We start from the raw sequence: 243793 nt of genomic DNA, 5'->3' as shown, positions 1-243793 counted from the left end.
ATCAGGGGCAGCATCCGGGGTGGGTTACCAAGAGCTCCAGGGAGCCTCGAGGGCGGTCCGGGGGGCCTCCTGGGATCCCCGGGGGCGCGCCGTGCTGGAAGAGCAGTCGCAATTAGCTTTATTAGAGGGAGATCGACCCACCCCGGCGAGACCTCCTCTCTGATGCGGCCCGACGCGGTGGAATCCGAAATTCCCACTTCCGGATCACCTGTCGGCTAGAGTTAGCAAACGACCGGGAAAAATCAGCCTGCACATAAAACACCCGTCATATATACATTACCGTCGCATATGTAAACTTGTACACGTCGCAAAGGGTGCACCTGTATATTTTACTTTTCGCTCCGTAGAATAATGGGGCGTGAAATGCAGTGGGAAATTTTTTACCCCGCAACGAGATACAGTTATTACACCCTGAGGAAGAAAAAAGTGGTTGACTCAAAGAACAATGCCCTGCTGCAACAAAATGTCAGGGAGAGTAGACAAAATTCGTTTACATCAACGATATAATTTCTCTTCTCGACGGAATAATTGTTCCTTGCAATCGTATATGGATTCAGGCAACGATATACATTTGTTTCCGTTAATTAATCTTTTTTCTCGGGGTAATACGATGCCTCGTGTAAAGGACGCGGACAGTGGGGAGGAAATCCGCCTTCCTTGTTCCGGGCCCACTAAAAGAATGTTATGCTTTCTCTTGGGGAATTTACGTTGCGGCGAGTGGAGCGGGCTTTGCTGTTAAGACAGTAATCACCCCTACGGTTTAGTACGCCTTCCCAGTGCTCCTGGAACTGCTGGAGTAACTGCGCTTGCTTTATTACACGTCTACGAGCACGGTGGGGTCCGGCAGGGTCAGGTAAAGCTCGCAGAGGTATTTTTATTGAGCTTGTCGAGGACATTACCGTCGCGAGGCGTTTATGCAGCGAAAGGACCAATTTATTTCCCGATGGGTCGAAGCGCGTCCTCGAGATAAGGCCGCGGTGGTGCTTTTAATTCCGGGCACCGAGAACACGGAGAGGCCGATTTGTCAACCCCTTCGAGTGTCCTCGGAGGTGTCGTTAAACGCATCTCGAGCTATCGCAACGGCGGGCTTAATCGTCGTTCCCTTTATTGGTCAATAAGATTCTCGCCCAGGCGGAAGGCTGCGCAAATCGCGGCGACCGGGGCCTTCTCCTCGGTGACATTTCGCCTCTTAAAGACGCCTCCAATCGTTCCTGGAGATCCTCACGGGTTTATTGGATCTGAAAGAGGTCCCTGAACGTTTCCCCGTTCGATTGACTCGTAGGAAGTAATTAGTCCGGCGCACGTCCGCAAAGGTAATCATTCCAGTCACCTTTAAAGACCTCCACCTCGGCACGCGACCCTCTAAGCTACACCTCCGTATCGCAAGCACCACCTTGCGAAAGAGCAATCGTGTACTTGGTGCGAAATAACACCCTAGGCTCCTTGTCGAGATCGCAAGTTACATACATCGAGTATTAGCGAGCTCGGTCACGCAGCTCGGCAAAAGCGTTTACCTTCCACCCCCGACACTTTCCGCTCGAGTTGCACCTCTTAAAGAAACACGGCGTTCCGCGTTACATCGGGTACTTAACTTTAATTCCCTCTTCCCTCTATCGACCCTCTCCTTAACCTAGTCATATCACCACTCCGCACCCCGTTCCGACTTAAAAACGGAGATTTGCGATGCCAAATCGAATATTCTTACCCTCTCCACAGATGCGCCATGTTTTTTATCTTCGTTCTTCCATCTCACTGCCCGATCTCTAAGACGAAGTTTCGCACCGTTGCATGAAAAGCGCGAAAGGGTTATCGGGGAAATAACAACTACCAAACGTAGGAGCTTTATTTAAGCGGTATAACATTTCGCAGGGTATAATACATGTATGCGAGGCGAAGAGAAAACGTGCGTGGCGGCATCCCCTGGTAACGACCGCTGCCTGGCGCGTACTGCCGCGCACTGCAGCGCGGTGGATCGCCTCGGCCAATGGCGGCGCTCGCCGCGCGTCACGTGACCACCTCACGGGGCGCAACGTGTGACGCGCGACGCGTCGACGCCGCGTTTCCCCCGGGCGCACGCGGGGCGCGTGAACGCTACGGTATTAAGGCGGCCGCGGTTAAGAGAAAGGACTCGCACCGGCGGCAAACTCGCGGCGTCGAGCGTCGAGACGACTCCCCTAATCAGGGAGACATTGTTCGACGCCCGACAATGTCTCTCCGCGGGCGCGCGTGCGCGAGCGCAAACGTGGCCGGGAACACAAAGGAGCCTCCTCCTCGCGCGAGGGCGTGTGCGAGACTGCGCGCGCGTGCACGTGAACGCGCGGGTGCACGTGCACCGGCGGGTGGTCGGAGACTCGCGGTTCTTCTCGCGCTCCTTCCCCCGCATCCCGGCAGGTTCGCCGCCGCGCCGCCCGCCGCGCCATCGGCGCCGAGCCAGGAGTCTCGTTAACGCATATAGAGGGACGCGTTACTATCTCTCTTTCGCCCCCTAATGGGAAACCGGGCGGCCCTTCGCCTCTCCCCGAGACATCCTGGACCCGCCAGGAGGATCTCCTCCATCCACCTCGGCCATTGTCTCGGAGCACCGGGACGGACTTTTCGGCGGGATGGATTCCGCAGGGTTTACTTTCTATTTGGGTGGAGACGGCGGTCTCGTGGAGGTGCATGGATATGTATAGATATATATGTATATATACGTAGTATAGAAATATTCGACTAGACTAACGTGCAATCCGAAATAGCTCCATCTCCCTCGTAGTAGAGGGTGAAAGGAGGGGGCGAACGAGGGCGAACGCGTCGGTATACTACTAGGCAGGAGGAATTCTTCAAAAACAGCAGCTCCACCGACGTTGGAGGGTTCCACCCCACCTCGGAGTCACGTTTCCCACCGGGGCACCGTCTTCGGTGCACTCGAGCGCCACCTCCGCGCGTATAATTGTCTAAGTGCAGCTATCACCCCCCGTCGACCCTGCCGGGTTAAAAACTACTAACGCAGGTGGCTCCCCCACCGTCCCACGCCATTACTACCCCGTCACCACCCCATTATCCGGCAACGCCTAGCCTCACCTCATCGAGTGGCAGGGCGCGCGTTCGACGGCACGCCTACTACGGCTAAACCAATTACAATCTGGAAAGTTACGGTAGTTGCGCTACAATTTTCGATCGGGCTTGCGTATGTACCTATATCTATATCCACCCGGGTTTATGTGCGACTGTGGGAGGCTATGTACGGGATATATAACCGGGCGGACCGCGGAGATGTGTACGCGACTATACGCACGCCGGCGTGGCTGCAGCCCGGTGAACTTTCGCGAGCGGCAAGTCGAGCGCTAACCTATAATTCTGCCGCTTTAATTAGCGCGACGCCCTCGAGCTAATACCGCGCGTTCTTTCCGCTCTTAGGGGCCGGGCCAGAGTAGCTTCGGTTCGATTTCCAGATCGCGAGGAGCCCCGGCGAATGGCGAAACCCACCCGGGGCTGAAACCCTCCTGTGGGAGAGCCCGACTTCCGATCCCGGATCATGGGACTCGATAAGGCACTCCTTATTTCGCTAGTTTTCCATCGCCCTCGGTGAGCGTTTCCTCCTCTTAATTCGTATTTAACGTGCAGCAAAATTCCCGGAAACGGTTCCTATGAAGATTGCTAGGTGTAATTCTTGGAGCCGAATTTCACATCGAGGAGGGCGAAGAAGAGGTCGATGACGACCTGTTGCAGGGGACTCCATAACTCGGTCTAGCCGCTGCAGGTTGATTGCGTCGTCGCGTATGGAATTGCACCTCCTGCGGGGCGACAGCCTCCTGGCGAGAATTCTTTCACCCGATTACGAGATCGCTTAATCCACGGACTCTCCGACGCCGCGTCGGGAAAGGTGCACCGAGTGCGCCGAGGGACTTTCCTTGATCCCAATTGGATTTTCTCGAGGAGAGATTACGAACGAGGAGCTCGTGCCAACCGATGCCAGACGATGCCTCCAGGTGGGAGGTCCAAGGCCCCGAAAACCCGAGTCACTTCCTCTGGGACCGGTTGGCACACCTGCACCGTTCCCACGGCGTTACGCGAGGCATCTCGAGGCGCAGATATGAGATTTGGGTGAAGGGAACGACGAGACCTTTCGGATGAGCGTTTCGCCATGCGTGGCCGGCGGAAAACGCAAAAGAAGTTACAAAATCCATCATCGAAAGGGGTCGCGAGATGAGCGTCCAGACACTATGGAGCTGTCTCACCGTCCGCGGCGCACAAACGCATCGAAATGAAATACCAATCAGAACTGCGCTTAAGGTGATAAGAAAATGGCACCAAAGAGGATTCCTACATGAAACTTTTCTTCAAACTGAGTGAACCGAATCGTTTCAAACTTTACCACGTGAATATGGAAGCTATAAGGAAGGTCCGGACACCCATGAAATATCGATTCTTTTAACATTTGTTTACGGACACTTTACAAGTTTTTCCTAAAACATGAAATTTCATATGTGTCGTGACCTTCCTTATGGCCACCATGGGAAATGATGCAGTACGATCGATCCGGGGCTCGGATGCACCGGAAGCGAGAGAAGAGAGGGGCCCTCCACTTCCGGGTCGCCGTGGAGTCCTCTTCGGAGTCGTCGCCAGGTCGACCGGGTAGTTACCCACGGGCGAGCGAGCCGCGGGCGGCGTTAAGCGGATCGGGGTGGATTTTAATTAGCGGCTCGCGATTTCATCGTCCGCTGGGCCGACCTTCCTCCCCTCGCCCGGGCGGTCAGCGAGCGGGTGGTGGGCGGCCCGGAAGCGGAGGAGCCTCCTCGGCGACCCGGTCAACTGTGGAACCCTTCCCTATCGCGCCGATTCTCTTTTTTTCCAAGCATCGACGTACCACGTAGCGATCTTCAGCGCTTCTTTCCAGGAATCGAGTGGCCACTACCCCAATTACGGCCCTCCCAATACTGGGAACCCCGGAACCCCAGGAATCGAGTAAACCGGTCGAATGAGGACGTACCTGGAGAAACCATCCAATCAGAACCTGAAAAAGAAATCGAATTAGCTACTACAATTGAAAACAGAGCGACAGGTTAGAATTAAAAATGGCCTTCTTCAAGGTGGGATCGAAGAGACGAGAAAAGCGAAAGAAATGGAGGAAATGAAGGGCTCCCTGCGTGAAGGCTCTCGAACACGTGGAGTGCCCTCCGATTAGCCGACTCGTCGTTGCGTTTCCCCCGCGCGGTTTTAGCTCCCAAGGGCGAGGAGGGATCCGCGACCCGGCGAGTCGTCTCCCGGGAACACCTACGGTCGAGTAATCCCGTTAAATCCACCCCTCGAGTACTCGCGATCGCGACTCGGGCGAGAAAGATGACAAGGGCGCGGAAAACTGGCGAGGCTGTCGCCCTCTCTCTCCAGCCAACGCGCGGCGCATCGCTGCTTCTCTCTCTGGCCTGTGGCGCGCCACGCAGGGTCGCCGGTTCCTCGCTTGGCGCGGTGTTTCGCGTTCTCTCTCCCTCACCCGCGCGGCGCATCGCGCCCTCTCTCTCCCCCGCGAGCTCGGCGCCCCCGACCTACCGAGAGCGACCCACCTGCGAGCGGCAATGTCGCTGCTTTTTCGTTTCTCTCTCTTTCTCACTCTTCGCCCATAAGTATCCGTCTCCGTCGCTCCTCTTGCCCTCCGCCTCGCTCTCCCTCTCTCCCTCCGCGGCTCTCTGTGGCAGGAAAACAAATTTTAGTTCTCCACGGGTGCACCAACCATCCCCAGCCACCCCGGCCGCGTCGCGCCGCGCGGCGGCTTTCAATGTAACTAATTAGTAACTGCGTACAACGTGACGTAATAAGCAGACGGTTTCCAGGGTGCGCGCGCGGCCTCTCTCGTTACCGTTTTATTTCGACGCCGGGTCCCTCCTTCTTTTTCACCGCGCCCCATCCCCTCGGCCGAGGGTCGTGGACGAGAAAAGAGGATTGGAAAATTCGGCTGGATTTCCCACCGATTTTTCATCCCCCGCCATCTTACTTTATCCAGTTGAGTCGCCGCCAATCCTATTTGTATCTACCTTTCCCATCTTCCCCATACGAAACCGCGCTCTTGGTATTATCGATAAGCCTGTGATCTCTAACCTCTAATCCTCCACTCTACTTCAAATAACTCAAAGTGGAGTGGTAGAGGGAACTTTTATCGAACCAAGAGTGAGGTTACAAGAGAGTCAAGCGATACACGGGTGTTGATTATTGGGAATCCAACGGTCAAACGCAATTCAAAAATAACCCGGGTGATAACGTGTGGGAATATATAGAACAAATATGGACTAATTATAAACCGGTTATAATTTAAATCTTACTGGTAAATATTGATTGTGCCTCAGGATTATATGGGGAACCAGGATAACCTCGAAATCTGGCCTCTCAACGGTCGCGGAAACGTGCCGGTCCGAACGCTCGCTCCTGATTGGCTGGCGCCCCAGCCGACGCAGCCAATGACGTCACTGGACAGGTTCGCGCTATCCGGCGCGCGCAGCGCCGCGCGGACATAAATCTAATTTGCCGGAGCGACGCGCAAATGTAATTTACGAGGAAATTTAATCCGAGCACCCGGAGAAAAAGAGGGCGAGCACTCTCCCTCCTTTCTTTCTCTCTCTCTCTCTCCTCCCCTGGTTCTCTCTACCGCTCTCTGTCTGAGAGGTGAGAGGTTACGTGTGTACGAGAAAAGAGAGAGAGGGAAAGCGAACGGCGACTGCGACCACACCTGCTCGTCCGTGGCTACGTTCACGGACGCGCCTGGCGAGGATGCGCCTTCGGACTTGTCTGCGTGCACTCGGAAGAGCTCGTACGAGATCGGAGGCGCATCGATCGAGTCGCTCCGCCTTCGTCGAGAGAGAGAGACCTCTCTTAGGAGGCTGCACCTGCGAGCTCGACTACGCGCGGCGACATCTCGCGGAGGGCGGGCTAACCTAACGGCGTGGGATCAACGACTCCTTCGCTCGCCGGCCGTCACTGTCCCTTTCTCCGGGAGAATAGCGCGACGCTCCGAGGCCAGATCTTACTTTACTCTTTTTCGTTTCAGCTCCACTTCGTGACTCGCTTCCCGGTCGAGGATTAATTAAGACGCGGAGTGTCCGTAATTGGTCGCCCCCCGTTGATCGCCGGATGGAGGTGGATGAAAGCGCGTATGTATATATCGAGATGATGGTTCGTTAATTGGAGATCCACTTATGTATATTATATATTTACATCTACGAATTGATCGATGGATAATTAGATCGAGTTATGTCGCAGGAACTTACAAGTAGCAACGATTTCTCGAGGATCAACACCCCTGCACTTTTAGGAAGGAATTGAACCGACTTTATGGACCAGTCAACCGCGGAGTGGGAATATTATGTAAGAACTCATAAATATTTGTTTGTTACTGTAGGAAAAAAAATGTTTAGGTGATAAGCACCGCAGTGGCGGCTCGTTAGTAAAGGGTTATCGTCTTCTCGCTGATACGTATGCGAGAACCTGGGGACGTATCAACAATGGCGAAAGCGAGAGTGACGGGCACCGGCAATCATCGATCCAATCGCAGCTATTAATATTCCCCGGTAATTTTCCCGGCGGATCGGGAGTCTCGAGGTGGCGATAATTAGCACCCACGTATCCCGGGGTGCCGGCTCCGAGGAGCGGTTTCCCTCCGCGAGGACTCTCGAGGAGCGAACGTCTCCGCGCTTTCCCGCTCGGGACGGGCGGGCGCCGATATCGATCTCTCTCCTCGAGGACGGCGCAAAACGCGAACCGAGACTCGCGGCGGCACTAACGAGCGGCATTGAAATCCTAGGAGAAGCGGAAGTGCTTCCAGCGGTCCCTCGAACGTGCTAATCATCCCGCTCGATAATGCAGTCCCGCCCGGGCGCTCCCTTTGCTCGCCTCGAATTCGATCCCCTAACCGGCAGTGCTAACGAGCCGCCCTGGAAACCACTGAGAAACCTCGGACTACCACACCTACGTTTCCAGATATTCGCAAAAATTCCAGAGAGAAAAAAAAAAGACTCAGAATAATTCCAGATCCAGCCCAACTTCCCGTGCAACATCCGATTTTGGTAAGCTCCAATTTTATACCGCTTTTCTCCCTACCCGGCAGAGCTAACGAGTCACTCTGGGAACCACCGAGAAACTTCGGACTACCACACCTGCATCCGCGTTTCCAAAAATTCGAAAAAATTCCAGGTCCAGCCCGACTTCGCGTGTAACATACACTTTCGGTATGTTCCTATTTTCTACACCATTTTCCCCTAACTGGCAGTACTAACGAGTTGCCGTGGAAACCACTGAGAAACCTCGGACTACCAAACCCCCAAACCTGCGTATCCAAAATTCTGAAAAATTCGAAAGAATAGTAAATTCAGGTCCACCCTGAAAACATCCATTTCCGGCGTGTATTCTTATTTGGTACCGCTTCTTTTACCTCTCGACGGCGTAGCGCCCAGAAATTAAAACGTGCCAATAGCCCAATGAATTCTTCAGAATTTTTTCCTCGCAGTTAAAGGGTTTTTTATTATAACGTTCTGCCTGTGTTAAAAATTCGGCCCTCCCGACAATGTCGGCAAGGTAGTCTCCTGGGATGGACGCACCCTTTGAATCCGCAGCGGACCGGTCGGCGCCCTCGAGTCGATCGCTCGTCTCGCAAAACGTCCCAGCCGTCGAAGCGTGGGATATTTTGATGGATAGCTTTCGCCCGGCGGCCCCTTTCGCTCGAGCGAGCCCAAAAATGCAAATCCTGGCAACACGCGCCCCGGGGAAGACGCGTCGCAAAAAGTGGCGCCCCTCTCGCGCGAATCGTCGCGTCGGGGGAATTTCCTTCGAATTTGGCCGGAGCGACGCGTCGGAAGGGCCGAAAAGCGAGATCTCGTTTCCTGCGGGGTGGATCCGAGAGGATGTGCCCCGAAATGTCCGGGGGTCGGAAAAAGGGGAACCCCGACGGCGAGAGGCGGAATTGAAATAGTTTTGCAAATGGCGCTCCTCGAGGGCCCTCTACGAGCGGGCACGGGGAACAGGCTTTAATCGCACGGCTCGAAGCGATCGGCGCCCACGGCCGAAGGAAGATTCCAATAATTACCAGTCGAAAATATCGATGGCAAACTCTCTCGACCTTTTAATCGCGCGCCAAGCACAAAGCATATTGGTTTTCCGCCGGCGGAGCGCGCATACAGTCTCGGCCGCGTCGGTATTCTAGAGCCCTGTTCTACGTATCCGTTCGCATATAGGAGCGCGTGCCGTAATGATATATCGATATCCATCGAGAGCCGCCTATCAAAGCCACATGAAGTTTATAATTAGAGCTGGAGGGGGCCGGGATATTGGCTCGTCAAAGGCTACTCGTCCGGACGAGATTTTGGTACTCCATAGGGATGCTACACTACTGTTCGCCTCGACGAAGTCGCCAGGGTGGATTTAATGAGAAGGCTCTTATCCTCCTAGGAACTGCTTCAAAAAATTGCCCTTGTACCGAATACCACTTTTCCGTCCTGATGTTAAGAGTTTATTGTATAGGAACAATGTTGAGAGGTGGACACGGCCAAAGGACACTTTGGTGATGATGGGTCCTTCTGGGCTAAAAGCAAGTTTGCATGCTAATGTTAAGTGTTTATTGTATAGAAACGATGCATAGATATGGACACAGCCGAAGTACAGACTTTGGTGATGCTGGGTACGCCAGGATAGAACTGGAGGACTTCCAGGAGGCAGGGGACGGATCAGCCGAATCGCTTGTTCCAGAGGTCCCCGAAGGTGGTCCTGGGGATCGACACCCATGGCGTCAGGTGAGCATTTTTACTCACATTGAGCGTCATTTCTTTAGAATATAAATTTTTGTTGGGACTCACTTGCGACACTGGCACACCCCGTCGTTGCACCTTCCCCCAGCTTTCCCCAAACTGAGGCAATTGGCAGCGCAAGCGGAGTGCCCGACCTTACCTCCGAAAGAGAGCAGGTCACAGGTCACTCTGCGATGTCGGTCCGCTCTGTCCTCTTCCTGGACCATTTCCAGGTCTTCGAACTCCTTGTCTCCCGGTAGAAGGCCCTCTTCGAGTGCTTCGGGGATGGAAATAAATGTTACAACCGAGGATGGTGAGGAATTTTGCAAAGAAAATTTATACTCAGCGGGTCCTTAGGTTTCACCTATATTTATCAATATACGACATATGAGAATATTATATACAGTGTAAATATGTTGAGAATATTTGTAAATACATATGTGATATGTATTGAGAATTTACCTTCAGCAGGTGCCGAGTGCACCGAGACGATCGCTACGGCCAGCAAAACGGCGAACAGACACAGCTTCGTCATCTTCGTCATCTTCTTCAGGATTCGCGAGAGGTCTCGAGGGCTTCTTCGGTGCAAAGCTCAAAGCAGAACTGGCTTTTCGACCCTCGTGCGATCTCTTATATGCGAATCGCTTGGTGAAACAGCGAACTCGGGGGATTCCCTTTTTCCCGGTCACTTAAGGAAACGGTGGTTCCCCGGGAGTTCAGCTCTACTCAGCCCGCAACGGAAACCTCGACTTTCCTGGTACACGATAAGAGGAGACTGTTTCGCAAACCAGATCGAACATCTCCGTTTACTTTGAACTCAGAGCTGTGCGTCATTTCCATTATATGCGGTTACACAATTGGCTAAAAAGACAGATGTCTCAGCTGGCAGAAACGACGGCGCTATCAAAACGTGCCTTCAGTTGTTGAACGCATCACAAGTGAAGAAGACAATTTGCAAAAACGTATATATTTGTCTAACATAAATGTCGCGTGGAAATGTCAAACCTAAGATCAAAGAAGGCACGTGGGACCTGCATAAAATTAAAAAAAAAAATATATATAATATCTTAGAGCTGTGAAAGTAAAACTCGAAGCGTAACAAAAACGATCAGATGAGACTGTGCGGCCTCGAAGAGCGGATCTTCGTGGGGGCTCCTCAAAGGTTGGCAGATTTTGTGGTGCCAATAGGTTTGCCGGCCTTACGTAGACCCTCTGTCAACCTTCTGCCAAGATCCGAGTCCACCTTCGTGAAGTTCCTGACGGCTCTCTCGGCGATGAAGGTGGCGGCGTTCTTCAGGCTGCCCACGACGTTGTCGACGAACCTGGTCTTGGCATCCGCGTCGAGGACTTCTCTCCAGAAGGTGGTGGACTGACCGAAGTCGTCTTCGTTGACAGGGTCGAATCTGTTGACGTCTCCGTCCAGGTGGAAGCTGGGTGATCTTACAGCTGGACACTCCAAGGGGCCGCTGAAGCTGTTGGGGAAGTAATTCGGAGCACCACCTTGGTTGTGTATCGCCATGAAGCCATCTCGCTGGTAATTCATCGTGGAGATCATCTGAAAGTCCAGGTAATTGATATTAGAGATAATTGTTTATTAGCAGTCGTTTTAATCCAGCTGAAGAAATACCTTGTAAGGACAATTGACTGGTAATTGGAGGTGATTGGGTCCCAATCGATGTCGATGAGTGTCTCCATAGGCGAAAAGTCGTCCTTGCAGCATCTTATCAGGACTTGGCTCGATTCCTGGCGGCATATGTGCCGGATCAAAGGCCAGTTGCTCGACGTCGGTGAAGTAGTTCTCGGGGTTCCTGTCCAGCACCATCTTCCCGACTGGGATCAACGGGAACTCTTTGTGTGGCCAGATCTGCAAGAAGTGAAAATGTCCTTCTCTGGAGACGATGTGCGCTTTACCTGCAGGATTTAACCCACCTTGGTAAGGTCGAACGGATTCCACCTGAAAGTCTCTGCTTGTTTCGGGGTCATTACTTGTATGTAGAAACTCCACGACGGGCATTTCCCGACTGCGATGGCATTGTACAGGTCTCGGATGCTGTAATCTGGATCCGAGGCACTCAATTGGGCTGCTCGATCCGTTGGGATATTTTGTATACCCTGGTCGGTCTGCAACGACGGAAAATCCCATCCTTATAAAAGACTCCCTGCTCCCAGGGAACCAGTAAACGAACTGATAACTACGTCGCTTACCTTGTAATGGAATTTACAATAGACCATCTCATCACGGTTGTTAATGAGCTTAAAGGTGTGCGAACCATATCCGTTCATGTGACGATATCCGTCAGGAATACCTCGATCAGAAAACAGAATCATGACCTGGTGCGTCGTCTCCGGGCGCAGAGATATGAAGTCCCAGAACATATCGGCGTCCTGGAATATATAAATTGATAAACAATACATCATACTAACCATAACTTGTCCGTTTCTCTAGAAAGGAAGTAATCAGACCTTCAAGTGAGTCGCTGGATTTCTCTTCTGGGTGTGAATGAAACTCGGGAAGAAGAGAGGGTCCTTGATGAAGAAAATGGGAGTGTTGTTCCCGACCAGGTCCCAGATCCCATCCTCGGTGTAAAACTTCACGGCGAAGCCGCGGGGGTCCCTGGAAATGGGTAATTGGTATTAATTATTTAAATAGTAAAGAGAGTCAAGAAATCATCTCGTTTTTTTCTGGGTCCATCGAAGGCCAGGAGCAATCGCATCCGCGGGAAGTGACTCGGTTTCTCGAGTGATGAGATCACGTTTCGCTCAATCCGACCAAAACGAAAGTCATGCTCAGTCGCATAAATGCGCGAGGAAGTGCGACCGCGAAATCGACAACGATTTCGCGTTTCGCAGCTTCCGCGTGTTCTCTTCCGATTTGGACCTCTTGGTAATGTAAAGACTGCGTTGCAGGTTGACGGCCGACTTCCTGGACTGGATTTTGAAAATCAGGGGTTTTACCTGACCGTGTCCGCAGATCCGCTCTCACCACCCACTGTGGAGCACCTGATGGCGATCGGCGTCTTCTTCCCGATTCCAGCGAAGACCTTAGCCTTGCAGTACTTGGAGATGTCGTGGGTCACTTCAAAGTACCCGAATGCACCTGCAAAAGGTGTCGATTAATTAGCAGAGAGGCGAACAGGGAGGCGAGGAAGGAAAGAGGCAAAAAAAGCACCCGGCGTAAAACCTAGAATTTCTTTCAAGGTACTCTCGCCTGAAGGAACATTCGAAGTAGGAAAAATTATTATGTCCGCAAGAGAGAGGAATTTTATAATAATGGCCCAGGCCGGATCGATTCACTCCGACGATGTGGCCGTTTCCTTCCTGGGACACGTTTTCATCTCTCCGGGGCGGAAATGAAGAAATCAGGGAATTAAGGAATTAAGGAATTAATAAATCAAGAGATCAAAGAAAGAGGCCAGGTTTATCCAGATGGATTTACCTGCTCCTTTCGCATGGACCACGCGTTCTGGGATCCTTTCCCTGTTGAAGTGTGACATCTCGTCCAGGTAGACGAAGTCCTGAAGAAGCACCGGGCCTCTCGGCCCCACCGTGATGGAGGCCTTCTTGTTCGCGATCGGATTGCCATTTCCCGTCAACAATACCGGAGGATCGCCCTGAAAATTACCGATAGAACCAATACATTGTCATTAAGAGGTACTTTAATTGTCTCACGGCGGGAATAATTCTAATTGTAATCATCGAGGCATTTTCAGTGTTTCGCGTCGAGTACACTAGGCACCACAGCCAAGAGTAACTTTGACCTCTTTTCGCTTTGTAATTCTTGAAACCGCATGTTTCTCTCCATACATAATCGCTGGACCTTCGATCGGTTTTCATAGCGAGACTTTCACCGACTCGAAATTCATAAAGAGTGCATTGTGAGTGCACTTAAAATCGCCTCCGAGGCGTGACCCACATGCGATAGTTGCCAATAAGGATAAATTAGACCTAGTTAACATTAAGAATTATCACTCGGCCGAGAGTTCGCATGCAAGCCGGGCTGTCGAAAGCGCAACGTTTTGCCGCACTTTCCGCAACCGCAGAGGCCTTTATGCGTAATGCAAATGTGACGACTCGCCGACACCGCGTGAGAACTCAAGACTTATACTATTTTCTCGCATATTGGTCAAGCCTCATTGTTTTCAAATCGCCACCTCGTTCCGCAGAAGTTATGTCGTCCTTAATCCTATCGGTAATTGCGGGTAAAATTGCGCCTCGATGCGTCGTTATGTAACCGGTAATTTTCCAATATTTAGCAATTTTTTTTTTTCGCTCCCGGTCGTCACATTCGCCGGCGTAATTCCGCAATCACTTTTTTCCGCGTTTCTATGTTTACGTTAATCGCCGAGTACTTCCAAAGTGAATATATCCATATGAAAATCGACTGGAAATCAGCCGACCTAATTGTGGGAACCCGGGACTTATCGTAGTCCCTATCGGTCAATTTTCGCGTTTGCATCGCCGCCGCATCCTGCGGTCGTCATAACCGCGACTTTAATGCCATTGATAATTGAGAAGGCAATTGTGCAACGGCGCTGGCCTCGATGCTCTAGCGCGATCGTGGATTCCTTTTAGACCTTTTTGCGATAAATTGCCGCGTTTGCGGTCACGCGAGCGCGGATCGAATAATTATTTAACGTCTCGCGTCCGTTAGATGGATTTAACGGTCGGCGCGTTTAAACGAGTGGCGCGAAACGGAGACGCCGCAAGATGGCGGCGCGCGCGTCGCTTATCTTTGGCGGGATTCCAGGATTCGCCGGTGAGTCGAAAAGATTCGTTCAAAACGCAGCTCGAAACGATTATTAGCACATTTAGTACACGTCGGTACATGTAACGAGCCTTGGGCAGTTACTTTCAGGGTAAATAAGAAAAGCACATCAATCAAACGGTCTGTTTCAGTTATGGCGTCCTTCCGCGGCACGGTCGTTCCTAACCGACCTCACCGCAATTGATCCAAAAAAACAGGTAGTACGTTTTGCTCGTTAAAGGTAAATGCTAAACATTTATGTAAATATCCCAGGCTCTGGAAAGGGGTCAGAAAGTTCCAGAGGAAACGGCCATTCGATTGGCTCGTTAATTCGAGTCCAGCCTGCTTTGCAAGCGAAGAGGGAGGCGACGTAAACAAGCCTGCAACGAGGAACTCTCACCGAGCCGAGCATACTGCTCGACACTCGATTTGCCAAGGATCAGGAATAGCTGTTCACGGATAACGATAGCAATATCACCTAGCTCGTACCAACTATCAATCTAATCGCGCCTCTTCAAGGCTCAAAGATCACGTCTTCGGCTCTGCGGCTTGTTCATTGTACAAACAATCTTGAACCTGCAACATCGGTGCGATTTGCGATAACGCTGATGTCACTTTGTTGACGTTGATTACGTCCCCGTTACCGCATTTATCTAGAAGCATGTGATGATTCGAGTGTTTATCGGTCGGCATTTCGGGAGCTAAGAACATCGAAGCTCATACTTGCAGTACACTTTTCCGTCCAAAGAGTACGGATAAAAGACGTCTTTCAGCCATTCACAGAAAACAGATAAGAGGCTGATTTTAACATTGAAATCGAGGCTCAAGTACGGAACTAAATCGCAATTCACGGACACGCAAGAACGGACGTAAATCAAGTTTCCGCCTGAACGGAGCCCACTAAAAAAAAAAACCTCGTAAGACAAAAATGAAACAAAAAAAATGGCCAAAATGACCGACAATACCGCCATTTATCTACGCACGAACATTCCCCCGACGTACCGAGCAAATTACAATTTATTGCGCAGCGCGTAATTTTATCAGGGCATCCTCGCACTGCATGTCTGACTGAAAATGCATTTTCCAGATGGAGATTTCCTCCTTTTCCATGGCCAGGCCGAAGTCGAAGGAACGACCGGTTTTCCATGCTTCACAAGGTCCGAGCGTTAAATCATCAGTTAAATCAACCGCGTCGACGCCGAGGAATCCCGAGCGCGAGGTATCCCATAACCTAATTCAGCCGGCACCGAAAGTCTTCGGTGTCTGATTAGGCTTTCTGGTTTCCAGAAGGCGACCACGGTGTTAGCCGTACGCTGCACCGACCAGTCGAACCGGTCGAAGAGGCATGTTCTTGTGGTTCTACGTGTGCAAGGCCTGAAGAGCACATACGCCTGAAGGTACACCATGAAAGGTACACCATGAAAGGTACCCTATGGGACGCGAATGCCTTTCCATAGCTTCTCACCATGCTATGTGACGCTCAGGTGATACCATGTCCGCAAGGAGGCCATCGATAACCGCCAGAGTGTCAAAAGGAAGGGCCAAGAGTAGAAAGGAAGGCGAACGACGGTCGTACCTTCATGTTCTTCCGGTAGTCGATGAGCTGTTCGGAAGCCGGGTCCCTGGCCATGTCGGGGGCGCAACCCGAATCCGGGGGACGACCTTGCAAAATACTCGACTTGGCTCGATTCGACGAGAGTCTCTGGACGTCCGGTGCGCCTCGAGGCGAGCGGTTCGAATAACTCATTTCCCGGCACGGCCGCTGCCTTTTATCGGCCGCGTCCACCAGGCTCTGGTGGGAGTGAGGCGCTGTCGAGCCCCGAAGAGAGCGTCGCGACGCCGCCCCCGAGCCCGCGACGGTGCACCAGGACGGCCGCAGAAGACGCACCGCAAGGTTGCCCAGCATCCTCCGGGAAGGCTGCCGTCGAATCGCCTTCCGAATACCTTAATAATAGCCTGGCTAGTCCATTAACGACGCGTCCATAACCTGGCGAAGGCAGCCTCGATCAGCTGACATCCCAATCAGCTGATTACGTTTTCAGTCGATGATTGCGATCAGGACTTAAGCTACGACTTAGGCTAATAGACTCGCGCGTTTCGTATTAAGAATTATGTTAATCATGCGAATTGCGCCAACGTGACAAAGCTAGAAAGAAGCCCGCGGTAGACTGTCCACTTTTATGCGGCGTAGAAGAGCGATTCGACTCCATTAATCACCTTCAGGCTGCTGAGGAACCCGCGAATGGGTCTTCTTCATCGCAGACCTGCTAACAGTGGTGGACAGTAAACGTTATCGCATCCAGGCTTCCGCGATCGATACGTTGGCGAGTTAAAAAAAAAAAAGTATGCTAAAATAGACCGAGCCTTCTCGTAGCGATCGATGTATCTCGGCAACGATATGTCCTGATTGCATCGGAGATTCTTATCAATGACTCGTGTTTTCGATAGGCGATTTTTAATTTATAACGGGATTTCACGTGTCATTACGTTCACTCGGGATTCCTGTACCTTAAAACGCACTTAACGCCGGGTGGACGTTAAACAGCGGGTGCGTCACTTCCCGGGCATTTTTCTTCGGACTCGAGTATGTACACGGGTAAACACAAGAAATCGAGAGAGATTTCCTTCGCAACTGCTTTTATTAATGCTGCCTGTTAATTCTTCAGCTATTTCCCCCGAGCCAGAGACCACCGCTCGACACTTGGGCGCACCCATCGAGGTGTCGGCCCTTATTCGCAGGCTAGCCGTATATCCTCGTTACAAGTAATACAAACAATGCAATCGATCCTTATCTTTGGTAGGAGATGATCGAGGGAGAAATGAAAAACGAGAGAAGCTAAGTAGGAAACCCCTCGACGATGCTCGCGCTTCTGCGTCGTCGTCGAGGATCGATCGAGCCGCTACGCAATTATTATTTACACATTATCGCACCTCGTGTGCACGGGTGCCGTGGACATTGTTACATTAAGATCTACGTTCTTTGTGCTCGGTTACTTAATTACTTCAATCTCGGAGTCGAGATGAAGTAGTCTTGGCGTTTTGGCAAGCACCGAATCGATCGACGTGCTCTCCGGTTAAACGGAATAAAATCTAGGCGTGCCATGGAAGCGACGGTTAACATTAATTAACATCTATCAAGACCCTGGTATTGGCGGTCATTAAATGTCAATAAATCAGGACCTCCACCTTCCGCGATACGTACATCGTTCCCGATAAGAGAGCCTCCTCGGTTCTCCCTTGGATTTCCACGGCACGCCCAAGAGGGATTTTCCACTATCTGGAAATTAGCCGGCTAATTGCTTTTAAAATCGACCCGATAAGTCCGAAACCATAAGTGCCTCGTTAATCCCGAAGGTACCATGAATCGAGTTATCCCTAACTGCCAGATAGTGGAATATCCCTGATAAATAAAACGCGACCCGGCGAGAAGAGCTCGACGTGTTCGCAAACGACCTAGAGATTTCTTTTTCCCCGTCTTCCAGTTGAAAAGCAAAAATCGAGCTGGAATTAGCGTCGGCGTAGATAGGTCCTCGACTCGAAGTCGCGGATCTCTTCAGGGTCTTTGCCGAGGACGTTTTAACGCCTCTCGACTCCTTCGCCGGTCGCGACGCGATATAAATTAAGTTCATATATATACTTCTATATATATTTATATATTTATATAATTTATATATAATTTATATGTATCATTCAGACAAGGTTACCGCTTAACGTCTACGATAGCTCAGGTATAACGCGGGGACGAGACAAGCGAGAGTTAGCCGGAGTCCTGATTTCACGGAGGTGGAGAGGAAAAAAGAAGAAGAAATCCTCCATACGTAGAGTCAATCGTACCGGTACAGCCTTTCCCTACCGTTCTCGGTACAGAGGAGTTCGAGTGCCGATTTCATTACCGAGTACCTACCTCGACCCAGGATAAATCGCGAAACCGATAAAAACCTTGTACGTCTATGCATATGTATATATATATGTTCGTGAGATTTAGAAAAATTCGTCAAGCCAGCCACGTAGTCGAAAATCATTTCTACGGTTCTGCCGTTCGCACATAAGAAAAGAACCGAGTCACAGTGTCAGGAAGGACCTTCGAGAAGCACCCTACGCCACCTTCTCCAGGGAATCGTTTTCATAACGCGGGTTGAGACAACGATTCCCTCGAAAAATGGCGTTCTCGAAGCACGATTCGGGAGTTATTTCTCTAGTTAAAAATCGCGATTCCAGTATCAAGCTTCGCAATCGCCTCTGCCAATTGCTGCCTCCATGTAGCGTCAGCAAATTATTTCCTCGGCGCGGTAAAAATGCCCTCTCCTCGCTCTCGGCGCGTCCGAGGAGCTGGTGCGTTAGTCGGTCGTCGATTAGCCGACCCTGTAAGCGGATAACTCACCTCCGCGTGACAATAGTACGTTCTAAGTGATCTGTTTTATCTAGGTAGCACGCTAATGACGACCCGCCGGCTCATCTCCACCTGGCTGTCGACCACCTGGCCCAGGGGGAAGACCCGGACGGCGACCTGCGGCCTCGCCGAGGTAGGCCGTGTACCCAGGAAAGCTCAGCCCAGTCCCGACCAGGAGTTAGGTAGTCGAGGGTGCAGGAAACGGACATTGGACCTGCCAGACTATCAGGTGACTCTGTTCGCCCTGTTCCTCGATGCTGGGTCCTCCAGGTGCCACGGCGGACCGCTCCATGCCCTCCTCCGTGTCGTCTCCGTCACCTGAGGACAAGTCGAGAGGTAATGAATACTTTTCCCGGTTTAATTCCCGTGGATGCACCTTGCAGGTGTACCAGACGAGGCTGGACGCCGACGAGGTGTCGTGAATCAGCGGAAGTGAGGTGCAGAGATCAAGGACAGAGTGCTGGGTGCCGTTTCGAGAGGTACCTTTGTCCCACCTCCGGAAGCGGACCGGAAGCCGTGTACTTGCACGCGAGGTATTCCAGGTATTCGCGGTCTCTACTTCCTGGAGTGATTTAAGGCGATCTCCTCGTCCAATGGGATACCTGCCCCGACCCTGATGGCGAGCATGAGTACGAGGTTCATACAACCGGCAGTGCTTCCCCTGCCTACCCGGCTCCAAAGAGTAGAGAGAAAAGAGTCAAGAGGGACAAAGGAACCGGAGCGATCGAGAGTCGCCTCGGAAATGAGAAGAGAGTCTTACGTCTCGTTTCTCCATTTCTTTCTGGACAACCGAGCCGAAACTCGGAGGACTCTCGATGCGAAAGGACCTCGACGCGTTTCATATTTTCATGTTCAAGAGCACATCGTGCGGTACATATATACACGATTCCCGACTTCCCAGTCATCGAGAATCCGTCCAGACACGACGAAAAGACATGTCTGTTAGACCCTATCCAAATAGCCATGTTAGTTCGTGCAGATGCATCGAATGGACGAGCTCCTCGAGCGATATCCCGGATAACGACATCGAGGGCTGATTAAGACACTCGGACGACGTGGACGATCGTTAGTGACGACTGTTAGAGAGAGAGAGAGAGAGAAAGAGAAGTGGAAGAGAGCGAGAGAGAATCGGATGAACCCTTTAATAGTTGCCTGAAGAAACTCCGTTGGCAAGATTTCACGATAAAGGAAAAAAAAAAAGAAAAGGTGATAATCTCATTTTATCAAGACTACTTTTGCACTTATCGGTAGCATCGAAGTTAAGCAGTGAGGCGACAGGAGCCGTGTCGACGTAACGTCCTCTTCAAGGTGTATCGACGAAGGATGAGGCAGGGACAGGAAGTGGCAAATGCGGAACTCGAGGTTCTCCCGGTCCTATTAAATGTTCCGACCCGATCTCCCGTTATCAAGGAGGTAACCACGTGCCCAACGAAGGAATGATGTCTATTAATCGGTTATATTACGTCCATTAACACAGAACCAAGAGCAAGATTTCGAGGACGATCTCCGTAGTCCTTCGCGTACCTTACCAGCTGCCAGACAATCAGATGGGTCGCCTCATCGCTCTCGTCCTCCGCGTCCTCCACTGAAATTATCAAGGGTCGTTGACAATGTAAATTCTTGGAGAGAGAGAGAGAGGCGAGACTTCGGATCAATCGTTCGAACCGATCTGCGTTAACTTCCGTCTCAAGAGGGGATGAGGATCGAGGGCGCGAAGGCACCGCGAAGGGTTCTCACCTCGTGTTCACGAGGGAGAAAATAAATTCTAGCCCGCTTAAGCCGGCGTTTCCCTTTACTAAACGGACATCGCGATACTGCTTGACCCCGCTGCTAGCGAAATTGCAATGCAAAACTCCCGGACACTCGCTTACCGATTCTGAAATCGATGTAGCCTTCGCCGCCCGATAAGACGAGCATGGCGGGCTGTGACCCGTCCGAAGCTGCGCTCTGACCACCATGACCTGAAGGAAAATTTAAAGAAACATGACAAAAGACATACCCCAGAACGTTGGAGAACATTCGACACCCCGGTTAACGCTTGTCTAATCGGAGAAAAAGAAACACGACGTCAAGTGAAGAATAATAAAGTGAACGGCGTCAATAAGCGCTCTATTTTTACGCGGGTGGCACGACGTTCGTTTGCATTCCAGATTATAATTTCCCGTAAATATATTCCTCGGCATTGACTATGCAATCGTTTCATGTTTATCGAGGCGCAGGATGTCCGCTAGGCCGCTGAAAGAATGTTAATTTCGTGGGAATTAAGAGACGAGCCGTGCGAAACGAGACTACGATTGTACCTGGCACGGCGACGAACATCTTCACGGCATCCCTGTGTCCGTGAAAGCTCAGCTGGGCATGTGCCATGCTGCAGTAAGGAACGAAGCTACCCGGGGTGACACCTCTGTCGGTGCCGAAGACCCTAACTCCGATGCCTGGTGCATCTCCCTTAGGACCTCCAACTTGCACTCTGGACACGGCCATGGACCCACCGGCGCCTAAACCGAAGTACAGGGCAACGTTATTCTAATTTTACGTCTGAATCACGGTGCCACGTAATGTCTATTGACGTTTATTTACTTTCAGACAATGGCACCGAGATGATCACGCCGTTTCCCGTGCCGATCCACAGCCTATTCGAGGATATCAGCAGAGCGGTGATGCGGACAAACGAGAATCCAAGCTTCCCAGTGCCCAGCATCTTGCTGACGTAGGGTTCGATGTCGACGTCCTGAAGATGTTGGTAGGTGTGAGCATGGTAGAGCCTCAGGGTAGAGTCTAACCTGATGCTGACCCAGACGCCTTCTCCTAGCCAGGCGAGCTGCCGCACTTGGGACTCGCGGCGAGGATGTGCATCGACCGTGCACTGCATAACAAATCAATGCCAATTGTCAATTAATGGTCCACGTTCCATCCAAACGCATTCTCTACATACAGAAGGTAGCTCACCTCCAACGTCATTGTAAGTGGGTCTATGACGTGAATCTTATTCCTATAGCCGCACCACACCGTCTTCCCAGACACCGACGCCATACATCTAGTGAAAGAGAAAAACGGAGTAAAAAGAAGTAGAAGAGAAAAATCAATGGACATGGAATCGTTCGGTGGATATGCATACCTAATGGAATGCTGAGGACTTCCCAGGATGACGATGTGATGCTGGGAAAGGTCCCACTGGCCATCGGAGCCTCTCCTGAATATCGCGACGGTGCCGTCTGCGAGGGCCACGAAGACCCGGCCTTGCACGTGACTAAAATTATCGGAACAACTGGAGTTCAGAGACGAGATCCCACCGGTAGGTTCCATCTTCTACATCGAAACGCATTCCGATCTGTACTCACACGATCGCTAGAGCAGCATCTCTCAGTCTGACGGTATGAAGACAAACGGACCACTTTGCCACGGCGGAATGGACGAACACCGCACCGTTTTGTGCACCCAGCCACATGGTCGGCTGAATCGAAGACATCTTCTCGATGGGAGTCTCCTCCTCGACGTCGCTGCCCTCGACCTCGAGCTCGGTACCGTTCGCCCTGACTGACAGCGATTCCGGAATGGACTTGACGAATTGCACCTTCCCCAGATTCGCAGTCTCGCTGTCGACACTCTCCAGACTCTGAGGCTCGGTGTTGGAGTTCGGATCGGTGTCAGTGGCCCTCTCGGAGGTCTCGTTCGTCCGGTCTTCGGCAAAGGAGTTCTCGTTCTTGTCCTCGGACTTGGATTTGTCATCCTAAGGTACAGTCATCCGATTATTAGGGTTCTACCAAACCCCGGAAATATATCCAACGGCTCTAATAAACGTATATTCAGACGTTGGACGCTCTTAACGAGGCATCTCAGTTTATGTACTACCTGGCAGTTTTCAGAGGCATCGCCAGCTACAAGATTCGTCGAAGTCGACTCTTCGTCCTGGACAACGCTGTTCTCCTTGCCGTTGCCATTGGCCGAAATGCCGACCACCTCGTCGTGTGAATTCTGAATGTAATCGCTCTCCTTGGCTCCAGGGACGCTTGCGATGCAGAGCAGGTGGCTCTGGCAGACGTTGAAGACCTCGAGGACATCCGCAGGATTGTTGGCGTCTATCACGGTGACCTTGGACATCTTCTGCGTGGACGTGCATATCCAAACCAGGGAACTGAGCTGCTGGTCCAGTCGCTCGGCCTCTAGACGATGTTGCTCGTTCTCGTGGAGCTCTTTGTCAAGGTGCTCGACGGCATCCTCCGCTTCCGTCTTCGAGGCGGTGCATTCTCGTGCCTCGGCTGCATAAAAGACGCTGCCACCGACCATGCACCCTCCATCTCTGGTTTTCCCTCCGCTCATGTTCACCCCGGCGCCGCACCATATCTACGAGTTAAGATCCCACTGATTACGCTTTTCCATAATAATTTTCAAATTAATAGCCTATCAAATGTTACAGGGAATACCTTCATCCCTGCTTCCGTTTCCTGGAGGGGACGACAGTACACCGGAACTGGAACAGGCTGTCTAGCAGGGGCACTGGGTTTTCCTGGCAAACTCCACCCGTAAGCTTGAAGACGTCCATCCTCCTTCCTGACGTGTGCCCTTACTTGTCTGTACTGCTCCCTTCGTTCGGTCGCTCTTCTAGCTACGAGCTTCTCCGAGGACCTACAAGTACATTTCGATTCGTCTTCTGTACTCTGACATGATCTCTGAATGCAGGAACGGGCAGCTAGAGGTGTGCAGTGCTGGTTCCATGGTTAACATTTCAAGGTCAGTTCTTTTTTATGGAACTTGCCGGTAGATTTGCACAGACGTACTTAGATGAAGTTTCTACGAAGGGTGTTAGAAGTTGGCTAGCTGTACTAACGGTGCTGATAGTAATTTCAGGGGCGCGGGTGGCGGAAAGAAAAGTCTGCAGAACATCGGTTTACCTTACGGTTTCCCACCAACCACCAAAAGCATGGCAAGTCACGGGAAGCCCGGGCGTTCCTTCGAAACTGCATGGGAGAACAGGTGAGGAGACCCAGACTAAAGATACCGACAGCGACGTGACCAACGATCGTGAAATAAAAGCCAAACGTAACGTAACAATAAATCCGTTTATTTCCTCTCGACGGTATGTCATGTTATAAGATCGATTTGAAAATGTACAAATTCGTATTTACAAGACAAATCTTCCCTGTCTGCATGACAAGTCGACATAATCGCATGAATTCATGTCCGGTCATGACCCGATTCTAAAAGATGAAGTAACGTTCACTCTCTTCCTCTAGATACAGACGTCTAAAAGTAAACTACCGCTCCCCGGAAAACGTTAAAAGTCCGACTGGTACCCAAGGTGAAGGACCAGATTATTGTACAAATTTCACCGGGTGCTACTAACAAAGGAGATCACACTGAGCAAAAGTTGATTCGACTACCCCGAGTGAAACGAGTCTTGGTAACGATTGGTCGTTAGGAGTTTTCGTAACGCCTAGGTCCTAGAGACCTTCGCTTGGCTTACGTCGAGTGGCGTAAAGCATAGATATCTATAAATTTAAATAGAATCTCCGGAAACGAATATAACTCCGGATTCCGAATTAGCACCCTGGAACCCAGCCCGAGAGTGCGATTTATCTGGCGATAAATGAAAATCGTTTTGCAAACGTAATTTCGTGTCGAAATGTCAGTCAAGTGGTCGGTGAACCGGTCGGCGTTATGACTCGTTTCGCAGCTTTGTCGAGACTTCGTACAGGAGTTGCATGTGTGAGCATAGAGCACATCTATGGATCGAAAGGTACGAAGCGAGGTGAGTAAATCAACATTAATAATGGCGTATCTACGTAAGTCATACTCGAGCAAGCTCCTGCCGGTTGAGAGCCTAAATCCGAACATTACTGTACAGGTGTATAAGGTGATTGGATTCTCACATGGTGTCTCCCTGGTCGAGAAAGTCGTGGCGACTTTTCAACGTACGTCTACGCATGCTGTCCATAACGGGTGCCGGGACGACCTGATTCGTCGGTGCACTATATCGGATGTGAGGTGAAGAATGCGGCCCTCGTACTAATCCTCCTCGGTCCGTCGAGCCCGTGAAGAGGTTGCTAAAACTTCAAGGTGCTACGATATTAGAATACGCTATTCTAGAAACTATCGAGAAGCGTCTCCCCGTCGTCGGTGCAACGCTGACAATTTCAACCGCGGATTAAATCGTCTCCTTAGTACGATTTTTTCCAAGTTGCAGGGAGGTGTGCATCATCGAGAGGACTTACATTTTCCAGAGCGAGAGTTTCCCACCCGATATAGTGGACGGGTCGGTTTTCGAGGCCCTGATCATTTCCGTCCATCGAACGGCCTCCTGGAGCTCCATGAACCTCTCTTTGTACTGATTCCTCTCCATTAGCACCCTCGCCATCTCGACCCTGGTGAACCTCTTCCTCTGGGCCAGTGGTACGTCCTCTTCGTCGTCGCTCTTCGTCGCCTTGGCGGCAGCCTCGGCCTCTTCCTTCACCTTCTTCAGCTCCTCCTCCAGGGCCGCCACTTTCTGCCTAAGACGTTCCCTCGCCTGTTGCAGAGTCCGTATCTCTTCCCGCAGTATCTCTTGTTCGCTGAGTACATTGTTTTAGTCTTTACCCAGGCTCAACTCGACATAGAACCACGGAGAATAGATCCTCACCTTGTCAGCTCGTCCACCTTCACGATAAGATCATCCTTGACTATATTCAACGCGTTCCTGAAATAAAGATATTTCGTTTTGCCACTGTCAACGTAGCACGAATAAGCAACAACGGTAGAACTCACTTTGTTGCTAGAAGTTCGTTATTCTCCATGATCAGATTCTCGACTTCTTTGCCCATGCCTGTTAAAAGCAAAAAAGTCTTAGACTTCGCATCCATTTATAATATTTTCAGAGAAAGCAGATATAGAATTTTTTTTTTTCCATTACCGTAAGACCCATTAAATATGTAATCCCGATGATAGAATAAATAGCGATTCGAGAAATGCACTCAAAGCGGAAGAAGTGGATACCTTGGCGATTCTTACCGAAAAAGTTGTCATTGACTGCAGAGGCAAGTTATTCGTCGCATGCATCGTTTGGTGGGTTCGGCGCAAACAGGCGAACGGCAAGGAATCAAACGACACAACAGACGGACAATAAGTTAGTAAAATGTTCACCATTAGTAAGACGTGTTAACGCAGTTTTGAATATGTACTGTGAGAATACTTGTAATCAGCGAGTTACATATAAATAATATATAAATAAAATTAATTTTCAGAAGCCGAGAGGTAAGAAGCATTTCTTGTGTGGCAGAAAAAGTAACGGGATCAATCGAATAAACTCCATGATTGAAGTTACGGTGGATAAGGGATATCCAAGTAATCGTACCCGATGATGCATATTCTCCCGGATGAACCCAACTGCCTGAAAGATTAATGAAGGTTCCAAGTTAGTCTGAGATCATAACTAAAATTGTTACGTAAGAATAAAATGGCTCGGTAATTTGAAATTAACAATGTACCAGTTATGTCAGCTCCTTCGTCCATTTCTCCTAAAGCATCCGCGTCCTGAAAACTAAGCTCCTGGTAGAGGGTGTTACCACTACGTTGTTCTCTTTCGGTTCTACTTCGACCACTCGGGGTGGTAGCTACCTTCTCCACGCAAGGAGAGGTTGGTGTTATTACTGGTGGTGGCATTTCCGTTTCTGGACTTTCATCTACACATAAATGATCGTTATTTGTATCGATATCAGATAAATATTATGAAAAATATATAAATTTTTATTAGCCTTTAATCTTTAAGAGCTCAAATGACATTTGGAAAGTTTATTCGGGGGGTCGACTTACGTCTAGAGATGGCAGTCGTTTTATTTTCTTGCGCTGGTTGATCGGTTAACTGACTCTTATCCGATGTTTCGATGGCAGCCTCGCTGCTACTGTCCAACATTTCAGTCCTTAAGCTAGCAGCATTTGGTACAGATTCTTCTTGACTATCCTCCGCGTTTATACTGGCCTCTAAACTTTGGAACCCGTAACTAAGTGGCCCTGAACTTCGAGACATGTGGGCCATACCGAGAGATGGCAATCGGGATGGACCACGACCGGCAGTCGTGTTTTCCAGTCTCTCCGTGCTACCGACCAACATTTTGGTTCGCTCCATATAATCTACATGAGTCTTAAATAATTCTGTATATCGATCATGTAACCGAGAGTACTCGCGTTTCAATTCAGATTCTTTTTCTTCCAACCGAACCACTGCAAATATCATCAGAAGAATATATTTATACGTTGCCTAGGTGTATTTTCTAACAACAAACACATGTGCACAAGTACATTGACGAGAATCAAAAATTGAAGTAACAAGTCAATAATTTGTAACACCTTTGTAAAAAAAAAATAGAAAATGTAGAAGAAACAAAAGTTAATGAAATAAAAGATAACGGTTAAAGCCAAAGCATGCAATATTGTTCCGACTACCCACATATCCCAGGACGTGCTTGAAACAAAACCAATGCATGGAAGAAAAAAAAAGAAAAGATTCTACTCTACTGTGGGAAGGTGAACTGGAGTTGGCTTTGGCTATTGTACCGTGGTCATGGGAATTCTTCGTCTTGAGCTCCAGCATCCGCAGGACAGATTCCAAGCTATCGATCTTTGACAACAATTCCTTTCTTTCGTCTTCGGCAACATCTTCCAATTCCAACAGTTTCTGTATGCGTGCATTAAACGTCAAGATCAGAACTTTCATGGTGTTAGAAAGTTATATTTAAGAGATTTCCCATCTACCTGATCCGATGTTTTCCTGAGTTGCTTCTCCCTTTCGTATTGCGTAACGAGCTGTTCGTTATCTTCCCGCAACAACTCTAACTCAACCTCGTGTTCCTGATTTTCCGTGTACGCGATATCCAAACACTCCAAAACATTGACTAGCAAAGGCATCAGTTCTTTGACAACATCCTCGTCGTATCTTGCGATCATCCTTTCAAACTCCTGGTATATACTCCCTGCCAACGATTGCACCTTTTCCGACATGACGACATGGCAGTCCTCGTGGGTGCCATACACCGTTTCCTGCTCCATTTTTAAATCCATGCTTCCCTCTATTTTTACCAAACCTAAAACAAGAGTCGCTAAATAACCACCGACCAACTCTCCCAGAACTGCTGATTAATCGAGACAACCAATAACAATACCACTTGCTCGCTTTGTCTACAAGCCGACATATGATTTCTCAGTTACATGGGCACCTTGCCAAATATGACAAATGTACTCCAACACATGCGAACAGTCATTACCCTTCCTATTTACGCTCTTAATCACTGCGACGGTAATCTTTCCACGCTACTCAAATAATTTACATTCAATGAGTAGGGTCTTTTACACAAAGGAACAGACGACTATTTCCATCCATTTGTAGACACTCGGTGGATCAATCTTCAAAGAAAGTGATTCAGCCCCCGTATTTAACACGCGAGAATCACCGAAGCGCGCAAGTGTGAGTAACTGTTTCGAAAACCGTCTGAGAGCGGACCAAGTGTCAAACGCCTAACCTTACATCCAACACTTTCTATAAAAGCGAGAGAAGGGCGCTCAGCCAACCGCAAGGACGAATATTTTCTCCACGGCGATGATTCTCGTATTCGGAGGGTCATCGCGGATATCGAACCACAGGTGGAAGGGAAAATATCCCAAGTTAAGTTCGAAGTCGCGCCTTGCCTGGATGTGGGTCGTCCTGCTGTGACGTTTCGCAACCACTGATCTTGATCTTTTTTTTTCTCTCTCGCAGATCCACTCAGCCGCACACTTCCATGAAGAGTCGCAGGGTTCAGGAGAAAACGCTGACTACGGGCTGCACGTGCAGGGACATTTTTAGCAGCAGCGATCCGACGTGTCGCGCGACAATTGTCACACTTTTCTCCGTCGCCAATCGTCACTGTGTCGGACGTCCCGTACACAGGTCATCGCCATTTTTCGTCACTCACCCTCCCCCGTGCTCGCGCACGGCTGCGTTGCGCGAATATCTACGCCATAGATCAATAGCGTAAATAGTACGGCGCACGTTTACCCAGAAATAGTTCAAGAAGTCCGCCACAGCGATGAGTTGGGAGATTGCTCACGGGCAGGATCGTGCGATCGCATCCTGTGCTGCCCTCTGGTTTCGTAGGTTAGCTTTCACCGTTTTTTGCCCCCAAGGGCGGCGCAACGAATACGCTCGAAAACGCTCTACGTTGACACATTGCGTTCTATGTGACGCTCCACGTGCTCTATGTGACTCCGACCTTATAAGTTAGAAATAATTTCTTTAACAATCGATTCCACCAATCAAAAGTTGTTTCTGTTCCACTAGTTTCATACTCCAATCAGAATGTTTGGTTACTGAGGGGAACACGTGACCGGATAACAAACGTCGTCGTTTCCGTTTGGCGCTAAAATGTAGTAGAGCTCAGGCTTCCGCATTGCAAGGCTTAGGCTCGATTTTAAGAGATTTTATTTTAATTAATTTATTTTAGTTATTCGTTTGGAAAGATGATTCGCAAAGGGAAGATGTACGTGGTGAAGCGATGTAAGTTGGTGACTATCAGAGCATGTATATTTTTACTTTTAATTAATCGCTTAATGTTAGTGCGCCGTAGGAGAGAGGTCTAAGATTTAAATTTTTATATTAATTTCTTGACGTTCTACAACAGCCGGGCGTAAGGAAGAAGTACATTTTGACAAAATCACATCACGCATACAAAAGCTATGTTATGGGTTGGACATGGATTATGTCGATCCTGTAAGTATACTTTTTATTCTTATTGGATATTGACACTGTATTTTAATAACATAATGAAAATTGAAAGTAACTGCAATGATATAATAATTTATCTAACATGTGATTGCAGCCAGCGATTACAGTACGTGTCATCAGTGGCCTTTATTCTGGAGTAACAACGGTAGAACTTGATAATCTAGCAGCTGAAACTGCTGCGACTATGACGACAAAACACGCAGACTATGCAATACTAGCAGCCCGAATTGCTGTTTCGAATTTGCATAAAGAAACTAAGAAAAGTTTCAGCGGTAATCGTAGTATTCTTTATTTTTCACTGTCAATTTTATTAATGCCTAATTACTTAATCAGTCCTTTACTATGACATTTTTAGATGTAATGTCAGATCTGTATAACGTGAAGAATACATTTACGAATGAACATACACCAATGATCAGTGAAAGACATCACAATATTATTCAGAATCATGCCGATGTATTCAATTCTGCAATTATTTATGATAGAGATTTTAGTTATAATTACTTTGGTTTTAAAACCCTTGAGAGAAGTTACCTACTAAAGATTAATCGCAAAGTCGTTGAAAGACCACAGCATATGCTAATGCGTGTAGCTGTGGCAATTCATGAAGAGGATATTGAAAAGGTTATAGAAACATACAATTTCTTATCGGAGCGCTACTTTACTCATGCTTCACCTACACTATTTTTTGCCTGCACACCTAGGCAACAAATGTCCAGGTACAATCAGAATTTATATAGTCTGATGTTCTTTAACTGACTCACTAAATATATTGGCTAATTGTAATTTATTTGTATTCAGCTGTTTCCTGCTGACAATGAGCGAAGATAGCATCGAGGGCATTTATGATACATTGAAAAGATGTGCTCTTATCAGTAAATCAGCCGGAGGAATCGGACTAAGTATTAATTGTATTAGAGCGAAAGGAACTAGAATATCAGGCACTAATGGAGAATCTAATGGTTTGGTACCCATGATTCGTGTATATAATAATACTGCTCGTTATGTCGATCAAGGTGGTAATAAAAGACCAGGTGCTTTTGCAATGTATTTGGAACCATGGCATGCCGATATCTTTGAATTTCTAGAACTCAAAAAAAATACAGGTAACAATTGTTCCTTCATAATGAAATAGTGGTATTCTTTAAGAAACCAATTCAGTTAGATTTAAACTAATCCAAACTACAGGCAAAGAGGAGCATCGTGCAAGAGAATTGTTTTATGCCTTGTGGATTCCTGATCTGTTTATGAAACGAGTCTTTGACGATGGCAAATGGTCTTTAATGTGTCCTCACGAGTGTCCTGGATTAGATGATGTTTGGGGCAAAAAATTTGAAGAACTGTACACACAGTAAGTACTACCTCTAACTTCGTATTAGGATATTATTACCTTATGTAACGGCATTGTATATTAAAGGTATGAGAAAGAAGGTCGTCATAAGCGTCAAGTGGAAGCTCGAGACCTGTGGTCTGCCATTCTAATGGCCCAAGTTGAAACTGGAACTCCGTACATGCTGTATAAAGATCACTGCAATCGTAAATCGAATCAACAAAATCTAGGCACAATTAAAAGCAGCAATCTCTGTACAGAAATCGTTGAGTATTCCAGTCCTGATGAAGTAGCCGTATGCAATTTAGCTTCCATAGCTGTGAACATGTTTGTTAATCCTTCCACCAAGAAATTTGACTTTGTTAAACTGAAAGAAGTCGCAAAGGTTGTTACACGCAATCTAAACAAGGTCATAGATATTAATTATTATCCCATTCCGGAAGCTGAAAGATCGAATAAAAAGCACAGACCAATAGGTAAGAAACAGTGTCTAAATTGAGTAAAACAATATTCAAAATATTAATAAAGTTTCATGGTAAATATCTTAACTGTGCATCAGGTATTGGCATACAAGGACTGGCTGATGCTTTTCTCCTCATGCGATACCCATTTGAAAGTGAAAATGCACAAAAACTTAATATTCAAATCTTTGAGACCCTTTATTACGGAGCTCTTGAAATGAGTTGTGAACTTGCGGAAAAGGATGGTCCTTATCAGTCCTACGAAGGCTGTCCTGTTAGTAAAGGGGTCAGTATATATCACAAATTTAAAATTCTTGTAAAACAATATTGAAGGAAATTCCTTAATTGATATATTCTTTGCTTACAGATTTTGCAGTACGATATGTGGGGCGTAACGCCGACTAATCTTTGGAACTGGGCAGCTCTGAAAGAAAAAATAGCAAAACACGGTGTTCGCAATTCTTTGCTTATCGCCCCAATGCCTACGGCATCTACAGCACAGATTTTGGGAAACAACGAATCCATTGAACCGTACACCAGTAACATCTATACCCGACGAGTCCTCTCCGGAGAGTTTCAGATCGTAAACCCTCATCTGTTGAAAGACCTTACGGAACAGAATATGTGGAACGAAGACATGAAAAATGAAATAATCGCGAGTAACGGCTCTATACAAGTATGAACGAGAATTACATAAAGATAAAATCGCAGAAGACAATTTATAATATATAATAATTATTTTGAATCTTCTAGAACATCGAAGGTATACCAGATGACCTTAAAGCACTGTACAAAACAGTTTGGGAGATATCACAAAAAGTCATTCTACAAATGGCAGTGGACAGAGGAGCTTTCATCGATCAGTCCCAATCATTGAACATCCATATGGCTACGCCTACGGTGGAGAAGCTCACATCGATGCACTTCTATGGCTGGAAACAGGTACCGGTCACCTACACCAGTAAAAGTGTTCAAGTGAAAGTGTTCTTTCTAATTATAATAATTTTTTTATTTATACCCAGGGCCTCAAGACTGGCATGTACTACCTGCGAACAAAGCCAGCTGCGAATGCTCTGCAATTCACAGTGGATAAATCAAAGCTGAGAAGTGCCAACACGGTTAACGGCCACTCTCCAAATTCGAGTGCTGCCAACATCAGCCTGAATGATTCCTTTTCGGAACAGCAAAAGTGGGACCAAAATCGAAAACGGAAGTTGGATGAAGACAAGCTGGAACCTTCCTTTGTTTGCACGAGAGACAATCCGGATTGTCTATCCTGTGGATCATGAACAGTTTTACCCCAATTTCATATTTAATTTACATATATTCGAATCGAGTCGAAAAGCACCATGAATTCTACTTACGTAAATATTTAAGAATAGTCTTTTAATTAGTGTCATCGAATAACGTATCACTATTTTGTTGCACCGATTGTTGCACGGGTCATCAAAAAGATAGCCCACTCGTTGAGTCTGATTTCGGTAAAGCTTTAAAAAAAAACTCGGAAGTGCCTGCGGAAACGTACTGTCGATGTAATTTTTTTTATACATATATATTTACACGGGAAACTATAATCAAGATTTATTACATGGAGCTACGACGAAGCTGAGCGTTTTCAGCCCGCTCCGATAATTTAAACATTTGTCACAGACTCGTGATCTTGTAAAGAGTTGAAGTTCTTTGGTTTTTATTGAAATGCACATTACCACGTTTTACATTAAGTGGAGCAAATCGTAATGCAAACTGCCTTCGTATCTCTTTCACCGAAGTATATTAAGATACCGAAGGAGCAGGCGTGAGAAATGAATTTAACGACAAATAACATTCTTTATTAATTTTTGTATTTCAAGGTATTTCGAATCAATGCTACAAGCGATAATAAAGATAAGAAATAAAAAGGCGACGAAACTTAAACCAGACATTACACCTCTTTCACATTGGTCTCACAGGTTTTCTCTCTCGTTCTCTCGCTCTCTTTCTCTCTCTCCCTCGCTCTCTCGACTGATTGATTTTTTCGCATTAACTTTTTTCACTTTTTTTCTTTTTTCGTTATCGTTTTCTTTTGTTAATAATTTGTACTTCTCCTGGCGCAATCACTTGCCTCCTTAGCTCCTAAGAAATCGTGTTTCGATTGCTTACCAACGCCGACAGATTTGCGAGGTCTCATAACTATGTCATACAGCGTTACGACGATAAGGGTGTATCGATAACACTGCCACTTGGTCGCTATCGACCTTATCTCGCCGTAAAGAAGAATCGGAGGGGGGGGGGGGAAGAAAGTAAGACTCACCGCGCCCGATCAAGGAAAAGGAAAAGAAACGTACAAGGAAAAAAAAAAATAAAAACAACGCAAATAACCGAGAAAACGAATTTCAAACCGACAAGAAGCGCATGGCTGTCATTTGAAAAGCGGAATTAGCTTAACTCGGGGATATTAATCCGTAATTACAAGAAAGGGAGAGCGGCGTAGCTTCGGCTATTTTGGGACCGACGAATTGCGGAATGCTGTATAAATATGCACACGCGTATATGTGTATATAAATATGCATAGATATAGAGCCTTAAGCCGGTGAACGCGATATCAGGCCACGCACCAAGTTGCATTGTTATGTCAATAATATAATAATCGTTATCATCGCGCCTAGTAAGAAAAAAAAAAAGTAGAAGAAAAATAAAAGAAACTGCAGACCAACCGGTAAGTTAAATGACAATCGGTCGCCGATATAATTACACACCACGTCTATAATCGACAAGTCTCTTCGGAAGTATACAAAATCGGTAGAAAAAGGAAAGTTGAAAAACTGTCTTCCGCGAGGCCGGGGGAAATCCCGAGCCGCACCGGGCGCCATTTTGTGGCGAAGAAAGGGTAGGGAAAAAAAGGGGGAAAAAAAAGGAAACCGTGTACTCCACGGGTCCGGTCGAAATTCCTATCAGCCTCGGCGCTCTTCTTCGTATATTACGTAAAGATTATGGCGTATTCTACGCGTTAAGATACCGTGCTTTCCAAACACTCGTTTCGAGGTGCACTATCGAGCGCGTCGATGGGTAGGAGAGAAGAAAGGAAAGAGAATGGAGGAATTTCGAGCAGCCTTTCGCGAGGAGATTCGTGGGAAGCATTGGTTTCCTTCGAGAGAGAGCACTTACGAGATATCTCGACGATCCTTTCCGCACTTTTATCTCATGAATTCGTCCGAAATCAAGGAGGAGGTGCCGAGCCCTCGCGTTTGCGCGTTTTGGAAGACACGGTAATCTGCCGCCGTACATCCTGTTTATATATATGTATATGTATCAGACCGGGACATAATTAATGATTCGCGATGACAGTAATTACATGTAAAAACCCGCATCCGAAACATTAATCACGCACCGACCTAACAGAGTGACTTCCGCTTTCCCGAAGAGCGATTTCGCCTCGATACGCGATGGAGCGGCATGCAACGCGAAGACGCATCCTCACGGCGGTGAATGGTAATTCGTACCGCGTACAATAAACGTGGTTATTAAATATAGATATACGTAGATGAAGATTGCGTGTTTCCTCTCGGGGCGCCGCACGCGGCATTAGACGTAGGAGAGGAGGCGGAATCGCCGCAGGCCCCCCCGTCGTCCCCCACGCGACACCTTTCACAAAGCCGAGATTACATCCTACATATCCGACATATCATTATTATTACTTGTTTTTTTTTTTCCGTTTACCTAAGAGTCTCTTTTCATCCCTCTACTAGAAAAATATAAAATGTGTAACATCTAGTTATACGTATAGCCGTCATGTGTGTTTACATACGCGATAACGGTCTGGTGTGTGTGGGGGGGGGGAGGAGGAGGGGATTAACGCTCTTGTCACCCGTTAATATTTATATATATAATATATGTATAATATATATGCATGTGTGTATGTACACAAAACGTGTAATATAATTTAATACTGCGAGAGCTCCGACGAATTTGCTTTTAAATAGGAATTACCATTTCTTTTTCACTTTACGTAAGCTAGAATATGCGATTGTGTCTTGCGAAAGGTGTCGCGGGGGGGGTGACGAGGCTCCCCGGAAGTTGCGCACGAGATCCCCGGTTATCCAAAATGGCGACTCCGCTTCCGGCGTGTCTGGCACAAAAGTCGCACTCGCTCGGGGCCTCCGTGGTCTCTCTCGCATACGCGATACTTATCTGTACTCGGTAATACGACGTCTAGTCGGAACGGACACCACACACGCACTCGTTTCTCTCACTTTCTCTCGTATACTCGCTCGCGTTCCTTTCCGCCCCGAAATCGGGAGAGAACTGCTCGGCGCGGAACCTCGACACCCGAGACCACAAAAACTCCATCCTAAACCTAAACCCTCTCGACCCTCTGCAAGGTCAATTACATTTAATCGACGAAAAACTGCCAGAAGATACATTAACCCCCTGACATTGGCGATTTGTTTGTAAATTTATAATTTATAAACAAATTCCACGGTAGAGACTCATAAGATATCGGTACAAGGGTACGGGACTTATAAGTCATCTAACGTTACAGAGAGGTTGAAAAGGGGTTTTTGTTAATTTTTTCAAATAAATATAGAATATTCGAGCGACTTTTCAAGTACCCTCCTGGATGGCGACTCGGTTGATAAGAGATTATCAGCGGCTCGGGTGTCGCGGTCGCATTAGCGCCTTCTACCTAGGAATTAAACGATCAACGTTTAATGCCGCATTTTAAATTTCACCTAATCGTCGCTCAAAGTCGGAAATTAAACTCTGACGCGATCCTAGTTCTTTCTCAGCGCCATATCAGCCTCCTATCACTCGCTCTTTATCACTCCCTTCCAAGGACTCGAAGAAAGCCGCCCTCGTATACGCACCTCCTGACGCACCGCATACGCACAAACGAAGCTTAAAAGTTAATAAATTAAAAGGAGAGACACGAAGTCTATCGCTCGCACACGCACTCGCAAAATATCACGGCCGGTTTCCTCGTTTCACCCGTCGATATCTAATCGCAATTTTTTTTTCGGGGCTCGGGGTTTTTGGGAGAGGGGCAGGGGGTGGGATAGAAGTGTACGATATAGCGCTAAATACGTAAGTATGCAATATTCCTTCTTTTAGTAATATATAATAATGACAGCTATATTACTCGATTCGCCGCACGTTTAAATGGTATCTGGTGAGGGGCGGCGGTAATAATGAATAATGATAATAATCGCAAGATAATCAATAATCATCGTAATGATAATAGTAATGTAATGATAATCGGTAATAATAATACATATAATATATATGGGTCTGTCGGTGAATTAATAATGTGGTAATATAATAATCGTAGCGATAGTTCTTTTAAATCCGTACAATGAAGTTATATAAATACATCACAGAGAATTATGTTTTTCCTTTTCTTCCTTTCCCTTCCTACGTATTCCTATATACCACGACCTCGAAAGAAGATCTCGGACACTCGCTCGCTCGCTTTTCTTCTTTTTTTTTTTTTAACACACTCCGAGAGGATGGACAGGAAAATCAACGGAAATGTGAAAACAACGAGTGGGGGAGAAAAGGAAGGAATTTAGTCGCCTTCCTTTTCCCCCCACGAGCCTCGCATCGCGGGACTCTTTTTCCCCCTTTCCTTTAGCTCGGCTTGAAAAATGATGCGGATGCCCCCTCTTAGACAAAGAAGACATATCAAAAAGAAAAAAGAAAAGATGTCAGGGCTCGTTCGGGTCGGTCGAGCCGTATAGAACGGGGTAAAAAGCACCCCCGCTGACGCGTTTTCGAAAATGCCGGACCCGGGCGAGGTGGTCTCTTTTTACCCCGGTGCTACGCCACGAGCGACGCGAAGAAACGAGCTGCGACCGGGGCTTTTCGTCGGGGCAAAAATCTGTATCCAACGGGAACAGAGTGGAAACGAGAAAAGAAAAAGGAAGAAAGGAACCGTGAAAAGGAAAATGCCAAGAAAAATACAGGAGAACGGAGTCTCCTCCGGAAGAGAGTTCTCCACACAGGCTCCCCGTTAGGAATGGACTCGATTTTTGCACCGATTTTTTCCCTCCCCCTATGAACCTTCCGACGTATCTTTCTTTCTACCGGAGAGGTGGGACACATCTCGAACACACCTGCGAAGTCGAGTGGCGGGACTCGGGAAAGAAACTAAGAAGAAAAACATAAAGGAAAAGAAATGCATTTCGGTGCTCCTTTAGCAAGATACGCCGGAAAGTGCGGGGCCCGGTCGGTCTCTTGTTCCACGGCTCGTTCTCGCTTTCTCTCTCTCTCTTTCTCAATTTACACGCATACATTCGCTCTTGCCCCATTCACGGCGAAGAAGTGCGAACTTCTTCCCTCGTTCTCGACTCTTTCCGCTTTTTTAAGCGCAAGGCGAGAAGAGGTTTTCGCGCTCCCCCGCTTGCACCGTTCTCCGCCCTCTCGCTCGCTCTCACGCGGTCCCCACTCGCTCTCTCTCACTCTCTTCGTATATTAGTGTAGTTTTCTTATTACAAACGTGTACGTTTCAAGTCAACGGCAGTCTGTTCATGTGGTGGCAGCACTTTGCGACCTGCGCCTCGCGATTCTCGGCGCACGCGGCAAACGCAGCTTGAATGAGGAACTTTTTTATCTTTCTTTATTATTACAATTATGCGCTCCGCATATATCATAACGCCGGTCCGTACACACACTTCCGCTCTACATTTCAGTTTCCGCGTTCCTCCGCCTCGCGATCGTTTATCTCTCTCTTATTTGTTTTTTTTTTTTTTGCCTTTTTTCTGCGTTTTCTTCATTTACGTGGATTCGGAAGAGAGTGTTTTTTTCCCCCTACCTACGAGACCCTCGGTACGCGTATCTTCCTTTAACAAGTATCAAAATGCAGACGCAGAGTACGGAAAATGCAAAGTCGTTCCCTCTTAGAGCACCGAGGGCATTCGAGTTGAATCTTTAAAACGACAAATCAGTGACAACGGTACAGTTTAGACTCGTGTCTGCTTCGCACGCTGTTAGAGCCGAGACCTAGGAACTAGCTGAGAGCGTTTAACTTGACACCGATTTAATAAAAAAAATTGTTATCAATTAGGATCTTTACATTTCAAAGCTCGGAGAAAAGCGCTTCGCGAGTTACACGGCCGAGAAGAAGCTTGAGATCACATTGTTTAAGGAGACAGTGCCAAAGTACTGGCGTGATTTTTCACTCGCAGTCATGGAGCGATGTCGGATGTCGTCGTGAAAATTATGTATCAAAAGCTGGTCTTTACTCTTTGTTATTCACTATGGGGATATACTGGGAACACATGGGGTGCGTAACAAAATTGGTCCGCCCTGTATGTGTTATTATCGAGAATGACATGGCCATGAATGGGTAAAAAAGTTGGGAATTAGGTGAGAAGTCTTGACGATGTAACGTGCGAAATGCCTTAAACCGCTTCCTTTAAACCTCCTCCGAATCCTGACAATTTGGACACGCCGAGATGGGATCGAGGTTGACATCGCTAAGCTGTCGGATTATCATTGACAAATGTCTGATACACGAGCCAAGCACGGGAATCCATTTGGATGTTCATCGGACATTCAAGATGCACGACTGCTTCTTCTGCATCTTGGACATTTTTGGATATCTCCAGCGTCATTCCAATGAACATCTAAATTTTGTTGCGTCCCTGTGCATGGCTAGTGCCATCCAGTCGATGCCAGTGGATTAAGATGAATGTTAATTATCTTAATAATTAATACAAATCAGAATTTCATGGACAGAGCGAAGCTGTCATCGCGTCCGATACCGATCTCGGCGAGGCGTCCAAATTCGCGAATCTACCGTGGCATCGTTGGTATGCATTTGCAGTATTTTTCTCATTTACCTCTCGATTCTCCTATTCTACCCCTTGTTTCCCTCGTCACCGATTATAGTTGATTAGCTGTACGGAAACTATCCGGAGTGATCGCAACGGTAACGTAAGCAGAGAAAAAGAAATGTATTTCAAGAAGTTCAAACATCTCCCCGCTGCGCTACATAATGTTTCAAATGTGTACATATACATATATTTATATATAATTTGTATATCTATATTCATATATCTATATAGATTCCTTTTTCTCCACACTTTACTCACGCTCTCTGGCATACTCTCCGTTAACCATCTCCAGTACCTACTCTAGACAGATTTTTAAGTCGCCACCTAATGACAGCTGTCGAAGATCACTCTCCCGTCCTCTATACGAAATCATCGAGTCAATTCCCTCAAAGCAGACGAAAGAAGCTACCCCTTCGTGCAGAAGGCAGATTGAGACGTGGGAAAAAATCTCCTTTCAAAAATCATTCTTCCCTCGGGAGTAATATATATATGTATGTATGTATAATCGATAAGAAAAATAATTCATAGACCAGACAAAATGTTAGCTTTCGACGCCTTCGCGGATATTCGGATTTAGGATATACTCTTACGAACGACCCAGGCCAACTCGCCCCTCGTAAGTCGAAGTGTTACCTTAATTTCTTAATTACGCTTATCCTTAATTTCGTAGTCGCCGTTCGCCAGTTATATTACCGCACAGCCACTCTCGTCTAAATCTCAATAAGGATTTGCCCTCGACACGCCTTATCAGCAATTTGTTAAGTCTACCTATAATCATCCTGCTCCGCGACCTCTTTTTCTCTACACGGATGCGATCGCCATTCCTTTCTCTTAGGGGGGAAAAAAAAAAGAACCATTCGATGAGCCGGTGACATGAAGATAATGAATGTGGAGTTAACGATGAAGGGGAAAAAAAAATAGTCATCGATCTCCGATCGATCGAACATGTTGTCACGCGCGGGGCAACAGGTCGAGAGGCGCGGATTTCTAAGCGCCGCTTTGGTATCTCTCTTCTCCTTCCTTCTTTCACGTACATTTTCATTTCTTATATCCTTTTTTTTTTCAATTTTCTCCTTTTTATATCTTTATCCCTAGTATCACTTTTGTTACGAATAGAAGGAATCCCGCGACTCCCGATACCCAACGCCATAGAAGAAATCTCGTAAATTGACAAAATATCGTTCTGATTATTCGCGCCACGCGAAATCGGCGCCTCCTCGACGCATAAATCGGTTATAAAATCACACGCGACAACGGTAACGCACTTCTGACAAGGAAATCTCATTGTACCGTAGTCTCGGACGCGAGCAACGATTATCGGACCAGGGCGTCCAGGACGTCGTTAAGAAATACTCCGAAACAACTAGCACACTCGGTTCGCGCCGCCCTTAATCAGGGCGGTGTCTTCTTGGGGGAAAACACGAACGTATAAAAAAAAAAAAGACCATTATTCACCGCTCGCCTGTCCCTCCTTTTCTTCGATAATGCTCATTTACATCTCGGACAGTCGGTAGAAAAATTCGAAAACCGAATTCTGAAGCCTACCTCGCGAGGTGACCCCGCGAGAGGAATCTTCAAGGTCGCTCGCCGGGAGGGGAAAAGCAAAATGGCCGCGCGAGAGAACCGGACATCCTCGTCGAGGACCATTCGCTACTTATCGATTAAGATAACACAATTTGGTATCGCTAAATGAGGGATTGAAAGTATGAATTTCTTCCTAACGAGTCTAACTAATCGAAATCACTAGAGGGGGGCTTTGGTCGCCGGAAACCAGGAGGCGCGTCTGCCACGACGACGTCCTCCGAGGTCCTCGAGGAGGTCCATGGTAAACCTCGTTTGGCACAGATTCGGGATGATTTCGGATAGCGAGGGTGCGAAATTCCACCGCGTCCAGAACTAAGCGATTTTCGTAAGCAACCCTGCAAAAGACGTCTGACCAAAGACGGAAAATAAACGCATTGGGCAACAAGCGATATAGGAGTCTCGGTTCTCTCGCTCCTACCCCGTTCCCCCCGCGGCTCGCCCCAAGTTCGCCTACATTTGTCGACTTCCCCGTAACAATATAAAAAAGAAACGTAAATATATATATATATAATGTGTATATATATATATATGTATATTACAATGCACAGCGTACGCCTTACATAGCTAGGAATATTATTGTGGTAGTAATCGCTCGAAGCCTAAGCCTAAGTCTTACAGTGGAAAAGACGCTATCCTCCTCGCTCTTTAACGCTATCGCCTAACCCTCTCTCTCTCTCCCGCGGCTCTCGACTCTCGACAAGGAGAGACCCAAAACAAGGGAGAAAACGAAAATCGTATAAGGACCTCTCCATAGGCGAGGAGCGAGATTCGGAACGCCTCGACCTGGAGCAAGGTGCTCGCCTCGGAGAGAGGGACCAGGAAATATTTACAAGGGGACCAGGACGGGGAGGTTGGGGTAGGACTCCTCGGGGAGGACGGGGTGAGCTTGACGCGACACGGGGGTGTGAGGGGACCGATGCGACGCTAAATCCAGGAGAGTCCCTCGACGAAGGCGCCCTACACCCCGGGGCCGACCCCTCGAGGTCGAGCCCCAACCTGGGTAAAAGTCGACGGCAAGGTGCAGCCCTCGACCTGGGTCAAGGCCGAGATTCGGCTCTTCGGGATCAAGGACTCCGGGCGGGACGTCGCGGCGCGAGTCTTCAGTGCTTCCTCGAGGGCGACCCGGTGGATCACGAGTGCTTGACCACGATGACTCCGGGTCGCTGCTGGGTCTGCTGCTGCGAGTGGAACTGGAGGAAGTTGTTCACCTCGGCGTGCAGGAGTCGCTGCTTCGTCGAGGAGGCCGGCGCCGCGGTGGGTTTGTTCGTCAGCGCTAGGGGCACGTCCTGGGCGGGCTCGTCGCTGAAGAGGTGGTCGCCCTCCAGGTGGCGTATCGCCTCAACGATGGTCTCCAGGTTCTGCCGCGACGTGTTCGCCAGGTAGAGCCGCGCCTGGGGCGTCCCGTCGTCCAAGGAGGTCACTGGCGAGGGCAACCTACGAGAACGTCGACATTAAATTTCTTCACCTCCACCCTGGACGCGAATCGAGGATCCGGGGATACGTACCTCTCGACCTCCACCTTCGGCTCCGCCTTCATCGCCGCCTCCAGGACACTCGGCAGTCGCTGAGGCTCCACGTCCGGCGAAAATGGCCTGCTCGGGCTGGCCGTTATGAACTGGGTCGTCTTGAAGTCAGCCGCCGAGCTCGCGTAGGCCACCCTGGAGGTCGGCGAGAACGAGTCCGAGGTCGCCTGGTCGTCGATCGCTGGGAACACCTGACTGCTCTGGGCGAACCCGACGATCTTCGGACTCGCTGGACGCGATCGCTCGTCCTTCACTTCCTCCGGCACCATATCTGCCGGCTGCGGAGACATCGGTGGACTGGGGTCCGGACTCGACGTCTCCACCGTCTGGGTCGACCCCACCGGAGGTAGGGACACCACGGAGACGACCTGCAGCGCCGCCACTGCCTCCTCTGTCTCCTGCGCCATCACGTTGTCCGTATGCTCGATCACCTGTTCAATAAAAAATACATTCTATCAATTCTCATCTACTTAACCCAACCTTGATTAAACGCGTATAAACGTAATATAAAAAATATCCACATTTATATATAAAAAAAATTTGGATTTTTTTTTATTAGTACATCTAAAAATCTCTAAGTTCGTAGGAAAAAATCCTATTTCAAGTTTTTTTAGGGTAGTAACCCCTTAAGATTTTTTTTTTTTTTTTAGAGACCCACCTCGTGCGGCTGGTACGCTATCAGCTGATTGTCTCGGAACCGCTCGGGATAGAGCTGGGTCTGGATCGCTCTCATCTGCTTCTCCAGGTGCATCCTCGCGTGACGTTCCCTTTCCAGCTGTCGCCTCAGCTCCACCACCTCGCTGTTCACGACGGAGTGACCCTCGGTTGACACCGTTATCACGGACAGCGGCTCCGGGGACATGCTACCCAGGCCCTCGTCGCCGCTCTCGTTCACGTGCATCGGCAAGCTGACCACCACCCCTGGAAGCCCCGGAAAAGTCAATCAAACCCAAACAAGGGGACGCGAAAAAAGCAAGAATTATTGGTAAAATTGATCAGCGCTTCACCCTGGAGGTAGTAAAATTTTATTAAAAACTCCCCCTCAGGGTGAGAAGAGATTTATGTTTTTCAATTCGGAACGTTGTCGCGGCTCAAAAAGCGAAACGCTCGCGGATCGCTCGAGGGGGAGGGAGGGAGGAACAGTTGCACCTTGTGAGGTCCCATTTAGAGGAACAGGTGCATCCTCGGTTAAGTCGTCACCGATCGGGGATATCGCTTGCTTTCTCGATTCTTTTACCCGGCTTTAAACGACTCGAGTTATTTCGGAGGGAAAATAATTACCGGTTGTAATGGTTCCCCCGGGTCTCGGGTTTCCATGAATATTTATTTGGAGAGAAAGAGAAAGGATCCGGCCGTGGGTTGACGCTTTGGATTAGATGGTTTTCCTCGAGACGTTCGGGAATATGGGGAAAATGGACCTAGGGGCGGTTATTCGTAATGGTTCTTTTTTTTTTAATGCTTTTGAGTTTTGGGTGATCAACCAACCTTGGCTCTCCGCCTTGCGCTTTTTGATGGGTGCATCGCCGCCCTCGTGCTGGTTCACCAATCTCTTCAGCTGGCAGTTCTGCGAGAGCAGCTGGGTCTTCTCCTGCTCCAACTGGTAGATGTATTCCGCCGTTTGCTGGAGAATGGCAGCCTGCAAATAGAAGGGAGAAGAACCCTTAAATAAGAGAAAAATAAAAGGAAACAATAGGAAATTTCCTAATCACGAAGAAAATTCGACATCACCATCTGCACCATTTCTCACTCACCGCAAGATGTGGGAAACGTATCGCGGTATTTCCTTATCTCGCAAATAATGAATTTTTGTCAAGTGTCCTTTAATCGATCTCTGGATGACGCTCAATTCTTCGGCGGAGATTCCTCCGCGGTAATTCGAGGGCGAAGCTCGGGCTCCGTTTTAGGGCACCTCGGGTTGCGTGATGGCGAACAATGTTTCTCAGAAGTTGCCGGGGTAATTTATGCTGGACATGCTATGCATGTCCGCGGGACCGAGGGTGTTAAAAGTTGGACACGGAAAGATACGTTTCAAGATCGAAGGCCCCGGTTAACGTAACGAAAGAGAGCGTCCGCGCGGCTGGATCCAAGATGGCGGCCCCCGGTGATAAGAGGTGCGCGCCACTCGCGCGGAACGGCCGAATGATTAAATAATTCGTTATCGCCGAGACAACGTGTAACCGTATATTCCCCGGGAGGGAAGGAAACGTCGCCTCGAATTAAGGGAGGCGATCGAGGTCGCCGGTGACCCCGCCGTGCGGTTTCCACCCGAGTGACAAGGTGTCGCGTGACGTGCGTAGTACGCACGCATCGTAAACAAAAGTGACCTCGTGGAGGGCCCTGACGAAAACAAAAGGGCCAATTGATACCCGGCACCACCGGGACCGGTTGGGACCGAGTCAAGGTACGGTTTGCACCTGCCGACAGGTGGCTAACGAACAGATGCCGAACAGATCCTCGGCCAAAATAAACCAGCCGGGTCTCTCTTCTCTCTGCCTCCACCTTGCCCCGTTTGCCCCCTTTTCCGCCATGTGCGACGCGAACGATAAAAACAAACTCACTCTTATCTCCTTCTCGCGAGACAATGAACAAAACGCGTTAAAACCCCTGATTCCTTCATAAAAGCCACTGATTCATAAAAAAAATAAAAAAATGAGGTCTTCGAATCTCCAACGAAGGGGCGACATATCTCGTTTCCCAGAAACGACGTTCAAGATGCGTATGAAAAACATTAATGAACCCATGAAAACAGGGGAGGATTATTTTTGACTACGCAAAGAGAATCTCGCCGACTGGGCTAGGTAATGAATATTGATTTTAAAAAAATGATTAATTCAAAGCGTACTACTGAATAATACCTGAAAGTGGTGGGAGAGTTAATTAGGTTTTTTCCATTTTGTTTCGTCAATTTGGGAGGGATTTTTAGCCTATCTAGAATGAGGGGAGGATTGATAAGGGTTTTTCTTTTCATTTGGAAAGGACAGGTGCACTTTGGCCGCCCCCAGCGTCCAGCTGATGCATGCAGATCGATTTAAATGGCGGTCGATTGATTTTTCAGGTACGGGAGGGTGGACCTTACTACGAGTCGATTTTCATTCATTTCGCTTCCATTCGAGGAGTCGAGCACACATTCGACTCTCGGTGAATTTACTCGAGCGTGGTTATCGCAGTTGCAATCGGGGAATATCGCGGATTCGGCAAACAGTCGATAAAGAGTCGATACCTTATTCGAGAGCAAACCATCGGGTGTGTGCTCCGTCGTCTTCCCGGAGCTGCGAAACTCGGTGACATTAATGTCGGCCATTGAAGGGATTATCGGATCCGAGCCAAACATTGCGACAACTATGTACCGAGACGATCTATCGTCTCCGCATCGACGTCTACGAAGAAGGGCCCGAAGAGGCTCCCGAAGAAGTGACGACCAGGAGTCGTCGAGGAAATCGAATTCCGCGGCGAGTCCCGCCGCGGAATAAAATTGCGGCTTTATTGCGAGACACCTCCGGATTCGCGGCGGTACATCCGAGAGCGATTTTCCTCCCCGTTTCGGAGGTCCGTAAAAATAAATGGAAGCGTTTCCAGGGCTGGGATTTATTTCCGCACGGTCCACCGTGGAAGACCTCTTTTCATCCTATTTCACCTTTTAAGATGGGTTTCATACGAAGTAAATGTTGTTTCATGCTTGTCACCAGAAATGGACATTTGTAAGCAATGATATTTCGACCGTAATTATTTAGAAATTACCCTTTCTTGTATTATCGCGAACATAGTTATGGTCTACAATTAGAAGTTCTAGGGATAAGAATTTCGACTCAGGTCTCTTCTCTTTCCGTCCTTTCATGAGCCGCCAGAACGTCGAAGGACTTTTCGAAGTCCTCGGACCTCGAACCTTGGACCGCAGGAATCGAACGGCGATCGGGCCGATCTTTAAGAGCAAAAAACCCGCGACAAGGATCCCCTGTTCCGTTGAGCAAACAGAGCCGGGTTTATTTGCACGAGCAGCGGCCAATTGGGCCAAGGAAGAACTCGATGTGCGAAAATTGATAATGGAGAAGACGCACGAATAAAATTCGCCACCGACCCTACCTCCTCAGATTTTCTAAAAAGGTTTCTAAAGTGGGTCTACAATATCAAGAAACCCCACGTAAAAATAATTAATCCGCCGTAATAAGAAACTCATTCCGCAGACGCTTGAAAATGGACCAATCGAATTATTTGGTCCTAGAATTAATATCACTATAATTCCTCCGTAGAAATGATATTTCCGTTTGTAATATTCTGCACTACAACCGCGGTATTTTGGCTGTTACTACAGATTGATTTGCTGATTTGGGGAATTTATGAATGCAAATTTTTTTTTTCTTGCATAGGTCAATGCAGCAACCCAAGATGGTCGCCCCGGTCGGCGCGACCAGAATCTAATTTCACGCTCCATCCCTTTATTCCTAGACCCATGGCTTCTAAGGCTGACCGCAGGCGGGAATGGGATTTACATATGTATTTACATACACGCCTAGGCCGCGACATTATCCGGTCGGTTTCCTCGTGGGATCGAAATGCGCTAAGTTTAGAACGACCGTGAACGCCGAGCGAGATGTACGGCCGCAAAAGAGAGGCGAGAAGAAGAAAGGTCCCCGCGATTCGCGCGATCTCTCTCTCCCCTCCGGGATGAAAAAGGCGAGGCGATGAAAAAGGAAGCCCCTGACAATGATATCACCGAGGCAGAGCCGGATGTGGTCTCGCTTCGGTTTTTTGCGGACGTACATATCCCGCGACTCTGTTAACGCACCACGGATCCGCCTTATCAGGGAGCTAAAAAGGCTTATCAATCCATAAGCAATCGTTTTTGTTTCATGCGTTTTAATTTCTACCCACACCATTTAAATCGTATTATTTCCCTTTAAATGAAATATGGCAATTATTTTGATTATTCTATATAATAACATCGCAATATAAATTAACATATCATTTAACTCAAGCGAGGGGTCGAATAAAATTAATTCACCGCCCGATTCCCCAATTCCTCGATTTGTCAATAATGAAAGAAAGTATATATTACTGAGTGATGTTAAATTTCACGCGTTAAATAAAATTTCTGTAGAGAGAAAACGGCATGAATTATTATGGGAAAGCGAAAGAATATGGCGAGGAGGGGTGATTTTAATAATCTCGACTGTTTCTTACATTAATTTCGCGGAGGGACACGCATCTCTCGGTACACTCGATCCATGGCTGGATGAAAAATTGTCGTCCGAATCTGATATTGCCACCTGACGAGGTTCCCTCGCCGGTCCCTCGCGGTCGACTGAGGGGCGCCCGTGAGTGCGAGCGAGAGGGAGCGCGCGGGGCACGCGGGCGTGCGAGAGAGAGGGCGGAGCATTTCACCGGGAACGAGAGGCAAGGGAAGGAAGACCCGAGTCACGCAACTCCGGGCGTTCGGCTGCGGAAAAGTACGTTTGGCAGATAAAACCCGCGGTTCGGCCGAACAAAGATCCGCCTTGAGGCAAAGGACCATGAGTTCGCGAGAGAAAGAAGCTGTGCGAAACGTTCGTCACGCTCAGCGACGAGGGGCGTCGGGACGAAAGGACTCGCTTTTCAGGCTTTCGTCACGCGACGAGAGGTCCGCAGGAACGAGAGCGTAATTCCATAAGTTCACCTTATGGGAGAGACCGAGTCGCTCCGGTTTTCTCCTCCACTCTTTTTTTTTCCCCCGCGTACTTTTCCGTCAACCAAGGAATTTTCGCGAGCGACCGCGGCGCCCTCTGAGGTCCGCATAAATAATCCGAGTCGTGGCCGGCCTCGACTCTGGCACTATCTATCTAATTATCTCGTTTATTTATCTTCATCTTATTTATCGGTCCGAGTTCTCCGCGTTCCGCCTCGCTCTCCCCTCTGGGTTTGCTTTCGGTCGCTTTGTGTACACAGGCTTAGGAGAGATCCGCTGATAAGTCGGCGCAGCACCCCGGGCTCCGACATGAATTACCCGTTACCGGAGGTGACCTCCGGCCGAAGGTCACCCGCCATCACGGCACCCGATCGAGGAACCGCAACCCGGGACCTCGAAATCCTACGGAAAAACTTCCCTCGCGAGTCCTGATAAGAATGCGCCCATCCCGAACCCTCTAGGACCAGGACTTCCTGAGATACGAATCCCGAAAGTCGCGAGGTGAGGGACGTACCTTCAAACATGGCGGCGTCCAGGCGGTACCCCTCCACTGCGGAGTCGCGGACGTGCAACACCTCGCGCAGGGGTGCAGGTCCTGTTCCTTCAATGTATTCCATGCCAACGAGCTAATCGCGATGGCCCGCGGCTCGCAAATCGGCGAATTACGGCCCTCAGAAATCGCGAGGTAGAGGAGCTTCGACTACCATCCGTAAGTGGCGCGCGCCGCGCATGGCCCGCCTATGGTCGACTCGGCCGAAGTTGGCGTGCACGTGCCGAAATCTCGTTAATACCGTTCGGCGAAGCGTACGCCAGGCCAAGGTCGGCCTCGCCGGTTTCCAGCGGGCCTGCAGATACCAATTTACGATCGGGACGGAGACCCGGCGCTCTTTTTCCAGCGGAACCCGCTCCGCGAATTCCGCCGCCCGGTGACGACACCGCCGCGGGAAAAAGTCGGAAACTAATGCCGACTAAAACCAGGCTTTCCTTCGCCATTAGCGCCATAGATCACGGAGTTTTACACAGAGGTCGCCACTGGCCCTATCGAATCCCACTCAAGTAAGACCCGTTTCGAGGCGCCTTCCAGGTTATGTCTCCCCTGGCCCCCATCCTCACGTGAAACCGTACGTCCTAACCTCCTAATTACCCGAGTACTTTACTGGATTTTACTTTTTAGACCGGCTGGAAGTTCCCCACCGTGGAGATTTTTAGAGGTTAGGTGCGTAACGTACCGCGGCGGAAACCGTCGCAGTGCGGCGGCGCAGCTGTCCCGTGACCTCGAAAAGGGGAGAGAGGGGTACCAGATTGGGAAGAATGAGAAAGACGCCGGCGGAACGGGGGAATGGGACCGGTGACCGCGACCAGCTGGCGATCGAAAGAAAAGGAAGCTCGCAAAGGACGAGCGGTCGATCTGCATTTCTTGCAGGGTGCACCCCAAAGTGGTCCTTGCACTCGTGGCTCGACAAGCGGTAAGTTTAACATTTTGCCGGGTCACCTTTCAGACCGGCTCGACATGGGGTGCCGAATTTGTTTCTCCCTTCAGCCATTTTTTTTTTTTTTTCCACGCGGAGTTATACCTCACAAATTATTCTTCATTCGGGGATCGGATTTTGATCCTTTTTATCGCCTCTCCCAGGAGAAGAGAAAAGTTGTAAGCGGAATCCGTCGCGGAGTCGGAGATCGATCGGCACGGAGAAAGTGGCGGGGAGGAGCCGAAGGAGAAGAAGAGGGAGAGAGGCAAAGGTCGGCGCCGTGGACAAAGGGTTGCCGATGCGGAAATGTTGACCTATCGAATCGCCGGAACCCCGGTAACCCGACTTTCTTGTCAGGAATCTACACGCCGGCTCTTTACTCCTCCATCCGGCCGAGTAGCTCCGGTAAAAATTATCTGGAGACGGCGGCATCAAAAGAAGTCCAACCCCAGCGTAACCGGAGACGCGATCACAGGGTCAAGAGGAGGGAAATCAGGCGAGGAAAAATCCCCGCGGGTGCAAAAAACGTGGGCGAGAAAGGGGAGGAAAAAAAAATAAAATCAAGGAACGAAGAGAGAGGAATTCAACGCGGTTTACAAAAAATAATGAAGGAATAAGAGCGAAGAGGGACGAACAGGAGAAATTCAACGTAGGTGACGGAAAAAAGAGAAGAAGAAACGGGAACGAAGAGGAGGGATCGGTGCAGGTGTCGGGAAAAAATCGACCGACCGAGAGAGCGAAGGGGAACGGTGAGGAGGAATTCAAGGCAGGTGACGAAAAAAATGAAGAAACGAGAGCGAAGAAGAACGAAGAGGAGGAATTCGCAACGCGCCCCGGCATCGGCGAGTTCCTTCGGCCCGTTACTTCTTTTCATTCTCCTTCCGTCCTTTCATTCTGCTTACGAGTCCTGCGAGGACGCTCACGGGCTGGCAGGCTCGAAAAGAACTGCAAGACGCAGGCCGCGATCCGCGTTCGCGTTACGCACGCAACGCATACGCCGCGGCATTCCACGACTGGTTACTACCACTGGGGTATATAGGTGTCGCCCCGTCTCCCTCTCGCAGCCGGCCGGGCGACTCGCGCCCTCTCGCTCCGCCCCTTTTCCCTTTGTCCGCGCGCACACGAGAGCCGTGGATCCAGCCGGGAGGTCGCAGCGTCTCTCTCGCTCCCGCGGGCCCACGCATGCCTCGCTCTCTCTCCCACTCCCGCGTGTTCGCCTTTCCCGCCGCCCCACCGTCTTCCCGTGCGCGCTCTTCTTATTGCGGCGGAATTCCAAAGACCGGACGCCGATGCGGAGGGCCCGGCCGAACACACGCTCTCGGTCGCCGTGTTCCCTCTTTTATGATTCCGCGCCACTAGGAATTACGCTCCCGCCACTTCTGGGCCGCTTCTCGTCCCGTTCTTCTCTTTTCTGCGCACCCCCTCTGCAAACCGGGGGCGCCGGAATTGGGCCAGGCCCCGGGCCAGGTTAGGTCGAGTTTACCGACGAAAAAAATCGGCCCTGGTATAACGATCTTCTAAAAAGATGCAATATTAAGATCAAAATCCTTCTTAGTCTCCCAAACTTGCAGAAAGTGCAAGATCTTGCATTTCTTCCTCCCTGTCCAGGTTAGGTTAGGTTGGGCCGAGGACTTCGCCACGCTGAACGCTCTTGTAACTTAAACGGCGCTCCCTCCCCGTAACGCGCCTATTCCATCGACTCGCCGATATCAATGCGAGCCGCCTCCAGTATTTCAATAAAAACAAATAGGAAAATCGGTATTGCGGCGTTTACGACAGTGATGTTACCACCGCCATAAACCGCGCGTTCACGGGCAGATAACAGCCTCCGGGATCCGACCTCAAGAAGCGGTTCTCACTTCGGGGATTTTCCCTGACTCCGCGTAATCGACGGCGAGAAAAAGAAAGAAAAAAAAAGAGTCACGGACGACGTCAGAATTTGGCATGCCCTGGAAAATGGGATTCCTTTGTGAACGAGGCTTGGACATTTGGTCCCCCTTCTTGGGGCATTTTTCGTCCGCGTACGAGAGGACGTAAAAGGTAAAACGAGTACGTGGAGACTCGTTCATTATACGACCAGGTACCGAGCCCTCGTTTAAGTGGCGGCCAAGTGATAGTGCCAATGATAAATTCATAAGCGAGCAGCCGTGCGATTCGCGGTCTCCATCGCGCACTCATCCCTCACCCGTAATTACCCCCATTACGCGGCGGCGGAGGCCGATTTATTTCGCGGGCGGCTTTGCCCGGTCGGCAGCCGAAAGCACATAAAATTAGCATTTTTAGGAGTCATTCATAACGGGCTGCGCACGCCCGTACGTATATATCGGCGGTACCCGCAACGAGGCGACGAGCCGAAGGAACGCGGAACGGGGACGGGCCCCGTAATTCTAAGGACGCCGCCGGCCGCCGCTAATTTCAAATTTTATTATTCATAGTGGCTATCGCCCAATTACCAGGCCCGAGTATATCACGGAATTGCCCGGTGTTTATCTCAGTCGCGAAGCCGCGCATTTTGGAAGAATGTACAGGGCGAAGCTATTCGCATGCATCGAATTAAAATATTCATTTGCATAAGAAATGTCGGAAAGAATGCACGATGTATTGAATAGCTCGTTTACAATTGCATTTCTATACATGTAGGGGACGGAGAAGCCCGAATTATCATTGGAAATCGAAATACTCGATATGTTCGTACAACGGGCGCCGCCATCTTGTCGGGGCGGCGAGTGACGGCGCCATCGGGCGGCGCGCAGGCGGCACTAACCGAAATTAAATCACCGCCCGAGCGTCGGGGATGGCGCACCTGTTCGCTCCCGTCCGGCGAGAGGAATTGCGGCTACCGGCGTCCACGAAAACCGACTGTCATTTCGAGCTGTTCGCCACGGTGATGCATGCCCGGAGATGACAGGTAAATCGGCGCTCCCGGCGGCTCGAATTTCGAGCCGCCTAGCACGCGATCGCCGCCTGGTTAAGATTCCTCCCGGCAGGTTGAGGTTATGTCGGCATCTTCGAGGTCGAGCAAGGGTCCCTTCTAGGAAGCCCTCTAGACGGGATATGCTAATCTCGAGCCCGAGCTCCTTGAGGAATATTCTCTAATGTGAAAAAAACCGGTGTTTACGTCGGGTTTAAGGGGATGCGAAAGTGGCACCCGTTCGTGAAACTTTTCTCCGAACTGGGAGAACCGAATCGCTCGAAACTTTACAACGTGAATATGGAGTCTATAAGTAAAGTCATGACACCCATGAAATTTCATTTTTTTTTTTCTTTCAGATTTTAAGTGTCTATATACGAATTTGTGAAATTTGGAATTTCATGGGTGTCGGGATATTCTTTATAGCCTCCGTATTCCCGTCGGGGAGTTTAAAACGATTCGGTGTATACAGTTCGGAGGAAAGTTTTTTATAAGACCTCTTTGACGCCACTTACGTATCACCTTAAGTCGAAGCGGGAGAGATAAAGGTTATAAGGCGTGAAATATGGGACGTCTTCCGCGGGGCGATGCGTCGTTCGTTCCGCGTAGGTCTCGACGTGTTGCGCGGGTCAGGCGTCGCGGCGCCAGACGTCGCGAGCGCGGCCGCATACGTGGCACCGGGCAAGCCCCGAAAATATACCCTCCAAGAAAAGCCTCTCGTCCCTGCGGTTTACCCGCGGCCGAAATAGCGGCCTACTCGCCGAGTCCGAGCGCGCCGTCGCGACGCCCTAACCTCAAAGCTCCGACTTATACGGCCCATCGATAATCCACAGGACTCGCCTCGGAATTAACGAGGGCCGCCCTGGTCGTGCGAGCCAATCTCGTTGGGAATCGGCCGAAAGGATCAACAGGAATAACGCTGACGAGCACGCGAGGTATTAAAACCGAAAACCTGGAAAAGTACTCGAAAGTTGCAACATGGTTAAGATAAAGACGCAACAGGAAATCCGACACGTGATTAGTTATCAGGAAGACAAGATAAAGGTAAGGGTGAATTTTGCAAAATCTCAGGGTTAGTCAATGACGAATTAACGGAAGCTTATTTTTTAGATCCTGAGAAGGAGGTTAAATTCCCTTAAATCGACGGTATGGTCCGAGAGGGGATTATTGATTGTATTTTGGACGTTTGACCGCCATCTTTCTCCAGTCCCCTTCCGACTTCTTCCAGGGCAGACATGCGGACGGAAACGCGAAGCAGCGGAGAACCGGAAACGAGAAGTGATTCGCGGGACGCCGCGACGAGGGTGGAGGGGATCTGGCGAACTCAAGTTAAGAAAAATAACTCAAGTTCGCCCAAGTCGGGCGAGGTTGGAAGTTGGACGTCTTGCCAAGCCGCGGAGGCGCGCGTTCATGTATCACCGGCCCCGGGTTATGCAACTGCACTCCGGGAAGATTTGTGCACCCAAGTGCATTCACCAACGACTCGACACGTTCCACCGAGCCCTGAAGAGAGCGAGGTGCCTCGAGGATGACCCGGAAGATCGAGTCGGATAAATTTTCTTTCAATTAAGAAAATTTCTATGTTGGGGCAACCGACCCTTTGGAAAGTCCACCTGCGGTCGACGTCGCGCGACTCGACCTTCCCAACGGGAGATTTAATTAAATTTTAAATAGATTTATAAGCGCTCGTAATGTATTAAGCCGACGTCAGGTAAGGCGTCGATTGGACGTGCCGTGGACTAAAAACGCGACTAGGAGCCAAATTTCCATCTAGTCCCCTGAAGACCGGGGATTCGATCGGACCGGTGCGGCCACGGCACCTGCCGATATCTGCGTGTCACAGCGGCATGAAATTATGCAGATTTCTCGGTTTTCAGGGAGGGGGAGACACGGTTTCCTTTCTCGAAATTTCTTTCCCCGTTTTAAGTGGCCTAACGACTCGGCTAAAATGTTTCGCGTGACCTTGCAACAAAGTGGGGTGGTATCCTCCTCCTCGTGCACCGTCCGGCGCGTTACGATGCGTGCACGATCGCGACGGGCCAATTTGCATAAATACATAGCTCAACATAACCGCACGCGCGGTGGTTCAACATACTCCCAGTCACCAGCACGCGCAACAATGGGTGTATCACTCGCGAGCGCGCATGCTCGATTTCAGTGCACTCAATATGCATGAGTTGGCGATCAGTCCGCGGATGCATACTTCATTTATCCAACATTTCATTTACCCAGGCCCGAGAGGGGGCGGGACCGATTAATCGAGCAGAGCGATTTTGTCGGCAGACCTCGATTCAGGTATTAACAAATTTCGCAAATGGCAAAACCCAACCAGATCGAAAGCGCTCTCCTACAAACAAATTTCATCGGATTACCTGTACCGAGAAAAGACAAAAAGAAAATGTCATCGAACCAGAGAGATATTTTCTAATCACAAAGAATAACCACCGGACTGGAATAAACTCCAGTAAATCGGATGCGACGATTCTCCGGAATGACAATTTATTTAAGTTTAAGTGTAATTATTTTTTTTATCATCAAGATATTTATTTGGTACCGCTCGAAGAGATATTTCTAAAGTTGAATTAATTTTCTTTTTCCTCGGGGTTAAAGTCCTACGTAAGGGTGCCTTTTTCAAGATGGGTAAAATTTCCATCGGTAGGATTACGCGAGAGGGTGATTTAGTAAATCTTGCCGCGGGTTTTCCTCGAGTGGATGAAGGGCCTTAACGGAAGCGGAAATTAGCCCGAACGCCGGGTTACGTCTCGACAGGGCATGAAAAAGGAAACTTCCGGGATCGGGAGGGATAACTGGGTCGCCCGATACCCACTCTGCTCGAGATTTTAGGTTATATCGCGTACTTGGAAGCGTTGAACGAAGGGCTTAAGGGATTTACCCCTCGGCCGAATTTATGAAGGATGAGGGAAACCAGCCGAGCCATCGACTCGCAGCTCAGACCCTGCATCGTGTACTCCCTGTAATCCCTTTTCCTTCATATTTTCCGGGCACCTCGCCTCGGAATATTGCGTTCCCGAGAAGGAAGACAATCTTCTCGAGGCGACGCAACAAGGAAGGCGACATTACGCGTTCCAGGGTACGCACGTCCGGCTACCAGGGCCGGTCAGATATGGCCAACTAACGAACCGCAGCCATAACCAGCGACACGAATACCGAACGGAGAAACCTTTTCCGAGAACCATAGAGCGTTCTTCATCCCCGTTGAAAGCGGCTCTAATGCCTCGTTAACGGGAGACGAGCTCGCCATACGAGATATATCGCCGAGACGACGTCGAATCATCGTCGAGAAAAATTGGAAAAACGGGAAGAAATGCAGGTCAAGATGCGACTCAAGGCGATACTAGTTATTCCGTATATAAATTCGATAATCCATTTTGACGCTTTATGTATATAGTAGGACCCTTTCGTATCACCTTAACGGATTATTAATTCCATGATTTGGTGGCATGGCGATTCAATTAGTCGATCGAGAGGTGGCGCGTAATTCCAGCTATCGAGGACCTGGCGGGGGAGAGAGGGGACGAGGGATGAAAAGTGAACCGACAACGGCCGCATAATTGGCTTCGGCTAGCACCATAGAAAAGTCGGTATAATTAGTAAGCGCTCCAGACTCGATGCTCGAGCTGATAAGCTGGCACCGTGACCGCGGCAGCGTGCAGTCGGGAGGTCTGTGTCACGGTCAAGGCCAGCGTTCACCAGCCGAGCATCAGCGGAGCGCCGTCGCAATAAATTCCACGGTCACGCGGCGCGACGCTCGGCCGCTTTCGGCCGCGCTCGGCGATCCTCGGCCGAGCTCGGCCGTCCTCGGCCCCGAATCGGAGCCGCCCGATGCCGATCCGAGCCACGTGCCGGAAGCGATGCGGGCGAGACGTGTCTTATCCTGCAAAAATGGGCCTTTTTACGTCGATCGACAAAGCGCGGAGTAAAATTAGGATATCAACTCGGGGTAAGTAGAAAGTAAGGTAAATAGATATCTGCATGCGGAGGGGTACGATAAAGAGGCATGGGAATGCCGCAGAGGTTTCGGGGAAGCGGCTCATCCCTCGTTTTTGGGTATTTCAGGTTATGGACGCCGCGAGGAATGCAAGACCGAGGAAGGAATTCAGGCTCCCGAGGATGGCATGGAACGCATTAAGTCACCAGACTCGAATCGCCTCGAGATGGAGGCTGCATAGGGAGCTTGAATGCACTCCGGGATGCGCCGGGATGTGCAAGTAACGGGCGGGGCGAGGCCGGAGCACGTGGCCGTTTATGGGAAACACGGTGCCCATTGGATGGCAAGTCAAGTCACTGGACGCCGGTGCGGACGCTGCTATGGACGTGTGGACGACCCTGACCTTGACTGTCGGACAAGGAAAGCAAGATCGGAGCGTACAGCCCTATTCACAACGGCGGACCGTGTATCATCCACGAGCGGCTGCGAGATGCATCCGTATGCCCCGTGCCAGCTAACTCCTCTCCCGGGTGCCCGATTAAACGAGGTAATTAAACGAGTCGATAATACACTCGGGTTATCGGTTTCGGTTAACTCAGCGAAGCTTGCGAAACCCCGATAGAGAAACCCGGTTCTCTGGAAATTCAGGGAAAATTGTCGATTTCGACATACCGATGAGTATACGCAAAAATAGCGATAGTTCAATGGGAAAAAAAAATAATTTAGCTGCATTTGGCCATAGGATACTATTTTCTTTATGTCGCTTCCAACACTTTGATTTAGAGGATTTAAAGAATTTTAGTACATTTTTTTTTTTTTTTTCGGGGTTTGGGAATATCGAACAGGGAAAGGCTTTGGCTGAACTCGGGGAAATAATTGCTGTCCAGGGAGAGATAGTTCTCGCGAGTTCGAGGGAGATCGCCAAGTGGGAACGAGGCTTTAAGGGAAACACGCGCCTCGAGAAAGAGAGAACGGCAGTCGCCGAGAGGAGGGGATCGCAAAAGGGGAAGGAAGGTCGGCAAACGTGGTTTGTTTGCATTCCGCTAGCGCGAGGCGGTCGTCAGTCTTCCACGGAAATTATCATGGGCACACGGTGTATCGGAGGCCGATAACGCGGTATCAGGCCGTGCCGGATTTTGCCGAAATTCGGCAAACCAGATACAAAAACGAGCCGGCGCTCGTAAACGGGTATAAAAAGCGAGGCAAACTTTAATTACGCCTATCCTGATTATCGCGCGATACGTACATCTCATGAATCCGCAATTACAGGTGCAAGAAATGAAAGTCGCAAAAATGTACGTAAGCGACGTCATTAGATTCCTTCCCCTTTTTTTTTTAATTAAAAATTTTTCAAGTATCGGATACCTCTCTTAGATTTCCCCGAGTCACGTGCTGAAATTTTGCCCAGCTCGGTGGGGAATATCTTAAAAAAAAAAAAAAGTGGTTTATTGGAATTTTTAGGGTTTTACGACATTTATGAATTTTTAGGGGTTTTAAGGAGGGAATTAACGTTCCTGGTGGCTGGGAGAAAAATCCAGGTTTTTGCGATAAGAGGAGTGAATTATCGCGGAAGTCCTGAATTCATTCGTTATTGGGAAGGCAGACGAGGATTTGGCGGAGGAAACTTCGGTGCGCCGTTATCGGGACGGCCAGACTGAATTATCGCGATACATGTGGCTGGTCACTTCTGGCTTAGAACTCCAATTACTGCCAAAATTGTCGCGGCTGCGCGACGGCCCGATACGGCGCATCTGCCGGCGGAATGCAGGGTTACCATGTGATAGCGTGGTTTCGATTTTGCCGACCGGACCGCCATTCAGGTGGCCTGGCTCAATGAAGACGGATTTCGAAAATTGATTGCCCATAAACCGGCCCATTCGTTAGTACCTAAGGCCCCGTAATATCAATACGCGCCGTAGGCGGAATCACCAGGCACAGTTACACCTTTTATCGTCCCCGTTTATTACGCGAGAAATATCCAACGCAAATACCTGTTAGAACCCTAAGCGAAAAGATCACCATCCATAAAAAAAAGAAAGGAATAAAAGGGAAACTAATCCTCGCGTCCTGGAAATTTTATCCCAAGATTCCAAATTCGTGCACCATTGTTTCGCAGTCGAGATATCTCTGTGGAGGTTGATAAAAATCGCAATTTTGTCTAATATCTCAATCATTTAAATGAACCCTTCGTTCGAAGGATCATGTTAAATCGATACTACTCTATATTACTTTAATATATCATGTTTGAGGGAATTAATTCCCGTCTGGAAAGTGAACTTTTCGCTCGGAGTAAATGTACGTCGTAACGATGTAAATCGGAATAAGCGATTCCGCGTTCATCTGGGCGGCGGAGGTAAATCGAAAGATTATTCTCCCCGGGACGAGAAAGTCGGTGGACGGCGTCGGGGAACTATGGCGATACCTCAACTATTGCCGAGGACCCGACAGCCGTTGTTCGGAAGTTTATAGAGCAGCGGGGGGTGCGCGGGTCATTGAGCCTCCCTTGTACCGCGGAGGCAAAGCGAACGTAAGTTGCTAACAAACTTGTCGGGGAAATGCATCGCTCCGTGCACCTGAATCCGGTGTATTCCCCGACATGTAGAGAAGCTTCTCCGGGTCTGGGTATATCGCGCTAATTTCGAAAGTAGGACGCCCCGCGACGTGCGCGTCCCGGAGCTTCCTCGAATCGATGCACCATAGACAATGGACCGAGGGAGAGAGATTCAGGCTAACCTAATACACGTATCCTAAATACGAAGTGTAGAGAGTACCGATGAAAAGCGCGAGGCCTAATTTCCCCGACGAGAACCGTCACTTTTAATTCACCGCAAAGATTAACCAGTCAACTGCCCTCGGCGCGTATACACGTGGGTAACCGATGACGTTACATTAAATCCCGCGGTTAATTCTTTCGATTAAAATCTTTCGTCCTTTCCAGGTACATGGGGGGTGATTTTCGCAGTCTCGCCACGTAGACGGCGAGATACCCCGAAATGATATACCGGGCCACTTTCCGGGTGCAATTTTTCGACGGCGAACGCATCCCCGTCAGGGCGTCAACGCGAGAGAATAGGCGCACGACATGTGAGGTTCGTGACCCCTGTTTATGCACCGAGATGGGCGCCGATATTGCCATTCTCGAGGCGGAGGGTGAAGTTCGCGAAGACTCAGGGTGGCATTTCAAGTGCTCCCCGGGTCCCTCCGGAACTTTAATATATCCCATGTCGAGCAAAGATTCAGCCCGTTGCTCCGACCTCGGGTGATCACTCCCTCTTATATAGCGATCAGGCGGCGACACCTGCGGCGTCGTTTCGTTCCCCGATGAGAAATTGAAAAAGAATGTTTAAAAAAGGGAAATACGTCGAAACTCCCTCTTCGGGGTAGTCCCAAGGTCGGTACCGAAAATTCCTCGCGAGTCCCGCAGACGGGGAAGGTCTTCGGGGGAGAGGGGGACCCGATGTCTCCCATTTCTTCATCAAGGGAGTGGCCGTCGATATTGCCATTCCCGAAGCGGAGGAAGGGACTTAGATTCCCGAAGGAAGCGGGGGCGGTATTCGAAGTAGTTGGCCGAGTCCTCGTGAACTTTAATATCCCGGAAAGATTAAAGATTCAGCCACTATTTGTCATTCCATCGCCACACTCCGGGCCCTCCCCCTGGTCGTCTCGCCTCCACCCTTCCCTTTCTCTCCGATTTTTTTCTCCCTCCCTCTCCCCTGTCCCGGTCTCCGTCGACGAGGATCTCTCACCTCCCGTTTTCGCGGGAATTTTATTCCCCCGTCGAAGAGTAGCTTGAAAGCCTCCTCTGCTTGAAATCGAACGAGCCGAGGGGTGGAAGAGAGAGGGGGGCTGGAGAACGCACTCAAGAGCCTCCGCTGGAAGAGACGGAAATTATGCTACTTTCTTGCCGAGTACGAGTGTACTTTGCCAGGAACCTCTTTGACCTCTCGTGGTAGATCTTGGCACTTTCGTCCCCTCTCTCTCTCTCTCTTTCTCTCTCCTCCACCTTCCCCTCCTCGGTCGAACTCCCCTAATGGCTCGTGTAAACTTTTGGAAGGGCTACGCTCGCGCTTTCAGGCATTTTTCAAGAGCCATCCGGGCAATTCCACCCGGAATCTAATAACTATTTTTACGAGCCTGCGGTATTACCCGCCTCGCTGTACAGAAGGGGGTACATCGGAAGGGTTAACCCGTGCTCGGGAGGGGAACGTCCTTCGAGGAGGTGGAAGTGATAAGGATATCGCCGAATAACATGGTCTTAAAAAAAAAACGCCTTTGTTCGTCATATCAAATCCTACCCTGAGAAAAAAACTGTGAAAAAACTGATATAGTTGGTTAATTCAAAGGATAAATATCTCGCTTAAATTCGAATGGCGTTTCTAGGACGTTTCTACGAAGCGATTCCTGTTGGCATGGGTTAGGATAAAAGAAAAAAAAAATGTATCCGGAGAATCCTTGAATTCGAGGATGGTACAAAATATATATATATATATATATGCGGCGACGTCGCGTGAGCGTAAGCGCGCGTAGAAATGCATAACGCAGGCGCAGGAAATGGCCGACGTATGCGGCATGGAAATACGAGGCGGGCAGGAAGGATTGCGTGTGCGTAAAAGAACGCTGAATCGGAATGGGCCTCGTCGAGTAATGGCCCTTTGCGGGGATATCGGCGGCGGCCGCGTATAAACGCGGCTCGAACAAGTACTCGAGGAGTGTCGCGACTACTGTACCGTGGATAATGCCGGGTACCTGCAGTTAGTAACACCGGTGGTAATACGTGGGGGATGTTACAGGAGGCAACGGCCATGACGAGTGCGGAATGCGGGGACGGGCGCGGATTTAATTATCAAAGGAACCACTAATAGCCGCCCGCGTTAATGCATACCCACGAGCGGCCCGGATGCAACGGGGAGACGGAGAAAAAGAACCTCGTCGAATCAATGAGATATTTCGTTAACCCGAAGAATAATTATCCTCAAGTGAGCTCGAGTGAATTATTACGATTCGAGTTGAATAATTCATTCCGCGAATGAGGAAAATATTCCTTCGGTTCGATGCGTTTCTTTTTGTCCTCTTTATTTTTAGGAACGCACCGACAATTTGTAACCTCATTACCGATATCAATTAGAAACGGTGGTATGTTTCATGTTAAATGCAGGTTAAATTTTAGAGGTTAACGGATATAATATCGGGGACGTCTCTCATTTCTTGCATGTATATGTATACATATATATACACATGCTTATCGTGGGACTCGGAATGCCGCGTGAGGGAAGTCGGCCAGCGATGCAACGGCGACGGGGCCCCGATGCAGCGCGCGCAGCCGCCGGGCGCGAAGTGGTGTGACTCGGCGGCGCGCGTAGTGGTGGACCGTCGCTGGCGGCCGGCGAGGTGGTGGGGGGCGCGCGCAGCGCCAGTAGTAGTAGCACTAGGCCGGCGGCGCGCAACGTAGTGGTAAGTAGTGGGAGTAGTAGCGTGCCGCGCGTACCGGGCGGCGGACCGGCGTAGTAGTAGTGACGGCGGCGCGGGGGTTGGTCAGACGAGGAATGCCAAGTAAGCAAACGCGCGCGAGCCAGCGCGGTTACTCCCGTTTCCACTGCGGCGCTCCCCGTTGCGCAGGACCGCCCGGAGCGAGAGGGAGGGAGCGAGACTCGAGATAGAGAGGGAGGGAGAGAGAGAGAGAGAGGCACCGAGACATCCGGAGGGCTGCGGGGACTCTCAGGTGGCCCTGGGAGAGGCGCGGCGGCTTCTCGAACGATTCGGGAACCGTAACGAGGGATCGATACCTCGCCCCCTCCCGGCTGGCCCGCGACACGGCCATTTTTTTTTTCTTCCTCCCCTTCGCTCTTGGCGCCTTTACGCGGCCGCAGCCCATCTTAAAGGTCGTCGATCCGAGTTGCACCGGGAGGCTGCGCGGCCATCTCCCAAAAACTCGATCTCATCGAACTACCATTCGAGGGCTCGATTTGAAACTTCTCACCGAGCCGAATCTTTTGAAATTCCACTCGAACGCAAACACCGGTGGAATTTCAAATTTTATACGAAATAATTAAACGAGTATTCATAAAAGAGTTTAAAAAAATTGAGAAAAATTCACGGGTCGAATATCCGAGCGATTCGGTGCGTTTCTGCGTAAACGCAGAAACACCCGGAGGCATTGTCTCGGTATTTCGGGATCGCGATCGAGGTAACCCTCGAGAGGATTTATTCTCGGGCTGGCGCCAGGTACGGAAAACATGCACCAGAAAGCATCGCGTAAACTGACCCGCCGAACGCAACCCGACATAGCCGGGGTCCTCCTGGGGACAGTTTTAGGGCGTCGCTAAACCCTTCCTCCTCCCGGGCAGGAAGTCCTACATCCCCGGAATACCTTTAAGAATTTAGGAACGACGCCCCGCGACCTGCCTCAACGTCGACTTCCTTCTCGGCCGACGTATGCGCAGTCACAAAGGGCGGGAGAAAGGGGGGCACGAAGGGGGCAAAAGAAAAAATAAGAAGCGAGAGCGAGAGAGGTCACCGCGAGCCTACGTCACTTTATCAATTATCTCTCGAGGTCCGTCGCGGATGCGAGGGGGGAGGCCGGGGGGGGGAAGATGGAGACCCGTCCCTGTGTCGGCGCGATCGATAGTTATCGAGCTGACTATAATTACGCGAGATTGGCTGGCCGTCTCGAGGCGATCCGGCCGGCGCCTTCGGGCACCTTTGCTTTCATCCGACGACGGCGACGTCGTTTTTCCCGCCCCTCCTCCCCCCTTCTTTATGTTTCCCTTCCATCTGCTCCCTCCCCCGACCCGCCAATCTGGACCAGCCACCCCAGGACCGATCTCGATCGGCTCTCGGTCCCGGTTCTTGTCGACCGTAGGCCGGCTCTTGCACCGTCTGCCGATGCACCTAAGGAATGCAGCTCGACGCGCTCTATTAAATCGCCTCGCTTTTTCCCCACCCTTTTTCTCCCCTTTCTCGATCCTTTTTTCCCCGCGGAGGAGAGAAACGCCCGCCGATCGAGAGTCGCGAGGCGAAGCGTATCCGCGACTCGTCCGAGAGAGTGCCATGTCCAATGGAGGTCTAGATTGGGAAATCGGAGATTTCACTGCTCGAAATCACGGGAAATGCCCCTTTCGTATCCCCTTTACGTGTTTCGGGAGTCTCAGGCGATCGTGCCCTCTGTGACGTCCTCCACGAAGAAGAGACACGCGTCCTTGGAGAGAAGAGAGATACGTCCTCGCGGAAAAGAACGACCAAGGCGGCCCCGAGATGCGCAGCGAGGTGATCGGTAGCAATTACTTGCCAATTACTCGTCGACCCGGGACACCGAATCACCGAGGTGGAATCAATTGCCCGGCTCCCTCCGGGGTTTTTGCGCGAACGCTGACCGTGACTCCCCTAGGACCTTCCTCCTACCCGCCGTGGGGAAATCGGGCAAGAATTGAACGTTCTCCGGGAGAAACCCTCGGAGAAAATCCACAGTCCCGTCCTACCACCTGTACCGAAATTCGATCAGAATCTCGTGAAAGCTCCGAAAGGGGTCTGGGAATTTTTCCCAAATTTTAGGTTAGGCGGAAATCCCCGGGAGGAGGAAGGCGCTCGATTCCGCCCGTCGCCGACTTCCGGGAGCCCCGGGGAGGGTGCAGCGCGCTCCCCTTTGATAAGGACCCTGCAGTAGCGATAGGTCTGGGCCGCGCCGTCCGACAGAGACCGGAAAGCCGGTGTCACTACGTGACTCGAAGACTCGTCGATAATGAGAGTGGGTGGGTGGGCGGCGGCGGCGAGGGGTGGCAAAGCTACGGCACTAGGAGTGCAGCCAGCAGGGACGGGTGGTCGGCCGAGTAGGTGGTTGGATATATTGCGGTTGCGGCACAACCTCCCCCCCCTCCCTCCCTCGCTGCTTTATCCGGTCATGCTAGGTCGGCTCGAGCTCTGCACTCCGTAATGAATGGTGCAGCGCGGGGCAACGCCCTGTCAGCCAGCTGACTGAAACGAGCCGAGCGTACCCGAGGGTTGCCGAGCGTTGCCGAGGGCGAGGCGCGAGCCCGGGACTCGCGCAGGGCTCCCAGGGCTGGGCAGGGCTCGCAGGGCTCCCAGGCCCGGAAGGGCGAGGCCACCCACCCCCTACCTCGCCACCCTAAGGGCCGCGCGCACCCTTCCGCCCCTTCGAACGGGGAACTCGCCCAGATTTTCGACATTTCTTATCCTGGTTATCAGGGGTAGCGGATAAAGGTTCGGGCATTTTTGGGAAAAGCGGGCACGAGGCTGATAAGGGCGCACACCAGGGTAGGGCTCGGCTTCGATACCGATGCGCAAAATCGGCTTTGATTGCGTATTTTTCGCGAGACTCGATCGAGCGTGACCGATACTCATCATGATTTTGATCATCACCTGGAGAGCGATAAGAGGACACCGGGGAAACCAGGGCGGGGCTCGCGCGGGAGTCGGGGCGAAGTCGGTCCAAATTCAATCCGGACGTGTTCGGCTGAGCAAAAAGGAAACACCGGGCGAAAGAGTCCGCCCGGGCGACAGGCTGGTCCGGGGATATAGCTGTAAAATTCGCCTCCGCGCGTCCCCGTGGCCCTCCTTCCCCCGTGACCCCGCGCGGTGCCGACCTCGTTCACGCTTGCCCATACGCGACCGGCTGGTAAAGGGGCGCTCGCGGCTCCGCCGGAATTCAATTTCGACGTTTCCGTCAAAGTCAAAGAAAAACCCTGAATTTATCCGCGAGCCCGGGATAAATTTTTAGGACGCTGTTAGGACCCTATATGGCTTCTAAAATGATATCTACTCCGACTTTTTCGCCACCTGGAGGACCCTCTTTAACTGTATTCCTCGGGACCATCCTGGGAGAGAAACCTAACCTCTCAAGGAGCACCTTTGAAGCGCTCCGAAAAAGCGCCCTCGGTTATCCAGCAACTCCTTACCTGCAACAGAAAGATAACACCGGGGGTTAATCGGGAATAAATTGCGGGACGATCTTTTTTTTTGTTTTTAATCTCTCAATTTAATTTTAATCGTCTAGGCGCCATGTATTGCGGTAAAATAATTTTTTTCTTCAATATCTCGGTTGAATTCCAATTGCCTAGACGTCTTGTATTCTAGTACATCTTTTTAACTCCGTCGATTGAATTTCAATTGTCTGGGCGCCATCTTCGCGTCGAGGGCGTCTAGGGAGTCCCTAGGCGCCGGGTCGCGTCCGGGGAGACCCGGAACTGCATTTTGCAGTTTCAATTGCAGCCCGGGTGCGATGCACCCGGGGTCGGATGAACGGCACCCCGAAGTCGACCCGGGGCGGGGTGGTCGCCTTCCGGGGCCGGGGCCTCGGCCGTGACGTCACGCGCCAAGCGGAGGAGCGTCGCCCGGGCGAGTGGAGTATCGACCGGCCGGCCGGCGTCGGGACGCCGACCCACGCAAGCCGTGACGTCACCGCGTCAGCTGCTACACCGTGGCTCGGCACCCGGGCCGCTGCACCGGGCTGCATCCCTGGACCGATTCAAAAACCATTGGCCCTCCCTATACGTATTTTCTTATCACCGAAATTTGGAAAACGCGAAGGTTAAGAATGAAATATTAAATCCACCAAGATTTATGAATTCTCCTCCGAGGGTTAACGAACAATTTGTACGTCGATTTTGCAGAGAAATACAGCCGAGGAGAGTTCGGATAATTCGTGGATTTTTATATTTTCAATTTTGGAGCAGGTTAAGAAAAATTAAATTTGTTGGGAAATTTCACGTTTCATTTGTTCGATGATCTTAAAGAGGGAATTTAGACACTTGAGGAGGGTCGATATCTCCACCCCCGAATCGCTTCGGTTAGGGGGCGTTAAACGCGCGTTATCGTCCTAACCCTTCACTTAACCGGGAGGAACTCTTCAAGGAAGTCCCTCGATAACTCGGTTAGGGCGACATGGGGTACATTAAGGGCGGCGTAACGGCGCGCAATATTCGGCCGCGTTATCGCCGGGCTCGGCCTTCCGCTTTAAACGCCCTCGCCTCCCGGGCGGTGGCCGGCCTGTAACCGCGATGGAGTCGAACGATACCCTAGGAGTAATAGAATTGTAGATGCCGGGATATTTACAGGGTCGCGGCCGTCCGGGTAGTAATTCCGCGGCATCGCGAATAATCGATAGTCCCGGTTTCCCCGTTGGCGCCGGGCGAGATTCCGAAATCCGCGAGACGAGAATATTCACCCCTTCGCGGGATAATCCCTCGAGCACCCTCGGTAAAATGTTTCTTTTTTACTTTGGGAAAAAAAAAAAGAAAAAAAAAGAAACAAGAACCAAAACTTTCGAGGTAAAGATTGCAAAATGAAATACACATCGGGCCACCCGGGGGTTAATTTTATTTCGATTTTGGGAGAGATTGAAAATCCGACAACCCACTCGAAGGGACGGACAAAGGTGCGCGCGCAGCGAGTCCCGGAAGTCAAGTGTCGCGCGCCAGTCATTGTCTGCGAATTCCCGTCCTTCCGCCTGGGCGTATCTCGCGCACGCGCGCCGCGACCCACGCACGTCCAGGCGGAACCGCGGCTACTTTCACGCGGCTCGGCCGCCGTTTGATTTCCGATCCGCCGGTTATTGTCCCGTTGACACCCCGACGTTTCCCCGCGAGCCTCGCCCCCTCCATCTATCTCTCTCCAATGAATCTCGACGTTTAAGCCGGCTTTCCATCCGGCGAATTCCGCCAGGGCTGAATCACTCCGCGCGCGGTTCCGGGCGACGTCTTACCAGCTCGGCCAATCGGCCCCGTCAATTGGCTAACGCGATAAACGCCGCGTTAAAGCGGATCAAGAGCGCGGCCCCGATTGGCCGAAGCGATCAGCCGGTCGGGTGCGCGCGCACCCCGCGCCGCCTGGCACGGCCAGACACGGGGAGCGAGCGCGTACTTGGCGCGGAGCTCTACCCTGACAAAAATCCATGAAAATTTACCCGCCCCGAGATTTCACGTATAACAACGTAACGGGGAAAGGGGACGAATTAGAAAATGTATAAACACACCTTAAACCGAACATTTACCATATCGGTGCACTTTAACACGAATGAAATGCTACGTTACTTGCAATTTCCAGTAACTTAGACTCCGAATGCGACAGTGACGGAGACCGTGCAAATATTTGCCCGGGCAGTGTTTATCAGGTGTGGGTCGATAATGCAATTATCTGATGGCGTGACGAGTTAGATGCCAAGAATTCATATTTCCTGAAAATATGAAAGGGGGGTAAAGGTGAGGAATAACTTCGTCGAAGAGTCTTGCTCGAATTTTCAGGATATTTTACTTAAGCTGTAGGATTTTTATCGAGAATAGCGGTGTAGTCCTTTTGAAGCGTGACGTCATCGTCGATTGGACGTATGCGCGCGCATGTGCTCGAGCCACGCCTGGCGCGACTTTTCCGCGCCGCTTCGACGGCCGATTCCCGTGAATGAAGTCGACTCCCTCGTCGTCGGTAGCGCGAATCCCGGCCCGCTCGAGACGGATCCGCGCCGCGGCCGCGATAGGCTGGGAGCGGATCAGCCGGTCGCGGCCGCGCCGGGCCGTGACGCACCGTCGCCGCGGTGTGCGTGGCCAGCGCCGCGCGTGCACTGACGGGTGCGCGCGCATCCACACCCGGAGACACGGCTGGTACGGCCAGGCACAGCGTTTTCCGCCGCGGCGTACTCGCGCGCCCGATTCCCGTGAATGAAATCGAGAGCCTCGTCATCGACCGCCACTATTTCGCCCCAGATATCTCGGTAACCGCGCGAACATAACCTAGGATCTCCTCCCCGAGGTATGCACGCGTGATCGTCACTTTTTCACTTCCATTTTCCCGATCGGAATTACCAAGTTGAATCACGAACGGCGGAAATTCTCGTATATATAACAGTGGGGTGAAAGAAGCGTCGGAGGTTACGTTTATTATGAATTATTTCCACGGTGTCGTTAAAATAAATTTTTTTTTCGTTAAAATAAATTTTATTCGGTTTAAAACGGTTTTTTTCTTTCTCAGTGAATTTGTTCCTATTCACGCCAGAGCCGGATAGGACGTGAGTAAATCGACCTTAAGTCGTCTCTAAAATAGCCCCGAGTTTGGGTATTTATAGGTGGAAGTAATCGGCCTTAAATAGCGGCTATTAAGGGGCTCGCGCCGCTAGATGTCGGTAGCGGCGCGATTCTCCTCGCTCGGGCCATGAATCGGTCCCGTTCATAGGCGCGCGCGTCGCGAGGCAGGAAAATTAGCGAGGAATTTACGAGCGAGCTCGCATACCGGGGAACGGGTCTCCCCCGTGCGTTATGCGGGAATGCGACGCGCGTTACGTAGAGGGGCAGGCCAGGGCCGACCGCATAGCGCGCGCGCATCGCCCGTCCTTTACGCGCCGTTTTCGCCGTTCCGAGCGCGACAGCCCGGGGAATCGACGTCCTCGTAATGTCCGAACCCGTCCGCTTAGAGTTATTGTCCGGTGATTCTCTCTTATTTTTAGAAGCCGCGCCTCCGATGCGCCCGCGGACTTTGAGTCCGGCCACCACGCCCCGCGAGGCGGATAAACGGCGTTGTTTATCGCGAGCCCGTCTAACGGGCCGCGGTCGGTAAACAAGGGATCGTCTTACCCCGGGCGCGGTCCCTCATCCATTTTCCAATTCGACGTTAGCGCGTGTAGCACGATATCGGGCGACGTCCTCCTTGATAAGTATCACTAAAAAAATCGGTGGGAAGGATTTTCATCCTTCAGGGACGATTTAATTTAATATGACGAGCGATGCGATTCGGTAACGAGATTTCCAACGATTTCCAACTCCCACGGGGAGATGAGAGTACATGGTCGTGTAATGGATACATTGTGGGGAAAAAAAAAATTTATTTGACCAAAGGAATATTTCTTTGAGACTGACATTTTTTTTTTTTTTGGTTCAATGGGCCTATTGAATTACCGAACATCGATATGTTGAGCCTTTGGCGGGTAGATTGGTCGGTTCTCGTTGTTACGTATGTGGGTATTACGCGAGGTGTACGCGAAGGCCTTAACGGGCATTCGATGTCGAGATTTACGGACCGTAAGTCGCTTACGCGACACCTGTACGCGCAGGTGAGTAACGACGACGCCGACGTCGACGTCGGGACGGCGGAACGTCCTCCGCGTAGAGAAAAACGGCCCGGGAGGTAATAACAATACGCTGTCGGTTTTTATTCCCGTCGCCGGATCCGGCGCGGAAACCGGAGGGGCGGGCCGGGAAAGCCGCGCGACAGCCGGTCGCGGAAAGTCCCCGGAGTCGCGGATCGCGCGCGGGGAGGAAAACGCGCGAGCGGCTGCATTCTTGTCAAGTACGCGCAAAACGAGCGCCGATCGTTAGTCCGCGGAAGGCAACGCGGAATGCACTTTCCCGGGAAGTGGCGCCGAGCGGCTTGGTTTACGACTGCGGCGGATTTTCCGCAGGGTTCAAGGCATCCGCAGGTGCATCGGTTTATCGCGAGGCGAGCCTATCGCGATAAGCGATTCGACGTATACTTTAACACGTGTCAATTTAATACCTGATATACGCATAATATACGTAACACCGAATACACGTTACATGTGTACACTTTTCATAATCTCGAGATTTTCCCACGGTCCGATAAGTGATCGATTAGACGTGGAGTTTCATACGAGGGTACTTAACTTGCGATACCCGTATATGTAATATTTTTTTTTTCATAATTAAAAAAAATCAAGGAATTAGAAAATTAGAAACGTCTTTTGGGAAGACGCGGACAGGTGCATCCTCGGGTACCGATGCACCGAGATCCTCGCACGGAGCGGAGGCAGTACGTAGTTGCACCTGTATATACGCGGCTCGACGGTGCAGCAACGAGCGAGCAAGGTTCACGGGAGAGGTATGCGGATCTAAGCAGGAGATAAAACCGGGGAAATGAACCTGGCGTGCCCGGGATAATGGCCACTGGCGCATACAATGGCTCGCGAATTTCTCGGGCTCGGCCCTTCCGGAGGGAGCGAGAGGGGGTGGGTAAAAAGGCGCGATAAAGAGAGCCCTAAGAGGGCGAGGGGGAGAGGCGGCTCCTCTAATTCCACGCCCCCCCCCCCCCCTGCTAACTATTCACACGTGCCGCCGGACGCGTTTATAAATAATAACCGATGACTAAGGCCTCGGTGTACCGTGTACCGCGAGCACCGCCCGGGGACTCATTGAATATGCAAAACGCGGCATTAGCACACGAGACGGAAAACATCGAAAAAGTAGCCGCCAATTGCAGAGCCGATCGGTAGGAATTTCTCACCCGTCGAAATAGAACTCGAGAGAATTCCGACTAGCGATTTAAACCCACGGAGGATCGGAGAGACTGCGTTCATTTTCCGGGAATCTTTATTTTTATTTTTATTATTTTTTTTTTTCATTTTTTTCCCTATCCTCCAGTCGGTAGCGACGCGTAACGTCGAGACGTCTCGCGAGGGAGGGCGAGCGGCGTCGCGTAATTACCCGCGCTCCTTCCGCCAATCGATCGATCGATCGATTCTTAGCGCTCGCGCGAGCATGACCCGCGCAATGTTCACCCCTGGAATGCCGGGGCGTTTTCTTGCGCGCCGTGCTCACCGGCCGGAAAGGCTACTCGGCCGTCCGTCTTCCGTTGTAGCCGTTGTCGTTCCGTTGCGCCGGAACGTTGGAGCGGAGCCCCGGAATCGGTCGCGGATCGCGACTCGTTTCGCGAGAAAAGTCGCGAGAAGAGAGAGAGAGAGAGAACGAGGGAAACTATATATACCGATCGTGTCGGCGGATAACGAGCGGAGATCGGACTCGTCGATCGCGTACTGGGTCAGCGTGTCTCTCCCGCGAAACTGGGTACTAGGCACCTCTCTCTCGCTCCCCCTTGCGGCGCGTCGCGGCCTCTCTCTCGCTCCCCCGGGCGGCGCGTCGCGGCCTCTCTCTCGCTCCCCCGGGCGGCGCGTCGCGGCCTCTCTCTCGCGCGCCCCGGCCGGTTCCTACGGACGGGCCGATACGTTCGATCGCCGACGGGTCTTCGAGCGATCGTTCGGCTGCCAATTAGCGGCGATCGACCGGTCGACCGGCGACCCGTCGCGGGGAAATCGGGCCTCGATCATCGGTTTAATTAGGGCCCGAGAAAGCCGGCCGCGGGGGAAGCGATAAGCCCCGGTCGCCGGTCTCCCCGATAAGAATCGCCGCCCCGTATCGCGCGGCGGCCGATTAGCCGCGCCCCGATTATCGCGGACCCCCCGCCGATCTCTTTCCGATCTACTTCCACGCACTGGGAATCAATTCTCGCCGATTTCGCCCCCGGCCGACGATTTTCCCCCGGTCGCGGGGAATTCATTTCCCGACGGAGCCTCGCGATCGGGATTAAGATCGATCGGTAATCCCGACGATAAAGGGCCATATCGAGGCCGATCGGCGCCGATCGAAACCCCCCCCCTTCACGTCGACGATTGGAGAGCCAATCTTGCCGGCGCATCGCGCGCTCGGGAATTATCCCCGGCCTTTTATCCGGCGCATCGCGAGCGGCCGCCTCGCTCCTCCTTTTCTATCCCCTTTGTTGGATGTTATCACTCGAGCGAGAGGCGGGATGCGCGCCGCGGGAGCGCACGAGAGAGAGAGATATATATATATACCGAACGAGACGGGCCGATATATTTATGAGCCGTAATAATACGAAGCCGAGTGACGGAGGATGTCGTTCGAGCAGCAACAATGTTGGGCGTGGTACCACCGTGTACCGTTCGATCGGCACTGCAATGCTCTTTAACGGTCTACCAAGATGGAGGCCGGACCCTGCGAGTCGCGTTTACGCGTGCGAGTGCGTCGGCCCGCGCTTTTTGCCCCCCGCGGCCGATGTGGAACTCGCGAGGAATGGGAACGCCCGGCGCGGCTTCTTTGGCCAGGCCGCCCAGCACCCGATGCATTCCCTTCGCATTTTTTTTTTTTTTTTTTCTTCGGAACAATCGTTCGTTCGATTTGCACAAATTCGTGGGAAATCTTCGAGGGGACCTGGATATTAATTAGACAGTGGGGCTGACCAGGTTTTCGTTTTTTCGAAAATCGTAATCTACGTGGAACTCCCGCGTATCGGGAACACCCTTCCTTCGGCACATTGAGCCGCACTCGAAATTTCTTTTCCTTCTTTTAGGGAAATTCCCGTGATCGGGATGTAAAGACCCACTCGAAACCGCCGAGGGGGGAGGGGGCTCGGATTTCAATAAATCAGAGTTTTGCGGCTTTCGCGTGGTCGCGCGAGCTCGTTTTGATTAATCTCAATGGGTCCGCGGCCAGAGGGATGCAAATTCGGGATAATTCGAGCGCGGCCCGGCATTTAAGGGAAGGAAAAGCCGAGGGTCTCGAGAGGGCAGGGACGAGCTCGGATAACGAGCATTATTTATACGAGAGGGCCACGGCGAAACGAGTTATTCCGCGCCCGCGGAGTGCTCGCCACGAGACACTGCAATTCCCTAAGTTATGAGGCTGCTTTGACCACGGGGTTTGACGCAGAAAGAGCCGGAAACCCGCGCCTCCCCCCACCTACCTCGCGGACCCTTTCATCTCAGCAATCTCGGCAATCTCGCCGCCCGAGTCGGGAAAATTCCCCGTCCGACCTCTAAAATAAATTTTCCTCCACTTTTTTTTTTTTTTCATCTTCTCACACCCCCCGGAAGAAAAATCATCGGCTAACGACCGGTCGATGTCACCGATAAAAAATATAAAACTTGAAAGAAAAAAAAAAATAGACGAGAATAATCATACCAATAGCCAGGGTACTCGAGGGGGTGGAGATTCAAGGGGCGAAACGGCTCGAACTCCCGGGGTCTTTTTTAAACGCGAACAAATTGAGAAGAATAATTATTGAAATATCGTCGAATTACCGATAAGGGTGGATATCACGTAATGGGGAATTGAGGGTAATCGTGGTTATTATTTATTCAGGGTGGTGGAGAGGTGGGTGGGGGAATTTTTGGCAGGGACTCCCTTTTTCTGCCATTCGGCCGGGATCGGGCTATCTTCCAGGACGTAAGTTAGACCCCGGTTCCAGGATTCCGTGGAAGGAGGACACAAGGCGTCGTAATTTCGAGGACGTTATGTCCCATCTCGAGACCCGGGGGAGGAACGACGACGCTGTCCGCGTGGGTTACGAGGGTCGAACCCAGTTACCGGGAGGTTCTAACGACCCCGGCATGGAAGTTAAGCACCTTGTCGATACCTTAAAGGTGGACGTCGGGAACGAGCCGGCCTGGAGGAGGAAGATCCTCGCCAGGTGTCCCCAGGTATCCCCGAGCACGCGGAAGGGAATTCCAGGGAAGGGGTTAGGAAAAATCGAGTTACTCGCGGAACGACACCCGATAGCGGAAAACGTCTCGGACACAAGTTGCTCCTCGGGTAGCGACGAGCAACTTTCGTCAGGACGGTTTCCCTCTGAAACGCATCGGTGGACGGGAAAGTCGTCCGGAAGTTCGGAGGACCACGGGCGACTCTCCTCTTCTCCGCTCGAGGATTCCCATGGATCCACTTTGGTAACGGAACAAGGGGGAGCGAGAATGAGAGACCGCGAAAGTCCGGCAGACGTTTCGCGGCGATTTCTAAGAGGAATATTCCCCGCGGGCGAAGGAATGTGTGACGTAGGAGCGAGAAGAATTTCCGGTACCACCCGGGAGTTCGCTTCTTGCCTCGAGTCGCGGTAACGCCCTAAGAAAGGAGGTTTCGTCTTCTCTTCTCGACTCCGGAGACCACCTAGCCGCATTTTTCTCCAAGCCTCCGCCATTCGCGATCCGCTCGATTTTAACCGCAGCCGCGTCTTTGCCGGGCCGGAAATGAACAAATTTCCAGGACCTGGGCCAACCGCTTGCGGAGGGACGGAAAAGAAATAACGCGACCTCGATGATCCTGCCGACAATTAACACCGGAAATCTAATGGTTCCGGGGACCAGGCGGTTTTGATGCGGTTTAATTCGCCGTTTAAAAGCGGAGGGGAGATAAAAAGATGGCGGCCGGAAGAAAGCGCCTTCCTTTCTCCGCGGCGGCCGAGCCGCGCGTTTTAGCACCTTCCTGCCGCTCACTTAGCGAACTTTTCTCTCCCTCCTATGCAAACGAGCCGGATGCCGGTATTGTTCCGACCATCTTTGTTCGTCGTTTCACTTAGCACCCTGGGTTCTGCCACTTAACGGCGCGAAGGAACGTCCGTGTTGCCGCGTTAACGAGACACCTGCGGATCGGGGATTCCGCCAATCGGGGCCGCGATTCCGCTGTGCGGATCCGAAGATCGAAGATTTCCCGCCTCCACTTTCGCCCCTCGGCATACTATATTAGATGTAATATTAAAAAAAAAAAAACATTTCTTATTTGGCCTAGACTAGAACCAAAATCACATTTTTTTTTTTTTAATGAAAAATAAAATTTCACGATCATCGCGTTCTTCCTTAGAGCTTCCATAATCGCGTGGTTAAGTTTCAAGGGATTTCCGGTGGACCCAGTTTGGCGAAAAGTTTTATTAATATTTTGACGTTTTATATACGTAGAAAGACCCTTTCATATCAACGCGAAAAATCGAAGAGGTCACGTGGGGTACCGAGGAGGAAATTCTAAATTCGAAACGGACCCCTTTCCGTCGTCCGGATTTCGCGCCTCCGCGGAACCGTTTGTTTACCGCATTCGGGGAGAGGGAAGGAGGGTTCCCTCACTTCCGAGGAACGTGACGGAATGGAATGCACGCGTTTACTCGCCCGACGCACCGTGCGCGAAACTGCACTCGCGGCTCGATGACCGGCTCACCTTGACGAGGTCCTTCCACTCGCCCGAAGGAATGCGACGCACGCTGGATACCCGGGGACGGGCCGAAGAGGAGGACGAAGAGGACGAAGTGGACGAAGAGGAGGACCGAGTCGCGGATGGTGGGTCCAGCTAGGGAAAGGGGGCAGAGGGAACTGGGTTAAAGGCTGTGCCCCACAGGGGAGGAAATCTCCCATTCATCCCGCTTCTTCTCCACCTCGGGTCGATCCTAATCAGGTGTTGCCGGCGGCTCTCGACGCGACCGATAAGGCGGATATCCCGTAAAAAGGAAGAGGGGAGAAGGAGCGCACTAACAACCAACCCCCTTCCCCCTATCCCTGCATTATTAACATTTTATCCTGGAAAAGGGCTCGCCTTTCCATCTTCGTCGGTCGGTACACGTCTATGGAAGACTCGCTCCCTAAAAATTAATACCGGGTGTCCGTTCGATCCGTCCGAAGGAACGGGATAAAGGAAGAGAAAAAAGGTCCGAGCCAATCTCCGCGGAGTCAATCTCGCGTCACTTCGAGTAACTTTCGAAACGCACGTATGTAATTGTATGGGTTCGTGTGGGTGTGTATATGTATATATATCGGGGGAAACGTTCCCGCATGGCCGACGTCCGCGACGTAAATTCTCCTCCCCGGGGCAGGACGGAAATAAATCATTGTACCGTTCCGCCGTTCTTTTCCTTCTTCTGCCGCTTGACCGGCCGGCCGGGCGGAAAATAGAACCGCCATCCCGATTCGGCCCCGTCCTTCCGCGTGCCCGATGACGGACGGGCGCCGCCATCTTGGTTCACGCGGACCCCCGAAACAACGAGTAAAAAGAACGAATGTCCCCGACAAAACCGAGATCCGATCGATCGCTGCGCCGACAAAGGCTGCCTCTCCCCTCTGATCGACACTCCGGGGAGACAATGACGATTAATCGCGACGGCGACAGCCCTACCGGGAGGCGATAACCCGAAACTCGCCGGCCGGCCCGGAAACCCGGCGCCGCCATCTTGGATCACGCGGACGCCCAGCTCGGCGAAACTGAAAACGTTGAAACGAATGTTCGAGGACGATACATCGCAGTGCTCAATGTTATCCCGTGGTACCTCGTAATCCGCGTCTGGGGAGGAATACCCGAAATTCTCGATATTTCCTCTTTATCTCCGAGGATCGTTCTTTCTCGTTCCCAAGGGAGGAGGGATGAGATGTAAAATCTCGTAAAATCGCGCCAGCCCCGACAAAGGCCACCGGGGCCTTGATCGACAACCTCGGGTTAACAATGACAATTAATCGCAACGCGTCGACACTCCGGACCAGGATGTGGAACCCCATAAAACGGTCCTCGGCTGGCCGGGGTGTAAACCGGCCGCTGCTGGACCACTCCATAAATCGCGGAATTTCTCCGCGGGGATCTCTCTCACTCTCTGCCCGCCGACAATGCCGCGCACGCACGCTACTCGTGTTTACGCGATATGTAAATAGCCGGAGAGTGGCCAGGAGTAATTGAGATATCGCGGTGACATAACAATGCGAGACCGCGCCGGGCGCTATCTCGAATCTCGGCCAGACGCAACAACCCCTGCCCACCCGGGCCGCCCGTTTCGCGGTAAGGCCGCATATATCTCCGAGGGGCCCGTGTCCCGATTAAACGATGGACGGGGACCGTCCGATCGAGGCCCGATATACGACGCGGCCTGATAAGGGTGCCGCGATTGCGACGCCTTATCGCGGCGCTGCGATCGCGCTTCCCGGTACGCGGGGGCTGAAACTGCACCGCTGAAACCCGAGCACAAAGGGTTTTAAGAATTGCCCTGCGACGTTGACTGATTATTCATTGTAACGGTTACATATTGTAACGGATGTTATTCTACTTTTATGGGTAACGAAGATTTTATTCCGTCGGTACAAGAACAACTGCAGTTTTTCAAAATCGAGCGCGAAGGGCCGAGTACTAATTCTGACGGTCTTTATTGCAATTTTATGGGCAGTGACATTTCATCCGGTCGGTACAAGAATAATCGCGGTTCTGTTTTTTTTTTTTTTTTATTTTAAATCGACCGCGCGGGGTGGAATACTAACCGTAACGGATTTTATTCCAATTTTATAGCCAGTGACGTTTTATCGGTGGAGAAGTAATGACGGTTTTTAAGGTATCGACCGCGTGTAAACGAGCAGAATGTGTATCAAACTTGACAGATCCTGATATATATTCCCCCTACGTGGGAAATTTGGCCTCACCTCAGGGTAGAAAAATAAAGTGTTAAAAATTCGGTAAGTTATTGCAATACATCCGGTCAATGGGGGAATTATTCGGATTTTTAGGCGTCGATCGCAAAGCGGGAGCGGAATTGTTTTTGTGCTAACGCAGTTAGCAATTTTTTTTTTTTTTTTGAGATTTTATTTTGACAGCCAGGGCGACGAAGGCAATTTTCTTAAGAGGAGAAAGTCTCTGATGTATTCCAGATCGAGCGATCGATCCAGGGATCGAAGTCCGTGTTTACGGGGTCACGTGGACAGGAGTCGAGTCTTCGGGAAATCGCGAATCGTCGCGATCGTCTCGCGGGTCGTTTGAATCCCATCGCGTGACGCGGCATGCAAATGGCCAACAGGTAGCTATCAATTTGTTACGTGTTTAACCCGAATAACCATTCTAGGATCGGCCGCGAGACTCGGTGCACTAACGGAATCTACCAACGGCGCCGTTGCTCCATAAGGCAGCCTCCGGCCGCGTTTCCACCGCTCGGTGACACCTGACGTCGCTCCCACGTAAACGCGAGAATTCGACGAATCCTCCTTTATCAAGGAGGGTCGACAAAAATCATAATTTCTCTCATAAAGATAGAAAAATCGCCGACGTCTTTAAAAACCGATTATTTTCTTAATATCTCTATCATTTAAATAAAGACCTCATTAAATCGAACGTCACTTAAGAATTGTCACAAATTTTTTCGTCGATCCGAGAACGTACCACCGGCTGTGATAATTTTCGTTTTGTGCATCGGCTCATCGTCCGCAGGAATGCTTAAGGAGAAATCTCTCCCGGGATATTTTAAGAAATTCAATTTGCCCCGGAAATTGAAAGGGATCGACTTCGCGAGATTGGTATACCTATATGGACGTAACGCGGCGTTAAATCACCGGGACTTTAAAACGGCATGGGCTAACGAGGGTTAACGACTCCGAGGAATTGAGGGAACCTTTAAGAGATTCCGGCTAAAAGTCGCCGCGTCCGAAAACGCGCCGACTATTTTTCACGGTTTATCCCGTCGTTCCCAGGAATATATACGTCGACGAGGAAATTGGCGCCCGGGAACGGGGGGACGCGTTAAATCAATTCGGTACCGGTCAAAATCGATAACTCCTTTCGGGGCTTACTCGAGCTTAACGGGGCTTAAGAGATTGGACGAGACAGTTCCGCCGAAACGCCGCCGTGAGCCCGACCAGGAAACGCGGTCTACTCGGCCCTGAGATATCGACGATATTTTTTCCGCACCTCTCGACCTCCTTACAAGGTGTAGGTACCCGTCAAAAAATAAGTGTAATTTCGCGGCAAGGTTAAAAGGAAAAAATTCTGCGCCGCGAATATTTTTTCAATGTTCCTCAGGAAAAATTGTTTAAATTCCATGTCCAAGAAATGGCGTTTTTTCATGCGCCAGGATATCGACGATATTTCTTCCGCACCTCTCGACCTCCTTACAAGGTGGAGGTACCCGTCAAAAAATAAGTGTAATTTCACAGCAAGGTTTAAAGGGAAAAATTCAGCGCCGCGATTATTTATTAAATTTTCCTTAGGAATTATTGTTTAAATCCCGCGACCAGGAAATAGCGCTTTTCTCCGCTCTAGGATATCGAGGACACTCTTTCCGCGCCTCCCGACCTCCTTCCAAAGTCGACGTCGTTACGAGGTAAATTCGGTCTCACCTCGCGGCGAGAAGTAAAAATTCAATGGACATCATTTCGTAAGGGGGGGGGAAAAAAAATCTTTCGTAAAAATTCCCCCTCGTCGGCGCGTTGCGCGCAATAAGTGCGCGCAACGCGACAGGAATGACAAGTCTCGCCAACCGAGGAGCGATGACGAAAGTCGAGTCAACAAACCCATTGACTCTCGGATTCGACATCCACGAGCAAGAGTGACCTGGTGAGTCACTCCTAGGCTCGCGCGTGCACCGAGAGTGCGCACATATCGCTCGGGGTAATATGTTTGGTAAATAAACGCACGGACACGCGGTGCGCTCGTTACGCGTGCACCGAGTGCACCGAGAACCACGAGAAGGGCGCATACGTAATATGCAACTGACGGAGTCGTACGTATAATTAAACGTCAATTAAAATTGAAAAAAAAAAAGAAGGTGCCACGCATTACACATTTAAACTTGATCGTTTATTTTCTCAATTAAAATTAAATAATTAGATCGAGAGGTCGATAATTCCGCGAAATTCCCGAAACCGGGCAGGCAATAATGGACCTAATGGTGCACGTGGATATCCGTTCTTCCGAGAGAAAAGTCAATATGAATTTTAAAAAAATGGATATAATCCGAATTTCGTATTCTATATCGCGCACTCGTGTAACCGGTAGCCGTGTAGTACAAAGTACCACGGACGAGTTATTATCCGGTTAACCGCAGATGAAACCTCGCACTCCCTCTTTTTGCCCCGGCGGACTCGTATGCACTTCCGGTGGGATATCAGCGACGGTCATGCGGGAATTCCGCCGCGGTTCCCACGGGGTTGGCTCGCCCGTTCGATCTTACGACCGACCCCTTTCCCCCATAAACCGCATAACGTCGGAAAGCAAAGCGGCAAATTTGAATCTCCCCTCTACCACCTTGTCATAAAAAAATATATATATATATATTAAACGCATCCGTTGCGTTTTTGGGATAGGAAAAACACACGAGAGAACGAGGAGGCCCGATTTACAAGGTCCGTTTGAAGAAACCGATTGCAGATTTAAATGGCCGTCGTTTATCCCGGCCGACCCTCGACGCGCGTTAACGGCGGCGTTAAACGTAACACGAGCGTCTCTGTGACTTTCCGCCGCGCCGATAAACGGTACACCGCAATTTACGATGCACCGGAAAACCTATAATCCCGAGTGCGTTAGAACACGATGAACTGTAAAATGGGTTCGTTACGCGCGGCTCGGCGTTAAAGTCGGCGACCGCACGCGGATAATTGCGCCCGCAAATCGAGAGGCCCGCGGAATCCAGTGAATGAAGTCCAAAGCGGAGCCGTTGCGACCGGGCGCGCCGGAAGATGCACCCGCTGCAGGAGGATGCACTCCGAGGCGACGTCGATATCAGGACCGAAGAGGTGCAGCAACCTTGGGCCCTCCACCCGTGGGAAGTCTAGAGGGACGGAAAACTCGGGGACTCCCGATGATTTACTGCAAACTGGTCTTATTTCTAATTATCTTCGCTAATTATCTCTAATTATCTCTAATTATCTCTAATTATCTTCGTCAAAGCCGACGAGATAACGAGCGTGGCGGATCGCCCGCGTTCCTTCGGCGGTGGTCGGGAAAACTCTCCGGAAAAAATCCGCGATTCAGGGGGACGGAACAGGTGCCAGGTCACGTAGCTAATCAGCGACACCCATTGCGAGGGACAAAGCGAATCGCGGTGCGGCTCGGGTATGGGCCCGTGCACCTGTGCAACCGAGTGCTTGCACTTGTAGGTGCGAGTAATTGCACGTGGCGCCCGGCTTTGCGTTTTACGCGGGGCCGTTGCAACGCGACTGCGGCCCGCGTTTACGCCATTCCGCGCAGACGTGCCCGCACATAACGCGCGCGGAATATGCGCCGGACAAGGTTGACAAGGACCCCCCTATGGTGCACCTGTCGAAGGGACGCGGGAAAATATGATCTCTCCGTACGTGATTCCGAAGATTCCCTTATCGCAGTTCCCACATTTGGGAAGTACCATCTAAAGGGTCATTACACTTGAATTATCCTGCCGGGGGAACGAGAGGAGTCCCGGGCGCGATAAGTCGCGAAGTCGAGTACGTTAAGTGGGGAACTGTCGAAACCGAGGCCCGGCGACAAGCGCGGCTTTTACGAGGGCACTAAACTCCCCCCCGACACGGCCGACCCCCGCGAACTCCTAATCCGAGGTCGTCGAGTCGCCGAATGCGCGGGGGGTCCGCGCACTTGGGATAGGTCGGGCTCTCCTCTCGGTTTACGAGCGCCACCTCCGGGTGCAACGAGCGCTAAATTTGGACGAGAGCGCCCCGACCTCCCGAGGCGAGACCTCGAACGGAATCCGGGACCTTTCGGCGATCTTGTCGAATCGCCTCTCGAGAATTCTCTCTCCCGAAAGAGCATCGAAAGAAATGGAAAAAAAAAAAAAATGGCCATTTAAATACACGCATGCACTTTTCGCCTTATGAATATCTTTTATTTTAATTAGTTCAATTAAATCATGGGAATTTAACAGCGGACATTTTTTCCAACTTCGATTTAAGGGTGGTCGATTGATCCGTGGGGGTGGGGAGTATCTGTAGTTCGTTAGGTGCCGGTTCTATTAGATAGAGATAGCGCCAGGTAAAAGTGCATCCGGGGAGGAGGTCCCCCGAGTCGTACCTCGGGGTGCTCTCGACTATCTCGGAAGCCCCGGCAAATACAAATAGTAGGCCGCTCGGCATTAAATTTGCATTTATATTGTGTTTCATAATTTATGACGTCGACTTATCTCGGTGGATACACACGCGCGTAATTGTTTTCCACGGATAAGCGAGAGCGGGGCCGCGCGTCTTCGGGGCCGGGCCGGGCCTCTGGGAGAAATGAAGGAGGAAGGGAGAGGGAGGCATGCCGGCCCGCGCGGGTGAGAGAGAGAGGCCCGAGGGGCTCCGCGATTACGGGCCGTAATAAAGCACTTCGCGCAACTCGGTGATAAGATACTCCTCGCGGACACGTAACGCGCACCGAGAGTCGGACTCCGATGCCCCGGGAACGTCTCTAGGCTGTGAATCTCACTTAAAACGATCATAAAATGCTTAACAATAAATATAATGCAAAAGGACAGGGCAACGTATAAGATTGAATGTTAAAAAAAATTTTTAATCAATGTTCAAAGGATCTGATCAACCCAACGAAGCGGTTACGGATTCTTCCTCCCTCCTGCCGACAACAATGCCTCGCATCCCTAGAAATGATTTACGTTTACAGTGGGAAGCAATGACCACGCATTGCGCGGTGTCCAGTCGGGTGCACTCCGCTGCACCGCGATGCACCCCCCGGCGCTCCGGAGGATCAATGATAAGCTTTCGAGGACATCGACCAGGACTTCCGGGAAGAATCCCAGAAATTATTAATCCCGCGGTCTGGACGTTCGCATTTCACGGGAGAGAATCTTCGAAGGGGACCTCATATTCAGGAATTCCCGACCGGCGAATTGCAACCGCGATAAGGGGGACGCACTCGCGTGCACCTGGAAGTGCACGCGATGACGTTCCCCGTGGCGATCCTCGGGATTATTAATCCGATAGCTTAAAAGGTTCCTCGCGGAAAAGCGTCCTCTATCGCGGCGTTAATTCAGGAATCCGCAGGGGAGTTATACGCGCGATAAGCGTGCACCGCGCGGAGTGCATCGGGGAGTTGCACCTGGATGTGCAGCAACCGTTTGGCCGATCTCCGTCGACGGGTCGGCGACAATGTTTAAAGTCCCCGGCGGGGAATCGGGCGGATATATACCGGACTCGCCGATGATTTGCGATTACGATTACGAGCGGTAACCGCGTACGCGTCGGTGCATCGACCGGGTGCATCCCCGCGCATTTGTCCCGGGCCCCCCGCGATCCGCGATAAACCTCCGCGGATTAACATTTACCTGGCCGTTGCGAAACGCGGACGCGGAATGTCAGCCTTTTACGTTGAGCAATAAAAGAGGCGTACGCGAGGACGCGGCGAGTACGCGGAAAGTGCGGCGCGTATGCACCGCGCGTATGCACCGCCGGTAGCGGGCTCGACGCCGAGGGCGACCGATCGATCGGCTGCAATAAATCACGCCGATTAATCTGGATCTCGATCGATATCGCACGACGGAAGACGAATCGAGTCTCCGGGTCGCTCTAACGAGGCTCGCTCGATTTACGGCAAGTAGCGGAAATAAATAAAAAAAGTAAAGTATACAACAAAAAATTGCAGGGCTTGCAATTTACGACGTCCCTCGATCTGTCCCATCCGCGGTATCGTCGCGGTTTCTGATAACCGAGATATATAAATTGAAACCTTCGTGCCGACTCAGGATTTTCCGTTAAGAACCTCGGTGCCACCCGCGCGGCCAAGTGAGCACGCGTTTAGGGACTTGGCGCGAAACTCAGCCGAGTCTCCTGACAAAAAGTTCGCGAAAAAAGGAACGGCCTCCCAGTGGGGACTTTCCTCCTCGATTTTTACGTATTTTAAAATCATTCCCCCCGTGATATGCGATGCCGGGGCAGGAGCGGGATTTTAAATCGCACCTGCAGGTCGGCCCGGGCGTGTACGCGGTGTCGAGCCATGAGTGCACCGGTTAGGACGGTAATATCTGCATAATGCACCCGTGGGCTTGTACGGCCGCGTCCGGCCGCGTTTTGCCTTTTAATGCGAGCTCGATGCAACGGCGGGATCCGCCACCGGGAATCCATTATCGGCGAGGATCGTCTTCGTTGCGATCTCCGGCTCCGTCGAGAACGCGATTCTATCTCGGATCGGGGAAATCGCCGCGGAAAAAGGGAAGCGAACGAATTGGGAGGGTAGGTATGAAATAGCCGGGGAAATTATCCCCGGATCCGGCGAAGCGATTTTTCCTACGGCCGGGGGGATTTCCCGGGAAAATACCGGCCCGAGTCAATGTTTCACCGGCGGGGGCGATTTCCGTCGGCGTTTTCGAGCGGCCGTTGCGCGGGCTCGTAAAGGGGCGAAATCCCCGCGAGGTCGGCGGGAGCACGCCGTAAACATATGTACACGGCCGAATGGTTACGGCGGCGCTACGCGGGGGGTCGGCACGCACCGAGCTCCTGGGGGTTTGCGTTTTCGACCACCCTGCGAGCCCCGCCAACCCTGGACCGCATCGACTATCCGGCAACCATCCTCGAGCACCTTCCCGCGCAACTTGCGCGGTTGCGCCTCCGCTACGAAACTCTGCGCGTCGATATGGTTGCCCCGTTGACTGATACACGGTCCAGCAACCTTCCTCGAGCACCTTCCCGCGCAACCTGGGCGGTTGCGATTTTTCAAGTACAAGCATTAGTGCCGCAACCCCGCGTCGCCGCACCCCGACCCCCGTCAGTGCACCCCCAGCACCCGCGCATGTAGGAGTGCGCGGGAGCGCGCGCGCACCTTTGGGGCTGGTAATTGGATTTTACGGCGCATGGAAATGATGACCCCGCACGCGAGGCGTATCGACGTTAGGGCGCCGCGATAAATTATTCCGAGCCTGGAATCGGCTCAATCACGGCCCTGGGACTAATCGCGCGCCAATTAAAACGGAGCGCCCCGTCGCCCCCCTCGGGGCTGCCCGGCGGACAGGTTATTTATTTTTTCCTCGATTAATTTCACCGGGCGAAACGCGTCCCTTCTCGGGCATCGCCCATTGCAGGGCCGGGAAGTCGATACATAGCAGTTTACTGCCGGGTTTAACCGAAGATATTGCACGCGAGGGCGCGAGCTCCGTGGGCGTGTCACGTGGCTTGGGCGAAGCCCTCCTTATCTAGCGTGAAAAAAAGAAAAAAATAACCCCCGCTGGCGCAATCTTCGATTCGCACTTATATTTAAACCCCGGTTATACCGACGTTACCTATCGCCTTGACTCTGATAAACTTGTACGGCGAGACAATGGGCCATAATGGCGCGGTAAGTGCTCCGCCGCTCGTGCCTCGATTTCAGCCGACAACCGAACCATGTTCGCCATGGGTGACGTCTCATTGTAGAAACGATAGCTTTAGATATTCTGCTCGATCTAAGAAACGCGTTTTCAATTTTTCTTCTTTTCTCCCTCTCTCTTCTTTTTTTTTTTTTTTTTATTGGCGAGTTAGGCGGGATTTAATTTTTCGCCAATTTTTCTCCCGTCCTCGGGTTCGTAAATCCAGGCTGGAAGGAGATCGGGGAGGGTACGGCTCTAGATGCAATTTGTTGGGGCGGAATGCAGCGCCGTACGTTCCAGCCTCGGGAGACCAAGTGGGCCGAGGCCGAGGTCCCCAGGACGGTCCGCTCGTAAATTTTCGCGAGTAGTCCGCGAAATACAGCCGCCTCGCTATTAGCGGTAACGGTCGCATGACGTAACCAGTAACGAGCTCGTAATGCTCGTGGCGTGTCGCGCGACCAGAAACGAGTAATGATAGGCTAGGGTGAACGGACGTGCGTCGAGGTTGCACCGAGGAGCGACCGGTGCGTAGGTACGAGCACTGAGATTAATAATGAAAAAAAAAAAAAAAAAAAATAGGAAAAACCACGAGCGTGGGATATTTCAATTTCGACCACGATGGTAGATAATACCAAGCCTATCCCGTCGTTGCACCGTAGATACCGGTATGCTCTTAAAGATAATACGGTTTCGCGTCACTCATGGTGACACATTGTCTCCCGAGTATGGCGTAAGCCCCTCGAAATATTCCCGAGGCTCGCGGAATCCCGGGATTTCCGCATAGCGGGCGCCGGTCTCTCCGCGATTCCGCGAATCGCCGCCGCGGCGATCGCGAATCGCGAGATTGCGGAGTGTCGGGTGTACCTTATAACGAACCTCGTTAAAGGCGATCCCGAGCGATCACCCCCGAGGGGTCCCCTTTTTCGAGGGGGCGTTCCCCGGAAGTCCTTTCCAGTAATCGATCCGCTCCCATCCGGCGGATCGATTCCTGGAATTCGTTGTTGTTTCTGTTCGCCGGGTGTAATTATCGCCGCCAGTTTACGAGTAAACGGAACGATCGGCGTAAAGCAGCTGTCAAAAGCCAGGACGCTGACTTTTTTTCCCCGGAAGTTGATATATATATATATATATGTGTGAATATTGCGTGGGCCGATATCTATATATATGCTCATATGTACATATCGGGAGGTATCGGTTTACCGGGAGGTCGCGACCCCTTGCCGGCTGCAAAAGCCGCCCCTTAAACGCGAGCCACCCCTCGGTGGGCCATCGAGAACTTCCGGTGTTCCCAGGCCGGAATACCCGCTCCCCGATTACGTCACTGGTACCGCCGGGGCGTGCGCCCTAGGCGGGGGGTGGTTACTGGTTTTACGATCGTGGAATAAAACGGGAGCTGGCAAGTGGGCGGAGGGGGGAATGTAACGCGAAGCGGGGGTGGAGGTGAGAAGCCGAGTGGGTGGTGGGTGGTGGGTGGTGGGTGGCGAGAGAATAGGAGCAACTGGCGGGAAAGCTGCGTCAGGAGCGGAGAGCAAAGGAGGACACGGGTTTCCGGTGGCCGGAGAGTTTGGAAAGCTAACGTTTAACGGCTCCCACGTTGTCCTCGCCATCATCCTGGCCGCTCGCTGCCTAGTTTTACGAGGACGATGCGGCATTCCCGAAGAGGACCTCGAAGACCCCGAACCGTACGATGAATTTCAACGCGATGAATTTTTCTAATTAATTCCAAGAAGCGTAGAAAATTCCTGCGGAAAAATTCCAGTCGTTTAAAATGAATTTCGAGTCTCGCGCGGGAATACAATCCGGGCGCGATTCGAGTTCAATTCGAGGGCAACCTCGTTGCAAGGCCTGGTCCTGCCAACGGCGTAACGGCTCCTCGTTGCATGCCGGGCTTTGCCGCCGTTTTTGTCCGCATATCCGTGCCAACCCCTCGCAAAGGAGGGCACATCATCGACGGAATGCGGCGCCGCCAACCGGCAGCGATGGCGGTCCTTTTTTCCCGCCACTCGGCCGAGCGCCGTTCTCCCAATCAATTGCGCGCAAAAGGAAAAATGCTCAAAAATGGAAATCTACCGTCTAAATTCGTGGGAAAATTTTCTAAGCCTCGTCGCTCCCCCTGGTACCCAAGGAAAAAATTCCAAGGGAGGAAAGTGCCGCGGTGAGAAATAAAAAAAAAAGGACTGGCCCTTATCAAGTGCCTTACGTATATACGTTCGAACGCTCTCTCTCTATAATTATTCCAGCCGGGCCGGAGCTTTTCTGTAATAATCGTAATTGGCTTCCGAAGAAACCTGCCCGAGGAAAATTGCTTGGCGAGGAAAGCTTCCCCCCCCCGTCGCCCCTGGGGAAAAGTCCCGGGCAATGATATCGACATCGGGAAGATGGGACTCCGATGACGTTCCCCGACCTCCGTCCGACTTCCGCAGGCTCGTTACTTAACGCCGTGTCTTAGGAAAAACGTCGCCTTAATGAGAGCCCATTTTCATTCCGCGACCCCTGCCCTTAAGGGGGGCCCCCTCCCTCCAGGGGGTGGGGGACGTCACTTCGCGGACCTCGTCGGATTAAATCCCTCCTCCCCTGGTTTTACATCCACTTCCGTTCGTGACGTCGTAAAAATGTCCCCCCCCAAGTCAAGGAACCCCCTCGATATTCCACAGGCTGGAAGAGAAAAGTCGGAAAATTCCCCCGCTGTACATATACATATATAAAACCAAAAATACATATTAAAAATCTCATCTCGTCCCAGTTACCGCATCAAAGCGGTGATAAGGCCCGGTTCGGCTTTTTAATACGCGCGACTCGTAGCGAACGTACCTTTTTCTCATTTACTCGCGAAAGAGGATCGCCGCCCTTGCGGAGAGGATTCCGCCGGCTTTCCGGGGTGCGGAAAAAAAAAGGGGGGGGAGAAAGAACGAGATTTTATGGGGGACCACGACTCGAGAGACTTGACCAGAATGGACAGCGTGCGTGACCCGGCCGGCGGAGGCACTTTGTCAGGATAAGAGAAGTGATACCGCGAGAGGTGCGCCCCAAGAGTGGGAAAGAATCCTTATCAAACGCGGAAGGTGTACTCTCCGTTCGTCCCTTTCTTCTCTTCCCCTCCTTTCTCCTTTCTTCCCCGTTTTTAGAACCTTAGACCGCCGCGCTTGGAATTTAATTCGCAATTTCAGCCCGCGAAAGTGGAGTACAGAGAGAGGGTGGAGGGTGGAAAGCGCGGGTGCGTGCGCCCCCCTCCGGGGAGGGGACTTCGTCGCGATGATGCCCGGCCGGCCAATCCCGCGTTTACGAGCACTTTGATGCTCGTTGCACGTCGCGGGTGCATCCGGTGGGCGCGAGCGCGAGGGAGAGCCCCCGAGTGGGTAATGGGGTGCGTGCGCATATGTTCACGCATACGTCGATGCGTGCCTCGAGGTGTGCAGGGGAGAAATCCCCCGGAAAATGTTAATCACGAAAATTGGACTTTAATCAAACGAGATAATTATTCCGCCGCGGCGAATGTACTCCGGCCGAAAAATTGGGGACGGAGGAGATTTCCGCAAATGTTCAAGATATTCACGACGATTATTCGTAGGATCAATGTTTTTACGGGAACTTTTATATCTCTATGCGTACATCGATATTCACCTTAGCCCGTCGTAAACCTCGACGCGTACATCGGCGCACGTACATCTCGATGCGTACATCGATATTCGCCTTAGTCGACGTATCACCTCGATGCGTATGTCGACGCACACCTCGATGCGTATGTCGACGCACACCTCGACTCGCACATCACCGTGTGTACATTTAGGTGCGTGCATCGATACTCGCCTTAGTCCCTACGCACACCTCTACGCGTACCCCTTACAAAGACAACGGCTCCGCACCGCGATTTCGACTTTACGAGGGGCCGGCCCGTGTCGCTCGCGAAGCTTTAGTGCTCCAGTGCTTTAGTGCCGGGGTGCTTTACCGCTTTACTGCTTCGCCGCGAATATTAGCCCTGCCTATTGTGCGACTGCCCCCCCTCGGCGGCGGTTTTTTGACAATCGGAGGCGCCCGGAGAAAAGGGCCCGATTCCGCCAGTATCGGCGCGGAATCGTTCAAGAATTAGCAGCGATTTATCGTTGACGATAAGCGGCCGCGAAAATGGGGGGGCGCTATCGCTCGCCATTCATGGCTACGGCTCTTATTTCGCCCCCCCATTGATTAGACCTCCACTATCGGCGCTCTAAATATAAACGCAACGTCGAGGCCGGAGATTTCTCCCTCTCTCTCTCTTGCTCCTAGCGAATTCACGCACGAGTCTCCAGAACCCGGCGGTCCCCTCTCTCCCTTGAATTTTGTTTAACCCCCGAGACCGTCTCGACGGTAACGACGTCATATCTCTCCGACGCCCCACTTTTTATACGCCCCTCGTCGGATAATAAGTAATAATCCGGCCGGGAATTAATCTCGCCCCTCTCGAGGAAAACGCGTTTATTCCGTATTTATCCGAGTCGGGGTAAATATACGAATCCGTGTATATCGAGGTGACGTCACGCGAATGATATCCCGGGAAAATTCCCGTCACTCCGTTCCTCCCTCTCTCTCCTTCCCCCGCGAGTCGGATCGTCCCCTCTCGCTCGCTCCCGCGCGATTCGCGCGGTTCATTAACATGGCGTCCCGTTCTCGCGCGACGGTACTTGATTTATCGCCGAGTCGCCGATAGATACGGAGCGGGAGTTTATCGGTATGCTCGTTAGTTGCCATGGGGGAGAGACCTTCCCACGAGCCAAAAACCGCCAATTTCACGTCTTTGGGGTGATCTCTTATCGAATTTAATTCCACACCTCTGGTGATTTGTGGTCGCGGGATTTTTTTCTCCAAAAAAAAAACCAAAAAAGGAAAGAGCTCACAAACGACGCGCCTTGAAAAATGGGCAGATTTAATCTTTTCAGGTCGGAGCCCCTTTTGACGTATGGGCGAAATTCGTCGACACGTGCAGGCAACAGTGGACCAAACGGACGCGTTTTGACGTCTTCAAGACGCACGTTGATATGAATATATTTTCTTAAGACTGTCAAAACTGGCGTAAACCAGTGGATGATAATAATACTAAAAATGATAAAAAAAAAAAAAGAATCCCAACTTCGACGTTTACATTCCCCTGTACATATTCGGTCAACAATGCCTTCTGGACACATGCCGATCGACTCATGGCGAGGATTCCCGTGAAATAGGAACAATCGGACGACCGCGCCGCGGTATACCAACCATTTCGGCAATTTCGCGTTACGTCATCGGAGCGGAATCCCCACGCGGCCGACTCGATAGCGTGACCGATCGATCGGCGCTATCGAGTCTGCCACGTTTCCCAGGACCGCGAGTCGTGCACCGCCGGTCGTATCTCCGATCGGCTCGCGCACCGGAGGACTCCCGAGTGAACGTCCAGAGGGTATTGAGTTATCGCAGGGAAAAAATTCCAGGCCGTCCGCCGTGAGACAAGCTTCCTTCTCTCTCTGTCTATCTCTGGCAATTCCTCAGGTATCCGCCTCAGGCCGAGCGGAGAGGATCGCGGAATTCCGCGGCAAGGACGCCGGGAGTTTCCATGGGAAAACTGAAATCGCGGCTTTGGGGGAGGATCGTTCGTCACCGGCGACGATAAACGCGGCCGCAGGTGATGGAAAGACCGCGGCAGGGGCTTACGTAATTGCCGGTGACGTAATTGTAAGCAATGCGTATCTGTAATGAGATCACCTTGTAGGAGCCGTCGGCGACTGCAATGGCATCTGTGCCTAAGGTAACTGACCCGGGCGCGAGTTACGCAACCCCTTCGACCGGGTTCCAGGAGACTCCGGTTCCACGTATCCCGCGACTGCGGGCATTCCGGATGCTGGGTACGCGGGAACTCGTCAAAGGAATACGACCATCCGAATCCGCGGCGTCTCGAGTATTGAAAATTAAAATCGCTCGGTTTTATCGCAAGGTAAACGAGGGATTTCAAGATTTTCTGGCGGAGGCCTAATGGCGCATCCTGCCCCCTGATCTAGGGCCGCGAGGCCGACGTTTTCATTTCCATCCCGGCTTACTAATTCGCTCCCGACTTCGAAACCGGCATTCATCCGCGAAAACGAGACCGCGCTCCTCTAAGAAGGTCTCGGTCTCTCCGGCCTGAAAGAGAGTGCCCGTCAAAGCCGCGATTCATCCCCCGCTCGCTATCTCCCTCTCTCTCCCCAACCGGCTCTTCCCTCGGACGACGCGCGTCCATCCTCCTCGCTCGGCCCCCACTCGGGCACTCCCGGCGTGGCGCGCGCGCTCGCGTATATGTAGGTGAACAGGCTTAGTTCCGTCTCCCTCGCTCCCGCGCGCCCCCCACTCCCGCCTCGCGGCGTCCACGTGACCCCGCGCACGCGCGGCGACGCTTCTACGCCCTTCGGTCCTACGCCGCGTAAAAATACTACGATTAACGACGTAGCCTTGTCAGCGCCACCCCTGCGAGCGACCTAAGCTCCAAACCGCGCGCGCGACGTTATTAATTATATTCCCGGTTTCCCTTATAATTATTAAAAAGAAAAAAAAAAGAAAAAAAGTATCTTTCACCGCGGAAAAACATCGCTTCCCCCTTATCGTTCTTTTTTCCCTCAGTTTCCTATCGTTCCCTCTTCCTCTTCCCGTTCCTTATACCTCCTCTCGACGGGGGCGCGTCGGGGGTATATAATTACGCTTACTCGAGTACGATTGTTGAGCGTTTTATCCGTGACAATTTAATTGCGTCTGCCGGGCTGATACCTACACCCCCAGGTCTCGGGGGCGGCACAGGTGACGTAGATTATTTTCGGTCCCCGACGGGGAAAAACAACGCCGGGGGGTTTTCGCAGTCGTTCGGCGGATCGGGTTGACAATTGCTCCGTGGTCCCCATCCCCCCATGCCGCGCCGGGAAACGCGAATAAGTGATATCCCGAGGAAATGTACCGTATCGCGCGATCTACCGTGAAACAAGAGCACGCTTCCCCATAAAAGTATGATAAAGTCACTCGTCCCCCAATTCCCTCTCGACGGTGGAGCGTATTCTTATGATTACGTGCATCGAACTGGCGCTACAACGACCCAATGCTTACCGGAAGTATCGATCGACGTGCACTTGACGTTTTCGTTCCACCCCTTCTACGGCTTAATAATTTCCTCTATAAATATAAATATACAATATTACCTCCCCTAAATAAATTATTTCCCCGACATATACAGGAAACCATGAATAATCCTCTTAATGTATAATTTCCTATAAATGGGATCGCACAAGCGAAAATCGTGGGAAAAAGACTTAAATAAGAAATAGCAGATTTGGCCAAAGGCGTCGCGACGTTTCGTCGTTTCCCAGAGGACGGGTCCAGGAAAGGAGCCGACGGCGGCGTCGCGACGACGGTGCGGCAATTTACGTCGCGGCCGATTCTCGCGGGGCGCGCACCCTCGGAAAAAGCGGCCGGGTCTGGGAGGCACTCCACCCCTGCCCGCCACCCCCGCGTCGTCCTCCGTGGCGAGGATAACTCGTCCGAGGATCACCATGGCGACGGGCGGTCCAACTGCGTGGAACGCAGTTATTGCGGCTTCCGAGGAGCGGCTCTCTCCGTTTTCGGAGTAGCTGGAGGGAGGGGGGCCCGGAAGAAAGAGGACTTCCGGAAACGAGATCACCTCGTTTAGGCGACAAGTCGCCTCTCGAGGCCGGCCCCGTTCCGAGACCGCGAGTACCGCCTCGATATGACCGACCGAATTAAAAACAAAAAAGAATTTAAAATCCCCCCGAAAGGGGGGGAATGCGAAACGGAGGGACGGGGTCTGCTCGTGAACGGGGAAGTTTGATTTCGGGGAAAGAGTTCATATTTAGGGCGCTTTGACGGGATATTAATGGGTTCGTGTGGTGTGCACGGTGGGGGGGGCACAAGTGCCTCCACGAGGACACAGGGTGGTCAGGGCAAGGAGGGAAGACATTCGCGGGGTTCGCCGTACACCTATCATTATCGGGGCGGAAATCGCTCCCCTTTAACCGGCCCCGGTAATGGAAAAAGGAGAGCGGGCCTTAAGAGACACATAATTAAATCCCGGTGGCCCGGAGGAGCACTCGATGCCGAGTGCCCGGTGGTTTCGGGGCGTCCTCTTCCTTTCGGTAGTGGCGGGTGCGAGCGCGAGAGAGACGGAGCGAGAGTCGGGCCCTGATGCGGGCGAGGTGCCGCAGGGGCGGAGGCGGTCGGCGGCGGGTGGAAGTGGGTGGTGGGTGGCACAAGGCGGGCGAGCAGGCGGGGTGGGCGGCGAGGGGGTGTCTTGAGGCCGACGCCCAGATCGATGCTCTCGTCTGAGGTTCCTGCGTAGGCGGAGGCTGCCGGTCCCGAGGTCGGCGCGCTCCTACCGCGCCGCGCCCCCCCTCGCCCCCGCCCGGAGGATTCCCCGCGGCCGGAAGTCCTCGGAGGCGAATGCCCCCGCGAATTCCGGGCGGCTCGACCCGCGACCGCGATTCGACCCTATCCCGCCACGGGAAAGAAAAAAAGGACAGCTACCTCCTTATCGAGGTACGTTATTAATTATTAATCTTGAATAATCGACTACGAGGGACGTCAAGGAGGTATTACTTCCCTCCTCCTCTTCCATGCGGGGAATTAAGCCCCGCAGAAGTTAAGGTCGATGCCCGTCCCGATTGACGCGTTACCACCTCGACGTCCAGCCGGGCACGCGGCCATTAATGGCCGACGCCGTCAACGTCAAGAGACCGCGATATTAAGGGGTCTGGACGTAATTACTCCATTAATTAGCCGGGGTTTCCTTCCGCCTCGACGGTGCGGCACTTTTTTCAGGAGCGCGCTCCAGATGAGGAGGGCAACGGCGAGCCCCCTCGCCCTCCCCCATGCTGCACCGCGATCGCGGATTCCCACGGAATTCCCATGAGAGTTAGAAAAAGCCGCGGCGATAATACTCAATTTCGCCCGATATCGCCTCGGCGGGTTCATCGGGGGACTTTCCGACGACCGTTCGACCGCCGGCGAGGAAGACGGCGGAAAAGTTACATCCTCGGCAAACTCGGCCTGGAAATTCATTTGCAGCTACGCCCTCGGCGCCGGCCGGGTAAATTTATTAACGCCCTCGGGAGGAGATAAATCCGGAGAAAAGGGGACTGGAATAAAAAAAAAAAAAACGGAATATCCAGCCGAGCTGATCGAATTTTCGCGATATCGAGTTACCCCCGGGGTCAGTGGCTCAGCTTGCCGTGGAAAAATCGGGGAAAAGTCGCCGCGTTTTCCCCGACCGAAGAGGGGACCCTCCCTTTATCTTCGACGAGGGTATACAAGAGGCTATTGTAAGGCGGTTAGTGGATGCACCGAGGAGGCCCTTGCAAAAAGGAGGAATAATAATCGACGACTCCTTCCGTCGACGGTTCGACTCGCAGTGGCCATTTTTCACCGGGGCATTGCGCGTACCGCGGATTTTCAGATTCCTCGGAAAAACCGAGCATGATTAATGATCCGTTTCGGCTGTTGGGGAGAGGGGGGGCATTTTAAAAGCTCATCAGGCTCTCCCCTCCGACCCCGCTCTCTTCCGGGACTCCTGGAAATTAGCTCGGGCCAACCTGACGCGGCCAGGACTCGACTTCCGCCGGGGTGCAAAATTCCCGCCAGCGAATTCAGCGCTTCCACCCTGTACACGCCGACCCCCCCCGATCGCGCCCCTAATTATAATAAATTATAATGCATTATGATAACCCGTAATTGCCCCCACGGCGGCGCTATCAGCGCGCGGCATTCGGGGGGGGTCGCGGTCACCGCAATTTTCCGCGGGAGGATTTTCCCCCGAGTTTCGGAGGTTCCCTATAGATTCGATAACAATTACCAATTAAATGATTGGTAATTAATGGTCGTATAAGTTTTGGAGCCCTCCAGAAACCCAAGGGCCAAGCTGAATTTTGGGAAGGACCTCGACCCCTCTTGCTAATTATCAGTTTCCTTTATGGGTGACTAATCGGTACACTGAGAAAAGAAAAAAGGGATATTTTCTATAGTTCGATGGCGTTTCTTTTTTTTTTTCTCGGAGTAAGAATCGAGTAATCGAGGTCGAGTCCTTGCGATCGTAATCAGTTTTTCCGGGCGAGTAATCGTTAAGAATCGGAAATAATCGGGGCCGATTGAGAGGCGAGTCCTTGCGATCTACCTTACCCACTGCGCCGGCCATGGAGGAAGCACCGCGAGCGTAATGGGCTGGTTCGCTTACCTGGAACGAAAACGAAATTACGATTATTACCAGTCGATGGTTACGACCGGGGGCGTGATCGCGTTAGCAGTAATTAGCCGGGATAATTGACCGATTAAGCGGTCCGCGGAGGAGGAACGCCTGGACGCTCGTCCTCGCATGAATGGCAGGAAACGTGACCGTAGGGCCCTAAGGACGACGTGCGTTCCTGTCGGGAATAATTCCTGGATCCTTATCGGAGTAAGAATAAAAATGTGCCGAAATTTCTGGACACTATGGACATCCCAGAAAAAAAATAAAAATTACAGCTCGCCTCATTGCTATCACTTCTACCTTGATAGGCACGAATACCATGACGAACTGTATTTCAATTCTACCGAACCACCTGGATTTTGGTTCTTACTATCGAGATCGATTTTTCATCCTCATGGGGATATCTCGCCTGGTTCTTAATTAAATGGGGAGCAAATCCTCAAGTGAAAAGTTTGGGCTGGTTTCTTGTCGGCATTTGGAGTCGTCGAACTTTTTAGAATTCGGTTAGGTGTCCGATTCGCTCGGTATGGCCCTTGGTAAGCGTCGTTTTTGTGTGTCCATGAAAGGAGCGCAGGAACCCTGACCTAGGCCACGTAATTATGCGTCGAGTCAGGCCCTTAGGGCCGGCGTGATGCAGCAGAGGAGGCCGCAGGCACGCGTGGGCCCGACACGCGTCTCGGGACGCGGCCGTGAGCACGCGTGCCGATGAATGGGCGCGATTCGGTCGCTTTCAGCTGGCGTCGATATTTTTAGAGGCTTCCCCGCCCAGGCCAGATGGTGCCCAAATTCGACGAGAAGTCCGGGCGGAGGATCTCGACCGAGTCCGGGTGACACCGATTTCGGCGGAACGAGGAAATAGCAACAATCGTGGGATGCATGGTACAAGGATAATAACCCGGAGAATTGACCGAAAAAAAAAAATAGAAACGCGCATAGATGTTCGGAAAAGACAAAGTTTCAGGTTATCCGGTGCACCCAGTTTGGAGAAATGTTTTATCAATATTTCCACGTTTCGATATGTACGTATAGGACTCATTCGCATCGAATTAAGGCATCGCGGGATTTTTTCTCGGTGCGGCAGAAACGGCAGAGCGCGAATCGACCGCGGAGAGAACAGCTGGCGAGGCCGGCTTTCGATCTTGGGCGAATTTGGTCCCCGACGAGGAAGTGAGAGGGAGACACACACGAGCGACCGAGTCGACGACACGAGAGGATGTGGGAACTCCCGTCGACGCCTCGTTCTTTCCGTCCCGCTCTCTCTTTCTCTCTCTCGCCAACCGGTGGTAGTGCAGCGCCGGTGCCGGTAGTAGTAGTAGCCTTGAGAGCCGAGCTGAACCGAAACGAGTCTCGAGCGGGCACGCGGAGAGGTCTATGTTTAGACGGCGACCACGTCACATCCGGTCCGCGGCCTCTCTCTCTCCCTCTCTCGTATCGCTCGCGGGAACGGAAGCGCGCGACGCCGTACGTGACCTACGCGTCGCCGGCGGATCGGCTGAGCTCGCCATTTTGCCCTCTTATCGCAGGCCGATTATTCCCCGCCACTTCCGCCCAGATTCCCCTCGTATTATTATATTCATAATATTATTTTTATTATTTTTATCATTTTTATTCTTCGCGTTGTCCCCGTTAGTTCCATCACGCCGCCCGATTTTAAGACCCTGGATAGCATCCCCCGCAGGTCGGGGACCACGAGGGCGAAATATACGGCCGCGCTCCTTCCGGCCCGTGAATGGGTGCATCGATGCATCGACCGAGGCAATCCGTGAATGCGCGACCTCGCGCGTTGCCCCAGGTCGGGGCCGCGGGTGCACCGGACGGCGTTCCCCGCGGCCACGATTTCCCCCAACATCCAAAGCGCTCGTGAATCTCGAAAAATAAAAAAAACCTTCATCGCGGCCAGGATCGAGCTCGCGAATCGCGATAATTGCCATTAATTCGGGATCCAATTAAAAGGACGGCGGCGTCCAATTAAAACGTCGAGGCGCGTACGCGCCGTCGGTTAGACGGAAAGTGGAGGCTCCCCACCTCCCTGAAACTTCCATTAACGAGAAAGTCGAGCGCAAGACGAGTCCTATATTCCCCAGGAAAAAAAAAAACAAAAAAACCACATACGTATGTATACGTACGATCCCTATATAGATTCTGCACATCACGTGCATCCTCGTATCTGTACATATCAATCGACGTCGCCCCCGCCCACGAGGAGGAGGCCGCACCCCGAGCCGCGGAATACTCGTGCATATTCCATCGGCGCAATAATTCCCAGACCACCGATGCGCCCGATGCACCGAGTGCACATAGTGCCCGGAGTGCATACGTCTCCCGCTGCATGTGGCACTCTATCTCTCTCTCTCTCTTGCGAAGCATTCGCCCCCACGTGTCGGTAGGATCGCGGCCCCTCTCGGTCGCGGCGAGGGGGGTTGGGACGGAGGGGGTGCACGGCGTCGCGACGCCCGGGTGGTGCGTCGCGATGCACTCGGGCGCGCGCGCGCACACGCGCGAGACGGCGCTCGCATGCAAGCTGCAATCTCGAGGCCTCGAGAGTGCGCTTGCACGCGAGTTACGATCCGAGGCGATGCAACGTACGTGCATCCCCCCCCTTTCCCTCCCCCCACGAGAGTGGAGGCACTGGGTTAGTCGCTCCCGGCCCGACGTCGATGCAACGTAAGGGATGCCGAAGATGCCGGGCAATGCCGCTGCAATGCCGGGGCATGGACTATATCGCGCGCCTAGTATGGATGCACTTTCGATATGCAAGTAGAAGGGAGAGGGGATCGATATCGAGGAATTAAAGGAGATAACAAAAATTAGTTGACGGAAACGAATATATGTATATATCGTTGCCCGAATCATATTATAATCGTAAGGAAGAATTATTTCGTCGAGAAGAGAAATTCACGTCGATGAATTGTTATATCACAGTTATCACTGGTCCTTTGAATCAACCGAATTTTTTTCTTTTTTTTTTCTTTTTTTAAATCGCAAGATCGAAACTATCACAGTCTTGCAATGTTTAATTCCCTGCAAGGCCTAGAATAGTTTCCCTCGGGACAGATCGGACAGGTTGTTCGAGGTGTATGGGCGGATGTAGTTTTTGGATAACCGGGTTATCGATTATCGGTCGATCGGCCGAGACGAACGGGGCTAATTCCGGCGGCCACCCCTCTTCGCTCTCTCGGTAGGTTCGGATCGGATCGCCATGAATCGGCCGGCACTCGAGGCGGCGCGCCCGCCCGGGCGGGCGGCCGCCCCCCGGGCGAGTGACGTAGTACGGCATCCTACTACAAGGGAGGCTCCGCCACCCCCTCGCCGAGAGGCCCAGCTTTTCAACTCTCGCGCGCGTAACCGGGCTACGAGCGACGCCCCTCTCTCCCTACATCCCTCTCTCTCTCTCTCTCTCTGGTCTCTCTCTTCTTTCTCCTCCACGTTGCACGTCGTAGCCATGGCAATATTGATCGACCGGCCTGCCGGCCGGCGGAGAGCCGGCGAGCTTTCGCGCCCGCCGCGAAAGACGAGAGGGAAGGAGAGGAAGAGAGCGAGAGAGGCGGTCCGAGGACCGACACCGCCCGGGGACTGATAACCCCGGAAAATCGGCGGCCCGTGATAACGACGGGTCTTTGGAGAGAAAAGAAAATAAGAAGAACTTAATGTGAAACTTTAAAAAGAGATAAATTCGCGCGTTGCGAAAGGGACCTTCGAAATGAGAATCGCGTATTTTTTTCTTATTGTTATAAATTAGGGTTTATATTAATTTCAGGGTTAATCGAATTTTCGGAGGATTTCGAGGTTTCGCCTTTAACGCGCGCGGGCGTCGATGCACCGAGTCGTTCGCTCCTCTTTAGCGACACGCGGAGGTGGAATGGAAACGCGGAGATACGGCTGATAGCGGCCCTCGTGAAATGTCCGATAACGGGTAAACGCGAAAGCGGGCCGCGGGGATTCCGCGTAGGATCCGACGAACGCGGCCGGGTCGGCGGGTGCACCGCGCCGCGGGATTTCACCGGGGTCTAAGTAGGTGCACTTGACCGCGACTGCACTAATGCACGGCGCGAGAGAGAGGGACCGAGGCGCGCCCCGCGGGGTGGGAGAGAGAGGGCGACAGGAGTCGGAGGGCCCGGAAAGAAGAGGAGACGAGCCGCGGCGCATGGCCGTTCTTGGGCAGAGGGAGAGAGGGAGAGTCTAGATGCGAAGATACGCGAGAGGGCAGCCGCTAAATGCATAAATTATCCCGCAACCTCTTCACGCACGAACACCGCGAGGCCCTGTATTTGCATACCACCATCTTTAGCCGAAACCTCGTCCAATTGTCCCCTCCCTCCTGAACCGTCCCGTTAAACCTAAAACCCTAACCTACCCCCGACTAAAGACCGTTGGTTGACTAAAGCAAAGAAATGTCAAGAGTGTCAATCGTGAACGATTCAAGCAACGACATATATCCGTTTTCGTCACCGAATTTTTTTTTTTTTTTTTCCAACGCCCCGAGAAATAAACTTGAATGAATTGTCACGATTTGGCAAAAAACCTTGCATCCAATTTATAAACGATTAAAGTACTCGCGAGGATGCCAAGAATATTTTTCTCGACTCGGTTCACCCTCGCCGTCTGTTTTATATTTTTTTTCTTCCCCGTCTCCGTGCAAAGGGATGGACGGAAGGTCGAGGTGAGATCCGGGGAAAAAATCGGCCGGGGCGCAGGACAGGGATTTCGAGGACGGCGAGGACGCGGCCAGACGAGTCGGAAACAATGGCGGCGGATAACGCGCTCTTACGCGCCGGTACGTACAGGGTGTGGGTGAAAGAGAACTAGACCGCGAGAGAGGGAGGGCTCGTCGTGTGGGACGTGACGTCCGTTATGTCAAGCGGTCCTATCTGATGGCACGTCCCGCGGCGTGGCCGGCCGGCGAGGTCCTTAACGCGCGAATATATCCCGGCGCGTCCGTTCATCAGGGGTTATTTATTATCCATTCCGATGTCGTAAGTCATAGCTGTCGGAAAGTGGAGGTAGGGGGGGCCTAGAAGCGGGCCCCGAAGACGGGACTCCAGCGATTCAGGTCCAACGACCGGGAGGACATCTTCAACCGCCCGCGAATCTTCTCCGAGAGTATTCCCATTAAAATTAATCTAAATTCGATACACCGGGGAAATTGTAAACTCTTGTTANACTCAGCCAGCGTAAGTCTTGCTTATCAATGGCGAGGTTTTATATATATATACATATATTTTTTTTTTCCAGTGAATTCCACGTGACGCGTGGCTTTGAAAATCGACTGAAGTAACCGTACCGTGTCTGAGAAAGTTTCGCTTAAAAAATCGGCGGGCCTCCTAGGCGCGAGGTGGAGGGCCAATATATAAGTTTAAGGGCCTCCAGTTCCGGGGAGGGCGAAGGGAAGTAGGATCCGAGGGAGGGTTATTCTCGCCACGACCTAGGACAAGCGGAGCGGAAGTCCGCAGCACCCGAGGCCGCGGGAGCATCGGCTGGGTCATCGAACGGCGGCGTCGGGACGCCGGCGTCGCCGGTGAGTCGAACGAGGGTCGAGGACCACTCGACGGGGGGTCGGGGGGGAGGGCGAGGTGGCTTTCACCGGGAAAGGTTGGAGCAACCTTCCCTCCTAACCGGATCGGCTGCTCGAGGTGGAAAGCCCGCTTTGAATGCGGGGGTCGGGGGCCGACCTCGGGCCGAGATATCGCGCCTCCGGAAGCCCGGCAAGAGGTCGGAGGTCGGAGGTCGCCGCCGGATCGGATTGGGTTAGGTCGCTCTTCGCCCCGGAAACGAGGTCGTCGCCAAGAGCGACCTTCACCGACCCGCGAAAAGGTACCGCGACGTTCACCCCCTCACCTGACGACGAGCAGATGCAAGACCAAGATCAAGACCACCTTGTTCTTGATCTCAAGAAAAACATCCCAGATGCGTCTCGCCGATCTTGCAGGAAGCTAAATTGGTCTTGCACCTTTTGTCAACACCAAGAACGTAATGGTGCTCCCGACTTTTACTCGTTCCTGCTTTCTCCCCTATCCGGGAAGCTTCTTTCTCCTCTCCTCTATTACGGGAAAAAACATTCAAAGTGTCCGACTTCCTCGAACAGGACGAGGACTTTTGCACCCGGAGTGCGTGGGCGAGTCCAGGACTCTCCGCGCCGCGACGCCGCGAGGCGCTCGGCCGACTAATCGCGGAACCGCCGATCGAGCGCGATCTTATCGATAGATCGAGGGATCGATCCGGTCTCGCGCGCATATCGATTCGCGACGTCTCGCCGGACGGATCGCGCCGACTTCCGGCACTCTCTCTCTCTCTCTCTCTTGAAAGGAACACGCCTCGGCCCAAGTGAACAAAAAGAAACAAAACAAAAAAAAGGACACCTGTATTCCAGTCTGCAATCGACGTGCCCAACATGGACGCTGATCGTCACATAATCTCATAGTAAACGGATAGAAATGAACAAATGAGGCGAGAATATTATATTAAAAATTAAAAAGAGGGAGAGAGAGAGAGAAATTAAAAAAGGAAGATTGGGGAAACTTTATCGTGTTTAAATTCCGACCGGGGACCGGAAGTCGCGATCGATGGCCGGGTTCGTCGGGGTGGTCTCCCGGGGGAACCGCGATTCCCGAATTCCCGCGTCCCGACTGTAATCCGGTGTAATAATGGCGCCGCCGCGACACGACCCCTTGCAACTATCGGGCGCCATTGTCACCCCCGAGCTCCGCCGCCACCTTCGCCGTTACACGAGCCCTGGCCGCAGGTCGGGGTAGAAATTCGCGCGAGAAGCCGCGGTAGAGGGTTGTTCGCGGGGGGGAGGACGAGGGTGGAGTTGGAGGTGCCTTCGACCCGTTACATCCCCCGGTAACCCCGTGCAATTGCGGCGCCCGAATTCGCGCCCTTGTTCCCTGGACGGACCTCTCGTAAAACGTCTCCCCCGGGGACGGTAAAGCGATTTCAACCCCACCGAGCATCTACAAAAATCGCGATACTCGACAATTCATCGGAGTTCATCCGAAAAGCAGGAAAATCGGAATTTCCATCCCTGGAACTTCGCTCCAAGAATGCGAACGAGCGTGTAAATATTTTTTTAAACGGGCATTGTTAATTCTTTTTCAACGATCCAGACTCATCCACCTGAAATTCACCTTCGACCCCGCACTGAAAGTGCGGTCCACTTTTTTATTATTATTATATAGATATTAAGGGGGTGTCAAAGCTGCAAAGAGTTCATCCGGAAGTAAAAACTGGAAGAAATTCTATTTTTTTTGGCAGACCTTCGAAAGGGGTAGGTTTCTCGGGCAGAGGTCCACCTAGGAAGGCACGAACCCGGAGACCGAAGGAGTCCAGCTGAGCGACGCCGGCGGTTTCAGGAACCGGTCCAGATAGGTTTATCCGCGGTCTGAGACGGATGAGCGTATCAGTCACGATGGGTATCTCGTTCCGCGGCGGCGGGGAGCGGCCAGTCCGCGCGGTTCCACTCGGTTCCGCGCGCATTCCTAGGCTCGCGTTTATCGCTTTATCGCGCCAGAAATCGTCCCCCGACCGCGAACCGGCCGAGGGAACGGTTCCTCCGTTCCCCCTTAAGGGCCGGCGTAATTCGCGAGCGGCCACCTCGGCGGCGTATCCCGATTAAGGTAACCATCCTGTTTACCATACCGGCACGGCCGGGCATTACCATGCGAGCCGGTAATGCGAGGTCAATCAAATTCATAGCGTAAACGCCGGCTGGAAATATTAATGCAACCATAAACTGGTAATTGGCCGAGGGGAGTGCATCCAGACTGCGCCCGAAAGCCCTTTTCTAAACTTCGATGCAGAAAAAAAAAATAATAATAACGTACGAAGTAATGGATACGAGGAAAATGATTATTATTAACAATAATAAAAAATTAATGATCCGATGATTACTAATCGTCAAGTCGGATTTAATATTAATTGCAGCTGTATGACGTGGTATGTTACTCAGCCAGCGTAAGTCTTGCTTATCAATGGCGAGGTTTTATATATATATACATATATTTTTTTTTTCCAGTGAATTCCACGTGACGCGTGGCTTTGAAAATCGACTGAAGTAACCGTACCGTGTCTGAGAAAGTTTCGCTTAAAAAATCGGCGGGCCTCCTAGGCGCGAGGTGGAGGGCCAAGTTGCCGCTCGACCGCTCTCGGCTATGGGCCGCGGGAGAGCGAGAGAGAGAGGCCGATGGGCCGCGGCGCGCGAGGGAGCGAGACGAGACGACGAGGCGCGCTGTTAGGGGCGCTGCCTCGGCCTCGGGCCGAGAGAGCGTGAATGAGCGGACGCGGATATCTCGCGCGTTCGATTCGCGCCACGCTCGAGTAACCTCCCGGAGGAGTTGGAAGGCCGGGAGCATTCCTCGGTGTCTCGTGGTCTGCCCTCTTAAGAGTTGCCGGGAAATTGCATCACCCGACTGGGACTCGTAGGAGACGGAAAGAAAGAGAGAGAGAGAGAAAGAACGGCGCTACCGGAAGTCGGCGGTGGAACGCGAGATTTCAATGAAACCGTGGCATAGATACTCGCGATATCGATAGCGAAATAATCGTCGATTTTCGATCGGTACCAAATCCCCTATTTAGAGGTTAGGTCGGAACTCCGAGAAACTCGGCGAGACCTCGCAAAGGTTCTCGCCCGTCGAAGGGTGAATCTCTCTCGACTCGAGTGGGCGGAAAGTTTCCGTAGACGTCCTCCCGCCCAGGGCGGGAATCGGAGTTCGGAGGCAAGTTCGAGGACCGATCGAGGGTTGGGGAACTCTCGAGGAGAGATCGGAAGAGCTCGTACCTCTTGGGCGAGGGAAGTTCGCGGGGGGCCTCGGGCCCCACCGAGGGGGGTGATCGAAGTGGTACATACTGTCGCGATGGGCGGAAATGGAGAAGAGTAAAAGGGGAATAAAAAAAAAGAGGGAATAAGGAAAAAGAGCGCCCTCAGGGTGCGCTGTCGTTTCCTGGCGAGGCTGAGCAACAAAGAGAGAGAGAGAAAGGAGGACAAAAAAGCAAAAATGGATTTACGAGAGATCGCGATATTCCCTTATCTCCTCCCCCCTCGTTTACGTCGACTGAGTGCGACCTCGAAATTCATTTTCTCTCGATTAACCTCAACTGGAACGTCTTATTTAGGCTCTTCGCGAAATTCCGAGATCGAGGCCAAAGATGGCGACCGGGAAGGGGGGCCGATCGACGTACACGCCATGACCGGAAACCGTGGGTCCGATTTTTTCCTGGGAACCAGAAAGGCGGGACCGGTTCCCGGGGGCGCGTTTCCATTAGCGGCGCGACCGGCGACGCGTCTCGGCGACGAGCGGCGACCTTAATCTCGCGTCGCGTCGCGCGACCTCGCGGTCCCCCCCCGAGGGGGATCGCCATTTTTGCGCTCGCCTCGATCGGGTTATTGCCCCTCTAGAGGCGAAACCAGGCCCGGGATACAAATTCTACACTTTGAGGTACACTCTTTTCCCTCCGGGGAATTCCGATCAGCGCGCTTGACCGGGAATTCTGCCCCGTCAACGCGTACACGTGTCCGACATTAGGTCCACTATCGCGTGGCCGAGCTCGCGAATCTCGCCCGTACGCCCAAAGGACCCGCGAGGCCCACATGACGCGCCTTGTACATACAGAACGATGCGTTCAAATTGCGCGCAATCTTGAAATTCGACATCGTGCCGGGAAATTCGAACCACGAACGATATTAAATGCGCAGTAGAGTATCGATAAATGAGCAAAGAATTTTAATCGAATCGGGATAAAGTGGCAATCTCAGCTTTACGGATGCGTTCAGAAAAGAAGAACGGCAACGAGCTCCTAGGAGAGAACGAGTCGCGGAAGCGACCGAAAGGTCGCGGCGGCCGGCGCGATAACGCGTGAGCGCGAGCGCACGCACGGAGCCGCGCTTCCACGTACGCCTCCGCGAGTACGCTCGGCGGCGAGACCGCGAGGAAACGCAGTCACAACCACGCAGACACATCCACTCGGGCCGCGTCCATTCATAAAAGTGGGCGCTCGCGGGCGCGGCGTTCCTCGCGTGTACGCGCCGGCCGGCCGCCTTAATGCACCCGGGAGAAATTGTGTGCTAATGGCCGATCGCTATCGGCGCGCGAGACCGCGGTAAATCCGGGCGGACTGGCCGCCTTGTCACCGCGGGGACCCCGTTATCACGAGGGACCGCCTCGAGGACGCGAAGCAGAGACCCGAACTCCCCCCATAATTTACGAGTTATTACGATTCCTATAGGTAACGTGAAAATAAATACAGAAAATACTCTAAAAGGTCTCGTCTTTTTTTTTTTTTCTTTTTTAAGAAAAAAAGATTAGCAGTAGATATATATACCCGACATACACATGGCTGGCTAAATAGAATCTTAAAAAGCAATATTCCGTCGGGAGGAAAAATTGACACCGTTGATTTTTGTAGAAAGTAATTTTATGCCGAATTTTCCTTGGATGTATTTCATCCCAGGATTTTGGAGTCGCGGGCCCTTATCGGGAGTCCGGGCTTATCGGTCGCGGTCGAGGAGCGACTTCGTACGAGAAGTAGTCTCGGCCATTGGCCAATCAGTCAACTATTCGCCCCGCGAATGGCTACTCGGCCTTTAAACGTCTCTTCCTGCTTAACCTCCGTCCCTTTGCTATCCCCGTCTCCCTCTCGGAGGCCATACACCGCGAATCTGTCGGCCTGCCATTTGTCGGAGATCCATGGCAGAGCATAGGGCTAACCCATTGCTCTCGAGGCCTTTGCCACTCCATGTCCATGGCGAATAAGAGTACAAAGGGTTAACACCCCACGCAAGGTTCCTCGGAAAATCCCTACGCAATTTTCCATTTTTTATTTCTTTTTGAAATAAATTCAGCTGGATGTATATATAGTACTATTCTAAGAGAAATCTGTTTTTTAATCAAATGCGTAAGTCACGGGGAAAAAAAAAAAGTACCGCGTCGTTTAAATCGGAGCATTAGCGATCTCGGTGTCGATTACGCCGTCGCTTAACCGGAGTCGACGACACCCGCTAACGACGGCACGAAAATAACCGAGCGCTTAGCATAACCCATGCATGCGTAATACCAGATTCGGCGCTCTCTCGTTCGGGATTTATGTCTGCATCGCGGACACGTAAGAAAGGCCCCGGCGGAACGGGGCGCGCACGTACGCGAGCGGGTATTATGCAAATCGAGGGATGCTGCGAGTAATTCAGTCCCGTAACGGCTACTTAGGCGAGTGCAGTGCCGTGTCTAGGAACAACGTCCGAGACGATCTCGTGTATGCGATATTACGGGGCGAGAGAAAAAAAAAAAAGGCGAGTAAAAAAAAATCCTCCGAAATAGAACGAAAGGTAAAATTAAAATGAAATCCAGGTCGTTTCGAAAATGGACGTACCAGAATTTCTTTCGCTTATTTATACGAATTGGGTAACGGTGCTAATTGCAGCGATGAGGAAAATCTTCGTCTGATTTATTTGTTCGTCATTAGCTAATTGCGACGAGCTCGTGTAAGCGATATTGCGGGATGGGAAAAGTGGCGAAAAGGACGATTGCAAAATTCTCCCTCCCGCAAAATAGAGAATGAGAGGTAAAATTAAATCCAAATAATTTATGAAATGGACGTCCGGGCGTTTATATGAATTGGGAAAATGGCGGTAATTGTAACGAAATTCGGTCTCGCGTACGCTCGTTCCTGGCTAATTACGACGAGGCAGCGGAATCTCGCGGGTCAGGAGGTCGGGGCCCCTCTCCGCGGGAAATCGCGCTCCTCACCTCGGAGAAGAGACCCCCTCGAGGCTTTACGAGCTCGGCAGCGCCGTATTTTAAGGGCGCCGCGGGGATCTGGACCTCGAGGAGTCCCGGAGGACTCGCCCTAAATCATCGGCGCGATTTCCAGCCGTAAAATCGGGACCGGGGAAGTCGCGCGGCGCTGCGCGGCCGGAGACCCGCGGGTAGTCGCGTCTCGCTCTCGCGGCCGGGCCGGCCCATCGGTCGGTCTCTCTCGCACTCACGGCGAGAGGCCTCCTCGCGTAACGACGTCCATCCGCTGCCGCGTAACGACTGCGCCGGTTAAGCGCACGACTACCAGCGCGGGAGAGCATAGTTATGCAAACATCGCCGGGGCTAATGCCTATCCAATTTGTTTTTATGCTTCCGCAAGGTAATTTTCTTATTAGAACGGACCGCGGACGGAAGGGCCGAATCCAACGTTTTCCGTATGGAGCCTTTCGACGTCTTCGTTCAGGCCTCCTCAAATATATCGCCCTTGGCGACAATCGTAAACTTAATATACGCGATCGATCGTCGATACGCGATTTTCAAATACTTCAAGTCCGGATAATTATACCACGAGCACTGGGGCGATTTAATTGTTACTTTTGTCAATTTTAAGGATAGGTTGTCTAGGGGTAGACCGCCCCCTCTTCTGCAGCAAGGACTCGCATTTACGACATTGCATCGTCGCGTTTATGCCGCGAAGTTTTAAGGTCACCCGAGGAGAGCACTTCGGCCCCGCCGGATTGCGGAACCGGCGCGAATTACGACGCCGTATTTCACACCGGGAATATAATAATCTCCTATTGAACGCTCCTCGCGCGAGGGCCCGTGTAAGCACTGTTACTCTCTACCCGTGATATACGCCGAGTCAATTGTCCGCGATAAAGCGCCACACGGTAGCCATATACCTATGCACCGACGCGCGTTGCAACGGAGGATGCGCCCGACTCGATAAAAAATACATTGCAGTCCAGTGCATCGAGCAACCACTTCACCAGGGCAAGGCTATAACTCCCGACGCAACTTTCAGCGCGCGCGCCCCTTTAAAATTACCCCCTCGCAATTTCAATTATCACGAATAACAATTTGAATTTTTTTTTAATTTGAATTTGAACAAATAGTTTATAAAAAAAAAAAAATGAAATTTCGCGAGTTTCAGGACCTACCTTAGGATCTCCATGTTCACGTATTAAATTATGAAACGATTTGAGACACCCAGGTTCGTAGAAAAGTTTTACGAACGACCGAGCTTTCGGATGCCACTTTCACATCCCCTTAATACTAACGCCTGACGGTTTAACCGATTACGGGGGAAGTAATCTCTACAAAGTGGCGATAAGAGTCGCGATAAAACGCTCCCTGGATGGAATTCCGCATTCGTCTAGTCGGGGCTCGTGCTTTTCTAGGGCTGGTAGAATTTCCAGGTCGGCCGGTCTTCGGGGAATCGCGCCGAGGCTGGATACCGCGCGACGTGCAGATACGCGGAGCGGCGTATCCGCGGGTAAGGTTGAGGTTAGGTCGGTATACATGGTAGACAGGCACGGCCTGAAAATAGCACGGCACTCACTGTCTGGCTATGTGGCGTCTGTGCTCTACTCCCGGCCTCTGCCTCTCTCTCTTGCCGTTCTTTCCCATCAGTCTGTCCGTCCGTTCGCGGCCGCGTCTCTTTCACTCCTCAACCGACTCTCCCTCTCTCTCTCTCTCGTCCGACCATCCGCTGCGGTATATACTCGCCGAGCAGTGCCGTATCGCCCCCTCCGGTCCCCTCCGGACCCCTGAATTATGCAATCCCACGGCCCTGCATTTTGCGCACCTCCGTCTCTGCCTCTCCTCCCGAAATCTCTGCCAAAAGGAAACCGCGGGAATCCTTCGATCCGTCCCTTTTCTCTCGATTTACCACGCGTATACTAGTTTACCGATGAGAGGGGAGCAAAAAGTACCTATACTGAAATGAGCCAAAGACAGGACTAATCGTAGGAATCCTTCGATCGGCGACTCGTCAAACAAGGGGAAGCGCAACGTGTACGCCATGTCGCGTAAATACCCGACCAACGATGCTCAACGGCGAAACGAGGCAAGATTAGCGTTAAATAATGCACCGCTCGTCCGGCAAATGGCCGAGGAAAAGGACGAGGGGAAGGAGGAAGCGAAAAGGGACGAAGAAGCACCGTGCATAAAGCCGGGCATCCCCGTAACATTTCCCTAACCTTACTTAACACCTAATGCCATTATTGTCCGAGCGGACCAAGAGAGAGAGAGAAACGCAAGACTTTTTCTTCCCTCCCCCCGCCCCAAAAAAAAAAATTCCGCATAATCGACGTTAAAAATTCATTCGAGGCGATCGTAGGAGAGGAAACGAGGTCGAGCCGATTTATTACGAGGTTTTCGCGATACGTCGAATAACGAGCCCGCGCTTCGCGTCGACGTAGTCCCGAAATAGGCTTATGAATCCATAAAGATATCGCGTCTGGAAATAAACCGCGGCGCGAATCGATGGAAAGCTTTCCCGGCCACCGGAGACAATCTAATAAACCGGGTCGCTACGTGCTCGGGGTAGTTATTATTTAAATAACTATTCGCCGACCGAGGAGAATCGCAGGACGCGGGAATGCCGGAAGAGGGTCGTCGGCACGGAATCGATCGGAATCCGCGGGCCGATTATTATTTATTATTACGAGCTCCTACGACTCGGGGGGGGGGAGGGAGGGGGGGCGAGAAAGTGGAGTACCCGGTGAGGGGTACAATGGGTCGTCGCTAATATTACATAGACTGGTGTCCCAGAAAATAATTACCGCGCCAAATTGCGAGGACCTTCCCTTGCGATCGATTCCCACGTGACGGTCTTAAGCGAACCGAAGGTCTCGTTAAAATAGAATAAAATAGAATAAAATAGAATAAACGAAAATATAACGCTATACCCCTCGCTAAAAAGGACCCGCGTTCCGATGCACGTGGAATGACCCTTTCCGACCACCTTAACGGCGGGAATTTAATTAACGCGCCCTCCCCGAGGAGTATGAAAATCCCGGAAAAAAAAAAAAATCCCGGAAAAATTGCCGAGTTTCGTCGGGATTCCGTGATTTCCCACGGCGTGGATTCAATTTCTTCTCGACAAGGCTCGAGAACGATATCGAATCGAATCCCACGGAGGGGCCGATACGTGGAGCGGAAACAAGCGACCTTGTCCTCGTTAAGGCCGGGCGAAATGGCGGCGACATATGCACGTCGCGTTGCGAATATCCTGCGACCCATTTCACGCGTGCCCCCTCCCTCTCTCGTACGGCTCTCTCCTTTTTTCACGCCCACGGGCCCATTGACGGTCATGCTCGCATCGCCACAGGGCCTGACCATTAAAGGAGTATTCCAATTACCTTTAAAGCGCCCCGCGAAGCCCCTCGGCGCGGTCGCGCTAACGAGTGCCGCGCAGCACGCGAGGCCGCTGGATTCGTCTCGACGTCTCCGCGTCGAGTTTTAAAATAAAAAAAAAAGAAAAAAGAAAAAAGAAAAACTTCTCGCGGGCATAAATTCCCATCGTCGTCCCTTTTCGCGCGAGCGCCACTTTCCCGAGACAAGGGAGGAGGGAGGGCGAGGGGAATATTTCGAAATGGAAAGCACTCGCCCTCTGCCAAGTTACGCCCACGATGCCGCCAACATTTCGGCGAGGTCGGCGACCCCCCAACCTGTATTAACGGCGTGACATGACGAACGGTTCGTGTCTAGGTGCAATTATTAGGTCGTTACGCGGAAGTAACGCGAGGTCCCCACCCGCCGTAGGATCCAGGGGGGGGGGTGGGCCGAAATTTTTACGCGGGATAATTAACCGGTGACCGGTGACCTCGAAGGGCAACCTGGGCAATGCTTGGTCCCTGGCGGGCAATGAGGCCAGGTAAAAGGTATTAAACGTGCGAACGAGGGACCGTAAACGCGTTCCCGGAACAGGTGAGAATGGCCGCTAATTACGAGGGACTTTAATTTTCTCGGTTTTCCTATTTTTTTTTCTTTCACTCCACTTTCCTTAATTCCTTCTTTTTTTTTTTCTTTTTTTTTTTCGTATCCTTACGTTGGTCCCTTTCCTCTCGAGGCTCGGGATGAATTTGCAAATCCGCCAACTGCCAAGGTGAACGACCCGTCGGTTCCGAAATCTCCTGTCTCCCTTTCCGTCTCTCTTTCCCCGTCGATGCGGCAATTAGGGACGAGCCGTTCCGAGAGTCGCGAAAATTGGCAAGCGCCGCGGCGCCCGGGGCGACGGGACAGGGGGAAGAGGGCCGGGAGAGGGGGGCGAAAAGAATCGAGCCAGCTGGGGGCCAGGTGCCGGAGGTCGACCGTCTTAATTGGGCCAGGTTAATGACAGAAATGGAGCCGCCGATTGTCTCGCTCTCGCGGAGCTGATCTCCTCTCCCCGAAATTTCATTCCCACCTGAGCCCCCGTGATGCGCTTCGTCGCTCCCTTGAAAACGGGTCTAATTTAGTGGGGTGACGAGGCGAGGGTTTCGTCGACTCGCGTTACTCGGATTCGAGAATATCGCCGACTCGAGTTACAATTAAGGTATATCAAAATAACTATCACGACGACTTGACCCGAGTAATCGAATAATTGGTACCTTGGTACAAGTTTTTTTTTCTCCCCCTCACACTCTTATTTTAGTAATTACTGCGTCGCAGTCGCACTAATTACTAAAATAAATAATAATAACAACGATAAGAATAAAATCCACCTCATCGAAACATTCGATTCGTCCCATCCCTGGTCCCATATACCAGAGGGGAGAGGAAAGAAAACCGCTGCGTACCCGCGGCGTTTAATTGGCCGGAAACCGCAACGCCGAGGTAAACTCTCTCGACGGGGTCACAGACAATCGTTGATAATTATCGACGATCATCGACGGCCATCGGTGATAGTCGAGTGCCATCGAGTGGTAATCGCGCGTCGCGTTATCGCGCCGGTCCAACCCGTCCCGATTATTTCGGGACTTAAAGGCACTCGGGGGGTATCGCTTCGAGAGAGTCGCCATTAATTACGAGGTCTCCTCCCCTGCGGCCATTGTCTGAGCCGCTTTACGAATTACGACATCCGTGCGGCAACAATGAAAGGGATTGCACGTGAGCGAGTGCGGGATTGCGTGCGAGCGAGCCCTCGGGAGATTCCTCTCTCTCTCCCTCTCCGTCCCTCCCCTCTCCCTCTCTCGCGAAACCACGGCTCGAACTTTATCGTACTTTGGGACCGCAATTACCGTGGGCACCCACCGTAATGCCGTCGCGGCTACCGTACGAGTGTACTTTGCACGTGCTTCGATGTCCGATACCAACCGCGCGTCGTTTCCCGAAAACCCTTTCAATTTGACCATTCTCAAAAACAAAGGGAAGAAATAAAAAACCGAAAACACCACGATAAATTGCAATTTCAGCAAATAACGACCTCGCTCTCCCACATTACCGGCCCACTGTCAAGTGTCCGCATTTATTTAAGCAAAATCTCCCTCCATATAACCGTGAATTCTTTTCCCGCGGGCAGGCAAGACACCCCAAGAACTCAAAGAGAAATCCTAACCTAAAATATTACCCGGGGGTAACCTTCCGTGACGCACCCCGGGTGACAAGCGGCCTCGAAGACCGCCTGAAATCGCCGTACCGTGTCTAGGAAAATTTCCAAAAAAAAAAAAAAAGAGGGGAAAAAAATAAGAAAAAATGGAATATTTTAAAGGGCGAAGCGGACGTCTCGAGGGAATCTCGCTCGGATAGGGAGAGAAAGTCGGAGAGCCGGATCGCAACGAGAGGGCCGATTTGCAACAATTAGCGAGACATACCGTTTCGCGAACGGCGATGGAGGAGAGAAGATCGGGGGAAGGGGGGGGCTCGGCCGAGCAAACGTACTAATTGTGCAACGGCATTAATTGCAATTAACGTTGCGTTACGTTACGTTACACGGCCGCGTAATGGCGTCTTTGATCGCCTCGGGGAGATACCAATAATGAGTACGCGTGTCTCTCTTGAGGAAACACGCAAGGCGACCCACGGAGTAGCGATGTGGATCGTCGGGGCAAAGGCATAGTACTTTGCACGTTTCCACCCCCCCGACCGTCCCCCGGCCTCCTCGGTAATTAAAAATGCGAAAAAGATAACAAAAATTCTAAGCGTCCCAATGAAACTAACCTGATAAAAATCATTCCAATTCTTTCCGGCGGTCTTTCGGTCTGTCGTGGAATTTTAGGTCCTTCGGGGAGCTCCTGAAGGACATCGGCTGAAATGTCCTGTTGTTCGTTCAGAAGGTTTGGGGGGGTTTGCATCTCTCACTTGGCACGCTAACACTCGCGGCCCGCGACCCGGCTTGTTCACGCGTGCGCGTCGGTCGCGCCCGTCGCTACTCGCGGTTGCATAAATTCAGCGCATATAGGCGCGAGGCGTAGTAAATAATCGCTATAGTACTACCGCGCGTACTACGAGCCGGCCACCAAATGAAAGCCTGAATGAAACTTGGTCTCGCGACCGCTCCTGCGATTTCGAGCGCGGAATAAGGAAACGCTTCTCCGTACGCGTTACGTCGCGGGAACTGCTACGAGAGCACTAACTAAGATGGGCGTTAACTACCGGCCACAGTGATTCGAGGTACTCCCCCCACCGTACCGAAATACGTGCGGCTTAACCCAGTTACGAACACCACCAACAAAAAAAAAAAGTAAATAAATAAATACCTAACTCGAAACCGGTGAGTTCCAAGGAAGATAGAAATTTCCAAACGAGGGAGATATAAGACAACACTCGCCAAGTAGTAATTACGAAATAGTAATTACGGTTAAATTTCTCACCCTCCAGGATATCCAAACATGTCCACCCTGTTTAAAAAGGGGGAAAAAATGGAATAATAAAAGGCAGGTTCGATTGGGGTTAAAGTCTCAGGAAAACAGGGAGGGACGGAGGCGACCGTAGTTAAGGGATGTACCCGTCGAGGAGTAATTAGCTTGCCGGTTAACAGTCCGGAATAAGGGCCGGGGGGGGTAAATCTTGCGCTCCGAGTTTATCATCGGCTTTGGCCGGGAACCAGAGAGGAACGAGTCGCAAAGCCGGAAAAAGGATGAGGAAAACCTCGGGGGAGAGGGGGAGGATATTTACGTAGTCCCCTCGCGCGGTCCTGCAGGACGTAATTCCGGCAATAAATCAGCCAGTGATGCGAATTATTGGTACGAGGAAGCCAGGGGAAAAAGAATCGCCGAGCAGGGGGTGGGAGGACTCTCTCGTGGCAGAAAACCCCCTGACGGGCCATAAGCCGACGGGGAAAAAAGACGCAAGAGGGGGGCAAATCATATTTCAGAAGGAAGATCGCGAGTTTTACCGCGCGCCCGAGACGCGTCGTTACTCACGCGACTTACTCTCCGTTGGAAACGTTGTAAATTCTCATCGAGAAGTCGCGAGTCGCATGCGGACCTTGGGACACGCATCTGGGACGGAGCCGAGAGAGAGACAGAGGAGGAGAGACGCCTCGGAAAGTCGATAAAGAGGGGAAAAAAAAAAGAAATATTAAAAAAATAACAACGAGAAAGAACAATTGAAACCCAGACGGTGCACCTATAACTAGGGTCGATTTGCATCGACTCGCAATGATTTGCATTCGGCTGCCCGGGTGAGGCCCTATTTCAGACGGGCTCCGGTCGAGAAATAAGCCGAGCAAAACGCTGCCTACCCATTCATGAAATAGAACCTAGGGAGAGGAGGGAAAAAAAAAAAATAGCGCGGTGGAAGGATAAAGGGGGTACACCAAAAAAAAAAGAGAGGAGAAAACGAGCTAATTTACATGGAAATCAATGAGAGCGCGGAATTGCAGGGAGTCCGCAGTCAGTCTTTGCTCTTCGAGCAAAGATCCGCGAATGGGGGGGGGGCGTAAAAGGAAAAAAGAGATAAAAGTAGGGGAGGGGAGAAGTCGAAGCTCGGATAACTGTGTTAAAACGGCCGCGCGCGTTCCCGCCGCGGCGCGCACCGACTCGCCGTAAATAAAATGGCGTTCGCCCGTAAAATTTAACTCGGGCGATGGCATTAACTCCTCGCGCCCACTTTGCATCTCTTTGTGCATAATGCCGGGGCCCGCGCGGCGGGGCGCGGGGGAGGAAGAGGGAAGGAGGGGAGCACTTTCGCCGGCGCGATGCACCGAACGCCGTTTTTTCCACGGCCTCGATTTCGCGGCACTTTTGCGCGAGCAAATGCAATTCCGGGAGAAATTACGGGAAAAAAGCGAGGCCCGGCAGGGCGCTCGTACCTTTTTCCATTTCCTTTACGGCCGACGCCCGGCGGAAAATCATTGGTCCGATGACACTTTTTTTTTTCTCCCCCCTTATTACCGCCTTTCTCATTTTCGTCGTCCTTCTCCTTTTTTGTCGTGGTTTCCCGAAATTTCGCTCCCCGGAATGGAAGTTCCCTCCTTATTTGCCCTCTCTCTCCCCCCTCCGATAACCGAGCGATAAACTTAATAGGCTTTCGGAGGCGTCGAGACGCGCGACAGGTGTTTCGCGCGCCCAGGTATCTACCCCTCCTCGGCGGGGGGGCAGAAGGTAAAGGCAATCATCGTAAATCACGGCGGGAATCGGTTATCGAGAGGCGGCGCGTACGTACACTGAACGTGCACCTTGAAAGACACGCGCACCTCTCCTCGGCCAATCAGGTGGGAGGGACGTCGGGCGATCGACGCGAACCTCCTACGAGAGGAATTTCTTAGAGCGCGAGGGTAATCCTCGGCTCCTCTTAGCAAACCTGACAGGTGCCGAGATATTTTTCCACCTTCTCTATAACCTAACGTTCTTTTTTTTTTTTCCTTTTCGAGCCGAAAAAAGGAATTTCTTAATTTACTAGACTTTTCTTTTGAGCGCCTTATCTTTCAGACTCGGCGACGCGGGGCGTCGCGTTCGTTCGACTGGAGGTGGCCGCCACAACGCACTCTCACACGCGGGTGCACCTCGGCGGAAACCGTTGCAGTGCGATTTGGTGCAGGTAAATGCATCCCCGGTGCATCGATCGGCCGACTCCTTTCCCCGGCAATTCCGAGGCTCATTAGGAGGGTATTAATGGTGAATAAATGAAAACAAGGAAATCCTATTAGAGAGTAGTAATAATGAATAAGCGAGGTGATAACTGACAACGCCCGCGACCGAGGGACGGCCGAGCGGACGCGGAATCGCCGCAGCCCAAATAAACGCGTGGCAAGTGCATCAAAGATTCATTGTCGCTCAGACGTGCGCAATTCCGCCTTCAATGACCCTCCCTCCCCTTGCAAGAGGGTAACCACCCATACCCCTCAGCAGCGGAATACTTGCGGAATGCTTCCGCACCCTGTCCCGCGAAAGCAAGAAACGCCGAGAAAGGGAGAAAGGAAAGAAGGAAGAAAGAAATCGAATCCAGCGAATCCGCCCGAAGGAGGACCCTCGACCGCGATCCCGGACCCGCGGTTTCCGCAACGCAACGCGCCGAGTTGCGTGCTCGATATCGCGCGGCAGGGGGGTCGGGAAGGAAGAAGGAAAAAAGAGCGCTCGGGAAGGGAGGGAGAAAAAAAAACGAAGCGCGATAATTGGCCCGGGGGACTGCGCAAGCGGGGGCGCAGGAAAAACGCGCGGAAAACCCTAATTGCACCCGGAGACGGTGACACGCGTATCATTTCTTGCGCGCGTTCACGCGCCCGCGTCGATTGCGTACGTTCGTCGGCGGCGTTTCAGCCGTGCGGAAAAACGGTTCCGCGGATCCGAGCGAGCGCACGCGGAGAACGTTCCGCGGTTTCCCAAGAGCGGAGGGTAATTGTCGCTCTGGGGAGAATAAAAAATCGATGGAATAAAAGGAAATATAGAAGGAACAAAAAAAAAAGAAAAATCGGAGGAATGGAAATGAAAATCGGAAAGATCCCTCGGGGGAAGGTCAGGACTCGAGGAGGAGCGAGAGGGTCCGCGGAGCGGACTGCGGCCGAGAACGAGCGGAGACCTCCTTGACACAATGCCGGCGGCCTCTCGTTGCGTAACGGCGGCGCCGCGGATGCGCAACCCTTGGCACGGATTCCGCGCCCCGGTGCAATTATTATCGTCATCGAACGCACCTCGATCCTATTTGTAAACAAGACTGTTTGTCAACAACCGCAGCGGTTCATTACGCCGCGAGTCGGCTGCCAAGTGGCGAGAAAGAGAGATCGTTCAACCGGGGCGCGATCGGTTTTTCCTCACTTTTCAGCGCTCTACTAGATTTCTCTATCTCTCGACGAGGACTTTTGTCCCTCGGGAAATTTTAAGGAACGAAGAACGATCGCTTCCCGCAGGACCGCCCGCGGGAATCGGCGGATTTGCCCGAAGTAAGCGGCGATTCCGCGCGGGCGCGCGCCGTGCCTCGGTGAGTTTCAATGAGCGCGCGGCCGGCGGGCCGCGCGGGAGGGACGGACGAAACGCGCCGCCAAGTATCCTTGGGCCAGTTTCGCGGGAGGATTTTTTTTTTTTTTTCGTCGGTTTCACGTAGACGCGACCGGCGAGTCGCGGGATCGCTGACCGAGCGAGAGAGAGGCGATCGGCTGGATAGGAATTCGAGAGTCGACGCGCGGCTACCCTGCGGATAAAATCGGGAAAAGAGGTAGAGACAGGGAAACGAAGAACCATCCAACGGAGTGTTTTCGGGGAGTATTCAGCGAGTTTTTCGGGTGTTTTATGTTTTATTTTTTTATTTTTTTTATTCCGAAATGCGACCCCCGCCGGAAACTGCGACCCCATGTACCGTCCGAAAAATCGTGAGTCGAGCCTTGTCGCGCCATCCAGGCCGAAAATGGACAGGCTGGAAAATGCACTTTACCAATTGCAGTAATGGAACAACGATCCCTCGGCCAGGGCGCGGGACGCGCCGTCGCGGATTACACGCGCAAACTGTAAAACTGCCCGACCGATTGCATTGCCGGGGCCAATTGCATTCCGGCGCGACTCTTTGCGCGAGCAATTTTTCCGAGCGGGCAAAAACCGCGATCGTTAACGATCGACCCCCGACCCCTGTATGGGCCGGGTCCTTCACCTTCGCGGCACCTATTCCTTCCATCGGCTTTTTATGGGTCCGCGGGTTTGCCGGTCGCCCCGCTAAAGCGGGGTACTTTTACGAGCCGATAGTAATTGCAGCTCGCGGGCGGTCCCCGCGGGTCCCGAGGTCCTCCCGCCGGCGCGCGCGGCCGCCCTCTGACCCGCATCCGCTGCGCTCGCGGTATATAATACCTCGGGCCGGTCACGTGACCCCGGCGAAAAACCGCGGGGCACGCCGGTCGGCCGAGACACGGCGGCGCCCGTCACACCTCAGACAGGGTGGCGCCGTCACCCCAGTCGCGGCGGCGGCGCGCGCGCGGGCGGACCGGCGAGTCGGCCGCGGGCCACGTGACCCCCGCGACAGCCAATCGGGGCGCCCCGTAGCCCGAGACTCGGCAACGCCGCGGGAGAAAACCGGCGCGGTGCCGCGACGTCTGTGAACGTCAACGCCGCCATTTCCGACGCACTCGTGCATGCTCGAGTAGCCCGAAGTCGACATTCGGGGAACCTCGCGCCCGGAGGAAGAGCCACGTGTTGCATGCCCCCCCCCCGGACGTCGGCGACGATAAATCCCCCCGTACGATCGGCCGCGAGCCCCGCGCTAGAAATCCCGGAAACGCGAATCTCGGCCGCGGTCTTTCCGCCTTCCGCTTCGGCTCCCACACGTCGGATCGACGTCCTAGTAGGTGCTCGAGATAGCGTCGCGGGCCCTCGCGTCCACCTATACCTGGTGTCTCGCGTAAAATACCACCGGAGTGCGGAAGCGAGGCGGCCCGGTCGCGTGCAACGATAACGAAGCCATTACGCCGTTATTCCGCGCCGGCATGTCCGCGCGTTCACCGCTCCCTCTCTCTCCGTCGCCGGTCCGGCGGATGTCGTAGGAACGATCGCAATTCCGGGCATCTGGCCGCGTAACGATCGCCGAGTCGTACGTACGCGTGCGTGTATAAATACACGCCCACATGTACGGATTCCGCGGCGGACTAATCCGAATCCCGACGTCGACGTTCCCGATATTTCTCCGGGTGAAATCCCTCGACGAAGAGGGGGTCCGGCGATTTATACCCAAATAATTCGTAGGGCTGTTTAAGAATTCATTTCCCTCGGTTACGGTCACTTTCCGGACGGGATGGATTTCCCCGCCACCACGCCACTCGCTTCCCGAGTACGGAGTCCGGGATTGACAGATCTCGAGGCGAAGGCCGAGAGCCACGGGGGCGGCTCCGGGTATTGATCTACGAGGCCCTCTTCGGGGTGGAATTTTCCCGACCTGACGGGGGCGCGGGATAAATCAAATTCCCCCTACGGGATCCAAACCTGCGACGCAAGTCGCCGCCCGGTAGAGCGAATCGGTACAAGGTCGGAATGGGAAATAAAAACAAAAAAACAAAAAAAAATTAAGTACATCTAAATAAATAACCACATCCACGTGAAAAATCATGCCGCTCGAGATTACACACCGCCGCGAGTAAGTCGGCAGATGGAAAGTCGAGGAACGCGTAGGATGCACATCACCCGAGTGCCCGGAGAAGGCGAAGTCGTAGGAAGAAAGAGATAGAAAGGAGAGGCCGGGGGCAACGGAGCGAGAGCGGCCCGCGGGGGGGGCGCAGGTGCACCGGCCGGCGGACATAATGGCGTCATTAGGGTAACTTGTTGCCGGCAAATAGTAATGCAATCACCGGGTCACGTTCTATAAATACGCCCGATGACTTCTGGCGAGAGTGCGCCACGTCGGAGGAGGAACAGGAAGAGGAAAGAGGGAGAGAGAGAGAGAGAGAGGAAGAAAACGAAAGGCACGCGAAAAGGGCGAAAGAGAGAGAAAAGGGGAAGGCCCCGGTCGAACCTCTTCGTCGATCGCGAGAGGTGGGGGCACATAAGAAGAGCGGCACTCGCAGCCGTTAGTCAGCCAAGACCCGGAGGAAGGAGGCAAGCGTCGTCGCAAGGGAGTACCCTCCCGCGTATACCCGTGGAAACCCGAAACCCTGACTCGCCGAGACAATCGCGCGAAGGCCACCCGATCCCGATCCCCCCCCTGCCCCCCGCACCCCCATGCGTGCCCGATAACAAACATGGCCGCCGTTTCCCGCGCCGCATTAACGCCGTAGCGATCGGGAAAAATTCCCTCCCCTTATTAGAACGGCTCCCCCCCGTAGGCTGCGCGCGCACCCCGGGGCTTCCGCGAAGCGAGCCGACAGAGGCCGAGGATGGCCGAGCCGGCCCCTCGTGCGGAGGTGGCAGCAGGTAAGCCGGAGGTCCGAGGCCTTTGTCGGTCCGGCCGAGCGAGGGGGCGAGGGGTCGGAAGGGACGACGAGACAAAGGGACACCGGCGGGGGGAGATGACCCACATGCGACGGCCGGCGGGCCCACCCGTTTAGCGGCGGCGAGCGAGGGGAACAAAGTGCCCGAAGGGGCCAGAAGAGGGGCAGGGAGGAGAAAGGGGCGGAGCGGGGCGCCGGGACGAAGAGCGTACTACGAGCGCCACGACGGGGGAAGGCTGGGCCGGCCACGTGACCGTCTGCGATCCCGCCGTCCTTGTCCGCGTCTCCCGGTCCCCGCGAGGAGCGGGGGGCCGCGGGGATAACCAGCCGACCTATGACCTGCGCGGGCCCACCTCGAGTTCCATCTCGCCGAGACCTCCGATCCTCCTAGATCGGGGTACCGAAGGGGAACCCAAAAAGATGCAAACTCTGATTTCCCCGTTCCTCGAGGCGAATCCTCATGAATTTCCATAGACCGCGCCGCGTCCTGGCCGCAGTCGTGATCCGCCCCTGTCGCGCCAACGGCGATGTCGAAGCGACGCCCCGATGGACATCTTTGGGTGGTTCCTCGCGCGACTCGGAAGAGAGGGAGGGAACGCCGGAGAGAAAGATAGACCCGGGTTCGTTTTCGGCTCTTTCAAGGCCTCGGCGTCGCGCCCGCTCCCATTACCCCCGACCCCTCTCTCGTTCCTCGCCACCGAGTCCGCGTCGGCCGTTTACGCGGACCGATTGAGATTGCGACCGGGCTAGATAAACCGGTAAACGGACTCGGTCTCGCTCTCGCGCCCCGGCGCGTAATTAACGCGCGAGCTCCGCCGCGCACTTGGCGTACTTCGGCTACCTCGCGCGATTCATCTCGCCCCTCCCCCCGATTCCATCCATCGTCACAAGGCGTTATCAAACGACCGCGGCGACGCGTTAAACCGTGAAATCGAATTCCGCTGGAAGCTTTTTTTAACCCCCCACTCCCCCTCGGCTCCCATGAAAGGATACACAGAGAAGCCAAGAGAGGGTGAGATAAGACGAGTGCAATAATTGACGCGATCGGTGCAAAAACAAAAGAAAAATAATCCATACGACGTGAAATGCCATTTTTGAGCACGCATACAGTAAGTGTATATACGTATATATGGGGGATGATTTTGACGAGGAAAAAAAAATTAATAACACTACCATGCGTATCACGTGTCATCATACGTCATATATCACGTAAAGGTACTGCCTATAGAGGATTAAACGCATGCAGGGGATCGGGAGCGTGAATCGCCCGACGCGTTTCGACGTCGGTCATCGACTGTGGGGTGTGTACAGAGAGGGTGACGTCGAGGGGGGGAAGGAGCGGGGGCGGTCCACCCCTCGCTCGCACAGCATCCCGGGGATGCACCCGACGCGTGCGGATCCAGGGGGCGGGGTAGAACGAGAACAAGGGAAAAGGTGTACGGTGCTCGAGGGGGCGAGGGGAGAGAAAAAAAAAAGGAGGGGAATCCTCTCCCTTGGGGTAGGTTCGAGCGTCGATAATCCCGAACGGCTGTCCTCATGGGACACGTTGGGCCAGGTCGATCCGTCTCTCTCGGCGACGTTGTCGAAAGATGTCCCCGCAAGGGGTACCCTCTCCGGACGCGGAATCGCCCCGAAACTGTAACGGCCTTCGGAAAACGTGGAACTCCCGTACAATCGTACCGACGTACCGTTCATCCGTAAATTCCCAATTCCTCGAGAATTTACCTTTCCACGTACTTGCAAAAAAAATATGTATGTCGGTATTCATCTTTTTTTCTTTCTTTTTTTTTAACAATGTAGCCGTGAACGAGACCGTCCACTTTGCGTGGGGCGCGGAAAAAAAAAAATGAAAAATACCTTACGCCGCGACGTTTACGCCGTCGAGGCCGCCCGCGGCCATTAATTCCGACAAGAAAACGCACCGCGGTCGATCGCGATTCCAATTAACGCCGATGAATAAATCATGTGCCGATCGCCTCGAACGGCGGTTTACTTGAACGCGTACGCGCATTATGCGAATCCGAGGAGGATATCGCCTCCTTTCGGCCTCTCGTTGCGATGCAATTACCGCGACGCCGCACTCTCGTGGTTCTCGAAGGGGACGCGGAAATCGCGCAAAGAGCCTACCCTCCCCACTTTAGTTCGTCGAGCCGATAAGTTTGTTCCTCGGGACCTCGAGTATCGGATCGAGGGCAACGCGGAATCCGCCACCCGCTGCGGAACGACGGTCCCCGGCCCCTGCCGGGAGGACGCGCGTCCCATGGCAAAGTCGAAGGGAGAGGTGTACTGAGAGAAAGAGAGGAGGAAAAGGACCGACCCCTTACCCCAGGGGTCGACCGCGAAATAATGCAGCCACCGAGGGGTGGAGTTACCGTCAACGAAGGGGTTAAAAAAGCGTGCCGAAAAGGGGGGGCGCCCACTACCCTCCCCCAATTGCCGCAGCGTTATATAATGAATAACAGAGACTTGCGCCGAGGAAAGAAAAGTACCAATTGACCGAAACGAGTACAAATACTCGCCTCGATCGCTCATAACTGCAAGAAGCATAATTATCTCGTCGGGGAAAAAATCATTTAAAACGATCCCCTTCCCTCGATCCGACATCCCTTTGGACGTCCCCGATAGCGGGATTTTCTCGCGGCAATGCGTGTTTCTTCGCGTCGACCAAGTAATTCTTTCTTTAATCTCAGGGTGGAGGGAGAGAGAAAGGGGGATGGAATTTAAATCATCAGAAAAAATGCCCGCGCCTCGAGGAAACGCACAAAGAAGCAACAAGTAAAATCCCACGCCTCGGGACAATGCGGCAGAGATCCGCGGAAATAAAGCCGCGAGACAATCCTTGCTGGCGGCAAAGGACAGGATATGGGCTCGTAAAACGGAGGCCGAGTAAAAAGGGATAAAGGAGGAGGGAATGAGAAAGAAGCTCTTCACCTCCCCGCCCCCCGCCCTCTGGTGCGTGTCCCGCCGGGTGAAAGAGCGCGGCGCGGTCCAGGGCCGCGCGCTAAGTTCAAGGAGAAGGGCGCGCCGCGACGCCGGCCCGGTCTGCGGCCGAGCCGGCGCGGATTCCGCGTCCCCATTGTGCGCGCGGCCTTTTACCGCGGAGCGCGTGGGACGCGCGGATAAGGGGAGGAGGGAGGAGGGGGGGCGGAAGAAAAGGGACGACCGAGAGGATAAGGGACGGGGAGGAGGGCGCAACGAGCATTAAACGGCGGAGGACGGACGGTTGATTTTTATTTCTGTCTGGTGCACCGGATGAAAATGGGTCGAGGCGTCTGCGGGCGTCGCGCGGAGACCTGCCGGCACATGTGAACAGGACGCCTTTCTTCTCGGCGCGGTCTCTCCTCTTTTTGGGGCCGGGCGTCGCGAGTGGCGAAATCGCGCCGGGGCCGTGGCTACCGGGGAGTGCGCGGTTTCGCACACTCCGCGGACGGAGGAAAGAGCGAGAGGAAGAGAGGTACACGAGGACAGGGCGGAGGGATGAAAGGCGACGAAGATAAAGGTGACACGGAGGCATAATGGACCCTTTGGCCCCGGACGAAATGGTGTCGAGGTGACGGCGAGATGAGATTAAGGATTTCCAATTTGAATGATTATTTTCCATTTTATTTTTTTTTATTTTTTATTTATTTATTTATTTTTTTTTTTTTTCAAGTCGTATAGATCGATTCGTGTGAGATATATCGATCGACCCGTGAGAACCGCTCCACGTGGAGAAGATGAAAAAGGATACAGGGTGAATCACTGTTGGGGCAAGGTGGATGGGGTTGCGAGAAACTGCCGCGGCAAGGTGAAGAAAAGCAACGGTACCGGGTGGGAAGAGTGGAAAATAAAAAATAGAGGGTGGGTTCGAGAGAAAGAGAGAGAGAGAGAGAAGGGAAACGGTCCAGTGCAAGATGGCGGACGGGGGGTCTCCTCGAGAGGGGGTCCCGGCCCGGGCGCGGAGGGGGAGGCGAGGTTTAAAAACGCTCAGTAGGCCAGGGCTTCGCGAAATTCATCATCGGCAGTGGCCTTCGGCGGGCGCCGGGTGGGGAGGAAGCATAGAGGGCGGGCTCGGGGGGGAGCGCCTTGAGGGACGAAAGGAACCAGAGAAAGACGAGACCGCGGGCCGGGGAGGGGGCGTCGTTTAAGAGAAATGCGTGGGAACCGAAACATGTGGCCGGACCGGTCTCTCCCTATCTCTCTTTCTCTCTCTCTCTGTCCTTCTCTCTGCGAAATATCGCGTTACGAAAGAGGCCCCCGCGGGATACTGTCCCCGTTACGCCCCCCTTGACGACATACCCGTCGCGTTACGCGAAAAAAATTCAACCCGAGAGATAAACGATAGAAAGGAAAAAGAAAAAAAAAAGAAAATTCGGAAAAATTCGGCTCCTCCAACCTTCCTCGCTTTTCCGCGAAGTTACCCAGGAATTCGGTAGAAATTGGGGAACCGAATTTCTTGAAGAGCAAGTCCCTGTCGCCCTCTCAGGGGATCGAGAGATCAACAGGGAACCCAGATTCATGCGATTTCATGGTCCAGGTCGACCGACGTTAGGTTGCCGTCCGACCCGGGGAATCGCGTGGGATGGACCAAGACGCCGATCCTGCGCCGTTGCACCCCCATGAGCATCCCCTCGGCAACTAGGTGGCCCGTTCCTCCCTTTCTCGGTCGCCGACTATTCCTGGGAGCTATTCCTCCCGGAGGAAGAGGAAGAGAGGAGGCCCGCGGTTAAAGGTTAGAGGCGCCTTGCGAAGGTTGGCCGCCCCGGAGAGGAGAGCCTAGCTCTGGCCCGATTCGCGCCGACGTATTATTTTTAGCCGCGAGCGCTGACCGGGTCGACGACTCGGGGGGGGTTCCGCCCCACCCACCCCGGCCCCCCGCGTCCTCGACGTCGAGGAACCCGGAGGCACCGGCGCCGATCGCCGAGGTCCCCAGACCGGCGAGTCGCTTCCGGTCCACGTGGTGGCCTCGAAACTCTCGCCGTAACGCCCCTCGCCCCTCCCCTCGCGCAACTGTAACCTTAAACGTAACGACAAGGAACTGGCCAATAAAAGCCCAAAGAATAAAACACGACACCTCCTGGGTCGGTAGTTACATCGATCGCGACCAAACCGCGCGCCACCCTTAAAGTGACACGAAAGTGACATCTGAAGTTTCAATCCTTCGCGGTACTTTCCTCCTAATCGGACTAATCGAATCGTGTCAAACTCCACCGCGTGAACACGAGAACTCTAAGGAAGGTCCCGACGCCCAAGAAATTTTAATTAAAGAAAAAAAAAAATTTACTTACACACATCGTTAAAAATACTTACAAAAATTGTAATTTCACGGGGTACGCCACTTTGGTCCCACCTTGACACCGGATAGGTCTTAAAGGAAGCACACCCTTTAGACGCCCGAAAATTCGTCATTTTTTTAATGCCGATAAAATAATCGCATCATTTTAAAATTTTCACATTATTTTATTACAACTTTTAAGTATTGAAATATCAAATAAGAATCCAGTATATTTTCAATATATTACATTTTCGAAATATGTAAAAAAAAAAAAGTAGATTTTTTTTTTTTAAATTCTAAAGGGATTGCTCCCTTTAATGGGCGGCGTTTCGTCGAACGCGGCGCGGGCATTCGTTGAAAACGAGTAACGACGTCGAAATACGCGGCCGGAACGGGCGTCGGTCACGCATGGCGACGTCGTCCCCAGGGACGCCCCATCGGCCGAGCGTCGTTCCAGGCTCGTCTAGGGTCACTTCCCTATCGGCTCGGAGAAACGGCGTCGTCCGACCGGTGCCGACGTTTCCGAACGACTTCCGGGGGGTGGGGGGGGGGGCAAAAGGGAGAGACTCAAGAGTTTCCGGTACCGCGCCGGCGACACGTGGACGACAGCTGTCGGCCGCGGGAAAGGAAAACTGCCTCGTGAAGCGCGTCTTGCCTCGTTAACCGTATTATTTCCCAAAGGGAGGAAGAATACTCGAAGAGGGCTCTTTTCTTTTTTTTCTCTCTCTCCCCATTCTTGTCCTTTTCTCCGGGCACCTCGACGCCACCGACGGTCTCCGTAAGGGGATATCCCGACCACGGGGAAGGTGAAATCGAAGGAAAGACGATACACGGGTTCGTCCTCTTTCGAGATGGTCCGTCGAGGAGTCACCACGTGGGAAAGAAAATAAAAGTAAAATAAAAGAGGAGGAGGAGAGAAAAAAAAATTATCGCGAGCAGCGAACATCCCTTACCAAGGACATTATTGGATTATTAAATTAATAAACAATACGATACTACGTATAGTAAACCAGTCTCCTTCCGGTCAGTCCGCGTCAGGGGCTACTTACTGTCGGGTTACGAAGTCCAGGATGATGGGTGTATTAGAGATAAAGAGAGAGAGAGAGAGGAAAAAAAACTAGGAAAAATAGGCAAATTTAATTCAGATAGCGTGCAAGGCCGATCTCGACGTCGTCGGCGAGGAAAACACACGTAGAATAGAAAATCCACGGGGACAGGCTCGCAGAGGTGGCCGCATATAAAAGGGGCTTGCGGACGCTCCTTGCGAGTAATCAGAGCAATCAGACATCGTGCCCATGCAACGACCCGGTGGTCGGTCTCGGGGAAGATCCGCAAGAGGCCGGACTCCCGAGCACGTGGGCGGGCCGAGCATGGCAACGTGTTAATGGTATCAATGCTCGGCTCCGCTCTATCGCGTGTACGCACACGCCCAAGTGTATGTATATTCGCGTATACGTAAAAAAATCCATGTGCATCCCCCACGTGGATGCGGCCAACCGGGGCGCCGGCAAAGAGCCGGGGCGACGTGGCGCACCTTCCGTCGGTTTCTCTGAATACGTGCGAGGATTTCAATTCGTGACCTGGACCCCTCCCGTGCCAGGGGGCGGCATAAAAGGGAACCGTGTGTACGCACGTCACCCCGTGCACGAGAGGGCCGAGGTCGTTCCCGGACAGTGGGTCCGGAGGATCGCTCGGGACCCTTGGCGTAGTACTTGGCGCGACGCTCTACCCGAAGGTCGCGGTCGACTGCGGGCCGCCGCCGGGCACGTGGACGAGGCTATCGTGGCGGCCGCGAGTCGTCGACCCATCCGCTCCCGAACCGCCTACCGAGGGTCGCGTCCAAAGAGCAAAAGTGAACTTTTTTTTTTTTTTTTTTTTTAAGAACCCAAACGTCAAACATTCGACAAGAGTGGACGGCGTCGGGAGCGGGTGGGTCCAGGGCGCTTATACGGCCCGGATAAGGGAAAGGGCACTCACCTTGGAGAGTTTCTCGCCCTCGTGGTGCGGCAAGAGCGTGCGCAGCGACTGGAAGCCCGCATTGATGCTCTGCATGCGGCGGCGCTCGTTGCTATTGGCGATCTCTCGCCGTATCCGCTTCTCCTGCTCCATGTGGCTGCGCGGCGTGACTCGGCCGACGCTCGGTGCGGCGTTGCCGTGATTGACGGGGCCGGCGTTGCCGGCGAGCGCTACGCCGACTAGAGCGAGGCCCTGATTGGCCGCGCGGCAGGCCGCCGCGCCGCCGCCGCTGCCGCCGACCACGTGGCTCTGCTTCGTCGTCTGCTGCGCCAGCTGCGGCTGCGGCTCCGCGCGCTGCTGCTGCTGCGGGTCCTCGTGATGCGGCTGCTGGTGCTCGACGGCCTCCGCGACTTCGACCGCGCTCGTGGCCGCAGGGCTCTCCTCCGCGATCTCGCTGGCGCTGCAACCACCAAGCGGAGGTCCCGCGATTAGCGCGCGCGCTTCTCGGCCCGACTCGGCCTGGCTCGGATCGACTCGGCCCCACTCGGCCCCACTCGGATCGACTCGGCTTACGTAATGACGCCGCGCGCGCGCGCGGAGGTACGCGGACTCGTCACGAAAATAGAGAGGAAGCCCCGCGCGCTCCGCAGGGCTGAGTCACGAGGCGCGCGCCACGCCGGGAGGAAAGAACCGGGGAGAGAGAGATAGAGAGAGACGGGGTTTCGTCGAGGGCGAGAGAGACGATCCATATGGAGACTCGTGCGTAGTCAGGTGACCCTTGATTTCAATATTCCAGGTACCGGGAGAAGTATGAAAATTCCGGAGGCCCTAAGGAGAAACGCGATGCTCGTGGAATTTCATTAAAAAAAAAAAAAAAAATGTATCTGTCCCCGAAATAAGCATGGTAATTAGGCGAGAATTAAATAGACATCGAAGAGAGGAATGAGGAACTCCCCCGAAGAGCCTAAAGTCCGTCCGTTGGTATTTGCGTTACTAGCTGGAATTCGACGACGGCGTGAAGAATTTGAAATAAAAAAAAAAAAAGGAGAGACCCGACATATGCGGAGTAGGAGTTCGATTTCACGTAGACGAAGTCGCGTATACGCGGAATATTTGTCTTCCGCTATCGGGTGACCGCGGAAGGGAATTGCATCGAATTTCGCGGGACCGAGGGGAAGAGACCGGGGCGCCTCGATTAGCGACGAAATTCAAGCCGAACGGCACTTGTCGTCTTCGCGATATTCGAGCGGGGAAATTAATCGAGAGCCGGCCGCTCGGCGGCGCACTTAGACGTCGAGCGTCGTGCACGCGTGATAAACGAGGCGACATGCAATCGCCGTGTCGGGGCCCGAGCGGCGACAACTGTTGCGAAGATAGTCCCCCCCGTGGAACTAGTCCGTGAGAAAGTGCTCCGACTTTCGAGTAAATCACTCGGGCAACGTTCGCGACGTGTCAGGTGTCTCGCCTATCGCAATCAGAAGTGCCGAGATAAACGGTGCCCAGGGAAAACGGCGTCGCCTAGGCGCGCTCGTTTTCCGTGCGCCCTTTCCCGCGGAAGTAAAAAAGAAAAAATATATATATAAAAACCGGAAAAAAAAAAACACGTCTCTGCGGACACCGCGGGAGCGTCGCGAGGCAAGTTTCCCTCCTTCCTGGACGGTAGTCGTCGAATTTCGCTTGGACGACGTCTCTCCGGTCCGTGGGAAGCGTCGTCCAAGGTCCGCGACGCCGAACTCTGTAAAATTCCCGGATGGTCGATGCCAGGAATTTTTTCGACGAGTCGATGCCACCCTAAAGTCCAGTTTCACGAGTTCATCCCAGGATTGAGGTGATTTAAATCATTTCATTGAAATCGCCGATCGTAAATACCTGATTTTGATTTTTAAAAATCACGATTTCTTTTTATTTCAACGAAATCATGCTCTTTATCTACCCTATCTCATACAATGAAACTTCGCGAATATTAAAATGAAGTGAATAATATATATAATAAATATTGAAAAATAGGAAGAGCCTTCCCACGTATCATCCACCGCGAAAGGAGAGATAACGTCGAATCAGAGGGGGGAGAGGGAAAAAAAAAATAAAGAAAAGTGCTCTCGTTTCGTTCGCCACGCGAGGTTTCCATCCCGGCAGAGGCGATTCATTGGCCGTCCGACCTGTCGGGTCGAATACGCGACTTTCTCTCACACGAGCGCCCGCGCCCCTTGGTCGCCCCCGCCCCCGTGAATCATTAATGGCCGCCCCGACGCGTCGATCCGTCGGGCGACGTCGCACCGAATTTGTCGGGACGTGGGATATGCGTACGCGCGCGCCCCACGTGACCGGGCGATGCGGTCGCCCCCCTCGCCCTCCTCAAACACGCCGCCCTAAGGTGCCCCGCTCCCTCACCTACTGTACAGTGCACCGCATAAACACCCGCGCATCCGATACAAAATAAAAATCATCGTATCGCGTCGGCCCACGACTAACACTTTTTTTTTTCTCCCTTAAAGGTAATAAGATATTACCTGAAAACTCGGTCGACGCAATAATCCTCGACAGTGACGATTAAATGGCAATGATAAGAATTAAATAGGTATATCGTCAAGGTAGCGAAACTTCAGTGGCGAACATAACTATGACGTGAGTCAATATGTCGGAATGTTTATTCGCGTATCGGGGAAAGGCCAGGCAGGAACGTAGGAAAACCGATCCCGATTGCTTGGCAATTGCCGTCCGCCGTGCGAAACATTCGCGCGAGTCGATTATCGATATGTAGGTCAGAGAGTATGACAAATGCTAATGGCACGTCTTCCCCGATCGCGCGTTTCGATATCCGGGCGCGATTTAAAGCGGAGATATACCCCACGTATCGCTAGGTGGTACCCCCCCGTCCCCCGCAGCGGGGCCGGCGCGTTTCGCGCGTTCCACGGTTCAATCCGCGCTAGGCGCCGGTCGCGAGGCCGCGTGGCTATAGCGGATCAGCTGGTGCGCCGCCGGCCGGTTGCCGTGACGTCAGAGCCCCGCTCGCCGGATGCCCGCCGAGAGAGCTCGGCCGGATCCGAGTCGCGGAGGGAACTGGGTCGGCGTAGGTGGCACCCACCCCCGACTTCCCTCCCCCACCAGCGAGCGGAAATTGCCAAATGTAGGAAGATGGTTGACGGGAAAAAAAAAAAATTCGGAGGCAAGGTCAGTATCCAAAAGGGAAAAAAAACCGAGTGGAGGGTCCGGGAGATTTTCATTCGTCGAATTTTCTTCTAAAATTTCCATCGAGAATTAAGGATCGCGGGAAACAAAGTCACGGTCGATCTTCATCGGGATCATTCGGATGCGGAATTTCCGCGCGGTCCATAGGCCTCGCGGTGTTTACGGACGCGCCGCCGACGCTGACCTAGCCTAACCCGGTCGGCGCGAGGATCAATAAAGAGTGCGTTAGCGGATGCATCTCCGTCTCTCCCTCGTTCCCCTCTACGGGTTCCACCGTCTGCGTCTCTCTCTCTCTCTCTCCTAGTCCGTCCGACGCGCCGGATGCACCGGATGCCCCGGCGAGGGTGGGTCGCGCGGACCTTGAACCTCGAGCCCGTCCTCGGCGCCGGATGCTGGGAGGAGCCGGCGATAGGGAAACCTCGACGTATCCCCGGAAACGGAAACCGAGCAGTCCTCTCTGACGAAAGAGCCCGATCGGCCGATCACCACGTTAAAAGGGAGGAAAGCGCTGAATCACCGCACTTGAAAAAGATCCAAGGAGTCACGTTCCGAAATTAGAGCGAATCGCGCCTACGAAGGAGGGCGTCGAGAGGTCGGCAGAGAGATCGAGAGGCCGGGAAAAGAGAGGGAAGAGCGTCACACCTCGTCGAGGAAAGTCGTCCGATCGATCGATTAGCGTTGCCCGTTTCGCCGATTACGTGGAGGAGGGGGTCGGGGGAGACTCGGGGTACCCGCCGACGACGGTCCGCGTGGGAGTTGGTGCGAGCGCGTCGACATAGGCGCCTCCGACTGAGTCTACCGGCAAACCCCGAGATCCGCCTCCCCTGCGGGTCTCGCGAGCGAGAGGGACGGAGCTACGCGGCGGCCGCGGGTGGGAGGGAGACAGCGCGACCCGCCGTCGCGCCTCGCGAGCTCGTCCCCCGTTGGCCCGCATCGATGCCGTCTCCCCTCTCTCTCGCTCCCGCGCGGTCGCGGCGCGCGCCCTCTCACTCGCTCCCTGGCCGGCTCGCCGGCTCTTGCGGGCGCGCTGCCGCGCGCTCGCGGCACTCCCACTCGCGCGGGTAGCGCGGCCGCGTTCGCATACGGGGCCTCGCTGCGCGCGAGTGCGGGAGGCCGTAAGAGTGTCGGTGGTCGGGCCGCTCAAGCTCGACGGTCGCGTGAGTCACCAACAGCTGATGGCTGGCGCCACTCAGCTGGCTGTTACCGGTACCTCCGCCGCCGCCGCCGCCGCCTTGCTCGCGTTGCTATCTCCGCCCGCGTATCAGCTGTGAGTCGCGGCCGCCCCGCGTCGCCGGCGAAAAAAAAAAAAAGACCGCGTCGCGGCGCTCGGCAACCGCCCCCTCCCCAAACCGATTAACTCACCGAATTAAACCGCGGGGCGAAAATCGCCGTTCCTTTAATTTCTTTCCTTTTCTCCTGCTTTTCGTCATCTCGACCGCACGTGGCCCGCGGAATCCAGCGATTAGATACGCGCCTGCGCACGGCGCGAGTGCGGAGATCACTCGGGTTAAGCCGGGACCTTTCGACCAATCGGGCCGATTATGAGAGAGCGTTCCGTCTTTTTCGCTCCCCATGCCAATGTCTCTCGTAATTTTTATTTTATTTTCCTTTTATTTTATTTATTTTTTTTTAAGGTCGAGGGAAGAAAGTGAAAAAAGGTGAAATTCCTCGGTCACGTTCGCGCTTCGCTTCCGGCCGGGACCGAGGGGGAGAGATTCGATTCCCGGCGACGCGGCGGCGGCGGCCGAACATAACCTGAAAAGGAGCGAGCGAGAAGCGTGCTCGCGCGTGCGAATCGACCGGCGCATTCTTGGCACGATAACCATATACGCGGCCGGTTACGTAACGCTTAACCTTTCCTCGCCGATCTCCGCCCCGGTAGCGTAGTATCGCGCTAGCTGGTCCGCACATAACCTTAAACCGCGTCCCGTGGTATCCCTCGTCGACCTTCCATTAAGCTCGTTACGTGCGCGAGATGATAAGGAGCCGGGACTTTTGGCTATCGGCGGAGAGACACGCCGAGTGCGCCAATAAATCACGGTGCCCACGACCGGTCCCGATTCTCCGGCCTCATGGTAAAACCGCTCCAATTTCTCGTAACCTCGGGAGATAAAGTCCCGCCGCCGACGCCCGGTCGAAGATTCCCGACGACCTCGGGAAAACTCGGTGGAGTCTCGCGCCAAGCCATTTTCGCTCGACCTCGATGCACAAAGCTCCCCTGGAATCCTGGTCGAATTTCTCCAGCCCCCCTTAACCCAGTAGACGAGAGGACACCGTCTCAAGGCGATCATAAACATCGACCGGTGCCGCTCACCTGTACGCGACCGCGAAAAGGTTGACCGGGCGCGCTCCAACGAGTGCGAGAGAGACGGCGCGATGGGCCCGCAGGTAGGATAGAGAAGGACGAGGCGACCCCCAGGCGGGCCGGCCCCGAACCAAACGAGGGAAAGTTTACGGGGAGGAAAAACGCAGCGTTGCCGCCCCGTTCGGCTCTCAAGGTCAGGTTCGGTCGACGCGCCCAGGCCCTCCGTCCCCCCAAATGCCCGGGGGCGGTAGGCACCCCCGCCCCATCCAGGGTAACCCCCCGAGAGGAGCGTTGCGACGTTGCCGGAGCGAGCGAGAGGAACACGTCAGCGGCACGTGGCGCGTCCCGTCTTCCGCCTTTCGCGCGCGACCCCCCGCCTCGCCCCCCTCTCGGGACCACAGTCGATCCCGGGACGCCACCCCCCGCGATGACCTCCGACCCGCTCGGCAAAGGTCAACGTTATCGGCGCAACTCTCAATGAAGCATGAATTACGGATTTCAGAAATAGAATGAAATTCCACCGATAAGGAGAGGAAGCTAAGAGTCGATGCGAGGATGAGAAAGGACGAAGCCGGGGGGAGGGGTCAGTGTTCCTATTCGCCGGCCGGACATGTCGGGGTCGTCGAGCCGGAAGAGAGCCGGCAAAAGGATCCCTTTAGAATCTCAAGGAGCACCGGGGGGAGATGGGCAGAGAAAGAAAGAGAGAGATAACCCGAGGGGGAGATGGGGGGGTCGGCACGAGGAGAGGAAATCCCGGAGGCAGACTGCGGGGGGTGGGCCGAGAGTATCCAAAAGAAGAGGCGGGGGCGACGGGGCGAGGGGGGCCCCTCGACAAACGAAGCTGTCGCCAGCAGACCTCGACGGGGCGACTCGATCGGGATTGCGATCGAACCTGCGCGACACGAGCGGCCATCCCCCCGTTCGGAATTCGTCGCTCGGTCGGACCGCAAATAACTTGATCCAAGCTGGACCCCCGTAGGAGGAACTGCTGGATTTAACGTCGTCGACGGAACCCCCGGCATCAACCGATCGAGAGCGGCGGCGCGACTTCTCCGCGGTTTTTCGGAAAAAGATACCCACGTCGCGATTTTTAATTGAAACGCGCCTTTAAAGTATCTCCCCCCCCCTTTCCCCTCGACGTTATAAAAATACGTGGACGGGTTTGAAAGAAGGAAAAAATATACGTTCCTGAGGAAACACCCGTCGCGCGCGCCTCCGTACCCGGAGAGATCAGCTGATCGAGAGCCGAGGCGCGACCCCTTCGCTCCCCTCGGATAAAAATACCCGCGACGCGATTTCAAAATAAAACGCGCCGTCGAAATATCTCCTGCCTTTTTCCGTCTATGTTATAAAAATACCGGGACACGCGTGTCAACGGAAACATACGCATTCTCGGACAGGTACCCATTGGTCGTCTCCGTACCCGGATCAGCTGATCGAGAGCCGAGGCCCCCCCTAACCCTTTTGGGAAATAGGTAGCACGTCGCGAGCGACTGCCGCGTTTCTTCCGCAAATTTTCTTCGATATTGTCACTACGTGGACGCAACTTTATTTGCATACGTGTTATTTTTACCAGTCCCGAGAGGAGCCCGGAGAGGAAACGGGAATTGAATCGGGAACGGGGGAGAATATACATATATATATTTAGTCGGATGACGTCAGAGGAGACGCCACATCGTGTGTCGTTTACATTCCTGCACGAGGTACCCGGCACGTACGCAGGTGCACTTGCCCTCGGACCCGCCGACGGTCAACTGCGACCCGACCGGAAGTGGCCTTGATATCCCGAGGGATGCCCGTTTCCGGGGGTACCTCGAGGATCCCCGATCCCGCCGGGGAACCGCAGATTCGGGGATCTTGACCCCCCGCGAAGGCGACACCTTCCTAATCGACCAAAGTATGGGAGAGAGGTCTAGATCGCGGTAAATCAATTGCGGTCAGTGCGGCACGTACCGCGCGGCGGGGTGACAGCTGTAAAAAGTAAGCGACGCAAACTGGGGCCGGCCGCCGTGTGGAAACAGCTGATCGAATGACAGCCCGCCACTGTGGGCGTTATCGCGTTACAAAGGCGAGCATTCGCCGCGATCGAGGGACCCTCTTGGAAAACCGGCGAAAACCCCCGCGATAACGAAATAACAACGAATTCCGTATTTTTCTTCCCACGTGGAGTAGGAGCGACACGATCCCGTGTCATCGGAATAATGACAATTTACATGAATTTCTGTCAAATAATTAATCCTGGAATTAACCTAATATTTCCTTGGTTAAATGACTTTTTTTTTTTTCTCGGTGTACCGCGAGTCGAAAACCTTACCGTGAAGGGATAGGGTAAAATTCCAAATTTCCCGGTGATAAATCTGATCTTTGAGATTAATTAATTAAATCCCGGGTACAAGGGGGGGGAGGCTGCTATCGGGAAGACAATTTGGTACCGGTCACGGAGGACGGCCGAAGGTGCCGCCTCGTTTTGCATTTTTCCTCGAAGAAACCTCTTCCTCGTCGGAGGAGAGTGACGTCCCCTTCCTAAACGGATATAACGGGCTGCGTGAAAATAATTCCAGCCTCGTCGTCAAAGGAGCCCGCCGACTCTTTACGGCGTTATTAACGATTCCTCTTTTCGCGTTTCCTCGAGGCTCGCCCGACTCGGCCGTCCCACACGACATCCAACCACCTCCGAGTCGACGTTACGACTTTCCGGAACGAACGTACGCGGAAAGGATCGCCGAGGAATTATTTAAAGAAGCGTGGGCGAGGAATGTCGCACTGCATAATGGCGATTCTCAACGGTCAAGGAGGATCGAAGCGAACGGGGGAGGGAGAGAGAGAGAAAAAGAGGCGACCAACATCTGCCGTAACTCGGAATTTCGACGGGTTTAATTTTCTCGAAGAAAAAAAAATAAATGAAACAATTAATCGGTTAATAGCCACAAACACTAACGGTGAAACTTCCAAGTGACAAAGAATTTTTATTGATTATGATTTTCAATTATTCTCAATTTATCACAAAACGTCATTAACTAGTCCGGTACTCATTTTTGACGTGACGATACTAATGAGGGATATAATTATAAAATAGCAATGAATTGAAAAAAATAAAAATAAAATAAATTGTTCCTCTTGCACGACACGCGAATTTACACGTGCGACCGTGAGAAGTTTCGCTGCGAGAGGAAGAAAAAAAGGAAAAAGGAAAAAAAAAGCGTTCACGGATTTGCGTGTTCGTGCAGGTTTGGACCCCTCTTGTCCTCTCGGACAGATGTTCGGGCCCGGAACGATTCGCAGTTGCGAAATCCTTTCAGAAAGGGCCCCACCGGCTCCCCGGGGACCCTGCGGAAGGACCGGAGGACGAAAGTCGGCGAACAAAGGCCGACCCCCGTGATCCTCAGGTATAAGAGATGCACCCAGGGCGGAAAAGTCGACGGGAAAAACGGAGCACGAGATGGGACTCAGGTAGGTCTCCTTCCAGGAAAGCGTGACGTCCTACCTGGGGACCGTGGAAAATCCTCTAAAAGCATCTAAAAGCGCCCAAAAGCGTCACCCGAACGTCTCTCCAGGCCATGAAAAGTACCTTTCTCAAAATTTTCTTTACCGTCACCGGAACACGGAGAGGAAGAAAAATATCACGGAAAAGTTTAAACGCAATTTCTGAAATTTCTGCCGCAGTGCAATTATAACTCCATTTTTCCGATCATATCCACCGTAGATATATAACCACGGTGGAGCTTCATACCTTAAAAAGAAAAAAAGAAAAAAAAGAGAAATGAAAATACCTGCCAAATTAACCAGTGAATGTGCAGTAACGGGCGGAAAAAAATTGTCGTCCCCATTTGATCGATTTGAACATACGTAGTGGTGAATTAATGCAGGAAATTAAATGGCAAAATTCATCGGCCATCAAGTTCCGAGAGTGGGAAAATTTTCCCGACCAATTTTCAGGAGTTTCAAGCCCCCGCCGAGTGAAACACGTTTCGCTACCACTGTGAATTTATATTTTCCCTTCGCCTATCTCCGATAAGGGGCATGGCTCGAGGTACTCGCGCGCGTACGTAGGCATGCCGCGCGGTGCACGCCGAGTATGTGGGGCGTGAGAGGTCATAGATGCGCCATTGTTGTCTGCGGACCGACTCGAGGAGTCGAGGACACGTCGCGAGGCCCGAGGACCGTCTCTCCCGTCCATTGAAACCGCAGGCGGAATCGAGGCTCGAGGATCGACCCATCGATCGTCGACGGGCTCGAGCCATTCCGAGCACTGGTCGAAAAGAACCATCCAAGCCGATTAGAACCCGTCCCTTTCGCCTCGGAGCACTGACGGAAGCGACATCTCAAAAAATCCCAAAATCAATGAAAAAAAAAAAAAAAAAATCCAATCGCTTCCAAATTTCTCTTGGAAAATTTCAATCTCCCCCTCGGCCACACCTCATGCCACGGAGTCAATTAAAATGTTTCGAAAATTTCAGGAATTAACCTTGCGCCTTCTCCTATTTTTCTTCTTCGTTTAAAATCGAGAAAATCGCCGGAAAATTCATTTTAGTGTCGATGTCCTGGATGGATGTGTATCTAGTATTACGGACGCTGCACGGATACGGCACGGATACGGCACGGATACGGTACGGATACGGCACGGACGGGTCCGAGTCAATTTTTTTCCGGATAAATCGGGCCGCGTCTTAACCTTAAAACAGCCCGGCTAGTTCGACAGGGCCGTTTAACCCATTTTAACCCCTGGAGGGATACGTCGGGCGTAACGGGATTGTAAAATATTATGCGCAGTTGCGGCAGGTGTGTTAAGCCCATTCCTAGACGAGGCCGGCCAAGTGCCGGGAAGGTTTTTGCCGCGCAACGCCGTGCAACGACACGCCCGGGAGGTATTAAAACGCGGCCGACTCGCGGGGGCCGCCAACCTCCGCGATAAAGGCGACGTTAACGGCGCGTTAAGTCGGCAAAAACGGACCGAGTCGACCCCCCCTGGTGCGCAGTTCGCCACGAACGGCGCGAACCCTGCGACACCACCACGACAACGATTTTCTTTATTACCCAACAATCCGAAATTAATTCGATTCCTAATTAATAAACCCGAGTTACCTCGATTCCTTGCGACTAATCGCGGATTAACTCGAACCCTCTCGCCCTCAGCAGGTTTTTTTTTCTCCTTTCTCTTCCCTTCTAATGACTCCCCTAGCTCGGGCCGTGGCCATGACGCGAATGCGAGTTATCGAAACGAGTAGATAACCAGTTCGATGGGCTCTTATCAGCGAAGTACGTGCGCGCATACGTGCACTCGTAGCTCTCTCTTCGTCGAGGCTGATAGCGCCGCTCGCCGGCGAGTAGAAAATCGCCGACGAGCGAAACGAGCGGCGATTTTCCCGAAAAAAAAAAAAACCATTTCTACGATTTTTTAATATCATTATGTCGAGAGAAAAAAAAAATAAGAAAAGCACATAAATCGTAGGAAAAAATCAAGTGGACGGAAGTAATACGTAATGCGTGAGGGAAGGGAAGGAAGTCGATAGCAGTCGCAGCGGAAAACGCGGAAGTGTCACCGAAAAGAGGTAGCGCCTCTCAGTCGGTAAACCGAGATACGGAAAAGACGGAGGAATTTACTCGTGAATCACCCCGGCGATGCATAAATCGCGCTAATTGCATAATGCGCGACCGGCGGCTTAATCGGGCGATATCGTGGCCCGCGGTAAGGAGGCGCAGCCGATGCACGTGCACCCCTCCCCTCCTCCCCCCCCCCCCGTCGGGCAAAAGTGCATAATACTCGGGCTCGCTCGAAAACACGCCCCGCGAATAATATCGCGTGGCCGCACGCGACGCGCCGAGTGGGAAACGAATCCGTCTCCGTAGACGGAACGGACGTTCCGAATGCGAGATGAGAAATATTAATAAATGATATAGTACTTCGATCGATGTACCGATGCATAATATTCGAGTTATTTGCTGGTCATTATAGAAATATAAAAAAAAATAATAAAAAATAAAATAAAATAAAAGAAGATGTTCAGTCTTTTATTAATGCACTAAATCGCCCATTGCGACGTATCGATCCGGTGATCGATAATCGATAAAAACGCCGGAGCGAGGTGGTCGCTCTTTCCCGGTGGCGTCCCTGGGGAGCGATTGGAGGGATCGAAGGGATCGAAGCGATCGATTCCCTGTCGTCGAACGCGCTCTTCCGGTCCGACCAAAACGCGACCGAAACGCGACCGAGTCGGCGCGGTGGCGTTGAAAACATGTAAACAACGAGTACGTGGCCGGTCGCGGCTACGAGTTATTTATAGATGGGCCGATTATTGTGCAACAAACGCGGTCTTTACGTAACGGCGTTTTACGCGCGGCTCGCAGCGGCCTCTCCCGGTCACTCGGCCGCTTTTTGCGAGCGGAGCTTTTTGCCAGCGAGCATCGCCGCGGCGCCGCGTCGATTCGACGAGGGCACCTAGGAATTATGTAAACGTACGGGAGGAAAAAAAAGAAAAAGAAAAAGATAAAGGAAGAGAAGAAGAAGATGAAGAAGCGGATACGACATTCACCGATCCTCCCCCTTTCGCGCGGCCTTATCGTAATTATCCGTTAGCGCGGTGTCACCGCGGAGACGCGGGGGTAATCGCGGCGATCCCGCGGAACCGCACTTATCCGGCGCCGCTCGACTCGAGTCGCGTAATTGCGCGCGGGGAAAAATATAGAAAAATGTTACGTACATACGAAAGCAAAGAGAAAAAAAAAATATATATATATAATCGAACTCGCGCAACGCAGGGTTAAAAACGACGTGTACTACGTACTCTGAAATTATGACCGCGTCATTTATAAATTCCAGGGGCGTCCTAAGGTATTTTTAATATCGTCCATATATACGGGCTGATAATTTATGCGATTTATATAACCTACATTATTTTTTTTTTTGGTACCGTTGATCACCCTGGGGGCAGATGTTTGATAGATAAATAATAGTAATACGCTGGCATAAGCTATTATCAATTTTTGTATATCCCTTAGTAATTGATACGATTTACTCGTGGAGCGTACTGCATTAATTATTACGTATTTCAGAGAATCGAGCGAGCATCGGCGGCTCGCCTTTGATGTCAGTAACGCGCGTCGCTTTTGGCGCTCGCTTGGCCTCGGTTCGGCGAATCCCCCGGGAAAGCGTCGGGACGCCGGCGTCTCTCCGCCGCGAGGAGAACCGCGCCCGAGCGGGCGGCGCTCTCCGGCGGCGCCGAGAGGCGGCGTCGCGTCGCTCCCGTCAATGGCGCGCGCGCACGCGCGCAAGGCCGGCCGTTTACTCCGCGAGCGATTACGCCCACGCGCGCGCGCACCGGACGTGCGCAGGGCCGATTAATCGCGATTTCCCGGATCGACTTTTGCCCCCCGCGACCCGCCCGGCGTCGCGACGCCGCGCGCCGGCTTCGCGGAACCCCGTCGACGCGCATCGATCGCCGGTCGATGCCCAGAAATGGGTTTTCTCCTCCCGAGGAGGAGGGATCGGTGAAAACTCTCCAGAAATGATTTCCCCTCCCGACCACCCTGATAACGATAAATCGTAGCGATTCGTAATTATCCGGAGCGAACTTATCATTTGCATACATTTCAGATATTTTTTTTGTACAACGCGATGCCCGTCAAATATCATTTAAAATAAAAAAAAAAATATTTTCATCTATCCCAGATTAGAATCAAGAGCACATTTTTTTTTTTTTTTTCGAATAATTAAATTCAATGACTAATACTGTTCTTTCTTAGGGCCTCCGTAATCGCGTGCCGAGGCGCTTCAAATAATTCGGTGCACCCAATTTGGAGGAAAATTTTTATGAAATATTTTGACGTTTTAGTATAGATATGGAATTAATAAATTCAAGGTCAACGCGATAATGGCGTGGATGGGAATTAATGAAATAAATGTGGAAACGCGATATCGGCGTCGAGGGGACGTAGGAGGGTTAAACATCTCGACAGAAAAAAGAAATACCCGATCTCGTGGGGACGTCGAGGGGGGAGAGGAAGGCGATCGCCAAAATGGCGGTAAAATAAAGCCCCGAGGTCTCTCGACACGCGAACGAATTAGCTTCGCCGGAGGATCCCTACCTCCCCAGGATTTTCTAATTCCAAGGGACCGCCGTTTACACACAATTCCAGGAACGCGAGGTTACCCGTGAGTTCCGAGCAGAAAAGGGGGAGAGAGGGAGAAATCGAAATACCGAACTACTACGCCATAGCGTCTAATCTCGTCCTACAATGTATCTCCTTAACAAAGTATTTCACTCGACAACTTCGGACCGAACGACTGTCCGGAGTCGCAGATTTCTCAGCTGTCCGGCCCCGGATGCAAAATCACCATGGGTGGTTTCAAACAAAAATCATTCATCACAAAAAAAAAACCCAATTAGTAAAGATACAAATTCATAAAATTTTGCACGAGTGGAAGACCCCGATAGAGGAAACTGGGTAGAGTTAAAAATTCGAAAGATTCGTTGTGATCTCGCAAAGATAAAAGATCCATGGGGAAAAAAAAAATAGGGAGAAAAAAAAATATATATATTTACAACTTCGACGGTCCCTCTCTCTCTTTCTCGGTCCTCGGGTGGCCTTGGGCGCTCCGGGGTCGGATTCCCCGAACATTCCGGCGGGAGAAAGACCTATTCCTCCCGTGTCTTTTTTTTTTTTTCCCTTCCTTTTTCGCGGCGCCTCGCGTTGCGCAATCCCTACCGGGCCACAAAGCGCAACACGCGGCCACAACTCGAGCCCAGGGTAATACGCGATATCGCAAAGTCGATCGCGCATGCCGCCGGCCGATCGATAAGCCTCGATATATATAATTACGCTCGCACATACAAAGCACCGTGGCACATATATAAACGGTAAACCAAGAAAAAGTAACGCGTGCACGATACATCAAAACTAGTGTATTAAAATATCGCTTGGCCTCAGAAAAGAGAAAAAAAAAAAGAAAGAAAACCAAGCAAGAAGATAATCCCGAGGTCGAGGCAACCCTCGAATACCCTAGAGTTGCGTAACCGGCATAAAACAAAAAATAGAACGGTTTAAATTAAAAGTCTCGCGTTAAATACCCACTTATTTTATTTTATTTTATTCTACTGATTCTACATGCAAGGTTGGAAATGCGTGGTGCACGCGTGACAATGTTTTGAAGTATCACGTGGACGGGATAACAAAGGAGGGAGATAAATTCACGGGGGAAGAAACGATTCCGGGAAATATTCTCTGGTCTCCGAACGGAATTGCGGGGCCGGGGAAAAAAAAAACAAACAAACAAACAAACAAAAATTACTCGCGACGAGTTACGATCCTCCCGCGCCGAGAAAATCATTTCAACGCCTGGCGATGCATTTTCAAGTGCGAGATCATAGGTTAGATAACGCCGACCGGGGGCGAGGAAGGAAAATTCTGCACGACCCCCGCCCCGCGACCTATATCGAGCAGTTCCGCCGCCGGTCGGCATCGGCCGGAAACCCGACCCGGCGTCGGTCGAAATTCGGCGAAAAAAGGGCGCCTCTCGAGTCACAAAGGCGCTCCGCGCCGAATATTCGAGACGAGGCCCATTGTCCCGCGAGCCACGTTCTCGCTACAAGACCATATGTGTTCTTACGCGGCGCATAACCGGCCGTCCTTTAACCTTTAAAACCCTCTACAGAGAAAAAAAAACAATAACCAAAGACCTCGAGATTCCATGCGTCGCAAAAAAAAACATCGGACGAAGATTAAGGGAGAGAATAAAATCCGAGAATATTTCGAGTATCGTTAGAGGGAGCTACGAAGGTATTTCGATGAAGAAGCCGAGACGGGACTCACGTGTCCGGGTCGGGGACTCACCCGCAGAAGTCAGCCTCCTGGTCCTCGGTGGCTTCGACGATTTCCTCAAGGAGAATCCGCTCGTCCGTGGGAGCGAACACTGACATAATCTCTCGGAATCTCTGGGCGCACCGGTTCGACGGGTCGTAGCAGGAGTCCTCGTCGGCCGGCTCGGAGGACTCGGAGGATTCCTCGCCGGTAGGGTCGCGTCGCCGCGGTCGGAACGCCGCCCGTGAGGCGTGCACCTCGGCGCTGGCCGACGCTTTCGCCCGACGCCGCGCCGCCGTCTCGTTCGCTCCGGCTCGCGCTCCCGAGCCCACGGGGCACGGCACGGTCTCTCTCCCTTAGCGGCGCGCAAATCGGCACGGAGGACTCGAGAGAGAGAGAGGGAGAGAGAGAAAGAGAGAGAGAGCACGGGAGCGAGCACTCCGCGGCCGCACACGCAACGCCCGGACGCGTTTTGTAATGGCGATCTTTGGCGGGAAACAGCTGAGGGCCCCCACGACGCACCGAGATCCCTCCGCCGCCGGTACCAGGCACGTGACTAGGCCGGGGGCTCGCGGGCGCCCGAGCCGCGCCGACCGCCGCGCCGAGCGGTGGCCGCCGCGCGAACTAGCGCCGGCGCGCGCCGCGCCGCCTGCAATGGCGACCCGCCCGAGCCCGCCGGTACGCGTTTCCCGTCGACTCCCTTCCCGGAGGAGATGCTCGGACGTTCCTTCCTTTCGAGAGCCGGCGGCAGCGGAAAGTCCGGGTCGGTCGAGTGCCGCGAAGGGACTCCGCCGGCTTGAAATTCGCCGCGGCCCGGGCGGTGGGGAGCCGCGATCCAAGATGGCGGCCTCTACCCCCTCCGAGTCCCACGACGACCCGCCGCGAGACCGTCCCGTTTCTCTCGCACCCGTTCCCCGCGCGATCCCGACACGGACGCCGAGCCCTCCCTTCCCTTGCGGTCTCCCACCTGCTCCCTTGCCCCACTCTGCCCGCCGCGAGCCGGCGCTTTTCCGTGACTCCCCAAACTTACGGCCCCCCTCGCGGTTGGATCGCGAACTAACGCCAGCGCGCCGCGGCCGCTCGGCCAATCCTCGAACTCCCGACGTTTGACCTTTACGGAGAACCCGCGTGATTAACTCGTAACCGATACGTCGTGAATATTTTTAACGCATTATCCAACTTCCCCGGATACGTCTAGGAATGCGTGGACCCAGTAATCCCGAGAAAACCCTGTAAATTAATTTAGGAAGACCCTCGCTCGATCCTTCGAATTCTAAATGCGACGTTGCGAATTTCTCGCGTATCGATTGATCCCAGGGAGACGGCTTTATAGATCATCCTGGTTGGGTCCGAGTCCAATAAATCGCTCTTCCCCCAGGGTCTTAGCCGGGTAATAAAAGGCGTCGGCACGAGCCTACCTGCCTCGTGCATAAATTCCGATTATAAGCGTGACGAGGAGTCTCGGGCGCCTCCGCGTAGCGTAGGGCGTACGCCGGAAGGCAGGTGTCCCCGCGCGCGGCGCGAATCAATGGCTTCCCCACCCAGGGCTGTCCCTCCTCGTCCCTCCCCTCCTGCGCCCCTGGAAGGGCGCGCGATTCGAAAATATTCCGCCGGCGCCCAGGGATCCCGGCCGGCGCGCGTCAGCCCTGGCACTAGGTCTCCCCGCGAGTCGTCGCCGCCGCGATCCCACCTCTCGAAACTTAGGGAAAAACCCGGACTTCCGGCGAAATCTGCAGATTTTGCGTTCCACCCCATCGGACGAGGATATCCGGCCCCTCCGTTGCGGGTTCGCGGCGCTATTGCTAGAAATATCAATGGAATAGGCGGGCACTACTTCGTAGTCGCGTGGGTTTACGCTAGAGGCGCTGCGCGGCCGCGCGGGAAACATCTGCCAGCTGGCGGAGGCCCCGCCCATAGAATACGCCAGCGTGCCCCCTCCCCTCCGCCCGCGCCCCTATATCTTCGGCCCCCCGCTCCGCCAGTCGGCCGCGCTGGGCGACGCGGCCACTGGCGGCGTTCCGCGTGTGCGTGCGCGTCGGTTGCGCGCGCACGCGCGCGAGTGTACGCGCCGGCGGCCGACCCGGGCCCGAGCACGCGTGCGCCCCGCCGGTATGGGACGCCGCGAAATTGACGGTAGAAAATCTTCCGCGTCAGGTGTGGCCGGCCGGTCGCCCGTGACGCGTTTTTTTTCCTTTTCAGGCCCGGCACACATGGAAATGAGATGCGCCATTCATTCGTACGCCGAGGCGTGCCTCGAATAGAGGGGTTCCTGGAGAGAGGCATTTTTTTTAGGAATATCTCCCCGTGCCGAAAATTCGAGAACGCGGGGGAAGCGGGGATGCTAAGCAGAAAAATCGACGATAGCGGTCGCGAGCTGAGGATGTACGTGCGTGCACGCACACGCGGCACGAAAGTTGGCGACGGAAATTCCTCGCAGGGCCAGCTCGCCTCGAGAACGCGAAATGAATGCGTCTAGGTGGCCGCGATTGTATGCCGCGCGATTCGTATGTACTGGCGATAATTGACGCCGAAATAACGACTTCGAGAGGGAGGGGGGAAAAAAAAAATGACGGACGAGTACGCCGGAAGGAGAGCGGCCTAGAGAACGGGGTCGCAATTTCGTGCATAAAGGGCATCCGGTTTCATTCTTGTTCTTAATTCTCGCCACGCAGGAAGATAGAGTTCCGAGTACGATACGGTGGGCGATAAAGGAGACGACCGCCGGACTTTTCTCGGAACATTATTTCGAGCTCGCACGGGGGCGTTGCGAATGCGAAAAAGTACGTCTCTGTTAATTCTTTCTCTTTACCTTTTCTTTCGAATACGCGTAGCTTACAGTTAATGTACTTTGTATGCTGTATTTTTTATCTCGAGGGAGAATATTATACTATTCTTTCGATCGGTTTAATGGTTCGCAAAATCGGCGGATGAATCTGGCCGAATGAGGTAGTGGCGCCATCTTGCCACGCGTCGTGGAACTTGGGGGCGCGCGCCGATATCTAAGGATCACGAAAACCGGAGGGAAATTTAAAAGGCCTCAGCGTAAACAATGTACCTCGGTCGTTATTTGCAAATTTCTTTACAGTACAAGTGTAAAACATTTATTCTTAGTCGAGTTCTACTTGCTTATGTGTATAAAAAGAAACGTACGACGAGTGAGAAACTTAGAAATACAAGGAGAGTACCGGAGGGGCGGCCTGCGAGCTGATTCCGTTCCGCCCCTCCGCTCGAGCATACTGTATCCGTGTTTGTCCTCCGCAATTGTTGGCCTTCCCATCTTCGGTACGGTTCCCGGGAAATGCCCGGCGAATCCGGATATAATCTTTACACGTAACTAAATTATTCCTAAGCATTCTATTCTTATACTTTATACTGTAATTCGCGTTAACCAGCTGTACGGCCGCGTCCGTATGATTTGCGGGCCGAGGAGTCCCGCGACGCGGAGCATTACTCTTTGCAAGGAAAACGTGTACATCTAACTGCAAACGCGCTACGCTCGAAATTCCCGAATAAAGAGACCTTCTCCCCTAGATGACCCAATTTGGCCCGAGACTCCTAGGCGCGCCGATTAGTTCGTTCTATTAACCGCCGAGGTGGTAGGACGTCCGCAGTCGAGGACGATTTTCTTTTCTCGAAATAAAATTGCACGACACATTACCCTAGGAATATCTCGATACCGGCTTGCTCGAAATAACCGTTCGCTATGGTCGAGCGTTACCCGACGTATTTGTACGAGTATACCGTTTTTGTCGTTCCTCCCCCTTTTTGTAATAAATGGCACTCGAGTAAATTGCTTGTCATATTTCCCATCTCTGGTATTCGGAGAGCCCCTTCGCGTTAGGTCGTGGGTGCTCACCACGGTCGTATCGTACAAATTACATTTGGTCTACCGGCCCCGACGAGTCCCAATTTGGCTAACGCTGCATTTACAAACACTCGCGTGAACTCTCTCGACGAATATTTCGATTCGAAATAACGCTACGGCCAGTGAGGGCGTCGCAAAGACGTCGCGCTTAATAAATAATGCAAATAACCCGGGTTACTCTGGTATACTGAAAAATAGTATTTTTAAACTCGAAGCGGAATTCAACTTTCAACCCTTTGAGAGCCGCGCCGTTCTTCTCCGATTAATTCGAAAGCGTCCATGGGCTCTTAAAGGGTTGAACTTGGCTTGACTGGTTTCACTCACTGTACTCGTGGATTGGCTACATTATTACACCATATGCAATAGAAATGCAGTAGCCACGTAGCAGTAGTTATCTCTTTTTACAGGACGTATTGCCAACCTACTCCAGCCATCGGCTGTCCCAATTCCTCCTTGCTAACCGTATTTACAAAGTCAAAGACCACCGTTCCAATTTTCGTAACTATATGTACAGACACGTCGTTTCCCTCGCACGTCGACAACTGTACGTATGCTCGACGTTCCTCATCCCAATTTGGCATGCTTTGCGATCCCGACGTAACAATAGCGTGGATTTTCGTTTGGATTTAAATGTTCGACCCGGGGGTCACATATATGCCAGATATATTTTCTTTCTCGTTTAACGCAACGGTCTCCGAATATTGACATTCGGAACCGTTTGAACGGTGGCTAGTACATTTGCATTTCATGTAGTGCATTATTAAATCATGGATTTACACATAACGGCTACATTAAGTCAGGAAAAATATCCAAAGTTGTCCTTCGCGGGTATATAAATATAAATAAGTGTAACGTACACTGGAGTATATACTTACACTGGGTTACATGACGTATGCCAATAAATCTACAATTTATAGCTAAAAATTAAACGTTACCGTGGAAATCCCTCTTTCCGATTTGGAAAAGCCAAAAGCCGTCGAAATGTTTGGATCGTTTTGGAACGCTCACGACTGCGTGACTTTCATAAACGACGTCGATTGTTGTACACCTCGAACTGTCTTTTTATTTGTATGTACAATTTTACGCGTTCCGAATAAAGGTTTCAGATTGACTTGCCAAATTTCCAGAATGAAATAACGCGAATTAACCGAGATAGGGTCTCCTAGTAAAACTCGGCCGCGATCGAATAGTTTCACGAAGTGACGTGGTCACGTGTACAAAACTTAATTATCCATCGAAGCACTGAAATTGAACCATAGGTGGATCTTTATACGATCGCGGCGGGTCAGAAAAGAAAAAAAAAAAATCGACTCTAGCCAACTTATTCACACGCACACGCATTACCTGTAAATCCATGTTTAACCTACGTAAATCGGGAACTTACAGAATGTATGCGCTACATTCTAGATTTGCTATAATAATTTTTTTAGTCCTAGTTTCAACCTTTCCTGAGCTGGGTTCACTTTGATTTTCAACTGTTGAATAAGATCGTAGATCTTCAGAGAAGGTCCAACCTTGAAACCGGTGAGGTCTATGATTTGGTCCTTGGTCAACGTGAGCAAGGTCTTCCCGTCGATCTTCCGTTTGCTGAAATTGTCGCAGTAAGTCGCGCAGTCATTGACGCGGAGGAACTGTGCGACGTCGAAGACGTTCCATTCGGCAGGGACCAGTTCACCGGAATCGGGGTTCTTTTGCAAGCCATCGGCTAGCCTGGGAATGTACTTTCCGCTGGCCGACGTAACCTGGAAGCAAACGTAATTTTTTACCTCTAACCGAACACCAAATCACCTACGAGACATTTCCCTCAAATTAGTTATTACATTGATATACGATGTGGCGGTTCTCTCCTTGGGTAGAGGAGGACTCTGGATCTCGCTCTGAGTCTCGTTAAGAGCTTGTCCTTGACCAGTGGTAGGACTCGGCAAGGTTTGATCAGGACCTGCAGGTTCTTGCGCAGGTTCCGGTTCCCTCCCGCCTTGCTCGGGAAGGCTCTCCAGGTCTCGTTCCCGCTCTATCTTGGTTCCCTGGGCCGGCTCGAATTCTCGTTCCCTATCCCGTTCCCTTTCTCGTTCTCTTTCCCGTTCCCTCTCCCGATCGCGTTCCCTTTCGCGAATCACATTGATGCGTTCGCTATTACGAGGTAGAATGTTCTTGGCACAAGCGACCTTGCCGCCTCTCTTCAGTTTCCGCTTAGCTTTACGTTTAAGGCCTCTTGGTGATTTTACTGAAAAGAAAACAAGCGTGTTCCTTTCACTTAAAGTAACGAGAAAAAAAAATCAATGCGACAATTCTATGAAGTCCAGACACGTGCAACTCACCCGTAGGACTAGTGTTTTTATTGACGAGCACTCGGGGCCCCTCTAGCTTGTGATCAACAAGGTCGCACCAGCCAACCGGATATATGTCGGGACTTTGGCAGTCCAGCCACTGGTCGTACTCATCCTCCCAGCCGTCAAAGTGGACTCTGAGCAATCTACCGATTACCCTCGTAATTGTGGCTACGCACACTAATCGTGGATCCATTAAATCGGCGGCTTCCAACCGCATGCCCTCGATGAATCCATGTTGCGGAACCTCCTGCAAAGGGAACGTGTTAGCACTGATATATTTTTCCGGTCAACGTTATATAATTAAATGATTTCGGCATGAGGGTCATTACTCGACTGAAAAGCTGAATCGGTGCGGGTATCGTGTTGGTCTCCGTCAAATATGCGTCCCAAGTGAACGTGGTAGGGTCGTACCCCTTTGGAGGTGTAAGAGGTAATCCATGCTGCGAACAGAATCCAATTGGGAAGATGCACGGCGAACACGAGTGATAGCAGAACCAGTCAGCCCCACTAGCATCCTCGTCGTAGCTGTCGATGCGAATCATGATGTAATCTTCCTTCAAGACTTGCATTACTGTCGCGGCGCATATCGCGGAGAGATTCAACGGGTCTATTGCCTCGATCTTCATCCCTTCCCGAAACGTGTAGCCGTGCTGTAGGTGGTGACTTTTCGGGACGAAGAAAAGGCCCTCCGTTGCATCGTCCTGGGAGAGCTTGCCGCAGGAGATTCGCTCCAGATATTCCGGATAGGCGTCGAGAGTTTGTCCGACCCTTTTGGCCCACCCAACTGGATGAATCAACGGAGAGTCCTCGTGGCACCAGAAACCATTGTCTTCTGGCGGCGAGTCGTAATACCTCACATGTAAACGCTTCCCCACGATCTTTTGGATCGTCGCTACCTTCACCTGTGAGATTCTATTTTTATCGACCACCTCTAAATGGAGACCGCATCGAAATCGAGACTTCATGCTGTCGTTGACTTTGTTGTAAAAGTTGGTCGTCAGCGTCCTCGCGCCAGTCAGCCTCCTCATGAGGAAGTCTTTCCAATCTTTGTACTTGTTGGCAATTGCTACGAGAGGAAGTTGTATTTAACTCGTATTTATTGCTCGTTGAGGTAGACATCGATATTCATTGCAGCATTCCTGTACTTACTGTTTGGTGGTATGAGGGGTTTTCCGATGGTTGCACACCAACCGACTGGATGGATGTCGTTCGAGCAAAGTGAAACCCAGAAGTCTTTGTCTGCGTTGTGCCCAAACCCCTCGTACCTCAATAATGCTCTGTATCCAGAAATTCGAAGTACAGTTGCGACCCAAAAAGAATCTGGGAAAGCCTCACAGACTTCATCGCAATCAGTATTTTCCACTTCAACCTTCATACCAACCGTTATGTTGTCCCATATCTCTGATATTGGGGCCTGAACATGAAAATTTATAGGGACTCAAGGTTAGTATTTAAATTTAAGAATTATCTGCATGACTTAAAAATTTATGAAAGGTAAACTAACGTGTTTAAAGCAGGAAACTGGCGCAGCACAGAAACCTGGTTCCGTTAGCTGCGGAGTCCAATCGTAAGACCCTGCCATGTCTGCCGTTCGCTTTCTTCTCACTGGCAAATCTTCGGGCATTACTGGCTCAGCCACAACCTTTTCTTTTTCTGTATCCTCACTTTCGTTAGGAATTACTGCTTCCTCCTATATTAATCGAGTCATTTAGTGTCTAATAAAGTCTTATTTATTTTTTAATATCCTAGCAATAATTCCAGTTTTTTTTTCACCTCTTTAATACAAGGTTTTGCCTCATTCGGTGACGATGGTTCGGTTGGCATTAATTGTTCCAGTGAATGTGATGGACTATAAGTCGAATCGGCAGTAGGAGCTGTATGTTCAGAAGAACGGGCGCATGCTCTGCTACAAAATCTTCGTTCCTTCGTGTAAAAGGCATGCTTCACTCCAATTGCACCACATTTTTCACACACAGCTAGTCGAAGAGCAGAACAAATTTATTTCATAACCTATGATTCACCAATGAATTAATTCATCAAAACGTTTACTCACCGATACCATCTTTACGGATTGGTATAAAATTTAGATCTGTATGCGGTTGGTATGCAATGGGCGTTTTCAAGATAAGCCCGGGATGTTTAATGGGTTTAATTTTACGATTGCGATTGTCTTGAGTAGTCTGAGTAGCTGCATTAGTGACCACTTGTTCGTGTTCTTCATCTACCATATAATCTTCTAATGACAAGTACTCACTCATTTCCTGTCTTTCAGAATGTGAATCGTACTCCTAGAATCGGTAAACAAACCAATTCCAGCATAAATATCAAGAAAATATACACCATTTTACGGACCACAAATCTATACCCTTACATGATGCATTTCTTGCGCATCGACCATTTCCACAGCTTCTTCAGGTTCAGAGCACTCATTGGTAAACTGGGTAGGTAAATATCGCACCATCGTAGCAGGTGCTATATGATGATTTCGGAGATCATCGAAGGAGTGAGCGCCGTGTGAGAAAAAGGGACTTTCCGCCTGACGGGGGTCCAACATGAGTTCATGTGCCGGCTCCCCGTGTACCATCATGTCACCCATCCACACCATTCCCAGTTCAGGGATGGATGCATACACTGAATTCAGACAAGTAGCCATTCCTAATTCTTACGAGAGGCGAAAGATTAATTTTGAAAAGCGTAGGGAGCAAAGGATAACAAATGCAATTGATACGTAAAAAACCCATCGCAGAAATTATAAGCACTAGACATTGAAACCGATACGTTCACAGGTTGACCATATGATCATGTTATTGCACAGTTTACGATAATTAGATAGGAAATGTGCTCGTAGAATGTCTCAATACCAAGTGCCGCAACTCTCTGCCTGATAAATAAAACAGAGAAACGAGGTAAATACAACATGTGCGGGGGTGGAATATCGTTAACAAGACTTTAGAACCGTGTTCCCGAAACCGACGCCAGGCGTCCCACAAAACCCGCATTTATTTAACCTTTTTCCGAGCAGAGTGCGAATAACGAGCAACGAGGGACCGGCGGTCAGCCGATCCGCTTTCCGTGCTGGCCTCTCGCAACAAATTTATAAAGCCGGAAGGAGTGCATAAACGGATGGGACGCGAGACGGAGAAGGGAGGAAAATAGATACGAACCATTGGGAGCCTGCATATCCATGACAAAGGGTCCCCTGCGGGTTTCTTTGGCGCTTTAAACCGATATTACCGCAGCCTATATCTCCCGCGAAACGGATGCTCAATTCCAGTCGACACGAGGGGCATTATCGCGTCGAGGCTTGCATCCCGTCGTTCAAAATCATCCCAAAAGCATCGTTTTTCGCGACATCACCGAACAACGAAGACAGCGTTTACTTTTACCACGGAAAGTGCAAACTGCTATAGAACTCCTTCGGTGGACAGCAAAGTAAGATCTAGGGGGAACTAGACCAATTAAGAGAGTCTAGGGAAGGCTTTCCTGAGAAGAGCAGCGCCACTTAAAAAAAACTATATCCATGTCTCTAAAATCACTTGCAGAAATAAAATGATATTCCCTAGATGATCTAAATAGTAAAGAAACTTTTCCGTCAGAGTTAAATTGACCCTTGTGTGTAAAATGTATTATGCATGTTAATATTTTATTTTTATAACAGTGTTGGAGACGATTGTGACTGCACTGCCAATGAAATATCGACTTGACGTTTGCGCTACATCTGTCGCTCCATTAGAAATTGCCGATGGATTTCTCGCTTCTTTTCTCAGCCGCTAGATGGCTTAGCTGACGAAACGAGTTTTCGCCGTCTATGGGCAGATTCAATTCATGACGGGCTCTCGAAGCGGTTCGTTCTCACAATCGATACATCCGGTTCCGGGGCATCATTCCGGCGCAGATTCGCGCAAGTACGCCGAGACGCCACGAGATATTCGACGTCGGCCGACATTTTCCTTTGGAGTAAGGTGTACGCGTTGGTGACGAGTATTCGCGTCCGGAAACGCGATATTAACAAGAATTAACATCGATTCACTGATCTCGACCGATTTGGGTGAGTTTCTCCTTGAAATTGTGCATGTTTCGTCGAGTCCGAATCCCGTAATTGTAACTTTGGTCTGGAGGTAGAACCGGGAGGAGCCGCTAAATCGACGCGACTAAGCCAACTGCAAAATTATTGATTTACTACCGATTTTCTCGCGTTAAATGTTGATTTTGTCATGAAACATAATAAGTTAATTCGATTAATCATCATTGAGTATAGGTTAACCTCGAGTGAGGTCGGGGTATGACTTATTGGGCTCCATGGACTAGGCTAAGCATTTTTGAGAGTTCAATTAATGTCATTAGTTTTTATTTGAAAAAATTGATATTAACCATCGGATAAATAATGGTTTGAGAGTCTATGGTTTTTAACTTCTCTTGTACAGCCAATTGCATCACTTCTCCAGTTTTGTTTTTGAAAAATCATGTTAAAAATGAATGAATTTCTTTCCGTAGACCTTCGATTCTGTACCCGTTGTCTGGATTTCTTCGCTAATCATGAGTTACGGTTACAACAAATACAGGTTGGTTGTGTTAAAACCTATCGTTTATATTTGTACAGATTTTTTGCTAAACGACAGTAGTTTATTGGATCATAAGCAATTTAATTAGGAAAAGAAATAAGTAACGATTAATTTCTTCGTCGATGATTTGATAGCTCGAGTATGAGCTCTCGAGGGCGTGGATTTAACTCCCGTGGAGGCAGCTCTTACAGAGGACGGGGAGGAGGTGGAAACGATTGGAATAGTTCAGGAAGCGGAGCAAATATATCTAGAGGCAACTATACCTCTCGTGGAAGCAGATTTAAATATTCTGCTCCTGGATACGATTCGCGATCCAAATATCCTTCGGGTGAGTTCATATTTTTATTGGTACCTATAACGTTCCTTTCAACATCCATAATATCCCAATACAAGTATTATTTGCACTTTAGGAGGATCCGAGAGATACTCATCCAGAGGAGGCAGAGGTGATCACTCCAGTAGCTGCAAGCGTCCACGTGTGAGTAACGAGACGCAATATAATCCTTGAATTTAATCGAAAACATGTTAAAAATGAGTATTACGCAATGTTCAGTTTGACCGTAACTTTCAGGATTCCTATGGAGAAAGAGATGACCATAGATCATCCAGTGAATCAACACGCAAGAGAATCAGAAGCGACTCTTATCAGGTATGTAATCCGGAAACGAAGGATCGTTCAAATTTGTAAAAGAGGTTTAGTAATACGCATTTTTAACTGCACTTTTGCGCTTTAATAAGCATCGGTGAGCACTGCAAAAGAACCGTAATCTATAAATTACTTCCGAAGGATCATTTTGCGAACGACGAGAGTTCCGAAAACAGTTCAAAAGACTATAATTGCCGCTTTACTCGTGCATCTCGTGTTATGTACGCGGTTGCTACAGACTTGCCACATCAAATGAATTCCATTGTTCGTTTTTCTCCTACAACTCGCAAAGCGTTGCTCCAAACACGAAATGCATTGACCTAAGTCGACAGAGTTTTAACTTGTTCGGTAATTGCTTGCACTAGTCCATAGAAAAACGATCGATCTCCTTCGCTCGTTAGCTTAAACTCGTTAGACAAGGAACTCATAAGTTGTCATGCTTTCCTTTCAAGCGACGAGCCGACGGCCGCTCGAACACCCATTCTTTTTGTGTTGGGAGAGATAACTGGTGGAACGGCGCAAAGCTCAAAAGTTAACGGACGAAATGTCACATGTATACCTAGACGATCCTCACATTGTTACGCACATGCGTTCAGAATTATTAGCCGCTGTGAAAAGCGCGAGAGAAGCCTCGTCCTCCGGACGAGTCTAAGCATCTAAAAATTTCGATAACTGCGAACCGCGTCGCAGCAGCCTATATAGCGAATGTCCCACTGTAGAGAAATAACGAAAGCGCCGTCATCGAGCTTTCCACGACGATGTACGAGCAATAAGTGTTAGAGTACTTAGAGAACGAGAAAAAAGCTTAACGCCGCCTGGTCGCCATGAGGTAAATAAGAAATAAGAAACGAGCATTACGCCGAAGCTCCGTCCCGAGCATGGAGATCATTTTCCAAATTGTAGCACTTACAGCTGTGCCGGTGAAATTTCTCATTGGTCCACCTTGGCGGACCCTTTCGCCTGATAACTACCGTAAGAAGTATAATCGTTATAACCTCTGACACCTTCCCTCGCGCACATTAAATCACCTATTCCGGTATCGTCGAACCGGTTCCGCGCAGAGTTTCATCTCGAGGTCGTCCCCTTGTCGGCTTATCGCATCCCAGACTGGGAAGACTTGACATCCGAAAGAGGCGCGCATCGTACGTATATATACATCCCTCTCTCTCCACGTAAATATATATATATATACACGTGTCAATGGCAGCTGATAACGATAATGGCATTGCTAGTAGAGAAACGATCACCAGAGAGACGGAACTTAACCCTTTCCACCCGAGGATCGGCAGTAAGCCGATCGATAATATATCTCGTAGTCGCATATACTCGGCTCCGTCCCTAATTTCGAAGATACACGAGTACGTACGTACATTGCCAGTCGACGACGGAGTGTCAACGATCGGCGGAATAATGCTATAAGTACATCTCCCGTAGTTAACGCTACGGACCTAGTTTCGTTAATCCAACGGTGTCCGACGATCCGGTACGGTGAGACCGTGCTAGAGTGCCAACTCGTCGGACGATCGGAGACTCGCACGGTCCCGTACACGCATTAATCGAGTACACACCATAGGACCGTAAGGAACGTAGAGTCGGACCTCTAACCGAGAAAAAAAAAACAAAAAAAAAACGACGAGCCAGTCGGTAGAAAGCGATGTAATAAAGTAAAGGGAGAAGAGCCGGGTGTGTCGAAGGTAACGAGACGTATATAGAGACAGAGGAGAAGGTACATATACATATATATATATCCATAAATACATATATAACATAGAGACGGATAAGATAAAATAGAATCGAATAATGTCAAGTGCAATAAGGTCAAGTCAAGCAAACGGAACGAAGGAAGGATGTACCCGGAAGCGGAGAGAGAAAGGGCGAAAGGGAGAGAGCGAGAGAGCGAGAGGAAGGAAGGAAAAAAAAAAGTCGAAAATAAATTTGAAAAACAGAGAGAGACACGGAGCACAATTGAATTTGGTTTGGCAGGGTGGAGGCAGCGGATCGCAGAGGTACTCGTCGTCGTACGGCGGCTCGTCCGCCTCCGGAGGGTACGAGGATAATAAGAGATCGTCGTCATCGGCGGTATACGAGGACAAGAGGCAAAGCGAGCGAGCCTCGTCGTACCACCGGTCGGAGGATCGTCACTCGGCGTCCAGGAGTTACGCGCCCCCGCCGCCGCCGCCCCGCATAAGCGAAATGGCGCCCCCGAGTATGAGGTACACCTCGACCCGGGGTAGAATATCCCACCAGAGCGCGGGCTACCGGGGCGGCCGGGTCTCTAGCCGCGGGGCTCGCGGCCCCGGATACCACCGGATGGGCTCCAGGTCGGACCTCGTGGTGGCGCGGAAGCGCACCCTCAACTCGCTCGACTACCGGCGCAAGCTCCTCGGCTCGCGTTCGCGCGACTACATCCAGCGGGTGCGCATGACCTCGACCAAGTTGCGCAGGAGGTAATCTCAACAATCTCTAATTAAATCCCTCGCATCCCTCTTATCGACCGAACCCCGCGTGGCCCCCCGTTCCGCGTGTACCCGTGGTCCCGGTGTCGAGCCCTCGCGCCGCTTCCAAGGCGTACACCTAGAACACATATATAAATACCTAGGTTAACGTATGTCATTGAATATCGGATGTACTTTAGATGTTTCCATGCGTTTGAAAAAAAAGTGCGACCTGAGAGTCAGACCACGAGGGCGAGGGCGACGTCGCGTAGGTCGGCGAGCAGGTGTTATATATATAAAAAAAATAATAATAAAAGGTGAAGAAGAGAACCGAGAGCCGGCAGGTATAGAGCATGCATGAGACCTCTAACGTGGACATGGCCACGCACACGTAGATCTTGATTAACGTTTTGCCTTTTGAAGGATACTTATTGGGATGTCGAGGCACTTTGCACGGGACCTTTTGGGTATTGCCGATGGGACGATGGCGTGCATCGCTCGCGAATGAGCGCACGAGATATGTTTATACATGTGCAGTTGATTGTATACGTGGGTTTATATGTCAGGATTGAGAGAGAAGCTCGAGGCGCTTTAAATTTCCGGGAAACAGAGGGAGACCGAGAGAGAGATTGCTCAATTTAAAGCTCTGGAGGCGTTGGACGAACGGTCCGGGTCGCCCAGGGGACTGTGTGTCTAGAAATTCTGATTGTCGATTAAAAGAGGCCACGAGAACGAAGGTCGGACGGTAACGGTGGATGCCAATTGAATTGTCGAATATATGAATGCAAACATTGCTGTGCTGCCAGTGGCGGTACTGCTAGGCTCTCCGGAAGTAAAAAGGACACCGGATCCACCATGAAGGACAAGGACAGAGAGATGGCGAAGGCTATTAACGCGGAGTTCTCCGACGACGAGGAGGACGACGACGAGACCAAGGACAATTGGGACGATGACGATAAGGTAATTGAGACCTTTCTTATTTCACTTACGTGGACCTGGCTGTATTTTTAATCCTGACAATGGTTACCGCAGCACGATCACGACGAGGACGACGAGGGCGAGGACGAGAAGAAGAAGAAGGAGGAGAAGAGAAAGAAAGACAAGGAGAGACAGAATTCCGACGACGAGGACGAGGAGGAAAAGGACGAGGACGATGACGAGAAGAACGAGGTAAGAGTCGTGAATATAAATTAATTATTTGTAGCCGTCCGATAATTTTGTCCTTGATTTCCTTATCTGCAGGTGGACGAGGACGATCCCGAGGACGAGGAGCGAGTCGACAACGAGAAGACCGAGCGAAGAGGCAGCATGGGGTCGGAAGAGCTGCCGAGCAGACGCGACGGAAGGCGCTTCATAAAGCTGCACTGTCCCCACTGCGATCACAGGAGCGTTACCTTCAAGGAGTACTCCCTCCATTTATATTCCGGGCGGCACAACTCGACCATGAGGAGTATCGCTGCTCGACACAAGGCCACTCTCGCTCGTATGCGCGTTCTTCAGAGACAGGAACAGCGGCGGGTCGAGGTGCGAGACGCCGCCCGGGGGACCCTTCCTTCTAGGACGATGTTCTGCCCTATCTGCAAGCTGAACTATCGTTCCCTGAAGGCCATTCACCAGCTCTCGGAGTCCCATCGACAGATGAAGCGCTTCCTCACGCCCTTCTGTCGCGTTTGCCGCATTCAGTTCCGCTCGCCCATGCTCTTCGAGACCCACGTGTGCTCGTTGGACCACATCAAGGTAGGGAAATCTTGAAAGTCATATATGAATTTTTTAAATGAATCTCCCAGTGAATTTACGCGATCGCTTTAGCGCAAGAGCATGATGGAGGAAAGAATGAAGAATGGAAACACTCAGGCGGAGCCAGAGTCGAGCGGGGCCGACGAGGACGACAAGGAAGTCAACCTCGACAACTTCATGACCCTGGACTCGGTGGGAGACGTGGACGGTAAGTAGGATGTAGTTTACGAGGAGTTACTTTGGCGGTCGGTGATGTATATCCCTATTTCGAATCCGGTAGCAGAGGACGAGGAAGAGTCCAGCGAGAAGAAGAAGGAAAAGAAACCAGAGGGCGAGCCTCCGGCCGAGCAACCTCCGGAGAGGAAGATCAAGCAGAAGCAGACCATCAAGGTTGGTGCGGAGTACATCAAACGCGTTGAGGTACAATTCTGCGAGCTCTGCAAAGTCTACCTACCACGCAGCGAGAACAGCGAGAGAGCCGTGGCACTTCATTGCTCGACTCGTAGCCATCTAAAACGGTAGTTATCTTATTAATACGAGGACTGACTGCGGCCGAATTTTTGATAACCATTTGCAATGCATCTTAACACCCAGGTACGTCCGTGACAACGACGACAAGGCTCTGCGACGCCAGGCGGAGAGGATACACCTTCAGACCTCGTCGACGGTCTCCACGAATGCAACGTCGAATTCCGTGAACGCCGCAGAGATCTTGAAGACCGAGCCTTCGAGTCCGGAGCCATCCGCCTCGGCGAATGGCGCGACGACAACGGGGGCGGAGGCTGCCGAGTCCTCTGCGGAAACGAAGGACTCCGAGGAGAAGACCAGCGAGTCGGTCGCGCCCTTGAAGAAGGAGGTGATTAACAAAAGCGCCCAGGACGAAGAGGATGACGAGGACTATCAGGGCGACGGCGGTGACAAGCTCTGGGACGACGTGGACAAGGATCTGGGCGACATCCTCAGGGAGACCGAGCCTGGAGCGAAGTCCAGCGACGACGAGGATTCGCGGTACGATCGGTTCCGCAACTCGGAGAAGAAGTCGCAGCAGGAGAAGGAAAACGAGGAGGATGCGAAGGAGACCGAGAGGGAGGAGACCAGTGCCAACAAGCCGGAGCCTAAAGCCAAGGTCGAGGTGGCCGAGAAAAAATAAGGTCGACGGAGACGACGTCTCTCGCGCGGTAGAAGAGCCAGGCTGGGAATCCAGATGGAATGTGGAGAACGCTATCTCGTGTTGGTTCTACGGAAAACCACCTTCTGCGAGTATCTTGCATCGACGAGCCATTCGAACACAAGGGAATTGGCGTTTATTACGTTCCCTCACCCTTTATGCGCATCGAGAGCCTATGTTTCCACGGTATCTTATAATTGTAACGTCTCTCAATTCGAGAGGATTGGTTTGCTTGGGTAGAAGGAGCGAGGGCGCGATATTGCACGGTGAAGAGGACGCCGAATGCTTTGCCTCGCTCCTAATCAATTCTACTTTCCCCGAGGGAACGAAGAAACGGTAGAGATCGCCCAAATCGGAATATCATTGGGATCGTTTCACACAATTGCGAGTAGACCACGAGCACGTTACGCTAGAGACGCCCATTAATTTGCGTCTCGTAAACGAGAACATGTGATTCGCGTTTTTTCTATTCACTTTGAGATAAATTGTCCTGTCACGTAAGCGACGACTAACGACCGTCGGTTAATCAACGCTGACGCAGGTGTTCAGTTTAAGACCGATTTAGATTGCTGAGTGCGCCTAAGTACTGCCGGACCGGCACAAGGAACATATGCCACGCCGTGGATTCAGTTATTCATCCACTATTAAGCGTACAGTTGATAAGTCTAATCTACGCAGAGATATTAGATGTTAGTTTGTAATTATTAAGAAGTAATAAAAACAACTCTGAAAAAATTGATCGATCATATGGTACGGAGACATTCTCTCCGATGTCATGTACTGATATTAATTTCTTTCAGTCAACCGTTTTTTTGAAAAATTAAGAATTATTCCTTTTCGATGGAAATTCTAGTTATTTGGGGAAGTCATAGAGGGTGAGTCCTTTTTTTTTATGAGATGTTCTGTGGAAATATATTCATATGAAGTTGAATTTAATACTGCATGGAGACATATTTTTGCCTTTACTTGTTTGGTTTTGTGGTGACGTGTCACATTAAAGATTAACGTCAAATTAATTGTAATTCGGAAACACCCGGTATCTCTCGGTATATGCCGTTGGCTCAATGACGCAACGTAAACAAAAGCTTTTGTAGAATGCAACGGATTATTGTAATAGGAAAATTAATTGCACCATAAGTTAACTGTTTCTAAAAATAGTAAGGTATGTACGTAATGTATTGACTGAGATTGTTTTTTGGATAAAGCGATAGGAAATGTTATTTATTTGACGGGTAATACAATTCTAACCTCTTCGTTTAACCAAGTTACAGTTTAGGATGGCAACAACTGGTCTAAACATGGATGCGGAAATTACTGAACAGCAGATTCCTATTGAGGAATGTGGAAACGGTAATAAAACTATGACCACGAATATTTCTATCAGTGACAGTAATGATCTAACTGCGGTGGAGAGCCTGCGATGCTTTGTTTGCGATGTGAAAGTGCAGGGCCGTCATTACTCATTAGCCACTTGCAGAACCCAGAGCTCTAGGGGTAGGGTCATTGAAAAGCTAGGGGAGTTGGTTGGCGAGAGGTAATTTCAAGTTCCCTCTATCGATATGTGCTTCCTTTATTTTTTAATTGAGAAAAAACACATGATTTCAATCATTTATAGATATCTGGTTGTTATCTCGGAAGACGATGTAATTTGTCGCAGTTGTGCCAATCTGATGAATACTTTAGATAGATTGGAAACGGAAATGCGAGGAGTGAGAGATGCAGTGCTACGGTTTTTGGAGCGGAAATATGCTTTGGCAGATGGTGAACTTTTAAGTAATTATAAGGGTGGAAAGCCGTGCCAACCTCCACGAATTACTAGGGTGGAAAATGGCAATACTTGCCACTCGAGGAAACGTGGAGCTGGTCTTCCCTCGGAAGGAGTGCAAAATATGAGTAAACTGAGAAAAACTGATGTCTGGCTGCAGTGCAATAAATGTCGCTATACTACAGAGTATAATACTTTTATGGTCCATCACATAAGACAGCATGTTAAGCAGAAAGTCTTTTGTGACCACTGTGGTATACAATTCCCTGGTCAGCAACAACAAGCTGGACACAGATGCTTTAAGGCTCAAAATGAAAATGATACTTCTAAGGAGAACGATGGAGATGTTGAAAATGGTAAGGTACTTTTTTGTTAAAAATATTACAGAGAATGTAAATCTATATACTTTTTCATAGGTCTGCAAACTAATAACCTATCCGAAATAAATATAGGACCTATTGACAAGTCTGAGGTAATTTCCACACTGCCTATCCAAGTAAATTGTGATTCAGAAGCGACAATTAAAGATGACAGCATTCAGTTGTTACATTTATCCAATACCAATGATCTTCAGCTTGAAAGTATTATGGGAAGCGGTAAGTTTTTACACATAACAATAAATGTTTACGCTTTTTTAATTCATTTTGTTTATTTTCCTTCTGCAGCCAAAGTCGGTGTACATGATCAGCCAGTATATGTGAGAGTTGTTCGAGACGTCACAGATATCGACGGAATTCCACATTCCGCGGCAGTGAGAAACTCTAATGCAGAACCAGGAATGATAGTAAAAGTCGTCAAAGATTCCTCCAGCAAACAGCTGTTAACTCTGTCCGAAGACGAAAGCTTAGAAATGGTGGAAGTGGCCTGTTGGGATGACGTTCATCCCCCTGACGAAAACCCTGATATATCTTTCTAATGAAGTCAATTACAACCAAGTTATAAGCATTATTTACGTGTTTTATTGATTTTAACTCTACAGCGAATTCACGCTACATCAGTTTGTTCTCCATTTATTTACTAGACCCATCTAAGTACCGCATGTTACTCAAAGGATTTGAATATATCATATCCTATTTTGGGACCGGCCGTGCCAAGGGAAAAAGAGGTTTTTCCAACCTGACTACCTGCATTCAATACCGCATCGACGGAATCGCTGACGTCCTGTTTCTTCTCTACGACAGTTTGCGAAGCGGCATCCGTTGCTTTCTTCAATTTGTTACCCCAGAAGTCAAAGAAGCCGCCAGGTTTCTGGAATCAGGTAGAACGTGAGCAATTCCCATATAAACGTGAGACTCACCAATGTAATAATTTAATAATCACCGCGTTTATTTCGACCTTCTTATCCACATTGATTTCATACCCAACCGATGTGGATTTATCAACGTTGTGACCAACGTTCACACTGGGATGAGCTACGTTTACCTCTGCGTGTTTCTTAGATTCCTGAGAAACAGGTTTTAAGTTATGTTTAATCTTTTCGAGACAAATGATCTAAGCGATTATTCCCAAATTGTTTAACTATTCTCACCTCATCAAATTTGTTGAGAGCAAGCTGCAATTTGACCTCGAAATTCACTACTGCCTGAGTTAAGGCATCGATGATAGGTTTCTCGTGTTCAGTAGGCACGTGGCCGCTTAGGGACTCGTGGATCGACTGTAAATAATAGAATTACGTTTAAATAAAAGGAAAATCGTTTTATCTAATCTTCGAATGAATTTTTCCATTTTATCTTACTTGCTTCGCCTTTTCAATTGCCAGTTTCAGATGTTCTACCACAGAGGCTAGGGCATTATGTATGTCAGCGTAAAAAGCTGCTTCATTCTGATGGTGGCCAGGCTTATGTTGCTGCAGTGCCTAGAAATATGAAAAATTACATGCTAATGATCGGTTTTCTTGATATTAATAATTTAAGATAAAATATTCATTAAGATTTAGACGTACATGTTTGGCATTTTCGAAAGCAATCTCTAACTGTGCCGCAGCATCCTTTATGGTTGAACAAACGTTTTCAATGATGTACTTTCCGTGCTCATTTATAGCATGGTGTCCAGCTTGTATTACTCCAGTCGCTGACTATTAACGAAAATATTATTAGTGGTATAATATTGTGGATAATTAATTTTATGTAGTTACCTCGTGTATTTTATTCGCGTCGTTATGCCATTGATGATCAGCAGCTTCAATTGCAGCATGGATGCTCTGGTAATAAAAAAGATGACTTGTAATCTAGGTCGGAATATATACAAATTCCTTATAAGAATTAAATGGGATCAAAAATGAGAAGGTACCTGTTTGATCTTATTGTAAATGTCGACAATTTTCTCCTTCTTTGCTTCTAAGTGATCGTGAATTTTTTGCTTCTTTTCTTCGAATTGATCGTGAATTTTCTGCTGGTAATCGTTCACCTTCTAGAAAGTAATGACAAATTTATCTATGTTTATTTATTACATTCTGTAACAGAATGTTAAGCATGCGTTCTGTAAAAATAATGCCGATGGTTATTACCTCTTTAAGATCGTTAAGGGCATTTGATATTTTGTTTTTGCCATTTTGCACGTGTTGGTGGATTTTTTCTTTAATGCGGTCTAAGGCCTAAAATCAATTAAATCAAAATTACTATCACGATTATTCGTGGGCAATAGGTATGAATAACAAGTACCTCCTTAATCTCATTATGGCCATTTCCACCTTCAACGCCGATATGAACATTTCCTCCGACGTTCTGCAGATATAAAAAAAGTAGATGAAACAATAAACAATTAGTACAATATTAGAGTGTATTTATTTCATTCGTACCCCTCCAATATGATGACCATGTCCGTTCTTGTCTTTATCAACTTCTACTCCAATATGTACGTTTCCTCCAGCGTTCTACAAGCACAATTTAAAAAATCGTTCAAACAATCAGTTATGGGGAAAAACTTAAAATATGTTTATATGTCTTTACCCCTCCAACAGTATGATGACCGTGTCCATTCTGATCAACTTGAGCACCAATTTGCACGTTTCCTCCAGCGTTCTGCAAGCATAACAAAGTTCACGTTGAGCAATCAAGAACTGGTATAATGTTAAAATGCATAATTTATTCGTACCGCTTCAGTTGTATGGTGGCCATGTCCATTCTTGTCTACGCCACCTTCAACTCCAATTTGAACATTGCCTCCGTGTCCTCCGACACCCTAAATAGACATCAAAATGTCGGTTCAACAAATAAGAACATTTATGATATCAAGATTTGCTTGTTTTGTTCGTACCCCTCCAATCGTATGATGACCATATCCGCCATTGTTATCAGTTTGTCCGCCAATTTGTACATTGCCGCCAATTTCGTGAGAAATCTAAAAATAAAGAATATGAGTTTTATTAACAATTTGAAGAAAATAAAGAAGTCACATAAGGAGACATTCTTACTCCTGCAGATGTATGGTGGCCATGTCCATTCTTGTCTACACCAGCATCAACGCCAATTTGGACATTGCCATGACCATGTCCCAGTTTATCCTTCACAGCTTCTAATCCATGATGAATATTATCCTTGATTTCATGAACTTTCTAAAATATTAATTTATAAAAATAGTATTCCATGGTTCATTTATAGTGCTGTACATGATGAACAGAAAAATAATGTGCCCGTACGTCTTTCACTTTGTCGTTAATTTCTTGCAACTTGTCTTTTCCTGCTTGGATCTCGTGATGAATTTTGTCACCGATTCCATGTACCGACTAAAAGAAAAATGGAGATTAAATAATTAATTAATGTATCATTATTGCAAAGTAACTGACTACGTACTCCTTCGATTGTGTGATTGAATTGGAACTTCTTGTCATTTCCAAGATCTACTCCGACATGGATGCTGCCTCCGATTTCGTGAGAGCTCTGAAACAGGATTAAAAGGTCAATTGAAGAATCATAAAATAGCAATATTAGTATGAGGTAAGAATTATTCTTACGCCTCCGGACGTATGGTGACCATGGCCTTCCTTGTCTTTCCCAGACTCAACTCCAATTTGTACGTTGCCCCCAATTTCGTGAGAGGCCTGAAAGCATATCAGTTATGTCGACAAGTTAAGAGGACGTGACAGCAATACAAGACAAAATTCATACTCCTCCAGACGTGTGATGGCCATGGCTGTTCTTGTCTTTACCAGCATCAACTCCAATTTGTACGTTACCACCGACTTCGTGAGAGCTCTAAACAATAAGAATTTTATTAACAAATCTAAATACATGGCAATATCGAGTGTAAAATAATAGGGTTCTTACTCCACCACTGATATGATGACCATGACCATCCTTGTCTTTACCACCTTCAACGCCAACTTGAACATGACCATGACCGTGGCCTTGGTGAATCTTGTCCTTAATTTTGTCCAGTTTCTGAAATTAATTTTTTGGGTTAACACGTGTCTTCATTATTTTGAAAACCACATATGACCATTAGACTTTGTCAGTACCTCCTTCAATTTGTCATGGACACTTCCCAGGTGATCCTTTCCAGAGTCAATTCCGATTTGGACGTTGCCTCCTACTTGGTGAGAGCTCTAAATAGAAGTAGAAAGATTTTTAAAATACTATGAAAACCTGATTTTTAGATTTAGAAATAATTATTCTTACGCTTCCAGACGTGTGATGACCATGGCCGTCCTTGTCTTTGCCGGTATCTACTCCAACTTGTACGTTGCCACCAACTTCATGGGAGCTCTAAGAAAAAAAAGTGTGTTTTTTTTTTATCAGAATATATAACAATATGTAGAGTAAATTAAATACTTACTCCACCACTGACATGAACGTGACCGTCCTTGTCTTTACCACCTTCAACTCCAACTTGGACATGACCATGGCCTTGGTGAACCTTGTCCTTAATTTTGTCGAGTTTCTGAAATTAATTTGTTGAGTTAACACGTGTCCCCGTTATTTCTAAAACCAGATATGATCATTAAACTTTATCGGTACCTCTTTCAGTTTGTCGTGGATATGTCCCAGCTTGTCCTTTCCAGAGTCAATTCCGATTTGGATGTTGCCTCCTACTTCGTGAGAGCTCTGTAATGTAAAACACGAATTCAATTCAATAATGGTAAAAAGCCTGATATTAAAATTAAGTGATAATTTCTAGTAGTAGTATTCTTACGCTGCCCGACGTGTGGTGACCATGACTGTTCTTGTCTTTGCCAGTGTCAACTCCAATCTGCACGTTGCCACCAACTTCGTGGGAGCTCTAAAAAAAATACAAGTTGTATTCATAAATAATAACATATGACAGAACGTAATATAAAGTAATAAAATTCTTACTCCGCCACTGACATGGTGACCATGACTGTTCTTGTCTTTGCTAACACCGACTTCAACTTGGACATTGCCTTGGCCATGACCAATTTTATCTTTGCCAGTCTCTATTCCGTGATGAACCTTGTCCTTAATTTTGTCTAGTTTCTGAAATTATTTTATTCGGTTAAGATACATCTTCACGGTTTTGAGTTTGCCAATACTGGACGTTATCGTTACAAGTTCTCGTTACCTCTTTGAGTTTGTCGTGAATGTGTCCTAGCTTGTCCTTTCCGGAGTCAATTCCGATCTGGATGTTGCCTCCTACTTCGTGGGAGCTCTGTAATTTCATATAAAAATTCAATTGAATATAAATAAAAACATGATATTAGAATTAAATAATAATTTCTGGTAGTAGATTCTTACGCTGCCAGACGTGTGGTGACCATGACTGTTCTTGTCTTTGCCAGTGTCAACTCCAATCTGCACGTTGCCACCAATTTCGTGGGAGCTCTAAAAAAATACAAATTATATTGACAAATGAGAATATATGACAGAACGTAATATAAAGCAATATGATTCGTACTCCGCCACTGATATGGTGACCATGACTGTTCTTGTCTTTGCTAACATCGACTTCAATTTGGACATTGCCTTGGCCATGACCGATTTTATCTTTGCCAGTCTCTATTTCGTGATGAACCTTGTCCTTAATTTTGTCAAGTTTCTGAAATTAATTTATTGCGTTAACACGTATCTTTATTATTTCTAAAACCAGACATGACTATTACACTTCGTCGGTACCTCTTTCAATTTGTCGTGGACATGTCCCAGCTTATCCTTTCCGGAGTCAATTCCGATCTGGATGTTGCCTCCTACTTCGTGAGAGCTCTATAAGTAAATATAAAAATTCAGTACAAGTATAATCAAAGTTAATCTTGAAATAAGGCAATATTTATTCTTACGCTTCCGGACGTGTGATGACCATGACCATTCTTGTCTTTGCCAGTATCTACTCCAATTTGTACGTTGCTGCCAACTTGGTGTGAGCTCTAAAAATATTTGATTTTTATTGTTAGATCAGAACATATGGCGGAAGTGTGAAGTAAACGGATTCTTACTTCTCCACTGATATGATGATTGTGGCCGTCCTTGTTATTACCAGTTTCAACTCCAATCTGTACGTTGCCACCAACTTCGTGGGAGCTCTAAAAAATATCAGTTTTATTAAAAAGTAATAATACGAGCCAGTATAAAATAATGTCACGGGATTCTTACCTCGCCACTGATATGACCATGACCATCCTTGTCTTTATTGACGTTGATTCCAATTTGGACATTGCTAGCATGTCCACCAGAGCTCTGAAAATAAAAAAATTAATTAATAATCCGAGAATATTTAAAACAGCGAATCAAAAATTAAATTGTTCGTACTCCTCCAGTTGTGGTATGATGCCCGAGCTTGTCTTTACCAAAGTCCACTCCAATTTGTACATTGTTTTCAGCGTTCTGAAGACATAACAGGTGTTATCAAAAATGTTCCACACGTGTAGAAAAATTTCCTACATTTTTCTTACCCCGTCAATCGATGTATGATGTCCTTCTCCCACTTTATTTCCACTGGTGTCGATTCCTATTTGTACGTTGCCTCCAGTTTGATGATTTGTCTACAAATTGGAAAATGTTTGATAATATTTACGCGGTAAAAAAATTGTATTTATTATCTGCACCCTATCCATACCTGTAACCCGGCATTCAGTCCGTGATTAACAGCACCAGTCACCGTCTAGAAATGAGAAAATATCAGAAATGCTTCTACTGTGTGCAAATTCATAAATTTCGCTAGTTCATTAGTATATCATTGTCATTTACCTCCTGGACTTTCTTATGACTATTTTCCAATTTGTCCTTTGCCGCTTGGAGCTTGTCTTGCAGACTCTGCGAGGGGCCGCCAAAGATCTGGAAAAAGATCTTACTATATTATCTATTACTTTACAATTACAACTAATTAATATCCCTCTCTGCCGAGAACGTACATTGCCGAATAAATCGGTGCGGGCGAATTTATATTTCCCGGCGTCGATTCCATCAGACTTCTTGTCGACGTTGAAAGAAACTCCGAAAAAGTCGTCGTCTTCCGGCACTGGTGCCGACTGTGGAGAAAGAAACGTGTTATTAGAAAAAAAATGTATAACAAATTATAGATAAAATCTTGAAACGATTGGACGACACCGTGGAGTACTTACGAAAACGAGGACGCTTCCGAAAAGCGCGAAAAGTAAAATTTTGGGGATCATTTTTTTGGGAGCGCAACCTTCCCTCTGACTTTGGCCATTTTACCTCCTGCGGTTTTATATGAGCGAATGCGTAGAGCCACATATGGGGAACAACTGGATCAACAATGAATTTTATGATTAAATAATGATTGCGCGATATTCGCGATTTACGCCTAAAGGGGGGACATGAGCGTTTCGTATGTACAGTATCTCGGTGCCACTTGCAACAACAAAGCGCACAATTTTCGTGATCGTTTTTGGCGATTTATAGGTCGACGCTTCATCATGGAAGATGCCCGGGCAAATGAACGTTTAATTACGCCGTTTTCGCCAGTTTTTTTGCCATTCGTCCTTGAATATCGCGTATCGGGTGTATCCATTTCAATCGGCGAGTAATCGATTTGCATTTAAACTTGTTCATTCTGCATGTAGTAACAGAAGTCAACACAAATGCAAGATATTCGCGATATCTGTTTTTATGCACCCATTCAGGGACTTAAATCAATGATTTCAATACATCAATACTTTCGAAATACTCAGCCGTTTTGATTGTAATTATTTTTGAAGTTTTAAACAATTGTACCATATTTCACCGTTGATTGTTGTATCTTAAATGTGCACTGTCGGCATTTGAAATGCGCGCGGATTCAAAATGGCGTCGTTATCCGGTCTTCTCGAGCGACGAATGGAAATCTTCGAGATGGGGGACCTTAAGTAATATCTTTCGACGCCCTTAGAATTCATTGTTCTTCGTTAATAATTTCGAGCGTGTTACTAATTATTTATTAGAAAGTGAGTATGGACGACGAAATGGTTAAATAATATTTTATTTGTTGTTGGTGAACTCTCAAAGTAATCGTTCCTTTCCCATTCGGAGAAATTCTTTATCTTTTTCCTTTCGTCATTTACCGATGGAGGAGCGCACATTTCTAACCTAGTTACAGAGTCCGTATTACGGTTGGACGTCATATCGACCGAATCTTCTGTGACGTAAAATTATTCCCGCCAACGGAAAACGCCATTTGTCAAAAACTTTGAAAGTTGTTTTTCAACTGCGTGAATAATGTGGGTTTGATTGTCGTCATTCATCAGAAGTTTCTACGAAACGGTTCAGTACATACAGACAAATGTTATTCTAATTGAGCATAATAATTAACACAGCCCTTAGATGGCCGATAACGAAGTCGCCTCAATTTGTAAATTTCCTACGTTAAGATGAAAACAAAGGGGACCAAAAAGAAAGGAGCGTTCTATCCCGAGGAAAGTTTGGCTGGAGATGACTGAACAAGATTCATTGAGTTTTTCAAGATAATAATTGCTGGTACTACATTTTTTTAAAAATGGATCATACGGTGACAATGGCAGAATTAGACTGCAACATCGAAAGTATTCTGGAAAGTAATGAAAAAACAGAAGCAATCCTAAAGCTCATGACAGAATTGTTCAGTCAATTCACATGTCACCTCTCCAATGTCATCGAAGAGCATCTTTCAGAAGAAAATGGTAAATGATTTTTTTTTTGTTTCTAATCGGACCAATTTCACCGACCTTGCTTAATGTTCTAGAGCATGTAAGGAAGATTGCGGAGCAAGCGGAAAAGATTGCCCAGTTGCATGAACAAGATCAAGATTTAAAATCTAAGTTGAACGCAATGCAGTTGCAACAAAAAATTGTGGATAAGAAAATCAGTGATAAAACTAAATATCACGAACAGATAAGAAATGACATCGAACAGATGAAATCGCAAAAGGACAGTTTCTCACTGGAGATAATTGATTTAGGACAAGGTAATATGTTTTTGGAAGATAATTTAGACATTAACATTGTTTTAAAATAAATAGTCTCTTAAATAACGATCTTTTCATAGAAATCGAAGCAAGGAAAAAAGAAACAACCGCTCGTCATGATGCTCTTAAAAGAGCATGCAGTGCATATAAAACATATCTCGATTTTCATATCAGTCTGGAGATAGTGAACGACCAGGAGCAAGTTAGGATTTCGTTCTTCGCATCAGAAACCAACGAAGACAAGAAGTTCTTTGTTGATCTTCTTTCGTCAAGCGATAGCTGGAAAGGTTCGTAAAGTCGCCCAAAGTATACATACCGTAATTCTTGTACTATACAGGTGACATAACTCGTGTACTATTAATTCAGTTCAGCAGATCCGACCAACTCTGGAGAATCGACAGTGGGAAGATCTGAAAAGTGTTCTGACTGCTTCCAAAGAATTCAAGCAATCCAAGATTACAGCATTCCTCTGCTTATTAAGGAATATCTTCTTGAAGCACTATTTAAAACCCTGACCATTGCCAACGGTTCGCTCCCTTACGTTAAGATACGAAGTATGGATAAGTACTAACCGCAAACTTAGAAGAGTAAAGCCTTTATTAATAAAAATTAAGATATCTAAAAACGTTCTGTAGCATATACATTTCAATTCATATATTAACGTCAAACGTCCTTATTAAAATATAACGGTGTATCGTCTTAACGATATAGATTCATCGTAAGTTCTCCTCTAAAGGTGTCGTTTTACTCGTGGCGGACATCCTGATTAGCGATCTGGTCACTACTGGATCGGAATTCAAAAACCTTCGAATCACAGCGCGGATAAATTACTTACATACTAAGTTACGTACAGGTATCGGCTTTACCTACGTATGGCACCTATGTATGTAACTCTAGTCACTCGTTTTAAAATACTTAACAGTTAAATTAGTTTTGACTTTGTGTCCTAGCTATTTAAGCTAGCAGTCGGCACGAACGGCTGCCTCCTACGAGATACTTCGGATGGTGGAACGCAATTACTTGCCGATTGACATTGATATACCCCGCGGAGCTTCCGGAGCAAGACGACGCAGTTCTAGGCAAGACCGACAGCGAGCGAAGAACGTACACGTGGTCCGTGTAATCATCCGAGCCTCCGCTACACGAAGAGGGCCAATTTATTATGTATGCGCGACGTGTGTCGATAACAATTCGTCTCCATTGGCACCGGTTAATAAGGGGTCAATTGATCGCCCACTGCCAATCAGACAATCGCAAATGCGAGAGAGCGCGACTCGGCGGATTTTATTTATTTCATTGACCCGAGGAGCCCTGTCGCTCTCTTTTTCTCTCATTCCGTCTCCCCCTCGCTCTCTCTCCACCATTCTCTATAGGAATCGACGGGTTTTCGCGAGATAAATCGCCGGCTCGGGTAACATCGATCTCGCATTAGGATCTTTCTTCTAAATTCCTAAATTTGCCAGCTCGAACCGCAAAACCCTGAGGTCTACCATCTTGAGCGTGACTAGCCTAGCTGGGCACGAATGTTGTTCGACAAGGTGATAGCTACATAAAAATATATATATATATGTTTAAATAATAAATGCGAGTATGATCTCGTTTTTGCTTCGAGGAGATTTACGGATGCCTCTTGTTTCAGAAAATACTTCAACTTTGGTCCAGCTGAGGCCTAGCTTCGACTCTTCGCTGATCGCTCGAGAGGAAGGCCTAATCAAGTGGATTTCGCTCTTCGGCCGTAATACGTGCACATTATAGGTAACAGAAGGAAGGACAAGAGCGAGCGAGCGAGAGAGAGAGAAAGAAAAGATACGTCGATACTTTAATAGCGGCCGCTCCGGACAGCCCAGAACAGCGTCGTAAGAATGGGAACTATGTACAGTGCCTACGCAACTATCGTCGAACGAAACTCGCAATTACTTTCTTGCACTCGGGCTGCACCCGTGCACCCGAGCAATTGCAGCAATCGATGATAATCTCGAATTGCGATTTCCCAGTCGACCGTGGGAGTCAACGGAGCGACCGCAGAGACGGGGTGCTAGGAATATCCTTGAACGGATCCACGCTCAAAAGCGGGAAATGTGTACTTGGCGCGAGATACCACCAAAGTGTCCCGACCTTAAGGGAGGAACGAGAACGCCGATCCCGAATTGCGGGGAAAAGGAGAGGCAGAGAGCTCGAGAAGGGAAGGAAAGAAGAAGCTTCCGGTAGCCGGGATCCCCGGAGCGTCGGCGAGGACTTGTAAATAAATAAAAGGGACACGTCGACATCCCTTCCGCCGGTTTCTCCGAGTCTACCGGGACGTTTCTCTCTCTCTCTCTATCTCTCGTTTTCTCCACTTTTCTGCAGCTACTCCGAGGAGATACGGGGGTATATCCCTGGCGAGCTCGTCCGACGAGGCGAGCGGATGGTCCTGAGATGGATAGCGAGAGTCCTTTCTTGACCGATGAGACGTTTCCTGGGATTCCTCGTTCACCGGCCCTCCGGATCGATGATCAGAGCTACTCGAGGGTCGCTGCGAAGGAGACATTGTTCCCGGACGCGGAAACCGCCGAGACCGCCTGCAGGAACAGGGTCGGCGGCAGCGGTGGGAGCGGCGACGTCGGGACGCCCGCCGTCGTCGTGACGGTCGTCGCCGGGGTCGTCGGACAGTCGTTGGCCACCCCGTAGACCTTAGCGTGATTCACCTCCAGGGATACGGTCAGATCTGCCAGGCCGGCGTCGCACATCACCGGGTTATCTGCAAGCGTCAGGGAGGGTCGTGTCAGGCTTTGTCGTCCATGGGTTACGTAACGCGAGAGAGTTGTCACGAGAAAGGTCGAACCCCGCGTCAATGAACCGATCCGATCGGCCGCGCCATGAGATGGATCGTCGACTAGAAGAGACATCCGACAGTTCCCCTGATAATACCGCCGCCTCGTCGTTAACGACGCGTCTTCCGCATACGGAAGGACCAATGTTTCGTTTCCAGAAATCGTTGAAGTAACCGTGACGTTAGGGATCACGTGGCGACCGGCAGGGCCGCCTCGTGAAGGAAAACTCTGCGCCGCGACGACCGCTCGAGGAGGCCGACGCGAACAATAAATAACGCGGGGCGAAATGAAATATTACAACGATGGCGCCGTGGGTTATCGCGCGGTGAATGTAACTCCTGTAAGAAATAATGCGCGCGTTATCGGCCAGTTATCCGTCCCCTCCAGGAGTCGAGCGGCCGATTGCGAAACGTTTTTCTCTCCGTTAATCGACGCGCCGTTGTGTCGCGCACGCATACACGGGCTACCGGATTATCGGTCCCATCCTCTGGAATACTTTATAAGTACTATAAAGCCAGGTTTTCCCAGCATTTGCGACTCTGCCGCGAGCACACTCTGGCAGGTACCTTGAAGGTAAATGCGCAGGACGTCGGGCACCCCGTGGACGGTGCACCGGGTGTTGGCCACCAGCTCCGGCGTCAACGAGCGGATCTGGTTCGCGCTTACGTCCGCCCAGCAGAGTCCTGGGAACCCTCGGAAGTCGCGCTCCGAGAGCGTCACCAGCCGATTGTGAGACACGTTCAGCTCCTCCAGGGTAGGGAGCCACGTCTGGAAGCGGAGAGCATCATCGTGAAGATATGGAAAATCGAGAAAATGGAGAGGAGGGACCTATTGAAACGCACCTCCGACGTGTCCTCCAAGGTGGTGAGTTCGTTGTGCGACAGGTCGAGCACCCGGAGGCTGTCCAGCCCCTGGAGGTCGCTCAACCCGATCATCGGCCCCAGGGCGTTGTGACTCAGGTTGAGCCTCTGCAGTTCCTTCATCCCCAGGAAGAGCGAGCCCTCCAGACTTCTCAGCTCGTTGTGCTGAAGCCGCATGTCTTGGATGTTGGCTCCGGCGATCTCCTCGCCCTCTTCCTCGACGAGGTTCTACGAGGGGGTAAGAAATACGTAGTTAGTAACATTAATCGTGGACGAGGGTGGAGGGTGGAGACCGATCTAACCTCGGTGGATGGTCTGCTCTTGTAGAGTCTGGAGATACGATTGCTGGACAGGTCCAGGAGGCGCAGTTCTCGTAGACCCCGAAGAGACGAGAAGCTGAACTCCTGCAGCTCGTTGTGGGTTAGGTTTAGACACTTGAGCGCCCTGAGAGGGTAAAGAGCACCGTTGCCGCCGATGCCCTCCCCGTTGACGCTGCCCAGGGACTTGAGGGAATTGTGCCCCAGCTGAAGCTCCTCCAGCAGCTCCGTCTCCAGGAAGTCCTCCTCGGTGAGCTGCGAATCGGAGGACCGAGTTCCTTTCATCATCCGGGATTTGATCCTCGAGGTGGGACGGAAGGTAACTCACCTCTTGCAGGTCGTTGTAGGAGAGCTCGAGGAACTTGAGTCGCCGGGCCTTCTGAAGGGTCCCGGCCAAGGTGCGGATCTTGTTGTGCTGCAGGAAGAGCGACTCGAGCCGATGGAGGAATCGGAACTCCGCGGGCAGGTGGGTCAGCTGATTGTCGACTGCGTAGAGCATCTTCAGGTTGTGCCCGGAGGAGGGCAACTCCCCGTCCAACGAAGCCAGCTCGTTAGAGTTTATCAGCAGCCACTCCAGCTGATTCAGATCCCTGTAAGTCAAGGACCCTCTTGGTATCGTCTCGAACTTTTCCCCCAGATCCACCGGGGATCCTCGATCTGGGAAAACGTTGGATTTTCGCGAAGCAAGGGACCTCATACTTAATTGGAGGTCGACGTGGATGCTACCACGCGTTAATCGGCGATCATGCGAGCGTTCGTTAGGTCGCCGATAAACGCACCAATTAAGGAGGACTCGCCGAGGGAATTGTAAACAGGATGTCGAGTCGGATGGACGCCTCGCTCTCGTTACATATTGCTGGTACTTACCGTAACGTGCGATTCAGGGTCGTGAGGTGGTTCCTGCCGACGTGGAGGTGCTTCACCAGGGGCGGCAACGAGCCCGGGACCATCTCCGAGATCGCGTTGCCTGCCATGGAGAGATGCTGCAAGGTTGGGTTGTACTGAAACCACCAAGAGAATCCCACAAATCAAGGATGTCCAACTTTTTATGGGGGCCAACCACCGTCAAGATATTAGGATAACCGGAGATTAAAATCGGCCGTTAGGTGATCACACCTGAAATCCAGCGGTTAGCTCTAATCGTGCGTTAAGTAATCCTCGATTATGGATTTTAATTCCAACGTTGCAATCGAACCTTAGCTTGTCGCGCTTTTTTTTTTTATTTGCATCCGTCCTCGTTAACCATTTTCAAATTCTGCTGGTCGATCCTTATCGTCTATCGTAGACGATAAAGTCTGGTCGAGTGCGGCAATCGCGGACGCACGTGAAGGATCGGCACGAGACCCGGCCACTCCTCGATGAGAGTCGGACTCGTTTAATGGAATATATTATGTACTGTGTACATACGTGGCCGGTCACGCGCACACGTGAGCCGTTTCCTCCCGCGTGAATCGCCGTTTCGCTCGGCGATTTATCATCCGTTACGAATTCGCGAGACGCGAGGAACGGACAACCCGGGCGAGGTTATACGTGCTTATTTGCCCCGCTCCGTCGTTATCGGCGACGAGAGCCGGTGACGCTGTCCTGGCTCCCGGTTATCGGTGACGCATCCGTGTTTACAAGAACTCGCCTTCTGTACGGGGTGTCTTTTAATCGCTGCCCGAAGGAACTTGAATCGAGATACCGCCGCGGATGTTAAACGGCGTGTAAGCGTTAAGAACCGAGACCCGGAGGACGTCTTCGTCGACGGTGTTAAACGTAACGACACGTGCCGACAAAATTCTCTCGGCTGCAGTTCAACGGCACCGTTCACGCTATCACGTTCTATTTGTTATAAAAGAAAGGGAGAAAATGAAACTCAAGAGATTTCGAAAATCGGCAAAATGGCGCCTCTTGGAAGCTTAACCCGAATCTCCGTGAAGAGTCGCTTTAGAAAATAATTGTTATTAAGAATTACGAGGAGGATTTTAGTTAACGTGTCGCAGGGTCTCATTTTACGAGTTGGGGTATTAATGTCGTATCGACGATGTCTATCGAGAGGTGGCTCGTGTCTCCTCGCGGTGACGTCCGTGCTCGTCGATAGAGCACCCTCGAGGGTTATTTCCGTCCCCCTCGTCGGTCATGCGAATGAGAATTCCCTTACCTTAAAGTCGTCGGACTCGATGCGACCGATGCGGTTCCTGCTGAGGTCCAGGGTCCTCAGCAGGGACAGGTGAGCCAAGATGTGCCTGGGTATCGAGGGCATCTCATTGTCGGCCAAACTCAAGTACTGAGTGCGCCCAAGACCGACAAATACCTCGCCGTCGACATGCCTGCAAGTACAGCACCATTAACCCCTGCCGTTGCTCCAGAAAAGCGAAATAAACGTAAATTATTCTACGCGGAAATTCGCCCAGCCACCCTGTATCAATCCCTGCCCATTGATCTCGTTCCTAATCGAATCTGGCTCCGTTAGCTATCGCGAGACTTCTCTCCTCGAGAGAGGGGAAAAAAGAAAAGAACAAAAGGCGCGAATTAAATGAATGAAAGTCCACGAGGCGTGTTGACGAAAGCGAGGCGCAATACGAAAGCTCGGGAAATATTAGCGATAATTGGAGGCCCCATTGAATTGGCCATGCGGAGCGCAAAACAGAACGTCTATCGGTTTAATTATTCACTTGCGGACTCAGGTTCTCGTGGTTTATTATTTAATTACCCCGCCGACGATAAATGTACGGCGTACAGATAATTCCTCCCGCTCGCTCCCCCTCTTTCCCACGTCCCGCGAAAAAGGTCATGGCGGCCATTTTGCATTTTCAATTCGAGAGGCGATATTAAATAAAAAATTACGAAGAGGAGCAATTCCAGGCGAGCGGGGATATATTTACCGATATTATCGCTTTGAAAATCACGGGATTATTATCGGCGCCTGCGGGAAGGTCAATTATTTGTCGTTTATTAATCTTTCATTGAAATAGCTAACTTGGCAGCGACTCGGGTCACGTGGTTTCCGGTGTTTATCCGACCTCCAGGAGGCGGTCTCGGAAAAAGCAAGCCTCCCGAAGCAAAGTGCAACGCGACGGTATCTGTCGGATATCGCTGTTTACGATTCACTTCGCATTCCAGAGATTCCCAGGTCTGGGGCGGACTCGGTGGCCCAGAAAAATCCGCGAAAATGTTCGCCGCCTCTGCAAGTGAATGAAAAGACGCGCCGCGTGGGACGTCGAGTCGATAATTCACGACGCTCGGCGTCGCCCCGAGCAAGCCGAAGCGTCCTCGACTCTCTCGTCGAGGGAACAACTCGAAGATCTAAATTCCAGCGAGAATCGCGAGAAAAGAGAAAAGGAAAGAAAAGAAAATCGTGGGGGGAAAAGTTCCCGTGGCCGAATTTTTCTTTACCGGGAATGCTGGAATTCGCGTTCACCGAAGGACGTTCGCGAGGTGATCGAGAAAACGAGTAGTTACGTCGATTAATGGTCAGCCAATTCATGGGAAGGAGACGGTCGCTCCTGCTAATCCTGACTTGAAGGTTTTGCAAATGATTTTTGATAAGACTTTGCAACGAAGGGACCAGAATCGACATTTTTAGCCTACCTAGGACCTTCAATTATGAACCGGTTTAATTTAACCGGAGTTTAAGTGTAACAGAAGGCTTCTGTATAATCGGGGTTCTAATTTAGGACTTGAAAATGGATTTTCATTTTTTTTTTACGTTTAAGCGTGAGATAGGATTTAATTCCTATCAAGTCGGATGTATATTAGAGGGGTTGGAAGGGGTATGAATTTAAAGTAAGGCCAAAATCTCGACTTAGGTCGTTTTCGCGACGATTATCTAGATAACTTGCCGGGCCGTTTTGCGCTCCTTTATCTTGCTAGTTTGTTTCGTGCGAGGCCTCCGCGGGAAAAAGAAAAGAAGGCGCTATCAGTGTCTAACGACTCTGGCATTCTCTCTGTTCCTTTTTTTCCTTTTTCCAACCGCCGATTGCTCCAATAGTACAAACACCGATTCAACCTCGCGGACCCTAGTTTTGTCTCTATCTTTCCGGGCGCATAGATATCCCGCCGGGACGCCGGGAAAAGTGAAATAAAACCGAGCGATAAGAGATAAGCCCCGTGCACACAAGCAGAAAACTGGCGAGAGTCATTCACAAGTAAATTAATCCCGACGCACGAGAGCGGCTTAAGGAGAGATCAAGAGGGCAACAATTACTGCACTCGGCGGTGCATACATCTATCTGCACGTAAATAAACAATAATACGCGGAGGTGCACCGATTCCTTATCGAATTACCGCCGATCAAATTTATACAAGTACCTCGGTTAAAATCGAGACGGCCATTCGTCACCGTTTAAGACTCGAAAGAACTCGAGGAGGCGCATTAACTTCACTTAGGACCACGTTACTTGTCTCAATTTACAGGGTTATCGAACGAGCTTTACGTGCTAATTGTCGGCCCCGATTAGTTCCTCGATCGATTCCTAGTTTAGACATTTTCTAGAGGGGCCGATTAGGGATTTTCCCGGGGAGGTGAGCAAGTAGACGGAGCGTCGTACGGCCAGCCGAGAGCCCCGTTTGCTGCAGTCGGTGATGAGCACGTCCACCGTGGTCTTGGTTTTGGTTCACTTTTTTTTTTTTTTTTGTAAAATCAAGATCAAGACCAAGATCGTTGCTCATCATCGGCTCCAGCTAGGGGAGGAGCTCGAAATCGTCCAGGTGACCCCCGGCAAGATGGACACCTTGACCTTTCGGTCACGCGGGGAGTCACGGATCGCGACGCGACTCGCTCGATAACGCGGCCTGCTCGGTCTCCCTCTGAAGTGTCTCCGGATAAGAGGTTATCGATATCGCGCGTAGTACGCTGCTCGCTGGCCGAGCACGCCTCGCGGTATAGAAGAAGTCGACGAGGCCGAGCTTCTCCGTCGAGCGGACGACTCGGGACGCGGCGCGTCGCGGTGGAAGCGTCCCGGCAACCCTGACACTCCGGACCGCGAGCACATCTTAACCGCGGAAAAAGCGACGGGAAATTAACACCGCATCGCCCCTCGAGTTTGTGCCATTTCACCTGAATTTAAAAGGAGAACAAAAAATACTTTACATAGTGAATTTTGTCAATACCGATCATCGACGCATACGAACGCGGTCTTTCGGGAGTTCTTCCCGCAATTTGGTCAACTTTGTCGTACCTTGTCTGAGATAATTTATATAAGAAAAATGGTGAACGATTCAACGACTCGAATTTCCGTGGCAAGGTCCGGCCAGGATTTTCCTCGCGTCTAAGAGACGTAGTTAGAGAACAGGAACTTAACGATATCGATCGATAACGCGTATATATTCGCCTTGACCGTCCCGGCGGGGTCTCGCTCGGGAAAGATACCGAAGGAGCGTGGGACATTCAAAAGAACGGGCACAAACTCCGGGAAGGGCGTCGCGACGCTTCCGGGGTGGCGGCGCGGGCGACTGACCCGAGATGGTCGTGGTTGAGCTCGAGCCTGGTGACGGTCATGCGGAGCTCCTTGAAGTCGTGCCTGGAGATGTCGCCGAGGCGGGAGTGGGAGATGCGCAGGGTGATCTGCTGGTCGGCGGTGAACTTGCCGCGCAGCGCCTGGGCGAGCTGGTCGAAGGAGTCCATGCGCTCGCAGACGACCTCGATACGCTCTCCGTTGGGGAGCGTCGCGGCGGCGGCGGCAGCGGCAGCGGCGGCGGCGGCGGCGGCTGCACCGGGGGCCGCGACGCCGGCGACGGGGACGACGCCGGCGGTGCCGACGGTGCCGGCGAGCACGGGGGTGGAGAACTCCTCCTGGCGGCAGGTGCAGGGACTGATCTCCCGCCTGACCGCGCAGTGCAGGCTGGAGCTAGCGGCCAGGCCCAGGAGCGTGTAGAGGAGGCCCGACATCGCGGCCTCTCCCTCGTCCCTCTCTTTCCGGTCCGGTCTCGCGCGCGCGGTCTCGCCGGGCTCGTCCTCCGGCGCGGACGCTAATCACGCACCGAGTGCGCGCGATAGCCGCGAGCGCGCGAGCGCGCGAGAGCGCGCCCCCGCGCACCCTCCTTGGCGCACCCTCGCCTGCCTCTCCGCGGAGGAGCGAGTCGGAGGCGCGCTCGATCAATCGGGCGGCGCCGCCGGAAGCCCGGCCCCTGATTGGTCGGCTGCGGCCACCCCGGGGCGCGCGCGCCACCCGATTGGCCCGGCAGGCCCTGATCGCCGGCCCGCTTTCCCCTGGACCCGAGTCGAGGGCGACCCGCACTCGCGCTCGCCGCCGATGCCGACTCCCGGACGGCAGCTCCCCGAGAGCTCGCCGAGTGCCGATTGCCCGATGCGTATCGCGACGCGGTCGCTCTCCCTGCTCCCGGGACGCGGACGCCCGATGTATACGCGCTCCGGTATGTTGGCGCCACGGACGCGGCTACGACATTAACCAGCCCGGCCGCCTGCGAGACTTACTTATACATCGCTGCCACCGCGGCGTGTCCTCAGGAATTATTACGACCGCTTACCGCGAGCGTACGGACGCGACGCGGCGCGACGCCGGCCCCGCTTCCCTCGCTCCGACCCGCGCCCCCACTCTGCCCGCCCGACCCGCGAGCCGACCGCGCGGCGACCGCGCGCCGACCGCCGCGGCGCCTGGAGAACACCCCGGAACGGTCCCCCTTCCCCTCCAAACCCCGCCTTGTGACTACTCGATCTTCTCGGTTTTTCGAAACCGTTCCGCCGGCCGCGATCGTTTCCCTCTGCGGTTCGACGCGAGAATTTTCGAAAACCGCCCGGCCGGGAATTTTGCTCCCCTCGGGGTCGTCCCCAACCCACGTGGCGTCTCTCTGGCGTGCGCCAGATTCCCGTCGGATGGATTTGCACAAGTGATTGTTTGCGGTCGTTTGCACAGGTGATCGTTCATTTTGTTCGGCGAGTCGGACTGGAATTTGTAAATAATGCTGCCACGAGCGGGCCTCATGCACCTCGACGCGTGCGGCATTGGGAGAGAGCGAAAATTCGGGTTTTGTCCGGAATCGACGTCACAGGGATATCGCGTGTTCTTCGAGCAGAGGTTTACGATCCGTGCGCCGTATCGATCGCGCGATCCCCCGTGTCAAATATTTGACACTCGTGGAGATCAAAGGGGGGTCCAGGGAATTTCTCTTAAAATTCCGTGGAGATTCGACGAGGACACTCTTCCGGGGGCGGGCAACGCTCCGGCGAGCTACCGAAGTGGCCGCTGCACATGGAAATCATGTTTGCACCGATAACCGGGGCGTTGCTCAACTCCTGACCTTTACTTCGACACATCGAAACCGAGAGCGGCAGATAATTGACATTTAAGCGACACCGGTCGGTGACAAAGTCACAAGGCATTTGCCCCTCCTCCGGGGACCGATTCGCAAGGTAAACTCGGGACGACGCAAACCGTCCATGGACTATCTCTAGGTCCTAAGACTAGACCGACTTTGACAATCGACGCGAGATAAAGGCCTCTTGCCATGACTTAGTCCCGCGAGTACAATCATAAACGGAGAACAATAACTAACCGAGTACGAGATAAGTAAGGACGTGCTCGCCCTCTTGTGCCGAAATAGCCGAGTAAGGCGAGCGTGTGCTTATGGCTCCTTAATCTCCACAGACTTAGGACCTAACGGACGTGACAGAGTCCGTGGAAACAACCGACTTGGATAATTCCACGCTCTAGGGTGCGACGTGTCGATTACTCAACCGAGGTCCACCGCGTACATAAGGTCGCGCCGAAAGGCCCCGCGACTTTTCGTGGCCACGCGCGACTTCCTGTTTTCATTTCGCCTCCACTCCATCGACCTTGACTCGAAGTCGCGAATTACGCACTCCCTTGTCGCCCGCGGCATATTTCCCAGGTTTCCACGTGGGGATCCACCATGGAGATGGTCTCAGAAATTTCGAAGCGCTTCGCATGGGTATTTCGAGCGGCAGGCGGGATCGTTTTGAAGTCCCCCTAAAATTTCAATGTTGAATTATTTCCTAGTATAGAGTGGACGTTGAAAACGCGAGTCAAGGTTCTGAGGGAGGAGGAGGGAACCCTGACGGAAGCCGAGACACCCACGCTCGTCGCCGACGAAGGCATTCCTATGGGGAACGTAGCGCCGCTGCGGAATGCGATCCTTGTCCCACATCGGTGTGACTGCGCCCACGGTGCGTCGCCGTCTGCGGGCTGGGAAGACGGATGGAGCTTTTTATCAACCGCCGGCGACACCCTCGCACCCTTGGTCCGCCGAGGAGAGAAATCGTCCCGAAGTATTCCGGCGTCTCCAATCCTCGAGAGACCTCAGCCAGGACCTGAAAACGAGACGTGATGAATATAAAGAAGGATGAAGGCGGTACGAGAAAGTGCGGAAAACGCCGCGGGCGGCAGGGGGACGCTTAACGAGCCGGGATGAATTTTTCCAGGGTCCCCGGATAAATTCCCGGCTCGAGCCCGAGGACGCGCTAAGAACGGTCGTCCCGTCGAGCGAATTCGGGATCCGTGACCGCTCTTAATATCGAAAGGGGCCGAGTGCCGGGTCGGGGGCAACTACTCGTGTCGGTTAACGAATGCGAGAATGCGGCCTGGCGCCAACGCACACCACCGCCTCGCGCCGGAGCGTCTCGCGAGCCCAGCGAGTGCGAAAGAGGAGGAGCGATGCGGGCTCGCGAGTGCGCGACGGAGAGGCAGAGACACTGCGGGCCCTGGGAGTGCGAGGTGGACGGAGCTATCGCGCGACATGCGGGCGCGACAAGGACGAACCTATGCGCGCGGGCTGCGGGTGCGGTGGAGACCGAGCGATGCGGGCCGGGCGGGAGGGAGAGAGAGCGCGCTACCTCCCGCGGGCCGCGGTAGCGGCTCGACGACCGGGCGCCGGGTGAGCGGTAGCGCCAGAAAGGAAAGAAATAAACTATCCCCGAGTGTGGATTTCATCCGCTCGCTGTCCGTCTCTAGCTCCGGGAGCTTCGCTCCTCGGATCGCTCCTCGGCCCCGAGGTCCGGCGACGCCGTCGCCTTCGACGCCGCCGCCCCGATAAAACCCGGGCGCCGCGGATAGGGACCAGCTCTAGCGGGGATCGGACAAAAACAAGACTCGCATGACCCGACTAAGTTAAGTACTAACAGACAAGACTGCAAGACAAGCTAAATCGAGACAGCTACATCATTACGAGAGGCTGCGCGTCGGCTCGCAGGCCGCAACCCCCGCCAGGCTCCGCCGCGCCCCCTGCGGCTCCCACACGCCCAGGGCACACCGTAACCCTTGCTCCTTTATTTAAGCCACCGGTCGCATCGGCAGCGGTCCTCATCTGACGGAAGACACCTACGAATTAATAATTCCTCGATTTATACTTCCATCTTTTCGATAAAAAATCCTGTTAATTATTTAATCTCGTAAGATCTTGTTGCGCCCGGATTTTTCGCGACGCCGGGTGAGAATGTTCATCGTGCTCCTGCGTAAATCTTCGCATCGCTCGCGCGTTAATTATTCGACACATTCGCGGGCACTTTTGGAACGCTCACGCGAGAATTTTCGAGAAGTAATTCTGAGCGAAAATTTCAGACGATCCCTGATTGGATTTTAATACCTTAAAGCGCTTCTTAAGGGGCTTTACGCGGACGCCTTTTACTTTAGTCGGTCTTCTTGCTCCACTTTAGCCGGTGTAACGAGATCGAGAGGGGATTATCCGGCGTCGCACCCCATTGATCGTTCTTTAGGCGCTCGCAAAATTCCCGGAGACGAGAGATATCGAGAGATCGAGAGGGAATTTCTCGATCGAGGCTGAACTTGGAAAGTTTCGCCGAGGCGAGAAGGAACGGCGTGCCGGGGATCCGGCTGCGAACGCCTTCGCGTTCCCCAGAAACAATGAATATCTTTATGCCGGACCTGATAAGCGAACTATTAAGTCCGCTCGGAGGTTGCGCCGTGGTCCATAAGTGGAATAAGCCGATAGCGTTTCAGAGGCACCCGGGTGGGATTCCTGGAGGGCCGCGGGGAGGAAATCCGAGAGAAATTTTTTTGCCTGCAAAAAACCGTACCAAGTTGATTTTTCGCGAAGTTCCAGTTATCGTACATTATTTTAATACACGCGTATTTAATTTTGTTACCAACCCCCTCTCTTCCTCCCAAGCGTTCTCCAGTGGCCACCCTCCCATTCCTGTCCGTGTCCAATGTTGCTTAACTTTATGAAGCTTCCTCCCCGAATCTGCCTGCAAATTCACGAAATCTGACCTCTCTGGACATTTCAATGTCTTTTATATTTTTTCCCCCTCGACCTTAAGGGACTCGGGTATCGGAGGAGATGCTTTTCTGGGAGAAATCGCGATAACGTTGAATAGTTATCGGCGGTCGAGCGACTCCTGGGCCATCCAAAGAGTAAAGTGCAGCGCGAGGAGAGCAAGGTTAAACGGCGGCCCATTGGCCGATTGAGAGACACTGTCCGTGTGTGTTTACGATGGGATTTAAAGGAACATCCTCTCTCTCCTCGTTCAATGTATCTTCTTTTGGTTTTTCGCTCTTGTCGGTCTTATTTGAGGGGTTTTTTTTCCGCCGAGGCGCCGGGCGCCGTCCCGCTACGGGAGACGCGCCGCGCCGCCACTTCCTGCATACAAAACCGAAGCTCTCCATTAACATTCTTCGCCGGTGCACGATCGCGGGGCGTTATCGTTAACGATCCCCTCTTATCCGTGGTTTTGCCTAGCCAGGTGTGTAATCTCATTGCTTTAATTGGCTCGACAGGTCCCGAGGGATTTTTCACGCCGCGGGTCCCAATCGCCGGTCGCATGCGCGTCCTTATCGAATTAATTCCTCTTGAGAAATATTCTATGCCAGGCTCGAAAGGGGGCACGATATTTCGGAAAGCGCAGCGGCGATTGTTGCTACAGGGCCGTGTTGTTGGAACGCGCTAATGGCTCCATTTAAACATCTGACTTGACAAGAGATAGAGTACCCAGAACAGAGAGGAGTGTGCAGTGCGCACGTGTGCTGTTTTATCAGCTGGGCTGTCGAGGCATGCCGTATTTTTCAATAAATCTGCACATTTGTTAATGGTTAGATCAATAAATTAATTGACCCAATTACGCCTTATCGGGGGTATTTACTCTTAATAATGTCGTATATGGCACCTTAAGGCTCCGATTTACGATTCGGACGAGCAATCCTTACCGCGAGGTATTCATTAATCGCCTCGTAAACGATATCCACAGATCCAGGACGAGAGACGTAAAATATTGTCCTTCACGGGTGTGCAATCGCAACCGGCACTGGAATTTCAGCGTCTCGCCCTTATCTTATGCGTTTTCGTAGTAGCCGATGTTATAATCTGAATGCGATCGTTCTCGAGAGCGAGTCCTTTTATTGGGCCCGAGCAAGGAATGTCCGATGAAACGTGATTCGAATTCCCTTTCTCGTTTCAGGCATGGACGGTGGCGGGACTCGCAGGGCGAGATTTTACGATCGTCCCAATAATCTCTTCGCGCCTCTTCTCTTCGGCCGGTTATCTCGGGCCTTTTTAAAATACGTGCCGTACCTTCTTCGTCATTATTTCGCGCCTAAATGTGGAATCGCAAATTAAACCTCGTTACTTCATTAAAGGGTCGGGAATTCGTAATCAAGATGGCGGGTGAATTCAAATAAAATCTGACTAGCGGAAAGAGTAATTTTGAGGGTACCTCAGAAAATGCTGTAAAATAATCCCTCCGCGAGGAAACAGAATGATAGTTCCATATTCTCTGACAGAGTTTTAAAGGTGGCGCAATGTCTCGGACGAGAATCGCCATTGATTTTATCCGTCCTGCGTCAAGGCGAATACAATTTGCAGTCACTGCGAAAATTCATAGAGGGCAGCAGTGAACGTTCATCAGATAACGCGTGACGTCACGCGCAGCCAACATGGCGGCCGTTCGCAACGCCCTCGCGGTTATCGAGCCAAACTTCGGAACCAGATCTGATGTTCCTCTATAAAATTACGCGAATGACGTAAGAATAGCGTTTTGCCTGGAGCGCCATCATTCCTTAAAAAACGTACGAAACTGTAGAGCATGTTCAGGTCACGTTTCTAATAAAAAGGCCAGCGATTTACATTTATATACTTGTATGTACTACGATCGATCGACTTCCGCCAAATCACGTGCTTAAACTATGCTCAAGCACTGCGTAAATCAGAAATTACTAGAAAGGAAATTGACGTCATGATACTGATAGTTCCTGATAGTTTCTCAGTGATGTGTCATCACTAAAAAAGGGGACATCTTTGTTTTTGATAGAAAACTTACCGCTGCTAAACGAGACGTGAAAAATACGTCGATTAACTATTCTGAGCTTAATTGAGCTTGGTTTTGAAGCACGGAAAGGTTAGGGAATTGTGAATTACGAATCCAGGAAAAAAAATTTTAAATGTTCGAACGGTAATGCAAGTTGTATGAATTTCATCCGTTTATAAGGTGGTAGCACTGCCGAGGCCGGCGGCCATCTTGGAAAATGTCTCGTCAATGATGAAAGCGGATAAGACGGAAGTGAATTCTGGGTACTGCCGTACGTCGAATTGGCTCTGTTGCGTAGGAGAGGTTTGATTAAAATTGTTCGAGAACCGGGCGGTTTGATATCGGTGTTGGTTCGATTTCTCGTTTGGCGAACCAGGAGTGGTGACTCAATTTTCTGTGCGTCGTCGTATCGGCTGAATCTCCTGCATCGATTTCTCTAACTAGAGTACTGAGGTAAAGCACCTGCTCGTCATTATTTAGTTGCGAAATTTGTTCCTTGCGGACTGAAGTGCGTATACGTGGAGTGCTTTGAATAATTTTCAGCAATCTCGATCAAACGAGTTCTCGCGAGGTGAAGATGATCGATCTAACGGTGAAGACCTTAGACTCACAGGATCATACCTTTTCCCTGGAAGACGATGTAAGTTGGCTTGCCAATACGTCCCAAGTGTCAACTAGATTATTAGTCCACATCTATATACGATGTATCTACATCGTTGAGAATTTATTTGTTGGGTTTTATGCAGATAACAGTTCGTGGCTTCAAAGAACATATAGCTGAATCTGTCTCGGTACCAGCGGACTTGCAAAGACTTATTTATTGTGGTAGAGTGCTTCAGGATGAAAAGAAGCTTAATGATTATGGTACGATGGAACGTTCTAATGGAATGATATTATGTTAGTGAATTGGAGCATTATCACGTATTACAGATTGTTCCATAAATTTTAGATGTAAACGGGAAAGTTATTCACCTGGTTCAGAGAGCACCACCTCCTCCAGGCCAAAGAGGAAACAGCGGAGGTCAGGGTCAAGGCCAAAATCAAGATCAGAGTTGGCAATCATCCCAGCGGAGACAGTTTACAGAGAGCCATGGACAAGTTCATGGAAATGCCATGTATTTGGGAGCTATGTCTGTTCCAACGGAAGTTGTTGAGGGACAAGGTTAGTTAAAATTTATTTAACTATTTTTTTAAAGTGAAGGGATGTATAAATTTGATGTAACAAAATTATATTTGTTTAATTATATGTTATTTTTGTTTGGGTAGGATTACCAGTACCACCACTCAGCAATACTTTATCAAATGGTCGTTTGATTGTGGCAAAGCGCATGCTTAATCGGTCAATAGAATGTATTTATAATCACAGACATCCTCGCGGTGCAACAAGTTCCACCGAACCTTATGAAGTACCTTTATCCCTAGAAGTAAATATTCAAGAGGAATCGGAACCAGTTTTGGATAAGTACGTTGAGTGTGATTCAAAATTCATTTTGATCATATAAAAATATATCTTACTGAAAAATACTTTCAGTACCAATGAAATTGGAAGAGAAGCAGCCAGTAGACCTAGTTTTGAGCAAGTGGTTACTGCATCGATAGCAGCTGCTCTTGGGCTCAGTAATGTGTCCTTCATGAGAGGTTGTTCATACCTTAAATTAAAAATTTTCACTTATCTTTACATAATAAAATTTGCAACATATATCTCTGTAGGTGGTACCGAAGAAGGTAACCAGTCGAGCACTTCAACTGCTTCAGCTGATAACACAGCAACTGAGACACAACAGCAATCGGATCAACAAGAGCAACCAACGGCAGCACCCAGTAGCGAATCGCAATCCACCAGAACAGATGCTCCAGTGTAAGATCAGACATATTTTATTTAAATTGAGATAAATAAGAGAAAAATGCATTATATGTAATTTTGTTTTTTAGTCAGCATACTCGGGCAATGGCTAGGTTAGTGGACAGATTAATTGACGCGCAAAACCGCCTAAGACCATACCTACATAAATATCGGCATATGATGGCTTCGGACCCTGAATTAACCCCTGGAGCGGTAGGAAGAACTTACATGGTCTGAATATTTAACTTGAAGTATTACGTACAGATTTGGGTTATTATTATTTAACAGTCTGAACAAGCAGAAGAAAATCAAAGGATAGTCAATTGTGTTAGTGAAAGTTTGCACTACCTGGCGCATGGATGTCATGCTCTAAGTGACATAATCGTCGACATGAGGCAACCGCCCCCAAGAAATTTGCGCTGTAGACCAATCCTTATCCAACATTCTGCTGTATTGCAAGCTGGCATACCGATACAAGTTGAAGTAAGTTTCTATTTTTTTTCTTTTTGACAAATTAAATTCCCTTTTTATGTATTGCTACTAGGAACTTCTTTCCAACAGGCTCACATAAGTTTACAAGGGCGCAATTCCAACAATAATACTGGTTCGGATGAAGCAAGTCGAAGAACAAATGATCAAGCGACAGCAGGTAGGAATGAGTCTACAGAATCGACTACTACCGAAGGAAGAGGAAGGGCTCAACAGGATGCAACATCACAAAATCCACAAAATGAAGAAAATCAGCGACCGGAGCAGGAACAATCAGCACGACAACAGACACGACCACCTTTTAGTAAGTTTCAGTTCTTAATTATTTACATGAAAGATATATTAAAAATACCACTTGCATTTAAATGAGATTATCATCCACCAGGTACGGTTTTCAATTTACCAAGTTACCAATTACAAAATAACGTAGAGGTATTGATGGAAGTCAGTCCAGAAATGAGCAGCATGGAATCGACTGCTCAGGGTGAACAAACTCAAGGCACTGGGAACAACAACAACAATAACGCAGGTATTTAACCTTGAATTAAAAAGTATTGCAATATGAAAAATTATCTATCGAATGACTGAAATTATACCTCTCTGATTACTGAATGTTCTTTATTAGGAGGCATCGGTGGTGCTAGTGGTATATTTCCAAGAGGGTCAGCCCCTCCGGCAGACTTCATTCGAAATCTAAATCACGCTATAGAAGTTGCCGCAAGGGCTCTAATGAGTGAAAATTCCACATCAGGGATCGGAACCCAACAGACCACTCTAGTGACCATCGATGGTGCGGGCCTGAACCCAGGACAGAGTACACAAGCTAGGTAATTATTGCAACCTTTTTACTGTACAACGGACAGAAAATGGAAACTATGTAGGAAACATTCTTGGGGATAGGAGCAACGTGGATACACATCCTACAACAGCTACGCAGACTCGCAGCTCGTCTCGTCCACACGTTTTCGAACCGCACTCACATCTCGGAATCGGTGTTGTGATGGGACAAGGCATAGAATTCGATCCACTACTGCCGTGTAATTCGCATCACATTCGTCGAACGCCAGCGACAACCTCGAGCACAATTGGAACAACACAGTCGCAGAGTCAGCCTAATCAGACCGCTCCACCGCGTGCCCACGGCTGGAGTGCACTAGGTAACTAAACGTGTGAACCCACAGTTTCCATTCGGACATCCAAAAGTATAACCTGCATACCTCTGATTCACAGAAGTTTTGCCCTCGATCTCATCGACCTCATCGTCCTCGTTAAATTCTAGTACTCCAACGAGTACGGCGAGCTCTTCGCCTTCGAAGTCACAAACGAAACCTCCTCCCCCGGTAAGATCAGCCGTTTCAACGGTCGCGACAATCGATTGCGATTAATCCTTAGTTAACCCTGAAGCTCCTCGTTACAGCCGCCAGAGGTGAAAATGTGGACCGAGGCGGAGCCCGTGGAGGAAGGCGAAGAGACCCCACCGAGTACTTTCCTTGGACACGATGTAGTGCCATCCGTGAGTACAGTTTCTGTAATACGATCGAATGACTACGGTCGAAATGGAAGTCCCGACATGTGTGTAATGAGGATTTCTCAATTTGTCAGGACTGGATGCCGGTGATCGCTCGCGATGGTGTCCGGCAAAGGCGTCAGCTGGAGAACATGGGGAACAATGACGCGACTGCCTTCAACGACGCGTACCTCAGCGGACTGCCGAACAAGAAACGTAAGCTCATCCTTGACACGACAACTGAATTTTATTAAGCCGACAGGGTGTATTCTCGCGAGTTACTTAGATATTCCTGATTCGTAGCGAGTCCCTCCGCGACATCCTCCACCCCGGAGGAAGAGGCTTCTACGGCATGCGACGCCACCTCGGCTAAGAAGACTTCCTCGGAGGACGCAGCGACTCCCGATCCCACCTCGTCGCAGTCGCAGCCGAAGGTAACTTCCACCCCCTTAGGATCTCTGTCGTTGATTAAAAATCTACTTCCTCCTCGACAGCCAATGGAGACCGACGCCGTCGAGACGAAGCTCACGTGCGAGACGGAGCCGATGGAGAACGGTGAGGAAATCCCGACGACATTCCCGGGACACGAGAATTTGCCCTCCGTAAGTACCGCTATCTATTTATTTATCTATTAGTTCATTTATCTATCTTTTTCTCTTCGTCTGATATTTTTATGAACACTGGCGGGTCTTTTAATTTTAATAAACCACCGCTTCCAGGACTGGGTGCCTATTATTGCTCGCGACAGCGTGAAACAGAGGCGCCACCTACAGTGCGTGGGGTGCGAAGATGCCGCACCACCTTTCAGCGACGCGTATCTCGGCTGCATGCCCAGCAAGCGGCGCAAATTAATCGAGCAGCAGAAGCCTCGTCTGCTGATGAGCCCGACGCCGAGTCACTCGCTTTCGGCGATCTCGGCGTCCATGGAGCGACTCGTCAGGGAAGGCACGAACCGCGCGGGAGTGCACGAGGTTGAAGGGGCAGCAGTCGCAGTGGCTACGACGCCCGCCGTCAGACGAGCTTTCGGACGGGCCATCAGAGATTGTCTGCATCCACGGACATACCGCACGCCAGACTTCCCGGATCCGCGGCGGTTTCCAAACGCGACGAAGTACTTTGCCGATCAAGAGCGTCGCGGCGACTAGGCCGAATTTCCGGCGACGCTGTTTATGTAATCGGAGCACTGGGCACGACTTATTATCGACCCCTCCTTCCCTCCTCCCTATAACATACGAATATTCTGGAAATGTTATTACACTACCGCATTTAATATCTCTGTGTAATCGCTGGTATATTACTACTTCGCACACAATATAATGTTCCAAAATACTAAATCTTATCTACCCGTTAAAGTGACGAAAATGGAGCGAAAGGAGAAAGGGTAGGAAATATGATACGTGTAATTATTGATAATTGGTTTATAGCAATTGATATAGGAAATTGTTCCATGTGTCCTCTACCGGCGGGAAAGGGAAGCGCCATGCCAGAACTCGAGATCTACATTATCGGCGTTGGGTTTCCATTTTAAGTAAAGTGCCGTGGTGACTGGTTCACGGGTTGGTTTGAAGAGGGCGCCAGCTACGCATTTATTCGAAATCGACGTGCGATTTTTCGTACGCAAAGGGTTTAGTATGGAAAGTATTTCGAACGGTTTCGCGTCCGGAAAGTCCCTGAAACAGGTGTGCCGGATTTTCTGAACGCCATTGAATAAGAGCTGTCCCTCCGCGACTCACTTCTCGGTACATTTAACGGCCGCGAGCCACGTCGAGGCACTTTCGAAAAGCTCTCGAAACGTAAACAGTCGTCCCTCGTCCAAATATTTACGACTCGCCGGCATAACCTCGGGGCGCTCGTTAAAAGCCCACGAAAGAAGGCGAGAAACAAAGAGCCTCGGGAACGCAATCGTTTCGGTCTCGAACGCTCTTCCACAGGCCGTGGACGGAACTCTGAGAGCGCCGATATACGAACACCCGCCGCCGGCTTAGAAACTTCCCAGACCCGTAATAAAGCCCGCGAGGTGCACGACACGCGAGGAATCTGACGCCTACATGCTCGTAAGTAGCGCGAAAAAAAAAAAGAAAGAAAATAACGTACACTCAGTCCGTCGAGACTTTTGGTAACCGCCATTTTCCTTTCCTTCCGAACATGCCCCGGAGGACCCAACGATCCGCAGACGAGGGACGAGGCGACGCGCATACGTGAAGCTGGACCGAGGTAATAAATAAATATAGAAGGAACAATGTCGGGCTTTGTATCGCGTATCTCGGGAGGGGGGCGTTCTTCCGCGTAGTCCCCGAGTGTCCGATTTTCCGTCGGCCGATCGGTTAACGACCGGCGGCCATCTTGAATCCCCGTAATCGGAGTCTAGCGGCGAGCGCGCATGCGCGAAGGGATTTCCCGTCGCGAGTCCGCCTCGACTGGCGATTCTTCTTTACGGGAATTACTCGCAAAATGTCCGGGAATCGATTTCAATTAATTCGGTCTCCTCCAGGTCTCTCGACGGGCTCTTATCTAGAAGGAGGCGAGCTCGGCATTTTTATATCCACCGGGAATCCGCGGAAAGGCGACTCGGCGGCCGGAAGGGCGCGGCGGGTCGGTCGTGTAAATTGACTTTAAAGCGTCGGTTCTCGCGTTAACGGGAAAAATTATCGGGCGCGCCTCGCGCGCCATTTGAATATACACGTGGGCGCCCGGTGGCTTTTTACGCCGGGCCTTATGCTAACATCCCGAATTTGCAATTCATCGAGCCGAGCCAAACTGAAAAACTGGCCGCGTAGCGCGGAAAATCGCCAAGATCCGAGATTCGAGCCCCGGGCGATCTCCCTCCACCCCCTTGAATTCTCTTAACGATCTTTCGCCCGAGAGGGAAAGAGAGAGGGAAAAAGGAAGAAAAATTAAATCTCCACCGTGATGCGACGCGGGAGCCGAAACGTCATTATCTCCCTCGCGGCACTTCGAGATTACAATTTTTCCGCGAGGAACTCGCGTGGAGATAATCATAATTCTCCCCTTTTGAACGCGTTAAGGTCGATTTACACCATCCGGCCAGACCCGCCGCGGAAACGCCGCGTCAACGGTCCGATAAAGACGGAAGATATGTTTATACCATTGGTTTAGGTGAAACACCGAATCCAACGCTCGACATTAGCGGCGTTAAAAAACATTCTCATCGTCAATGCCGGATGGTGCAACTGTGACACGCAACGTTTAATATGAATATTCCTATTAGAAACGCGCGTTATGTTAAGAAATTCTTTGCACTGCCGGAAACGCTGCCATTACGCGCCGTGTCCGACCTTTAGGGTCGATTTACCCTGGCGGACGAAACGTTAATGCGTTTCACGCGAATCGACTCCAGACCGCATGTACCGGTCGTTGTCGACACGTGTCGGAACCGATACGTGCCGGACCGTGCCGGATCGTGTGAGCGGACCTTAATCCCGGCGCCCTGAAATATCTAGGATTCCGGCGGGTTTCCGCGTGGCGGAATGAATTTTTTCCTATCGGGAAAAACCCGAATGGCCGCGATCGCTCTCATTGGTCGGCGCACCAATGCCCGCAAAGTCGCTCTTTAATATCCGATTGGGTCTTTTTATTTCTCCCGTCTCTCCGACTCTCTTTCTCCTTCGCTCGCCGCCTATTTCCGTCCTCCTCGCTCCGGCGAATTAAGGGACAATGAGATTATACACCGAGCGCCCTTGCGCGAGACTGCATTTACGCCGGGAAAATATTCCCGACTAATTCGATCGGATTTTTTTCCGAGATTTCTTCCTTTTTTTTTTTTATCCTCTACTATAGGGAAGGAATCGATCGATCGATGGCTCGATGGCTACCGAGAAGCGACGCTTTCCCTCCGGGCGAGGGGAAATTCTTGCGCGCGTAAATCCGGGCGCCGCCATCTTGTTTTCCCGTTCTCGCCCTTCTGGAGCGTAACAGGGCCTCGGTTTCGCCGATAACGATAAAACAAGCGAGCGTTAAACGACAGCGAGATATCGACCGGCCCGGGGAACGATCGAATGATTAATTCGAACAACCGAATCCCTTTGCTAGGCATTCGGTTAGCGGGCCATTCGATTAAATCCCGCAGTTCTTTCCGGGCGACGCGGGGAACGTATATAACCGAAATTGCTCTCAATTATACATATGAAATTCTGCGCCGCCCCCCTCCGAAGCAAACACGCCGGGTAAAACAGTCGGGACCGCAATTTTCGTTCTCCCTCGGCGAGGAAAAATCCGCCCGGACGAAATAACCGTAAACGCATTGGCCGCGTTATTGTCCGGAACTGTGTTTTACAGTCGACGCGGAGGCCCGCTCGAATGACGGTCCCGTTGGTCCGCGTTTTCCCCCGTTTTTGTCCGCTTTCCGTTTCGAAATCATTAAAACGAAAAGGAGAAATCAACTGAAAGGGAGCGAAGGAAGGACGAGGATTCGATTGGGCGTTAACGATAGGTGATTACGGGCTCGACCGACGCGACCCTTATTTCCGCGGCGATCGCGTTTCTCTCAATCTTTTCAGTCACGCGTACCATTTTGACCGTCTGTACCATTTATTAGACTGTACTTCGATCTTGCTCCCGGATAATGAATGCTCGTCGTAAAGAATTCCCTCCGGCGTCGGATCACTCGAAACACTCGGGCCGGAAATCCGGCGAAAAACGCGGAATCGCGAGGTGTTCACTTCCGGGGAATCGTCCCGTCCGAGGCGAGGAACAGTCGTTGGAGGGGCAGGAGGGGGGACTGGCAACGTTTTGCCGGTCCTTAGAGGCGGCGCGTGTTTATTTAGACGGCGGTGCCCGGGTTTGGTTTACCGGGTATTCCGGGCGGCCGAGGAGCCCAGGCAGAAGGGCCTGGCAACCTAAACACCTAGTCGCATTATGTTGGACCCTCGTTTAAAAGGAGCGAGGGCTCGGAATTTCGGGTAACTCCGGGGAGGGCCGCGGAACGGCGCTCGCGTCGCCAGGCTCGAGTCCCCGGCGAGCGAAGCGTGGCTATCTCTTTGGGTATTAATTGGCTGGACGTCGATGCCTACTACCGGGCGCCCCCGGATGCCCCCTCCCCCCAGGTCCGAAGTCCGGGGTCGGAAACATTCGTGCATCTTTTTGCCGCGACCCCTGGGTCGCTCCGTCACTCCCCTCCCCCTCTCTGGGACTCTTTCTCCTTCCTCCACCGCGGCGCCCCTTGGAGGGGTTGCGGCTCCGGCCGGGCGAAGGGTCGGCCCGAGGGGCAGAGGTATACCCGAGGTATATCCGTATATAAAGCATAATAAAGGTCCGGGAATCGGTCCGCGCGGACTCGACGAGCGCCCGTCCCTCGGCGTCGCGCGCTCCCATTGGCTCGCCTGGCCGCGCGGCGGCCCCTGATTGGCCTTTTTCCTCGGTGCCGCGCCGCGTTCTTTCGCTCGGGCGTAGCTCGGATTTTTCCGCTCTCCGATTGGTCGGCGCGCCGCCTCGAGCCCTCCTATTGGCTGGCGGCCGGCGCGGTCCGCGCGGACTCGGGCCGAGACGTTAAGATGCCTCGGCGATCGAGTAGAACCTTCGGGCAAGTAGGGGTGGTTATGGGTGGTTACCGTCGGGGTGGCGCGGCGACGGGACGGGCCAGGGAAGGCGGCCATATTTAGAGAAGGAAATCAGTGAAGAGCATTTCACATTTCGCGTTTCGCGCCGCCTTCCCCTCCGCGGACCGAGCTACGAACTGATTATAGGGAATCTCGTACCTGTCTCACCCTGCCTCCTTCTCTTTCGCTCCCCCTCGGGTCCCCCTTGCTCCGATTCTTTTCCTTTCTCTTTCTTTGTGGGTGCTCCTCGGTTTCCCGGCCCGCGTTTCCTCCTCCTCTCTTTCTCTCTCTTTCGCCGCCGCTTTCTCGCCGCTGTCCGTGCCTCCGTCTTCCTTCCCCTATTTTCGGCGAGCGGGGTAGACCGTCCCCCCGTACAGTGGGCCGCTTTAATCCCTCGATCCGCGAGGTGACCGGGGATCGGATGGTTCCTCGAAAATTCGGAAATTGCGGAATTTCGTAATTCTTGCCACCGGTCTTGGGTTTCTACCCGGCGTTGCGTTCCGGGAGGGGCGACGGGGAGGGCGATAAACCGCGGCCGCGATTAATCGAGACGGACGAGATCGACGGTTATGCGCGCGACCCCGAGCGGGCAAACACGCCGTTGGGAGAGAGTCATCAAGGTGCGCCTGCATAATTGCACGGTAAAACTGGCGGGGACAATTCGGCAATATTTAGTCATTCAATATCGAGTTGTTTACGCGGCCGGGCGCGCGCGGCTCGGACGCCTCCGCGTCTCCGGAGCGGAATCATCCCCCCGACGCGCACCGCGCGCTCTCTTATCGGCTCGCCGCCGCCCCGGGGGCGGTATCGCGATCGCGATAAATTCCCCGCCGGTTTCCGGACCGCGGCTCTCGGCGCTCCCCGCGACCGAGTGCCGTCCCGCGAGGCTTCCTCCGGTCCCTGCCTTATCGGCCGATAACCGTAATTATCGACACGCTCGATCTCCGCTTCCCGAGAGAGGACGAGGCCCCCCCTCCCTCTCCTTTCCCGGCACTCGCGATGTCTCAACCGCGCGCCGCGAACCGGCAACCCTGTCGAGCGCCGCCACTGGCCGATAATGAAGACCCGCATTACCGCGGCCGCCGCGTTTGGACTTTCGCGGTTTCGAATGGTTCCTTGCTTCCGACGCGTTGACGCATCGTGATCTGTGCGACGCTGGGCCGCGCGTCACGTCGTGACTCGCGCGCCCCTAGGTGGCACGCGAGGGCGGCGGTGCCCGCATTCGGCGCGGGGCTGCGCTCCCGAGCGGTCGCGCCCGCCTGCGCGGGCATCTCCCGCTCGCGCGGACCGCAGGTGGGTGGCCACTCGCGCGCAGGTGTGCTCCCGCCCGGCCGCCATGTTGGGGGAACCTCTTCGGGCTTTTTTTGCCCGCACGGCGGGGCGCGCTCCGGGCTCGAGGGCTTTTTCCGCATCGCCGTCTCCGCGAGACATAATGTCGTTTCTCCTCTCGCCGCGACAAAAACCCCGCTCGCCCCTATCGCGCCATTTCACCCCGATGTCCCGTTCGCCGGCGCACCTCCTTCCCCCGGACGTCTCTCCTCGACCATCCATCCGGGATTCCGCGGACGAGGAACTTTTCGAATCTGTCGCCAAAGTCGACCGCAAGATACGACCCGGAAAAAGGAAGTTCCGGGTCCGGCGAGCACTCCTGCATATAGATCCGCCGACTCGATCCTCCTCCTCCTCCTCCCGCTCGGGACGGTCCATTGTCGGGGAACGAGAAATACGGAAAAATCGTTTCTCGGTTTCTCACATCCCGCCCAGTCGCGAGGTACTTTCGGGAGATACGTCTTACTCTTTTTTGGGTATTAACGGAGAATCGAAATTCCGCGACGCGGAACTTCAATTGGGAGTCCTATCAATGGCCCGATCGATTGACGGGGATCGACGTCGTGATCGATGATAGGCTTGATTAACCTTGTCTCCGATGAGCAAGGCGAGACGTTCTCGAGGCGCGCACGATTTTCTTCCGATTTTTCTCATTCCCTTCTCGTTAATGAATAATCGAGGAAACGACAATCCGCCGCGGTAACGAGCGATCGACCTCGGCGTCGGAAACGGCGCTTCCAAGGTACGACGACTCCTCTTCCGGCATGAACCATGAGAGAGAAAGACTCGCGAGGAGCTGCGCGCGCACCCGCGCGAGCAAGCGATGCGCGCTTCGAATTCCGCACGCGGCCGGTCCGCGCCGATTAACGCGGCGGTGCGTTGGTCGGCCCGCAGAGGGGCGCAAGGATTCCGGGGATTCCGCGACGACACCTTTATCCGGGAATTCCGCGAGGGCTTCGCCGCGGAATCCCGTCGACTTTCTCGCGGCGGATCGGCCGGTTCACGGGATCATAAAGGGGGAGGAGAGGGGAAGGAAAATAGAAAAAGATACTAAAGATATACCCAGGACCCCGGGAGAGCGGATGGCGATAAATAATGTAGAACGATCGGCGCGGCCCGCCGCGAGAAAAATCCCGGCCGCGTTAATCCTTTAACCCGTTTCCGACGTTTCCGCGGATAAATTATACCCGGGCGCGTTCCTAATCCGCGGGTTACGCGCGAGTGGCTCCATTGGCCGGGCGATTAAACGCGCCGGCGCGAATTCACGCGGCGCAGCGACCGCACGGTGAGTGCCCGCGAATGCGGGGTAAACGCCGGGAAATGCCGGTAAATTCGGCCGGAGAGCCGCGTATGTACGAGTGGCCGAGAAAGGGCCACGTGTTCCGGCCACGTGTGGGGCCGCGGAGGCGCCGCGCGGATGGGTGACCGGGCATCGGTCACGGCGCGCGAACGGTCGCGGCGATGCCCCTCGATAATAATAATCAACCGCGGGGAAGGTCCGCGACCTCGCGACGTTGCCGTAGTCGGTCCGGGAGTTGGCGCGGATCGAATCGCGGCCGAGGGCGCTCGAGCGGGCGAAACGCAAGATATTTCCGCAGGGGAGTGCGCGCGAATGGCCGGGACGCCGAAGCTAGGAAGTAACGGAGGGATTTCTTTCTTTTTTTTTCCCTTTCAAACGGGACTTCCGTATCGCCGATAGCGATATATCGGAGCTCGCGAAGTGGAATGGAGGGGGGAATAAGAGGAGGAGACGACGTCGCGACAACGCATCTCGGATCCTCGGCCCAGATCCGCTCGTTCGTCGCGTCAGCGCCGGTTAAATCGCTCCCGCTCCCTTCTGGCGGTCGGTGAATAACGTTAAGATTAAGTGTCACCGCGCCCGAGCGGAGGAAAGGGCAAAGTGATAATAACCGTCCGGAGCGGGACGACCAGGAAAGGTCGCGGAAGGTTGTCACGCGCGGAGCGGGGCCGGAGGGTCCGCGAGAGCGAGCGAGACGGAGTGACCCGCCGCGGAGAGGCGGAAGGGGAAGCGCCGGAGCCGCCACCACGCGGGTCCGGCTTCGATGCGGTGTCGATTTCTACCAATTTCTCCCGGTCGAACTGGCTTATGCCCCCGAAACTCGACTAGTTCCGCTCGTCGCGTTATTCCACTCATCCGAGAATATATAAGGAGAAAATAAGGAGACAGGTATTAATGGATGGGTGGAGGTTCGGCGGCCCGGGGGCCGATGTCGAGGGAGCCGCCACTGGGGCGCTCCGTCTCTCTCGCACCGCCGAGGAGCGGCGAGGGAGCGAGAGGGAGGGCGAGGGACACGTGGTCCGCGCCGCGGGAGGGGATCGGACGGGGTGGGGGCGCGCGCGCCCCTCCAGCTGCGCGAGCGCGCTCGGCGCTCGATCAGTGTACGCCCGACCGTCGTGGGGTACGGATCATTCGGTAGTGGAGTCAGCGCGGGTGCCGACGCCGTTGCGCCACCTCGACCGGGACGCGTCTCGATGGTGTTCTGACGCGCGTGGACGGCCGGTTCGGTGCGCTTCTAGAGGACGGTCCTCTAACGGTCGCGCGTCGACGCGCTCCCCCCGTCGAGCGACGTTGCCCGCGTTAGTGGTGTAGTGGTGCGCCGAGCTATGACCAGGAATAACGGATACCACGACGCCGACTCGTCGCGATAGAGTACCACCGGAGGGAAAGTCCCGCCGAATCCAAGGACCTGCGTCGCCCCGGCGCCCCGAGGTCCTTCCTCGGGCTGACCTCGAGCTCCCTCGTCTCCCAGGCCGGGATGTACCCCAACGCCGTCGCCGTCGCCGCGGCGGCCGTCGCCAGGCACTCGGTAAGTTCCCACCGCTCTACTCCTATGCGCCTCGTTCATCCGCCGGCCGTCGGTCCGACGTACGCGTGAACATCCAGTACGAACACGAGGCCTCTCGGTTTCGACCGCTTAATTGGACGCGGATGCTATTCCGAGCCCGCCAGTTATCTCTCGTTATTTTTCTCCGGGCGATCGCGTCCCAGATTCCCGACTGGATGATTGAACGATAATCGCCGGGCGGGGGCCGGCGGTATAATGATTTTTCTCCCCGCCGTGCTGGTCGGAGGGGGGGGACAGGGACGGGCAATTTTGGAGTAATTAATGCCGAACGATAACCCAGTTAGAATGTCGGTAAATTTAATTATAGCCCTGCCCGGCGCTGATTATAGCGCAGACGATTGCTCGTTTGGCTTGAGGTCGCCGATTAGCGGCGGCCCGAGGGGCCGCGTGCGCGGCGAGCGTTAATAAAAGTACAATCCGACCGTCTGTGCGCGGCTGCTCGCTTGCTCGCTTGCTCGCTCCCCGAGAAAGCCGACGTCGCGCCTGCTGCGCCCGGACCGAGAGAGCGCGGCTCGAAATAGCGACCGCCTCGAGGGTTAAGTCAATTAGTCGGGGCCCGACGGCGGCGCCGTTCGCACCTCGGCCGGACACAGCCGAGCGCGGCCGCGCCCGCACACGTGGCAGCCCCGCCGCGTCGGGCGGCGTTGCCATTTACGAGGAAAGTACCCCCGTGGGTGTAGGTATGATTTTCATGGCTCCACGTGTCGCGGTACATCGAGATGACGTAGGGAAAAAATAAAGAGACACGTAGTCCAATTTTTACAATTCGCGAGATTATCGATTTAACGTTGTCCGGTCGCAAAATCGGAGATAAACCGTTTAAGAGTATACGACCACGTGTCTCTATGTGTACGGTGTTAATGTCGTAACGAGGGGGGCAACGAGATACAAAAGGATGACATCTCCCTGGAACTCTGCCGAGTTTCTTAAAACGCGTCCGTGGTTAAGGGTTAATGTGCAGGGTACTCGAAATCGCGGGGTAATGGATAAATCCTGGGGGGGTTAGGAACTCTCCTCGGGTTTTCGCGGGAGCGAGGGCGGACGTACAGTTGCGGCCATTAAGGGGCGTCGTTTCGGAGCGGACGCGGAAAGCCCGGCATTCCGTTCGCGCCTGGCCGGGTCTGCGGACGCGCCGTAAAGGCAGCTTTCCCCGGGCCAACCGGGTCGGTTTCCGCGTAGCGTCTAATCCGGACGGTCCTCTCGGTTCCCGGAAAGCCCGGCCGCATTCCGCCGCCCCCTTTCGGCCGGTCCTTCGGCGGGATATGGCCGCGGGGTGTAAAGCCGAGAGGAATAACCGACGAATGAATAAACGACGGTTTCGCGGAAACCGGGCCTTAACCGACGGCGAAGTGGGAGAGTAGATCGGCCGCGCCGGTGTTTCCGCCTCCGATTCCGCTCCCCCTACCCTACCTCTCGATAATTTTATCCCGCGTTCCGCGCGTCCATTTGTTTGGACATTTATTTACGCCCGAGGGGCCGCGCGGTCTAGCGGTAATCTATGTCGCGCGGCCGCACCGCGTTTTTCGAGCCGCGTCTCCCGCTGGTGGCCGATTTCGTTAGCGCGGCCACCCTCCCCATGCCGCCCCCCCCCGCCCCCCTGCCCGCCCCGTTTCCCGCGGGACGCGAGATTGACGCTTCGCCCGATTTTTCCCGGCCGGCCCCCCGGGCGGCGAGCAAAAACCCGGCCGGAAAAATATTTGGCGAGCGTGTAAATTCTCATTCGATCGTAAACACCACGAGGCGAGGTGAGCCCGGAAAAAAGCTTGCGGACTCCCCTCTCCCCACTTCCTGTTGCGACCGAGGGTGTACGGGAGTATATCCGTGTGACGTATGTACGGGTGCATGCATATATACGTGGATGCATGTATGTATATATATATATATAATGGCGAATCGCGAGCACAGGCCGCAATTACATTACTGCTGCGCGTTTCCCGCGCCCCAGGCCCCCTCCCCCGGACCGCGCCGCTGCTCGTTAAACGAATCGTTTTTTTTTTTTTTCATTCCCTCCGTCTCGCTTCGACCGATCCCCCCTTCCCCGCCACGTCCCTCTCTGCGTCGCGTCCATCGACGCGTATCTGCTTTTACATATGCTTTCGAGCCGTCCTGCCATGTCGCCGTCCGAGCGGTGCTCGATGCCCTCGGCCGTGTCCCCCGCTCGCGGAGATGGATACGCGCGGCGCGATAACGTCCTTTTCCGATGGGCGGAAAAAAAAAAAAAAAAATGTATATATAGAGCGAGATACCTACCGTCGAATTGGCGTTGTCAGAAGTAATCCTCGATGGCATGGGGTATTCAGGATTTCTGTATTACCGGGGAAATAAAAAGTCCTACGGGGGTACGTCATCGCGCGCTCGCCTCGAGGGGATTGGAGGAACGCTCGCGAGAGCACTGACGCGAATTTTCTGGGAAAATTCGCGGATAAAGGGGAGAATGAAAAAAAAAAAAGGAAGATAAATTCGTTCGCGTTCATTCTCGCGTTGCCTCGTCCACGTTCGTTTGCCGGGACTCTCGACGTGCCCACCGTGCTGGGGCGAGAGGAGGAGGGAGGGGAAAAAGGAAAGGAATGGAAGGGAAGGCAAATCGGAGGCCGCGGCACTGCGGGCCCGTATAGACCATAGTCCCGTGACCGTGCAACCTAATGTAGTCCCTACCGCAGAGCCGAGGTTGCGCCATTCCGTGTCCGAGGACCGCAGATATATCTTCCAGCGACTGGCTCCATTCTGTCCGTCTCTAATTTTACCTCTGTCTACCCGTGTCTCCGTCCCCCCCTGCGAGGTGGAGGATTCGTTCTTCTCTTTTTCGGCCCGACTACCTGGCGGGTGCCCCCCCAGGATTCACCGCCCCTCCTCCGAGCTATGATATCCCGAAACTTTTTACGGGATAATCCGATGATCCTATTAGGGGTCGGGCTCCGTGAAATTTCACCTCGAGCCTCCGTTGCGATCGCTCGGCTGGGGATCATCCTTCGGGATGTGGGGTGCGGCAGGGGGCGGTTCACCCCGCGCGGCATTGTCGCAAAGTGCGGCGCAGGTAAACAGGGGCCGGGGGTCCTCCATTCGTGTACCTGGAATCGTTGGAATGGGAACGATGGGGAGATTTTCGCAGCTCCTTTTTCGAGACTTTATGGGGGGCGACCCCGTTTTCCCGCGGCGATGGATCGTAAATCGGGGGGTCGGGTTTTTGGGAGAATCGCGGTGGGCCAGGTCTTGAAGCTCGCTTGTATGGCCCGGTAATTAGAGATCAAAGGTTCGGGATCGTTGACGAACCATGGAGGCCATGGGCAAGGACCGATAATCCAGATTAAAAGAGGGTCGACCCAAGTAACAGGGATATCGGGTTGCACGGCATGGAGTTATGGATTTTTATCCTGGACGGTTAAACTCGAAATTTCCCGTCGAGCCGACCCGATAAGTGGCATGATTTTTGCTGACGAGGGGAAGATTAATGTGAAGTGGGAAAGCGTAAAGGAATAAATAAATGATATGGTCGACGGCTTCCCGGTGGTCCGTCGAATATCGCTGCAAGGGCCCCTCGAGAGCGGCTCGCGCGCGCTATTAATATATTGCGGGTTTTTGCGCGGCCTGTCCGCGGCCGAAGGTGTCCGGCGCGGACAGGCGTGTCATCGGTCGGTTTAATGGAAGCGATACCGATCGCGTGCCCTGCGGCAGGAATTGTGTGGTGAGCTTGCCGCCATCCTTTGCCTCGACGGGAAGGCTCGTCGGGGCGGTCACGCGAAGTCGCAGGGGGAGCGTCGAGTTTCCCGAGGAGGTTTGCGGAATTCTCGGACGAAACGCGTAATCCCAGGGGACGGCGCGGTGGAAACGACGGAGGAAAGTCGCGGGACGAGGATAGAAATCGGCGATTTAAGCAGCTTAAATGATCTAAACGGTTTAAGCGATTTAAGCGATTTAAGCGATTTAAGCGATTTAAGCGATTTAAGCGATTTAACCGAGTTAAGCGATTCGGACGACTCGAGTGAATCGAACAACCCGGCGAGGAGAGGAAACGCGCGGCAGTATTCCTGAAGTTTCCCCCGGGCGTTTTTCCCGCGGCGAGATTCACGCGCGGTAACGAGTGCGAAATTGTCGGCTTTTCCGCGGTCATATACGGGGCGCGTATACGCGTAACGAGCGCGGCGCGTTACCAGTTTGCGTGCGCCGCGGCACTTTGCCCGCGTTACGGTACATATTCTTGGCCGGGATTAACAGTCCCCTCGCGCGAGTGCGGGAAAATGCGGTAGTTTTCCGCTGGAACGGCCGGCTCGCGGTGGACCGCCTCGAGCTAATTCCACGACGCGCCGGCCGTTCGCGGAACGCTTTTAATTCTCACCTTTTAATGAAGCGATTCGTCGCGGCCGATTCCTCGCGCGGAATTCCGGAGTCTATCCGCGCCTTTCCCGCTCCCGATGTTTTTTTTTTTTTTTCCCACCTTCTTTCTGGATTGCCTTTTCATTGACGCCGACCGCGAGTGTCGATACTCGCGAGGAAACTTGCTCGGCGACGGGGATTACGTGGCGCGTTTGACAGTTGACGTTTGAGGTCTGCCCACGTGGTCCCCGAGTCACGTGGTCGGGGTCACGTGGCCCGCGCTTGGGCGGCAGACGCGGAGGTGCTGCGACCGGGCGCGGATCGAAAAGCACGGACGGCCGGCTATTTCCACAATGGAGATTTATATTGCTCGCCGATTACACGTAACGCGTTCCACGGTGTAATTCATCCCGGGTGTAATTACCGATGCAAGGCCGCGGTACCTGCGGGAACGCGGCGGCGCTCTCTAGCCTTCCAATTCGGTTTCTCTTCTCCCTCGGTCCGTCTCTCTCCCTCTCTTTCGCTCTTCCTCGCTCGTGGTCCTCCTTCTCTCTCGTCTCGATTTCAATTTCCAGCCGTAATCCCGACGGCGCGATCGTCCCATCTCTCTGACCGCTCTCCCTCGCTCTTTCGCCTCTTCGCTCGGGCTCTCTCGGTCTCGCTCGCTCGCGCCGCATTTCCTATAGCTCCGTCTCGCCTCCTCCCCTCGGATGTTTTCTGCCTTTCCCCCCGGTGATGCCCCGGCCACCAGGAGGGACGGGATCGGGTCGGGGACAATTAACGGGACGCGATGAAGCATTTTGCACCGTGGTCTCGCGAATATCCCGCGGATTTGCCGAGGGTCACCTGGGGACTGAGACCGTTTCTTATGGAAATTGAGACCGATGCTGTGTAGGTAACTGAGCCCACGAAAATCGCTTTTTGCTTTCGCGAAAATCAAAACCGTGATCGAGACCGAGACCATTTTCAAGGAAACGGAGATAGAGAGAGACCGTAGCCAGGATCCGAGGGATCGGCAAGGACGGCGCGTTTCGTATCGCGGGCCCGAAAGGATCCCTGGGTCCCGGAGATTGGAATTCTTGATAAATCGGCGTGTTTACGGGGGCCCGACTCGCCGCAAATATTAACCATAAATTCCCGACCGCATAATGCCGAGGGAGCGCGCGGGGCGGCGCCGATTTGCCGGCGAGTCGGCTAGGAAGGAAATTGTTTTCCCACCGCATGTGGAGCCCCCCTGCCCCGACATTACGGGCCCAGGCCGACGTCTGGGGAGAGCCGGATGGAGCATCCGAGTTTTTCCCGGCTCCTCCTGCGACTCACCCTCTGGGAACGTCCCCCCTTGAGAGGACTCAACCGACGGAAGAAAAGGAAACGGCACCTGTCGCGAACTTTCCCGCGAGGTCGCGGGTAGTAGAAAGAGACGAGGAATCCGTCGGACGTAATCCTCGCTCTCGGAGTTTTCCCGCCGATACCGTGGACGCAGCCTGCGCGAGCCTAAAAGGGAGAGAAAAAAAACAGGGACAGAGAGCGATCTGTCTCTCTCTCTCTCTGCATGCGTTCCAGGATGCCTCCTTACCTCGCGCACTCGAGGCCGAGGCTTTCAGCCCGCGGGCACCGTCGGCGTTCTCGCAGGTGCGCGCACACAAGGTGCATCCAGAATGCGCGAGGAGTGCATCCAAGGTGCACCGGAGGGTATACCTCGAGACCTCGTCAGACCAATTTCTATCCTACCGTTCAAATCGAGGGCAAGGATGATCAACTTGTAACCGAAATCCCTGGACCCTGGAGCGATTTGTCTTCCTTGGGAAGGAGCGCGACAAGTGGCTTTCGAGGGGGCTCTCGAAAGCCCGCAAGGTCGGACTTCTTCTCTTAGGGTTTTTCGGATCCGGTGTCGAATCTGTAGTCCCGAAGGAGGGGGGCAGGGAGGAGTCGGCTCCGACAATGGCGGGCGCGGGTCCCGGGGCATGAGCCCTAACTGCGAGCCCAGCCCTTTGTTCCGGCATTCTGCGAAGGCCCGACGGTGACGACGCAGCTGTTGTGTCCCGCCGTTCGGTCTCTCTCTCGGTTTCTCTCCCTCTCTCTCTTCCTCCTTCCCCCGGGAATATCGGGGACCGGGCAGAGTGTCCGGGACGGAAGGGGGGAGCGCCGACCCTAATGGCTCGGACATTTCGTCGACGCGAAGAGAGATTAACAGGGGACCCTCTCCCCGGTCCCCCCGTCCTCGTCTCCCTCGGTGACTCCGAAAGACCCGAACGAACCTAATAAGCCTTAATTGCCGTATACACTTGGAAACCCTCGCCCCTCTTTCCCGATCCCCCTTCGGCGGTCCGGAAGGGCTTATAGGTGACACGCACAGAGGGGGGGAGAGATTCGCCCTTCCGATAAAAACCCTTCCCCTCGGGCCCTCTCCCATCCTCCGGGGGCCCTAGGGTCCTCTCCCTGAAGGGGGAGAGAGGGGGTCGGGCGTTAATCGATGCGCTTAATTGCTGGGTTCGAAACGGCCCCCCTCCGTGTTTCCGCTAATTAGGATGGACGCAACGGGGAGAGGGGGTAACGGAGAAACTCCGCGTTAAACCCATTCACTGCGGATTAGGGGGACGACGAACGGTTCGGCGGAAGTGATAATACACCCGGCGTAATTTTGATAACGACGAATTTATATCGGTTCCGCGAATCGAGGGTAATCCTAGATATATATACCTTTTGTCGGAGGAGCGTCGAGGACCAGCCCTTGGGTTTCGCGGTTTCCGCTTTTTCGCGTGCGTGCGGTGCTCGTTCGCCCACCCTCCCTTCCGTGCCTCCACCCTTCGAGAGGGTCGCTGCGGTTCCCGGAGCGGAAACATTAGTCCTCCTCGCGGCGGGAGTCGGCCCGTGAAACGTCGAGTAGTCGTCTCTCCTTTCCTGCTATTTTTCTTTCTTTCCCTCCCTGGGACCTTCTGCTCCCCCCACGCCCCCGGGAGAGCGTTTCCCATCCGAGCCTCGACCTCGGAGGTCCACGGTGGGTGCCCCCCCGCGATGTCAGTCATTTCCGGCCTCGTTGGGCCCCTTGCTCTCTCTTCCACTCATCTATTCGTTCTCCCCTCTCTCTCTCTGGGCTCTCCCCTTTCTTCCTCGAGATGTTTTCGCACGTGGCGAGCGGCCTTCGCACTTAGGCTCGCAAACGAGGCCCTTCCTAACTGGTCGCGCCATTTTGGGGATTAAAAATACCCGTTTCTAGATTTTTTTTTTTAAGGGGTGCAGGGGGGTCTCTTTTTGTTCCCGACGACGGTGGAAGTAGTGGGACTCGAGTAAGGCGGTCCTGAGCGCGCCTTTACTCGCGGGACACGCGTGGAACTGACGATATACGTGTACGCAGAACTGTGTGTATGTGCATACACACGTGCATGCTTCTCTCTCTCTCTCTATATATATATATATACTGTGTACCCTGTTCGCAATAATGAGGAGTTTGCACAGACTGGGATCCCGACGTTCTTCAAACAAGGAGAGCAAGGACAAACAGCCCTACGGACGGACGGACAAACACCGCTCCGCCGCGGATCACCCGCGCGTCCGTCTCGGTCTCGCGCGCGCTCGCTCCCGACCGACTGCGACCGTGTACCTCGTATGTCCCCGCACGCACACGCGCGGCGCCGCCACCTTCGCCTACGTCTACGGGGCCGCAACTCTCCGCGAGGGCCCATGCTACCATCACCCCTCGCTCGACGAGCACCATAAGCGATATGGTGGCTAATATTTGCCGGGGACTGAGCACACAAATACGGCAGGACGCTGTTTGCCCGCCGCCCGGCGGTGGCGGCGCCGGCGACGCCCCCCCTGTCCTCAGGAATCGGACCGAATTTCCCGTTTCTGCGTTCCTGCGTTTTCGCACGCCCGAGTTGACACTCTTCCCCTCCTCGCGGTGAGATGCGCGGGTGACACGTATCATCCGAGTTCGGTGTCATTTTCTCGCGGTTATCGATACTCTTGTCGACGCCAGACCGTGAAAATACCTCGCCGGGTGGAGCGTCGCGTTTCTGCGTTTTCGTCGCGCGCGGTTACCTCTTGTGCGCGGAGAGAAAAAAAAAACAGAGAGAGACGGTTGATTTTCCGCGAGCGATGGATGTATCGCTCGGAGGGAACGAGAGCGGATTCGACCGATACCACCGAATATTTTCCCCGCCTGCGGGTATTTCTCACCCGCGCAAGTGACGTTCCTTATCATCGCGGGGGGCGTCGCCTCGAGGTCTCGCGGTTATCCCGGTCCCCGGGAATTTTTATCAACGCGAGGGAAAACGGGATTACCCAGGCGCCGCTCCACGGGGAGATAGGGAAAATTTCCCGGGACTTTCTTTCCCCGCGGTAGCTAGGAGAGCTCTCCCGCGTTTCCTTTAATAATTTTCCTTACCGCGGAGAGCGCATCCACCCCCTCCCGTTCTTCTCCTCTCACCCTCTATCCCAGCGAGATTGCATATTTGAATAAGCGCGCTCTGCCCTCGGCGCCGCGACGTCACGGTTAGGTCAGCCGCGTCGGGGCGCGGCGGTTTGCGAACTATCTCAATTTGCCTAAGCCGCAACCGCGGCGACCGCGTAACCGCGACTTCCCTCCTCCACCCCCGCGTGCGTCTACACCTAGATCCGCTCCCTCCTGGACCGAGGCGGATGTCTACACCGAGATCCAACTCGCAACTTTACCCCCCCGAGCGAACACCGAAGAATGCGAGCGAGGGTACTCGCGCTCCGGCGAGACGATTTTTTTTTTTTTAATTATTTTCTGCGGAGAAATGATTGCCATTCTTTGTGTTGGGGAACGCGATGGAGAACGCGACGTATGGTTGTCGCTTGTTTCGACGATTTCAACGTGATTTATTCGACAATCCTCCAAACAGCCCCCGGCTCCTAGTAACGCCATTTCTAACTTGCTATGATCGATAATTATTTTTTTTTTAAATACCTTAATACCTATGTACACCCTGCATAATTATTCCACCGCGGTACCTGGATTGGATTTAGCCTCGCGCCTCGCCTGATACAATTACGGAATTCGTTTTACGCGCGTATAGCGGAGGTTCATTAGGCAAAATCGAGCGGGAGGAAAAAGGGGCGAAAATGTAGTGCGCAGGGGAGGAAGGAGGGGGGGGGGGCGATCAATTAAGCCGGAGTCGAATCGAGGATCTCGATTCTCGCTCGATTACGCCGACCTCCTTGCGATCGGGGTCAGGAGCTACTCGCGCGATCCTTTCTTCCTCGAGTGGGCACCGGCATTGGCGCTCCTATCTTCCCCTCCGACCCTCGTACGTACTTCATGCCGGGAATGAGAATCTCGTTCTCGCCCCCGAGAGCCCGTCGCTGAAGAAACGTGTATTTTGGGATAGGAGGAGAGCCCTCGAGGCTCTGGGGACTTTCGATCGAAGAAGAAGAGGAGGAGGAAGAAAAAAAAATTGATTTACTCCTTTCGGATAATTCTGACGTATTTTCGTAACTCTCGTTATCTTCAGATATTTCTGGGCAATGTCGGCGCGAGGAAGTCAAAGTGGAATCGCGTCGGGGGAGGGCCGATTCCTGGGTGCATTTGCGTGCACTCGTGTACGTGCATTTACGACGCCTCTGTGTAGCCGGCGAGCTCATAGTTTCGGTTGTAGCTTGTAATCCTCGCGGACACCGCAAACATGTAATTAACACTTGCTCTCGTTCGGTCTCTCTCCGCGCCGCCTCCGAGCGGCGTTTTCCCTCTCTCTCTCGCGGCGCTCCAAAGCGCGCCAGTAGGTTCGGAGTCGCGTCGACGCGAGATTCCTCTCTCTCTCCCTCTCTCTTGCCCCCTCTCGCTCCCTCGCACACGTGGGAATCGACACGTAGGACCCGCGCGTGGGTGCACGTGCAGCCGTGTACCACGGGTCCACGCGCGGTCGAGGGCACTCGACACGGCTACTCGGCATCCGCCTCTCTCTCTCTCTCCCTCGGCGTTTCTCTCTTTCCTTCCCCCCGATACTCACTCGAGTCACTCACTTGCTCGCCCATTCGTTAACGCGCCCGATAACTCACTCGCTCCTTGACCACTCACCGCCGCGATAGTCGACTCGCCGACTGACCCGCTCGTTAATGCGCTGCACTTCCCTCGCTTATTGACTCGTCAACTTGGTCGCTCCGCATCCTTTCCGGCGCTTTCATATACCCTGACATTCGCGGTCCATTTTTTGACACCGGCCACTTCGGAGCCGAACTCGACTATTCGCTCTGGAGTACAATTAACCTGCCCCGGCGCATCTTCTCCTCGCTTTTATGTATCTTCGGCGACCCTCCGTTTCTTCTTTTTTTTGCGTTGACCATTTTGGAGCAAAACTCGTAGGAAAAAAAAAAGAAAAAAAAATGTAAGCGTCTTGACGTGGTCGCAGACTCTCCGGGTATTCCTTTCACGTGTCCCCGCGTCCGATTCCCCGTCCGTGCGGCCCTCGAGAAATCGAGAAGAGAGAGCCTGAAGATGTTTGCTCGGGTCTCGAGAGGCAGCGCACCGTGCATACAATTTCGGTATCTCGAGACGCCTCGAGAGAGGCTCGGAATGGAAATTTTGCTGTTTACATACTTTGCCGGGGATAATTAACGTCTCTCGGTGAGAACGCTCTCGCGGGATAACTCGTGTTCAATCTGCCTTAAATTTCTACGAGATGATTTTTCGATCTGATTCCAGGGTTCCTCCCAGCAACCGGGGCAGCCGTTCAAGATCACCGTCAGCGAGTCCTGCGACAGGATCAAGGAGGAGTTTAATTTCCTGCAGACGCAGTACCACAAGTGAGTCTCTCGACGTAGTTATCTCGGAGTTCGACGTTCCGCGTTACCGGGGCATATATCCGGTGTCATTTGGAGGCTCAGCTGTTGCGGGGTGCACGTGGCTTTTCCGGTAATTCGGCACCTGTTACGTAGAGCACCTCGACGACGGTGCGGCCGTGTTGCCGGGAGCGCGTCCCTCGCGCGTCTGAACGCGCCCCTTAGGCGAAACCGGATGGACCCGATGCGCATCCTAATTGGCGCACCGGGTGCGGGCGCGCAGCCAATCAGCGCGCGCGGCGCTCGGCCCCGCGAACGAGTATCGGGTTAATTGGGATGTCGCAAGGAAGTTCGGGTCAGTCGCGCCGCGGCGGGCCGAGGGGGCGGTCGAGCTGCGCCCGGAAGAGCTCCGATGACCTCACCTCGTGGTTGCGCATCTCGTGTCGAGATTTTTTAAATACCATAAAAAGGCATAACTTTCCACTTTCGACCCAGAAGTGAAAGATGTTCCTAGGTGTCCTACCGATAGACGTAGAGTAGGACTCGATTCGCCCTAAGGACGACGTGTACGTTCGAAAGGAGAGCTCACTTAGTTTACGCGGTCCAAGGGCTGGAATTTCGACTCGGGGAGGAAACGAGAGCGTTCGGGCGTCGCGACGGAAAGGGCGGCCACGATTTATGGGCGCTGCCCACACGCGTGCGGCGCACAGGTGGAGGCGCGTGTGCGTGCGCTCTCGCCGAAGGGCGGCCCATAACTGATTTACGATAGCGTGGGCCGACGGACCCGGTGTGTGCCGGGACCGGCAATAATAGCTAGGCGCGGGGCCACGGGACGGAATTCAAAGTCGGGTCGAGCCGAGGGGCGGGCGAAGAGAGGTTAGGTCGAGACGCCGCGTACGCCGTATAATGCACGGCGGCCCGGTGCATTATTATGCACGCGCCTCGGCGCACACGTGGAGGCGCCCTATAAGCCTCGGCCCAGCCGTGTTCTCGTATACGGGCATCCGCACCGCGTAATATGGACAACGAAGGAGGAAGAGAGAGGGACGATGTAAAAGCCTCTCTGTCTCTCCACATTGTGCCGGTATAAGGAACGGCACGATGAGCTCGGGGAACTCTTTCCTCGATTGAAATATCGCGTCCGAGATTCATTGAACCGAAGGAATGTTTCATCGAACGTGGAAATGCTTCGAAAATTCCAAGGATAATTATTTGACACTAATGAATGGCACAATTCCGAGGAAAGGTCGTATCCAAATATTTCTTTGGGACGATTTAAAGAAACAATTCTTTGGTTCAATGACATTTTCTTTTTCCGCGTGCCTTTCCTATAGATAGACTGCCGGTATATGCTGGGAAGACGTTCGTGTCCGTCTTTGCACATGGTGTTTCCGGTATATTAGCCCCAAGACTCTTTCCGTTAATTCCGCGTCTTTTCCGCTCGGTTTCCTTTGCCGTGGTTAATTTTTAAGCCGCCCGTGTGACCCCGGAGGGCCGTCGACCGCGCAGACTTGTAATCGGGCGGAGCCGCATTTACGTTTCCGAGAATGACTGTATAATGCACGCGGCTCGCGGTTTCCGCGAGGGGTATTACGGTCGTCCGTCGCTGCCGCGAGTGGAGCACTATCGGGCCACGTGGCCGGGAAACACGCGGCACCCCTCGATAGCGCAGGGACGAGTGGCGCTCGAGTTCGATCGAGAGACGCGACCTTATGTTTTATTCCGACCTCTCGGTCGTTGACTGGGAGCAGTCCACTCGTCGGAGGTACTCTAGGTATGCTCTCTCGTACTTGCTCCTCCTTACCTGCCGAACGACGGCTCGCCGCTACTCGAAAGGTTGTAACGTAATTTGTTTTCCTCTCTGTTTCATCGCCCACAGTCTGAAGCTCGAGTGCGAGAAGCTGGCCACCGAGAAAGTCGAGATTCAACGGCACTACGTGATGGTGAGACCCAACACTATTCTCTCTCTCTATCTCTCTCTATCTGTCCACATTCATCCGTATTGCAGCGCCCCGTAGGCGTCTCTCTCCTCGTCTGCGATCCTCTCCCCTGTCGCCTGTCTACCCCCCGCAGTCCTTGTACCGCGTACCGCATAACCATGATTAGCAACGTATGTACCCATGTACCGTGGGTACGTGTGTACCCACGCTCCCCCCCGGCCCTCCTCGTGTCCGTCCATCCGGTGCCTCCCACGCTCGCTCGCGATAATCATCCTTGCTCGCCCACTAATCCGAGCATCGGCTTCTTAGCATTAATTGCTTCCTCGCTGATTGACTTCGTGCTTAGGCCTCGCCCCGTCTCCCGGAGTCCCCAGCGGTGCTCATCCGGTCGATCGTCGAGGGGATGCGCTGATGTGGGCTCGCGATCCCCTCGCGCGCTCCTCCCATCCCTCGGGCCATCTGTCTGCCATCGTGCGGGTCGCGCGCCTTATATACCCTCGGCGCGCGCCCCCTATCCCCTCTCGGCGGCCCTTTGCGCGCGCACGCGCGGCCCGTATACTAATTTATTATCGCCCCTCGTCTGTCTCCCTCGCTCCCGTGCGGGCCGGCCTCTGTCTCTCCTTCTCATCCCGGGACACGTCCGCGGCGCGTAGAGCGCCCTGTTTGAACAGCGGCGGCTGCCTTCTTTGCGCAGCTCCGCGTGTGGATTTAATTGGCGAAGCCGACTAGTTTAAGCGCGATTAATCAGCCGACAGAGGCCGGCCCGAAGGAACGGGAACAGACGAGAGATCTGTCGAGGCGAATTGTACCACCGCGGTTCTCGTTACCTTCATTTTTATCATCTTTTTTTTTTCTATTTTTTTTTCCCCCTCCGTTCGTTTCCTCGATACCCGCGACGAACGCGGCGAGTAATTGGATCTGCTCAATTTGCTCCCGCCGTAAGATTGCGCCGGAATTTTGCAATTCCGCGAAAGCGGTCCCCCCCTCCCACTCTCCTCTCTTCCTTGTCCCTCCTGCTCCGACATCGTCGTGTTTACGCGGTGTACACGATTCTACGGGAAATGGGATCTAATCTCTATGTGTGTTCTCCTCTGTTTCAGTACTACGAGATGTCGTACGGGCTCAACGTGGAGATGCACAAACAGGTGAGGGACGCACCCCGTCGATTCGATTTACCGTTACAAGTTCGTTCACTCCGACGTCGGAGAGTAGGTCGCCGAGAGATCGTTTCGCCCAACGGACGCATCGGAAATCCGCGTCTAGAGAGGCGCGTACGAGTCGCATATTATGTTTTGCAGGGAAAGAGGAGGAGAGAGAGAGGGAAAGAGAAAAAAAGCGGAGGACTGAGAGATCGCGCTCGTCGGTTCCGCGACGTTTCCGCTGGGGGGTTTATTTCGGCGCGGCGGAAAGTAACTCGAGAAGCCCCGCGGCGCGGCCAGGATGGGGCAAGGGGGTAGGAGGAGGAGGGGGGGGAGGGGACGGAAGGGCGATTCGCGGTGATGTAAAATGGTTTATTCTCGGCACGGCTAAGTGGGTTCCCTCTGCGGTATGCTGCCAACTCTCCGCAACGATAACGCGGTAATTACATTTACGAGCGGGGCGCAACTGCTTCCACCTCCCGCCTCCGCCTCCGCTCGCTCCCACTCCCTCGCGGCCCGCCTACGCCGACCGCCTCCCTCGATTAATAACAATGCGCGTTTACACCTGTAAATTAACTCACAGCTGCACCGATCCGGAGCAGTCGCCCCCACCCCTCCTCGGCCCCTTTCTCCCGCAAGCGACGTATATATGTACATCTATCGCTCTTTCTCTCGATATCTCGCAGTTTCGCTCACGGGCGGACTGCTTACTAGGGGGGTGCGGGGCAATATCGTGGGGGATTAGCCGTCGGGACCTTTTCGCCGTTCGATGTTAATTTAGACCTTACCGGGCGCCGTGATTTACCGCCGCGTCGGCGAGAGGCCTCGCGCCTCCGCCCCGGGCCACCCCCGACTGACGGTGCGGCGCGCGTCTGCCGGCGACTCGGGGCCTCGCGATCCCGATCGCACTCGCCGCGCATGCGCCCACTCTTTCGACCCATTGGCTCGCATTGCCCGGACCTCGCGATCCCTCGCATCTGATTGGCCTGCGCCCGAGGAGTGGGGGTAGGGATGCGGGTGTATATATATGGAGCGTCGCGCGAGAAAAATCAGACCGGCCCGAGCGGGCCTCGCCGCCAATCTTGGCGTTAATGATCGACGATGCCGTTTTACGTTCGACCGGCGTGCCGATAAGTAACACCCGCTTAATCGAGTACATCCGGCACCGAGCGAGCGGGCGAGATAGCCGGGCTCTCGCCTATCGACCGCGCCGGCATATACGAGCTCGCCGTTAGCACGGTTAATCAGGCGTGAGTGATATTTTCGCAATTATAGTCGGTTACACGGCGAGAGGGAGGGCCGCCGAGGGGGCGAGCCCTCGGGGCTAATTCACGGGCGTCGAAGTACTCGCGCGAGCGGGAATTAGTGCCGCCCAGGCGACGCTCGTTTCTCGCGCGTTTAGTCCCTCTCTGTCTCTTTCTTTCTGTCTTTATCTCCCTCTCTCTCTCTCCCTCACCCGGTCTCGTGGGAGAGAGAGGCGGAGAGACACGTCGAGGCGGCGAGGCTGGGCGATTAATTATGGCGCGGCGTGGGTGCTTCAATTAAAATATCTCGAGACCGTTAAACGTCGTTGAGGTCCCTCCCCCTCCTTTTCGGCTGCCGGCAGCTGAGCTCGTAATTAGCCCGCGTTAACGGCCGGCCGTTAAATTAAATTTAAAGGCGGAATCCGCGCCGGGGTGCGCTCTCCTCTCTAGGCGGCTCCTTGGGAAAAATCGGCGGGCATGACGTCGCTCCCGTTTAATCGGCCGTTTCTACGCCTCGACGGGCGAACGCGTGATCGAAATCCGAGCGGCCGCCCGTTTGGCCGGGATTTACGGGGCGAGACCGCGAGAATTTCCGGCCGGGCGGCGAGATCGCCGCCGATTAGCCGCGAACGAGCCGCGCCGGGGTGCTGCAGGAATTCGCCGATCCATTGCGCCAACGCGCTTCATATCGCGGCGCATTAACGCCGACGACCGGTATATCTCCCCCGACTCGTTTCGGACCTCGTTACCCGCTCGCGGACGTTTTTCCGCTCCGCGTTCGACGATCGCTCTCGTCGTCCCTTCCTTCTTTTTCTCCCTCCTCGAGACCCGCCCAGAACACGTCGTCGCGTTTATCTCCGGCTCTCGAGGACTCCGCGAGGCACTGCGGCCGTCCCGTCGCGTTTAGGCCGCCTCGACTCGTTTTCTCGGTTTTCGTAACGAGTCGCGCCGGATTTCTGGAGCGCTCGGTTTCCTTCCCCCTTCTCTCTATCTCTCTCTCCGACACTCTCTCATTCTCCGTTTATTCCGTTGCGCCGTTTATTTCCGACCGGGCGACTCGAGCGCACCCCAGCTGGGCGAAAATAAACCGACCGACTCTCCTCGCTCTCTTTCTCTCTTACTCGCTCGCGCCCCGCGAAAATAACGCCGGAAATAACGCCAGCTCTTTGACGAGGACTCGTCGTGACGGCGGGGTCGGCGAATCGCGACGCCCAACGGCGCGTTTAATTCCCGTTCCGTCGGCGGAAATTCGCGGCGGACGACGTGTGCGGTCTCGAGGCGTTGATAAGTCGACGGGAGGCGCGATTAAGGGGAAAGCAGGGGATCGAATGGAAATCGTCGTCGCGGGTGTTATCGTTTCGCCACGGCTCGGCGAGGGGACTTTCGACTCGCGAGTTGCAGTCGGGAGATAACGAGAGATTGCGCGAGATCTGGGTCTCGACTTTCTGCGGAGGGGGGGAGGATAAGTTGCAACTTTTTAAGGCCGCCGTGGACGTCGCTTTAATGCCAATGCAATGGCAGATTAACGCTGGTAAAAATGATAACGGGGTCTCGCTCGCTTATTTCTTGGTACGACAGGAGTCGCGGATATGGTGCAATTAGCAATTAGCGGCCGATAGGAGTCGCGCAACGAGGGGCCGAGGGAACGGATGTTCTCGCTCGAAATCCCCGACTCGTCCGAGAAACGGACTTCGGTCGTTGCAGACGGAAGAGCGAGGGGACGACTGCATTAAGAGAGCGCATAGGAACGCACTCGTGCATTAGACGATATCGCGACTTGCGAGTACATTTCGCAACGGGGATAGCGGCGAGATAGGCAACACGTGGACGAGGTTTTTTAAGGAGGGGCGTATTTACGAGTCGAGTGGTTCTTTGAGTGCTCGGGGCGCCACAAAGTTGCAAACTCGGATATTCTTTTAATAGGGAAGAGCGCGTGGCGCTATTCACCCGGAAATCAGTGAAAACGATTTCCTTCGTTAATGAGCGATCGCCTTTGATTGCACGTGGCAAAGAACGGGGTCAGTCGGTAACAAATGACGACTGAGAGTGTTTCGGTGATTTCCAACGATTTCCACCCGATTTCCTGATTGTACGACCCCTCGGACGAGTGGATGCACTTTCGCGGTCTCGCGATAATTGCATGGCCAAGAGCAAGGCCAATTTCGCTCGTCGCTAATTGTCCGCACTCGATCTTACGTTCCATCTCCCTCTGATAGTTTCTTTTTTTTCTTCGATTAACTCGAGAGAGGGAAAGAAAAATGAAGCCAAGCTTCTCGCGTCCGAGGAGGGGTCCCGTTTGATCCTCGAGTCGCGACGCGAAATTAAAAGTCGCCGGGAGGGTAGGGGGTGAAGGGAGAGGAAAAAGTGAAATTCCGGGAGGCCTTTCGCCGGCGCGTCTCCGTAATTGACAAATCGCCTCGACGAGGGTCGGGGAAAATTGAGACGCGAGGGGGGGCGACTCGTTCCTCGCTCCTCTTAAGGACATCTCCCGTAGGTCGAGATCGTTTCATTAAGGCCTCGTTTTCCCGGGTTAAATAAGGTCCCCCACCCTTTCGAGCCTCCCCGCGGTGATAACCTCGCCTGAGACGCCTATCTCCTCTCTCTCTCTCTCACTCTCTCCGCTCTCTTGAAGGGCGCCCGACTCGACGCACTCGAAGCCGAGCCCTATGTACGCCGAAAGAGTGCACGAGTGCTTCTTCAGCAAGTACTCGGTCCCGATTTTCGAACGAGATTTCCCAGGCTTTTCGTGCGCGCATTCGAAATGTGCACTCGCGTACTTGTGCAAACTCGAGTGCATTCCCGTATGCGCAATCGCGTGCCGGACCCACGCACGGCCCACGCGTTTCAGGGGCCCCGCGATTATCGGCACGCCTTTCCCCCTTATCGGCCGAGTAGCTGAAAACCTCGTACCGTGCCTTTTCTCTTTCTTTTTTTCGTCTCAATTTAAACCGCTGGCAATCGCGACGATATAAGATTCCGATACTGGGTTGAATTATAAGTGCGTTTACCCGCGACCCTCGAGGGGCTTATCGAGGCGAGTTGACCCTTTACGCGTGCCTTTCGCCGACACGCTTTCGCTGGATACTGGAATCGGGAATACGGTGCTAGAGTACATGCTAGGTAGAACGCAAATGTACGGTTCAGGGTGTACTTTTAAATTCTTTTTTTTTTTTTTATTTAATTATTATTAAGATTTTAATTTTCATGAAATTAAATTCTTAACGACGTTCCGTTAACTCGACGTGTCCTTGGGTTCTGCTTGCAGGCGGAGATCACGAAGAGGCTGAACACGATCATAGTGCAGGTCCTGCCGTACCTGCCGCAGGAGCACCAGCAGCAGGTTGCCGCCGCCGTGGAACGAGCGAAGCAGGTCACCGTGACCGACCTCAACTCGACCGGGGCGGTAAGTCCTCGACCCTGAAGAAGGAAGGATCTTGACAACGAGGGAAAACGAGGGAAAGGGTCGAGTAAACGCGCCGAGGAGGGCAAATAATGGGTCCTGAGAGGACATTGATATTCGGCGCGCGGCTCGGACTTATTTCCCGGCGAGTATTACCGATATGCGCCCCCGTCAGGAAATTGGCATTCGGCCCTCGCTCTCCGCGTAATCGAGTTCCGACTAGGTTGCGCCGCCGAGTCGTGTGACGCGAATAATTCCCGCAGCCTCGGCCAAAGGTCGATCGATCGACCGGTATCGCCGATCGATAAGTACCGCCGGACGCCGCGACTCTTTGTGTCAGTCTTCCCACGCGGGGATCTCCGACACGTAGGAGGTGCGCGGGCGTGTAACGTATTAATAAGGCCCCGGGTGGAATTGCAAGGAACTATACGAGGCGATAAACCGTGGTTACTTTCGCCAGTCTCTCGCGGGATAATGGGTCTCGCCGATTGGCGCTTAACTGGGAATTTCGTCAAGTCACGATTAAGATAGTCCTTTTATATAATTACAATTGTATCTATTTCTTTTTAATTTTTAATACGAGGGCTGGGATCTTGCGGCGTGGGGATGCGCGGCCGGGGTCACGTGGTCGGCCCGGGGGGTATATATACCGCGGGCGCGTCGTATGCACCGGCACTCGCGGGCAATCAGTGCGCGCGGCCACATCGGCGGGGGCGTGCACGAAGGGGCGCGCGTGTCCACGGCGAGGCGTCGCTCGTTACGGCCACGGCAACGTTGACGGAGTGCGGGGGTGGGACGGAGAGCGACAAAGGGGACGGGGTAAATGGGCAGTAGCGGCAGCCCCCCATGAATATGTATTACTCGATAAACAGGGGTTGAATCAATATTTCGTTTAATAACACCGCACGGAGGTGTACGCTCCTCCCGCTTTTTCCCTCGCGTCTCGGGTCCGCTCTCTATCTCGGTCTCTCTCGCGCCCGTCTCCCGGCCGATGGATCCGTCTCTCTCGGTCGCGCTCTCGCCTCCACCCGGCGAGGACGGAAGGCATTCCGTGCACGCGCGTCGCCTCGAATTTCAGGCTCGTTAAACGCTCTCCCATGTTCCGTGGAAAGCACCCCCCCTTTCCCCGGCGTACTCCCATACTCGAAAGAAATCGATGACTGGCCGCTGGCTCGATCTCGATATCTCGAACCTCCTTTGCGGGATCTCCGGCGAAGGCCCCTCGAGAACCCTCGGGTGATTGATTCCCCTCTCTTTCTCTCTCACCCTCGTCCATTTCGCACTCACTCGCGGCTGCCAAGAGATTACTCGCCGAATCTCGGGGACGACCGATGTGCGCCCCCTCGTAACATCGTAATTGATGGGCGGCCCGTAATAACGCGACTTCGCCCTCCCCCCCCCCCGTCCGGATTCGCCCCCGGGGGATTCCGCATCCGAGTCACCCCGCACGTGCGACACCCCATACGCGCGACCCTGGGGCGAACCCCCCAGCACTGGGGGGAAATAACTATATCGGGCTCGATCTCGACTCACCCCTCTCCTCTCGGGGGTTGCTTTTCCTGCCGGTCTTTCTGCCACCCGGTCTAAGTGAAACCCAACGATAAGGGCGATTCGCACGCTTAACCAGATTATCGCTCGTTGCAGCGAGTCGTAGCATCCCTCTTATTATCTCGCCACGGTGGGGTGTTCCTCCGGGGGTGATATCACCCCCTTGGTTCGTCGCCCGGACGGAATTGCGCGTTTAGGTTAGGACGGGGTAAGGGTGACGGGTTTTCTTTTTATTTTCTTTTTGCCGATTTCAAGGGTGTCCGGTATGGTGCTCGACTTCCTGGTCTTATCGGGGAAGGATACCCTGGGTATATCGATGATGGGGACTTCGTTATGCGGTTCGTAATGGCGAGTCACGAGACGGGGGGTTTTCTTAGGAAGGGGAGGAGATGAATGTTGGATCAAAAAAACAAGCATGGGCGGCCTGCGGATAAAAAAAAGGGCCCCGCCTAATGAAAGACCTTCCGCTCGTCGCAATAAGGGCGATTCACGCGCCTAACGAGGTTATACTCCGCTGCAGTGAATTCTCATCAAGCTTATTAGATCTCCCCGAGGGGCGCGTCTGGGGTCGAGAGGTACACACCACCCCTGATGGGATAGGGTACGCTTCGCGGGATAGGGCCCCACCCCTTGATGGGACGCTCACGATTTTGACCTACTCCTTCGTGGGGACGGCTTTGTTAACATACGCGCACGCGACTCTCCCTAGGGAGCGCCCCGTGTCCCGATATATGGGGATATAAATATATATTTGGATACGTGTGCGCGGACATCCATATGGAAGCGTTTCGCATCGGTGGACCGAAGGATCCTGCAAAACCCGGCCCCTCGATAGCATCTCCGAAAATGGGCTCGTTACGAGATGGGGCTATCCGGCGGGAAAAAAAAAAGATACCCGGTCCCTTATTAACTTGATTATCCACTTTCGACCCTATATCATACCCTACATATTTTTTTTTTCTATTTTTTTCTTTCGCGCCGGGAAAAGTGTCAGCTGATCGGTTGCGGCGAAGTGCGAAATCGCTCTTGATCGCGAGGCCTTGATATTGCTAGAAATGCGGATTCCAAATAGATCGGGATTTATTCTGGCGTCGGAATAATCGATACGTAAATTTGCGTGGAGTTTTTTTATATCAGAGTGGAGGCCGAAGAACACCTTGAATTTCTTGCGATTACCGGGTATATTGTCATTTTGCAGCAACAGAGGCCCGACATCCCGAGGCTATTGCAACAGATGCACGTGCAGCAGCTGCCTCCAGCTGCAGCGATCGGACCCCACCCGGGGCTCCCGGGTCTTCCTGGTTTGGGCCCGGCCGGGGGACTGCAGGTCCCGACGTCGGCGTCGGCGGCCCTCCTCGGCCTCGGGCTCAACCCTGGCGCCGCGACGACGGCCGGCGCCACCGGCGCTCATCCGCTCTCCATGCTCGGCAAGCCGGACCTCCACCGAGGACAACCGGACGACCTGAAGAGCAACGGAGGTAAGTGCACCTCGTGACGCCTTCGAGATTTAAAGGATATTAACGAAAAAAAAAAAAAGTCAAGTAAAGAAAAATAGTTTTCGCAAAGAATAATACTTTCCATGAAAGAAGTGGCACTTTTCCGCTCGCATTAAGGTGATGTGAAAGTGGCGTCAAAGAGGTCTGGTCAATTTCTATTTTGTTCGATTGTCTTTTAATTTGTAGATGTTTCCAAAATTTTGTAGAAAAAAAAAATGAAATTTCATGGGGGTCAGGACCTTCCTTGTAGCCTCCATGTTCACGTTGTACGGTTTCGATCGATTCGGTACACCCAGTTCGGAGTAAGGTATCATGAACGATTGACCTTTCGGATGCCACTTTCACATCCCCTTAAATAGTGAATAGACGATAATCGACCGAGGGAGTGACACGCCAAGACCGCAGAGACCATTTACTGGGATTGTCCGTATCGTTAAGCCAAGGTGAACGAGAGTAGTAATTAACCGCACCAGGGGATAATGAAATAGAATAGTGTGCGTTCCGCATTTCGATACGGTCCCATTTCTTAACGCGGTTAGTAAAAGGTCGCGCTATCTCGACATGGAAAAGTTCATTTCAAAAGATGCGATACGGAACGAGATAAAAAAGTAAAAGGGTTAACGGAGACCATTTGTCGGTGTGTTCCAGGACTCAGCTCGACCGAGGAGAGACACGTGAGTATAATCTGAAATTACGTATCCGGCGATAACGGGGGGCGGCCTTTCCTTTATCCGCGGGCGGTTTACGCGGAATCGGTGCGAAGTGCTTCGGCGGGTCTCGGGGTGTTTTTCGGGCGTGCGGGGTCGTAGAGGCGGGCGCGGTTCCGCGGCGGATTTACGGTTCCGCCGATGGTCGTAAAGGCGCTCTCGCGATAGGGGAAGCGGAGGCGATAGCGAGCCGGTTTCCCGCGGGAAGCGGACGGGCGGGGCCGGAGAGGAGAAAAAGATTAGACGAAGAGGAGGAGGAAGAGGGACGATGACGAGTATTATAGGTTCGCCGAGCCTGTAATCATCGCCGGGCCGCGGAACGCCCATCGACGCCCTCTCGTTCTCTCGCCGTTCTCTTTTTCTCGTCCCTTTTCCTCTCCTTCGCTGGCGCCGCGCCGCGATGCGTTCCCGCCTGAATTCAGCCGCACGGGAACGAATTTCCAAAACGGAAAGAAAGGGATATTCAGGGGGGATGCGTTCGAAGAAAAAAAAAAAATATTTCTACAAAAATTCCGTAACACGTATAGGACGTCCCGCATCTCCTGCACGTCGCTCTTTCGGCATCGCCTCGTCCATCATTCGCGTTCTCTTCGCCCCCTTTCCCCCCTTCGCCCGGGCCGTTATCGTTACCGCCCCTCCGAGTCGCGGCTCAGCCCTGGGCGATCCATATTCTTCCTGTTTTCTCTCCCTCTCCCTCCCCCCTTTTTTTTTCACTTTTTCCCCCCACTTTTTTTTTCCTTTTCCTTTTCACCATCCGCGCCCACGCCTCGCCGCACCGAATTCCATTACGTTCCATTACGGCGCTAACCGAGCTTGGCAGGGTCGCGTCGAGGGGCGCAGCCCTTAACTCCCGGATTTTATTTGTCAACACCGGGAGGCGACTTTCCCGCCCGGCCGGGGAGAAAGCGGGAGAAACGCACTCCGGGGACGCGGTCGGGCGGGGCGGGGGCGAGGGCCTTTACGGGCGATCGTAAACGCTCCAGACCCGCCGTAAAACGCCCGACGAGAGCCCCGGCGTTTTAATCGAAAGCGGTTTTATACGAGCCCTTGGTAACGCGGCTCCCTGTACGCCTGGTACAGTCGGCTGCGTTAAGGCGGGACGGAAGTGCCGAAGGATCGATCGTTTACGAGACTCTCCTGAACCGGAGATAAGAGATAATTTAGGATATTACCACGCGAACGTGAAGGCTCCAGGGAAAGACCCTAAACCCATGAAATTTCATACTTTCGCGCGAGAATTAGAAAAACTTAATTTCATGGCCGCCGGGTCAACGCGTTAAGGCGCCGCAGTAAATGACGGAGGGCCATCCCTCGTTCGCATTACAGAGGAGCTCGATATCTCCCGGCGACAAGTACGGCCGACCGCGGACCCCGCAAGAGCAGCACCACTCGCACCACTCTCACCATTCTCAAAACCACCACGACCACTCGATGCACCCGATCAAGAAGCAGAAGAAGGACCACGACAAGGACATCGGACACGTAGGTTATCCGGAGGAGGGGTTTCCCCGAGGGCCGGGCGACCGGTACCGGGAAGCCTCGCCCCGTAGTAGATCCGCGGTAGTGGCGACCGAGGCAAAGACTGAGGGTGTGGATGGTTTTGCCGAACGACAGAGCGACGGGGAGAAGAGCGACCAGGACTTGGTGGTGGACGACGCGAGCGAAGGTCCGACGAGTCCCGCCGTGAACGGGACCTCGTCGCCGAGGGAGAACGGGCTGGACAAGGTCGGGGGGGTCTCGTCGCTGGGAGCGGGGTCGGGGGCGAAGAAGGACGCGCCCCCGCACTCGCCGCGCAGCGGCACCAGCAGCAACGCCAGCACCCCGTCCGCCAAGAAGATGGACGACCGCGAGAAGCCGGTCACGCCGATCTCAAAGCCGCTGACCCCGACCTCGGGGTCGGCGGCCGCGAGCGGGGGCCTGAAGTCCAAGCTGCTGCAGGGCCCACCCCCGGGGGTTGGGGGGGCCTATCCGCCCCATTACTCGCCGGGGCCGCCGCCCCACCACCTGTTCCCCTCCGGCCAGCACCCCCACGTGGAGATGATGGCCTACAACGGGTACGCCGCGCCTCGCGGCCCTCCTCTGCAGCCGCTCTACGACCCCCACGTGTCCATGAGGGCGCCCCCCATGGGCGCCGGCGGCGTTCCCGGGGGCAAGCCGTAAGTTCCGGAAGAGCCGCTGCTCGCGGTCTCGAGACTGACCGGGTCGTCCCTATGTTCCAGGGCATACAGCTTCCACGTTTCGAGCGACGGCCAAATGCAGCCGGCGCCGTTCCCTCCGGACGCTCTGAGCGGGCCTGGCATTCCCAAGCACGCCCATCCCGTGACCAACCTGACCCACGGCGAGGTGGTCTGCGCGGTCACCATCTCGAACCCCACCAAGTACGTGTACACCGGGGGCAAGGGCTGCGTCAAGGTCTGGGACATCGGCCAGGGCGGCACCGGCAGCGCCAAGCCGGTCTCCCAGCTGGACTGCCTGCAGAGGGACAACTACATCAGGTCGGTCAAGCTGCTGCCGGACGGTCGGACTCTCATCGTCGGCGGCGAAGCCAGCCAGCTGAGCATTTGGGACCTGGCCGGCCCTACCCCGCGCATCAAGGCCGAGCTCCCATCCTCCGCCCCCGCCTGCTACGCCCTCGCCATCTCCCCGGACTCCAAGGTCTGCTTCAGCTGCTGCAGCGACGGCCACATCGCCGTCTGGGACCTGCAGAACCAGTCGCTGGTCCGCCAGTTCCAGGGCCACACGGACGGCGCCTCCTGCATCGACATCTCGGCGGACGGGACCAAGCTCTGGACCGGGGGCCTCGACAACACCGTCCGCTCCTGGGACCTCCGCGAGGGTCGGCAGCTCCAGCAGCACGACTTCACCTCGCAGATCTTCTCCCTGGGCTACTGCCCCACCGGCGAGTGGCTCGCCGTGGGCATGGAGAACTCCAACGTCGAGGTCCTCCACGCCACCAAGCCCGACAAGTACCAGCTGCACCTGCACGAGTCCTGCGTCCTCTCGCTCAGGTTCGCCTCCTGCGGCAAGTGGTTCGTCTCCACCGGCAAGGACAACCTGCTCAATGCCTGGCGCACTCCCTACGGCGCCTCCATCTTCCAGGTGGGTCTCTCTCCTCCTCTTACGTCGTTATCTCTAGGCTACTTATCATCGCGTTATTTACGCTCCGCCTGGCATCCCGGCGGGGATCGAATCTCCCGTTCGATCTCCGCGGTCCCTGTCTTGCGGCTCTCCCATACCTCTTCGTCTTTTCGCGTTTCAGTCGAAGGAGTGCTCGTCGGTGCTGAGCTGCGACATCTCGGCCGACGACAAGTACATCGTCACCGGCTCCGGCGACAAGAAGGCCACCGTCTACGAGGTCATGTACTAACGAGGACCGGCCCGTCGTCGGCTCTAAGATCCAGGAGAAGAGGAGGAGGAGGAGGTCGAGGTCCGCCGTGTACCAATGATCGACGTATCCAGGATCATCGTCGCCCCCTACGCGACGTCCGGGTCGGGACCCCCCAGGGGCACTAGCTGCATCCTCGTCGACCTCTAGACAATTCCCCACCCCGATCGACGACGTCCCTAACGACGCTCGCAGGGCGTCCCCTCGGGGTGACCCCCTGTTGCGACCTCGTCCGCTGATGTCGTTAATTATCGCCTTCGTTAATAATCCCTCCCCCAGCCCCCCCTTACCCGTGTACATTTTGTATATAACTGTGTTACACATGCTGTCATATTTTTCTACGCCCGACGAGTGAATCGAGAAAGAGACTACGGATTGGGATACGAGAAAGGAGACGACGAGGAGACATAGAGCATGGTAGGATAGAAAATGGGCGCGCGGCGGTATCTATCTGTAAATATATACACACACACATACACCGTCGCGTTCTCGCGCGCCGTCGTTGACCCGTTGCAAGAAATAAATGGAGAAATCCTTAAATCTATCCACAGACCGCCGGAGTCGGGACGAATTTATTTCGAGGCCGAACCCTTTCCCGTCCCCCGATCAGCTGTTCGCTCGAGAGGTGAGTATCCGAGTATCACGGTCCACCGATAAAAACCGATGGACATTTGGAGACATCCGCTAATCGAGTACGTAAATTTGCACGGTCATTTTTATCGGTGTACCAGCTCGCGGGATCCAGCGGAAGTCTCGGTGTCCCCTGTCATGAATGTTGGTTTTGCTCATTTTTCAGGAATCTCGTTAAGGCCGCTTACCCAACCGCGTATCAGTAGGTGTGATTGCACGTCCCAACGGATAATTTTCCTTGGACCCGTACCGAGTGTTTCCAGCTATTACCGGGAGTTATTCGCAGTTTCCGACAGGTGGGACGTCGCCGAAAGGAGTGAGACGTCTCGGTGCCCGCGGTGGTGCCCCGAGGCGTCGCGGAAAGAGCGTCGCCCGCCGTGTACAAGTAGCGGACAAACACGGGAGAGCGAGAGCGCGGCTCGGCGGCATTAATTCGCAAAGCAGCTCCCGTGTCCGTAGCCGCGAACAACGTGGCGGCAAGGGGGGGGGGCAAGGGGCAGGAAGGAGAGAACCGATCGGAGGGATAAAACACGCACGCCCGGCAGATAATTAGCGATGCCATGCATGCGCACGACTCGCGTATTCAATGGGAAGGTTCATCGACGTAACGTTATTATAATAGTGGCACGTTTTGCATATGCGACTGGGCTCGGGGTTTACTGCACGCCACGGCGGCCCGGGCCGCGCCGTTGTACGTGCGCGATAATGATATGCGGCGAGCGAGAGAGCGAATGCGCTCCCGGGGGCGAGGGAGCGCGAGAGAGAGAGAGAGAAGATGGGATAGACGCCCCTGTACCGGCGCGGTACTCCGTGGCGTGTTTTGAATATCGCGCCGGGATAAATGCATTAGCTATTACCGCTAATTCATCGGCCCGCGCCTTATTCCCGTTGCCTTCCGTTTCTGGGATCGCGTGCCCGAAGTTCCCACCGAGTGGTCTCCTCGTTTGGGATCGAATCCGCCTCCTCGTCCCCTACAAAAATGCAGCGCGGCTGGCTTTGCACTAATTGCGAGACGGAGATTTTAAATTTTGTCTCGCGTGTAACCCCCTACGCGCGCGTATGGCAAAAGTACCCGATTTCATTTTTTTTTTGCACGATTAATCCCCGTATGTATTTGACTTTGCAAAATATGCTTTCCCAAATTGGATGGATATTTGGCGCAAGTTCTTTTTTGTTTTTTTTTTTTTTTACACCGACGGTGTTTCTTTGGGGCGGAGCACTTCGGAGTTCCTCGCAGAAACCGAGCGAGGAGGGAGGAGGATGGGAAAGAGCCGAGGGGAGGTGCGCGCGCACGTATCCGCGCGGTCGGTCCAGCCGGCGAGTCTGCGGCTCGCTCGCGCTAATTTCCGCCCCCTCTGCCCCTCGGCAAATCCGTCCGCCGCCCCCCTCTGCGGTCTCTCGCTACACAAACGCAGCAAATTAACAGGCACGCAAATGAGCGAGTTCACGCGGCGCGTTCGTGTTCCCGCTCACAATTGGACACTAATAAACGCCGGTCCCGCGCCCGCCCACCCCCCCGCCGCCCGGCGGGGCGATATCGGCAAACACGGATGATTGTAGGTACGGCGCCGCGCCCCGGCAATGTGCAGGCACTGCCGGGGCCACCCGCCGGAAACGGCCCACGGCCGTTGTTTCGGATGCGTTTAACGCAACAGCGAAAATTACGGTATCCGCGGACTGGCCGCCCTCTGGGCGGGTCGCGGCAATTCCGCCCGCCGGTTCGCACGAGTTTTCCGCGGCGCCCGGGTTTTTCTTTTTTTTTCCACGGGCGAGCCCGCCGATTAACGAACGACTCCCGGTGGAAGGACGGATTAATAAACGCCCCTCGAGCCGCGACGGTCGTCAGGGGGCAAAAGTCGGACCCCGGGAAAATCCCGACTCGATGAAGACGTCCCTTGCTACTCCGAGGAGGGGTCCAGCGGCTCTGGTCGGCGGAGAAGCGGAGTCGAGCGGGCGTGCATCTGCATTTTTTAGGTTCAGCTGCCCGGTCGCGCCTACGTGAACGTGCCTTCCTTCTCCCCCTCGCCCTCCTTCCTTCCCGAGGCTCGCACGTAAGACGGCAGCTGCGATTCACGTATGCGCGGGTACATAAACTCGGCGGGTCTCTCTTCTCTCTCTCTACGCGCTGCCCTCCCCCTTTCCGCCGGGCGTTACGTGTGCCCGCCGCCGCGAGAAGACGCGGGTCCGCGCGGACGTACGAGGCGCCGCTCCGAAAATGTACCCATAGCGCATGCATACAGGCTGTCACGTGGATGCCGGATATATCCGGCGCGGGTACCGAAAGGGTTAAGCGCGAGGCACGCTCGATCGGCGGCCGCTAGGCTTTGGTTCGGATTGGCTAATCTCGGGTAAGCAGGCTCCGATTGGCCGGCAGTACCCTGGGGAGCTCCGGACACCGACTCCGACCGGCGGGACGTGCTCGCGGCCGGGTCGCCGGGATCGAGGCCGCGCGCGCCCCGGCCAGACCGTCCCCCGTAATTGTCTCCGCTCGCGGACCGTCTGCGGCGAGGCGGTCTCTATTTACTCCCTTCTTAATTGGATCCCGCGCGTTTCCGCCTTTGGAATTGAATTTTCCCCCTCCGCGTTCCCTCGCCCACGAGCCGCGGGTGCGGGGCCGGAAGGAGCCGAAGTCGCCCCGGAAGCTGCGGCCAATCGGGCGCCGATACCCCTCCCGAAATTAGGGCGATAGCCGGGAGCGAGGGGGAGGGACAGGGTCTCGCGTAGGTGCGGCGGCCAGGGCGGCATTACCGCGGCGGGGCGGGGGCGGTCCGACGCTGGCGGCGGCGGCGGCGGCGGTGGTTATCCAGATAGCGGATAGCCAGGACGGCGGTCTCGTTTGCGGTTTGACCACCCTTGCGGTGCTCTGCCCTAACCGCCCCTAACCGCCATACCGCACCATCCACAGTCGCGCCGCCCCGCGCACCGACCGGCGCCCGCTAATGTCGCCCTCCACCCGCCGCGCGTTTAAACCCCGAGGCTAGTTTCACACCCTCGGCCACCCCCTTCCCCACCCCTCCGACCCTGGGCGGATCGCCTTGCACGCTCCGTCATTTTATCTCTGTTTTAACGGCCGCTCTCCTCTCGTCGTTGACGTAGAAAAAAAGGAAAAGAATCGGGTCCGATCGGTACTTGACAACGGTACTCGATATTTAAGGGTGGTTCGCATTTTTCAGGAAGGATGGACGCCTTGAATCGCGTCAAGGGAGCTCGGCATGACCGTTACTTGTAGGATAATTTCCGCAACCTTTTATCATTTCTTTTTCTTTCTTATGGGAAAAGCGGGTATGTGGCGTGCACGACCGTAACACTTTTTAATTTCACCGTCTACATTTCACGATACGGGTGAAACGAGCGGAACGTCGATCGCCGGGGAAAGAGTTAAATGCAGATCTCGATGCAAGACGCGCATCGATGCTCGCCGAGGGTAACCTCGTTCTGGAACGTTACGGCGCCGCGCCGCAGGGGCGTCGCGTTTACGATTTTCGAGGAGGGTCGATCCGGCCGTATAACCGGCGTCGACGTCGCGCCGGGCTTCGGATTCTTTACGAGTGGACGTCGCCTCGGCGCGGAATGCGCGACCGAACCGCCAGGGTCGAACCGAGGCCGGACACCCATGGGGGAGGGGCATGAGATTCCCTAGGAAAGGCTTTCAGTTACCATGAAAATACTGCATCGAGATAAAAATAATCAACCGCGTATAGAAAAAAAAAAAAAAAAAGGAAAAAGTAGAGTGGAAGCGCGTAAAAACGAAAAAAGACGAACGGCTGCGCGCAAAATAACTCTGCTCACAGAGGTATGCAGGGTAATGACCGAAAAGGCTGATGCATGCTATTAAATGAATAAATAAAAAACATTCGCGGTCCCCTCGCTCGTAGGGACCGATCGATCGGATTGCAGGAAAATCAATATGGCCTCCCATTTTAGAAATTCGGTACCGACATTCCCCAGTTCCTCCCGCTGGTTTATGGATCCCGGCGCAAGTACGGTCCTAGCTTAACGCGCGAGTATTACCGCTAATTGACGGATAGTTTTTAATATTTCACGGGTCCCCTCCCCGAGGGGACGTCGCGTCGAATGCCGACGACGCCGGGACGCGCATCGGAGCGGGCCGACCCCCCATTTTTTTCGCGCAATAAAAAAGGATCTCGCACGGAATTCCTTTGTCTCCCGTTCGGATTTGCCGGTCGGGCGTGAAAATGATTCGTCACGGGGCGCGGGCCGTAGGATTTAATGACGATTCGCGAGGGTGGGGGAAACGGGAAAAGAAAAAAGAGAAATCGATGGAAGGAGCATACATTTATACGGAGGGAAGACGTAACGGAGGCCTCCTCGTTTTTCGACCCCTCCTCTTTTTTCTTCCTTTCCGCGTGGCGCGCGTTTTAATTAAAAATCGAGGTCGGGTAACACGAGTCGATGTACACACGGAGAGGCTCGGGCGAGGTTTCGGGCCAGAGGAGGGTCGGCCCCGAATCGGCGCGACACCGGTTACACGAGGCGCCCCGACGCCGACGTCGCCGCGGCGGTGTCGGCCCGGGGGGTACGGGGTCGGGGACGGGGCGACACGATCGTACGCGCATGTCCGCAAGATAGCCGCGCGCGGCCTACACATACGGTAGTCGCGGATCGGCCAGGCAGACAAGGCCCGAGAGCAAGCAAAATGGAGGGCAGGCAAGCATGGAATATAAAAGGAAGAAATTCATATCTCCTCGGGGATCTTGCTGCTTTGCTGCTGAGAGACTGTTTTCGAGGGAGCGACCGACGAGCGGCGTCGGCGGCGACGGGCGGGGCGGCCAGGGGGCTGGGCGGAAAAGAGAAGGCGCGCGGCAGGTGCCCGAGCGCCCGAGAAAGAGAGCCGGCGCGGCCGCTCACTCGAGGGCGAAGCGCTCCTCGCGGCGGCCCGATCGCGAGTGCGACGAGGAGACCCGCAGCGCTCGGCCAACGCGACCGAGAGAGAAGCGGCAACTCCGCGCGGACTCGGCGCGCCCGCCAATCGGGGCTCGCCGCCGACCAATGGGAGCGCCGCATTTCGGCTCCGCCGGAAACCGGGTGCGCGCGGCGGCCAACGCCCGAGCAGCGCTTCGTCCCCGCTCGGCCGAGGTTCCACCGGCGTTCCGCGTCTTTCCCCCGGGACGAATCGACGGTACACTTCCTCTACCGCCTTCCCGGACTGCTCTTCGGCTCTCCTCGGCGTCCCGGCGAATTGAAATCCGGGAATTTCGCCGGATAGTTCGACGGCCAGGCCGGCGAGGGGCAAAGTGGAACTCGACCGCCTCAGCGACGGCGCGTTGGCTCGCGGCTCCCGGGAGCCTCTCGGCGCCCGAGAGAGGAACGAGTGCCCTCGTCTCCTCCCTCTCCCGGGCAGTCTCTCCTCCGAGCCACCCAAGGAGCGAGCTCTTTTGTCTCGTGCAGCCCCGTGAATGCACGCCGCGTACGCACAATGGCCCCTAGGTAGAGATCCTCCACTTCTCGCAGGTGAGAGCACCGGAGATACCCGAGGAGCGCCGACGCGGCCCGAGAGGCCTCGTCCCCTGACCGCCGAGGCGCCTAAATCGAGCGCGAACCGACGCGCGGCGTCGCCGTTCGGCTTTAAAGCCTCGATAAACAATTCCCTCTCCGAGGAAAAGTGCCTACAAAGGCGCGGTGGCGGAATGGCGTAATAACGGGGGGAAAAAAACGGGCGGCGGGAAGATACCGGAATGCCGAATAAAAAAAGAAATAAAGAAGAAGAAAAAAAAAGGAAAGAAGAAACATGTCACGTCGCTCGCCCGCTCGAGAGCCCGGCGGGGAAATTACGCGGCGTATCGCAGATAATGTGTGACGAAAAGGAAAAAAAGAGGGAGATGAAAAAATTGTTTACAATGAACGGCCGCCGATACGGCGAGCCGCCCTTCGATATCATCGATCCCCGTTTCGAGAAAATAAGACGGTATCTCGTTACCAATTACCAGGGAAACTTATACGGTTTGCGGGCTCATTACGGGCCGGGTTTCGACTTTTCTCCTCCCCGGGGCGCGCAATTATGAAATTACGCGATTTATCGGGTTTACATGTTTCTCCGGCGACCGTCGAGACGCCGGCACTCCGGTGCCCGATAAGTGTATTATTTCCCGACGTCTTGGCCCAATTGCCCCGGAAATTCGAGCGTAATTGGAGGTCCTCGTTGCGCGAACGAGGCTAGCGTAGGGTTAATCGCCGTAGGCCGCGTTTCCACGGACGCGCGAAAAAGGAAATGTAAATATCAACGGGGAAAAAAAAAGTCGCCACGGTGGGAAGGGTCTTGAAAAAGGGAAGTAATAATAAAGAAGAGAATAAAACCGGGATATAACCAGGAGGAGGGGCACAGATTCGGGTGTCGTCGGATAAGCGGGGACGTATTAATCCCGGCGTCTATTCCGGGCGGAGAGGAGCGATCTTCCCGGACAAATAAAGCGCCTCTTGCGGGAGAAAGAGAGGGCAGGGTCGGCGAGATTCCTCGAGGGGAGACCTTGGGAAAACGGCGGGGGGCGAACAGAGCCGACGAATTATTAATCCGCCCCCTCTTCCCCCCCCCCCCCTTAATCCGGGCAAACGGAGACGTCGCTCGCACCCTCGGCTCGAAAAAGACGCGCGCTCTCTAGAGGCGACAGAGATACCTTCCAGGTACCATCCTTCGTCCTCCTTTTCGGCATCCGCGTCCAGTCCTCGCTCCTTCTCTCCCTCCCCCCCCCCGGGGTCGCACGTCGCGCCGATAACGGCGATCCTTATCGGTAGGTCTCGCTCGCTAGCGGCCTCTCGGAAAGAAACTACGGCCGCGTCTCGGGATTTCAATATCTGCCGCTAACAGCCGCGACACAATAATCTCCCCCAGGGTCGCACTTAACGGCCGAGCTTAACGTTAATCTCCCGCGTCTCTCGTTCTCACCTTCACCCCCTCTCCATCCACCATAGCCACCCACGGCCTCCGAGGAGACGGATCGGCGTTTCCTTCCTCTTTTGCTACTCCTTACCTCCTCCTTTCCTTCCGGGGGCCCTTGGGAGCGGGGGCGGCCCGGTGCCGGAGGGTCCTCTCGCGCCGAGTGCCCGCGCGGTAATGACGGCCGCGAAGTGGCGTCCCACGCGGGGGACCCCGCGGCCCGGGATTCCCGCGGCCATTTCGGATTTAGTGCGCTCCGGCCACCGGACGATCCGACGGTCAGCCAACTTTGCCGGCGGACGCTAATAAACGCCGGCTTCGCGGCCTGTAGCTAGCGCGCGCCTCGATAGCCTCGCAGGGCCGTGCTCCGCGAGGAGGTCGAAATACCGAGCCAACTTGATTTCCGGTCGCGTTGGAGGGTAGACCATTAATTCCTAATTATTCGCCGAAGAATCCTATCTCCTTACCTTTGCGATATACCGCCTTCTCGGAAAATGGAGCCGAGAAGCCCTGTACAACTTTCATTAAAATTACGATTTAAGACTTCACCGGAAATAATCGATCGAACGATCAATCGCCTGGATAGCTCCTTTTTACCCGACTGTTTTCCAAATTAATTGACACACGCAATCTGGACAGAAAAAGAAATTCTGCGGGATCTTTTTTGCTCGGCCCCCAGTTTATACGGGGACGGCGATGATATAAACCACGGCCGCGAATTCCGCTACACCTCGCGTAGGTATGAAATACCTGAGCGAGGAATTCTCGAGCGAGCCCCGAGTGGGCCGCCACTGGCCCTCCACCGGAGCGGCCTTCCCTGCGGGTCCCGCGACGAGCGCGGCCCTGGCTATAAGCCATTACCGCGAGGCACAGACACTCTCTCCCTCTCTGTCCCTCGCTCGTCTGGCGGGGTGGCAGATAACATTGCTGCATGACACCACCGCTCTTGGTAGAACCGCTCTCGGCGAGCCGGCGGAGAGAGCGAGAGGCAGCGCGCCCAGCCGTACGGAACGCGGGGCGCGAGAGAGACGGAGAGACGGGAGCCGCGGAAGGTTGGAGCGAGAGGGGGCGAGCGCGTCACGGGCGCGGCGCGCTCGGTGCCCCTCTGGTGCCCCCCAGTGCCCCGGCACTGGCTGCCGCGGAACGTCCATAACCGAGCGCCATGCACGACGTCGGCGCACAGTGCATTAGGACTGGGTTACGACAGTAAATTTTCACTACCGTGCGGAGTTCTAATGGGGGGGAATGCAGCTGGTTTCAGCGGCCTCGGTGCTCCCCCGACCCCCGCGAGAGGAGTAAGTTGTTCTCGCGGTTCCGCCGCCGGGATATCCCTTTAATATCGCGACCGAGCGCCGTCTCGGCACCAAGGCGCGGTCCGGGGCCAGGAGGGGGCCCCCCGGTCGTCCTCCAAGAGGCACCGGCCGCCCGGTGGCGGAGAAATTCCCCGGTAAAATTAGCACCGCCGTCGACCGGCGTTGGTTTCCTCGACACCTCGCACCTTCCGGTCTAGCGATCTCCGATGCATTGAAAAAAAGGAGGCCCCGATCCATGCGACGCAAAAACATAAGCTTCGAGTTTCACGTCACGTACGTCAGAATAATGTGTTAAGAAGACCAACGGAATTCTCTTCAACGATTATATATATCATCAAGGGTTCGATTTGTCGTTACTTTAGAAAATCCCGCGGGGTTGCCCAGGGTGCGTTCTTCCATCTCGGTGGTCGGGGATAAAATCTCGTGGGGATGAAAACGGTCGGCGAAATTCGAGAGCCCCCCCCCCCCGGGGGAAGGTTCTTAGCTTTTCCTCGAGAAATTGGAATCGATAGACGCCCGGTCGGACAGTGGTAATTTCGCAGGGGCGTGCCGCGGAATCGGGTTCCACGTAGCGGCGATCGATTTCCACCGCCATCTGGATTTCGAGCGGGCGCGAAGGTACAACTGGTTTCCACCGCTCGCTGTGGTGTGCAGCGTGTACATATCGGCCGCTACCACGCGGAGCGAGGAGTAAGTTGTTGCGCGCCGCGGCACCGACTCGTCGAGGTGCTTTTAATATCGCGGAATACTCGCTATCTCGGCGCGCTGTCGCGTGTGGGAGCGAGATACGCGGCCGCGAGTCGAGCGCCTGCACGAAAGTCGCGACCATCCCCCTCCCCTCCCCCAGGTGGAAATTCTGGACGCTATTAAGCGGCAAAGCCAGCCTCGCGGAATCCGAATTCGGGGGCGGATACGGGGCGAAATCCGTGATGGGAACGGCATCGAGGGGAAAAGAGATTAAATAAATAAAGCGAATCAAAACCGGAGCCCCGATATATATATATATCGGAGTCCGTGTCACCTACTTTCGGCGCTATCCTTGCCTCGTCGTCGGCGGCGAGGCGATAATAACGTCACCCGTTCGATCGGTCCCGAGTTCCACATTCGTTTGAATGATTTATTAAGAGCCCGCCGAGCGTGGACCCCTTCTAATCGGCTTAATTCGTTATGGCGGATCCCTCCAGACGCGACGAGACCCATCGCCCCGAAAGTGGAACTCGGTCGAAAGGGTAGCCCCGACCGAAAGTGGAACTTGGCCCACCTCGCGACTCGGCGTTGTCTCTCGCGAGGGGAGCCCGAAATACCGCCACCGAAGGAGAGACTGGCCCGTCTGGATGGAGAGGCGAGCCGCGAATAAGAAGTGCGAGCGGGTCGCTCCAAAGTGGCCGCGTCCGCCGAGAGGGCGTAACTCGACTTCTCTTGGTCCGGGCCATTAGTTCGAGGATGGAATTATTATTCGACGACGAGGACGAGGAGGAGTCCGTTATTACGACGATCGTTATACCGTGGCGTGCACTTACCGACGCCAGGGCCGCAGACGCGGCGACGGCGGCGTCGGCCGGGGGAGGAGAGGGGCGACCAAGCGGCCGCGCGGCCCTTTCTTTCGGCGCGGCCGTCTAAAAAGTGCCAAACGCTCCAGGGGAAACAATGGCCCTGTCCGAGGCCCTCTCGCAGGATGGGAGGGGGCGCCTTGCCGGGCGCGTATTGACGTACGATCCGATATACGACACGCCGGACTTTGTTATACGTAATAGCACGGAGTGGGCGGGAGACGGCGGGGGAGGGGGCGAAAAAAGCTCAGCGAGGCTGATGAGTGCCCGGGTGGCTCCCTCGGCTTTATTTTTCTCCTTTAAGCTCCGAGCTGCGCGGGCGTGGGTGGCCAATACTTTCGCCCCGGCACCGCAAAGAGCGGTGCCCGCCGACGACGCCAGGCGGCGCGGCGAGCGGGCCGGGGCGAGAGACAGTCCGCGCGGACTCGTCGGCCGCCGGCGCCCGATTGGCCGGAGCTCGGTCCCTATTGGCGCTTTTTATAAGAGCCCGCATCGGGCGCTAGAGTGGGGGGGCCGCTGCTTAAGGAGCGGCGTTGCCGATTGGCCAAGGCGGGCGGCCGACGCCTCCCATTGGCTCGCCGCTCTCCGAGTCCGCGCGGACTCGGGGCCGAGAGAGAGCGCCATGCGCGCGGCCATGGGCGGGAGCGAGACGCGAGTATTTACCCGCGGCGCGCTAAGGTCGCCGGGGTGGAAAACGCTCAAATGGGGTGGTTTAACGCGAACCTCGGACGACGGAAGGCCGGGGGCCTCGGCCCCCTGCCTACTCGGAGTCCCGGGGCCGCCCCCGGCGAGAACCATAGGGACGGTTTGCCCGAAACAACGTAACGCTCGTGGAATTAGGTAATTCGAGTTCATAATAACGCGGGACTCCTAGGGCGTAATGAATCGGGGAACCCCCGCGTGGAATTATTGGACGGCCCGGCCCCCGTCGACGCGGCCGCCCCCTCCGAGGGGAGCGGGCCTTATCGCGCGGGTTTTATCTGCGTTTACGACAAAAACGCAACACGCCGACTGCGCTGACCGACGCGTGTCACGCTTTGTTGGCTTTTCCGTGTCCTCGGGGAGCCATACCGCGGACGCATGTCGTGCTCCCTAATTACGGCGCGGCGCGTCTCCTAATTAGGACCTTCCGCCCCTCGCCAACGAAATAAGAGTCGGACCCCTTCCCGGCGGCGGCCGTTTAACGTCGCGAGTTATCGGTCGTTCGATTTAATTTACAGCACCCTCGCCCTCCCCCTTCTCGCGATAATTCCCGTAATTTCGGGGCCTCGCGCGTTTTACCGCGCGGAAAGGAGGCCGCGGCGGGTTAAGACGCTAGGTCGAACGGCCGCGACGCAACGGGGAGAGACACCGGCAGGCCGCGTTGCGATATCGAGTGACACCGAACGGCGATTGACATTCGGCCATATGGACATTACTCGACGCGGCTCCCACGCCGGGATAATGCACCGCGCTCCTCTCCGCCGCGGCAATCGATTTCGAAACGAGGAGGAAAGTGCCCGGCAACGAGGTCGAATAAGTGGCCCGGCTCGAAATCGCGACCAGTTTCGCAACGCCCTCCCCTCGTCGCGCCTCGTCGAAAATAAAACGAGCTGACCCAAGTGATACGCCGCCGTCTAAGACAGCTCCTCTCTCTCTGTCTCTACATAGATAGCGGAAGGCAACGGCGAAAAGCGAGCGGAGATTTCCTAGATCCCGGACGATACGCCGCGGCCGTCCGAAAATTAGCGGCGTCGCGCCTCGTTGCCGCTATCAAAGCCCTCGCCCACCGTTCTTAGGCTCGGCTCGGACCTCCTCGTCGCTCCCGCATGGCCGTAGGCGGGCGCGAGAGAGAACGAGCGAGGCCGCGGCTCGCTCCTCGGTGGAGTGGTCGTCGGTTCCTCTCGCCCAGCCGATCCGGCCGCATCGCCGTCTCGCTCGCTCCCTCGAGGCGTCCCTCGACGAAAATTCCCGTCGACTCCGGGTAGGACCATAGTGCACCCCACGGTGCACCTGCCCCACCTCCTCCGCCATGTTCCGGTTTTTCCGCCCCACCCCGGGGCCCCCGCCGACCCTCCCCCCTCGTCGCCCCTGTCTCCCCCGGCGCCCCTATCCTCGCGAAGCACCCGAAAAAAGTTTATCGCAAAATGGCTGCCCGTATTTACGCGATTCGGGGGCGGAGGCTTTTTCCGCCCGACCCTCCCCCCGCTACCCCTGCTCCACCCCCCTGACGGCGGTGCAACGGCGCAGCGGCGCGGAGCCAGAACGACCCAACTGCCGCGAAAGCTTTTGCATAATAAAACAGCCTGTTCCAGACCTCCCGCGCGCCTCCTCCGCCCTCCCCCCGAATCCTCCAACCGCCCGGGTTATGGCGGAGTCCCGAAGAAAAAGTATTGCTACCCGGGCGCGGCCGATCCCCGGACCGAACTCGAACCGACCGGCGGGGGTTGGGTTTCATCGAGAGGGAGGAGGTCGCGGAATTTTTCGAGAAGACCCACCCTCCGTCCTTTTATTGCGCGGACCCGTTCTGGGAGGGGTGGAGGGTGGAAAGGCGACCGGCCGGTTTTAATTAGCTCGATTTCCCTCCGATGGGAAAATCGAGCGGGGTGCAATCTCACGGAGAGCTAATCGATCCGCACCCTTTGGTCCCTTTCGGCCGTAGTTTTTCCTATTTTCTTTTTTCCATCTCGTTTCTTTTCGGATTACTTTTCGTTAAGCCGGGATTAAATTCGAGTCCGTCCCCGGGTGGGGATCGGAGGTGCGGAGTTATCGACGGGCGTCGGTCGATTCCTGATCGCGAACCGGGAGGGCGCGCGGACCCTTCCGTTCCCGATTTTTCCGCGATCCCTCCCCGCCGGAGGGAAGGAGAGGCGGCCCTCGCCCCGCGCCGCGGTCCGCGCGAATAACGTCGTCTACGCGTGTAGCGGCCTTAACGACGCGATCCCACGGTTTTATGCCCTCGCCCTCGCCCTCGCCCCGCGGAGGCGGCTCCGCCGCCGCCCCCGATCCCCGGCTCGGGTTCGCCACCTCCGCCACCGCGAGCGCCGTAAAGGTGCGCGCCGGTGTACCTTAACGGGTGGCAGCCTCTTTCATCCGGGTTTAACTATTCACTCACTTTGTACCTGGTCGTACGAACAAAGCCGGACCCGTTACGGGCCGCTTCGACCTCGTTAAACGTTAAAAGCCCCAAGGACTCCGGAATTCCCGATAAACGAAACTCGACCTTTTTCCCCCACCCCCCAGGCCCCCTTCTCCAATTGGCCAGTTCCCTCTCCGGAGGGAACGAGAGGTCCTAACGACGGTCCTGGGCTTCGACGGTTCCCCCTCCTCCCCGGATACGGACCCCGAATCGAGAGTTTTAAATTCCACGCCTATCTCGCGTGTGCATCCCACTCGGATTCTCGAGACGCGTCCTCTCGAGGGGCCCAAGAGGCACTTCACGAGAGCGAGGCCCGAAGTCGATTCGGGAGGGCGCGTCGGAGTCGAGTTCCGGGCCGAAGTCGTCCCCGAGGGTCCCGGGGTCGGAATTTATTCGCTCCCGGGCGGTGTCGCGAAACGTCTCCCCCGGTCGCGCCGGGGGCGCGTATCGGCCTACGGTCTAGGTTATCCGGCCGACATCGGGCTCGGATAGCAAACAGGTTACGGCGCGGGGAGAGAGAGAGTGACAGAGGGGGCGCCCGCTCGCGTGCGCGCGCAACCCACGCGGCGGCCGCGCACGCACACGCGGGCGGGCGCGATGCTAACTCATCGTTATCGCGAAACGCTCGGCCATTATTTTCCCCGATGATGCCTCGGGTCTCGTAATATCTGTACGCGGGTCCCGGGCCCGCGACTCCGGGTGCGCGCGCACGGCCATCGGCGCCCCGGGCCGGGGGGTTGGGGGGCGCAAGGGCGCCGGGGTGGATGTATCCCAGTGGTTAATTTCCAGTCAAATTTCATTACTTGACTGCGGGACGGCCGGACGGCCGGCTGCCTCCGCCACCGGCGGCGCCGCCTCCGCCTCCGCCGCGCGTCCCGTCACGTGGCCGTAACGGGAAGCCCGGACATTATTGTTACACAGTTGTCCATTGTCAGGGCGTAAAATGGAGATACCAGACCGGGATATTATTAATGATCGCGCGACGCGCCGACCGCCGCCGCCGCCTCCCCCCCCAGCCCCGTTCCCCCCTGCCCCCGCCAGCGGCGCGCGCTTTTCCTCCGCCATTTCGCGCTTTTTTTCGACTCGCTCCCGCCCCCAGCTGCCCCCGCGGCCGTTTCGAGCGCTCAGGCTCGATCGATCCCGTCCCGGCACCCCCGGATGAAAAATAATCCGCGGCGCGGTCACCGATCTCCTCGCCCCCGCCTCCTCCTCCCCCCCTCATCCCGCGGAGGGCCGATCGCCGCGCCCGCCCCCGGCTTCTGGAGGGCGCGGCAAAAACCGCGGAAACGCGAGATTTCCTCGGCGAGCCGGAAACGCGTTTCGCGCCGTTTCCCTCCCAATCTCTCGGGATCCCTTTCAATCGTCGCCATTTCGGTTGGGAGGTCGGGCAGAGGGGGGTGGAGGAGGCGACCCGCCAGCAGTTCGATACCGTGGAGTGATTCTCGATCACGCCCGCGCCCCTCGGGGATTCGCTCATTCTTTTTTTCCTCCCTCTCTCTCTATTTTTTTTTCCCTCCTTCTTTTTGCCTCTCCCAACGGCCATCGGCTGACTACGGCCCTGGAAAGAAACGTGGGTGGAGTAATTGGCCGCGCCATTTTGAAAAGCGACGTGCCCGAACCCCTGCCCCCCCTTCCGCCGCCGCCGCCACCGCCCGCGAGTAATTATTGCCTCCTGACGTTTCAATTTGAACGCTCCGCCATCGTCACCCCGTGTCCGCCACTCCCCCCCCCCCCCCCCATTCGCTCGCGGCCATTATTCAACCCCCGGTGATACCTACGCAGGTACTCCGCGCCCCGCGCGGTCGCGTTCGACCGGCCTGCGGACGCGGCGATGCGCACTTGTCCGCGCTTTAAATTTTCCAACCCCTTCCTTTCGCGAGGATGACTCCCGGGGTAAGTAATTCCCGACGCGATGACTCCTATCGGACCTGCCTCGATTCTCATCCGCGTTCGATCGATCCGCGGATGCGTCCTCGTCGGCGTTTCGAATCCTCGATCCCGGTCCTCTCGTCGCGTTAAACAATTCCTGACACACGTAATTATCGACGCGACTACCCTGATTGGACCGGCCCGATATCACCGTCCACGTGGCACCGATGCCCCCCCGGGGGGGGGGGGGGTCGCGGAAAGCGAGACGGCCTAACGGAGGAACGCGAGGAAATGATAATCGATTCGGCAGGAGGCTGTCCTAACCTGACCTCGCCGAGTGGCCGGCGTGGCCGTGGGCGAGGGCGGAAAGGCCGCACAAAGAGCGGATAAATCATTTCCGGGATCGACGCCGGTAATTGGGGCGTGCGACGATAATGGAATTCGAAGGGAATTCGTTACGCCGCGGATTAAGAGACCCCCCCGCGCCCTTCTGCCGCCCCGGACTACTCCGCTACTCTGCCCGCCACTCTGCGGTTTTTCTCTCGCTCTTTCCCCCCGACCTCGGTGTATCGCCCTCTCGCTCTCTCTCCCGCTGCTCTCGTCTACTCGATCCGCCCGCAGAGAATCGCCCGAGTGGTGCCGAGGTATCGACAGCCACTAGACTGTACAGCCTTCGCCAAAGTCAAGTTCAAGCCCCACACGGGGGGGAAACGTGCGCGATAATAACGCGGCTCCCTTCCGCCCGGCGTCTGTATATCAGGCGCGGCCTGTCGATATACTGGATCTCATTGTCACCGGGGAATTTACCGAGATCGAGGGGACCCTCGCGAGAACGCGAGGGGGTCGTCGCGGCGCCCCGGAAGCGCCGTCTTCGAGCGCGGTGTCGGGGTAGAATCGCGGATCGTTATTTCTGGATTCCTTCTCTTTTTATTCTTATTTGTTTTTCTCCTTCCCCAAGCGAATCCTCTTGGCAGACAATCCCGCGACTTGACGATCCCTCGAGGACCCTCCCGTGTGGCGGCAGGAGGCGATCGAACGCGCCGAGGAGTAACCCGATCAGGTGATGCATAGCGAAAGTGCGACTCATTGAGTCTACCAATTCGTCCGCTAATCTACGGTACGATTCGATATCCCGTCTCGGTCGGGGGGAGGAGGGGAACTCCGTGGGGTGCGAACGATTAGGGGACCCTTCCCCCGGCGCCCCAATTCGAACGGCGAGCAAATTTCGACCGGGAATTAATTAGAGAGGTGCGATCCGAGGAGAGCGAGCCCCTTACATAATTCATGGCGGGGGGCACTGACTTTGCCGGCCCGGGCCCTCCGGGTGCGGGGGGGGGGGGACTTTGAGTAAAGTGTATCTCCCTAACCGGGGCGTCCGAGTAACCGGCCGCGAGATCGTTTCGCACGCACGGCCCGCTCGACACGCGAGAGTGCACGCGAGCCGAGTCCCCCGTGGCCCCCCTACTTATCCGTCTTTTCCTCGACTCGGTTATCGCGGACTTCTCACGCGCCCTAATCGACGACGATTGAGGTACCATATCTCGGGCCTGAAACTCTTCGGTGAGGAAAATTTCGACGGGCACCAGGAAGAGCTCGTGGCCCTGCGGGGGCGTTAGCCCCCTCGAGAGCGCGTCGACGATGCATTAGGGGGGCTCGCCATGTGGACGTAGGTTACGGCGGAGGGGGCAGGGTTGCGCGACGAATGTTTGCCCGGGGACGACTTAGTCGAGCCAAGGGTGGAAAAAGACGGAGGTTCGACCGGGGTCCCCGGGGAGCCCCTCCTCGGGCCACCGACACCATAATCCGATACTCCTTCGTCCCCCCCAACTGACGGGCGCACAAAGGGTCGGGCAGGGGGGGCTCGGCGCAGCTTAAGAAACTTTAATTCGAGGGTCACCGCGCCCCCTCGGTACCATCGGTGGTTTCATTGTCGATCGATTAAAGAGTCAAGCATCGCTCCCCCCTCGCTCCGGCCTCCCTTCCGACTAGTCGGCCATTGGGGCGCTCTCCCTTTCCCTCTCGCCCTGCCTTTCCCTTTCTCGCTCTCGCCCTCTCGACTGGGAAATATTATTCTCGTTAGCCCCGATTGTCCTCTGGCCGTGGCGGCTCGCTTTCTCGAGCCTCGGCCCCGAATTGATTCCGACCGCGGACTCTCAATGAGCCTAATGGCCCGGCAGTTATTTGCATTACGCGTTTCGTCGTACCGTACACATTCGCCCGCACGTGTACACACACATGTACAGATACGGAACCACGAGACCAGGGCGCGGATTTATCGACGGCCGA

The 243793-nt window shown here is 52.8% G+C and overlaps 14 protein-coding genes and 1 long non-coding RNA gene across 29 annotated transcripts; 7 read left to right on the top strand and 8 right to left on the bottom strand.

Moving 5' to 3' along the window:
* Positions 1 to 9449: 9449 nt before the first annotated feature.
* On the bottom strand, positions 9450 to 10552 carry LOC105700535 (defensin-1). The gene is made up of 3 exons (XM_012426457.2): positions 10209 to 10552; positions 9816 to 10023; positions 9450 to 9726 (listed from the first exon to the last, which is right to left on the bottom strand). The coding sequence occupies exons 1-3, from the start codon at positions 10288 to 10290 to the stop codon at positions 9687 to 9689; spliced, it is 330 nt and encodes a 109-aa protein (XP_012281880.1). The 5' UTR covers positions 10291 to 10552; the 3' UTR covers positions 9450 to 9686.
* Positions 10553 to 10697: 145 nt separating this feature from the next.
* LOC105700534 (catalase) lies at positions 10698 to 16250 on the bottom strand. The gene is made up of 8 exons (XM_012426456.2): positions 16067 to 16250; positions 13183 to 13357; positions 12702 to 12843; positions 12210 to 12360; positions 11952 to 12131; positions 11676 to 11867; positions 11374 to 11610; positions 10698 to 11301 (listed from the first exon to the last, which is right to left on the bottom strand). The coding sequence occupies exons 1-8, from the start codon at positions 16235 to 16237 to the stop codon at positions 10903 to 10905; spliced, it is 1647 nt and encodes a 548-aa protein (XP_012281879.1). The 5' UTR covers positions 16238 to 16250; the 3' UTR covers positions 10698 to 10902.
* Positions 16251 to 17110: 860 nt separating this feature from the next.
* LOC105700533 (JNK-interacting protein 3) lies at positions 17111 to 28880 on the bottom strand. 7 transcript variants are annotated; one of them, XM_023434553.1, is made up of 21 exons: positions 28012 to 28879; positions 27605 to 27933; positions 27407 to 27527; positions 26666 to 27073; positions 26341 to 26535; positions 26208 to 26243; positions 25865 to 25882; positions 25622 to 25679; positions 25497 to 25553; positions 25093 to 25428; positions 24751 to 24930; positions 23305 to 23506; positions 22733 to 23224; positions 22222 to 22610; positions 21999 to 22130; positions 21830 to 21917; positions 21461 to 21746; positions 21181 to 21378; positions 20752 to 20841; positions 20405 to 20465; positions 19113 to 19198 (listed from the first exon to the last, which is right to left on the bottom strand). In XM_023434553.1, exons 2-21 carry the CDS (start codon positions 27908 to 27910, stop codon positions 19195 to 19197), a joined length of 3657 nt encoding a protein of 1218 aa, XP_023290321.1. In that variant the 5' UTR covers positions 27911 to 27933; positions 28012 to 28879; the 3' UTR covers positions 19113 to 19194. The 7 variants fall into 7 exon arrangements, with proteins under 7 accessions (XP_012281874.1, XP_023290319.1, XP_023290318.1 ...); XM_012426451.2 differs by lacking the exon at positions 20405 to 20465 and having other exon boundaries at positions 17111 to 19198; XM_023434551.1 differs by lacking the exon at positions 20405 to 20465 and having other exon boundaries at positions 17111 to 19198; positions 28369 to 28879.
* LOC105700536 lies at positions 23514 to 24817 on the top strand. 3 transcript variants are annotated; one of them, XR_001104140.1, is made up of 4 exons: positions 23514 to 23611; positions 23720 to 23854; positions 24115 to 24629; positions 24726 to 24817. XR_001104140.1 is itself a non-coding variant. In XM_012426459.1 (3 exons), the coding sequence occupies exons 1-3, from the start codon at positions 23544 to 23546 to the stop codon at positions 24221 to 24223; spliced, it is 303 nt and encodes a 100-aa protein (XP_012281882.1). In that variant the 5' UTR covers positions 23514 to 23543; the 3' UTR covers positions 24224 to 24746. The 3 variants fall into 3 exon arrangements, 2 of the variants coding, with proteins under 2 accessions (XP_012281882.1, XP_012281881.1); XM_012426459.1 differs by having other exon boundaries at positions 23729 to 23854; positions 24115 to 24746; XM_012426458.1 differs by having other exon boundaries at positions 24115 to 24746.
* A 367-nt stretch (positions 28881 to 29247) lies between the features above and the next one.
* On the top strand, positions 29248 to 33319 carry LOC105700560 (ribonucleoside-diphosphate reductase large subunit). The gene is made up of 11 exons (XM_012426507.1): positions 29248 to 29381; positions 29506 to 29594; positions 29704 to 29881; positions 29965 to 30328; positions 30411 to 30715; positions 30798 to 30960; positions 31027 to 31415; positions 31499 to 31686; positions 31768 to 32076; positions 32154 to 32342; positions 32423 to 33319. The coding sequence occupies exons 1-11, from the start codon at positions 29345 to 29347 to the stop codon at positions 32687 to 32689; spliced, it is 2478 nt and encodes an 825-aa protein (XP_012281930.1). The 5' UTR covers positions 29248 to 29344; the 3' UTR covers positions 32690 to 33319.
* A 3137-nt stretch (positions 33320 to 36456) lies between these two features.
* LOC105700561 (helix-loop-helix protein 11) lies at positions 36457 to 143090 on the bottom strand. The gene is made up of 6 exons (XM_012426508.1): positions 142629 to 143090; positions 127328 to 127766; positions 43804 to 43954; positions 42977 to 43239; positions 42301 to 42749; positions 36457 to 42229 (listed from the first exon to the last, which is right to left on the bottom strand). The coding sequence occupies exons 1-6, from the start codon at positions 142712 to 142714 to the stop codon at positions 41926 to 41928; spliced, it is 1692 nt and encodes a 563-aa protein (XP_012281931.1). The 5' UTR covers positions 142715 to 143090; the 3' UTR covers positions 36457 to 41925.
* Positions 143091 to 145640: 2550 nt separating this feature from the next.
* On the bottom strand, positions 145641 to 152162 carry LOC105700622 (polycomb protein Sfmbt). Its single transcript, XM_012426645.1, has 10 exons — positions 151955 to 152162; positions 151162 to 151421; positions 150844 to 151078; positions 150564 to 150766; positions 150295 to 150480; positions 149940 to 150204; positions 149120 to 149856; positions 148779 to 149037; positions 148281 to 148684; positions 145641 to 148202 (listed from the first exon to the last, which is right to left on the bottom strand). Exons 1-10 carry the CDS (start codon positions 151974 to 151976, stop codon positions 147873 to 147875), a joined length of 2901 nt encoding a protein of 966 aa, XP_012282068.1. The 5' UTR covers positions 151977 to 152162; the 3' UTR covers positions 145641 to 147872.
* Positions 152163 to 153289: 1127 nt separating this feature from the next.
* On the top strand, positions 153290 to 160073 carry LOC105700588 (TRAF3-interacting protein 1). Its single transcript, XM_023434539.1, has 11 exons — positions 153290 to 153352; positions 153487 to 153680; positions 153763 to 153830; positions 153924 to 154001; positions 155982 to 156445; positions 157240 to 157393; positions 157466 to 157603; positions 157676 to 158170; positions 158243 to 158378; positions 158454 to 158688; positions 158765 to 160073. The coding sequence occupies exons 1-11, from the start codon at positions 153327 to 153329 to the stop codon at positions 159318 to 159320; spliced, it is 2544 nt and encodes an 847-aa protein (XP_023290307.1). The 5' UTR covers positions 153290 to 153326; the 3' UTR covers positions 159321 to 160073.
* Positions 160074 to 160200: 127 nt separating this feature from the next.
* LOC105700589 lies at positions 160201 to 162738 on the top strand. 4 transcript variants are annotated; one of them, XM_012426574.2, is made up of 6 exons: positions 160201 to 160500; positions 160604 to 160872; positions 160954 to 161459; positions 161520 to 161699; positions 161769 to 162038; positions 162125 to 162738. In XM_012426574.2, the coding sequence occupies exons 2-5, from the start codon at positions 160616 to 160618 to the stop codon at positions 162017 to 162019; spliced, it is 1194 nt and encodes a 397-aa protein (XP_012281997.1). In that variant the 5' UTR covers positions 160201 to 160500; positions 160604 to 160615; the 3' UTR covers positions 162020 to 162038; positions 162125 to 162738. The 4 variants fall into 4 exon arrangements, with proteins under 4 accessions (XP_012281997.1, XP_012281998.1, XP_012281999.1 ...); XM_012426575.1 differs by lacking the exon at positions 162125 to 162738 and having other exon boundaries at positions 160610 to 160872; positions 161769 to 162051; XM_012426576.1 differs by lacking the exon at positions 162125 to 162738 and having other exon boundaries at positions 161556 to 161699; positions 161769 to 162051.
* Positions 162739 to 162870: 132 nt separating this feature from the next.
* Positions 162871 to 163798, bottom strand: LOC111674370. Its single transcript, XR_002762403.1, has 4 exons — positions 163610 to 163798; positions 163393 to 163512; positions 163046 to 163303; positions 162871 to 162958 (listed from the first exon to the last, which is right to left on the bottom strand). It is a non-coding gene; the product is annotated as an uncharacterized LOC111674370 (long non-coding RNA).
* Positions 163799 to 164172: 374 nt separating this feature from the next.
* LOC105700442 (suprabasin) lies at positions 164173 to 167361 on the bottom strand. Its single transcript, XM_012426273.1, has 19 exons — positions 167353 to 167361; positions 167172 to 167258; positions 166954 to 167094; positions 166794 to 166880; positions 166621 to 166707; positions 166395 to 166535; positions 166234 to 166320; positions 166059 to 166145; positions 165877 to 165981; positions 165720 to 165806; positions 165560 to 165646; positions 165369 to 165482; positions 165210 to 165296; positions 165056 to 165142; positions 164895 to 164981; positions 164741 to 164827; positions 164516 to 164656; positions 164359 to 164442; positions 164173 to 164283 (listed from the first exon to the last, which is right to left on the bottom strand). The coding sequence occupies exons 1-19, from the start codon at positions 167359 to 167361 to the stop codon at positions 164173 to 164175; spliced, it is 1803 nt and encodes a 600-aa protein (XP_012281696.1).
* Positions 167362 to 169396: 2035 nt separating this feature from the next.
* On the top strand, positions 169397 to 171055 carry LOC105700620. Its single transcript, XM_012426640.1, has 4 exons — positions 169397 to 170146; positions 170209 to 170430; positions 170511 to 170717; positions 170797 to 171055. Exons 1-4 carry the CDS (start codon positions 169984 to 169986, stop codon positions 170943 to 170945), a joined length of 741 nt encoding a protein of 246 aa, XP_012282063.1. The 5' UTR covers positions 169397 to 169983; the 3' UTR covers positions 170946 to 171055.
* LOC105700619 (insulin-like growth factor-binding protein complex acid labile subunit) lies at positions 171010 to 180428 on the bottom strand. Its single transcript, XM_012426639.2, has 8 exons — positions 179859 to 180428; positions 176561 to 176729; positions 175285 to 175418; positions 174746 to 175007; positions 174403 to 174672; positions 174083 to 174328; positions 173807 to 174008; positions 171010 to 173167 (listed from the first exon to the last, which is right to left on the bottom strand). The coding sequence occupies exons 1-8, from the start codon at positions 180287 to 180289 to the stop codon at positions 172929 to 172931; spliced, it is 1953 nt and encodes a 650-aa protein (XP_012282062.1). The 5' UTR covers positions 180290 to 180428; the 3' UTR covers positions 171010 to 172928.
* Positions 180429 to 186576: 6148 nt separating this feature from the next.
* LOC105700633 (large proline-rich protein bag6) lies at positions 186577 to 191812 on the top strand. Of its 2 annotated transcripts, XM_012426665.2 has the most exons (20): positions 186577 to 186724; positions 186815 to 187087; positions 187178 to 187274; positions 187381 to 187498; positions 187584 to 187796; positions 187901 to 188096; positions 188166 to 188272; positions 188345 to 188492; positions 188567 to 188690; positions 188766 to 188960; positions 189039 to 189270; positions 189352 to 189495; positions 189592 to 189793; positions 189867 to 190123; positions 190197 to 190306; positions 190384 to 190479; positions 190569 to 190689; positions 190777 to 190907; positions 190968 to 191075; positions 191193 to 191812. In XM_012426665.2, the coding sequence occupies exons 3-20, from the start codon at positions 187212 to 187214 to the stop codon at positions 191616 to 191618; spliced, it is 2991 nt and encodes a 996-aa protein (XP_012282088.1). In that variant the 5' UTR covers positions 186577 to 186724; positions 186815 to 187087; positions 187178 to 187211; the 3' UTR covers positions 191619 to 191812. The 2 variants fall into 2 exon arrangements, with proteins under 2 accessions (XP_012282088.1, XP_012282087.1); XM_012426664.2 differs by lacking the exon at positions 186577 to 186724 and having other exon boundaries at positions 186813 to 187087.
* A 317-nt stretch (positions 191813 to 192129) lies between these two features.
* Positions 192130 to 226248, top strand: LOC105700617 (protein groucho). 3 transcript variants are annotated; one of them, XM_012426637.2, is made up of 13 exons: positions 192130 to 192527; positions 192621 to 192687; positions 200028 to 200185; positions 211200 to 211300; positions 213156 to 213219; positions 214317 to 214361; positions 218865 to 219002; positions 221746 to 222025; positions 222692 to 222717; positions 224077 to 224232; positions 224365 to 224906; positions 224970 to 225849; positions 226010 to 226248. In XM_012426637.2, exons 1-13 carry the CDS (start codon positions 192522 to 192524, stop codon positions 226115 to 226117), a joined length of 2571 nt encoding a protein of 856 aa, XP_012282060.1. In that variant the 5' UTR covers positions 192130 to 192521; the 3' UTR covers positions 226118 to 226248. The 3 variants fall into 3 exon arrangements, with proteins under 3 accessions (XP_012282060.1, XP_012282061.1, XP_012282059.1); XM_012426638.2 differs by having other exon boundaries at positions 192647 to 192687; positions 224077 to 224906; XM_012426636.2 differs by having other exon boundaries at positions 224077 to 224906.
* The last annotated feature ends 17545 nt before the right edge of the window (positions 226249 to 243793 follow it).

This window comes from Orussus abietinus, unplaced genomic scaffold, assembly GCF_000612105.2.
Source record: "Orussus abietinus isolate OABI.00-Male unplaced genomic scaffold, Oabi_2.0 scaffold2, whole genome shotgun sequence".
NCBI lineage: Eukaryota > Metazoa > Arthropoda > Insecta > Hymenoptera > Orussidae > Orussus > Orussus abietinus.
Note: the sequence above shows the minus strand (reverse complement) of the source record. Positions and strands in the feature narration are given on the sequence as shown.

Bases quoted from the DNA above. Each gene is read 5' to 3' on its own strand.
- LOC105700535 (XM_012426457.2), bottom strand. From the start codon at position 10,290: ATGACGAAGATGACGAAGCTGTGTCTGTTCGCCGTTTTGCTGGCCGTA. The intron at 10,024-10,208 runs GTAAATTCTCAA...CCATCCCCGAAG, and splicing joins GCACTCGGCACCTGCTGAAG to CACTCGAAGAGGGCCTTCTA. The intron at 9,727-9,815 runs GTGAGTCCCAAC...GTCGATCCCCAG, and splicing joins GGGGTGTGCCAGTGTCGCAA to GACCACCTTCGGGGACCTCT.
- LOC105700534 (XM_012426456.2), bottom strand. From the start codon at position 16,237: ATGAGTTATTCGAACCGCTCGCCTCGAGGCGCACCGGACGTCCAGAGA. The intron at 13,358-16,066 runs GTACGACCGTCG...GGTAATTTTCAG, and splicing joins ACTACCGGAAGAACATGAAG to GGCGATCCTCCGGTATTGTT. The intron at 11,302-11,373 runs GTATTTCTTCAG...CTGGACTTTCAG, and splicing joins CAGTCAATTGTCCTTACAAG to ATGATCTCCACGATGAATTA.
- LOC105700536 (XM_012426458.1), top strand. From the start codon at position 23,544: ATGATCTCTGAATGCAGGAACGGGCAGCTAGAGGTGTGCAGTGCTGGT. The intron at 23,612-23,719 runs GTCAGTTCTTTT...CGGTGCTGATAG, and splicing joins TCCATGGTTAACATTTCAAG to TAATTTCAGGGGCGCGGGTG. The intron at 23,855-24,114 runs GTGAGGAGACCC...CTCTTCCTCTAG, and splicing joins GAAACTGCATGGGAGAACAG to ATACAGACGTCTAAAAGTAA.
- LOC105700533 (XM_012426451.2), bottom strand. From the start codon at position 27,910: ATGGATTTAAAAATGGAGCAGGAAACGGTGTATGGCACCCACGAGGAC. The intron at 27,074-27,406 runs GTACAATAGCCA...TGATATTTGCAG, and splicing joins GAAGAATTCCCATGACCACG to TGGTTCGGTTGGAAGAAAAA. The intron at 19,199-20,751 runs GTAAGCGAGTGT...ACTTGTCCTCAG, and splicing joins CTACATCGATTTCAGAATCG to GTGACGGAGACGACACGGAG.
- LOC105700560 (XM_012426507.1), top strand. From the start codon at position 29,345: ATGATTCGCAAAGGGAAGATGTACGTGGTGAAGCGAT. The intron at 29,595-29,703 runs GTAAGTATACTT...ATGTGATTGCAG, and splicing joins ACATGGATTATGTCGATCCT to CCAGCGATTACAGTACGTGT. The intron at 31,687-31,767 runs GTCAGTATATAT...CTTTGCTTACAG, and splicing joins GCTGTCCTGTTAGTAAAGGG to ATTTTGCAGTACGATATGTG.
- LOC105700561 (XM_012426508.1), bottom strand. From the start codon at position 142,714: ATGTCAGTGTTCGCTCCCACGGACGAGCGGATTCTCCTTGAGGAAATC. The intron at 42,750-42,976 runs GTGGGTCTCTAA...TTTATTGAACAG, and splicing joins TAGCGTACCAGCCGCACGAG to GTGATCGAGCATACGGACAA. The intron at 42,230-42,300 runs GTACGTATCCCC...ACGTTCTCGTAG, and splicing joins CCGAAGGTGGAGGTCGAGAG to GTTGCCCTCGCCAGTGACCT.
- LOC105700622 (XM_012426645.1), bottom strand. From the start codon at position 151,976: ATGGATATGCAGGCTCCCAATG. The intron at 149,038-149,119 runs GTAATGACCCTC...TTCCCTTTGCAG, and splicing joins CGATTCAGCTTTTCAGTCGA to GAGGTTCCGCAACATGGATT. The intron at 148,685-148,778 runs GTGAGTTGCACG...TTTTCTTTTCAG, and splicing joins TAAAAACACTAGTCCTACGG to TAAAATCACCAAGAGGCCTT.
- LOC105700588 (XM_023434539.1), top strand. From the start codon at position 153,327: ATGAGTTACGGTTACAACAAATACAG. The intron at 154,002-155,981 runs GTATGTAATCCG...TTGGTTTGGCAG, and splicing joins TCAGAAGCGACTCTTATCAG to GGTGGAGGCAGCGGATCGCA. The intron at 158,689-158,764 runs GTAGTTATCTTA...CTTAACACCCAG, and splicing joins ACTCGTAGCCATCTAAAACG to GTACGTCCGTGACAACGACG.
- LOC105700589 (XM_012426574.2), top strand. From the start codon at position 160,616: ATGGCAACAACTGGTCTAAACATGGATGCGGAAATTACTGAACAGCAG. The intron at 160,873-160,953 runs GTAATTTCAAGT...AATCATTTATAG, and splicing joins GGGGAGTTGGTTGGCGAGAG to ATATCTGGTTGTTATCTCGG. The intron at 161,460-161,519 runs GTAAGGTACTTT...ACTTTTTCATAG, and splicing joins CGATGGAGATGTTGAAAATG to GTCTGCAAACTAATAACCTA.
- LOC105700442 (XM_012426273.1), bottom strand. The intron at 167,095-167,171 runs GTACCGACGAAG...AATTAATTTCAG, and splicing joins TCCACGACAAATTGAAAGAG to AAACTTGACAAAATTAAGGA. The intron at 166,321-166,394 runs GTAAGAATTTTA...TATTTTTTTTAG, and splicing joins GTCACCATGTCAGTGGCGGA to AGCTCCCACGAAGTTGGTGG.
- LOC105700620 (XM_012426640.1), top strand. From the start codon at position 169,984: ATGGATCATACGGTGACAATGGCAGAATTAGACTGCAACATCGAAAGT. The intron at 170,431-170,510 runs GTAATATGTTTT...ATCTTTTCATAG, and splicing joins GATAATTGATTTAGGACAAG to AAATCGAAGCAAGGAAAAAA. The intron at 170,718-170,796 runs GTTCGTAAAGTC...CTATTAATTCAG, and splicing joins GTCAAGCGATAGCTGGAAAG to TTCAGCAGATCCGACCAACT.
- LOC105700619 (XM_012426639.2), bottom strand. From the start codon at position 180,289: ATGTCGGGCCTCCTCTACACGCTCCTGGGCCTGGCCGCTAGCTCCAGC. The intron at 175,419-176,560 runs GTAAGGGAATTC...TGGTGGTTTCAG, and splicing joins TCGAGTCCGACGACTTTAAG to TACAACCCAACCTTGCAGCA. The intron at 174,009-174,082 runs GTGCGTTTCAAT...CTCCGCTTCCAG, and splicing joins CCTTGGAGGACACGTCGGAG to ACGTGGCTCCCTACCCTGGA.
- LOC105700633 (XM_012426665.2), top strand. From the start codon at position 187,212: ATGATCGATCTAACGGTGAAGACCTTAGACTCACAGGATCATACCTTT. The intron at 188,493-188,566 runs GTAAGATCAGAC...TTTGTTTTTTAG, and splicing joins ACCAGAACAGATGCTCCAGT to TCAGCATACTCGGGCAATGG. The intron at 190,307-190,383 runs GTAAGATCAGCC...TCCTCGTTACAG, and splicing joins AAACGAAACCTCCTCCCCCG to CCGCCAGAGGTGAAAATGTG.
- LOC105700617 (XM_012426636.2), top strand. The intron at 219,003-221,745 runs GTAAGTCCTCGA...GTCATTTTGCAG, and splicing joins ACCTCAACTCGACCGGGGCG to CAACAGAGGCCCGACATCCC. The intron at 222,026-222,691 runs GTAAGTGCACCT...GGTGTGTTCCAG, and splicing joins CGACCTGAAGAGCAACGGAG to GACTCAGCTCGACCGAGGAG.